Below are 266,614 nucleotides of genomic sequence, written 5' to 3'. Positions count from 1 at the left end.
TCCAAGAAACCCCAGAGAACCTTCACAAATTGTCACCGGAAACGCCAATTTAAGGGATACCACCCGTCCTTGGACTTGCGGACGACAGATCAAAGCCCATAAGGACGGCCGTCGCCGCCGGAATCCGCCGCCCCATGCGGCCGGTAGCACGATGGCCGAAAGGGAGGGGGAAGCGAGCGAAGTCGACAGTGGAAATCCGAGGACCTTTTATAGGCAAGCCGGATTCGGACTTTACTGAAGAAACTAAATGCAGCTAATTAGCAACCAGATGCGTCCGGGGTCTCGCGTCGACCGCGTTCGTACAGGATCGGAAGCGCGCGTAGCACATCGCAGCCGCAGGATGCCTCATGCGATGAGATCAGACGGTTCAGGGTTCGACACGAGAGGGTTCCAATCGCGGGTGCTTACATATTTCCTAGTGGCACCTCGGAGCGTTCGGTGTCACCCGGGAAAGCACAAGACACTCTCTCTTACTGGCGTGAAGACTCACCTCAACAGCGGACCCCACCTCTTCTCTCCAGTCACCACACGGGTACTTTTCTTTCTCGACCGGATGGCGTAGAGAGGGTGTCCTTCTTGGAGACTTAAGGTTGACCTCCGCGGTAAATGGACGGCAATGATCGAGTGCGTCGTCGTACGTGTCAAGCCTACGGAAGACACGATAACCTTTTTTATTGTTAAGTGACATTTAATTAATAATATATCTAATTTTCCACAAAAAAAAAAAGAGGAAAAGTAGTCTTTGTGTTTTCCATATGAGAATTATTAGTTGACCAATCCAATTGATATCAATATTCTTCTATTTTGGACGAGGATGAAGACTAGAAGTGACGTGAGATTCCATTGGAACCTGCACACCAACATTTCTCCCAATAATAATATATATATACAGTGTAATTTAAATTTAGATTCAAAAAGTAATATAGGTGGTCAATCATACATAGTAATTACTTCAATGTTACGATTAATATATATTATATATTCGCAGGCATCGCTTCAGTGGATATTAAAAAACTATTAATCGTGCATAATAAATTCAGTGGTTTATAGTATTAATATCATATATTAATTGTCATACGATGGCCAATAATTTTATGTGCCTAATCCAGAGTGCAGGCAATGGGCCCCGGGCCCACCAATTCTAAGAGGGCTCCACTCTAAGCCGTGCCGTGGGAGATCTCTCACCGCACGAGACCTGAACGCTGCCCGGCATCGCGCATGAAATCAAGACCAAGTTGAGACGCGTCACGGGAGAAACGCAGCCCAGCAAAAACTATCCTACACGTCTGCGGTTTCCCCGACGAACTGCGGATCACAAGAACCGCGTCCTCATTCCCTGTCGAGGGCATTTCCGTGATTTCACTGTGATCCATGGCGAAGGAGAGGGGTCGGATCTGGCGGCTGGGATTCGCCCACGCCAAGGGATCGCCTAATTTCCCCCTCCGGTACAGCGTACCAAAAGCCACAGCAGATCGATCATATTCACTGCGTCAACATTGGAGACGTATGATCCGTACGATGTGCTGGTTCCGGATAGGTGACTTGCACCCGCGGGGGAAGGGATGGAAGAAGGCGCGCTAGGAAGCGGACAAGCGACAGAACTAACCTCCAAGAACCGTTTGCAAAATGCTTCGTCCAGTGGCGTTCGGATGATAGACACCTAAGCGACTTAAAAAGGAAATAATTAGTCAAATCGGGAAGAAGGTTGTCGTGGCGCCCAAAGGGAACGGTTGCAATTTACATTTTGTCTCGTGCCTTGTATGAAATATATGGTGGGCAGCAGACAGCGTCGCCGAAGGGGCCGTGTAGGGTCTCGCAGAGGCAGCACAGACACACACAAAGAAATAATAAAAAATAGACCCAATCCTTATTCCTTAAATCCGGACATTTCTGCAAATGCTCTCCTTCGTATCCTTCCTCCTCGCGATTCTGATTTTGATTTAGGGTTCAGATCGATCCAGTTTTTGCGTCGGCTTCCCCGACCAGAGAACGGAAAGGAAAGTGATAGGTTTCGGTGGGAATTGTGGATTTTTCGGGGTTCGGGTGTCTTCTCCGAAGGATTGGTGCTTCGTCCGTCGTGGAACTGGGATGCTGTCCGGTGCTTAGGGGCTTTCGAAGAGGAAGTTTGATTGGAGTTCTGAATATTGATCGATTGAGGTAGATTCATCTAATTTGAGCTCTTCATGTCGGTATCAAGTGTTCTTAGTGTTTCAGTCGATTCGTTTTCTTGTTCTTTCTGTAGGATTCCGTTATATCGGAGGAACTTGAAGGTCGACACGAATTTTGAAGGGATCTGGTGCGCAGAGCAAAACAAACTTCAACATCGTACTGGGGCTTTTAAGTCCGGAAAAATTCCGGTGTTACTGGCTTCAGATCTGTGATTCTTAAGAGGAATTCGCAGCAAAGGCGTGGCCTTTCTGTTACAGGGCTTTCGGGAAACCCGGGAGAGGCGAAGAGGACCGCCTTTATTGTACCTTTCGGCCGTTAAAGATGGTGTCCTGTAAGTAGAAGAGTAGAGGGGCTGCGAGGGAACGCTTCTAGGGTTCCTTTTTCACCGGACTAAAAGCGTCAAAGCCGGGATCAGAGGTAGGCTTCAGATGCAAGGCTAAGTGTTGCACCTCCACGGAAGTAACCAGGTTTATGTTGCTTTCCTAGGGGTTTCTAGGTGGACTGGAATTTGGGGTTGGAGTTAATACATGTGTGATCACTGGGCTTTTCTGAATATTTATTTTGTCTTGAAGGTTTGGAAGAAGAAGAAGAAGAGATCATATCCTCCGTTGTTTATCATCTGCTTTGAGTTTCGTTCTACGGTGGTGAAAGATTTGTGGTGATGGGGACAAACTATCTATTTCATTGCGCTTTTATTTAAAGATCAATTCTTTCCTAATTGAGTTGCTGAGGGGGTTCAGTGCGTTCTCAAGGCAACATGGCGTTGCCTCACCTGAATATCTCATCAGTTATCGGTTTGTGTTTAGTATTTGTTAAGTTAATATTTATTTCTTTTCCATGATTGCATTTCTAATATGTTCTTTTTTATGCTTGAGATATCCTGTTCCTTTCAATCTTTATTTCTTTTTCTCTTCTATTTTTAGCTATTTGCCTTATGTATTACTTTTTGTACCTTGAGGAAATCCGTGCTCCTGGATATATAAATATTTTTTTTTGTAGAAATCAATTAAGTACACAAATTAAAAAGTTTTTTTTGGCTAGCTTTTCTCACACATTACGTGATTTTTTTTGGTCCTCTGTTGTTTTCACTTTAAGTTCTGTTAATGTGCTGCTTGGTTGGATGTTTCAATTTACGTTTTGTCTTTTCTTGTGTTTCCTTCATAGTCTTCTTATTGGTTCTAAAATTGTTTTTTTTTCATTTTTAAGAGGGTTTGCTCTTTTTCATTATTGTTTCCTCAAGATGTTTGATGGTTTCAAGTCTCTCAGATTTTGTGCAGTTCTGTAAAGATTTTGGCTTGTCCTTTTCCCGACTCGTAGCCTCATAGAACTATTCTTTTATTCTCTTTTAAACTGCTGGTCCTTAAAATTTCTTTTTAATAGACAGAATATTTCTAAATAATGATCTTTCAATCATGGGTTAGTCTTACAACTCATTTGTTCTTGGAGCTGCAGTAACAATTTATATTATTTATTCCTCTTTCTCCAGGAACTTCTGGTGATGCCTTGTATGATGAACTATGGCATGCATGTGCTGGACCCTTGGTTACCTTACCTCGTAAAGGCGAACGAGCATATTACTTTCCCCAAGGTCACATGGAACAGGTGCTTGCAAGCTTTTGAATGTCTTTCTTTTACTTGGTTTGAGTGTTTTTGGTCACTTGCTACTAGTGATACAGCTCTTCTGGCAAAGGGTAGTTGATCACTAATTCCATCATGGTTACATTATCTTGTTAAATGAGAGAATAAAATTGGATAGATTGCCTTCTCTGCGTCAGTGTTTTTTTTTGTTTCTGCCTTGTCGTAGCTGGAGGCATCAACAAATCAGGGGCTTGACCAGCATGTGCCTGTGTTCAATCTACCATCAAAAATCCTGTGTAAGGTGGTGAATGTCGAACTAAAAGTAAGTTCTTTAAGGGTCATGTTTAATTTCTACCTTTCCATTCTTCATCATGTTTGATGGTGTAATATAAAGAAATGATATGTTTTTCTTTGCATAATGTCATCATAGGCAGAACCAGATACAGATGAAGTGTATGCACAAATTACACTGTTACCTGAACCAAATGTGAGTCTTTCTTTATGGAGTTTATATTTTGTTTATGGAATCATGCCATGCAGTGTTTCCAAATTTAGCATAAATTTAGCATTTGGTAAATTTGCGCATATATCCTTATAAAGTTAGAGATTTTGTATATGCTTCTCTAAATTTAAGTTGAGTATATATATCTTTGCAAAGCTCAAAAACTTGCAAATATGCTATATGTAGTTAACAGCCATTGGTTCATTGCTAGCATGATGATGTTGAATTCAAATTGTAATCACTCTTCACAAATGTCAACAAACATGAGAGGTCAAATAATTGGTGAAAGTAATAAAGGATGTTTTAGGTATTTAAAAATTGAAAAAAAATTGAATTAGTGATAACTATGATTAGTTGTAGTTAACTTTGGCTTTGGCTTTGGCTTTATTGGCTGGATGCTAGTGGGAGTAGCATATATGAAAGATTTTATCATGATATATATGTAAAATCTAAATATTTGGAGGGATATATATGCAATATTAAAATTTGAAGGGGCAAATATGCTATTTTCAAACCTTGAAAGGTAGATATATGTAAAACTCCCTTGATAATTTGAGGTGCTCTTTTTTTAGAGATTAAGACGATTTGAGGTTATAATAGAAGCTTTAGTTGCTTCTTATGGGTTGATTATAAGCAATGTATTCCTATGAAAGTTTTTCCTCTATTTCTTCCACGAAATTATTTTTTCTGATTATAAGTTCAAGAACAACTTATGTATCTTGATAGTTGTTTTCTTCTTTTACATGATTAGCCTTTTGATTTTGATGCTACTATATTTTTCTTCTGTTATTTCTTTGTTGTTTATACTTTATACTAAGATTATTTTTTTTCTTTGCATCAGGAAGGTGAGATCACTAGTCCAGATCCTCCTTTACCTGAGCCTGAAAGGTGCAAGATCCATTCCTTCTGTAAGACTTTAACTGCCTCCGACACAAGCACCCATGGAGGTTTCTCAGTTCTCAGGAGGCATGCAGATGAATGCCTTCCTCCATTGGTTAGTTGCTATTGCAAGTTGCTTATATGCTCATGTATCAATCCAAATAGGAGATTTTGAACTTTGTTGCAGATGAATTGGATTAGCATTTTATATTTCACATACTGTAAATTTCTTGCTAAATCCTTTCATCCTTGTGTAGGATATGACTCAGGATCCACCTTGGCAAGAACTAGTTGCCAAAGATCTTCATGAAAATGAGTGGCGGTTTCGTCACATTTTTCGAGGTTTATATTATATTTATTCAGTTGTCAATCTCTATAAGATGCATTCTTTTTCCTATGCTACTGCTGCAACTTAAGGTTCTCCAGTCGTTATCTAGTTTTCATTGTTTTTGTGTGGGCCAGAGAATTTCTTTGCTAATTTGACAACTGCATATGACATCTTGTGTTCTTTGATAGTATGGATGACTCTATACTGATAAAAAAAGAAACAAAACATTTTTCGTCAAAAAGTTTACTATAAATCACAAGACACCTCTGTCTTATAGAAAGCATTCTTGATCAGATATGTCTTATGGTTTTAGCTGATATTTTGGGTCAGTATGTGATTTTTAGTAAATTATGCATTTTTTGTAGTACCTAAATAAACATAAGGTGTCAAAATTGATTTTCTTCAATAAAATCTGAGTTGAAAAACTGCAACCTTCATGATTTTATCAAATATTATTATTGTTCAGAATCGAAGTAGCGATCATGTTGTTCATAGATGGTGGAGTCAGACTTGCATTTTCACTCTTTCAGGTCAACCTAGGCGCCATCTGCTTACAACTGGTTGGAGTGTATATGTCAGCTCGAAGCGGTTGGTAGCTGGTGATGCTTTTATATTTTTAAGGTCAGAAAATCATTGCTTTTATTGGGCATTTGAGAAATTCAACATATTTTCTGGTCATAAATTGTGGCACTTTTGTAAATGAATTACTATGTACTTGGGAATTACTGTCTACATTCTCATGGCAGAGGGGAAAACGGTGAGCTGCGAGTTGGTGTCAGGAGGCTCATGAGGCAACTAAATAATATGCCATCATCCGTGATATCCAGTCACAGCATGCATCTTGGAGTTCTTGCAACGGCATCTCATGCTATCACTACTGGGACACTTTTTTCTGTTTTCTACAAACCAAGGTTACACTTTTAGTTGGCATTTCTGCTCTCAGAATATCTTGCTATTCTTGCTCACACGCTAGCTTGCAAGTAATATGGGACTAGGTTCATGTATACTGTTTCAAGGATATTGATGGTCCAGCTTTTTAATGCAATTATGTTCTCTATTTGTATATATTCTCTATTTCTTAAATTTGTAATGAAGAATTTGCATTATGACATTTGGTTTTTTTCTGGTCTTAATCATTTAGCTAATTTTATGCCTTCTGTACTGGTTTTCGATACATCCGAGCTACAGAGTTCTCTTAGATGTGAATTTTAATTTATTTTCTTTTTCAAAAATAGAATCTGACATAAAGATATGTTTAATGCTCCAGAGCAAGTCGATCTGAGTTTCTCATTAGTCTCAACAAGTATCTAGAAGCCAAGAGTTACAAGTTGTCTGTTGGGATGAGGTTTAAGATGAGATTTGAGGGTGATGAAACTCCTGAAAGGAGGTAATTTTGGTGTCTTTGTAAACTAAAAATTAGACATGCTATCACACTGTACTAAGTTAACATTCTATATTGTTACAGATTTAGTGGTACTATTGTTGCCGTTATAGACAAGGTATCATCTCAATGGGCAGATTCAGAATGGAGATCCTTAAAGGTATAATGCCAAATAAATTTTTCGTATGATACAAAGTATGATGCCAAATAAATGTTTCTGAAAGCGTTTCTCTTTTCAGTGTAATGACATGGAACCTTTTATCATTTGGATTATACTATGTTTTCTGAATGATCACAGAATTTTTCGTGTACCTAGTAAGAGTTTTGTGTTTTATGATTAGGTCCAATGGGATGAATCATCATCTATACAACGTCCAGACAGTGTTTCACCTTGGGAATTGGAGCCACTGGTGGCAGCTACTCCTCCGACCTCCCAACCAGTCCAGCGAATCAAACGAACACGACCACCAGCTTCATCTGTCATGTTACCAGAACCTTCTCCTGGGCCTGGTATGGATTTTGCCATCAGTAACTGCTTTCAATCTCTTTTGTATCTGAGAACCAGATTTAACGATTGGTGTTGTTTTAGTCTTTTCTTCGGAATTGAAGTAAGTTTCTTGATGATTCCATGTGAAATAACATTATAAACACATCCACCAATTGTGTATGACGTTCTATGAATTAATTTACGCTTGCATGCCTTCGAGTAAGTTTTCTGATAAAGTAAGAAAAAATTGGAAACCTTTTGTGCTCGTCTTTTGCATCATATCAAGTTTCAACTCTTCAGGACTCAAGATGTTCTGACAGATTAGGTGGCCTACATTCATTATAGATTGACACGGAATCCTTTGTTCATGCACTTGTATTCCTTGCAATGATGATCTGGTTTTTCTTGCAATGTTTCTCTGCAGATCATTTTCTTAGCACCTGTCTCGCTATTGTAATTATTTTATTGCAGGTACTTGGAAATTCCAGGTCGAGAATAGCCAAATGTTCTCTTTTTCAGGGTCACAAAGAGGTGAAAAGCTATATTCACCATCCAAACCAACATCTCTATTCTCATCAGCATCACAGCCTAGTTCCATCGGATTCAATGCAAACATTGCTCCATCAACTGCTGCCAGTAGCCACATGTGCTGGCCAATTAGGACAGAAACTCAAAGTGATACCTTCTCAGCAAGCATCAATAGAGAACCATGTGATAAAAAGCAGGAAACTGGCAAAGGCTGCAGGCTGTTTGGGATTCAGCTATTTGAGAGTTCTGAAATAGAAGAAACATCGCGAGTTCCTACAATTTCAGGTGTTGGGCTGGACAAGCCAGCGACATCTTTGGAAGCGGATTCAGACCAACAATCACGACCGTCGAACATTGACCAGTCTGATGCAGCTGCAGTCAACAGTGAGCCAGAGAATTTATGCTTAAAATTAGCTCAGGAGACGCAAGGCCGGCAACTGAGAAGCTGCACAAAGGTTATGGATTGCTTTTCCTTTTAAACTTGATGACATACTTCGACAAACATATTTTTGTATCTAAATGTTGAAACTATACTCCTTTGGCAACGGCAAACTCATTATTTAAGTATTGAAAACTGTTTTTGTTAGAGATGCTGGTAAGAAATCCTGTTTCCTGCAGCAGCTGCTATTTGAAGCTTGAAAGTATGCTAAAGCACCTTCTCTTTGTGCAGGTTCACATGCAGGGTATGGCAGTGGGGAGGGCAGTGGATCTGACGAGATTAATCGGATATGATCAACTTGTGCAGAAGCTGGAAGAGATGTTTGACATTGAAGGAGAGCTCTCTGGTGGAGTTAAGAAGTGGGTGGTTGTCTACACAGATGATGAGGATGACATGATGTTGGTCGGCGATGATCCTTGGCAGTAAGGCTCCAAAAACTTCCTCTTTAACAATATAATTATCTGCTTAAATCTTTCTGAGAGGTGTGTCTGAACATCTGGCACCATAGTAATTTCGATTTATGTACATGGATATACAGTGAGTTCTGCAGTATGGTGAGGAAGATATATATTTACACAAGTGAAGAAGCCAAGAGACTCTGTCCGAAGAAAAAGCTTCCAGTCATCGGTGAGGCTGCCAAGTCTGGTTCAGAGAAGGCTTTTCTTGATGCTGATGCGGACATTGTTGCCGATTAGAACTGGCGGCGCGTCTGCCCTTCCCAAGTAGGAATACGATTTTCCCTTGCTCTTTTTGTTCTATTCCGTGGAGGTTGGGCGATTGGTATAGGAGAACCAACATGGGGTCTTTTTGTCACCAAGGTTGCCGTGTTGTCTGGTGATGGTAAGGATAAAGATGGATGGACGATGACACTTTAGGTGATGGTTATGATGGTGTCGTTAGATCAGACATGTGAAAGGATGCTGCATTAGGATAGCGAGCAAGCGTTCATAGCACTGTTTCTGTGTGTTTTTCCTCGGTAGTAAATAGAATACCTTTCTTTATTGATACAATAGATATGTTGCTGCTGCGTCCAAGTAGGATGATTTACTTCTTTAAATATGTTTGTTGCCCATGTTAAAGACACTTATATTCGCTTGAACCTTAATAGTTATGTACATAAATATTTGATGTTCATCCTTTAGTGATGAGAAATTATGGATGTTTTATCCCCTTTTTTTTTTGTGTCCATCTATCAAATTTGTGTCTTAGTAATCGCACTCTGATGTGGATCATTATATGTAAATGAAATGTATAAGCAGGTTTGCATGCAAATCTTTCAATGGTGATGCTGCTGATAAGATCAAATTTGATTGTCAATTCCACTTTCTTTCGGATACTGTTTACAGTGAAGAGAATGTTGAGAATTTAGAATTAGAAACAGAAGAAAAAAAATCGAATATGAAAAATGTTTATATCTCTCTATACGTTTTATTATTTCACTTTAGTTCGAGAATAAAATGTGCATGTATGCTCTCTTCCGCTTCATGTAAAAGATCGTTTTAGTATTGTTCTTATGATCGTTGTTTTTGGGGCATCTGTGATGGGGGTGACATGACATGAAGTCGGACTTCGTCCGATGCCTGAGGTTAGTGGGAAATAATAAACCATTAGCAAGCAGGCAGGTTAACCAGATTATTTACAACAATGGTAACGGATGGAATACTAACAGTGTTGGGTGACGAAAGGTCTATTCCCTGGATAACCAACCGACCGTACATCTCTGCCATGAGGCGTATTAGGGAGGACAAACCAATAGATAGATACATTTAGAAGACTAACAGGGTCCAATCTTGTCTCCACCAACCGACCATCCATAAGATCAGCCCGCTAACGCTACTTGGAATCCAATCGGATGAACAGCTCCGGCATGCACTTCGTCTTCATCGTCGACCAACACATTGAAGGCCTTCGCACACCACCAACCACACCGCAAACATCGCCAGACACAGCAGCACGTCGACCGCGGCAACGGTCTTCGCATGGCGCCACCACAGCCTGCGCGCGCATTGCTGCGCCTTGAGCACCGAGCTCGAGCTCCTCCCCGACGACACCACGCCACCTGCGTCTTCCTGCAGCACATCCACCTTCGACTCGCCGCCGCCGCCGCCGCCGCCGCCGCCGCCGTAGACGTCCTTTGGCTTTCTCTCCTCCGCGCACGCCTTCTCCGCCCCGATCCTGACGACCCAGCTGAGCTCGCCTTCCACCCTGTCGTTCTTCGGCGCGGCCTCGAAGGCGTCGCGGAAGCGCTCGAGGAACAGCAGCATCTCCGAGCTGCCGGCGTTGTCGATGGCGAAAAAGGTGTACCCGCCGTGCATCAGGAACCCGAATGTCATGTTGTCGGCGGTGTGGGAGTGCCAGGAATGGTAGGGTTTGGCCTGGCCCAGCCAGTTGAGGGCCAACGCCTGCAGCTCGTGGCCGCCGCCATTGTAGGAGTACAAGAGGTTCTTCTTCTCCTCCTTGGAGACGCTGAAGAAGACAATGTTTCTGGGCGCAGAAGAAGCGAAAGAAGAAAGGGAGGCAGACCTCATGGGGCCGAGTGTACTGCCGCGAGATGGTAATGGATTCACAGAGATAGAGAAAGGATTGGATAAGAATGAAGAGCACGAGAGAGTTCTTAACAGCACCAAAGAGGGAGGGGGAGAGAGAGGTTATGATGAAACACAGAGCGAAGAATAGAGATGGGACTGCCATCGTTGAGGGTGGAAGGTGGGAGGCAGGTACAGGGTGGAGATTTTGACTTTGGGAAAGGGCCGGAACAGCAGAATTGACGATGCCGGCAGTTAGCCGCACGCGCCAGCTCGTAGACTTCTTGTGCCGTTGACCAAACCCCTATAATTGGCCCCTATGATTCCCACACCCGACTTTATTTTGACCAAGTATGATTCTCACATTCTCAAATCCGATTTGGATATGGATGTTGAATCACTATCAATATTAAACCTCAGCCGTATGTATGATCATAATCGAATGATTTCCCTATGAATGAAGCAACAGTTACATAAATACTACTTGGGCATTACAAAATTTTGATGGCATGAACTGTATGTAACACAGTTGTTGTAAGTCCACTCCGCCATTTGTCTCTCTACAATAAATGTGTTCGTTAAGAGAGAGAGAGAGAGAGAAGGAATCAATGCACGCACTTGAAATAGCTGGTATTCCATGGTCTTCCACATATTATAAACATCAAATGGCCAAAACCCTCATTATATAATGAGGACTATCATCCCTCAAACCTTCCAACACAGAAGCTTCGCTACCTCCCGCATGGCTACCTTCAACGGCACCGTCATCCTCCTCCTCTCTCTCGGGTCCGTAGCAATCTTGGCCGCCGGGAGGGAGCCGACCACTCGCCTACACTTCTACATGCATGACAAGATAAGCAACCCCAACGCCACCGCTGTGAGGGTCGCAGAAGGGCCTCAGACGAGCACGGGACCGGGCATCAACTTCGGCGACATCTACGTAGTAGAGACCTGTTGACCACCGGACCAAGCCCGTCTTCTCCACTAGTCGGCCGGGCGTAAGGCTTCTACGCTATGGCGTCGCAGGACCCGGCCGACGTCGCCTTAATGCTAACGGTGAACCTGGTGTTTTACGGAGGGAGAGTACAAGGGAAGCACGCTGGCGATACTGAGCAGAGACGCCATCTTCTCGCCGATGAGAGAGCTCCCGATGGTGGGAGGCAGCGGCGCGTTCAGGCTCGCACGCGGCTACGTGCTCATGAAGACCTACTCGTTCAACCAGACTCTGGGCGATGCCGTTCTAGAATGGGACGTCTACGTCATGCACTAAGCATCACATCTGCTTATTTCCCTTCCACTGTTTCCTTCCTTCTATTGTTGTTATGATGAATAATCTCCAGTGTTCAATCATTGCACTCGTCCTTTATTGTGTCCGATAGAAATGCTACTTTGACAAAGTCATTTGAATTCCTTGACAAAGTTATTTGGCAAGATCTGATCTTGTAAACATTAATAGATTGCAAGATATACATGAAACATTAGCATTATTGGGGCAAAAAAAGTGTCAATGAGAACATATAGAATATAAAACTGTGGCCAAACTTTGACAATAAAGCTTTTTAAATCAAAATTTTATAATAATTGTGCCCCTAATATGAAACAGCAAGAAAATACTTTTTCGAATTCAATAGGAAAAATATTAATGAATAATTTGAATTAATGAGAAACAAGTAATCGAAATGATCTATCATTGACTGAACTTTATTCACCAAATTATATAATAACTCTTCCACCAATATGGAATTCAAAAATAATTTTCAAATTAGAATAAAGATATTAATGGATAATCTCAATATAATATTTAACCAATCCGATAATGAAGAGTTTTGCGTCAAAATTTTCTATAGATTATTCTCGGAAAAATATATCACGAAATTAATTTTAGATAAAAGTAGAGCAAATATTACTGGATAATTACTAAGCTCTGTCTAAACACGTCTTAGTTATGATCTATGTACGAGGGTCACATCGCTTCTACACGACTGCTGCCCTCCCCGTTTGCCTCAGCGTACGAAGTACACACCGACTGTAGCTACATGTATCAGATCGGTCAAGTGAGTGCAAGAGAAGCACGACACCCGTATTCAGTTGCTTATGATCGACGAAGATGCGTCGAAAAGATTCCATGCTTACCGATGCATGCACAGAAACAGCAAGATCAAGTCCTCATTCTGACAGGAACGATAGGATGATCAATCCTATCGTACAAGCCCAAGAAATGCAGGCTGTGCTTCTAATCCGATTGGTACCCAACGATGCTTCCGTTTAACGCTGGAAACTGCTACATCACGCGCATAAAAAAAAGAGAGGGAAAGAGAGAACAAGATCATCAGATAAAACGTGGGATCCACAGGGCGCAAGAAGAGCCAGTTCGGTCCGCATCGTGGTTGGGCCTAAGCCCTCATCATCTGATCTTTCCTCTACTCCGCAAATACCAAAGAGGAGGAAAAACATTGTCGTACAAGAAGGAAATTGGTAAATAAGATTATACTGTCATCAAATCCAGAAGAGAAGGGACTCGCAAGAAGGAATGCTTCGATCAATAGCATCAAGAGCACAAAACATTCCCAACAAAAGCAGATCCGAAGACAAATTCGAGAGCCAAAAAGGGGTCAAAACAGAAAGAGAAGAGAATACCGGGCAGAAGCGGCTCAGAGGGAGATGGGTATAAGACTTGTTGTCAGCACATGAGACGAAAATCCTCATCAGAGTGGTGCATGACTGTTGTCTTCATCATCGCCTGCTTGCTACGGAGAGAAAATAATAACAAAAAACCAAAAATAAAACCAAGAGGGAAAAAGAGGGCTACGGGAAGCCACAGAGGCTGAACGGAGATGATCGGATCGCCAACTCCATGTATATATAGAAGAGGAGAGCGGCGGACGATGGCGCACAAGAAACCCTAACTTGTCGTTGGCATAAATGACTGGACCGGCCCGGCCCGGAACCGATAGAGTAGAATAAACCCATAGGGTTTAATTTGGTATTAGAAATAGATATTTGTCGATCTTATCCTTGAGAAGTGATTAGTTCACTTTTTGTTCCTATTCAATTACATAGAAACAAATTAACAATTTCTTAATATGTTTCAACTAATATGTAATATTTAAATGTAAATATGTAATTAGTTAATTACAATAAAAACATATTTAAATAAAATTCCAGAAAAAAAAAACGTTAATTGGAAGTGGACACACTAGTAGTGATGATGCCTATCTTAATATGCTCAAATGGAGACGTGCAAGAAAACGAGGCAACGATGAGCCAAGATACCCATAAAAGTTCCTGATCACTTTGAGCAGGCTTGATGTCACGGAAAATAAAGCTTTCATAAGATCATAACAAATCACTCGACTCTTAAAGCTAGTTTCTACACATCAATGTCTAATAGTTCTATACCAATTATAGGAACAAACCTTAGTACAAGAAAAAGCCCAAGGAAATCAAATTCATTATGTAGCTAAAAACCAAATTAATGATCCACGTGAAGGGGCAAATTGGTTTCAGAACCTTCTGTCCTCTGCTCAACCTCGTCCTTCACATTAGTGTGAGAACTGAGAAGGGCTACCACGCAGCATGCCACACAAATTTCATAGGTAGCTTTAGGGGCAAATATAATATCTGCTGCAATCAAGGATTTCAAGAAAAGCCTAGAAATATTATCAATTTCCTGACTAGAAATATTACCGATTTACATATACGAGCAGCCCGATACTATAAGCTACAACAATATTTGTATCAACAAACATCCCAGAAACATTAAAATCGTGACTGCTTCGAAGAATCAGCCCAATCACAATTCTTCAGGCACTCATAAGGCTAGAGAAGAGGCCTATAAGAAAGTAAAACACAAGATGCAACAGATTATACTTGAGAAATCAGATTGTATGTTCATAGACTGGTAAAGTCAATCTTGTATTTGTGTTGCTAGTGTAATTACATCGTTATACTTAAATCAAGTTTAGTACCATTACAAGAGACTTTATACCTGGGACCTTTGGATCAGATCCACATATGCACAGATTACTCAGCTGTGAAGACCTGAAGGATGCTTGAACCAAAATCTTCACGTATCGAGTCCAGCCCTACCAATTATGCACGAGGTAAGAAGATATGCTTATCATTTTATACTAACAATTGACAGTACAAGTGCAACACAACTTACTCATTGTTAATACTAAAGTCTAACTACTACTAATCGTGATGCGTCCATCATGACCATCTTCCACCGCTGAACTCAAATGAGCGACGTTCAGAAGAAGCATCTGATCGACCAGTCTCTGAAGCAGCAAATTTTGTGTTTGCTTGGCATCTCTTTCTAGCCAATTCACTATCACTGACACTTCCCTCGGGAAGATGATCATACACTTCCATGAACTCCTGTGTCCATGAATGCATGGGAACTACATAGCTGTCATCTTTGGCTTTTCTCTTTCGCTTCTCATGGTGCTTCACATTTTCTGATATCTGATGAAGTGTCTCATTTATCCTTGCAAGACCTCGCTCCACTGGTTCCACCACATGAGAAACAGTAAATTTAACATCATCGGCCACCTAGCAGGCAAAACAAAGACCCAAGAATTAATACTTATTTGATACAAAAAATTCAAACTAGACATGAAGCACAATGATACACCCACAATTTCGCCGCTCCCAAAGAATACGTCTCGAACACTCTGTTGGAAACTCAACCGTCTTTCCCCGTCGTCAGGACGAGCAATTCGCATCCTTGTTAACCTCCCACCATCACTAATCTCTTCTGGATCTGGAGGAGCTCCAAGTGAAGCATAATCACTCATAACAGCAACATTGCGAACACATCTTTCCCCACGACGATACGGTTTAGCTGGAAATACATGTGAGTGAACAACCGCAGCAATCCCCATCTGCAAGCAAGGGTCAAACAATCGACAAACTACCAGATTAACCATCTGAAAGCCAGTAAATGCCAGATCTCAACTTGGTTGAACTTGTAACAGTCCTTAATGTTTATATGGTATGCGTAAGGTGAAAACATAGAAAAACAAGCAGAAATCAAACAAGTAAATGTAAAATCAGAAGGTATAGCATGTTACCTCGATGCATATGATATAGTCCTGGATGCGTGTTTTCAACTCTCGTGCCAAATGACCTTTAAAGGCTCCCGTTGAGAAAAGAAATGCAACAGCAACACCTTGCCACCAAGTCAAGAACACAATGGACTTGAACACAAGGAACTTGGCCAGGGGCTTAATAGGTTCCAACTTGTGCTTAGTAACAGAATAGAACTGTATGAGGCAATACAAGGCCCAAGTCTGACTAAAATTCAGAACAACTGCTAGATATGGATATCTGCAACATAGAAACCGTTGAATATGATGCAAAGATGTTAAGATTCAGAAAACTGAAGTCACACAAAGTTGAATATATAAAAAAATTGATTGAATTACATAGTTCACCTGGATGGTCCCTGAACAAATACAAATGCAGTATTTATAATTTACATGAGCTGCAATAGAGTCTAAAACTAAAAGAAGAGATATCAAAAAGCAAGGATGATCTTACCCATATCTCCATCCAAACTTCCCTTCACCGTAAACCCCAAAAAGCTCTAAAATGATTGCTAAGAGAGCACATACTGTCTTAAGTATCATCTGCAAGATGGACATCTTGATGTCAATTTATGGAAGTAGGGTTCAAAAAACAATAATATGCCCAGAAGATCATAAAAAAGTGGAACCATACATATTGCACAATTCCAATCTTTACAGAATGGTAGAAGTCAGAACCAAGATACCAATGCTTCATGAAGCAATTCAGTGGAAATGGATGTCTTATCACTCCATCTGCATGCTCAAGCTCCAAAAGAGGCGTGCTAGAAAATATTTCCATTTGAGTCTCCATAAATCTAATTGTACTTTCCTCACCACCTTAAAACATGAATTAAAAAACAGAGATATTCCAATCAGAAAAGACAAGAATCATATGTCCCTCCATGTACTGCATAATCTAAATTATGCCAAAGAGTGGCACCAAAAAATGGAAGGAAACACTGATACAGATATTTAGCTGAAGAAATAACCAAACTTCTGAAAAACAAGAAGAGAGATGGTAATAATACCAGATGCAACTTAAAGACCACCTTATGCATGTATATTCATATGCAATTTAGAGACCAGTTTTCTGCAAAGAAGGTATTTCTGGCATTTCATATTCTTCAGTGTATGTTCATTCACAGAAAAGAAAAAAAACTTGATGGCTTCTCAAGGGTTATACTCTTCTACCACTGCTTCTCTTATCAATTACAGAAGAAGTTGAGATCAGAAAAACAAATTTCTTAATGCATATTTGTAGGTGTCCGGACTTCATGAGAACAGTCTATTGGTCATTCTCGCTTTATTTAACCATGCAACAAATTTTATATCCATGATCTCTGGGTCCCAATGGATGGGTCAATTATAGTGTTAAACATAGTAGACAATACTAAAAAAAATAGATCCAGATTTTGGTCACTGATTGTCTTAAGTTTGAGAAGAAGATCATATCAGCTTTCACTTCTTTAACTCAGAGAATTACATCACTCAGAGAGCCACATCATCATAGATATAGGAAACAATAAGAAGCAATTGGACTTTTTGTCACCTTTGTCAGGCATTATTACTAATTAGAAGGGATTAAAAAAACTGTTTTCCTTTTCATAGAAATAAAATAAAAAAATGATGGGTCTTTTAGTTTGTACACATATTCTCAATTATTGTTTCTCAAAATATTCTAAGTTAATATTTTGTGAATGTAGGCTTTGCTACCAAATCTAACATGACAGAATCTAGATATTCAAGAAAAAAAGAACCAATACCTCAATTGGAAAAGATATATTAATCATTCAAATATATTAATCAAAATTTAACAAAGCCAGCAATTTTTTTGGGAACATACCTAAACAAGCTATCAAGTATCTCTCAAAACAATACATGGCAAACGCCTCATAACAGTCCCGCATCATTTCACAGATGAATGCAACTTTTGTGTCCAACAAAGACAAGAACTGCAAGATAGAAGTTTCAACATTTAAACAACATGTACTTATCTAAAGTGTATAGTAATGTTATAGATGTTTGTATGGTAGAATAGTGTTCTTCAAGCTCAACAAAGATAAAAAGTCATTCTTCACAGCTTGAGGAAACAAAAAACAGATAATGAACAAAACAAGATAGCAGTAGGTGGGAAGTTCAAGCATAAAACTGATTTCCAAAAATATAAAACAAAAAAAAAACTTAAACTATACAAGAGGAATTACACATACGCTCACTATGCCAAAAAGGGAAAAAATAATAAAGTTTAAAATTTTACCAGATGAAATGCTCCAAATTATGAGACATGCATGTCATTGTTCAAACATGAAACAGATTCTTAAGTCATCCAAGTTCCAACCAGGGCAAGTATTAGATTTATTATATTCAACAAGCAAGAGACTCCCAGTGGAGAGCAGCTTTGAAATTGACAAGAGCATAAAACTTAAAGAGAAAGTACCCAATAAATGCAACAACAAATGGAAGCAGGCAGACAACATTGTTCTTGTTCTGCAGTCTGAGCATTCGATCTTCGACCCAATCTTAGAAAACTCAAATTCATAAGAGATGTTAATCATCTCATAATTTTCCATTAAAACTACATAACTAAAGCCCTCATTATTAAAATGTCATCCCGAAAACAATATCCTTAAAGATGGTATTTAACTGAAACTATTATTATTAATTTATTATTTTAAAAAAAATTAGCAGCACTATTGGGATATCTAAGGAATTCATGTATTCCACGCTAAACATCAATTCTTTCACCACCATGCCCTCAATATTGATTATAGTTTTAAGCGACCAATTGGAAAACTTTAACAGTTTAAACAATCTGCAAGTAGTTCAACTTCATCTCATGCTTTAGGAAATAGTTAAAAGCTTTTCCAATCGCCCATGCACATTATTTCTCTTGTCAGAGAACAGACATCCATCAGTGCTGCCCAATTCTGCTAGTTAAGTTCTCCTACACAACAAACATTTTTGTAAATCACAGGCAATGGGAACTTCATTGCATCTTCAAGTGCTTTATATAGGTTTGTTTAATTCTAGAACAACAAAAGAACTTTGAAATAATGGAGCTACATTGCATGATAATGAACATGCCATTCAACCGGCGAAAAAGAAATGCTGGCAGTTGAAACTCATAACCGCAGGCAATACATCAGCATCTGCTTATACTTCTGTAGAGGAAGAAGTATAAAACAACAAAATCTGAACAAAAATATACATACCGACTCAACTGCATATACAGGAACCATCAGAATGAGACCGATCAAGAATTTTTGCTCCTGCAATGGATACGAAAACAAGTCAACCAAAACAATTTGAGTTATACCAGCAAGAAAATTTTAGAATCTTGAAAGAGAAGAAGTTATCTCGCATATTGACTAACGGATCAATTTGCTGATACCAATATCAATGAAAAGATTTAATAGATCAAGACAAGATAAGATGGATATACCTCAGGCTGATTATAGACAGCAAGGTGTTCAATGATAAGGAACAAGGATAGCACCAGCGCGACGAGTACAAATGCTCCTGCACTTAAGATTGGCCAACCAGGTAATAAATTCGCCTCCCCACCCAAGCTCATATTCAACATTTTCCATGATCTTGATGATTCAGCCAGAGGGAGAAGAAGAAACAACACAGAGAAAACTATATTTCCCGTCATATTGAAAGAACCATTAACTTGGATCCATAAACTGCATTATCTGTGAGAAAATTTTAATTATTGCTTTGATATTGTTGATTATTTAGACTTTACAGCAACCCAAGACTGAGTGATGGATCCCTTCTGCCCTGCCTTCTGCAGTTGAACTCCAAAAGGAATGCCACTACCCAGATCAAAATAAGTCCACTTGACAATGTTATTTTGTAGGACTATCACCAAATTTTCTTGGACAGATGCAAACACTCCAAGAATTGAAAACTGTCTTTTATACTAGCATCCAACTAGGTCATCCAACCAGCAAACAACTGCAGTTCATTACCCAGCAAAAGCTGAATAACAACCACAATTTTACATATGAGCATCAGAAATATTTCTGCAATGAAGCCAGAAAAGCAGATTAATAAATTTAAGCTTTTATTATCAAATTTCATTGCATATCAAAGAAATATAACAGAGCAACAGGCTTTCTATAAAATAATATAAGCCATAAAAGAATATGTAAGGATCTGAGGAGTGGGACATGGAGCAGTGAACTAAGTTACATCAACAGCTGAATCAAAATCTGATAACCCCAACTCAACTAACTTTATCTTATTAAAAAAGAAAACAAAGAAATTTACTGAAAGTCAGAAATCCTACGCTAGAGAAGTAGGTACCAGGGAGGCAGTGGGAAGAACAGTGTATGAAAGTCTACTACTATTAGTATTACTGCTAAGAGACAATGCAGTGAAACCAGTGAAGGAAAATAAAAAGTTGTTAATAAGGAGATGATCATCTGCATCCGTTCAGCCAAACACACACGATGACTGATGCATATTGATGCAGCTAAAAGCAGATGGTACTCCCCTGGAGTATGAAAGTATCAAACTCCCTCAATCATGACAGAACATTAAAGTTTAGCTCAGACAGCCTACCTGGCGCCACCTAAGTGCCGAGTCCTGTATGCAAACGCAGGGTGTCCCGATGAACCCACAAAAAAAGGGACTATGAAATTACATGTGCATTACTGATTACCCCGACCCACAAAAGAGACTGATTCATGAATTAAACGCTCAACATCCATAAGCTATAAGTGTCCAATAAAGAGGCAATTGACGATGCAATATAGTCAATTAGATTAGCTTTTAGTCCAAGGATATATCCAGTCCATTCTAGGGTTATGATTTTATTTTCTCTTTCACACTTATTCTACACGAAATACTATGGAACCACGAAATCCCCGCTTCCCTCTTTTTGTTTCTCTTGCAAACCAATTTACTGTAACCACAAATTATTTTGGAAAAAAAATGAAATCAAGCATATGCAACATCAAACGAACCATGCATGCGAAAATGCAAGTTGCTTCTAATTCAGGTTCAACGAACCCTAATTTGCTAACGGCATTCCTATTCCTTGCTCCTCCGGCAACGATATCAAACATCATCTAGGGTTTCCCCCATGTCGAGTCCAAATTAACCTAAATCTCGAACAAAACGCGATCACGCGCCCAGATTTGATAGTGAGATACATAACAATGCCGGGGATTCAGAGCGACGAAACCGATGGAATAGCAAAGAGAGAGGGGAAAGCGGGCCTCACCTATGCGAGGTCGGTCACCAGCGATAGGTCGGTCTTGTCCTCAAGCTTCTTACTCCTCCTCCATCTGCAAATCGGATCGAACTCGAGAGGAGGGTTTCTTGTAACGGCACTTAGATTTTTTCTCCATAGTTTTTCCCCTTGTCTTGACATTTAATAACGGCCGACACCCGTAAAGGATGCCGAGAGTTCCCTCGCTACACGACACGATCCGAAACCGGTTAATCGATTCGGTTCATACCCAGTCACAGGAAAAAGATAAACAAAGGAGAAAAATCAAATGGCTCCACTGGTGGGCCCCTTCCCTCTCTATTAGTAGAACGGGTAGAGTCTAGGGTCCACAATGTGTTCTGTTTCAGGCACGTGTACAGGCTTAATCCAGCCCATTAAGCTCTTTAACGGCCCACAGAGAGAGAGAGAGAGATATATATATATATATATATATATATATATATATATATATATATATATGCTGCTGAATGAATGGAGTGGAATCATATTGATTTTTTTTGATATTTTATTTGATTTGTGATATATGAGATTTCTCTCCACGATAGGTTCTACGGAGCATCAACGAGCTGCGAGATGATGTCCAGGGCAGTGCCACACAAGCGCTGCAAGTAGTCCGCCCTCTTCGCCATCGCCGCCGGGTACGCCACGGCGGGGCTCCTCCTCGAGAACAGCCTGCCGCATGCGCTGGCGTACTCCTGAGCCGCGCTGACGTGCATGCACGAGTAGTCGTAGTTCTCCTGCGCCAGCGAGCCGAGCGCCCACCGCAGCGCCTCGCCGGCGTTCTTGAACTTCTCGGCGCAGGTCCCGAACGCCGCCGCCGCCGCCGCCGTAGTGACGTTCTTGGTCATCATGCCGGAGGCGTACGTCGACGTGCTCCTCGCCTTGGCGAAGGCGATCCCGACGGCGATGGCGGATAAGGACTTGACGTCGTTGGCTCTCAGGCTGCGGGGATCGCACTGGAGCGCGGCCACGCAGAAGGCGTAGTTGGACGTCAGGCTGCATGTGCTCTGGACTAGGGCGGGTGGTGGTGGAAGAGGTGGAGAGGCCAGTGAGTGTGCGAGAACAGGAAAGAAGAAGAAGAGAAATGAAGCCATGAAGGGAGCTATGCTGAAGCAGGATCTCAAAGGCAGGACTTTTATAGTACGTTGGACCATATAATAATTGTGCTGAACACAGGAAGACGAACACCCGAGGACATGGAGAGCTCCATGTTTTCAAGTGCTGCACAGGCTTTTGGGTAAGGTGAGTGACCGATAAAGATAGTAGATCTTTATGAAGGAGACAAGAATGGCTTGACCAAGCTCATGGAAAGCATGCACGTATAGTCACAAGGCAACACAACACGGCTAATATATGTAAAGGCTACCGGACCGGGGTGCACATGGAAACCAGGGTTTGTGTTCCCCGGACAAGGAGGCATTTGAAGGAGAAGATAAAGGAGAGATATGCATGTGTCTCAGATATCAGATGTGTTGGGACGAGCAAGTTGATGATACTATTTTGTGCTGGAGTTGACACAGGCAGGAGTTCAAGTTTGATGTTGGAGAGATCGAGTTGGATATCCCATTTGACTCTAGTCTTCAAGTAACGCCTCAGCGACACCCAAATTACCCTCTTAGCTATCTCCAAAGTTACGTACATGACCTAGAATCAAGTTGGGTTGATAAGTATGAACTTTCAACCAAATGTATAATCTCGATACGTATTACTGGCTGTTTTAATAGTTTAGAACATTGGCTCGAATCGATATTTTTGTATGAATTTGCAACAATTACAGATTTTATTTATTGTGTTTTCTGGATTACAAATGCTCGATATTATTAATTTTGTGTCTTTTCCTTTCAATAAAAAGAATCGGAATTGGCTTACTGCTTCAACCTCAGAAACTACAGTTACTTTCCATGAGAACGTGGAAAAACATGATACGATCCAAGAACGTTAGGGTTTGACTTTGAGAGCTTGTTCATTGAGGGTTTGACTTTGTTCATGCCATGCTAAGTTGCTTGAAGCTCGAAAGTCAAGTGTAGGGAAAAACCTACATTATGTTCAGATGTTTGATCTGCGATTTCTTCCCATCCTCGCATCCTAAGTCTTTAACTCTTCAAGGCCTTACTTCACACAAATGTGTCTCGGAAAAGGTCACACATGCGACTCACGTTGCGGAGAAGCCATGCAATGAGCATAAACCGTCAAAATAAAGTGTGAGCACCGCACAAATATTGTTTCCATTATTATTTCCTTCTTTTTTTTATAATTTAGGTTGTGTGGGAAGAACACACAAATAAATAAATCATGAGGAAATAATATTGTTTGAGAACAAAGTGATCCTCCTAACTCACTAGTCTTACAAGCTCAGATTCATGACTTTAATCACACAAGAACGAGAAACATTGTTGTGCTATACATGTGCTTCGACTCACCCTTTTTTTAGATCTAATCAATAGCAAAATATGATAGCTTGAGGGACAGCATGCATGGCAATTATGTTCATGATGGGTTCATTCGAAATGGCAAGAAAAAGGTGAACATGGCATAGATCATGCATGCACAGGTATCATCATTTTTTCTCGGAAGATGTCACAAAATTATCTTCGACTGTAACATGTAATTAGCCTTATTCAAACTTGAAGAAGAAGAAGAAGAAGATGTTGATCTGTTTTGAGCTCTAACCCCTACTAATTAGGTTTGATATATCATCATTAGATTAATATTTATTCTAATTGTAATAAGGTTTAATGAGGATAGTAATTATGATAAGACTCGATTGACGTCAACCAATGCCTTGTGCCTCGATCGGTGCGACGGCACTCGGTCAATCGAACCAGAACACCGGGCGAGGCACATTAACGCCTACGCAAGTGCGGTTCTACACGCCATGCCAACCTCCATGTCAGACGCTATCAGCCTGCCTCCTGCAGACGGGCACATCAAACAACAGTAAGCTTCCCTATAAATACCCTCTCGCTCATCAGAGGAGGGGGAGGCGAGACGCACACAAACACTTCTTCCTTTGAACCCCCCTCCACATTTTCTGCTAACTTGATCGTCGAAGGGGTTGGGCCGAGCGCCCCGGCTCGACTTTTGTGCAGAAGCCGAGGGTTCCCGTCGGACGTGCAGACGAGAAGCTCCCGCCCGGAGGACGCGGCAACCTCGTCCCGATCGGACCATCGCACCGGACCGACCCTGTGGGCTCGAGAGACGCTCCAGGGAGATCCCTATCGTTCGGACCCTAATCGAGCCGTGTCGGCCCTGAGACCACGGCTCACAAAATTGTTTCCCACAACAAGGTTAATAACGTATATGTCTGAACTGAATGGGAAATGCAATAAAAGCGTGTAAATGCATTCAAAATGGGAAGCCAAGAAAGTCCACAGCAGAAGCATCACACCATCAAGCCGACCCCTTGTCGTCCCACTATTCCCATTCCTTCTCGTGATCTTTGAGTGTAAGAGAACACGAATCTTCAATGGTTGTGGCTGTAGCCACCAGCACGCAGTATGAGCATTAATGGGCGGGGAACGAGGTAAATGCGATGCTTGCATTTCTAGATGACCGACGAGCTATCTCTTTGAAGGAATTCCAACTTGCATTCAAGTTCTCAGTCCAATGTATTCATTGCAGAAGCAGCCGTCCGCTGACCTAAGACGACTTTGACTCGTGCGTTGCAGCCTTACAGTAACACCATCATAAGCTCAACCCGCGGTCAACAACCTGCACGAGTAATATGCCTACCGAAGGAAGAAGAAGTCGCCGATGGATGTCGGCGGACATCCCGGTCTCCATTCTTACGAGGAATAAGAACGAGAAGAAACGTTGAGATTCATCATATTTTGCTCTCTCCCATACTTCTCGTACTAGAATTATTTGTGCTCCTAAAATACTTGTCAGTGTTAATATAATGCAAATAGGAATAAGGGAGGGAGAAGGAAGACGTCACCATCGATGAACGAACGCTTCCTCCGGCCATCTGGGTTGACCATTCAACCCTTATCTCTCGCCTACTGTTCACGGACACTATTCTATGCGAGAAACTTAATTTCCAAGCAGCTGCTGAGACCTCTGACTGTGTTCGTGCATGCATTGCTTCGTCTATATATTGACAGCCTCGTGTGGTAGTGTTCATCGCTCTCATCCACACACGCTTCCTCTCCCTCGAAGCGATCATGGGTGTGATCGAGCAAGCTCACGGCCGAGAGGTCTTCAGTTTGCTTCGAGTGAAGTCGCAGAGAAGTAACCCGTCCGAGGAGAGGATCGCGTGGTTGCACGATCAGCTCATCGGCAAAGATTTGGAGTTCGACACCCCCTTCGGCAAACGCAGCCTTACTTACGCTGATCACACCGCATCGGGGAGGAGCTTGCATTACATCGAGAACTATATCCTGCAACAAGTCCTCCCTGTTTATGGTACTTCTCTTGTTGATTTGATTTGGTTTGGTTTGGTTTGGTTAGCTGAAGTGAGCTTTGCATGCTGTCGATCGGCGGCTGTAGGAAACACGCACACGGATGATAGCTTTGTGGGGAGCAAAACCACGAGAATGGCGCACAAGGCGGCGGAGTACATCAAGCGGTGCATGGGTGGAGGGCACGATGATGCGATCATATTTTGTGGCGCGGGATCCTCCGCCGCCATCAAGCGCCTGCAAGAGGTGATCGGCATCGCGGTGCCTTCCATCATGAGGGACAGGGTGGTGGAGGAGCTGAGGGAGGAGGAGAGGTGGGTGGTGTTCGTCGGGCCGTACGAGCACCACTCCAACCTACTGTCGTGGCGCCAGACCACGGCCGAGGTGGTGGAGATCGGCATGGACGACGAGGGGTTGCTCGACATGGACGCCCTGAGGCTTCAGCTGATGTCTCCCAAGTACGCGAACCGCCCGATGCTGGGGTCGTTCTCGGCCTGCAGCAACGTCACCGGAATTTTCACCGACACGCGGTCCGTGGCTCGTGTTCTTCACGAGCACGGGGCGTTCGCGTGCTTTGACTTCGCAGCGAGGTCAGCCAACGTCGCGTTTGCTTTGCTTGCATGAGCTTTGTTCTCTTTGTCTGCCATGTTTTGGTGAAGCTGCCGTCTTCCGGTCTTTCTTTTGTTGCTTTGAACTACTTCCTCAACCTGGAATAGCTTTGTATCGCTCTGCAGTGGCCCGTACGTGGAAATCGACATGCGATCGGGAGACGTGGAAGGGTACGACGCGGTGTTTCTGAGCCCGCACAAGTTCGTCGGAGGCCCTGGGACTCCTGGAATTCTCCTGATGAACAAGGCTCTGTACCAGCTGAGGTCTTCCCCGCCCTCCACTTGCGGCGGTGGCACCGTCGCCTACGTCAATGGCTTCGACGAGAAGGTGAGCTCTGTAAAACTAATCATCCACGTCTTTCTGGCGTCCGAAGTGACGACTGATGACAATTCCATCTGCAGGATACGCTGTACTACCACGAGATCGAAGAGCGTGAAGACAGCGGAACTCCTCCGATCATCCAAAAGATCCGAGCTTCATTGGCCTTCTGGGTGAAAGAACACGTCGGGCACGATCTCATCGCCCTCCGCGAGCAAGTCTACACCGAGACAGCACTCCGACGGCTTCTCTCGAACCCAAATATCATCGTCCTCGGAAACACGACAGTCAAACGGCTGCCCATATTCTCCTTCCTCGTCGTCCCTCCGGGAGGTGGCTCAGGTGGCACCATGCGTGATGGAACAGGAAGAGATCAGAACAGGTGGGTAGAGGGGTTGAAGATGAAAGGGAAACCCCTACACGGGCGCTTCGTCACGAAGCTACTCAACGACCTCTTCGGCGTCCAGGCTCGTGGTGGGTGCGCCTGTGCCGGTCCCTACGGCCACCATCTCCTGGGAGTAAACATGGAGCTTTCTCTTCGCATCCGGTCGGCTATTCATGAGGTAACACTGCTGCAGATAACATTGAATTCTTCGAGTGATGTAGGAACAATTGTTCATGTTCAGATTGGATCTTATTGCTGTTTGCGGTGGGTGGGCGACAGGGATACAGCGGACTGAAACCCGGATGGACCAGGATCAGCTTCTCCTACTACACGTCGAAGGAGGAGTTCGCCTTCATCTTAGCCGCAGTCGAGTTCGTGGCGATGCACGGGCACCGATTCCTCCCGCTTTACCACTTCGACTGGGCGACTGGCGACTGGAGCTTCCGCAAGCGTACGTTCAAGTACCACATAATGAAGGCGGAACTGGAAGTGGCCGCTCAAGATCTCTTCGGAGACGCCGGCGTCGAGGCGAAGAGGACAAGGACATGGAGTTCGAGGGCGGTGGAAGACGATGAATCCAAGACGAGCGGGGGAGGTCAGAGATACGAGAGCTACTTCGAGCGGGCGAGGCAAATCGCGGCTTCCCTCGCCGACCACGCAAGCTCTGGCGGCGCGGCCCCGCCTGCGGGAATCGACCGCAGCCTGATACTCTTCAGGATCTAATACTCGTAGTTATCATGTTGTTGGTGAATGGCCATCAAGACAACCCGAAGTAGTCGAATAAGAGCAAGAGACCATGTTTGTTCATTTAGTAGATGAACAGAGAGGGGTCCTCGTTGTTGTTGTATTTGATGCTTTGATGTTGGCTGGCATGTGATGCTCGTGGTTAAATAAATAAACACAAGTCTTTCTTGGACTTTAGCAGACGTGAATGACAACTGTAAAAAATCCATGAGAGGTCAAAGTGGTAGAACATGTTGTAAGATACTCGCAGAAGCTTCAACTCGCAGAGGGTTTAACATGCTCCAAGTAACTGGGATTCCTCAAATCTAACATTGTGATATCTGAAATAAAAAATTACAGAGGTGCCAAAAATGCCCATAAGCACAAAGTAATATGATTGATCATGACAAGCCAGCTAACAGAGAAGCATGGAGTTCTTGGGAAAAAAATCCTCCATGATAACAACAACAAAATTGATGATATATGCACTACCTCTAACAAAGAAAATCACATGATATTGATTTCCCCAGCGTGGAATACAAAAGGAAGGGTGCACAGATATGGACACAAACACAGGAAAGAAGAAGCTGACCTTGCCAACGACCATCTTCGGGTTTGACCTGACAGCATAGAGTGGATCCAACATTAGGGCAGCACTGTCAAACAAAACCAAGCAAGTTCAATAACCTGCAACCGAAAGGTAGATTTGGTGGCTGCTCATAAGAGGATAAGGTTGTCGAAAATGGATGAGGCATTTGGTGGCTGCTCATAAGAGGATAAGGTTGTCGAAAATGGATGAGGCAAGGGGTGACGTTTCATAGCCCAAGGGGTGGCAGCAATTGTGTCAAGGCTGGTCCAGTTTCTATGGTGTCAAGGCTGGGAATAGAGGGTGCTGCGAAATTGTGACTTGCTACTGGTTTTAACTTTCAGCAGTTCTACGGTTCTGTTCTTTCTCATTCATAGACTAAAATTTGTTACAAGTAAATTGATTCGCTGAGCTCCGTAAAGTATCAAATAACTTCACCTAGTAACTAGTAACTTTATTGGTTCATAAAAAAACTGAAAATTTTGTAGTTCTCACTTCACTAGAAATCGTAGAGAGAGAATTTCTTTCTTCATACAAAGTAATTTTGCGCATAGAATTACATACCAGAATAGAAGTGTCAATGCTTGTCAGCCAGGCAGATGCATTCAGGGAATGGGTTCTCATAGAATGATTCTTCAGTCCTCAACCGATCACGGCCTTTGCTTCCTGGCAGTGATCCATACCTCTTTCTTGGAGCCCCTTGTCTGCAAAATAACAAACACATCATCTTGTTTTGAGAAATTTGAACAAGGATCTTTAACAACACATATGGAAACCAAGCAATAGGTACCATTTAGAGAAAAGAAAAAGTACCTGTACTCGTGCATCTCAGATACAAGGGATGACAATTTCGCACCTTCTTTCAGCTCTCCTCTATCTATCATATCAAAGAGTTCTACCAATCCTTTCCTGCAAATAGATGGAAGATGAAAATGTGCATAAAGAAAGCACAATAAAAAATTTAAATAGACCACTTAACTCCTAAAACAGAGCACTACATGCTCTGTTCAAGCTTTGTTTTACATTAACCCCACCATCTAGATGGTTCTTCTAATGTCCTAATGACTTTTATTAACTAGTTTCCTTTTTAAACTAAAAAAGCAAACTAGTTAATAAAAACATCATGATTTGTGGCACTCTATAAACCTAAATCAAAAGCCACAGTAAAATGGACAGGAGAAAAAAAAGAAGTTATATTAATTTGATTTCAGGAACACTACTATTGAAAAATAAGTAGCTAAAGATATGCCAAACGTCCATGATGTACAGGGAAAAGAATGCTTAGTGGCGACCAATGAAACCGTTCAAAAGATCTTCTGCATCATCTAAAAATAAGCTAAAAGAAAACAAGGCCAAAGACAGAAAATAACATGCAATACTAACATTCATATACCTGTCAGGGTTTATTGTCTTCCTGTGCCCTAAAAATCTACGATGCCCCTCAACAGCTCTAGCCATGTTTCCAGTATATGATGGGACAAATACATCACTTTCCACTGAAATAATATAGTCAATAGCTGCAGTCTGAGATGAATGACTAGAAAAGTCTTTTAATTCTTCCTTAGTTGCCAATGTCTCCTGCAAGAGATAACATTACCATTAGTGTCTCGGATTTGATATGCCCAGTTTTATAAGACATAATACACAAGCTAAAAGTCAATGAAGAACCTTGAAAACTAAGTTGGGGAAGCGAGACCTCAGATCTGATAGGTAAGTTTCACCACCATAGATTTCACCAGCTGCAACGTAAATCCAGGTGGACGAAGGGTATCCCAAAGCTTGCAGAAAGATACCTACTTCCTTGGGGGTTAGAGGACAGAAACCACCTAGTCTTTGTTCTGTTGAATTTATGTCCTTCAATTTCCAGTGGTTTGTAATCTCCCTGGAAACCACAAAGTCATGTCACAAACACATAGGCAACAAAAAAGTCATTGCGGAAAATAGTTATCACCTCATAATTCTGAGCTCTTCTGCTTCCATGTCATTAAGGCCATAGGTACATCCGGTAAATGATAGCATGTCCTTCTCAAAACGCAGATGAAGAGCAATATATTGGCCATGTGACTTCAGCCGCTCCACTAGCTTCTGTTGTATCAGCGTCATGTAGGCTCAGACCCTAATTTACATGATACGCATGGATATCTCTTAAATGCATAACGACAGTAAACACTTTTTCATTTAATGGTGTTGGGTATGGCTGTTTCAGACCTTCCCAAGCCTCTCAATTGGATTTGAGAAACGGAGTGCATCGTACATAGCACGGCATCGTAACCTTTGAATATCGATCGGAAGATCATTGTTTGCTAACCTTGAATCAGATTTGGGAACATGAATCACCTGAAAGGAACAAATAAATATAAACTTGTACCAGTGCATTACCAAAAGTCCAACTTGGCATGAACATGAGTTGATGGAAGGCATGACATCATTATCAAAATCAAAACAGAACAAGCTTCATCAGATAAGAAACATCATACGGATTATGAAAAAACTCAAAAAAGAAGCCCATCATGCAGTGGTACACATTTGATCCTCGACATCGTCACAAGACCATGAGCAACAAATTCTTCAAAATACCAACAGGATGTTTTCACTCATAGCCTCAAACTTAATAGCTTCAAGAAGTTAGCTCTTGGACAACACTCATCTCTCAAATCATCGTGTAAGATCAGTCTTCACCTAATCATTACTGGCTCAGTGAACTAGGGCTTTCTTCAAGAAATTTCAAACATCTAACCAAGGCTTAAAATTTTGATCGATATCAGTTTCATCTTGTTAGAACAGTATAGTACCAATATATTGGATCAATATCAGTTTCATACTGACAATGACAATCTTCAACATAAATAAAGCTGTTGACCACTTGTTTAGAATGTTATTTGTTGCGCTATCTATCCATCCTATTCAGAAAATACACTTCAGCATATCAAATACCCATCAACAAGAAGCTACCTGATAATCCTTCCATAGTTGTGACATCTCCTCATAGTAACTTGCACCGGACCAAGAAGTAAAATGCTTACGAGCCCTAGGAGCTGATTCCAGTTCCTTGGGTAGCTCGCGAACAATGTGCACATCTCCTTCTAGAGAATTGATAAATTGGGACTCATCAAAAATATCTGAAAAGGTGCTGCAAGAAATTGAGAATGCAGATGAATTCATAATCGATCAATGTGTGGAATTCTCTAAAAATCAGCTGCAAAATTTGTAAAGCAAACCTAGTGTCTTGCCAAAAAGATCGCTTATCCAATTGTGGAATTACTAATGTTGCATTCATCAAACGAGCAACAGCTACCATATCACAAATCTGTACAGAAGAAAGCCATCTGGTCAGCATTCAGTGAAATTTATCGATATGAGATTATCAACATGTTTCTAAGGTCAATTAGGTCATTAACCAACAAGATGCAACAGATTGGTATGAAGTCTGATCTATGCTCGGACTATCTAATGCAAATGCCTCGACCTTTGACAACCAATCTTTTAAGTGTTTATTAGTAATTAGCAATCTTCCTAGTCCAAGGCCTTTCCACTTTTAGGATAAATAAGTTATGCTGACCATGTTTATTAGCTTTTACTAAATTTTTTTTTACAAGGAAAACGAGATGTTTATACAGCATGCAAAAGAACTCCAAATGCACCTGCACTACTGTAACCAAAACTTGAATCGCACATGGAAAAATATTCACCGAGCTCCTCCTATTCATAACCATATAAACATAGACATTTCAAGGTCTTTTTACTGCCAATTTCTGCCCTGCAGCAAGAAAAGCTGGAGTACATAAAAAGAAAATTATACAATTTTGCCATCCAACTTTAAGCCTTCTGGGTAGCATACGAGACCTCTAGAATGGCTGACGCATGCTTCTAAACAATATTAAAGTTGAAAAGACAAGATCACAAATAAGAATAACGGGACAGTTTCGTGGACCTACACCAGTGCGCATTTGGTTGAGGCCCCCATTGCTTCTAACGGTCAAGTAGCGGTTCCACTTTTGGGGAGCTGGACACACAAGGGGCATGTTGAACAAACACAAACTATAATTAGCATGCCTCGACCAGTTATCGCCGATTAAAAATAAATAAAGTTTACCACATTTTTAGACATCAGAAGCTGACATCACACTAAAAAGAAGAAATTTAGTGACTGTTTTATCGTAAAAAAGTCAATACCTACATGGTATCAAATATGGCTTAGCTGAAGGCAAAACCTAGTATCATATTGTGAATTTACATCAGAGATAACAAAGTATAAAGTAGAAGAGAACATAACAACCTGCATATTTCTGGGTCCGCTTGACACATGGACGATAACCATAACCAGACGCAGAACCCCACAGTCGCTCTTTCAAATCCTGCTCAGGGAAGAGAACCACAAGTCAGTAACCAGAGTATTCAGAAGTAAGTAAAAACCGCATACTTTAACAAAGCAATAATAGCACCACATTCCTCCTCGTGGAAGCTTGTAAATCATAAGAGACAAACACAAGACAATCGCATGTCAACAAAAAGTATTAACATTAATGTGTCCAACTTCGGCCTTAATCCCATTAGGGCATAAACCATAGGCACAGAGAGATGAATTTAGCTGGGATTATACCTCTATCGCCACATATTGGTTGGAATAAAAAGGAAGACAATGAACCAACAAACTAAAACCGTAAGATGAAAGCTAAATAGACTAGAATGATCGCCACAAATATGCTTTTAATGGGCATTTGTACGATCAATTTAAAACATCGAAGCACTCCTGCGAGAACAGTGAATAAACAGGACTCTGCCCCTCAGATCCCCACACACAAAACACAATCAAACGAAAGAAGCGCGCACCTCAAAGGACTCGTCCGAGGGATTCCGATCGACTACAGTGATCTGCCTCTGAGAAAAGAGGAAGATGAAGGCGGAGAAGGCGAGGAGAACCAACACGTAACAGGAAATCGAGGGAGGAGGCACGAGTCGAGATCGAAGGAGACGATGCGAAGACGGTCTAGGGTTTGCCATTCCCACGGCCTCACTCGGATCTCCAGATCCACCCTCCCGGTTTTCGGAAGACAAGAGGCCTTCTTTAAATATAATAATAATAATATTATTATTATTATTATTATGGTGATTTTATTGCCTTCGGGTTCTGGTACTCCGCCGGTCGCCATACCCATCATGCTATTGGAGCTTTTCCTTCTTTGGTCCATAAGCTTTAATTTATTATTTTAAGAAAAAGCAAATCAATTTTCATTTATTTAAATAACAGAGACATCAGCTGTCCCCAAAAGTATAAAATATAAATATATTCTTTGATAAGATAATTAAAATAGTACTCATTAATCAGTTCATAATCAATCGATCCAATTCTTTAGTTACAAATGTTCATCTATCATTTTAGACCAGCTAAAGAATATTATAACTTACATATAAACCTTCGCCTTTGATAATTCATTAATGGTAATTATATATAAAAATAATATAATCCATCATTAAATATAATTCCATCGAGCCCTCATTAATGAACATGATATAGTGAGCGTTTGATTCTTCATCATTTTGATAATATATACCTTATAAAAGATGCAAAGATGGTGGTGATGAAGAACAAACGGGTTGTGAGGAAGATGATAAATACATAGCAAATAATAATAAGAAGAATACAAAGATGGCGATGATGAGATCAATTAATCATTTTATGATGTGGAGATATACAAATGATCCATTAATTTCCTCTATGATGTGACTTCTTAACGGGTAATAACCCGGTGGTTGGAGAGATGAGATATACGGTGTGGCTCGAGGGTAACGGGTCCGTTTCGTCAGAACTGAACGTGGGGCATGGGTCCGGCTAAGTTTGACGGAATGTTGACGCCGTCAACAACGAAGGCTTCGGTTTCTTTCGTCCACACAATAATTTCCTCGATGGATGTGGCCGATGCACCATGCCATCATCCCCTTCATGCATCATGATGGTTGCTACCGATGATGATGAAACCCAGGGTGCTTTTGTCATTTGACATGATTAGATGCAGCTGTACTGCGTGACGAATGGCGCAGGGACACGCGTGGGCAAACAAAGGGTCGGAATATTCTCGAAGTGCCCGCCCCCCCGTCGGTTACCTCTTGACTCACCTCGAGGAAGCAGGGGAACCCGCACATGGGCCCCGCGTGCTCTGTCCAATCATCGAATGAGTAAGGAGCGGCCATGCCTGTCCGGATCGAGTCGCGTCGGGCCGACTCCGACTTGGCCGGTTTGAGCATTTGTCTCGGCTCGAGTCCGGTTTGGATGCGACGTATTATTCCGCTTATTTAATTCGGCTAATTAAATGTCATCAAGGACATGCGACCATGGTCTCATTGGTCAACCATTTTGACCAATTTGTTTGGGCAAGCAGCGGTCATCAAATTAAATTCAGCAACATGCAATTAGAAACATCCGCATGTGTATGGTGATTTCCCTCTGCTCAATGTGTGTGTGTATCGAAGCGAACGATCCTACGGCTTCAGCGACTCAGACACGCGTCTCGTGATTCACGCCCGTCCTCGTGATTCGGGAAAGCACGAGGGGCCATTCTGTAATTACGGGAGATAAAGCGGTACGGCCCCCACCCGCTTTTCTGTCCTTCGCCGCGCGTATCACCCGTGCACGCGCGTGCACGTAGTTTCCCATGCGAGCACCTACCCACCGCCGATGCCGACTCCGCGAGCCGATGCTGTCCGTTCATCTCGCCACGTGGTTATGCCCCCATGGGTTGATCCATCATGATGATGATGCCATGACTATGCTCACACATACATAGCGGCAGCATCTGTTGACTTCATATCGAGAGCCGCAGCAGGAAGAGGAAGTGTCAAGAAATTAATCAAATCCAAGAGACGCTTGACGTCCGCAAGGACACAAGGACATGTCTCTCTCCGCCTTCCCCATCGTCTCTCTCTCTCTCTCTTCGGCTAAAGAAATTACCGGAATCGAAATCGAAATCGAAATCAAACGGAGAGTTTAATCGTATTTAAGACAAACCCTAAGTCCATAACTAGCTGTAGGAGCTGAAGAAAAGGAAAAGGCGGAGATTTGGCTTCACTTCGGGGCGCTTCCGTGGCAATCTTATCGGGAGAGGACTTGGATACTGTAAGTCCGTCTCGGTTCTTCGGCTCTCGATCCTCAGCTTGGTCTTTCTTGCTCTTATTCCGTTGGATCTTTGAGAAATTTGGCTGCGTTGGGTCTCCGAGCGGCCGTGAGTCGGAGCGGAGGGGAGTACCGTCGTGTGGATGTCTTCGGTGCCGTGAGAACGGGCGTGGGTTTGGATTTCGTTTGCAGTTTTGAGTACCGTCGTGTGGATGTCTTCGGTGCCGGATTCGGTGTTGTGGTTTCTCTTTTGAAGGATTCGACCAGTTAAAGTGGAAAAAGATCGGTGTGAAGGGAAGGGGAGTGGAGAAAAGATCGGATTTTTGGGTCTTTTGGAGGTCTTTGGTTTCGGTTGCTACGGAAAGATCCATTCTTTTGGCATGTTTGCTTGATTCTTATGGCATTTTAATCGATACTGGTTATTTCCTCTTTTGTTTGCTGCTGTTATTCTGGAAATGAAGAGGAAGCGATTAGGGGGATCGAGGTGAGATTTCTTTGTTGGATTCGAGAAATTTGGTAAATGGACTCTGTAATATGTGGTGGAACTGAAGACCTTGTCTCTGATTTCGTTCTGACGGCTCCAAAAATCCTCATTCTCGCGGTGTTTGGAAGAAAAGGATACTTTCCCCTGCTATCATTTTTGACCTGGGATGTGGAATCTGTAGAACTATGTTGATATAAGCAGGCTTTCGATTTGTCGGTGTCGCATCGGCTTTTTCCTTCTGCTTTCCAAAAATGGTGCCTTCAGGGTCTTCGACTCCCATTGGCGGGGCTCAATCAGTCACTCCTTCCCTTCTCCGGTCGAATTCTGGGTTGCTTGGGGGATCCCAGCCCGGGTTGATTCCATCACCGCCCCCTTTCTCGTCTCTGGTTTCGCCTCGTACCCAGTACAGCAACAGCGGCAGCTTGCTTGGAAACATGTCCAATGTTCCACCCCTCAACAATTCATATGGAAATGGAGGCCCTGTCGGTGGGCTTTCTGGATCACCCATGAATCTCCAACAGCATGGTAGCCTTGTTGGTGTTGCTGATATGGTCGGCTCTGCTGAGCCTAACCCTTTGTTGTTCACATCTTCGTCGGGCCAAAGCCAGGGGCAACAACAGTGCTTCCAGAACCCCTCAAGCAGCCAACATGGTCCAGATCAACCACAGTCTCAAATCGATGCAATGCAAAATTTGCAGCAGCAGTTCTCTGTTCCTCAGAGTCAGCAGCTGCCGCTTCGGGGAGGATTGGGTAGTGCAGGACGATTGGGGCCTGTTAAGTTGGAGCCACAGATGGGTCCCAGTGATCAGATTAGTCCGCCGCAGCAATTGCAAACCTTTCACAGCATTGGTATGGTGAAAGTGGAGCCACAGCAGTTACAGTCCTTCAGAAGCTTGGGTCCTGTAAAAATGGAAAGCCACCATTCAGACCCTTCATTGTTTCTCCAGCAGCAGCAACAACAGCAACAGCAGCAGCAACAACAACAGATTTTGCAGTTATCAAGGCAGAATTCTCAGGCTGCAGCTGCACAAATGAGTCTCTTGCAACAGCAACGAATGTTACAATTTCAGCAGCAGCAGCAGCAACAGCAGATTGTCAAAACCCTCCCTCAGCAAAGAGGCCAGTTGCGGCAGCAGCAGCTTCTCCAACACAATCTTCCAGTTAGACCTCCAATGAGATCTACAGTGTATGAGCCAGGAATGTGTGCTCGGAGGTTAACCCAGTATATGTACCATCAGCAGCACCGACCACAGGTAACTTTAAATTCAGTTGGCAGTCTCGTTTGTGAATACCTAAGTGGAGGATCACACATATTTCTTTGGTCCTCAAGTTTCTTTGAATTAGCTCATTTTATGGCCTGTTGAGCAAATGCAGGATAACAACATAGAATTTTGGAGAAAATTTATCGCCGAATACTTTGCACCTAGTGCCAAGAAGAGGTGGTGTGTGTCTCTTTATGGAAGTGGTCGTCAAACTACTGGTGTTCTCCCACAGGTATGGTTAACTACCAATCAGGTTAGTTACAAGAATATTTTTTCTTCTAATTATTCATTGTTTGTTTAGATAGTTGAATATGGGAATCGATTATGCTTATTTTGATTGGGGTGTACAAAATTTTCTATTTTGGAACATCTTTACTTCATTTTATCATTTCACTCATGTATCTTAACCAGGTAAATTTTGCCTGATTTCTGTAGGATGTGTGGCACTGTGAGATATGCAACCATAAACCTGGACGTGGTTTTGGTATGTAATTTTTGTTCAGTATTATCATTTATCAAATATTTCTTGATGATTTGAGTTATGGTGTTGGTTGCTGAAGTCTGTAAGAACGCAGTGCTGTATTGGGTTCTTGAAATCTGTATTATTTGATTACTCTGTAACTTAATCTTCTTTTTTTGGTTTATAGAAACTACTGTTGAGGTTTTACCAAGGCTCTTCCAAATTAAATATGCTAGCGGCACCTTAGAAGAACTTCTATATGTAGACATGCCTCGCGAGTATCAAAATGCTTCTGGTCAAATTGTCTTGGATTATGCTAAGGCGATTCAGGAGAGTGTCTTCGAGCAATTGCGAGTGGTGCGTGATGGCCAGCTGCGAATTGTTTTCAACCCTGATTTAAAGGTAAAATATATTTGCATGTGGTTATTTATGCACAGCAGAAACTCTGCTAAAAACCTTCCCATGGGGTACTTTACATATTTAGACATTTTCTTCTTTGTTCTTCGATTAGATTTCTTCTTGGGAATTTTGTGCTAGGCGCCATGAAGAGCTTATTCCTCGAAGGGTTATCATTCCACAGGTACAGTCATCATTTGCCTTAAATGATTTTTCTCATCTTTTGTGACTTGTTGGGTGTCGGCCACAGAGTTCTGGTTGATATCTAATTCATGATTTTGCTGAGCAGGTTAGTCAACTTGGTGCTATGGTGCAAAGGTATCAGGCTGCTGCTCAAAATGCATCATTACCCACACAAGATTTGCAAAACACTTGTAATTCGTAAGTCCACTGCATTTATTTCATGCTTAAGTTTGACTATCCTTTGCTTGCTGTCAGTTAAGTGAATCTACATATTTGATACAGTATTATTCTTTTGGATGGTATCTGGTTTGTTGGTTCTGCTCACATCTGTACAAGCATTTACATGTGTATTGAAACTACTAGAAAGCTTTCAGTCCAATAAGATTCGGTTACCCAATTAAAAATTTTCTTTTCTTTAAGGTAGCACATTTTGATTGTCTTGTCCTGTTGTTTGGATAGTATATTTGTATATTCTTATGCCCATCAAATGTGTTTTGCTATTTTAGCAGCACACTGTCTTTTATTAGTTATCAGTAATAGTGTATTGCTCTTGGACATGTATTCTTTTTCCCATTTAAAGTGTATTTCCTTTATCGATATTTGTTAAAGGCATATATGAGCAAACATAAAAAAGGAAAAGAAAAATGTCTTACTAGTTATATGTGTAGATTGTATATTCACACAGTTTACATGATGAAAGAAATCTTGGCATGGTGAAATTTGCTGAAAGGCTTGAGGATAGAGATTTTAGACGGTTCTAATTGGATGTTCTGCAGTAGTTATATTTATTTTGATATTTTGATGGATAGCCTTTTATAAGCTTAAGTTTAGCCTTTGAATTTTGAAAGATGTGATGTTTGAATCTCTGATAATGCTAATGGCTGCATTGATAAAACATGTATGATCACAGAGTGGATATTTTTCCTGCTTTTTTAACATTCCTTTTGAATTACTAAAAGGACAATTTTTTAGTGTTATGTTGACTCTAAGGCATGCAAGACACCACATAATAAGAAACTGCATGAAGGTACAAGGACTTCATTGTCAAGTCCAGTGAAATGACAATGGCCACATTGTATGAATTTTTTTACCGGTTTCAGTGAAGACAATGCTACAGTGTGATATTGTGACAGTTGAGAAAGCACATGCTTCTGAAAACTTTCAAGTAAAGAAATCATGTGAATGTCTCTCTTAATATGTGTCAATGTTTTATGCAAATCTAAAGATGCTGAGTTTAGGGTGTAGATGCATGTGTGTGATATGCGTGTTTAAATGTTTGTGCAAGAATCCCTCTATTTATTTGGGTATGTATTTTGAGAAATGATTTCTTCATGTTAAGAAAACTGTTGAATTTTTAACAACCAATTTTATTTTCTATAATTTGAAATTCGACTTATTTGATGCTTATGAAATATGTGATAGGTTTGTAGCATCAGCTCGCCAATTGGCCAAAGCTTTGGAAGTTCCATTGGTGAACGATTTAGGATATACAAAAAGATATGTTCGTTGCCTTCAGGTAGACTGCTTTGCATTTACTGAAAATTCGATTCCCTTTGGATATTCTTGTTAGTACTTCAGTGCTGTTTGTTGTGCCAGTTTGCTTTTATTTTTTTTTGCTGTGACTTAATTACTTTTGTTTCTGTTTGGATTTGATCCTTCTTTGTACTTATTATTGCTTAAATTTTATTAGACTATTTGTTGAAGAGTTGTGCCGTCACAAAATTCTTCATGGGTAATTTGTATTTAACATGTTTCATAAGGAATATCACAATGTTAAAAGATGTCTATAATAGACTAGAAAGAATCTCTCTCTCTCCACGTCCGTCATGATGTGTCTTGAGTAGCACTATTCAATAAAAAACTTTAATCAAATGCCATTAACACCACAATGTCAAATTCTCTCTAGTAACTGAAGCGAAGAAAAATTGTACCTTGATCAGTATAAACAAGCCACATTATTGCCACACTGACTCATAACAAAAATTTTAGAGTTTGTAGATGTTGCATGTGTATGGAGTGCATTCATAAAGGTGTCTGTCCTTTCTGATCTACTAAGTTTGCAGCATTAAGATTTTTGATAGGAAGTATTCATTTCTAGAAGAAAAAGGTGAAAGAACATATAGTTAAACTGTTGTTTAAGTGTTCTATTATTCGTGCCTCAGAGATGCTGAATAGTGGAGCTTCTCTTATCCAAAAAAATCATCAACTAAACAATAATTTATAATGTTGCAATAAAAGAGGTGAATGTACCCGACACCAGGCAATTTAAATTTGCAAAAATAAGATGAGCTAGTCACTTTGTCACACAAATCACTTTAATATTGGTTGTTGAACATGGAAAACTGGAGTAACACTTGGTGCACTGTCTGAGAAATTTGACCCTCTATATACAAATCTTTGTATCTGTCAATTTGCTTCTTGTCTTTTCTTCCAACACAACTATAAGGTAATTTCTTTAGAAAGCAACTAGTGAGCTAGACAATTAAAATGTGAACTTTAAACTATTTCTTTTTTGTTAATTTTTTTTATCATACTTAAAAAACAAGAATCTGCAAGTTGTCACTGTTGTGAGGGTTTGCTGCAATTTGAAGTTTGGAGGGTAGGACATGGATAAACACTTGCAGTCAACCTGCTGACTGTTATTGCTAAAGCAGCATTATGATGACGAGATGGTCACCATTTTGCATATAAATCTCAGATTTTTGCTTTTCATGACAAAAAGGGTTCTTCTGCAATAAAATTGATTTACACCGTATTTATATAGCTTCCTTTGGATCAATGGTTTTGAAACATTTGAGCAATAAAGTTTACACCATCTCTTATTCATATTGTTTTGATACCTTAAAGTACAATATCTTTCATTCTTTACCTTTTTTTTATTATGTTGCAAAAATTTGTGTAACAGCTGATGCACAACACTCTGAGTTGCAAACTATGTAGTTCGTCATTGTTTCATTACTGATTCTTTTACTTTGGTTGGTGATAGATATCTGAAGTGGTTAACAGTATGAAGGATTTGATTGATTATAGCAAAGAAACTAGATCTGGACCTATAGGTAAGCTCTTTCCTTGTTAGTTTCCTTTTCATGGCTTGCTTCAGATACCAAACAATGTTCAGCTAATATAGAACTGCTTCGTTGTTTTCATAATTTTTCATTTGTCTAGTATGAACTAATATAAGGGTGCAAATTGGATGCATAGAGATCATTATTAATGCAACTGTATCAGCTCGGATACTAGTTACTCTTTGTGGCTTGGAAATTCTTGTTATCTGATTGGTCCATGCAGTTCTGACAATGTGTCAACATAAGCATAGTTAATAAGTAGATTAAGTGCTGCTATTTCAACAAGTTTTGAGGGATAACACTGATTTTATACGTAACACTGATTTTATACTTTCCAGCCTATCCGGTTCGTGATCAGTCAACTCTGTTCCTGTTTTGGGTGATGTATTGGTTGCTTTGCCTGGTCCGTAGTCAATGGGAATTAATCTGAACCAAGTTATTTAGGTTTCACAAGCCTTTTATGTGTAACTTATTATTTATTTTTGGAAATTTACTATATTTTTAATGTTTGCTATTTTTCCGACCTATACAATCCCCAACCTCAGACCCTACATGGATTCTGTTTTGGATCCTGATCCCATAAGCCTTAATTTGCAATATCATCTATATATAGGTTTTAAAATCATGGTTAACTTCACCACCGATCTTCTACAACTAGAGAAAAAAAAGTTGTAAATTCTAAGGTGCTATTTGTTTGATCAAAGTTTAATAAAATCAATTTGTCAACTTCAAGTCCTGACTTACCTATTGTTTCTGTGGTTCAGATAGCCTGAATAACTTCCCTCGAAGGACTTCTTGTTCGTCAGGTCTTCAAACTCAGCAACCCCAACAGCCTGAGCAACAGCAACCCATCACCCAGAATCCGAACCATAATGATCAGAACTCTGCTCATGCCACTGGCATACAGCTTTCTGCTGGCAGCAGTAATGTTGTGAGTATCAATAACTCCCTTAATGCTGCTTCATCTACCTCTACATCTGCAGCAACCATTATTGGTCTCCTCCACCAAAATTCTATAAATACCAGGCAAGAAAACCAGATGAACACAGTAAACAGTCCTTATGGTGGTGGGAATGTTCAGATTCCATCCGCCAGTTCATCCAATACATTAGCTCCATCACAACCCAATCCTCCTTCCCCTTTTTCTTCTTTGGCACCTGCTTCCAATAACAATCCGACGACAACCTCTCATAATGCTGCTCATCTGAGCTCCATAAATTCACCTGCAAGCTTGTCTACAATGCAACAGCCTGCATCACAGGTTCATGAGACTGATCCAAATGATTCACAAAGCTCTGTCCACCAAATTCTGCATGAGCTGATGATGTCCTCGCAGCTAAATGGTGTCAATTCCTTGGGGAATGACATGAAGCCAATTAATGGGATAACGCCTGCATTGAGTGTGGAGAACTGCTTAGTTGGACACGGTTTATCCAACAACTCGGCTTTCAGTGGCGCGGGCTTTTCAGGCATGGGTGGGATTGGTCTGTCTGCTGCTGCTAGTGGGATGCGGCCAGGAGGGACTAATAATGTTATGGCTATGAATGGGAGGGTCGGAGCAAGTCACCTTTCCCAAGATCCCACAGCTACTAGCCATCAACAGCAAGATATTGGAAATCGACTATTGGAAAGAATAGGAGCAGTTAACAGCTTCAATAATCTTCAATTTGATTGGAAGTCCTTTCCTTAAAAATGAAGCGGAGGTATTTACCGAATCGAATTTTTACTTAAAACAGAGCTGTGGCTTGAGCTACGATGGTAAATAGCCCTCGGACTGCACATCGCCAAACATCGCAGCTCCTGTCCCACCTTTTCGGAAGCCTCTCCCGAGCTAATTCCCCCGAAGGATAACACATACTAGCTTATTTTCTAGTTCTTGTTTCGTTTTCATGTCTTCTAACTGTTTTTTTGTAATGCTGCTTGTGTATTATGCTCCCGGGGCACATTTCTGCCAACGCTTACGGTGTCGATGGGAAAATCGGTGTATGTATGGAGGAGGGAAGGGTCATGGTACTACTGCTTGTAGCATTTCTCAATTTTAAAGATGGTATAGAAGATGCTTTTGATATGGAGAGTGATGTGTCTTCTTCTCATCTGGATCTTGTAAAGAACTTTAAGGGCACACAGCTGTCTTCTTTTGTTGACTTTTTCCATGTTGTGAATGATGAAAGCTGGAATTTGCAAGATTCAGATGACATCTACAAATGCTTGCTTTATGTCTTATACAAACACAAATAGTCGTCAGCTCTCTGATTCCAGAACCCTGATGTCATCTGTCATCTCTGGTTAGTATGCCAAACCCTAGATTGCAAGGATCTCCATGTGGATTTGGCCTAAGCATGAGATTGCTGCATGGTTGAAGCATTGGATTTATATCTTCTCCAAAGGCACATTTTATTATACCTTCTCAAAAGTAGGATCATTGAGAAGGTTCATTGGCTATGGTGCTCATGAGATAGTGTGACATGTAACATCTTCCTTGATATATCATTGGTTTTGGATTACCTTTTGATTATTAGATGATTCATCTCATGAATAATTTTTGATGCCATATTTAGTGTTTCTTGGCATGAATCATTCGAGTGCTGATGAGATGATGCCAACAAAATGAGACGACATGCATGAACCACTACATAGAGCACTCGTCCCCCTCATCCCTATTTTGTTCTTCGTGCACTATAAGGTGTTCTAGCTTGTATGTTCATATGATTCTTATTGCAGCAACATCTATTCCTATAGCTACGAACCGTGATAATATATACCATCGGGAAAAAAATACATCTATGAGTTTTAGAATCATAGTTAAATATCTACATATTTTTTTTGCGATGTAATAGATTTTACAATCGTAGATAATTAATGTCTATGTATCACTACGTAAAAAGATATGGATATGAATTTTTCTATAAATTATAGTCACAATAGTAGTTCATATATCACTACAGTAATGGATATTTTTTTACCATATAATAGATTTTACAATCTTAGATAAATATCTATGTATTACTAAGCGAAAAGATATAAATATGATTTTTTCTATAGATGATAGTCACAATAACAGTTCATATATCACTATATATTTTTTCGAATCTCAGATAAATGTCTACCTATTACTATGTGAAAAGATATTAAAATAAATTTTTCTGCAAATGATAGTCATAATAGTAGATCATATATCACTACAATAATGGGTATTTTTCACGATGTAATATATTTTACAATCACTAATAAATGTGGGTGTATAACATGAAAATATATAGATATAAATTCTTTATAAATAATAGTCATAATTATTTTACGCTTTTATGTCGTGACTAAGGTATCAGTACTACTTAGCTCGTATCGAGTAAGTAAGATCGTCGGTACGATATCTTAAGTTGATGCATGTTAATCCGAGATCCGATTAAGGGGGTGTAGGTCTCGTTCTCCCAAGTGGAGGTTAAAGATCACTCATTTAGTTGTCCATCGAGTACATGCACATAAGTCGAAATTAGGGAGGAGGATCTCCGATTCGTCTCTTCCGATGCTTAAGTTAGAGATAGGAGTGTTGAAGTGTGAGTGTGTGTATCAGGTTCGACGCCCCCATGGGCTATTCTTAGGGAGTGACTTTTATACTTATTGTCGTGTGTTGACATACGTAGGTGTTAATGATCGTCGACATCTTCGTATGCAGATGTTTAAAGGTCGGACCCCCAGCATTGTTCCTGGGGGTGGCTTCTATACTCGTTATCATGTATTGACGCATATAAGTGTTAATGATCATTGACGTCTATGTACGTTGGTGTTTAAAGGCTCGACCCCAACGTTGTTCCTAGGGTGGCTTCTATACCTGTTACCGTGTTGTAACGGACAAACTTCTAAACAAGATGTTGGATGTAATGCTTATGTCTGTCCGTTGTCTTTTGGCATGTTCATGCCTTGTACAGCAGGTAGAGGGGCGGCCGAAGGCTTATAAGTCCCATTTTAGTTGGGTTGGTGGCCTCTTTAGGCTTGTAAATAAAGGTTGTGTCATGTGGACACGTGCGAGAGCTTTTCGGTCTGTAATGGACCATTTTACCCTTTGTTGTGCAACTATTCAGAGCTTGTAAAGTCTGTTTGTAATTTGTATTGTCTATGAAGTGTTTTTCGGACATGTTTGCTTGTGGATCCCGATTGAGACGTTCTCTTTAACCCGTTCTCTCTTTTGTTGGTCCTAAGGGACAATGGGAGGCTTCGGGGAGGCTGACCTTTGCGGACGGACGCGCGAGGGTGCCGCACGCCTTAGGCAAAACCAGCTAAGGTCGTGACAATATGGTATCAGAGCGGGACAAGCACTCATAGAAACACTTGACATGCAAACGTGGGGGACCTAGTGGGGCTGCATGGAGGGCAGTCAGCACACGCGCGACCGTTTGAGGGAAAACGGGCATGGAGATGTAGGGAAAAGAGTCGCTCAGAGGAGCGGGCATCTGACATTGGCATTCAGAGGAATGGCCAACCCTTCGCGCAAGAGGCACCACGAGAACAGGCAAGCTTGGAAGAATGCGGAGCGCACAAAGGTTGGGATGGCTGAGTTTGAGCTATGGCTCAACGTTGACAACTTTACTTGATGGTGCTCAAGGCAAGCGAGGCGCTTGGCAAAGGACGAGACCATGCAAAGTGGAATGAGTTGCTCAGCGACCGAAAGAGTTGTGCAAAGCTCACAGAGGTGAGGGGAATTGCTAACTCGAAGAATTCGGTACTCATGCATGGGCTTGTATGCGGACGATGGATTGTTCGTGGCCATCCCAAGGCGACCGAGACTCGGCGCTATGGAGCATTGAAACTTTCTCTTCAGCATGCGAAGGATACGTCCGGAGGAGGCTGAAGTGTGCAACGAGTTCAGCATGTTGCTAGGCCTTGAGGGGTGCAGTGGTGGCTGTATTGACGTGGAGGCGCAATCTAGCAAGTGCGTTTGCAGGAGGCAGAACAACGCACAGTTTATTCAGCAGATCGGAGTAGTCCAAGGGGATGGTGGTCTCCGAAACGAAGAGAGATGTTGCTCCAATGGGACAGTTATCCAGGAGGGATAAGTCTCGGCTCTCCAGAGGGAGAATCATGTGAGATGGACTTCACATGTTGAGGAGGAGTACCTCACAAACAACAACTCCACGAAGCTCAATGGACCGAGCAAGCAGCGAGGAGTTGTCACATGATCTCGCTCGAGAGAATGCATGGGTGGATGCATTGCGAGATCAAGTGGGGGAGCGACCTGAAGCAACTTAAATGAAGGCACACTTAGAGTCGATATGGAGATCGGACTCAAGGGAGGGCTGACCCGTGAAATGGTGGGCGCGAGGGCCACCATCGACTCAATGCAAAAACGAGGAGCGGAGCAACTTGGGTGTAACTTGGCGAAGTACCCAAATCGCCCGAAGGGAGCTTCGCGGCACATGCACCTTAACTCGGAAGAGCATTTGATGGAGGAACTAAGGCGACTCAACTTGCGGAGGCGAAGTTGGGTTCAGAAGGCCTTAGCACGGGGCAAGAGGACGCAGAGGCAGGTACTCTTGAAGAATATGCCACAGTGTTACCATTTGAGCTGCTATGAAGGAAGCAGTGCGCAGCGGAGATTGTGCTGGTAGGGGCAGAGGCCCAGGATCCAAACAATGGTGCACAGATTACAGTGAAGTCGGTGGACTTCGGGAGCTACTAGGCGACGGACTGTCCTAGAGCGGTGCTTCATCTAGGTGTGACCCAAGAGTGGGTGGATGAAGGTCGGTTGCCAAAGGAACGAACAAAATCGAAGGTAGAGGAGACCCTGCGATGTATTGGCAGAGGCCACACATGGAGGGTTCACAATTCGAGTTTATTCCACAAAGATCAGAATGCAATGGAGATGTCACCAGGAGGCGACATGATGCAGCGGATCGTGGTGGAACAGTTCGTGGCAATGCGATACACACAATCTGTCCCGTGAGGGATGAGATCATATGGAGGTATGATCGGGAGCTACTGGGAGCTCCGCTTTGGTGAACAACACGACGGCAGGAAGGGCTATGGATTCAAGGAGTGAAGGCCATGGTACCGCAGAGGCGGGTCTTCCGGGCGTGCACCGAATTTTGCATCGGATGAAAACCTTGGTCATCAGCATATGGGGGCTGGGTTCCACCAAGGGAAAAGTTCGAATGCAAGTACCAGTGAGTTCCATGGGAGGGACTTGATCATGCAGAGGTATGATCGAAGCAGCTGGAGAGTTGGACTTCTCCAGAGCTCATATTCGCTTAAGGGAGCCCGACAAGTCAGAGGACAAGGTCGAGTAAGCGAACGTTGCTACCAAGGAAGCTAAGGAGAACAGAATCGGTGCAAACTCTACAACGTGATGGCAGAGGCCATGCATGGGAGTTGCAGTCTGTCTTTCCATCGACCAAACGGACTGCTTGGAGAACACAGTGGTGTTGAAGCAGGGGGTCGAAAGGGGCGAGGAAGCGACGACGAGTCCAGAGGGACTTAGCTACCCAATATCAAGCATCAGTTAGAATGGAGGTGGACTCAGAGGAGTGCCACGGAGACATCTCTACTGATTGTGAAGAAAAGGGATACAGAGGCGAGGCGACGGATAGTAGGGCCATGGGCATGGCAGCGCCATGGTACCGCAGAGGCGGGACTTCCGTGCAAGTCATTGATCCCTTGCTCTCATGGAGGGAGAGCGCTTGGTCGTGAAAGGGGCCGAGGAGGTGGAGCATGCAGAGGCAATCTCCAAGTACCGAGACAAGGCTGAAGGGCAGAGGCCAAGAAACTTCGTAAGACCGGTGTCAACAAGTTTCTCATCAAGATAGCCGTAAGTGAAGGACTTCGGGTCACGCAAGAGTGCACGACCAAGGAACGAAGCAGGCAGTACACGGTGCTGTACCTTTACTACTCAGTGGAGTAGGCGGCAGGGTTGATGGAGAAGACGGTAGAATCCCAGAGGCGACCTCATCTATCAGAGAATTACTCCAAGTTGGGGTGAAAACTTCCCGCATTCCAGAAGTTCGATGGCATTGAGAAGGTGAATCACAGTAGCCAACTCAACGCAAGGAGTGCAAACACTTCAAGTGCTTCAGAAGTGTGAGCAAAGAGCAGGCGAAGACTAGTAACCAGCTCGATGCATGAAGTACAACCTCGAGGAGGCGGGCGAAGTCAAAGTAACCTTTGCCTTCTCAACTCTTAAGAGAATGGGCGAAACCGAGTACCCCAGTTCTCTTATCTATCCAGCAGAGGAGCTCTGCACAAGTTCAAAGACCCTTCGAAGATAATGGAAGACAATAGTTGTCAAATCCTCACCAACGGTGATCAGTGCTACTGAGAGTAGATTGTCCGCCTCATTTCCCTACGAAATGCCAATCGAAAGCGGAAGTGATGCGAACCTACTTGGATGTGACAACTAACTGAAAGAAGAGTCAATGAGCAGATTTTGTGGAGGAAGGACCCAAAACTTCAGAAGTTTGCGAGGCGATGCTCGTTAAAGCTCCAACAAGCATCCACCCAGTTCAAGCAGCATGGGGAAATTTTGAGAGACTGGCGCAGAAAAGATGGTCTTTTCCTTCATTTGGTGGATCCGCAAGAATCGACAAGGATCAACACAACTCAGCCAACCCCCACACCAGAGTCAGAGTCATTGGTGAGTTGAAGCAGCATGGCGGATCAAAGGTTCGACTACTCAGAAACAGCAGCGGAGAGCAGCTGGGAGCCAGGAGGCGCATTGCAGCTGGAGCAGAAGATTGAAGACTCAGCAAAGGCGAAGAGTTGCAGTGTTCACAAAGGCTTCGACGAGGACGTCGAAGGGATAAGTGGGGGAGAATGTAACGGACAAACTTCTAAACAAGATGTTGGATGTAATGCTTATGTTTGTCCGTTGTCTTTTGGCATGTTCATGCCTTGTACAGCAGGTAGAGGGGCGGCCGAAGGCTTATAAGTCCCATTTTAGTTGGGTTGGTGGCCTCTTTAGGCTTGTAAATAAAGGTTGTGTCATGTGGACACGTGCGAGAGCTTTTCGGTCTGTAATGGACCATTTTACCCTTTGTTGTGCAACTATTCAGAGCTTGTAAAGTCTGTTTGTAATTTGTATTGTCTATGAAGTGTTTTTCGGACATGTTTGCTTGTGGATCCCGATTGAGGCGTTCTCTTTAACCCGTTCTCTCTTTTGTTGGTCCTAAGGGACAATGGGAAGCTTCGGGGAGGCTGACCTTTGCGGACGGACGCGCGAGGGTGCCGCACGCCTTAGGCAAAACCAGCTAAGGTCGTGACAGTGTGTCGGGGGTATAGATGGCAGGCAACTGTCTCGCTCAAAACCAAGGTGGTGTTCATGGGATTCAACAACCATACCCGAGCTTGCCTGCCATCTTCGATACGAGCCACAGGATCGTGGGATCCTACGGTCCATATCGTGAGTTTAGGCTAAATTTACAGTAAGTACTGCATGCATACCTTCGTGAAGTTTGGAGATTTCAACGTAGAGTATGAAACATTTCCAAGGCAGATTAATCTCAACAAGTCATTCTTGTTTCTCCTGTTGGCTGAGGTAATATCACATCATAGCTTAGCTCTAATCGAAAAGGACTGCCAAAGAAATTACTGTCTACATTGAATGTGACTTCCACGGTGCTTCTCAAAGTTGACTTCAAGTAATATAGTTCACACATCAATTCAATGAGTAAAAGCACTATCTTGATGTCCATGCTTTCAAGTCCATCACCTCGGTGTCAAAATGTTTTCAGCTAAATTCTCAGGCAGGACGTGTTCTCACAATTGCTTACATGGATATGAAACACATGGAACACAATGGCAATGAGGAGTTAGTGTGATACTTGTGAATCTAAATATACATTGCTTACATGGATATGAAACACATGGAACACAATGGCAATAATATACCCATTAGTGGGGATGTTATTATTTTTTTCACACTAAGATTTGACGTAATTCACATCTATACCCATTAGTCCAGATCCAACATAATTCACATCTATATAAGACATAATCGAGTAATGATGATTCACTTTATCCATCAATATTTCTTTTCTATTCATATATTCTTACCATATTCAAATATTAGGTCTCACCAAATATCATGACCCATCAACTTTGTTTAACATAAATCATTGATAAAAAAGCTTAACTTGAAATTGATAATAATATATTTATCAATCCAAGTATTACAATTTTAATGTTTTATTATAAATAGAGTAGAAGATATTGTTAAACAAAAACCATAATTTCCTCTAAAATCCAATGCCAACGGACCACGAGATCTTTACTCACACATCGACACGAATTCCATGTCAAATGACCAATCGAAGTCAACTCCCAAGTTGATGGCTTACCTTGTTTGACGCCACCAATGGTTCCTCTACAAGTTTTGTCATGCTTCCGATGTTGATGATTTGAGAAGGAGCTTTGGTAAATAAATTAATGATATCTGGAATCGAATCTTTTTAACTAACTTGTAGAAACAAAATTACTTATATTGATCTTTCATAGGCGCATCGCATCGCATCAATGGAAGACGTGTATTGGAATTGTCCTTTTCAATATTATTGCTTTGTGCCCAAAGTCTAGTGTTTAACCTAACGAGGCAAATTACTGCTATCATAGGTTGGTGTTCTTAATGGTGGTCGTAAGAGAAATCTTTTTATTTTTTTTCGACTAATAGTTCCTAAAACAAAATAAAAGGTTCAAAGACATGATTGAACTCACGAAGACAATGAAAAAAAAATTAAATTTTATTTATATTTATCCAGTGTTTTTGACTCAATGTCCATGGTTTATCAAGACTCAAACTTTAATCAGGGCAAAAGTATATTTTTATCTTAAAAAAAATATTTATAGTCTCTAACAATTTATACATGTAATATCATCAATATCGATAATAAGCCTAGATAAAAATATATATATCAAATTTTATGAACTTGAATTTTTTTATATAAATTTTAATAATAATAATAATAAAAGATCAATATAATCAATCCTTAATATACGATGTTTTATGATTTTATTGTTGTGATAACAATTCACAAATATAGTAGACCCTAACTAGTTTAATCGGTAAAGATTTTGATACATTATCAAAAGATCTTAGCTAAAATCTTGTCTTCTGTAAATATACACATATAAAGCAAAAAAATTAAAAGCATGACATTGAAAACCCTTCCTTGCTCCAAAATTTCTTGTGCTGAATTGACTATTAGTCACGAAACTCATGGTGTTTGGACCACTAATTTTGATGTGTTTGAAATCAGAACCTTCCCTTATATGTCATAATGAATGAATGCCCAGCGGCCGACGTAATGTGCCGTGTGGAACGTCTGGATGCAATTTCTGAAGACTTTTTCAAGGTTGGTGAGACGTCCTCCGTTCGATCACGGTGATGTCTCCCAAAAGTCAACCTTTAGAAATTTAGGACCAATGCATTCCATTTCACATGATCAGCTTCAAAGTCACACCATCCATCACTTATGGGATTCATGATCAGGAAATCAAATACAAATTGCAAAATCCATACCACATGTATGTATGTATGTATGGTATCCAAGATTTAAGGTAGGAGGGAGGGATAAGCTGGTCTTCCACCTTCGAGAAAGGGCAAGTGCATCAATTAACTACAATTATACCATCTAGAAGCCCACGACTTTGCATCCATTCCTCCAACCACACACACACGAGAGGAGGGAAAAGGACACGGCTCTCTCCCACCTTAAAAGCAGGCCCGAGTGTTTGACGATAGAAGCACAAGCTCTCCTTCTTCTCCACACCATTCACACCATCCCCATCTTTCTATCTCTCAACATGATCACTCACCGACAACTACGACGACGAGAAATCCCCACCGGCAACCGGTTCAGTCTTGCGAAGCCAGTTCCAAGAGGTAGAGATGATCACGATAGCTACCTAGGTGATATGGAGCACGCTTCGCCGGCAGAAAGAACCACCGGCAAGCTTGGTGGTACTCCTTCACAGCCATTGTGGAAGACCATGGAGTCTCCGATGGCTCGATCGGCTGACAGCTCTCCGATGCACAAGCACCACAACGGTAAGCAAGTAGTTCCGAATCCAGGAGCTCGGGAGATTGCCAGGTACAGGCAGGACATGTTGGATATGGTGAGGGAGATGCCGGAGTCTGCTTATGAACTCACGCTGAGGGATATGGTGGAGACTCCGAAGATAGCCCAGACGGTGCAGGAAACGATAGAGAAGAGGAGAGAAGAGGCAAAGGATAAAGCTGAGAAGGTGAAGGATCAAAGTAAAGAGAAGAGAAGGCTGTTGAGAAAAGAGAGCATGGAAACTGGGGTGTTCCTTAGAATGTTCGTGCCAATCTCTCTGGGTGGAGGTAGGAGGAAGAGCTCAGGAGGGTCTAATACTTGCGCAAAGGTGTCACCGAGGCCTGTCCTGGCAGAAGCAGAGAAGGGTGGGATTGAAAGGATGAAGGGAGAGTTGTGGAAGAAGAATGATTCCAACGGTAAGGGAAGCAGAAGCAGGTAAAATTTTTGTCTTCAACAAAAAATCTCATGATGATGATGATTCTTCCTTCTTTTTCATCTGCAAGTACACAAAGATAAAACAATTTTAGACTTGTTCATTGCTTTTATTGCAAAATAATTTAAGAGCCTAGAATAATTCTGCAAAATTTAAGGGTTACTATTAAACTCATCATCTTTTGAGAATGTAGATGAAAGGAAGACTAATGTTTGGATGTCTGATCTCCTAATTTTAGCTTTGAAAGAAAAAAACATTCACCTGTGCAAAATTTGTATTCTCCTTTTTGCTCAAAACATTGTGGAATAGCACTGTGTTTGCAGAGTAATCATCTTGCAACAAAAATATATATGGCTTTCTACCGAAGGAAAAATGGCAAATATCGATAAACTCAATTGTAACGCAAGACTAAAAGAAGAATATTTTTCAATTTGGATGTCTATAAATAAGAAGATTTCACCATAGTAGGTCGAATGAATAAACTAACCGATTATACATTTACTCATCCTATAGTTCTATAACATATTCTTTCGATGTTGCAGGAAAATGAATGGCTGCTATGATTTCTTCCTTACAAATAAAAGCCGATCCATGTAAATTTGAGGGCAGTCCTGTTATCGGCCCCTGTTTTGAGATGTTTAGTGTTGTATTTAGCTGTTCATTGGCAGATGAGAATGCAATAAGACCTGTACAATGGTTTTGAACTTTGCTTTATCATTTGTATTCAAATCTAGTGTATGAGAAGTTGAAAATATGGTTTCTTTGAGGCATGTAAATCATGTAAACACAGGATCACCTGCATTATAATCTCCATCTATGTTAACAATATTCAAGTCACTGGCTAAGAAAAAGGATCAAGCCTTCCAGTTTATCTCTCATATATTAAGACAAATGATCCACTCAATCACAATATCTGTAGGAAATGTGCTTGTAACATAGCAATGTACTTTGTAGATTTATGCTCTTGACCTGTTTATTGAGAAAATACACAAGTACAGTGCTTCTAAATGGGTGAGTGCCACTTCAGTATCTAATTGCATGCCTGGGATGTATATTTCCAATAGAACCTATTCATGCATCACATTAATACACACAGTGGCATGGATCACACATAGTATGGTTTTGAAACACAAGAGGGAGACAGAGATATAGCATTTCAAGTTAGCTTGATTCTGATAAAGAGTATTAAAGCAAGCGATGAATGCAAGTGTATAAAAGACTAAGAGGAATGAATCTTACTTATGCCAATGACACAGACGGTATCAGGATTTGAATGTGTTGACTAGCTTCACTGGTAAAGACTTTGACAGTTCATCTCAAAGTCCTGGATTCAGATCCAACCTTCGTCGCTTACCCTTCGAACAAAAAAAAACTCAGAAATATGGTAATCAAATAAACAAGATGATGATACTTTGGTATCATAAGGATTGTCTACGAAACAAGTTTCATGAGTACATACTAAGAACGGTGAGCGAGTTGCGTATAGGGATTGATTGTTTCTCCCATCTCCGAACCCCGTCTCTCTCTCTTCACCCGTACGCCCTCGGATAGATCAAGAAAAGGAGCAACATAAGATAGATCAAGAAGAGGAAGATAGGGGCCAACCGGCGACATTGTGAGGAGACCATCGTGCTTGTGGAGAATCAGATGCGACGAGTTAGATTCATATACGAGCTTGAGTCGGAGATTGGTCCGTGGCCGGGGTCGTCGTGGTCGATGAGCATGCGGCGGATGGCGATGGCCCACGGCAAGTGACCGGAGCAAGGTGCTCCCCCTTCCTCTTTTCCGCTAGGGTTGGTCAGTGAGGGTTTGATCTCAAATGATGGTGATCGTCACAATATGGGGAAGAAGAGAGAGGAGGAGAGAAGCTTCATTCCCGCTCTTCTTTCCTCAGATCTCCCTATTCATCCTCCGACCCTTTTCCTCCCGCTTCTGAAATATATATATATATATATATATATATATATATATATATATATATATATATATATATATATATATATGTATATATATATATGTATATATATATATACATATATATATGTATATATATATATGTATATATATATATGTATATATATATATATGTATATATATATGTATGTATATATATATGTATATATATATATGTATATATGTATATATGTATATATATATATATGTATATATATGTATGTATATATATATGTATGTATATATATATGTGTATGTATGTATATATATATGTGTATGTATATATATATATATATATATATGTATATATATATGTATATATATATATATGTATATATATATATATATAAATAATAACATTCATCAAAACTATCCTATGCATTAGTCTTATAAAGATTATTTTTTTATTAGTTAATTTCTGAAGACCACATTCTGTAAATTATTCTTACCATCTGACATGATTTCACCATGGTTTGAGACTGATGACCATCCTTTACACATGACGAACTTTGTGGCAACCAGAAACGTCACCTCCACTCACATTAATTAATGTAGTACTGGTCCAAATGAAGAAGGCTAATCCAGAGGTATCAAGACAAACAATGTTGCCATTAGACCAGCCTGTCATCTAAAACAACTGCACAACCAAGGGTGGTGGTTCGAAGTCCTCCTCGGTGATGCCATGGTAGCTTGCATGGAGCAAACAACAATCCACCTGCCTTCCCATGGTCCGTGCTTTAATTTTCCTGCACCTTCTTTCACTATTCATGCAACACAGTCAACAAGACAAGATCTTGCAAGTTTGGAAATCAAAGGACACTTGATGTTTCTAATGCACGTATAATAATTTACATCAATGAAGTCATTTAGTTGCTGGAAGGAGCAGATCCATGAAGAAGAAGAAGAAGAAGAAGTAACAAGCAACATATCTGCACCTCCATGTCGGAGGGGATCACAGTCGACTCGGGTTATGGATTCAAGTGTAAGGTGCAGCCTTAGCAGAGTGGAGTCCTCCTCGACGAGCTATCCCTGTGGGTCAAGAACAGCTTCTTCAGCACCTTGAGGATCAATATCAAGCTCGACCGCCTGCGATGAATCAGGCTGCCGCTCTTGGACTCGCTCAGCACCTGCAAGCAGCGCAACTCTGCCATGCCGTAGTCCGGGACCTCTGCTTCCCTATCCCGTTCGCAGAACGAGCGGCGCAGCTCTTCGTTGAAGTCCTCCCACAGCATGTCCATGCTGTCCTCCAACGCCGCTGCACCGGCGACCTTCGACGCTTCTTCTTCTTCCCCTTCTGCGGAAAAGAAGCACCTGGGACCATCGCCGGAGATCTTGCGTTCGGCGTCGCTGGAAGGCAGGAACCAAAGAGGAGAGGCAGCAAAGTGGGGGAAGGGGGGGCTGCAGAGGGAGTCTTGGTCGACTGCAATGGTGGGGAAGCTGAACTCATCCATCCTTGTACAACCACTCGATCTCTACTCTTTCAGCTACCCAAGGTATGGGGTCTGCAGCGAGACGCGAGTAATAAGAGCTCTCGTCTGGCCGGATAGAGTTGCTGTCGAGCTGATCGCTTTCACGGGAGCTGAGACATCTCATCCACCGCCGGAATGAACGGGGCACAATAAGACACACACACACACACACAGCTACGTATCGCGATAGGAGCTTCCCACCTCAAAGTCGCCTTCGTATCATAATGAGAAGCTTGGTTTTTGGCGGGACCCGTCGCCACTCCGCCATGAATCCACCAAGAACAAGAGTTGCAGCAGTATTCTGCTATCGAATTAGCTGGGCAAGTGGAAGCTAAAGCTGATCAGTGTATGGTTGAGCTATAAACCTGATGGTGTCACACCTTTGGTCCACCCATAAGTAAAAGTTGGAAGACCAGACCATGGCCTCCTCCTTTGCTTGCGCAGCTGTGCTTTGATGCATCAGCCATGGTTGGCGCTGTACTCATGCTGTCTCGTCTCCTTGGAAAGCAAAACAAAAGGAGGTTGGCAAAGATGGAGAAAGAGACTCGCTCCTTTCTTTGCAACACAGGGATGAGCGTGAAAACAGTGTGGCGTTTTCTATGTATATCTAATCTAATTATTATAATACCATTAAAGATTTCATGTTACCATCATGAATATAGCAGATTGCTTGCAAACTAATCGAGGTGATATAATGTCTTGAAACGTACGAGTTCAGAGGTAGGTAGATGGATTATATCTTTTTCTCTGATACATGTCGATGTTTTTGATATGTATGTGTCTGAGTAAAGTAAAGCTGTTAACATAGATAGATAGCTACCACTCCACATGATTAAACATCTTCGATTTCTATATGCAGCATGTCACATGTGATGGAGCTGGGAAATTATGGGATTTGTTAGTTAATTGATAATTAAAATAAATAAAATAAAATTAGATTATATATATATATATATACTAAAAGTATAAGATATCGAAATTAATTAAAATTAAAAAAAAAACATAATAAATATAGACATTTAAGTGCTTGATAACTGCTTAGCTCTTGCTAGCTGTACGGATAAAGTTGTTTCTGTAATGTCAAGTAACCGCCGCTCTCATGCCTTAACAGAAGTGGTTAATCTTGCGGTTATTCCATCTTATCGTACAGATGAACCCATACAGACCGCCTATGCGCCCTCTCTAAGGCTGTAATATGTTTTGCCCTTCCAGATATATTAATTTTTAGGACATTATCTTGGAAAAAATAATTATAATAAAACCAAGGAAAAGGTTTATTATTATTTTATCTAATATAAAAATGCTTGATATTGTTTTTGGGCTCCCAAACGAAACACGCGCGCGCAGTCATCTCTATGCGGACGGGTAGGGAGGAGGAGGGGGTAGGTGAGGGCACCGGGGAGTGACGGTACCCACGTCCGGCTGTTTGTTGAGATCCCATCGGGCGTTGCAACGACGATGACGACGCTACGCGCTTCCTCCAACTCCTACTCCATTTTATCCCGTCGATTGCTCTTGGGATTCACTGTTCGATCGTACACCGATTCCGTCCACTTCGAGCCATTTCTCGCTCTTCGCTGCCGCCTTAGCCTCTGGGGACCGCTGGTCCTGCGGTTTGAGGGGCTGCCACGGGGAGGAGCGGTGGACGCGGCGGGTTAGAACCGGAAGGATGGCGCTTGGGGGGAGCTGGGTGGCGGCGGATTACAGGGGCATGTCCGCCGACAACGTCAAGGGCCTGGTGCTCGCGCTTTCCTCGAGCGCCTTTATCGGCGCCAGTTTCATCATAAAAAAGATGGGTCTTAAGAAGGCTGGCGCGTCCGGTGTTAGAGCAGGTGAGGGAATGTTCGCTTCTTGGTTAGGTTTTCGTTGCTGGCATCACGTTTCTTGAGCACGAGCTCTTGCCGATCCGCTGATGGGTCCATCTTTTTGATGCATCTGTGGTTTTGGGTACGTTTTTGGTGTCTCTAATGACGAAAGGGATTCCTCCTCCTCTTTCGAAGGTGACGAAAAGACATACAGCCTAACCGATTTATATCGATTAGTGTAACAGTATTACCCCCAAAAGTTATCCTAGTAGGGTAATGCCACTCTGCGATGCAGTTTGATATGTAAAGTCCTATTTGCATATTAGATGAGCACATTATCCAGCTCGAGATCTTAATTGGTTTCATCTCAATGCAGGAGTTGGAGGCTATTCTTACCTCTACGAGCCACTATGGTGGGCAGGCATGATAACAAGTGAGATTGCTTTGTTCTCTTCATCATTATACATACCCTTTTCATGTAGCTTCCATTACTCCATGAGCTATTTGTGCTATTATTGCCATCAGATCTTGTGCTACTCATCATTGATTACTGTTAGCTCCTTTTGAAGTCCATGCCAAGTCATGCTGTGCTGATCATGCGACCGATAAGGGTTGGTACATGGGCTCACACTAAGCAACTGGTATAATCTTGCTCACATGGACTAGTGTAAATCAGCACGATCATAATCGGTTAATGATTCATTAACCTCAAGATTTGCTTGCTTTTGATCATTGGTATCCTGATGCACTTCAAATTTAGGATTGTACTTTTAATTTCTTTGTTCGGTCTTTGTTGAATGTGTCATAAGATTGTGAGAGTTGAAAACAAGAAATGTCTTTGGTTGTATACATAGAGAAAAAGTCACATTATTTGATATTTTGTGGTCTAATATACTATTCTTCTAGAGGTGCTCATGTAGCCAAACAAGTAAAATTCTGCTGTGCAGCGCATACTTTATGGAACTTCATTGAGATGCATTTTTGAATGAAATCATCTGGCTGTAAATCATGTGTTAGCGTAAGGGAATCTCGAAAGGCATTTTTCCTCGTGCACTTTGGACCAGACTTTTAATTTTCACAAATAGTTAAATGTTCTGCAATGTATCATTCTAAGTTATAATATTTGTGAGATGATGACCAGTGATTCTTGGGGAAGTTGCCAATTTTGCTGCTTATGCATTTGCTCCAGCTATTCTCGTAACTCCTCTTGGTGCAGTAAGCATAATAATCAGGTATTACATTGAGTTGCACATCATACATTAATATGAATTTTCACATGTAATTGTAATGTATTACCTTTCAGCGCCGCACTTGCACATATTATACTACGGGAAAGTCTACATATTTTTGGTGTTCTTGGCTGTGTTCTTTGTGTTGTGGGTTCAACAACAATTGTTCTCCATGCTCCACAAGAGAGGGAGATTGATTCCGTGAAGGAAGTATGGGATCTTGCTACTGAACCAGGTCTTTTGCTGTTTCTATATTGTTTATGGGATCGTAATATGGATTTATTTGCAATTTACTTTCCATTTTTTCTTTGTTATATTCATTCATATTGATTTTAATTTCGGAGTCATTTGTCTAATAATTGCTTGAAGTGTTACCGAGCCTCATTTACATTTTTGTCGCAGCTTTTCTCTGCTATGCAACTATTGTGATTGCAGCTATTTTGGTGCTCACATTCTTCTATATCCCTCAGTATGGACAGACACATGTAATGTTCTATGTTGGTGTCTGTTCCCTAGTTGGCTCTCTATCGGTATCTACTTGCCCCTACATTAGATTCCACATTCTCTCAGTTTTGTTGAGCTTTGATGGTTTTGACTTCCATTTCCATAAAATCTCAAATTGCACAGGTCATGGGTGCCAAAGCTCTTGGGATTGCTCTGAAATTGACATTTTCAGGAATAAATCAATTGATATATCCACAAACTTGGGCTTTTACCATTGCCGTGCTTATTTGTGTGGTTACACAAATGAACTATCTAAATAAGGTACTGAGACTGTGTGTTTTTTTATGGAGTATTTCCACTTCTATCAAAATCTTTACTATAATATGTTAGGTATTATATGTTGTGTTAGAACTTAGAACTCTATTTATCCGATGCTGCATGATTCCAACATGTTGGAGATACAATTTCATATGTCATCTTCATGCCCTTGCCAAAGTAAACCCATGATGTGCAGTGTAGACGAAATTTGACTAGAAGGAAGCAATTAAACAGTGGCATGGATGTTGCAGTATATATTTTGATTAAACAGTTTGATGTTAATCAGTTCATGGACTTCAATTTAGTTGGTTCAACTTTTGTTATTTTGGACCTTGTTCTGGAGGTTATGAGCTCAAATTCTAATAGGCATGCAAGTTGACATCCATGATAAGGGCTTTTCATCTTTTGTTTGCTTGAAGGTGATTCCTAGCTGTGAATGGAGGAAATGATGTAGTGGTTGAAGTTCTACTTGTGCAAGTGCCCTCATTCTTCTTTCTTCTCTCACCCTTCTATTCACCTTCCTATTTACAGGAAACAGTTTCTTTTCTTTTTCATCCTGTTGATTCAACTATCAAATGCTTGAATCTGGTAAGATGAGAGTTTTCTAGCTATATATCATGATATGGCTAGTTTTGCATTTTGGAGATTGGGATTCTGGTGTTTGAAAAGCTATTAGTATAGTGAAGCTTTTCATCGTGATGTCACCAATGAGAACAGACAACAATTAACTAGGAACTAGTTATAACACGGACATAAAAATTTATTGATTTCTAGACCTACACGGAGATTTGCTAAAATTAAATAGGGAATAATTTAGTGGTGAGTTCTATTGTAGACTGTGGCATATTACGACTGGGATTGACACCTAATACCAAGGAGCCAAATTAGCTGTTCCATAATGTATTATGATTATTGTAAAATGTTGTCTAATCAAGTACATAGTGGCAAAACAAAGTGATTCTGTGGATTGTTTGTCACCTGTCCAAAATATATGCAAAAGTTTGCAATTTATATTTTTCGTTTGCAATTTGTCTGGGTTCTTTTGGTATGATTTTTCTCAATAAGGTAGATGACTCTTGTTGCTTTACTTTGTCCACTTGTATCTTGCTACATGTTTCATGAGTGTGACATTTGTCTCCATCATAATAGTATGCTTATGAAACAAAGTGATCCATTATCTATAGTGTATTCTGTTTCAAAATAATGTGTTAGGAAACTTGTTTAGAGCACATACTTTAGAGGATATAAAGTAATCCTTGTGACATGGATCAAGATGCTCACTTTGGCTGCTTCATACCAAAATCAGATCGTGCATATATAAAACAATTTCAACAAATGATTAGTTGCATAGGCTGGATTTTGGCATAAATGGACTTCTCGTTACCAGACTTGTGGATCATTAACCATTTAATTGTCTTTTACTGTAGGCACTTGATACGTTTAATACTGCAGTTGTTTCGCCAGTTTACTACGTAATGTTTACATCACTTACCATTTTGGCCAGCGTGATCATGTTCAAGGTAATGCTTGTGTTCGCTCTTTCACTTCATCATGTCATTATAAGAATAACAGTGGATGCCACAATCCAGTATGCTACACATATTCCTGCTTTGGTTTCTTTCATTTGGGCTTTCCATTAGCTTTCTTCATCTTACTTTAGATTTGTCTGAATCATATTTAAAACTGACAGTATATGTACATCTGCATAATTTCTTTAGTTTCTTGACTTTCTTGGCAACCAAAGTCATAATTTTGATAATACAATAGGATGGATCGTAACACACGATTTGGTATCGGTTAAAATTTAGATGACTTAAAAGATGTTGATAGGTGTACTACTAGTAATTTGGGTTTAAGTATTTTGGGCCAGTGATTCAAGCTCGATAAAATTAATAAACCAGTTATCTCATCAGGTCTTGACAAATAATACTAGATTTGACCTATTATTAGGATATCGTGAGAGACTCGAGTATCTTCTCGGGTCGGGTCATGACAAATGATCGGGTCGATTAATAGATCAGTTATCTCCTCATGTCGAGGCATGACAAATGGTAGCTGACTTGATCTAGTACTAGGATATGGTGAAAGATTCAAGTAAGAAAAAACTAATCATGAACCGAGCTAAAGGTCACATCACGACAAATGATATCAATTAAAGATAACAAAATTGTTCTCTGATTTATCGATTGTCCTCAAATAATAAATCTTGAGATACCTTTGTGGGTGAAGTTACTAGTCGCGTAAGACTTGTAAGAATAATATGATTGTCACAAACCATACAGGGGTTTGGTATCAGTGATGATTATATTAATTGTTGTAGTGATTGTAGATATTTAGTTATAAAATATCATAGTTCCATGATCATATAATTCTACTCACAGGATTGGGATCGGCAAGATCCCACGCAGATTGTCACGGAGTTGTGTGGTTTCGTGATAATTATTTCTGGAACATTTCTGCTTCACAAGACAAAAGACATGGCTGATGGTGGTACGTTGTGTTATTTTTGGTTTTTTATGGAGATCGTCGTAGTTCATGCACCATACTGTTTGTAGAGCTAAATAAAATTTATCTCGCCGTGTAGGTCTTGCACTGCGACTACCTAAGCATGCCGACGAGAATGGATTCACGTACGAAGGAATTCCTCTCAAGTGTCATGAATCATCGAGGTCACCTTGATGGATTTGCACGGTTTGTTTCTTCCATGAATGAGGTGAAGTGGGCAGTGGGAACATCTCAACGTCACCTTGTGTTCGCCGGAGATCCTCCATTCACTTACCAGATGCTTCTTTTGATGCACTACCGGAGGAATCGCTCTTGCCCCCTCGTAGATGATGATATTATATGCGTCTGTACAGCGGTTATACCCTATTTTGTACTAGCTTCGACCACCAGAGAATGCACCATTTTTTTTTTCTTTTTATCTCCTTTAACTCTAGCAAACCCATCAAGGGTTCAGGATACCAGTCATTGCATCCGTGTTCATAATACCATTACACTGATTATTTGGAAGACGAATCCCATGCAAAGAAATCTGTTTTGCCTACTTGCAATGTTCAACTCCCTGTATATATATATATATATATATATATATAAGTGCCTATGGATTTTACGCCAAACTAAACTCCAATTCTACCTTGAGCCTTGTACCTGCAGAAACTTTAGAATCTCGTGTGACGGGATGAGGAATTAGTAGCGCGTACTGTGTGCGATTCCACGTGACAAGGATTCACGTGGTCGCCACATCGTGTGACGGGGTTCTTCTTTAATATTCGTGAAGTCAAAGATGCAGCGTTGAATCTTGCTTGACGTCACGCAATGCTGTAATCTCAGCTGCCATATATAGAAAAAAAATAGCCTCGACGTCTCCCCGCCCTTTCCTCTCCTTCTCAGCCCTCGTTTTACGGGAGCACCGTTGAATGATTCCAATATCCGAGATCCCTGCAACCTTGGCTCGCCTCCTCTCCTCCCCAGGAAGGAAGCCCATCTCACCTCCCTTGTGCCGATCCCCTTCTTCCTCCGCCATCTTCCACCGATCATCTCCTGCAACCAAACCCGGAGCATCCGAAGGGAGGAGGACGACGACGAACGCTGCCTTGAGAACGAGGAGCGAGGCACGTGTGATCAGAGTGCACTCACGGCAGCCTTCGCCTAGCACCGATGATGCCGCCCGACGATGGAAGAGCCCGTAACGCCTGCATATGGTTCGTCTCCTGTTTCTTCTTCCTCATCCTTCTCGTCGGGGGGTCGCTCCTCGTGATCTACATCGTCCTGCCGGAATCACAAGACACGTTCTGGTTCCCCATCGCCGGCTTCGTCCTCGTCGGCATCCCTTGGCTCTTCTGGATCACCACCTGCATCTACCGATCCGTCATGGCTCCCAAGTACGACATCGAGAGGCCGCCCGTGAGGGCTGCCGCCGTCGCCCCGGCCGCTGCTGGTGCGGCCGCAGCCAGTGATTCGCCTGTCAATTCTCCCAGCGGCGGAGGCGGCGTCGCCGATGCTACGCCAGGCGCGGAGCCAAGGGGACGAGACGTAGATGGCGACGCGCGCGATGACTCCTCTCTCAATTCCCACGAGAGCGAGGAGCCGCTGGCTTCCTCCATGTCTTGAGCTCGATGGAGGTGACCGCGCCGCTGCACCAGTTTTGCGAGCAAGAAGTTAGTCCCTTAGCGCATGTATCTGTCGTTGCCTGATGCGGTGAAATCTCCATGAGACGAGGTAACGATACACTGCAGAATGCTGGTAGATCACCATGAGCTCTTCTTTGCTCATCGAACCCCCGAAGAGGTGTTGCCTACATCTGAACTGGTAGCTGAGACTTGCCATCTTTCCTAAAACAGCAGCTACCTTGAAGAACGCCATCAATGGCAGATACTTGAGACTCCACGAGGAGTGCATTGTCATACAGAGAACTCGGCCATAATTACTCGAGGACTTATTACCGATCGGCATGATCTTCTTCGTTACAAGTTTAAAAGCACACACCTTCTTTGTAGTGGAAAGGGGAGACTTAATCGGCATGTTTGTTGGCTTCCTTGTTTACTGGCAAATCAGTACATTTAACTGCTAATAGCTCCTCTATGGTAGGAAAAATAATGATAATTATTTACAATTTAAAGGGATATAGATTACATGAAGTATTAGTGTTACATATCGTCGTCAACTTCACGTGAAAACATTGATTTGATCACCGAGGCACAATTGTTCTTTTCCTACTTATGATGTCAAATTATCATCATCATTGCACGCCGCTCACTCTCGATTTGATTCGATTCGATTAGATTCGACTCGACTTGATTTGACTCGACCGTACCCATTAGGTCAGACTGGTTCAAACCAAATGTGTCACGATTTGGACCGGCCGCCACCACCCGAGTTGACCATGGAAAAGCCATGTCGCCGGGCCCGAACTCTCCCACCACCTCCCCTTTTATAGATCCTCTCGTCCATAAAGCAAGCCATCGACAGCAACAGCTGTGGCGGAGACGCGCTCACGAGGGTGCCACCGGACCTGCAACTTTCGCTCCGGTCCTCCTTCCTCTCCCATCCATCAATTCTCCTCCTATCAAAGGGACATCAAATCTATTCTCATAGCTTCTCCTCTGTTCCAATCCAACCATGTAAGACTTTTGGTAGGCATCGCGTCTCTCAGTCTTCTTCTCTACCTCCACTTCATTTACCAACCCACATTTTTTGTGCACTACTCTACTCATTATTCATCTATATTTTGCTTCTTTCATTTATATATATCTATATAGTTTTTTACTTGTGATATTGTGTGGTACATTGTATCAGTCTATATAGGCATATACATTTGATGTCATTTCCACAACAATTCCAAGATAGATTATTAATAGATTTCATATATTGAATTTAAAACTAGTAATTAAATTGAAACAGATAAGCCATTGTTGTCTCAATTCGTATGTTCCTCAAGTGAAGAACTACTGCCAACAACAGTATTAACAGCAACACCTGCACAAGAGTGGGCAGCTTCTGATGCCCTAATCACTATTGCATCTCTTCTTCTTCTTCTTCTTCTTCTTCTTCTTCTTCTTCTTCTTCTTCTAGATTTGATGTGGTCAGTTTCAGTAACTGGTCTTGAAGGGCCGGTAGACCTTGAGGTCGGTGACGATTCCGGCGACGGATCCGATGACAGCTGCTACGGTGATCACGAGACAAGCTGAGCTTAGCATCTGCAGGCACACCCACCTCGTGCTCCACCTGGGGATCCTTTTCTTGACGATGTACATCTCCACCGGGAAGTAGACTGTTAATGGCCAGAAGCCGAGCGCGCCGAGCAGGCCGACCACGTCGTTGAAAAAGGGTAGCAGCATGGATATCACGGTGGTCAGCACCACGAAGGCGGAGCGCCACACCAGGCGGAAGAGGCTGAGTTTGTAGCGCTTGGTCGGGGTGAGGGGTACGGCGATCTCCTTGGCGATGAAGGTGGCGTCCGGCCACGTCTTGAGGGCCCACTTCTCGATGAAGGCGAAGAGCGGCTGGGAGAAGACCTGGTAGGCGCCGACGAGGTGGACGACGATGGCGGCGTTGGCGATGTCGAGGAGCCAGTAGGGGTTGTAGAAGCCGAAGCCGGTGAGGAGGTTGCCGGGCGCTTTGTCCCCGAACGCGGCGTAGCCCATGCAGCCGCAGAGCATGTAGAAAAGGGTAGTGACGATGATGCTCAGCAGCGAAGCCTTCTTCATCACCTTCGCCTCGGACGGCGGTGGGGATTTGATGGTGTCCTGAAGGAACAGCCACGGCGTTTGCCATGCTTCAGTACCGAGTCAATCTAACAAACACCTCAAGCTTGTCAGATGGCGGCCATCTTTACCTGGATCTCTATGAGGACGAGGGAGAAGGAGTAGGCGAAGGCAATGTCGCCGAAAGCTTGGAGGCTGCGCCAAATCTTTTGTGTTGGGGAGATGACGCCAATGCTGATTCCGGTGAGGCTACCTTTGAAACCTTTGTTGTCTGTTCGGCAACCGTAGAAAAGCATAGCAGAGAAGGAAAGATCAGAACGCAGTGCGCAGAAGATAGACGAGACCAGAGTTGGTCATAGAAGCACACATACCGATCGCTTGGACGATGCCGAGGGCGAGGCCAATGGACGAGTACGTGAAGGACATGACCGCGGCGACGATGGAGAGCCACCATATCTGATCGAAGTCGGGGATCTGCGACAAGAAGATCTCCACGACACCGAACATGATCATGTAAGGATTGCTGGAGGTATGGCATGGGTTCTTGTGCCCCTTCTCGTGGAAGCAATTAGACCTCCTGATCGCCCTGTTTCACGGAACGAAGCCCAAACCATCAGTTGGAATGATGACAAACCGAAGGTTTCCTACCAAAAGAAGAACAGAGTTCGTCTCCTTCTGCGCTCCACTCACATCATGCTGATGGAAGCAGCGATGGTGTAGCCAACAGCGACGCCGAAGAGGTTGGCGTACTGGATGCATCCGCAGAGCTTGACCTTTAGCCCACCTGTTGTTGAAGACGGGAGGAGACGGTCAAGGTTTAGTCCACCCCTGGCGTTAAAATGTCACCTTGGCGTGAGGAGGTGGCCGTACTCACCGAGGTAGGCATGGACCGCGTCCATGTAGTTGTAGTTGCGCTTCCCGGTGTCCGGGTCGCCGGAGCGGTAGCAGTCGGCAAGGAGAGTCGAGGTGTAGTACGTGACGAAGGAGAAAAGGAGCATGACCACGGGGCCGGCGACCCAGCCGAGCTGCGCGATGGCCCAGGCCAGCGACAGCACGCCGGACCCGATCACCGCCGTGACGATGTGCGCGCTCGCCGTCCAAAAGGTCCCTGCAACCAAAATCCCAACCTCCCTTCTTTAAGACGAAGAAAACACGAATCTGGAGCGAACAAGAACAAGGTTTGATCTTTACCACTCCTCTTAAGCCGTCCATCGTCGTCGTAGCACTTGCCGAGTCCCTGGAGCTGATTCCCATGGCTGAGCTCAACCGAGACCTCCATGGGAGTAAAAGTTGGTCGTTGGTTGTACTTAGCGGCGCCGTTCTCGCCCATCTTACGCCCAAAAACAGAGAGAACAGAGCAAAGATGAGATCTTTTTGCTTCACCACGCAAAGAGCAGCAGAAAGAGAGACAGAAACAGAATCTGCAGCACACAGTGAGCTCTTCTACTCCACAAAAAAAGGACAACTCTAAGCTACGAAGAACTCGGTGAAGAAGGCAGAGCGACGTTGAGCTTTATATAGCGGTGGGGCGAAGCGAGAGAGCTAAAAGCGAAGGCAGTACAGGACACTGTGCCGAATGCACGGCCTGACGCCGAGGTCAACGGTGCCGCCGCCCTGGAACAACCCACTACCGCTCTCCTCTGTTTCAGAACGCCGTCTCTTTACCTGAGCACCCCTCAATGAGCCCACACTACTGTGTCTAATCTATTCTGGCCACCGCTTCTGGCGTTGAACCTCTCCGTAGTCCCTTCTTTCCCATTACCAATGATGCATTCGTGGGAGAGCACAAAACGAGAGGCACAGATTGAACGTAGGAAAGGGAGTGGAGAACAGAGAGTCCTTTACCTTCTGCATTCGGCTCCTCCACCAAGTTCACCCTGCTTCTTCGACCTCTCTGGGAGGTGCAAGATAATTAATAGAGGAGGAATGCAAAGGGGGGGGAAGGAGTAGCGATGGAGAGCAGCTCTTTGTCTGCTTCGAATGAGAGGTTAAGGTGTGGGTTTGGCGTATATATAGGCGACGACAGTGAGAATTAATCTCCTCGTAGGCTTCCACGTGGCTTCTTAGTCATCTTTATTGGTTGGGTTGTTGACTTTGGACGACACATTATTTACTACCGTTCGGTACGATACGTGTCGTATCTATGGATCCAATAACTTATCGGATGTTTGATATTGGATCCAATAATAAAAATATTTAATTATTTTATGCTAATATTTTCATTTGAAATAAAAATATGAAACTCGTGTATCAAATAAACAATGATAATTTTTATGTAATATATAAAGTCATACACCAATCACATATATGATATCCGTAATTCTTAAATCGTACTCCCCTAAATATGGACGGACGGAGAAGTATAACTTATCATATCTCTCAACAACCCTTAATCTAATTAAAATGATCTAATTGATCTAAATTGAACGATTCAGATTTAATTAAATCAATCTCTAATTCTTATTTAACCGATCCAAAAATATCATGATCTATTTGAATTTAATCGAGTTAATTTACATAAAACAGACTTGAATAGATCAAATTGATATGAAAACTTTTCAATATTTAATTTAAATATAAAATTATAAAATTTAAATTAAATAAATAAATAAACAAATTTAATCAACATAGAAATTTAAAAATAAAAAAAATCAAATTAAATATAACATAAAGTTAATTTAGACATATGAAAACTACAGAAATATTTTTTTTTATAAAAGATAAAAAATTCTACCTTTCCAAGGCTCTCAATTTAATTTTAAATATAAGATAATAAGGAGATGGACCCTCTTGAAAAAAAAAGTAAGATAATAATTTAATTTTTTTTCCACACAAAAATATAATATTTTTTATTTTCTTAAATTAATATTAGAGAAATAAATTAATTAAACATTCTAGATTATTACAAATTATTAAGCCAATTTGAATTATTTCCTTAATACTATTACATAAAAAAAAAAGAATAAATAATCCAAATAAAGTAAAACATTAATTGCTGTAACTTTGATTAATGAAAATACGAGAAAAAAAAATCTGCAGCAGCGATTACATTTTCAGCGAGTCGCTGTTTATCCTTTTCATGCATTGGTCAAAAGTTGGAGGCATCTTCGCAACGTAATGACACATAAAAGAGTTTCGCACTCCATGGTTCCTTGTGGCACTATGAAAGAACGAAAGCAAAAGTAGGAAAAAGGCATCACAAACGAAGGAGTGTCATCTTTTCTATCTTCTTCGATCATCAGATGCATGATTGATTCCATGGAGGTGCTGCAAAGGCGTTAATGGAATCCATTATCACTCCCTCCTTTGGCTCCCAAAGAATTAGGAAGCTTTCAGTGCGTTTAATTGTATGCTCGGTTGACCAAAGAAAAGAGCTGCGAGGTTATCTTTTTTTCTCCTTCAATTCTAATTTTCCTCATGCCTCTCGGGTTTCATATTATATTAGAAATCGATAAATAAATTTGATATCATTATATAGTAAACTAAACCATATATATATATATATATTCCTAAATAGTCGCTCTCAATCTTATTGTGATTACCATAAATTGTGTCCTTAACGACGAATTTGGTGGAACCAATAACACGGAGTCATTTCGTGCCATTTCAAAGCGAAGCCGCATGCGCGTCGACCTGCGTCACGTACTCCGTGTTGCAATTCGCCCGACGGCGGGGCCCGCGAGGTGGGCCGCGGCCGTCACGGCAGGTGAGGTAGGCACGCACGCGTAGAATTCCGTATTTGTTGATGGTTCATCTGTTGGGCCCGCGAGAAGTCTACCCACGCGGCAACCTGCTTCGTCGTCGTGACCGCGAGGGCAACGGCGGAGGCGAGACCGGTGAGTCAGGGCCCGACGGACATCGCAAGCGCGGGACCCGCAAGTTGCAGGTCTCGGTCTCGTTTCGACGTTGGGGTGGGGTTCGCCTCTGGCTGCCCATCGGGACGGCGAGAGTCGAGAACGGAGGCCGAGGCAGTCAAAGGTGCAAAGAGGAGCACGTCTCGTTTCGACGTCGCCGTCGCCGCGAAGTCTTCTTACCCGCGGATTAGTATCCGATTAGCTGAAGTATATGCTCATCCGATCATGCAGAGCATAAAATAATGGCATCAGTCAAAAAGGTCCTCCGATTACATGCCTCATCACTGAAAGAAGGAATCACGGACCACTGTTTCCTTCGTTTCTATGGGACAGTAGACATCAATCATTTGGAGCATCAGTCGGAGCGCATCCACCTTCTTTCTCTGGTCCATACCATACCATACGACACAAAGCTTTTCCTGGTCTTCCAAAAGGCAAAGCCATTGACGTTTAGCATCTGTTCCTGAAATCATGTGCCATGGGAATCATTATCCTGATCGATTCCTCCTCCAGATGTCAATGCCATGCGTCGGCTTCAGCTCAACGAAGACCAACCGCTGCTCGTGTAGGAGAAGACAAATGTGTAGTTGTCAAACAAGTTGCCGGATGAAGCACATCGGTGTTTCTTCAAGATCAATCTTTGAATGTCGCGGATATCTTTTACCGATTTGATGTGGTATTTCTTAGGGTTTTTTATTCTTGTTCTTCAAAAGAAGCATGCAGCAGCATCTGCACGCAACGCGCGAGAGAGGGGCAGTGAAAGTCCAAAAGGTACAAAAGTTTGGATCCTTGTCGGAAGACTTTGGATTACCGTAAATCTTAGCTTGAATCATGAAGAGGCTGTGATTAGGCTGCCATGGACCTGTGTTTATTAAGAGTTTGCAGTTGTTGTTGAAGGTTGGTGATGGAAGAAGGAATCATGAACCAGCGTTGCTTTCACATCTGCAATCTCTGCCGAGAAAGCAGGAGTTGGAAAGATCGGTGCAGCTTTTACGTACGAGAAAGGAATGGTATGTTCGATTAGGTTTTAGCAGTCTTTAAAATCGTCCATGCATGCAGTCTTACACTCGAGTGTAAGTAAGAGCAGATCAAATTCCAATGGTGTGGTGGACCGAAGCGATAAGGTTAAACTAAAAGGGGAAGAATACTACAGGAAGCAGCTGTTGCAGGTTCCCCTCTCAAGCATGTGGTAAGATGATGCTGTTGATGGTATCCAAGCAAGGAATAATAAGCTTGTGTCTGCATTATTTGCTCATCATCGAAGCACAAACAACATGCCAATAGGAATAGCTTCAGATTTGGATAAGAATGCATAACTCACTATGTTCCCGATTGCCATCCCCATAAAATTCTAATCTGATCACTACAGGAGCCGCCAAGTTGTGATGGATGATGACCTAACAAGTGGCAATCAACTTAAGCCAATATCTAAGGGGTTCTTCCAATATAAAGAAAAGAAAAGAAACTAAAACATGTGTAGTTGAGGTTCAAAGAAGGTTTCGTTCATCCGTATGTGATCTCAACATGAAAATGAGTAAATTTAAATCGGAACATTTGCTTCACCATTGCTTCCAGGGGAGAACAAGGATGGATTTGAGAGATGGAAGACAGGCAAAAAGCAAAGTTTCAAGTGCTGCCTGTTGTACCGAGAGAATTGATAGTAAATAAGATTTCATACGAGGAAATCTCTCTGTTCTGTTGAGAAAATTTCTTTATATATATATATATATATGAACAGATCTATAAGGTGAATTAATTAAATTATAGTATTTTTACCATGCCTTACAATGGTTTCAGCAATCTCAAAAAATATTATAATATAGTAAAAAAATACTATTTTATGCAACATTTTAGAGTTTTATAATATTGTTAAAAATAAAAATATTATGTTGTAGTATTTTTCAAGTATTATTGAAAACACCATAACATAGTGTAAAAGTACTATAAAAATAATATTTTTATAAAATTTATTAAAATATTATCTTATAATTTTTTATATTATGTTATAGTATTTTTTTAGTACTACTAATAATATTATAACATAATATAAAAATATTCACCATATAAATCGATCCGTAGAGAAAGAAGGAAAAGAAATACTCCGTGCATTAAATAAAAAAGGGGGGTGAATAAAAAAAAAAGGTTTTCTTTTTCTTTCAGAAATCCACCCTATTTCTTTCGGTATCCTAATAAACAAGATGGGCTTATTGGGCCGGACCCTAAAAAGTCCACTAACGAACTAGATGGGTTTGTTGCTCTTGTCGAAGCCCAGGTTCTCGGCCGGCTTCCGCAGCTCTTCCCTTCTCTCCCTCGTGGTCTCCCTGCAAGTTATTGTAGGGAGCATATCGTCGTCGATCCAATGGCAGAAACAGAGAGGACACGACTTTAATTAGCAGCTAATTGGTAGGTCACTCGAACACTGGAGGATTAGACGGCCATTGGTTGCCATCCTGGAGGACGAAGACATCCTCCCAGTCCACGTCATCCAAGCGCTTAGCATCGCCGCCTTCTTCTTCTTCCTCCGCCAGTTTGTTCAGCATCTGCACAGGTTTGGATCGCTTGAAGCCCTCTGCTCTCAACTTGTAGCACTCCGAGCACACCTTCTTCACGCGTTCCAGAAGCTCCACCGGGATCCCATGGTTCGCTAGCTGCAGACAAATCATCAAACAGATGTTATCACCAAAGCATCAAATCCAAGGGAACGATGAAAGAAGACGAACCGGAAAGAATCCCCACTCTCCGCATCCACTGGCAATCTGCGCCAAAGCTTCAGCCCTCTCCTTGCCATCCAACTTCGAGAAATCGATGGCTGGAATCGTCATTGCCAACAAGAAGCAACCAAGCTTTTGTTGCAAACTGCTGCTTCAATGGATGAAGAGAATTGACTCTCACGTACCAATCAGAGGAAGCAAAGAGGAACCAACCAAATCTTGCCGGTCAACCTTTCTCACATTAGCGCTGTTTGACTTGAAAGAAGAACATTAATTGCATTAAAAAGGTGGATGTTGCCATCGAGACTAAGGGTTGACCGGCTTCGGAGACGAACCATGCATGAGGTTTCCAGGATTCCAAATCCAACCTGCATTGCTTTTGGCAGTAGATTAAGAACTTAAAGCTGGAGATCGTCTTGAATTCACGGGTTCTAAGCTCGAAATCAACGACTCAAAAGAGCACCATCATCAACAGGAGAAGAAACAGAGTCGAAGTTGCTCCATGTACAGAGCGACTCACAGACTCGACAACAGAGAACGCGATCTACCACTGCGTTCAAGCAAGCATCTCTTGCAAGCAAACACACATCTACACACCATACTACTTAGCAGCTTCCATCCTACTTGGATTGCTCATAACAGCCTACAAGTACATGAAGATACGATGCTGAGCTGATATGGTCGCACCGCAGTTTCACATGGCTGCCGCCACTGCCTCAAACCTTGGCTGCTTGGGGAGGAACTTCTGCTTCACGTACACGTCCATGTAGTCGCCGAAGACGAACTTGGGGTACGACGCAGGAGCCCTGTCGGACTGGGCTGAGAGGAGCTTCGTCGCCGGAGCAATGGTAGCCTTGAGGGAGGGGTTGTAGAAGGAGGCGATGGAGCGGCGGTTGCCGTCGGGGGTGGCGAGCACGCGGTGCCACACGCTCTTGTACCGGCCGTTGCTCAGCACCTCGATCTGGTCCCCGGTGTTGATCACGATGGAGTTCTTCACGGGCTGGACGTCGATCCACTGGCCGTCTTTGAGGATCTGGAGGCCGCCGACCTCGTCGTCCTGGAAGAGGAGGATGACGCCGCCGGCGTCGGTGTGGGCCCGGAGACCGTCGACGAGGTCAGGGCGTGGGCATGGAGGGTAGTGGCTCACCTTCGTCCCGAAGAAGGGCTGGTGCTTGCCGTTTGCAGAGAACGCTTTCCTTATGCAACCATTCTCCAGGCCCAGGTTCTCGTCCATCACTTCCATTACCTTCTCCGCTAGCTTCTTCAGCTCGTCCCTGAACTCCTTCATCGTCTCCCTGCAAGTTAGCCAAGATATATCAATGCGCAGAGAAGAAGCAGTGTTGCTCTGTTCGATTCCTCGACTACTTACTTGAACTCCGGTGGGTTCGACGGCCATGGCATGCCATCTTGGAGGACGAACACATCCTCCCAATCCACATCACTCAGCCGCTTACCAACCCCTCCCTCGGTTTCTCCATCCACAAGCTCGTTCAACGACCGGACGGGGTTGGACTCCCTGAAGCTTTTCTCTCGCAGTCTGTAGCACTCGGAACAGACCTTCTTCACACGCTCGAGGAGCTCCTCTGCAATCCCATGGTTCGCCAGCTGCAGACACGAAGGATTGACGATAACACATCCATAAAAGAAATCACGGTTACGGTTCTTAGACTGCAACCGCTAGCCTACCTGAAAGAATCCCCACTCTTCACAGCCATTAGCGATCTGGGCCAAAGCTTCAGCCCTCTGCTCGCCATCCAACTTGGAGAAATCAATGACCGGAATCATCCTGCCTCGATCTACAGAAGACTCAGTAACTTTCCTCTGCACTGGATGCGAGGATTGGGAAGCCCCTGCGGCCTTTTATAATGCAAACTTCTCGGATGTCAACTCTTAGCTTAATCCAATGAAGGCTAAACGGATTAAAGAAACCAGTCATCATTGTGGCCGGTGTTGAGACGAAGAAGGCAGAGAGAACTTGAAGTTCTCATGCTTTCGCACTCTTGACTTGGTAAAAAAGGATTTTAAGTAGTCGGCTGGGAGACGATGAGGATGGGTGCATTGAACCCTACTGTTGCTCTCATGCACGTCACATTCTCCTCCACCACCACCACCAAGACTCATAAAAGCAGAGACACTTGGATCATTCCGGTTGTCATGCATAACATGCTCCTCCGTCTCACAGATGAGCAGCACCATCGACACCCCCCCGCATTGGCGGGTGTGAACAGGTGCTTGTTGTTGCCGCAGAAAGCAATCTGAAACCTGCCCGCTGCTCTCAGCATCATAGTTTATGATCATTCACAGGGACTCGAGGTTGATAGATTCGATGGTCATGCTGGGACTTCCCTGGGCATCACTCTGCCGACTTCCTAAATCCAAATTATAATACTCCAAAGCCCACGTTGACTTGCTCCACATGGACTGCGACATGCTCCTCCTGACTCTGACTTCCGCAGTAACAGTATCCCTTGATCTTGGCCATGGTCCAAGGGTCAAATATGGAAGAAGAAGAAGAAGAAGAAGAAGAAGAAGAAGACTTGGGTGGATTGCAGAATAAAACAGCCAACCCTTAAAGAGTTATCTGTAGCTGCTTCAATTCTCATATCAATCTTCAATTTCAAACCAAGACAATAAATACATCATCAAACAACAAATCTCAGGGCTCTTTCATGATGTCAACAGCTATGAAACCAGTGGTTGTGACCAGAGTTAAGGGGTGGGTCCAAATGCCCATGACCTTGGTTGGAATGATTGAGAGAATTCATCATCTGTACTTTTCTGGGTATTGGGATTGAAGAAGCCACAAAAGAATAATGCTAGTAGTTAAGCAGACATGTGGAGTTTAGCTATAAAATAGTAAGCTTTCATCAAATACTAGCTAAAAAATATTATCATCCTCCAATGAGGAACACAGTCTGTGTTATAAGTTGCCTTTATGGCCACATGGGGGAAGTAAAGATAAACTTGGGTGTAGGTTTAGGTTCATTGTCTTCCTTAATCATTCATTCATCTATTAAACAAGTAAGGATAGATTTATAATATACAAATAATAATAACAATAATTTTGTAGGGTAAATACCAAGTCTTTTCCATGTAAATTAGTTATCATATCACCACTATGTTAATGTTTTCGGTGTCATAATATTTATTTTTATTATAATTATTATAAATAAATAAATAAATAAATAAACCTCCTAAAATGTAGTCAGTAGTATGATTGACCTCATCATGCATTCAATTCTCATATATGGAGCAGTTATCAGTTGCTTGTCAATGATTCTTCACAAACCAAACCCTTTGACTCTTTCTCCATATCAGCCACTAGACACTTCGTCATGTTGCACTCTTCCTATCATGGACATCTCTTTTCTTTGATCTGTGTGCCAAATGCATGCAGATTAAACAAAACCATTTGAAGCTGAGAAGCCATTGATGTGGAGGATTCAACTACTCCCCAAGACTTTCTATCTTAGATGTTGTCAAGTTGGAATGATGAGGGCAGCCTTTATCCATAGTGAGCTCAGATTGACAACTAATTTATGCTGTTCATGAGAGGTAGAAGATGTCATACAATATATCAGTTTAGTGCTATATTTTAAATGGAGAAAAATTTGAATGAATTTATAAGAGATAGATAAGTTTACCATTATTAACTCAGACTTAGTAGTTCAAATATAATAAAATTAATGAATCAATGATCTCAAATCATAATGAATGATATTATTATCATTTTAGTATTAAATATGATGAGATATTTTAAGTAGAAAAAATCTATCTACGGAAATGAATAAATAATACCTGAGATACGTGATATGTGTTAAAGAAGATCTATTACAGTTACGTTGAATAAGTGGCTATGTTATACTACTAGTAGTGTACAATTCGTGTTAATCTCAACATTTATATTTATATTTTTATGATGATTTTGATCTTATTCTATGGAATTAAGTTTGAACTCCATTTAAATAGGCTCAATTGGGGACCCAATTCACTTGAGTCCCGACCCAACCAATAGAATCGCACAGCAGATCTGTGGTCAACCCGACATGGTGTGACTCGACCAACTCGCACTTAATTGGCGGCATCGGGGCCACTTATCAGGATGTTGCACGGATCTCCACAGGATCCATCAAGCTCGCATGTGTGGGTTCAACGCAATCTGTGACACTGATGGACGGCGATCCTGAAAGGAAATGGATATCACCCATCAGGGTCGCGCAGACCTTTTACGGATCTCGAAGCATCTGGAGACTAGATGAACGGTGATCCTTCACGGAATGACTGGCCCGTGAGTCAGCGCGGCCTCATCTCCTTGGACGCGCCCCTCTTCTTCTTTTCGGCTTTTATCCCCGCCCACGCGATCGCTCGACCGTGCGGCCGCTCCTCCTCTTGCCTGCTTTCCCCATTCCGTATTCTCACTCCCAATCGTCGCCGGAGGCCATGAGGAAGGGCGGAGCTGCCCAAAGGGGTGAGGCCGGAGGAGGCGAAGAGGCGGCGGCCGCGCTGGCGGCGGTGGAGGAGGAGGAGGAGGAGGATGAGGAGGAGGAACAAGAATCCTCCTCTTCGGACTCCGGGAAGCTCTACGAGGCGTACAACGAGCTCCACGGGCTGGCACAGGAGTTCGAGACGCCCTTCGAGGTACCGGCGGTGCTGGTGGTGGGGCACCAGACCGACGGGAAGAGCGCGCTCGTGGAGGCCCTCATGGGTTTCCAGTTCAACCACGTCGGCGGCGGCACCAAGACCCGCCGGCCGATCACCCTTCACATGAAGTACAACCCCGGTTACCGCGTCCCGGTCTGCCGCCTCGTTTGCGACGCTGACCCCGCCGTCGCCAGTCTCATGTCCCTTCCCGAGATCCAGGTGATTCTCTTTAGTCCTTCCTTTCTATTGTATCCCTATATAGACGCATTGAAGCAAGTGTTGCTGCTGCTGGGTGGTAGTTGTTGTTGTATTTTCTCAGAATTTCCAAACGAATCATAAAAAGAACTCTGTTTACTATATGGGGTTATAGGTACATTACATGTTTGTTCTAATGCTTGTAGTTGGTGTTCGACAGTAAGCAATGTGTTTGCACTTAATACATTTTCAGAACATCATTTGGTGTTTTCGCACTTAGTCACTGATGTATTGCTTTATTTCTGCAAACGGAGGCTCAAGAAACTGAGTTTTATATAAAATACTTACTATCTTCATGGGGGAGAATCTTACTTTCTTCTTATTAATTTGTGGTCATCAACCTGCTAACAGTGGCAGATTTTAAAGCGTGTTCTGTGGGACGAGTGAAAATTGATGTAAAAAAGATGTGGTTTCTTCCCTTTGAACAAATACATCCAGATTAGTTCGATAATGATTTTTTTTTTTTTTTTTAGCTAATGGCTTATATACTTTGCTAAGATAATTACTGCTGTCACATACTGGCATTATTATTCTTGCTTCTGTTTTGAATGCCTGTGGGACAATAAGGTTGAGTTCCTCATACCCTATTTATGTGCTCCTGGTGATTGCTCATTCTTTGTTTTCTTCCAGGCTTATATTGAAGCTGAAAACATGAGGCTGGAGAGTGATCCTTGTCAGTTTTCAGAAAAAGAAATCATTATTAGGATAGAGTATAAGTACTGCCCAAATCTTACCATCATTGATACACCGGGTCTTATTATTCCAGCTCCAGGTCGAAGGAACCGAACTTTACAGGTGTATTTTCCACTTTGCTTCTTTATGAGTTACTTCACACAAATATTATGAAGTGATGTTAAGCTAAAAAAAAACATGCATGATTGAGAATCACGGCTGGCCTTTCTAGCTGCTGATGCTATTTAACAATTTTTTGCATCCCTTTGATGAGATCTTTCTTTTTTTCTTTTTTGCAGGGACAAGCTCGTGCAGTGGAGGCACTTGTACGAGCTAAAATGCAGCATAAAGAGTTAATCATTTTATGCCTTGAAGATTGCAGTGATTGGAGTAATGCCACAACACGCAGAATAGTGATGCAAGTCTGTACCATCTTCTTTTGGTAGTTTGTGCTGCTCATTTATTTGACTTGTTCCATGACTCAGCACACAGTCTGGCAGTTGTTGCATTCTGAAATTTGGAATTCTCTTAAGTCTGTCACAGTAAATTTGGTCACTTGGTTTCTTTGGTTAATACAGATTGATCCTGAGCTTTCAAGGACTGTCATTGTATCCACAAAGCTCGACACAAAAATTCTGCAGTTTGCACGGGCTTCAGATGTTGAAGTTTTTCTTAAACCACCTGCTTGTACATTGGATGGCTGTTTGTTAGGTGGTTCACCCTTCTTCACTTCTGTGCCATCAGGGAGAGTTGGTTCTGGGAGTGAAGCTATTTATCGATCCAATGAGGAGTTTAAGAAAGTTCTGTTTTCTATATGCCACTTAATTCTCTATATGCAATCTTTGTATTTCTGCACATCAAAATTTGTTTACCGGAGGATGTGATCTACTTGTACTGTTCCTGGTGTTGGAGTTGCACATGTTTATATGTTAATGTTTATGTTTCTTGTGTCCACGAAGATCACTAAAATAATATTTCATGAATCTATCACACACGAATAATTATGAATCTAGGTCATGACCTTTTTATGTTGAGAATGTTGTTTATCAAATGACTGTCTGAGTATTATCTAACATTACATGAAGATTCTACGGCCACATGTGATGCTTATACTTGTTCTCTGTTCATATCTTTTAAATGCAGGCCATCTGTTTGAGAGAAATGGAAGATATTGTGGCTTTAGAGGGAAAGCTAGGTAGGTCATTGTCAAAGGAGGAAAGAAGTAGAATAGGTGTGAGCAGCCTTAGATTATTTTTGGAAGAATTGTTGCAGAAAAGGTACAAATATTTATTCATCCTTATTTCTAGTATTGATGTAATGTGGACCTTCTAATGTTGTTTCTGAAACTATGTTCCTAAGGTATATGGACAATGTTCCACTAATCATTCCACTTTTGGAGAAGGAACTTCGGAGCACTACGAGGAAAATACGTGAAACTAACCAAGAATTCAGGTGAATACTTAAGTTTATGTTTATGATGAGTCAAGATGAGGTTTATTGCAGTACAGGATGATAAACTTCAATGTTATGTTTTTTCATTGAATGCTTTCCGATCTTTGCAAGCTACTATTATAAATAGGGTGGATTCATTAACTTAGGAGTCTAGGTTTTTTTGTTTTGTTTTGTGTCTGTCACGTACCTAAAGTAATTTGGAGTAAATATGACAGTTGAAATGGCTTTCCTGATGTTTTCTTTATTTACTCTTGTTATGTTTGTCTACAGAAATTTGGATGAAGCAAAATTGAAGGAAAAGGGACGTGCATTCCATGACTCTTTTTTGACCAAGGTTCTCTTCAGTTATTCAATTTATTTAAAAAAAATTCCAAATATAAAAACAACAAAAACATTGATAATAGACAAACAAGATTATCCAACTCACTGTTTGTTGATATACTTCTATGTTTGACATATTTTATTATGCATATGAAGAGCTGTGCTGATCCATAATTTCTTTTCAGTTATCTTTGTTATTGAAAGGCACAGTTGTGGCACCTCCTGATAAATTTGGTATGCTCTGTAGCCTGTTTCATGATGATAAGTATTAGGAATGTTTCATGATGTTCTTTTGAAACAAAGCGATGCTTCATTATGTCACCTGTGCAAATTTAAATTGCTCAATTTGTAGGAGAAACATTGCTGGATGAGAGGACTATGGGTGGACCTTTTACAGGAACTGACAGTCTTCAGCTTCCACACAAGATGATGCCTGTAAGTTCTGCTGCTGTAGCCTGTTAGTCTATATATGTGAGATTAACATGCATGTGAGTTTAGCATACAGTTATCATCTTATTTCATGAACTGCATTTTACATCTTTGTAATCGCACAATTAAGATGAAATACTAAGTATTTCAAACTAACCACACAATGTCCCAGTGAGACTCTCTGCCATTGTGTGATCTGAGGGTCAGATTGGTTCAGTGAGGACTAAGCATTGCAGGTCAAAGAAAGTTTGCCTTTGTTTGATGTTATATTATCCTTTTCATGTCCTGAGAAGAGTCAAACTGGTCCAGTGAGGCCCTGTGATGCTCCATTTTCTATTAGTATGTTTGAACAATAAGCTTGCATGTTGGGAAAGGATTGCTTCATGATGCCAAATGTTTTTCTCATCTTTCTCATTCTTTTATGATGCTAATTTATCTTCTATCATGTTATAAGGTGCTTGTGTTATTGCAAATGAAACTGAGTGTGTAATGAGGAGGTTTCTTTGGAGTAAAGGCATAGGATGTCAAATACTACATCTAATATGTTGGGACAGTGTTATCTACAGTCATTAGAACAGGGTTGTCTCAGGATATCGAGATCGAGTATTTGGGCCAAGTTCTTGAACAAGAAGCAAACCTAGCTTGCGTGTTCCTGAAGTCAATTATGGAAGTTGGATAATGACCCATAATGACATTGAATCAAATGCAAGAGCTATTCAACAACACGGTATTGAAAATTGTCCTGCAAAGGGAGTACGCTATCTATTATTACACTATGAATTGCATAATTTTGGGTTCTGATGTGTCATCAGTTGGGTATAGATAAACGGGCTACTTGATTTTTTGGGAATGGGTAGAGAATGAATTCAATTATGTAACTTTTATCTGTATCACTAGAAGTAGTTACAGTGGGTGACCGTCAAGTGGCGACCCATTATAGAATAAGGATCTAAATGCCTTAAGGAATTCGGTGCTTTTGATAGAACAAGGTTTTTCTTTGTTTTATATACACTGGGAGACCAATTGACTGTTCAACTAGTATGTTACTTCTCTGAGGCTATTTGAGTCTTGAACCAATTTATACAACATAAAGTTTGGCACGGTAAGGGTACAACAGATTTATCACTTGTCTGACACAAGTGCCATACTATGTTAATCAAGTAACAAATAGAAGTTACTAAAGATGGCATGTTGTCTGCTATTCTTTGAGCAAGTTAAATTTGCTAAACTTAGATCCTCAGTATGAGATTTGAACTCAGACATGCATATTATTGAAACGAGGCTGACTGCCAGCAGGAGAGGGGAAAAAAGTAAGTGGATGCTGGGGTTTGTAGATTCTGGTCTTTTACCCTTAATGTATTGTTAAATGTGTGTGGCAACACAACTTTTAATAATTTTTTGACTAGATGAAATTTAACTACGTAGTTAAGTGTATGCTTCATAAGTATAGCATTTGTATGCAAGAATATCTGTGATTGCATTCAGATGTTCAGTTTCTTTCTGGCATCACTTGCAACTTAAGGTCTGGTCAGCATAACATATAAACTATTGGGTTAATAACCCTGTTTATATCTCCTTCTCAGAATGCTGGAATGCGTCTTTATGGCGGTGCGCAATACCATCGTGCAATGGCAGAATTTCGTCTTGTTGTTGGAGGTGTCAAGTGTCCTCCAATTACTAGGGAGGAGATAGTAAATGCATGTGGAGTTGAAGACATTCATGATGGAACAAACTACTCTAGGTATTTCTTAGTTTTTCTCACTTTTTTGTTGTTTAACCTCATTCATCTCTCTGATGTAATAGCTATGTTTTATTCAACTTTTGTCCTAGGACTGCCTGCGTAATTGCTGTTGCCAAAGCTCGTGATACCTTTGAGCCTTTCCTTCATCAGGTTCATGATTAAGTGCCATTCTATTTCTTTTTCCTTGTATTTGTACTGAGTTCTGTCTTCTACCATTGATGAAGAATGATCAAACCAGGAAATCTAGCTGGTGACATAGGGCAGAACCTAGTAACTTCTGACTTGTTTAGCCTCCCGTATGCCTTCAATTTAGGCATTGTGCTCAAATTTCTGATTGCATCTTACACGTGTTTGTGAGGGCTAAAATTTGTAGGTGGGCTTGCTATCCTTGTGAATTGACCTTACAGACTTGGCCATATATACACATATATGCATTATATAAACATTATAAGCATACATATATAAAGATCTGTTCTACATTCTTGGCTAATATATTTCTTTTTGACCAGGTTATCTGAAGACATCCACCTGTATTTTACCAAGTTTCAGGACTAGTTACTTCTATTGTCTTGATTTAATTCCCTGTATTGGAGCTATCCATGCTTTGGGTTCAAGGAATAAATTCCATCTGTATTCCGTTTGACATTCTTGTTGAATAAAGTATGGAGGATCAGACGCTTATCCTTCCTGCATGCACATTCTGAACTGACCTCACTTGTCTTTCAGAAGAATATAATGCTTGTTATGCTTATTTGCACATACATATTTCAGTTTCAACATATGGTAATTAGAGAAAACTATCACTTAAATTTCTCAAATTTGTCTCTATTTGGTACTTGGACTATTGGGCCTTATCTAAAACTTCGGTGTTGCCTTTCTTCTGACAGTTGGGCTTTAGGCTTCTATACATTTTGAAGAGGCTACTGCCTATTTCCATGTATCTGTTGCAGGTAAGGGTCTTCCTAAATTTCTGCATGATGGTATATGTTGATATTTGCTCATAAAACTAATCATAGACTTTCAACAGAAAGATGGAGAGTATCTTAGTGGCCATGAAGTATTTCTGAGACGTGTTGAGACAGCCTTTAATAATTTTGCTGAATCGACTGAACGATCATGTCGTGAAAAGTAATTTTGCTCATACCTTTCGAATATTTATTTATTCTCCCGATCTCGGCAGCTGAGAAGATATTTGTTGGTTAATCATGTTTTCGAGCTTTCGCACATGTTCCTGTTTCTAAATTTTGTTCTGCAACCGTTCCGACCTGGAGGCTATTATTATGTAGCCAGATTGCACTCTAGACTGATATCTCCAAATGACAAAAAGGTTGCTGTTGGTATGATCATGTGCGAGTATGCACAAGTATTTGATGTAGAATAATTCTAAAAGATGGTTTAATGTCCTTAAGTGCCCTTTGCTGAAAGACTAATGTAGCTCAATTTTTTGTATGCATTCAGATGTATGGAAGACTTAGTGAGCACTACACGATATGTCACTTGGTCTCTTCATAACAAGGTTTGGATGTTAATGCTTAGTCCATCGACATACTCGACAAATTTTAATTTTTCCACCTTTACATACCCCTATGTTCAAAATTACAGAATCGGGCTGGATTATGCCAATTTTTGGACTCATTTGCTAGCTCAGAGCAGTATAGCGCTAGCACCATCTCTTCAGGTGTTCAACAGGAACATTACTTGGCTCTGAATGACAACAAATCTGATAGATCGAAGCCAGATTCAAAACCTAACCATTCTAACCCATGTTCTGACTCGATTCCATGCAATCCCACAGCAGAAACAAGGCTGGTTGATCTTTTGGATAGCACACTGTGGAACCGAAGACTGGCTCCTTCATCTGAAAGAATTGTTTATGCCTTGGTATATCAAATTTTTCATGGGATCAAGGAGCATTTTCTGGTATCTACAGAATTAAAGGTCTGTAAGTATATATTCGGTTTGCTTTTGGTGAAAAATTGTCAAATTTAATTTTGCCCGATTGATGACTTGGTGACTTATATTACATGCTGTTGATCTAAACTCTAGAGCTGCTGTAGAAACCAGTCATATGCTGTGCCATTCGATCATTTACTACTATCTAGAGCTTGTTGTCATTTTCACTGTGATGATTTATTATTGTGCATTCAAAATGATTATAACAATAAATGCATTATCTGCCTACTATCTTACAAAGATATCGTGGTTGGTATAGAATTTCTTTCAACATGCAACAACACTTGTTAAGCTTCACATTCTTATCCCAAATAATGCCTCTCCTATGTTCTTTTTTTCATGGTAACTTGGTAGATTCAGCTGCGTGAAAATTTGTGGCTCACTTGAAATGATGTTGATGCTAGTCATTACCATGATTTTTAACTCTTATCCAACTCCCAACATTTATTCTGCAGTTCAATTGCTTCTTCCTGATGCCGGTTGTCGACAAGTTGCCAGCCCTTCTGTGGGAAGACCTGGAATCTGCATTTGGAGATGACTTGGACCAAATTTTTGACATAACTCAGCTACGCCACTCTCTCGGACAGCGCAAGCGGGAATTGGAGATCGAATTGAAACGGGTATTGGCTTTTGACCTACCACAAATGTCATGATGCTTCTGTCGTTCGCTAACTTAGATATGCTGCTTGCAGTTACAGCGGCTGAAGGAGAAGTTTAGAGAGATAAATGAGCAGTTGAGTTCTTATCTCGTCCGACCATAGCGATTTCTAGCCTCAGTAGAGCCCACAATGCAGATGCAGATGTCAGCGTTCTTTATCGATCCAATTGGACTTGTTATTGTAGATAGATGTAATGCCTTTGTTCAGTAAGAACAATGAATTGTGTCATCTATTTCTACGATTTCAATCGGTTGAGATCTATTTCCATAATGCCTGATACAATATTATTATATTTATCAACTGTCTAATGCAATCCTCCTTTTTCTTTTGCAGGATTGGGATCAACAATAAAACAACCCAACAAGAATTATTTGTCTCCTACAGGATGTTACTTTTAAGAAATACTATCGTTCTATGGCGATGCACAATTAGTGCACTTTCTTATATATCCATTGACTCTTCTCTTACGCCATTGACATTGGGCATTAGGCTTTATGATCTCTTGCTGTCGGTCAATACGGCTCGGAGTCAAACCCTAATAAGATTTAGTGGTGATTTCATATAGCCACTTCCTCTCATGCTCAATATATAATTAAGTCGATTTTAAAATTATTAGTGATTCCATGAGATAACTAATAACCTTTTAAGCTTAAATTGTTAATCCAATTAATTTTAATTTCATTAGTCAAAATTGACCTGATGGTATAAATGATGGATTAATTTATTGACCTTTCATGCCCTCCGTAAGTGCGTGTGCTGTCGCAAAAGTATTTTCTGGTATCTTTCGTTATCCAGAATACAAAATTAGGGTTTGCGTGCGTTTCGCGCCCGTGACTCACCGCCACCTCATCTCTTGGTTGGCGCGATGAGGAGACGATGCCAAGAGGCGGCGGTGAAGGAGGAGGAGGAGGACTCCGGGAAGCTCTACGAGGAGTACAACGAGCTAGCTCCACGGGCTGGCGCAGGAGTTCGAGACGCCCTTCGACGTACCGGCGGTGCTGGTGGTGGGGCACCAGACCGACGGGAAGAGGGCGCTCGTGGAGGCCCTCATGGGTTTCCAGTTCAACCACGTCGGTGGCGACACCAAGATCCGCTGGCCGATCACCCTCCACATGAAGTACAACCCCGGTTACGTCGTCTCGGTCTGCCGCCTCGTCTCCGACGCCGGCCCCACCGTCGCCAGTCGCATGTCCTTTCCCGAGATCCAGGTGCTTCTCTTTAGTCCTTCCTTTCTATTGTATCCCTATATAGACGCACTGTAGCAAGTGTTCTTCTGCAAGGTAGTTGTTGTTGTTTTTTCTCAGAAATTCCAAACGAATCATAAAAGGAACTCTGATTGCTATATGGGGTTATAGGTACATTACCTGTTTGCTCTAATGCTTGTAGTTGGTGTTCAACAGCAAGCAATGTGGTTGCTTTTAATACATTTTCAGAACATCATTAGGTGTTTTCGCGCTTAGTCACTGATGTATTGCTTTATTGCAGCAAATAGAGGCTCAACAAACTGAGTTTATATAAAATACATAGGAATCTTACTTTCTTCTTTCTAGTTTGTAGTCATCAACCTGCTAACAGTGGCAGATTTTAAAGTGTGTTCAGTGGGACGAGTGAAAATTTATTTTAAAAAAAGATGTGGTTTCTTCCCTTTGAACAAATACATCCAGATTAATTCGATGAAATTTTTTGTTGTAGATGATGGCTTATTTACGTTGCTATGATAATTACTGCAGTCACATACTGGCATTATTATTCTTGCTTCTGTTTTGAATGTCTGTGGGGCAATAAGGTTGGGTTCATCATACCCTATTTATGTGCTCCTGGTGATTGCTCATAAATCTTATTACATTTGGTTGAGTCGGTAGAAGTTTTCTTGTATGCTATTCAGAATATCATTGTTTTTGACATTGCTTTTTATCAACTTAACTTTATAACAAATTATTTCTCATTGAATGTAATGCAGGTTCTAATAAATTTAATTTCTCATGGATATTGTCACCTTCAAGATGTTGGATGTGATCATGTTGGGCCCTCTGGATTAGAAGGAAGCAATAATTGGAGCTTTAGAGTCAAACACTGTTTCACTCTTGTGTGTATTAGCCACGGGATTCCGGAATCCAGAAGCAGATATAAGCACAGTTGGTGATGATTATGTGAACTAGTTTAGAAGAGAGTCCGACTTACTTGGTCTTGTTGATGTACACCATCAGCCCTCTTGCCTTCGGAGTAGCCAACTAGAAAAGCTGGGAGAGGGAATGAGCATGAATAATCAAGTGTCCTGTTATCCAACATCATCGCACCTTCAACCCTAGCAAGCAAAAGCCTTGATCCATCATAAGGGGATCAAGAGAGAACTATCTTGCCTTTCACCAAATCCTTGCCCAGTTGAGTGTAGTTCTTGCAAATGAGAGCAAATCAATAAGAGATTGCTCAATTGATTACAACTCACAGGAGCTCCTGACAATGAGATGATCTCAGCGTGCTACCTTGGTAGAAATGTCCCATCACCAAAGTATATGAAGGGGTAATGTTTCTTCTGTGTTGATGGAAACTCCATGTCAAATGAATCAGAACTTTCATCAATTGTAGAGAGAGAGAGAGAGAGAGAGAGAGCTGAAACAACTCACTACAATGGTCCTTCAATCTCCAATAACCAATGTTTATATGAAGCTGCGATTGATGCTACTTGCAGATGACATTAGCATCTATGGCGCAACATTACCTACCATGTCACAACCATTGCATGTTCGTTGTCGCTATAGATTGACGTGAGAATCCCCTTCTTTATCACATGATCACTATTGATCGAGATGGAGATAATGTCCACCGCATTCATGATCGTGTTGTCGAAAGCAATTAACAAGTCTTCCCTTACACACCTCGTTACCTAGCAGACTTTGTACACTGCAAGCCTTGTAGAAGGCACTGTGCCTCTGGTTGTCCCTCCGGTAAGGCCATACAGGCTAATGTCGTGGACGCTTCTTTCGGCCATAATTGAGATAGTGTGGGTGCCATGGCTATCATGGTCCCATGGAGAAGCTTCATGAGTTGTGTCATTGTAGCTGTTGAAGTAACATGTTCCAATGATTTTGCTAGCACAACACAGCTGGTCTCAGTAGCGTGCTTCAAGCAAGCAATAACTGAGATGATGAACGAGTGTTGAGGAGGTGCGTACTTGTTGCATTTAAAGTTCTCATCATGTTGGGTTGTAGGTTTTGCTTGGGAACCCCGAAACAACACCCTTCATGCCCTTTGTATCGATTGATATTTCAATATGCAATCAAGAGCAGAGATATAAAATAAGATTAATAAACCTGTTAATTTTAATCAAATGCATTTATGAAGTTAGGATAATAATTTATGAAATACGAGTCATGCCCTTTGTTTATGAAATGATTTATATAGGTCATTTTATATGTTAGGACAATAATTTTATATATACTCATGTAAGTTTATTTGATGGATAAACAAAAACATGATTCATAATAAAGTTAGGTTCGTATGTAATAGGTATCTTAGAACACTTTGAAAATTTGACTTTCTTCGGCAATAAATTGAAACTTATCCTACCAAATTGTACAAAAGACATTATCTACATGCAGCTTATCATCATCTTCACAATTACTTAAAGACAGAGTTAGCTATAGATTATATTTTGTACATTTCTATGCAAAAAATGTGGATTTTCATGCTAGATGGTTGATGGCTGTTATGAATAGGGTGGGGGTATATTATGTCTATAAATATTGTGATTATAATGCTTCTCACAGATTTTGTTGAGATCTTTCTTGTTATCCTAGCATCTTACTTTTACTTTATGTTTTAGATGCTGGCCCACTTCACCTGCTGGACATTTGCGGAATGTATTCTATAGAATGGGCCTTGATGACAAGGCTTAATTTTATACGAATTTTCCAACTAGATTTTTCTTGTTAATTATTTCCTAAAGCTTTGTATTTCTGGCTTTAGGAGATTGATGCATTATTAGGTGTGCGCACACTTGATCGTTCCAGACCTGATGCAGTGGTTGGGGAAAAGCAGAAACTAAGTATACTGTATGTAGTCTCCCTTCTCAAATTTTCATGAGTAATGGTATATTTGTTAAATTCGAATGCCCATTTTTTTCAAAGATAAGATTACGAAGGTACTTTTTGCATATCATTGATTAATATTGTTTGGGATGATGAAATGATTCTTTCTATTGCAGAAACATAGTTTTACAGTTTTACCTTTTTCTCATGCATAAAGTTTGAATTCTTACCTTTCTAATTTTGATAAAAAATTTACTAAAGGCAATACCCTTGTTAAAGAACTGGTTTCTGGATGATATGTTTGTTAATGAAATGATTCTTTTAATTAAGTTTAAAATGGACGCACATCCTTGGATGATGATATGCTTGTCACGGATATTGTGCCGAGCATAACACAGTTCGATATTTGATGTTTGTATACATTTTATACCTGGCTATTTCTTTCTTCAAATGTTATTTTTGGTGACTTGAGGTGATCACAGCATCGAACTACTTAACATATAGTTAATTGAAATGGACTAAATTAACAGTAAGGTGGAATTATAATTGATCTTTTTGACTTCAGATATTCCAATCTGGCTTGTTTAAAGGGAATACTTCATAATATTGACTAATGAACATCATGCAGGTAAGAGCATATTTTAGTCCAAATAAGTTGTAGATCTTTACAATATGATTTGGTTGGGAGGAGTGTGTGACAAAACAATTATTTTCAAATCCTTTATCTCTAATTAATAAGAAAGCCAAGAATCAATCAATCTCTTAATGTAATTAGTCCACTTCAGCACCAATGTCACCATCGATTTTTTCTTTCCAAGCATGTTCCTATGCATGTGCTTAGACCATATTGCTTGTTCATGGGTTGTTTTGTCACTGAAAACGTGTGGGTGTCAGATGGACCAAGGATTTTGATCTTCACGAGCCTTCTCCAAAGGCTTGGATGCTTAGAATCCACATTTAATTATTTTTATCATCATGACTATGTATTTGATCACATGATGCAAGATATCCTGATTGACCTTTTTTTTTTTTTCTTTTTTTCCTTTTGGAATAGGGTGAAGCCTTAAATTCCTTCACATTGGAGTATATACATTCTGTTCATTGGACATTTAGGCTAATCAGAAGTCACAACCATTGGGTTGAGTGGAGATGGGTAGCAAGTGTACATAGTCTGACCCATACCCTATGCAATTGAAGCAGCAGATTAAGATTTCTTTATTCTTTTTCTGGACCGAACTATGTAACCAGTGAGTTACCTTTAGTTTTGTTGGGATAAGCTTTTGGCAGGTTGAACCTCCCTGCTGTCGAGCAGCCACATGCCTGATAAAATTTAACCCAATCTGCCACCACGATCTGACTCATGAATTTGTCAGGTCGTTAGGTAAAAAATGCCATTATCATAATTGCAGGCCATTATTATGCATCATTGGCCTCCTATGGATCTGCTTTTCACATGTTCAATGTATCTTCTTGAGGAGCGCTTAGGTAAGAAAATGATGGTTAGAGCTGAACGTTTAAGATATGGAGATTATCTAGACTACCACTATCTATATTTGTACTACTTAAGCTTGTAGTTATTTGTTGCATCCATTTGTCTAGTTACCTTACAGTGTTAACTTTCTGATAGAAGATCTCATGCTTAAGCCTAGTATTAGCATGTAAGGATATTACTATAATCTCAGTGATTAGTTGGAGTGGGAGCAAGAAATAAGCACTCTCAGTTATTATCATACATATATTGTTTGCACTTGACCATGTATGCTTGATATAATCATACTTTTCACCATAATTCTAGCTGGTAGTCTTTCTCTCTCTCTCTCTCTCTCTCTCTCTCTCTCTCTCTCTCTCTCTCTTAAATGTCGTTCAGAGCATGAAACGAAATTTGCTATTGGAAAGAGATGTCATCGTTGGTGTGATTGGGACTTGTATCTTGCTGGAATCTGCATCTTTTAGCAATAAAGGATTTGGAACTTCGTAGAGAAGATGGAAGGGCTCTTGTGAGAACTTTAAATGCAACAAGTACGTATCTCCTCAACTCTTGTTCATCATCTCTGTTATTGCTTGCATCAAGCACGCTTTTAAGACCAGTTGTGTTTTGCTAGCAAAATTATTGGAACACGCTACTTCAACAGCTACAACGACACGACTCAAGAAGCTTCTCCACGGGACTACAATGGCCATGGCACCTATACTGCCTCAATTGTGGCCAGAAGAAATGTGCACATTGTTAGCTGTACAGCCTCACCGGAGGGACAACCAGAGGCATAGCGCCTTCTACTAAGCTTGCGGTGTACAAAGTCTGTTGGCTAGTGGGGTTTGCAGGCGAAGACTTGTTGGTTGCCTTTGACCACGCGATCACAGATGGGGTGGACAACATCTCCATCTCGATCAGTAGCGACCATGCGAGTGAATACTTCGAGGAGCCGATAGCCATTGGTGCGTGCCACGCGATAAGAAGAGGATTCTCACATTAGCCTATGGTGGCAATAATAGGCATAGTGGTCGTGGCACGGTAGGTGATGTTGTGCCATGGATGCTAGTGTCAGTTGCAAATAGCATTGATCATCGCTTCATAGACACATTGGTTACTGGAGATCGAAGGACCATTCTGGTGAGTTGCTTCATTGCTCTCTCTCTCTCTCTCTCTCTCTCTCTCTTTCTCTACAATTGATGAAATCCTAATTCATTTGACAGGGAGCTTCCATTAACACATTCCCTACAGAGAAGAAATCTTACCCCTTCATATCCTTCGATGATGGAACATTTCCATCGAGGTAACATGTTGAGATTATCTCATTGTCAGGAGCTCCTGTGTTGTAATCAATTTAGTGATACTCTTACCGATTTGTTCTCATTTGCAGGGATTGGAGCCTTTGTTTGTTGGGGCTAAAGGCACGGTGATGTTGGATAACGATATGTTTGATTGTCAACTTTTCCATTTGGCTATTCTGAACGTAAGAGGTTTATGGAGTACATCGACAAGACCGACAAAGTTCAACTTTCTTCCTAATTAGTTCACACTAACATTATCAACTGTGCTTATATCTGCTTCTGGATTCAGGAATCCCGTGGCTAATGTACATGAGTAAAACAGTATTCGACTCTAAGCTTTAGTTGATGTTCAGGAAGTGTTACTGATGTTTATCATCAAATACAATCGGCTGTCTGATTGAAACCGACTGCCTCCTTGTTTGTATGACATTCTCATGACTAGATTATAGAAAACATCTGATGAAACTAGTATCATGCACATGGCAGATCTTAAGAATTGTTTCACACCAAATAGAGGATCAAGCGTTTGTCGGAAGCAAAGATTACTGGAGCAATCGTTCACTGGTGTGCTTGGTACAAGTAACAGGTATTGTTATATTGTGCCCAGAAGTAATTATTTGCTTATGAATGGCTAATTGAATTCTTGTGTGAAGATAAATATGAATCGAGGATTGTCATGTCACATGCCGAGTATGTAATTGCTATAAATAATTTTAGGATTGTGCTATCATGATATCTGTGCTCTGACCCACTCTGGTTGCAGGTAAATGGGCTAGGCTGGGCCGGCATGGATGCAGCAGCTAAGGGCTCAACTCGAGAACGCATGTTACTGAGGCCTAAATTGAGTACCAAAGTCCATAAGGATGACTCCTATTGGTCCGCAATCACTGCTGTCGGGATGTTTGTTAGGTGAAGAGGAAAGGATCATACTTCCTGCTTTAATTTAACTCTTCTTCTCGTCATCGCAGGCGGCTGAGGCGAAAAGCTTATGAATATAAAACCAACTGGAAAAGCGAGTCGGGATCTTCTGTACGGGTCAGAGCACGCTAACCATAAACTTCTGAAGATGATTTGCCCAAGTGAGTGGGCCCGATATGATCGACGTTTCACCTCATTCCTTGCCTCCAATCGACCGTGGACTTGTAGGCACAGAGGATCGGGCCTCCCTTAGAAATGGGGCTCAAACACGACTCCTCGATCCATGTGTGTGTGCAGCACGCGCCCCGCACTTTTAAGGGGCGAGCGCCGATGAGAAGTAGCCACCCTCCAGAAAACAAATTGTCGGAGGGTGCTTTTCCTACCCGTCGCTACACCTGCATGCCCTGTCCATTGGATAAGTCAGGGATGGACGTGGTCCACATGGCTATCTAATGACAATGTTGGTAGATGGAACAGAACGGGTGGGAATGCGTCGTCCCTGGTTTTCCCTGACTCGGTTGCCGTGTGAATGCGTCTCTCTCGAAGGAATCATACGCGTATTGAAACCGACGTGAGTCGTCGGGAGACGCCACAACAGTTCGAGTGCGACAAAATGGACAAACAACACAGTGGAATGGCCATTGGTGACTGCGAGAGCCACAGCAAGCAGAAAAAAAAGTGTATCAAACGAGATGTTGTCATGTATAAAAGGGCAAGAAAGAAGGGGGAGAGAGAGAGAGATCACGATTGACTCATTCCGTTGAGTGATTTGAAATCTGACGATGGCGGAGCGGCTCGCTGCTTCTTTCTCTGCTTCCGCCTGCCTCCTCCCAGCTGCGTCCAAGCGGACGGCGCAGCCCTCCTCCGCAGCCCTCTCCTTCCTCCCTTCCCCTCGCCGCCTTCATTCCACCTCCTCTTCCTCCCTCCGCCCCGTCCCTTCGCCTCTCCGTCTCTTCCAGGTTTCCCCTCTTCCCCTTTCTTGATTATTGCTTCGATCAAGAAATAGAATCTTTATAATCTTTTGATCTGAGCGTCCTCGATCGGATCTTTTCCAGACGGCCGCGATCGGCTCACGCAGGACGTCGTCGGTCGTCGTGTGTGCGGCTTCCGATCCGGCGCAGCTGAGAAGCGCCAGGGAGGACATCAAGGAGCTGCTTAAGACCACTTTCTGCCATCCGATCTTGGTAGGTAGTTTCATTTTGTTATGCTGCCATTTAATTCGTTTCATGTCTTGACCGGGTAATCCGGCCTGTTGGAGTTCTCGAAGCAGTAGCATTCTAATTTGTGGATAGGTTGTTTCATTGATTGGATCCAGGGGATTCGAAGTGAATTAGTTTCTTACTATTCTATGAGGACCTATCGCTACGTTATTAGCAACTAAATTGGGTTCTTAATATAATTATGAGGCCCGAAATGTTTATGATCGGAATGATTTGGTGAAACAGAGAGAGGTCCTACTTACAAGGCAACAGAGAGATGGATAATTAGGCAGATTCATAAAAGGTCGTACTGCTTTAAGATGATGTTTACAAGTTGCAGGAGTATGATGAAGCGGTGCGGACCAAAGTAGGCTGCTATTACTCAAGGAATAAAGGTGTGATGATACCACGGACACTTGATCTTGACCAAATAGGCATTCAAGAAGGCAGGAGTGGGCCTATATATATAGCCAATGGCAAACACGACAGCTAGAGGCTTTGTGGTGTCGTTCTTCCTAGTAGAATCAGTTTTTGTTGCTTTTACATGAATATTGAATATGGTCACTAGGCATTCTTTTTCTTTAATCTTTAATTTGTGTTTGTCAAGAATGTAGCTCTTGTCGTGCGCAACATAAGAATTCAATTTCCCTGAGTGTTTAGCAAAAAACACCTGTTTGTGTTCACAATTCTCCATACGAATTCAATTAATCAAGCTCTGGTGACTAGTAACTAGTTATAAAAAAAGCCTGTCATGCTCTGGTGATTTAGGAGGCTTTTTTATAACTAGTTTGGGTTTATAAAGACCTGACCAAGAAAAAAAAGTCTGTCATGCTCTGGTGACTAGTAACCACTTATTTTAAGTTTATTGCTTTTATCTTTTCCTTAATCTTTCTTTAAATGATTTTGCTATTGCTAGTGATTGTGAGACTTCAGATAAATGATTTCATGCTTACCTGACAATAATCTCAGTGTTCTAGGATATTTTATTCTTCTACGATAAACTCACCTACAGCTTCTCTCCTTTGTCATTATGTGCTAAACCTATTAATTGGGTCTTCTTCAAGATGCATTAGGCTATATCATGTAAAGAGTCGTGTGATGATTTCATGACCTTACAGGTTCGTCTAGGATGGCATGATGCTGGTACATATGATAAGAATATTGCGGAGTGGCCAAAACGTGGGGGAGCTAATGGAAGCTTACGGTTTGAGATAGAATTGAAACATGCAGCCAACGCTGGTACTGAATATGTTGTATACAAAATTGGAATCTCTGTTTAAATTGAGGGATGCTAACTTGGTACTACCACAGGTCTTGTAAATGCTCTAAAGCTTCTTCAGTCTATTAAGGACAAGTATTCAAGCATTACATATGCAGATTTGTTCCAGTTGGCCAGTGCTACAGCTATTGAGGTCACATTCTTGAACTAGTCGTTTTCCGTGTACTAGGTTCTTATGTATTGCATGTGTGTTTTTTTGAACTTCCTTTTGTATCACAGCTCATAGTTATACATTTGTCATCTTGCAGGAGGCTGGTGGCCCCAAAATCCCTATGAAATATGGAAGAGTAGATGTTTCTGGGCCTGAACAGTGCCCAGAAGAGGGGAGACTTCCTGGTGAGATAGCAATTCAAATCTTTTAGATCTCTTTGCAGCCTCTTTATATCATTTTTTTTAACATTCGATCATTATGGGTGACATGGAAAATTTTTTCCCTGCTGATCTCCTTATTATTATTATTATTATTATTATTATTATTATTTTTGCTTATAATGGGTTTGTCCATATTTAGGCTATCATACTCAAAATTTGTGAAATGTTTCTGCATTTTGTTTTACTACCCGTATATTCTTTCTTCAGCAAGATGTTGAGTTTTCATATGCTTTCTATATTGAGTCATTGACTATGTTAGTCTAGTTTAGGTTTATAAAATCTAGATGCCCTAATGTATATGCTTTCTATATTGAGTCATCAACTATGTTAGTCTAGCTGAGGTATATGACATCTAGATGTCCTTAAATGTTGAGAAGTTTTTCTTTAGTGAAGTTTTTAGAGCGGAAGTAAGCATATGGCATTTGTAAAATGATTTTAGAGGTAAAGGGAATCTAGTTTGCAGGTGTTTGGTAAGTCTTAGGATCTTAATGTGAACATTCATATCTCAAACAAATCTGAAAGAAGATCTTCTGGTGGATTGTTTAGGTTGCCATAGCCATTTTGTCCATTTATCTTTGCATTGAGATATTTCAGTATGCAATCAAGGTATAAGATAAGATTTAATAAACCTGTTAATTTTAATCAAATACAATTATGAAGTTATTTAATTTTTATTGCACCTTCATGACAAGGTAGAAAATTGAACGACACCGAGCAATACGAGTCATGCCCTTTGTCTATGAAATGATTTATATAGGTCATTTTATATGTTATGATAATAATTTCAGATAAACTCATGTAAATTTATTTGTTGTATAAACAAGGACATGATTCAGAATAAAGTCAGGTTCTTACGTACTAGGTATCTTAGAACTCTTTAAAATTTGGACTTTCTTTGGCATTGAATTAAAACTTATCCTACCAACTTGTACAAAAGACATTATACTGTATCTCTGCGTGCAGCTTATGATCATCTTCACAATTACCTTAAGACAGAGTTAGTTATAGATTATATTCTGTACATTTCTATGCAAAAAAATGAAGATTTTCATGCTAGATGGTCGATGGACGTTATGAATAGGGCGGGTGTATATTCCGTCCATAAAGATTGCGATGATAATGCTTCTCACTAATTTTGTTAAGATCTCTCTTGTCTTCCCAGCATCTTACTTCTACTTTTATGTTTTAGATGCTGGCCCAGCTTCACCAGCTGGTCACCTGCGGAATGTATTCTATAGAATGGGCCTTGACGACAAGGTTTAATCTTTTACGAATTTTCCAACTTGATTTTTCTTGATAATTATTTTCCTGAAAGTTTGTGTTTCTGGCTTCAGGAGATTGTTGCATTATCAGGTGCGCACACGCTTGGGCGTTCCAGACCAGAACGTAGTGGTTGGGGAAAAGCAGAAACCAAGTATACTGTATGTAGTCTCTTCCGTTCTCCATGTTTTATATGTAACAGTAGATTTGTTAAATTGGTTTTTTTTTTTTTTTTTTGTCCAAGGTGAGATTATGTAGGAAGTTTCTGCACATCATTAATTAATATTGTTTGGGATAATGAAATGATTCAATGGTTTATTTACTTATCACCTTGGTTGATAGAAAGATGGACCTGGTGCACCTGGTGGACAATCATGGACGGTGCAATGGTTAAAATTTGACAATAGTTACTTCAGAGTAAGTTTGTTTCGACTTGTGTCAGATGTGCCGTCCTTAGCTTTTCAGCAAATTGAACTTGGATTGTCCAAACCCTTGTAGGATATCAAACAAGGAAAAGATGAAGATCTGCTAATCTTGCCCACAGATGCTGTTTTGTTTGAAGACTCACATTTTAAGGTATGACACACAAAAAAAAGACTTTGCACGATCCAAGCGGCGGGCGGGGGATCCGAGTCATAACTTGCTTTATTGTTGTCAACACCACGCGCACGATTTCAGGTCTATGCTGAGAAATATGCGGAGGATGAAGATGCATTTTTCAAGGATTATGCTGAAGCTCATGCTAAACTCAGCAATCTAGGTGCCAAATTTAACCCTCCTGAGGTTAGATAGACCATCCGAGTTAAAAATACACTAGATATTTCTCTCATTTATGCCTCTGCCACAAATTTTATTTAATGCAGTAGTAGATTTTATTGTTCAGGGGATCTCGATGAATGATGATGATGATTCCAACAAGACGGTAACAACACGGAAGCCATTCGTTGCAGCAGCATCGTATTCTGATGAGGTCTTGATCTAGCTATTTTATTTTCTTTGAAACATTGGCTCATGCATTTAAAGATACGCAGAACTGCTTGAAAAGGAATTTTCATTTATGTTACTTTTGTGGCTTGCAGGATTAAAATACATTACGAGTACGGTGCTCGCTTCTTCCTCTTTCGTAGCTCAATCGAATCTAAGTTTAAAGTTTAAACTTGCAGACGTGACTAAATTGGAGTTAAAAGATGATTTTATTATGTTTGAACTGCAGAGAGTCCATCTCATCTCCTCACCTCTCCTCTACTTGGAAGATTGCATATTAGTTTAATCAAACTAGCGTGACTATTTGTAACTCAAGAAAAATTTTTGTTTCACGAATATATATTACTTGTTTGTGGACATAGGGGCAGTTGCGCTTCTGGATGATGATGAGGAGACCATGAACCTATATAATATGCATGAGGAAATTGAACACGAAATCTGAGTTTTGAGGATAAACCATCACTACTTGGCCTTCTTTGTTCAAGGAAAATGGACGCAACGTACTCCAATTGCGTCTTACACCGCCAACAAAGGAAAACGTAGGAAAAAGAGCTCTCGGCAATTTGCGTCTTACAACCCAAACCACCAAACGCCTCCCCCCGGCCCCCCCAACTCGATAAACGTATGCTCTGTATTCAGTTGAAGCCAATGTTCGAAGCTACTCAAGACCTCACTTACAACGAGATTCCCCCCGTAACTGACACTCTTGCTCGTTATTAAGACTTCTACTCAACTGAATAGTAACACATGAATACACAGACCAATAGCAGGTAACATTTGATGATGCAGAGTGCAGACTGATAGCAGCTTAACACCGAAAAGGTTGCTAATTATTTACCTCTTTATAATCAATCCAGTAAATGTTTCGGAAACAGACTAAAGGTTGAGCTCTATATACATGATAGGTATAACAAATTCAACAAATGCCCCAAAGCACCAGTTTCATTAACAAACATCAGCGCTGCACATGCCAGCATAAGGCGAACAGAAGCGACTCATATGTTACAGTGTACCCTTCACAGCTCAAAGAGAAATTCATCAGCCAAATCGAATCTTAGCTTTTTCCATTATCTCTCAGTCACACGGACACATACTCTTTCTTCCTTGAAGAACAAAAAAAGAATGACAAGTCAGTCACTAATACTCATTTCCAACCATAAGTTATAATATAATAATTTCATGCTCTTCTTCTGGCTTATAATATATGGATGGAAAAGCATTGAAGTACAAAATAACTATCTACAACTATGACCATTAAGATTTTAAGTATATATATACCGAGATTTTTCTTATAAATCATGATCAATTCCAGTATTCTGCCTGATAAACATGACAAACATGAATTATAAAAACGAACAGATCAGCTTAAAATACGCACTCCATGGAACATTAACTTCATGCACAGTTGATACTAAAAATACCGAACAGAATAGGTTAATGCACTTCGATGAATGTTAACTCCATCCATATTCATAGTAGATATCCCCCCGTATACGATGACTAGGGTCTATGAATTTAACAGAGGATTCTTCTTATTCATGATCGATTCCAGTATCCTGTTTAATAATACATCAGATATAAAAATGAAGAGAGTTATCTTTGATGTACTTCATAAATTGTCAACCTCTATATCCAGTTATCCACAGTTGGTCGATAAACAACTTATATAATGACTGCTACATGAATGCATGAAATCGCAGGCTTCAATCCAGTTACTAGAAGAACAATTTTAATCAGCATCTAATTGTCCGACTCTCGATCTATAAATTAACAATTCCTTATCTGGAAGAATATTGAGAAAACAAATTAACCAAAACATCAAAGCAGTACATGCTAGAAGAAAATTGTGTACCTTGGCTACATGCACACATCAAATTCCCACTCTCTGGAGGAGTACAGGCGCTCCTTCCACACGAGCATCTTTTGGGAACGCAATCCCATGTCCTTTTTCTCGAGCTTATCGTAGTCTATGCACCCGATAAGCAGATTCACCTCGTATGACAAGCCTTGGGGTAACATTGAAGCCCCTAAGATCTTCTTCCCATAAGAAGGGAAATCAAGCTCCACAATTGGATCCTTGGGAAACAAGGATCCTATGTAGACCTCGAAGTTGGCCAAGGTACACAAGTAAACCTGCACGTTGACAGCCCAACATTCAAGATCAAGATCAAATGCCATGAGGGCACGACCATAGCATAGCTGCTCGATCTGACTGATACACTGGTCCCAGCCATAGTAACCATATCTGGGATACGCCTCGGAGTACTCGTCGATCAAGTGGCTAACTAGGGTTTTGAGCGCGATGCAGCACACGAAATTCAAAGTAGTGATGAGCTCGATCCCCTTCACCTGAAACTGCATCTCCTTCACCATGATCGCGAAGATGTCAGAGAGTGCAGCAGACAACAGTTGGTTCACCCGAGACCAGACGGCGGCTCTCCGGGTCTCGAGATCCGACTCCACCTTCGCCTTCTTCGATGGGGCAAGAATAGAGGAGGCGGATTCCCCTCGCATCAAAGACTCCCAAACCCTGATTTTCTCCTCCTTCCCCCGCTCCGCTTCGCCGGATTCCTTGCCGTCGCTCGGCTCCACGGGTCCGGCGCCAGCGCTCCCAGGATGCCGACCGGGGAAAAGACAGGCAGCGAGGCGGAATCCGGGAGAGAGGCCGAGCGGGGAGCGGGAGGGGCTCATGGGCGGAGAATCTGGAGTCAGATGGCGGTGGGAGAGGAGCAGCAGTAGCAGCAGCAGAAGCAGCGGCAAAGGCGGCGGAAGCAGCGGCAGTAGCAGTATCGGAGGGACGAAGAGCCTGATACGGGGCGGCGCGGAGACTCCATGGATGTGGGAAGCAGCGAGTCGAGCTATACTGCGAGGGATAGTCGGAAGAGTCGAAAGCGGACCGCAAACACCGATACCTCTTGTCGTGTCCTGTCGTGTAGCGTGTCGCGCACGCGGGATACCTCTCCTGAACCTGCGGGTGCCAATAGAGAGAGCTTCGCCACTCGATTGACATCAGGGGATGCAAACAATGCAATAGAACCACACGATTGACACCAGGATATAAATTAAAGGACGCTGATTAATCAAAGGATATAATTTTTTTTCTTTTCATTTTGACGTAGTAATCAAAGGACACTAACAAAGATTTCATATCAATAAGCACAAGTGGATGTCCGTTTCAGTTGTGGCATGCAAGTTGGTGAGAAAAATAGGCCCACACCATGCAAACGACACGAAATAAATCTGATATTTATCAGAGCTGGAAAATGAGAGACCCATTAGACGCCACGAAGAAGAAACAGAGGATTCACAACACTGCAATCAGCAGGTCATATTAATAAATCTGATATTTATCATTCGTATAACTCGATCATGTACCAATATTTAAAAAAAAAAGAAAATGGATGAGATTACGAAGAACCAGCTCATCTAAAGTGAGAACAGATGCATGCAAAAATATGATCAGGATTATAACAAAAATGGCAATCACTTCCAGTACAGAATGGATGTAATAAATCCAAGTATAATATGCTGCGATGCATACAAGAAAAGGTGTCTGACCATGTTTTCCAGAGGAAGATCAATGCTTGACTAGGCTATAGGTATATTAAGGCTGATGACCAAAAGTAACCTAAAAAAGAATTAAAATCTCAAGTCCAAAACAGAAAGAAAACAATTGTGAAAGGAAAGTAAAAAAAAAAAGAAAAAAAAAAGAAAAAAAAAAAAAGAATGAAGCTAGCGCATCCCTCGCATACAATTTGCACAAGCAGCATTAGCTTATATCGGCAATCCAACTATCAACCTGACGTTCTGTCTGTTTCAAAATTTTGTAGGGAGGATATGGTATTAATCTTCTGGTTGTGGCTGCAGCTAGTCACATTTAATGTTTCTGTAAATCCTTCTCACGAATAGAGTAGAGCCAAGATAACCCACAGCACCTGAATTTTTAACAGAAAGTCAGAGAGCTCAAAACTTATGGAAGAACACTTTGCAGATATCAGAATATTGGAGAAACTTACCACACAGTATTCCTAATCCCAAACAAAACATTAAGGTGTAGCCAAAGTAGAAGCTAGTCTGGAAAAACCCTGACATCTTGGTCTTCACATAGTAGTAATATACAGAGTAAAGGTATACATAGACAGCTGTTGAGGCAGCAGAAAGGAATGAAGTCCACTGCCAGTGATAGTTCTCAGCATTCAACAAAAAGTATGTGCCAACTATGGTCACACAAATGGTCACAATTATGAGGATCAGAAAAACAAGTAGCATAAACCCATACACATAATATACCTGCCCAAGAGACATTCAAAGCGATTGGTTAGTTGCATACAATCTTTAATTCTGCGCATGCATGATTTTTTCAGTTACCGAAACCTAGAGATGCCTCAGAACATCAAAGACTGGTTAGCACCAAATAAAAATCTCCTTTAGAACAATGACAACAAAAATTTTAAAACTCCCAAAGGCAACCATTAATTGAAAATAATTTAAAGAACTACATAACCACAGAATCATCATATTCTCAATGGCCATATCAAAACCCAATAACTAGAAACCATGGTGAGTGTAACTTTACGCCAAAAAAAATGATGCAATTTACCTTGTAATTCCAGAATGATGTGAAGACAAAGTACATCTCAATGAAGATACTACCAAATGGAAGCAATCCTCCCATAAGTGACACAACAGAAGGTGTAAGATACCATTTCTTCTCAGGGATAGGACGAGGGATGGTCTTCACACGGCATGGGTTGTTTGGTGCACCACTCCAGTTCCTACCAACAACAGTGCCTAGAAGTGTCAATGGAAAGGAGATGAAAGCCCATAATATGAACACAACCACCATTGTCCCAAATGGAATAGCTGCTAGTGATCCATAAAATATAGCGATTGTGTTAAGCATGAAGCCAATCCCAAAGCACAAAAATGGAAACAATGATGCTGCGAGGATCATTCCCTTTATCCAACTTTTACCTGACAATGAACCAGAAACACTATTTAGAGGCATGACTATACAGTGAAAAAGATAAGACTTATCTTTTTAGAAATTCTTTTTTTTTTGTCTCAATCTGTAGTGACATAATGGGAGCTTCTTAATCTCGGGTCACATTATTGAACTAAAAAAGTACATATTCCAAAGAAAACTAAACGATCGTTTGAGAGAAATCATACCACCATTACGTGAGTAAAGTCCACCACTGACATAGCCCGAAATAAATGAGGTAAGAGCATAGCACACTATAAAAGTGGTAACAATAGCTCCTCGCCTGGCCAATAAATAATTGATTGATAGTAAGCAGGGGGAAAAGGTTAAAGTACAGGTGCAAAAGACTAAAGATAAAAAAAACAACGGTGGATAAAAGATTACGTTGTAACAAACAACTAATGATTCATGTTAGCAGAGAAACAACCATATATGTCAATGATGATCCACACTGATAGTGGAAGACACAGATGGTTCTACAATAACAAAGTTTACATGCAAGATGCAAATGCAAACACTAAAAGCTAAAACATTTGCACCACGGACATATTTGAGCTTCAATAACATCCTATTCCAAATGGAAACTCATGTTATATTTCATGTACCAGCTTCTGACACCAATGATATGTTTCTCTGCAGGCAATCAAAGATAGATAAACATTTGAAGACCCTGATACCGGACCAACACAAGTTAAGAGTGAATTATTCATTTGGACAACTAAGCAACCATAATCCAAGAAAATGTAACTAATGAACCAGCAGCACAGTCAGTAACTTGATCTATTCGAACATCAAAAAGTTTCAAGTTGAATCATCTTACCGTACAAGTATATTTTGGTTTTGCTAAGTCATGAAGTATTTTATGGTTTGGAGTCTTTGGATTATGAATGCAAAGTGTCACTGAGCAGGTCAAATGGTTGCCTTCACAGATTGTAGCAACGCCAACATATAACCCCAGAAAGCTCTTAAGTATATTACCTTATAAATACATCATAAAAGGAAACAAGCACAAATGGAGGCACCAATGGCCATCTCCATGATGGAGCAATAACCATACAGTGGTAGCGTGTGATGCTCTATGGTAACTTCCAAGGACCAATAGAGAAAATAGAGGTGAGAAAAGACATTAGAACTTGAACAAGACATGAGCCATCTTTTCCATTCACTTCAGTGGTTATTACAAAAATCAGACAATTCTCTGTGACCTCATATATGATCTACAATAGATTAAAGGAATCAATATCTTATATTGTCCGATGGGAAATGAAGTTGTGCTTATAAATATTTCATATGTAAGCTCAGTGTTGAACCACCAGTGATGTGTAATAGCAGTTTCTTTGCTGGATACTGCATATCACCACATTGGATCAATAATTAACAGAGACTCTAATTAGCAAGTAAGACGTGTCTATACGTACCCAATGTATAATGTTCCAATAATTGCCAACAAAATTACTAGAAGAACAAGCATTGCCAGCTGAGCACCGGTACCAACAAGAGCTGAAATAAGAACCAGCCTGCGTGGAGGTCGAAAGACATCACCATGAACAAGTTTCCATCCAGATTCTTCACTAACATCTCTTTCCTAACAAGAATCAGACCATATAAAGATCTAAGTTAGCTGACAGGACAATGACTTAAGCAAGTCACACCAGAAATGGTGAAAGAAGAGAATGCTCAAGGTAAATTCTGTACTTTGAAAAAACATAGCAAGTAATTACCAGAGTCTCAAGATCATCATCTTCACGTGCATATTTTGCATAGTCATTTCTGAGAGTCCTCATCAATATCATTGATACCAGGCCAGTGAGGAAAATAACCATCATGAAAGAATTGAAGATAGAGAACCAGTGAATCTGTAAAGGCACAAAATATTGTTATCACGAGGCAGAAAATTTTTGATAATTCAAACTTTTCAATAACTACCAACAAGGATTTAGATACTTGCGCTGAGATCTTATTGGACCAAAACATATATAGTATGCCTAGATAAACCAAAAAAGAGGTGATATGATTTGTTTAATATGTCATTAGTGGCTGCCAATCGACACATCCATATACAGTATGGTGTTGCTTATATACCATGGTATCTGAAACTAAGATAACCAGAGTACTTAGATCTATGACGTCATAAAGGATGGAAGAATTACAATAACATTACAAGAAAAAGAGCCATTTTGCAGGTACGAAAAAATATACATGATAAATAACTCAGAACTACATCACCTGGTGTTCAAAGAAAGGGTAATCCAAATAAACTTCAAAACGGCGAGAAAATGCCACATCAGTTGGCAACCATTTGACTGAATATGTCATATCCAATTTCATCCCAACTTCCAGAAGTTTAGGACTTTCTTGAGTGAGATTGACATGAATAATCTGCAAGAAAGAAACACAGAGAACAACTGATATCAGTAATGCTTTCAACAAAAGTACCCCTCCCTGAATAAAAGAAAGGGCCCTGGATGTATTGATGTCATATGGCTATAAAAGACCACTTACCTGATTTCCATTGTGTTGGATGACAATGTTTTTGTGTGTGTAAAGATAATGCTTATCTTTGTTGTTTTTATCACTCTCTCCAACAAAACCTAATTAGAAATACAAATATTCTATATCAACAACATATGTAGTCTCATCCAAGATCAGAAGCAAACAGGAGGCAGGAACATACCCCACAACGGCAAGTCATCTAGACATGGCTCCAAACAACAAAGAGAGAAAAGTAATTAGGTAAAGGATAAGTAATTAACCAAAAAAATATGAAAAATCACCGGATGTAGATAAGCATATATAAGAAGAATGCGAAATCGTTTTCAAATGCAGGATAACATACCAAATAAAGAAATAAAGAATTTAAGTAATTTACCAATGAAAAATTCAAACCAATATGAGTTCTCTATAGCACTTGTGAATTGTGCAACTTTTGCGTCATCAAGCTCAAGAGCACAAATAGAGCCTTTTTCAACATTGCCTAGCATTTCAATATTCAGAAATTTGATATTATCAATGACTGTCGATAATGGAAATGACTGTCACATACAATGTAATAGTTTGCATAAGACATGCAAAATTTGGTAAAGAGAAGTGTTTACGTTGAAACTTTATCTGGATCTGGCTGTCAATCAGTTCATTTCCACCGAGGACCTCCCCTAGCCCACCCCACTTGTGTGCAGGGTTCTTAGATGTATGACAAAATGGAAGGCTGTAATAATTATATGTCTCCTGAGGGTTATTGTAAGGGCCAACCTTGTTTACCCAGAGAGTAACCGGGTCTTCAGCTTGGTACTGCATGTGAATTGTTAACATGTGAGAACCATGATAAACAGATAAATAATTTTGCTGGTATAATTTCTAGCCCAGCAAAGAACCTAGCGATAAAAACTGACTTTTATTCACAGAATAAAAGATGAAGTAATAATCCCACATTATTTTCTAGGAGATACAAGAAAAAAATTGGAAATAGATAAAGCCTATATTGGTACTATATATCATATAACATGGTGATAATAAATCATTCATTCATGCAAGAGACAATCGGTCAAACAAGTGATATATCACCCCTTCACACACACATATATGCCTACCAAATTCTCTACTGGTACCCCAACCTTCCAACACATCATACATACCTCCTCAGAAATTCTGGATGTACAACTCAAGAGAACACACACATATGTGCATCGTCCCTACATGCAAGAAATACCATATGAAAACTTGCAGCTAAGTTTTACCAAGCAAAACTTAATGGTTGATAAACAAATTGCTATTCTACTCCATTTTTGAAGAACTTGTTGGCAATCTGTACTTATGCTCCCCACACTTCTGTACCTATCTCATAGCAACCTAAACTTCAAAATTGGTTATCTAAAGTCACAAGATTATTTGAGCAACTTCAAAAGGCAGGTTAGAGATTCATGCCCAAGAGAAAGGGAAACATCTGCGAGCATCTTTCAAATACATGTTTTCGCCGCAAGCAGATCCACTTCAATCTTTTGCAGCAAATAAATCATAGGAGAAGATAAAACAAACAAGATTTAAAGCTCTTAATGGGGAGAGTAGATTATGCAGTTATCCAACTAAAAGGAAAAAAGTAACAAGTTGATGGAGGTGAAACATAAAGCTAGCTTAATTATCAGTTTTAAAAGTAATAGAAAGAGAGACACTAGATAAAAGTCGCATTAACAATTAGCTTATTCTAAACTTTTTGCACAAGTAATATATAGATTATATAGGAATTTTCCAAATGAAATTTTCCGAGCATGATTGTTGATGACAATGCATTCATTGACAGGAGACAAACTACGAAAAATTTTAAACTAGAATTATAAACGAAGTTTAATAACTTTCTAGGCTAAAAATAAGAGCAAACAGGGCATGTTGTCTTTGAGAATTAAATTCCATAAGAAGTCCCCAATTTGTCCTTGGCAACATTATTGAAATTAAAACTTGGGATTTGTAAATTCCAACCTATTTTTGTGATTTTATTTGGAGATTTCATGCATTTTCTTTTACTCTGTGATCCAAATTCAGCGATATGAGAAGAATCCAAGGTAGGCATACAGAGTACATATCATGTATCATTGCAAGCTGGAGGAAGTCACGTCTAAGTAGCTGATACCAGATTTATAGTACACGTTGTTCCTGCACAACATTACACGGAAGATTATCCTAACCTCGATAATTTGGCAACTGCGAGACATGAACCGCCAATTCATCATAAAATCGAAGATATGCAACAAGAATTTACAGTCGGTGTCTTAAATGAAACATGGCAAGGTAGACTATAAGCAACTTTATCCAAAGCACTAATGCTTTCCAGCGAAATTCAATTACTAATAACCTATATCGGGAATCAAGAATCAAGAACTCGCCATTATTAAGCTATGACAAGAAACCACGTGTAAGGATAGAGATGCTGCACATTCTAAACGGATTTGTCTTGTAAACGGGATCCAATATGTGGAAATCAAGAAAGGCTCCATGGGATAGTAACCTTCGCACCTGATTCCAACTCAGACAGACGGTCGACAGGCAGCATCAGTACACGCTGAAATTACCATATGTTCTGGCCACGTAACACGAGAAATCACTAACGAAGAAGCCAAATCCAGAAATAATTCATTCTTGACAAAAGTAACCTAATCTTGATGCCAACCCAACGACCAGTTCAAGAACTCATCGGAAAGAATCCTAAGTCCTGATCTACACCGGAATCAGGAGACCAAGAAACCCTAATCGATCATCGGATCCCGCTGTATCAACGCACCAGCCCCATTCACATCACAAAACTCGAAAGAATGAAATCTAGAAAAGGAAAGATGAAACGGAACACTAAGATCGACGGACCGGGATGGGGATCGGGGAGGCAAGATGCGTACCTTGTGGTCGGACTCGGAGGCGGAAGTTGACGCGGCGAGGAAGAGGAGGAGGAAGAGGTGGAAAGCGGCGGGGAGGGAAGAGAGAGATCGAGCGCCGGAAAGCATCGCCGCTGCCGGATCTGAACGCGCGGTGGGCGGAGAGGAGGCAGTCTCTGAATGCTCGTAACGGAGGACGAAACCGAGCCTCTGCTTCTGGGGGCAGTCTATGAATTAATAGCATATGATGCGGGAAGGAAGCAGTGGTGTGTGATGTCGTGAGGCCCCCATTGCGAGATTGGATTCGAGTACATGGGTTAGGGTTGGGTCCGATCAAGATCGTTGATATTGCCGGACCACGTTCGATCAAGATTGGATAAAGAAATCTGAGGTAATTATAGATTATTCCTATAATTAATTATCTTTAGCATCTTAATTTTTATATTTTTAAAAATTTATATTAAAAAAAATATTTAATATTTTTTTTCTCACATCGTTGACTTTGTTATTGATGAAAATATCATAAGATTTATCACTACTAAATATATCTCATTTTAGTTTACCACTAAATACGTATGTTATTTTCATCAATAGAATCGATGATGATGTAAGGAGAAACGAGATTAAATATTTTACTTTCGTAAGTATAAGGATTTCAATATAATTTTTACAAATATATGGATCATTACTCCGAAACCAACCATGCATCAAAATTACCTTTTTATTATTTTTAACGCTATTTTAATATTTTTAATCAATTGAATGCCTTTTTCTTTCCTTTTAACCATGAAAGTTCTGATGTACCTATTAATATCATCTTAATCTGACTTACGATAGGGGCACTAAAATTGAATCTGATCCAAAATAAGTATTTAGAATTGTATTATCGAATCCAACTGATGATGTTTAAGTGGACCCAATGGGTTGTCGTTATAATTGAATGATTGATTGATGATGGGGTAATTAGGTGTAGCATTTCAGCAGTTTGCTATCGACGGTTAAATTAGTTAAAATCTGCGGCTGAGATATTCTCATTCTTATACGGACTAACAATGATGATAGAAAGGTGTACGTACGTGAATGAAAACTAATCAAACAAAATTCGAGCTTTAATGGTTTGATAAGTGTATCTTATACATCATGGAGATGTTTGATTAAATATGTGTATTGAAATATGAATCGAGTTAGTAATTAATTAGCTATTGATAGGATGATACCATGTCGTTTGACTGATGAAGACTTTGTCAAACCATCATAATTTTGTGGGATCAAAATTCATCATTTATCATTTTAAAAAAATATTAATTATTTTTGTTAGGATAACTCTGTTCCTTAAAAAGCCTTATTATTTCAATACTCATGGTTAAATTCATCCCAAATCCAACTCGACTTGATCCCAAATTCTAGTCGCATTCTAAGTTATACTTCAATGGACTTTAAGTGAATTGGATCGGACTATGTTCCTCAGTACACATTATTGAATCCGATTTGATGATCATCGTTTCATTGCTCGTTGGACCTGATAGATATTTTATTTTTGTTGAATATTTTTGAGACATTCTATCAATCATGCATATTGAGAAGATAATCGTGTAGCCAATCGATCGATCAATCATAGATCTTTTTTTTTTTTTTTCCGAAGGGATAAGTCGCTTTCTTAGTTTTTCATCTTTGATTCGCTCTAATGCGAACGACGACTTTTATACTCCTTTAATTTAAGCAATATTTGTTTTCCTTCCAAGCAAAGAAAGAAAGAAAAAAAGAAAACGAGACTAACCAGTAATCATAATGCTTTAGTTGTTTCCAGCATTGGCTAACCAGTAATTGACAGCCTGCATCAGCTTTGGTTGTGTTGAGAGGATGCAAAACACTTCTCCTCACCTCCTGAAAATTCAAGAGATTAGATTAGTTTAATGCCTATCAAATTCTCTAATATTACAAAGAAATCAATTTTTTTCCTATTTCAACATCACAGAAAAATGATTTATCTCTAATTTTTAATGTCTACATCGATCATATGATTATGGGAAACGTGGCATTTTCAGAAAAAAAAAAGAAAGAAAAGAAAAGAAAAGAACTCCAAAAGGTGCACCTTTTTCTTGATAGAACAAAGGATGCATACGTCGACAGTGATATGGGAAGACATCATAGCTTTTAAGTCTAGTAGGTAGAAAAAACTGTGCGAGCAAGCAGAGTCCAACATCAATGCCTTGCCGAGCGGAGTTGCCATTTCCACAAGCATATGGTGTGCATCATCGCTGCTCAGGAAAATATCTCTAACCACCGGCTGAGATAGCAATCAGTGGCCTGATACAGACAATTCTATCAGTAGTTGGGGAGGTTCTGTCCCTCCGGAATTCCCCCGAGGCCAATGGAGCAGTGGATTCGAAGAGGGTAGAGGAATCAAGGGGGATCGCAGGCACATCGATGAACCCATCAAACAGTGGCCACCATCTTTCTATTCTACGTCACTTGGGTCACCAACTACCACCGCCCCAATCACGCTTTTCTCTGTGAGAGCTTTGTCAGTCCAGCGTTGGCAGCGGCATCTTCAGTGCAGGTGGGGGAGCTCAGTGGCACGGGATGGGGCCGGTGCTCGTAAAGCATTGGTGGGGATGAGGAGGAATCCTTGGATGGAATTGCTTTGTCCTCTTTGGTTTCGGATAATGGCTGGAAGGATGTGATCTCCACCCATTTGCTCCAGGTCAAACTGGGCAGCAGGCGGCCATTTTGAACCCCCAGAGATCATGGCTGTGGTGGAGATGTTGCATGATTGGTGCTTTTGCTAGTGCTCCAACTCTGCATTAATATCTCAACAAGGACCAGATATGCATATGGATGGAACCATGAGATTTATGTGCATAAAATTTTCTTCTCTTTTAACTTCTTTTTCCTCTTATCTTATACTAAACTCTTATATTATTTTGCATAGGAGAAAAATTATCATCACATGGAATGAAGAATTAGGTAGCTTAATCCCTACCAAGTGGTGGGTCCCAACATCAAAATTTATTTTCAACCATAAAAGATATATATATATATATATATATATATATTAAAAGAAATTATTTTTATATAATTTGAATGCCAATAAATTATGAGCCAAACTCTGCAATCTTATCCAGAGAGCACAGACATCAATGATTAAATTACTACTGTTGGTCCACAAAAATAAGTCAAGCAATACCACGTGGCACAAACCATGACAAACACACCCTAACTAATCAAAAACCATGACAATTACTACTGTTGCTCAAAAGAAAAAAGAAATATCATTAATTCTTATACCCAGAAATAACTCCACATATGAATGCTTTATGTGACAAAAGGCCTCACATCAGATGCCAACAACAAGAACCTACCATTGGGCATCGCACACACACACACATATCCCTTATCACTTCAGTCCTTCTTCTTCGTTGCGCAAGAACCACTTGGCATGCACAAATGCTAAGACTAGCTACTATTAGTGCCTTTCTTTACTCATCTAAGCTTCAGCTAATGCATTACAATACTAGGCTTAGTTAAGCTATGTGTTGTCCCTCTTCCAATGGCCTAATGCTATGACTGAATAATACAAGTGACTTGGGGATGTGTTTTGGCAGCTACAAGTTCCACTGGTGATGGCAACGGAGGGACCGTGGGGTGGCCTGTGATTTGGCATCGAGAGGAGAGGACTGATCCTGGCAAGGGTGGTGGTAAGGGAGGCTTATGGACAGGTCGAGGTTGAGGTCGAGGTAGCAGCCCTTGTGTCTGCCAGTGCTGCTGCCGCCGCCCTCCTCGTCGCCGGAGAAGTACTTCTCCGACGCTGTCCTATCTTGAGCCGTGGACGTGTCTCGTTGTTTCAGGGCAGCGAAAGGGCGATCGACGTCGATCGGTCGGTGAGTCTTGGGGTCGAGGCCGCGGCTGAGGAGCTTCCTCTTGATGTGCGTGTTCCAGTAGTTCTTGATCTCGTTGTCGGTCCTCCCGGGCAATCGCCCTGCTATCAGAGACCATCTGAAACACACACACAGACACACAGACGCGCGCGCGAGCGACTGCTAGTGAGCTACGAGAAGGAATAAGTTGCAAGTATGGGGATGTTTCTTTCCAAGGTAGACGATGGCATACTTGTTTCCGAGCAAACCATGGAGCTTGATGATGAGGTCGTCTTCTTCGGCGGTAAAATTGCCACGCTTGAGATCGGGACGGAGGTAGTTTATCCACCTGAGCCGGCAGCTCTTGCCACATCTAAGCAAACCTTGGAGAGCGCAAGAATCCCCAGAGAGAAAAATAGCGTCAACAACCGGGAGCGACGTACGACGATAGCCGAACGAACCTTTCTTATAAGTACCTGCAGCTTTGGGGAGCGATCTCCAGCAGCCTTCGCCATGGGCTTTGATGTAGGAGATGAGCTTCTCGTCTTCCTCCTTGGTCCAAGCTCCCTTGTTCGTATGAGCCTTCTCACAGCATGGAGACCTGCCCATACTAGGACAAGGGAGGATGGGTGATTAACCTGTGCGAGGAGTGATTTGGAGAGGGAGAAGTGGGATGGGAGGAGAGCGAGAGAGAGAGAGAGAGAGAGAGGAGTGTGTGACTTATATGAGAGAGAGAGAGAGATGCAAATTATCCAAGTGAGCCAATTGAGACAAATCACTTGGCTGGACTTGGTAGGTAGGTCTACTTCTGAGTGAAAATTTGCTGTGTCATTAATATTATTTCATTTCTTGTTGTTCGCTTTTATGATTTAATATCTTCTTTTATCCATCTCAACCTACAGACAGTCCTCACGACCGACCACCTTTTAAGGTTTCTAGAAACCCTAACTCGTCATTTTCCTTTCTGATGTTGATGTAGAAGAGACACAGCGAGCAAAAAAGAAATGTGTGTTCACATACGAGCGCTTGAGGTGTTGTTCTACGGTAACGATACTGCAGCACAAGTCATGGCTGAGGCAATACTGTCCTTTGGGAAATTATACGTAACTCTCCATCATTATTGTTTGATGATGATAGGATACCATACTTGGATACTCGAGCTTCCATCTTTACTTAATATAGACTAAATATTCAAGCTGTATACAAAATCGAGACTACTGATCAGATAATTTTAGGACAAGAAATCCATGAGGAAAACCTTGTTAACTCATGGTGGTTGGATCATCGGACATGAATGAACCTTCATCTCAAATCATATTTCCATGGTAGCTACAGTACCGCAAGGAAGCACAAAATTGTTAGCGTATTTAGTTGCAGAGATTATTTATTAGTCACACGGGAAGGTTAACTACCATCTCTCTCTCTCTCTCTCTCTCTCTCTATGGGGGGCTGTGGGGGACTGCAAGAAACAAATAGAGATGGCAAAAGGCTACCAACCCACCATGGCACAGTACAATGTGTTTATTACAATAAAGCTTGGGGGAGGGGGGTGATGGTGTTAGTTGCACCTACACGCTGTGATGGTTGGTCGTATGTTTTTGTGATGAGCTAGCTATGTGGTTCCATGGGGGTCCGCCGGTCCTCCTCTAGATGCTTGTTTGTGTGATGAATGGAATGTGATAAGTGGGAGGCAGGCAGTCAAGAGTTACTTGATGATCACACACACGCTTCCTTTTCCACGAGTGACAAGCTGTGCCATTTAAGTTCTTCTAGTCCTTCATTAAACAGTTGATTGATGGATGCATCACTGCATTTCCAACATCAGATATGCTATCAGCAATACAAGCATTACCTCCTCGTAGCATTCCTACATAACCCCATCATTTCCAGCCAAACTTTTGTGATCTCCACCACCAACTTTCCAAGACTGGTCTTCTTTAGCCTGAAAGGTATTCACCAGCGACCATATGACCCAGAAACTAGTCAATACACGAGGGTGTAAGCGGACAAACAATTGTTCCTGCTACACATCTTGGTACATGTTTCCTTCCATGCCTTCTGGAACAGCCAAGAACAAGCAGTAGATTTACTTCTCTAACAGACTTTGTTAGCATATATATATATATATATATAAAGGACAGTTGCTGAGCTTTCTAAACAATTTATGGTCAAAAGAATGAGCCATTTTGCCAGTGAACGAGTGTGACACTTTGACAAACTCGTTGAACGCTGGACATTGTTTCCCGAGCGGAAAAGAATAAAACAATTAGTAGGCAAAAAAAGGTTAACAGAAGCCACTCACGAGGTGTGGTTGGAAGATACGATTAGAATAAATTGTACTTCCGAACCTCGGTAAGTGGACTACAGCAGGCTGTGAAGACAAAGCCAAGCAGACGACAGTTTTTTCCTCGGATGTTTCGAGTTTCCACAGCATGCATAGACCACCGTCTTCGCTTCAGATTCTAAGTTCACATAATAAAAACGGCACCACCATGCAATCAGTTCGTCATTCACTGTTTCCTTGAAGCATTCATTACTTGCGGTGGCGACAGGATCAAGTGCCACCATGAGGCAGATTTTTGACTTGGCAGGCTTCCACCAAAATCGGACGGCAATGCAAGAAAGTCCATTGTATGCTTGCCTCGACATGTATATCCAGCATACTGCTAAATGCTACTGTTGTTTGTCATGTACAAGTTACCAATACTTGGGAGGATCAGGAGGAAGGTACTGAGGAGATCCCAGGGGCAATTTTCAGATCATCTTTTATCACATCCTTGAAAATTACCCAGAAACCAAATTTGTTGTTCAAAACGCTAGTGTTGTAGATTCACGTAAAAGGAAAAAAGAAAAAATAAACACTAGTGCTAATATCAACACTAATGTTGTTGTTCAAAACGATATAGCACAACATAGCAAACAATATAGAACAACATAGCATCTGCATCAAAGGCCAGAAACTTGCTCGTGCCCAGCCAACATTTGCACTCATTCTTCCTCCTCTGTCTCCTCATCATCCCCATTTGCCTGATACCTCCACCCATCCTCTTCGGCATTGTCCCGATCTTCTTCTTCTGTTTCCTCACTATCTTCCTCGTACATCTCTTTGCTCACCCATTGCTTCTTGACACTAGGCATATTTGTAGGAACCAAATTTCCTTTGCGGTTTGTGATTTTAGCACGTGGCATCTGCGGTGCCACATTGGGCTTGCTTCGTTTTGAGTTCTTGCCGATGCCACCTTTTGTGATGTACACTTCCTGATCACTGGCTTCCTCCAAACCATGGCCAACAACTGGAGCAGGTTTACCATTTTCTTCGGAATTATGGCCAGGATGTTCCTTTCTCAGATGGAGGTTCAATTTGTACTCATGAATGTAAGCTTTCTCACAACCTTCATATGGACAGGCATAAGGGCGCTCAGCAGAAGCAGAACCATAAGCAGCTGCGGTTGCCTTGGTAGTATGTGGCTTCTCTACCGGCGTAGCATGCTTCACCATATCAACCATTGTACTCTGTAGAGTTTAAGAAACATTCAAGCCTTAGTATAGAGCCTTTGGTGACCAAGCAAAACAGATTTTGCAAGTAGCATCAATTATTAAATGTTCAATTTGACCATCTTTGACTTGAAATTTAGAAATAATGTTTTGCTAGTGGATATAAAATATCTCAAATATATTGTAATATGAAACTCGATGGGCCTTGTCTCACTGATATCTTGGACAAGTGTCAGGGGCAATGGAAATGGCATCTGAGTGGCCTGATCAGGGATAAGTAAAATGCAGTGACATGTTTGCTCAAATCTACTTGTGCACTAAAGCTTGGATTATCCTCAATTTTTGCAACTTTATTTCACATGGAACTCAAGTTTCACCTTTCCAACTTTGTGTTTTCTAATTATTACATGTAACTTTATTTTCCTTTGAAGTGTTGGGGTATTACTTTTACAATTCATGCCTTACTAGTAATGCTTGGCCCAGTGCACAGACGAGACTCACACCATCAGCAAGTTTTAGGTCTCTCTACTCCACAAACATGGCTCAAAATATTAACAGATCAATAAATTAACACCGGCCGTTAAGGTCATACTTCAGAATTATGACAGTTGTGGCTGGCCGTTAAGATCAACAAAGTAACTCTTTCATAATTATGACAGTTGTGCTGAACTAGCTTAGACACAAAATATTAACAAACTGCAACAGATCAATGCGCCAAAGAGAATTACTTATAAGCACCAGAATACGAAGCACAAGAATAAAATTCAAAGTTAGCTAGAAATGACTACCTTTTCATGATGTGTCTTTACATGGGTTCTTAGCTTGCTCTCATTTATATATCTCTTCCCGCATTCTGGGTAAGGACAAACATGATAATTATCCTGCGAATGTGTTTTCATATGTGCCCTTAAGTTAAAATCCAATGAGAAGGCCTGAAATTCAAATAATTGCAAGTCATCACTCACTAGAAAATTAGCATGACGATTATAAAACCGACAAGGCAACAAATAGTATGACAGAGAAGTAGTACATGTGAGAACCAGCAAGTGCACAACCATGTTTAAAAGATGAAAACTTCATATTGATGGCATAAATTTACTGACAGAGGATAGGATAATCACCTTACCACAGCCTTCATAAGGACATATGAAATCTCTTTCACCTGTATGAATAAGATAATGCCTCTTCAACTTTGAACTGTCTAAAAATTTCTGCAATATACAGGGTAACCTTAGAAAGGAGAGAAACATGATGGGCGAGGGCATTGATACACATAACACATGAATACTCCTGATACATGAACCTAACTGATTGATTGTAAAGGAAACTAATGACAAGTGTGCTACAAGTGAATGAACATGCTAGTAACAACTAACAGAAGATAAAATAAAATGCATTGTGAATCCGATATCTATGGAGGATAAGATGGCTTATATAATTTTTGACCACCTGTGCAATCTATCTAGACAAATTTGACATAAGCTAAACAAAAATATCTAATACCTATTTATGACATCATCGGGAATTTAGTTCTTAAGCTACTGGAAGTCAGATAATAACATTGTCAACAGCTGGTGACCAGTTAACCGAGACTCAGATATTCAACGGGATATGGTTGAGAGATAACAACACCATTGTTAAGAGCAACTGTTTATTCAGATTTAAAAAGTCAACAAGAGAAGGTTGACAACAGAAACTTCTGGGGTTGCAGATCATGAAACATTGTAAGGTGTGCAAAGTAAAATGTTATTAACAATGAGGTATATCACCTTCCCACATCCTTCATATTGACAAACATGTTGCTTCTCTCCATGGATGTGAGCATGTTTCTTCAAAGCCCCTGCATCGATGAAAGTTTTTCCACAACCTTCGTAGCTGCAGAGAAAAAGAACTTCTGTAGCTGGTTCAGGTTTCTGATCTTCTGATTCTGTTTCCTTAGACTTCTCTTTCAGGGCTTTTAACTTGTCCTCTAATTAAAACATGAGAAATGCCCAATTACATAATGGTCGGGTAACATGAAAGGAGAGCATTAGAAAAAATCACGCAATATTATATTATCAAAGTCAAGCTGCATTATCTTTAGATTATGCATTGAAATAAGGAAAAACTATCCTTATAGCCATATATTAAGATAACGGACTTGCAACGATAGACTAAAAGACAATGCAGATAAAATTCAACACTCCTGCCATACAACACTTTAACTCGTTTCTTGGCACATCTTATATGTTCAGACCATTGAACTATCAACACCATGTATTACAGTAAGCAAGAAAAAAGGATTCGAGAAAAGGTTCATTTGACATAATATATTTTACATGATCATGAACTGTTCTTGATCAAATAAACATGGATCAAACGAAAGAACATCTCAAACAGAAGAAGCTACAACTGTTACGTGAACACAATTTCAAGATACGTAGTAAAAGAATGGTGCATCAGAAAAAGAAACAGGAAAGATCTCAAGACTCCTGCTTCCAAAGTCAAATCACCAACAGTAACGGAGACGTACCAGTAACCCACTTCAGAAGGAGGCACTTCCCTCCCGTCGCAACCACGTCCTGCGGAACCCTGAATCAAGAACCGAAGAAAGCGAATCGACGGCCAAAATCAGTCACGTCATCTCATAATTGTTCCCGCCTCAAGCCAATAAGAAGAGCGTAGCCCTAACTCGGGCCACCCGAGTGCACGCAACAACAAGAAACCCATTCTAAAGCCGAATCAAGACAAACAAAGCACGAGATCGTCAAAGAGGGGAACGGGGGGCGGCGGGCGCACCATTCCTTGAACCATCGGACGGCGGTGGTCCGGCGATCCCTCGCAGCGGGCCGCTTCTCCGCCGCGGGGTAGTGATCCATCGGGAACTCCATCCCCTGGACAGTCACCAATGGGAGACCGAATAAAAATAAAGCATGGAAGAGGAGGAAGCGGGAGAGAGGGAGAAGAGCCAATCCGAGGAGGAACAGCAGAGTCTCTTCTCCCACTGGCCGGAAAAATAGCTCCCTCCGAAGGTAGCACTAGTGATCTCGCGATTGAAGATATCGCTCGCTAGTCACAGTTGGAATTGTCCGATGACGTGGCAATTGACCATTGGCAGAGATCAGTGAGTCCCGCAAGTGGCTCGCACAAGGGGGTCCCACCTCACGTATGTTATTGCTATACGCTTGCCTATGTGACTATATCATGCACATTATGGGCAGCTATGTTGAGCATGTCATAAGTGGGGGAGGAATTAGGGTTCAATTCGCATGCAATTAGATAATATATGTTGATCGAATTGGACCAGTGTTTGGGTCTGATCGAATTGAATCACATGTTCTATGTTACATTCAAATGACATTTAATTGATTCGCTTACCGTATATGTCACCTCAGCAATCACCACAATCCATCCAGCTACAAAAGTACATGACATGAACTAATAATTAGATAACAATGGGTAGAAGCTCAAAATACCCCCAAAAACACAAATTGTAGACAGGCTTAAATGACTAGAGCTTGTAATAAGAGCTTAGAAAGAAAACCCAAATCTTAGGCTATTCTTTTGGTGCAGAAACAACAAACATTAGAGAGCTTTTCTCTTTTACATACAAACTGAAAAAAGAATGAACGAATAACAATTACAATTGATGGAGTGACATTGCAAGACTATTTGCAAGGATGTTGAAGAAATTAGACTTGTCCTTCTCAGTTAGCCTGACCTAGTTTGACAAACAATTTACAGTGTCGATAAACTTACGCTTCTGCTTGTTGACACATGCAATCGGGCATCGGAAAAGAGTACAAGGATGCATCACGTTTTCGCAAACCGACGCCCTTCAAGTCGCTATGACGGAAAATTTCCTGCATGTGATGCTTGAATCTGTCCCATCTGCAATTGATAACCACAAAATGGATAGCATAATTTCCAGGCTGATTGAAATGTAAAGATCATCGATTGCTGATTATGGTTGTTGTTCAGATAAACATACTGCTTCGATAACCTCTACACAACACTCTGGTTCTCTTAAAGATGATTGTTATCAAACAATTGTACCAAGAGTGATGAGAATTTACCTAATATTTGGGTTGTCAAAGGATAACACCAACTTTCTCTTGTCAGGTTTAATTGTCTTAGAGTGTCCATTGAAGTATCGCCTATGTCCCATTAAAAAGTGAGGGAAGTTTCCTCCTTGAGTTGTGACGAATACTTCACTGTTAGCACAAACAGTGTAATCCAATGCTGCCAACCGTGATGAGTGTCCCTGCGGGAGGTAAAGAACTAAGAATTCATTACTAAGATGAAGTTCAAGTCCTTTCAGGAAAGCAAACCATCAAATAACAAACAGTCTAGCAAGATGAAGATATAGTCTCATGCAAGTCATAGTTCAAAGAACTGGTTGATCGAACTAGAGATTTTAGCAACGAGAGATTTTCTCTGGCATAGTAATCTAGAATAATACAGCTAAGAGTAGGAGAAGTGATTCGTATTCTACAACTCTTAAGTTAAATGGACGGTGAAATTCTGTCAATGTCCAAAGAAATATTGCAAAGTCATAGAGGAAATATGGATAATACAACAAAAATAAGAAAGATATAATTGCTGTTTCTGGATCTGAGAATTTTTAAAAAAGATTCTGAACAAGAAAAATACCTTAAAAGGTGCAAGTTCATCTGCTGAGGCTAGAGTTTCCTTGGTCTCTAAAAGGGGAAACAGCTGACGAAGTGGAGCCATGTACTTTTGTGCATTATATATCTTTCCAGAGGCGACATAGATTGTTGTGGTATTACCAAAACCCATGCCTCGAATCATCATTCCCACCTGCAAAAACAAATTGTTCGTTTGTAGTCCAGTAATTAATTTTATAGATATCAAGAAATCAGATAAGAAAACAAAAAGTAACCCTTAGTGAAGGCATAATTAAACTATGACCTATCTTTCAAGATGGCACGGCACGTCAAAACACAACCAGAACATAAGACACTGGGTCTGTATCACAAAACCTTTCTCTAGCACTTGCATTTACATGTGGGAGAACAACTCAAACTCATAGCAATGTCAACAACTCAAACTCATAATATCCAATGAATTAAAAGCAAAACCCCTTGAAAGTATATTTTCTGCTTCAAGTTAGATTGATTATATGTTATTACTTTATCCATCACAATTAGGCATATAAACCTTAATAGTAATGAATATCCATAGTGGAAGCAAAATTTTCAGATTTACAGAAATTTTTAATTTCTTATAGTAAGGTTGCATAGATGAAAGGATCTTGATTTTATGGTACAGTTAAACGCTCCAGGTCAACCTAACAAGATGTACGCTCAAGAGATTGGATATAAAATAATAACCTAAAACTTCATCCAGGAAAAGATACCAATTTACATAAATAAAATCTCTACTAGTAGAAGCTTACTGCAAAAGCAACAAACAATAAATTCCTAGAATAAGAATCAACCAAACATACAACGAACTGAAATTTATGAAACATATCCTGATCACAGGCATATCACTTTGTAGTCTCACTAAGATCAAGTTGTTGTGGAACCTCTAATGGCGTTAAAGGGCATTTTCCATTCCTTCTGTTAGCCTCTGGGCTTATTACTCGACCAGGCTTGTTGAACTTTCCTCTCCAGCCCCTTTCACGAGCTTTATCCATTTCAGTTTTCTCTTGCTGACCACCATCATAAGTACAGCAAGAAAAGGCTACCATATCCTGGAATATAAAAGACCACATCTTTTTACACCTTTGTGGTGAAAAAATATGAACAACTCAAATGCATTACAGGACTAATAAGCACCTTTTCAAACCGAAGATGCACTGAGATGTACTTCCCTCCATTTGATGAGCTGTTCTTTACCATTCTATCAACCATTCTTTCTGCAAGAGTTCTTATTGGTGGAGAAAAGCGCAATGCTTCATAATTTGTCAAACATCTCAGGCGCTGGATGCTGGATGGAACTGAATGAGCCAACCTGTAAGAGAAAGGTGCTATACGTACGGCCCTGCACAGCATACACAAAGGGATGCCAAATCATAAAACGTGGAACAATGTTCCAACATCTAAATCAGAAGAAACGACATGAAGTTGAATGCCGAGCCATGCTGGTACACTGTTAGCACGATGTTCCCAATTGCTTGCATTAAAAAATTATTTTTTACAAAATTAATATACGCAAGTTTGAAACAAAGATGAAAATCTAAATCTTGAAACTATTTGTGCTTTATTTCAAATCAAGCAACCATATTAAAGAATATTGTTTGTAGAACTACATGATTTAGGCTTGTTATTGGCCCAGAAAAAAATTATGGTTGTCGATGCTTGTCTAATTTTGTAATGATCCAAGCATGACAATAAATAGGATTAGGGTTGAGACATGCGAGTTCAAACAAGTCAGGCTAGACCAAGATTGGCTCCATAACACCATACATGAAACAACCATTCATTAAATTGATCAAGAAAAAACTACCCAAACTAGTATTAATACTGAACATAATTTGTAAAATTTTGTCAAAGGATAACAGCTAATCACAAATTTTGATAAGGTCTATAACTTACATAGATTACATCCTTTGCAAAGAACTTATCATAAAATGCTACTATAAAGTCGATGCATCACGATGATAACAATCTTAGGAGATAAACAAAACCAGGCAACAAAGTACAAATATAGAGTCTACAGGAAAAGCACATACCCATTTTCTAATAGTTTTGGCAGAACCTTCTGTAGATAGTAAGCCTTTGATGACAAGGCCTTAGTTCTCATATTAAGAATATTGCTGATATTATTGTCAAATCGCTGCAATATATCCAGTGGAAGTTCTTTGACCACTCTTACATGATTTTTGAGTGTCTCTATAAAGTATTCTTCATCAAATATGTCCTTAAACTGGCTGAAAGTGTTCAGACAAATAAAAGAAAAACAAGTGCCATTAATTATTATCAATTTACAGGAAAAAAAACATGGAACTATGGTCATATTCAACTTGACATTGCAAAAGAAATATCTGAAAATAAATGATAAAAGCTTCAAAGACAAACACTATAAGAATTCAATACACATAGAAATAACAGACTCATGAATAAGCTCGCACCAATGTGGTGTTTAGGGAGGTTATTTTCGTGTCTTAAAGCTCACCATAGAGTCTAATAGAATGAATTTAAGCAAAAGAAGCTTATTGTTGCTCTTATAAGATTTTACCCATATAGATCAATGCATATAGAACAAAGATAGATCATTTGCAAATAATTACAATAATGTGACAAATTGCAATGTTGCACTTCAAAGAGAGTAGCATCAACCAGCCCTTTTGTCAAAGAAGAAGAAAATAAATGAATAGAAAATATCATTTTCAAATTCAGTGTCAGTGAAATATTAAAACCAAAATTTTGGGTTCTAAATAATGGGGTCACATTGCTATCTCCTCAAACTCGATTATAAAGGCTCTAGTCCAACTGCTAGATTTGCTGAACATGATAAATGACATCCAAATTATCAGGAAATAAGAATTCTTGAGATCTTGATGTATTTAGCGTGTTCATGAAATTATTGTGAAATGGAGTAAAACAGCATTCACATATCAAACTATAATTAAAAATGTGTTAGTTAATTATCAAAATGGTTGACGTTTATTTAAAAAAATATATATAAAAATACATATTTTTTATACTTCTCTGTTATTGAACAAATATATATATATATATATATATATATATATATATATATATATATATATCACTAAAGTTGTTTGTTTTTCTCTTAATTTGATGTATATGTCAGGTTTCTTTAACAATCATGATTTTCATTTTTAGAATTTTAAAATCACACATAATGTTTAATGGAGTGGATCTTCAACTTGGAGCCCATGATTGATTTTGAGATGATAGACAACAAAGCATCAGGCCTCCTGATAGAATTATAGCTCAAAGCTTTTCTTATAGGTTCACATATGAAACAAGATAAAGAACTTTCAGCAAAAAAGGATTATATAAATAATTTGAGAATTATACAAACCCAACTTAATTTTGCTACCTTGTGAGGATAGGGAGAACCCACAAGGAATGATAAAACTGGTCTTATTGTTGCTAAAGATCTAAGCAGTGCAAGGCAAATTCTCGTGTTTTCAGAACAATGAGTGCTACCAATATCATTAAATGGTTTTCCCTAGTCCAATTATGATACCCAAGGAACACAAACAAAAGCTAACAAAAATTAACTGCATATGAATATTATGGATATATAACACAATATAAACAACATGCTTGATCACAACTGTTTATGGTTAATCCTTTCTATCTAAAGACCGTTTGTTCAAAGAATGCTGCATATTTATACCTAGGTACTAAACCAAAATATTGCTTGAGAAGGCACTAGAAATTGTTTCTTATGTCAGCATACACTTGGCAAATTGTGCAAGTTACCAATTTTTTTTATCTAAGCCAACTAGAAGTCTAATTGACATTAAAGAAAATATGAAACTCTGGAAACAGCATGAAATATTTAGCATCATAAGATGGCAGAAACCAAGCTGCCATAACTACTATGATAGGCTAGATAATATTAAATAATCATCAAGATGACATAATACTGAATGTTTTTAACATCTAAAATTTCATACGTTTTATCCTTGTACTCACCCACTAAAAAGAAAGTTGCTGGAAGATTCTCAGGCTACCAATTTACACAGAAAGTATACTCATGAATTCTAATATAAATTATTATAGACAAAAATAAAATAACAAAATATAAATTATGAAGCTGGAATAGCTCAGTTGGTTAGAGCGTGTGGCTGTTAACCACAAGGTCGGAGGTTCAAGCCCTCTTTCTAGCGTAATATATTTTTTCTCTATTGTGATAAAATATTTTATGGCAACTTTATCACCTTGAATCGCGCCAAACACTGTTGAAATGAAATATTGGAATTACAAGTGTTGCATTTAGTATGCCTGCCACAGCAACCGCATCAGATATCTGTATCATGGAGTGTTCAGAAAACGTTACATAATGAACATACATGTGTGCTAATTACTTAAGAAAAATAAAGTGAGAGGGAAAGAGAGAGAGATCAGTAAAGGCATCAAGTAGTTGTATGGCCAAATCTTAAGCTACACAGGAGAATATTGGATGTGTATTTGTTCCAAATATCTTACCACTGATCTGCATGCATCAGTGGTACTGCACTAGGCATGGAACTTATCTACATTTTGAAACAACAGCATGCACTAGGCATGTTTGTCCGATGTGTTGGAGCAAACATGTCAATAACATGCATTCAGTAATAAGAGTAAGGCAACAGATAGGCTGATGACTATGAATGGCCATCACATGGACGAAGATATCTAAAGGCAATGCAATAACAAGTTGGATACCCATAAAAGTTGCTCAGACCTCTGGCACAATCTAGCATATCTCATTTCATGACAATTTTTGGGTACATAATGATATATGGATGAACCAGGCAAGGGCTCCAAATGCTCTTGCAATGGAGGTTTTTACTTCAAGAACCATGTTTGTGTCACTGGATACAAATATTTTCTTAACAGGGGATAATTCAAAATGTATTTGTTTTCAAGCTACAAGCTTCCAAAGACAAAACTATTTTACATTGTAACTTACAGATAAACGCTGCTGATTCAGACCTCCGTTTGCTTCAATTATGAGAAAACCATTTGAAGGAGACAATTCTAAGATGAAATATAAGCAATTAATATGTAGGGAACAAAATCTACAACTTAAAATATTATCAGCATGTTTGCAAACTTGATTAAGACAGGGATTACAAGTTGTCTTGAAATTCTTTTTGTAGATCAATCTTTTTTTTTTCTGAAAAAGATTTGAAGCCCTAACCTGCCTGTAATAATCTCTTCCTTAAACAAGGTTTCCACCTTTGAGTTGTTTTCTGATGCCATGCCATCATCAACTGCATGATTATACACCAAATTATCACGACAGAATACAGGGAGCATAAGAGCAGAACTATAGACACAATCTTAAAACAAATTAATTAGATGCATTCAAAATGCACCGGAGAGAAAATAAACCTTAACGCATTGCCAAAAAAGATTAGAACAGATTTTTTTATCAATTTTTTAAGTGTTCAAGCAAACATTCAGGGTAATATTTCCATAGGTCCTATCAAGTAATATCGAACTGCAGTTAAAGCCAAATAGTATCAGTTATGCAAAACAATGAATTATCTGGGATCCCATAAGAAACTAAGCAAAAAAGTTGTTGAAAATCATAAGATGTTTAGGTATCTAACCTTTCTTCTATTGTGTTAGCTTTAACTAGTATTATTTAAGACCCCATTGGAAAGGTTCTAACAGCAGTTTCACAAAATAAAATACAATTTCTTCTCTTGTCCTTTTTTTCTTTTATTTATGTCTAAGATTCTTGTCTTTTGATAGCATCCCAAGCCTTTAGGGCAACTGATTGACTTATTTGGTGGCCCCAAACTAAATGATTTGTGCTCCATTTTCAGTTAGAATTCTTACTAATTTTGAGAGCCAAAGAAACTTATCATGGATTGGAAGCGGAAACTATGATGCGATACCTTTGTTGCTTGCAGCCCTATAACTTCACTAAAATAAAACATGCTACCTTCAAGCCTGCTGAATTTGTCTGACTATACTTCAATGTTATTCTTTCAACGAAAGATTTTCCTTAAAACAGTACATTTTCCACTAAACACCAAATGCAAGAAATGCATGTAAATGATTGTTATAGCATTCTGGAACTAATTAGTCTACACCCAAAAGGATTTCTACAATCATTTTTCGTCATAGAAAAATATAGAATTTTAAACAATCCTTAATTGCTTTAATCAGTGTAATTGTGCTTTACCTATTCTTGAATGAAGAAACAACAAAGGTAAACCTTGGCAACGACATTGCCGAAAACAGAGGAAATCAGACGAGAAACAACCAAAGAAACGGACATTAGGTAACTACCGCATTGGAGTGGTTGAAGTCCGACTGCATGAAAGGCCATAGCTTCCGGAATACCTGCGGGCTTCGGTACACCGACCCGGGTGGCGGCGCCCTCTTGAGGATGGCAACACCGACCCGGGCCGGCATGGCCTCAAGGTTCCACCACCCGACGAGCACCAGCATCAGGGCCACGTAAACGAGCGGAACCAGCAGCAGGGCCACTCTCCACCGTAACGCCGCGGCCGCCGCACCATGCACGACCCTCCCGACAATCGGGGAGGTCCCGCCCTTCCCGGTCCCCCCGCCGCCTTCGTTGACGAGCCAGCTCCGACCGCGCATTGTTCGTCAGCGCCGGCACCTCCCAGATCTGACGATGGCTCCCTCCACCGCCAGAAGGGCGAATTTAAGGATGATATGAAGCGAATTAATTCGAAGGGCAGAGTGGGGCTTCGATGCCTGCCATCGGAACTCGAATCGAGGTAAAGAACTGAGAGACACGGGGCTCTGAAGGGGCGCCCTCGGAAGGCATGCGAAGCTTCAAATATAACTAAAGAAAGGAAGAGGCTTTATGGTGAGGGTGGCGTCTTCCTTCATTCCTCATCCTATTTCTTTCTCACTATCTATCTTTGTTTTTGGACTAATTAATTTGAGTAAGAAACATATAAATATATTTAGTACTTCGAATAATCTTCATGTTTTAAGCATCGCAATGTAAATTATAGTTTTAACTAATAGTTAAACCTTTTAGATTATGAAGATATATATATAATTTTTCTCATTAATATGATGTAAAAGTTTTTCGTCTCATTCAAAATGAATATATACATGGAGAATATTCTTTCTTTTAAAGTGTATCTTTGAATAACTAAGTATTTTATTGACCGATAAGAGTAAATATTAAATTAATAAAAAATATATATAAAAAGATACGATGATAAAAAGAATTTAAAAAAATTTACTGGACTACATGATAATATATTTGTGAATGAGGATCAAGATCATTATAATTTTTTTTTTTTATAAAAATATTCTATCTCCTAGACATGGTAGAGAATTGAGAATTCTAATTTGTTTCAACTCTCGTAATTATGATATTGTGAATAGAAATATAGTATTTTGTAATGAAAACAACATAAGAAACTTGGAATAATTTTTGAACGAGGACAAACATGATTTAAATTAATTAATTAAGTTTTGATTGGTCAAAAATAATAATAATATATATGATTAAAAAAATAAAATTATTTTAATTTTGTAAGGATATGAAAAAGAAAAATTCGTTACAGATTGTATTTCCAATGAATCATATGGACATGATAAATCAACCTTCAGAAAGTTGATAGAAACCTTTCATGCAGGAGCACAACCACCGGTAGGTTGGAATCAGACAACTGAGGCTGCGTGATTTGGACATGCAGAATGAACTTTGATCATGTGAAGTATCTGTAATGATCATTGGTGTATGATTTGAGATCATTTAATGGTTCTCGTGCCATTGGCTACTATTATTCTCTGTCAACAAAGTATAATGGAAGGGTACAGTGCCTGTGCATCACGTACTTGCACTTACAGCAGCAAACATGTCTTCCACCTTCGACTCTTCTGCGGCATCATCTCGTATGAGGTGGTGCGACTTCTTCTCTTCGGGAGTTCATGCACCCAAAAAAGCTGTTCTCAGCTTCTCCAAGTTTGTCCTAAAACGTACACACTGTCTCCGTCCGTGGAAATTCTTCTCTTCGGGAGTTCATGCACCCAAAAAAGCTGTTCTCAGCTTCTCCAAGCTTGTCCTAAAACGTACACACTGTCTCCGTCCGTGGAAATCCCATCTCCGTCCGTGGAGGCAACAGCAGAACCGGACGTGAAGCAGAAGCTTGTCTGCTGCTTGTCCTCTGCCAACAACAATCGTCTTCTTGCTCAGAAGCTCATCAAAAACACTTGTATTGTCTGTATCTATCAATCCAACGATCGCGGGAGATTTATCTACGCAAACCAGAGCTTGTTTTTGACGTTTCTTTTCCCTCGATCAGTTTTGTTACTCGTTATCTTTAACGATATCAGTAATATTGATTTTGCTACAAAGCTCAGTATGTAATTATCATATCATCGGAAGACGATTAAAAAGAACTTCATGAGGTCGGATTCTCTCATTCTTTTTTCCATATTTTATTTTTATTTTGGTAGCCTGACCTAATATCAAAAGAATTATGTTGGGAGCCTTAGTCGACACCATCGTTGGTTTTCATATATGATGGGTGCCTCAAAATTTACATATTTCTCAGCATCAATCTTCAGACAGCATAGATATTTCGATCAAAATATTAGGTGGGATTAGAGTTGCTCGCACGGATCATGCTGAGCAATACAAAGCCAAAGACCGACGTGCGACCATATCGATTAGTGTTCTTTCTCTCGTGGATTGTGTGCTATTATTCGCATGACAATACGAGTTCATGAAATCTGACTCTGATTTGAAAAGAAAGGGGAAGAATGGTAGCTGGTGATGACGCATGCGTCTTTTTCTTTCCTTTTTTTTTTCTTTTTCAATATTCCGATTTAATTTCACATTAAAATGAACAAAAATTCGAGTTCAATTTTAAACATTTTAAATCAGTTTTTCATATATATATATATATATATATATATATATAATATTGTGAAACATATTTTCACATAAATGTGAACCTTAAATTTACAAGGAGAAGCGAAAAAAAAAAACACTTAGTTGAGTCATATTTATGCAATTTTGCACACAAAAATATCAAATAGTATGTAAATGATTAATATGCACAATTTTATGGGTGCGTTTAGAATTCATATGAAATATGTATGAAGGGTCCAATGAATATTTTAAATATAAATTGATATTTGATAATTTTTTTCAAGTCATATTTGACTTAGATGACACATTGAAAATACTTAAATAACTAGTTCTACTTCACCATAGCATTAGCATTTTAGTATTTTATAATATTTTAATATTTATAAAATGTTAATGTGATATTTTAAATTTCAAAAGTAGAATATGATTTTATCTAAAATTATAAGATTGTCAAGGGTGGCATTAACATTTTAATATTTGTATGATACTAATATAATATTTAAAATTTCAAAGTATCCTATAACTTTATTTAAAATTATAAGATCGTTAAAATGATTTAGTGAAAAACCAATATTATCTATAAGACCAAAAAAATTTATATTTAATTGTAAGATTATATTTTATATTTATTATATATTTGGGCCATACAAAATTTCTTATAAGGTTTATTTATTTATTTTATTTAGTTATTAATTTAAATAAAAATGTATTCACTTTTGAATCAATATTAAAAATACTAGAAGGATGAATATGCCATACAAATATTTAATAAATTTTAAAATATAATTATGCTAAAATAATATTTATTTTAGTATATATTTAAAACATAGTTTCATCTATTATCTATTAAGCATTTAGGACATTTCACAACTGTAAGTTGACTAAAATATTTTCCTCTAATTATGTATTAAATCTATCTCCATAACTTGAGATTTTTTTTTTATTTTTTGCAATGGATAAATGATGAAATCGAGATTTAATAATCTTAAAATAGGATTATATCTTTGAAAATTATCATGGACTATATCATTATTTTAGATATTAAGTAAAAATGCCTAATTATTTTCATGTCGGTTAAGCAATTGCCAACCACGGAGGGATATGCCTACATGTCATCATATCGTATATTCAACAAATTCAATTCTAAAAATATCATATCTTATTCATACCCGCGACCGTTCTTCTAATGTTTAGGTGGGACCCACGCCTTTCCCTCACGTCTCTGGCCAGTGTCTTTTGGGTTCGTTGACTCCGCCCCAAGGACCACTGCGACTCTATTCAACATGGGATATCCAAAATTTGGACGGTCCGGATCAACCGACGGCACGATTCCAACCCCATCACACCGTCCCTTTAATATATATTTATCTTATTTTTACACCCCCCCACCCCCACCCCCCGCTCTCTTCCATCCCAATTCCGGTCTCCCTTTCCCTCTTTCCTCTCCTCGAAACCGCCGTCGCGATTGCAGAAGAGATCAAGGGAGAAGGACGCAGGAGAGAAGGAGCACCTCGTCGCTTCACTCTCCCCCGTATCGGAAACCCTGACCGTGATCCAGTCTCTCGTTTTGTCTCCGATTTCCGTCGATCAAGGGGTAAAAAGAAGATTGTAGGAATGGTTATTCGGCCGCCATTGAAGTGATCGAGGGTTTAATTCGTCGATCATGTCCTCCTCGTCGCCCGCCGTCAACTCTCAGTCGCCGAGTCTCAAGACCTATTTTAAGACTCCCGAGGGCCGATACAAGCTCCAGTACGAGAAGACCCACCCAGCCGCCGTCCTACACTACTCGCATGGCAAGGCCGTCTCCCAGGTACTGCTTGTTTGCATAGGGTTTCGGGCTTGTTCATCCCGTGTTTGTATCGATCAATCGTGAAAAGTTGGTTTTTGTTAGTTGACGATCGCCTATCTGAAGGAGAGGCCCACGACCCAGGCTTCGGCCACGCCGTCGATTCCGAGCGCTGGTGGAGTGAGGTCAGCAGCAGCTAGGTTGCTTGGTGCAGGAAATGGAAGCCGGGCGCTCAGTTTTGTTGGTGGTAATGGGGTGAGTCGGCCGGTGTCGGGGAGCAGCAGGATTGGAGGGTCTGCGGGAGCCTCAACGGGATCGGGCAGTTCGCAGCCGGTGGCCAATTTTGACGACAAAGGGACTTATCTTATATTCAACTCGGCCGACACTCTTTTCATCAGTGATCTCAATTCTCAGGACAAGGTTTTTCATCTAGTGGTTCAGATTTGCTTCACGTGGGTTGTATTTTATCTCACGACCGAATCCATTATAGGATCCTATCAAGTCCATACATTTCAGCAACTTGAACCCAGTTTGCCATGCCTTTGATTCAGAGGTGAAGGGTGGGCATGATTTGCTCATTGGTCTGCACACTGGAGACGGTCAGCTTAGATACCTATCAGTTACAATTAACTTATCATCTATCATTTGCTTGTTAGAATGATGGATCATTGTTCAGCCAACTTACATTTACGTGCATGGTTTTCTAGTCTATTCAGTGTCTTTGAGGCAACAACTACAGGATCCAGGGAGGAAGCTTGTTGCTGCTCACCACTACAACAAAGATGGCAGTATTAATAATAGGCACGTATGGCTCACTTGACCACAATTGAAATGCTCAACTATTGTAACTGACCACATTCTGATATTGTAATTGATGCCCTTCTATAAACTAATAACTAGTTTTCACACACCAGTTTTTATTGTATGTTGCTTTTTATTTTACATGAGATGATGTGGAACATGCATGCCTGCTTTTTTTATGGCCCATGGTGCGTCATACAGCAGCAACTTAGCAACTAAATAACTTTAATCGGCTTTTCAAAATTGTTAGATCAGTTTCTTTCAAACTAAAATGAAATTCTTACTACTTTCTTGAGGTGGTAAGTAAGCTTCATATTTAGGCCAAAAAAAAGCCATGAATTGTAAAATTTATCAGTATTGGTTTCTGCAAAATACTGATTATATTTTACCTTAGTTAATTTAGTAGATGACTCTTCGGATTTTGATTTGTCAATGATGAATGAGTTGTGTCTTAACAGCTTGTCTTTGAAGGAAAAATACATCCAGGAAACTTATGTCAAATAAGACTTCTCTCATTTAGAAACTAGGTATGATTTTTTTAGGCCTGAAATACTTGGTGTTGATATGGCAAAAAGAAGCAGACGAAGCATTTGTTTCTGGCCACTGTATATCATAGTATCACATGTAATACATAAAAGTCCATGCAAACTTCCATGAGGCCAGCCATGATTTCAAAGATTTCATAATTGTTGTTTATTTTGGCTCCAGAGGGGTTTCTCGCGATATATTTTAGGATATGGAGGGATAGCATATCTACCTTGGTTGTTGCAAGATAGAGCTCACCAATGTTGCAAACCTTCATGGTTCTTCTCTGATTTATAAAAAAAAAGACAAAAATAAAGGATAAAGTTCAAACTTCTATTTGTGAGAATCTGATTCTAGTAAGTAGTAAAATGAAGAAAAGTACCTCCTTTGGCAGGTAACTTGCGGACAACCTAATTGATGGTATATGAGGTTAAGATAGCTGACTGCTTCAATATAATTTGGGTTTAGATAAGATTTTTGAAATGTTCAGTAGAAGATGATTGCACAACTATATAACTCCTAAATGTTTTGGTGAGAAAAATGTTTTCCAATCATAAAATAGCTTGTTATTTTGTCTAGAATGACGATTCAAATGAAAATGGTTTTGGTATGTAAGGTGAAGGCATCACAGGTTGTAGGTACTTGTAATGTCATTTAGATTTGGCACATCATCTGTCTCATGTATGTCATGGCACATGCTTTATGTTCTAGGAGGTAACTGGTTGTCATAACTATGGCTCATGACACTTCACCTCTTTTTTGATAGAGAATTTATCATAAAAAGAAATTTGTAACCGATTGTGTATATAGAACAAATTGTAGATTTTTAAGCAAGCTCTAGACCCCTTAAATGTTAGATACTTCTGAAGAAGAAGAGTTTCTCCCTGAACACCAGACTAGTAGTCAATAGTGATGGAGGAAAAAAGCACCTTGTCATTATATTTTCGTTATTTTTTGTTTTGTATTTATGGTATTTGGCACTCTCTCTATTTCTATCTCTGTATGTATGCTTGTCAGAGGGGGAGAGTAGCTGTGGCTGGGAGGTTGTTCGGGCATATTCTTGGGTTGTGTTACTTTTGTTGTTCTTGTCTGTTGGTTACTTTGTTAATAACAGTTATTTGTTATTGATTGCTGAACTTTGGTTGGCTGCAAGGTTGTTCGGGCATTCTCGGATTGTATTACTTTTGTTTTTCTGGTCTGTTGGTTGCTTTGTTATTAGCAGTTATTTGTTAATGATTGATTAACTTTCATTGTTTCTGCAGTAGATGCACTTGTATTGCCTGGGTTCCAGAAGGTGATGGCACATTTGTTGTTGGTCATGCTGATGGAAACATATATGTGTATGAAAGGGTTGGTCATTAACAAACTATGTGATCATATTCTCAGTTTTATCTTTTCCTTTTTGTGTCTTTTGAATGGTAGCTGAAATGGGTACTTTTTTTTTACTTCAGAACAAAGATGGTACTGCTGATTGTTCTTTTCCTGCTATTAAAGATCAAGCTCAATTTGCAGTTGCACATGCACGGTCACCTAAGGTAACTTGTGGCTATATCTTTTACATTTTAAAACAAAATTGGATTTACTTTATGCTTCTTCTGTGTGCCACATGATCGTGTGTTCAGGAGATATTTGTTTGTCATATTAAATGTTGGCGAAATTGATATAATGATAATGAAATTCTGGTCACCATTATAAGGCACATCATATGCATTGTCTATAGATGCATGTATTTGGTGTTATAAGATATCTTGCAGTTAGTATCTTCTGTTATTGTGTCAAGTAAAAAAAAATTAACATTATTTTCGTTGCTACAATTTCTTTTTCTTTTTTTTTTAAGAAAATTTCGTTAGTAGGTTTCCTGCATTATGTTTGTGGGCTGTACAAGTAGGCATTGGTTCTTTAATTTTGTTTGATGCTTTCACATGAATTTTATCATGGATCATTCTTTTCTTTTTTTTCTGTGTTCTTGTAGATTTGACTGTAAAAGTTGATATGGTGATGACGAGTTCAAAGATTCATGGATAAAATTCTTGGAAGTCAGAAAAAAAAGGAAACACCACTACCACATGACTTGGTTTCGCTAGTGTGCAACCAAAAGGCAAAATGACCACTGTATTTTACTACATTCAAGAAATCTTTCAAACTGTTGTGCAACCATGTCATGAATGTCATACAGTTATCTAATTGAATTTGGATGATAAAATGAGAGAAATTTTTACTGGAATTATTGCATCTTCCATATAAGCTTATATCCTACTATTAATGGATGAAGATGATATGAATCAATCAAACATATATCCAGGAAGGTCATGGTTATCAGCAATGCTTTTAATTTCGTACCGTACTGGTATACCAAGCTTTGCTCGGTACGGTATGATACGCTAGGGCATACTGAGTGGTACACCCTTCTTTTAAGAAGAAACCATCTCGCATGCAAGCGAGGATGGTTTCTTCGTAAAAGAAGAAGAAACCATCACCCCCTTTCCATCTCGAGAGACAGAAAGGGGGTGATGGCGGAGCGGCTGAGGATGCGATGGGTTGCCTCCATCCCCAGCTCGAACTCATCCCCCGCGAGGCACTCTGCAATGCTCCTGCGACAGTCGGATCTGGCCGGGATCCGGCCTAGGGCGAGCTCATCTCCCGCTCCCCCGTCGCTGCCACCCTCAGTGATTGTGAGGAAGAAGACCAATATGACAGCGAAAGTGAGAAGGGGAAGCAACAATCCAACTTAGGCCACGATCCCTTTCTTCGTCATCGACCGCAACCTCCCCGACCACAGTGGCCATGATCCCTCCGCCCAAAATGAGTCAGGTCCATGTGCTAGTTTACACTCTACAGGTTACATGCCGGTCACTATGTATCAGACCGAGCGAAAAGGAGTTTCTTGTCTGAAAGTCATATTACAACTTCGATTTTGGCTTAAGATTGGAAGGTTCAAGCTTGATTGGACTTTGAAGTTTATGTGGACTATGAAATCCACTTCATTTATGCGTGACTAAATTTGAACTAAGCTTGGCTAAATTGAAATAATCAGTGTGAAGTGCTTGGTTCTGCTTGAGAATTTGCTTATTTGCGCTTAATAGTTTGTATAATGAGACCTGTTTGATCAAGATTTTAGGCCTAACTAATAATTAAAGCTGAGTGTGAACAAGATTAATTCGATCAATCTCGACTTGGTTATACCCCAGCTTGCGTTAATGTGCCTGATGCTATCATATAGAATTAATGTAATGCAAAAGTTGGATGTTGTAAGTTGTAACCCAGTTTACTAAAAGAATTTGATCAAAGAAATAAAGAGTGCAATGTTCTCTTACATTGCCCCTACTCATGCAGGGCATGTGCAGATACCAAGTACAAAGTTAGTCCATTGTGAAGATAGACACAAGTGTTCACATTCATAAAATGCCTGTCTGGCTTCTTTCCTTGTGAGGTTGAAATCTCATCATCTCATTTATCCAGCAAATTTGACTTATTAGACCAGAGTAATATATTATCCTATCCAGTGTGCATATCTTTGATGCCTACAGTGTGCTAATTTTCATTTTGTCGCTCGAGGATTCTATCAGATCTTTTTTGACTGGATCTTTCTTGACACCTAAGGACTAGTTTGTGATGTTCGTTTGGAAATATTTGATTCTTAGTTGCTGATGCTATTTGATGTTCTTGCAGAGCAATCCAATCGCTAGATGGCATATTTATCAAGGTTCGATCAATAGTTTATCTTTTTCATCTGATGGAACATGTTTGGCCACCGTTGGTAGAGATGGTATCCTTTTGCTCGAGAACTCTAGATCCTTATCCTGTGTTTTTGCAACATCAAGATTAACCTTTAACAGCTTCCTATTGCAGGTTACTTAAGAGTATTTGATTTTGCAAAAGACCAACTAAAATTTGGTGGGAGAAGCTATTATGGTGCCTTGCTATGTTGCACTTGGAGGTAGCTACGATGAGTCTAATGATTAACTTTCACATGTGCTTACAGTTCTCGGACTATATATTCTGCACGCTCAGTAGAAGATTTTCTCCCGATGGTTGTACATATTCTATGTCATAGATGCTTTTGCCATACTTTTCAATTACTGCCCATGTCAATGTGATAAAACTAGCCTTTCAATTAGCTCAGATGACATCCAATCTTTGGACCCTAACTACGTATTTTCTCACTACTACATACAAAGCTTTCTTCTTATATTCATGTTCTGTTCTGTTGTCTTGCATGTGCCTTGCGAGCTCAATGAGCTTTTGAGCATTCTATCCTTGTAAGTGGGACTGTTAAGATTTCTCAAATAACCCTGCTGTCTATGCATGCACCGGTCTAAATCAGTATCCTTATCTGTGCTTTTTGGATGTATTTTACTAGGAAATTACTTTTAAGTGCATCTTTGTTAGTTTCATTACTGTCCATTTGATGAACTTTTTGGATTTGTCAAGTCTTTGTTTCTTTTTGAAGAAAGTTGACTATGGATTTGCTATTAACTCTCTTAGTTCGGATGGAAAGTATATATTGACCGGTGGAGAAGATGATTTAGTGCAAGTTTGGAGTACTGAAGATAGGAAAATAGTAGCCTGCGGTGAGGGCCATAATTCATGGGTAAGTTTGTCATGCAGTCAGATGTCAAATGGCTTGAACATTCACTTGATCACTTATAACATACTAATAAGTTGATTGGCAGGTTAGTGGAGTTGCTTTTGATTCGTATTGGTCAACACCAAATTCAGAAGGAACAGGAGAAAATGTTGTCTATCGTTTTGGTTCTGTCGGTCAGGTAAACTATGCCTATGCAAAAGTCAACTAAACAAGCTAAGATGAAGCTCTGAGAATATGCTTGATGTCTGTTTTTCTTTCACACACTGTTACAAATACAGTGTGAAATTGAGCCTCGACTATCAGTAATGAATGCTCTCTGAGGATGCCAGATCTGTTAGCATCAAATGCTTATTAGTCTGTAGCAATTAATCTTGTATGAGTTGTATGTAGTTTGACTTATTTTTGTACATAGCAGTTCAGTTTGACTACTTGGAATTTCAGTTAATTTTCCCAATTTGGACCTTTAGTATAACAAACAAGAGATTAAGATGGAGTTCTATGAGGCTGGTACCAGAAAATATCTCATACACTAAAGCTTAGTGTCTAGTCTATCGGCATGTCTACACTCTTGTATGATGTTTTGTATTATGGTTTCGGTTAAAAGATTAAAATGCTTAATTAAGAGCAGTGTATTTTGCTCTTCCAATATAGAGCAAATTGGCAATGGAATTTTTTTTTTTAACTGCAAATGAATTATTTAAGATTTAATGTGACTCTACTCATCAAAAGTTTGGCTAGTGTTTATTTTCAATTTTTTGTTCTCTCTTTCTATTATCGTTCAATTTATCTACATCTTACAACCCTCGTTGCAGATTATCATCACTGGGTTTTATGCTTTCTTATGCTATATGAGGTTCTTAAATTTTCCACAAATTTCTCCATATTGTTTTAGTTATTCTTCTAGGTTTCTGTCTCATGAATATAGATTGTCTTTTTGTCATCCTTAGCTGGAATCCTTGTTCCTTATCACTTTCATAATTTCTACTCTTTAAAATTTCCTTCAATGACACTTCTATCTTTAGATTGCTTATTCATATGATTGTGTCTCAAGTCCATGCTAGATTATTCTTCACGAGTCTTGGACCCTTTTGTGGAAAGTGGAAACCAACATGCATGTACATAGCTGTAAACAACTAGACAAGCATGCTTGATTTAACTGGTTTTAACTTCCTGCTGACCATCTGTCTGATTTTGTTTCTTTTTGTGTCTGGAAATGAGGTGGTTAATTCCATCTTTTATTTTCACCGAAGAATCTGGTTTTAGTTAGTTACCACTGACCACAAATCTGAGCGGTAAAATGCCTTGTAAGCTTTTCATCACCTCCTTTTGTTGAATTTCTAAGTATCATTTGTATGTTGCTTGCTTTCTGTCGACACTGCATTTGCAAGATGATGTGGTACTTGATTTTGTAGCTTTTTTTTTACAATTATTGACTATCCAGGTTTGTGCTTTTTCTCTCTTTCTGTCTGAAAGATCTTTTTGGTATACATGCTTGCAGGACACACAGCTACTTTTGTGGGACTTGGCCATGGACGAAATTGTTGTGCCACTGCGTTGCGGTCCTCCTGGTGGTTCACCTACTTTCAACAGTGGAAGTCCTGCTGCTCATTGGGATAGTGTTTGTGTTGTGGGCTCCCTCCAGCCTTCTCCAAGCATAAGAGATGTGCCAAAATTTTCTCCTCTAGTTGCCCATCGTGCGCATGTGGATCCCCTTTCTGAGTTGATATTTACTAATGAATCTGTTGTCACAATTTCACGGGAGGGGCATATCAAAATATGGATGAGGCCCAGGCATGCCGAGAGCAACGAATCAAGCTCGTCCGAGGCAGTTGTGCCCACTGCTAGCGTGAAGGACAGACCTACCACATCTTCCATCAAGAACAGCAGTTTCAGTTACAAGCAATCATCATCAGTTCTCTTTTCGTGATACCGCCAGCCTAATCATCAATTGATGTTCTTTGTGAATGCAGAGTTAATTTGACAACTCAATCTAAGCATGAAGAGGTTGTCAAATCTCACTGGCATCATTTCCAGAGTGAGTTGTCGATGAAGTTTATGGGGGGCTCTACGCCGGACGATCTTTCTGTTAGCAGTATGTTGAGACTGCCATTTTGTGTGGCAACTGAGCAAATAATGGAATATACTCTCTTGTAGATAGATAGATATATTCCAACCCAAAGGCCAAAAGTAGCCTCATACCGTAGCTTGCATGTTATAGTTTTACATGTCGGATCGTGGAATTGCGTTGTGGGAAATATATTCCCTTTCGCCTATCAAACATTTCTCCAAATATATAATCCACCAGTAGGCCTGTAAATCATAGTGGAGAAGATTTTATTAGCTCACAATTTTCTGCTGGTGCTCTCGAAAGGCTTGTTGTCTTCTTTGTTACACACTTTGTGCTGCAATTTTTTTTTTGATTTGGAGACATTTCACACGATAGTCTTCTGGAAGATACAAGTTCTAATTAGAAGTATACTTCAATTTATTATTCTAACACTGGTTAGGTTATCGTGCATGATTTATTCATCTGCTTTGGTGCATGATTTACCCAGAAAAATCAGAGTATCCCTATCATGAGGTTATCTATTGGCATTGAAACTAGCAACTATGAAGTGCAGAAGAGCTAAAGCCACCGTCTCTGAAATCCGAACTATGTTCATAAATATGTTGTAGAAGTATATCAAAAGAATCCACAAATTTATGAGATTAATGGATGGAGTGGATGTGCAATGGATATACAAAAAAAAGGAGGAATCAGGACAAGAATGCCTTTCTTGTAAAAGAAGAGTGACTCGAGAATTGTTGACACAAGCAACTAAAAGTCTGAGATGTTGCCTCTGCTCACCTAAGCAGGATAAGAGTATTCTCCTGTCAACAATCATGCCTGCCACCTGTTTTGTAGACAATAGTGGAGGAGCTGCAAATTAAAATGCAGCAGTGACTGGGATAACCAATCATGCAGCTTAAGTTAAAAGGGAGTTGGTGGCGATTGATGCATGAAGCGGGACACTTATGATTTAATTAACTCATTAGCAGCCAAGCTTTGCTAGCATTATACTTCCATCAGTTGACCATCACACTATTCTTGGCTTCTCTTTTGAGAAAATTGCAAGGACTACTGCACACCAGAATTCATTGCAAAATATTTGAAAATAAAAGAACACAAGATCAAACCATTAAATAAGAAGAAAAAGAAAAAAGAAATTAAAAAAAAGTTATTATACAAGGAGAAAATATGATATTTCGAATAATTCAACCGATTTCAACATTCTTCCTGGTCTTCCTATTTTTTGCGACATATATATAGAGTTCAACACCCAAGAATCAAAGATATCTAATTCAATAATGTTCTACGCGAAATATTCCATTCTTACCTCTAACACAATATGAACAGACCAAGAGATATGCTCATTTTCAAGTATCACTTGAATAGCAACAAACTGCAATAAATTTTCAAGGAACAGTCAAAATGGAAGTTCAGTATCAACATGGAAGATCTGAATCAAATGACAGTGTGAGTTTTAATACAATGTAACATGCTGATAAATGAATTACTGCAGACATGAGATATACATCACAAACTCCAAATGAGCAATAAAACAGCTTAGGCATAACTGCTTCTCCGAGAAACAGGAGATCAAAGTTTAGGATAAATGATCAAGGAAACCATCAGAGAACTGAACATATGTATCATCTCTGTGATTTCTAGCTATGATCATCATCCCAGATGATTCAACTTCGAGCTCTCTCCATTATTCTGGACAAGCTTCAAGAACCAGCATCATTTATGGAAGGAGAACAAACTTTCAGAAGTATCAAATGATGGTTGCTGAAGCCCGTCAATTCCACCAAAGGTGAATGAGTCAAAGTTCATAGAGGAGAAATAGCCAAGATCATTGTCAGTACCATTTAACCCTGAAAAATTAGTATCCTCGATAACATTTCCAGATATGAGATAATCTATGTCTTCCTCTTTAGCCATGACTTCATCACTCTGCCCTTGAACTGACATTCCCTGGGTTTTAACTTCATCCATGGAGAGTGCAGGTGTATGACCTTGAAACAAAGCAATGTGCCCAAACAGCTTGTCCTTCCTAGAGAATGTAGTACCACAAGAACAAAGCCACTTGTTACTACCACAGTGCTTCTCATGAGTTTTCAGGTCTGCCATAACCGAAAATTTCTTGCTATTGCATCTACGGCAGGTGTAACTTTTGTCACAATGGCTCCTCTTGTAATGGTTCTTCACACATAAAATTGTCTTGAGAGGCTGGAAGTTCTTGTGTTCTTTGTTCCTCTTGCAACCAATAAAAGGGCACGAATACCTCTTTATAGGTACGGGCTCGGAGCTTCCTTCCTTGCTTGGCTTGGCAAGAGCAGACGGGCTCTTGTACTCATCCCCGTGGCCTCTCATATGCATCCTTAAGTTGGCATCCCTTTTGAATCCCTTTCCACATATTGCACAGAAGTGTGTATGTGGCGCTAATATTTCCTCCTTCTCAAGTTGCAAGACTTCGTATGATCCAAGAGGGAGGTTTTCTCCACTTACACCATCTTCGTTGTCCTTCACATCATTGTCTTCTGTGGAAATTGGCTTCATGCCCTCATCATCCCAGTCACTCAAACCTTTGATCAGCTCTTCATATTCAGAATCTTTGGTTCCCTCTGAAAGAAGATTATTATCATTCTGTCGTAGAATATCAACTAGATCCAAATCAGAGGCAGAATTGGCGATACCACCAATTTGTCCAGAAGAGTTGATGCCAGATGCCAAAGCATTCTTGATCAACGGAAGAAGGGTACCAGCTGTAGAGATTAACTCAATTATGGTGCAAGTTAGATCTGTGTTTATGAGCTGCTGCTGTGCAGCAAATTCATTTGGTTGGATCGACAGCTGCCTTTCGTCGCTAAGAGTGGATCGGACTATGTCCTGAATTTGATGGATCTTCTGCCCAAGGATATCGAGGCTGTTAAGCACAGCCCTTGGATCCCAGTTCATTGCTACTCGCTGGGCCTGGTTTGACTGATGAAACGAATTATCCAAGTGTGAGGAGAACTTGGGCAGGGATTGTTCGGTTTCTCTAGCATCAAACTCGGTGGCTCGTTGGTTCTGATTAAGATTTCTAGATTGGCTACTCATGGAAGAGCAAGCTTCAAAAGTTGGCATCTGCTTAGGGTGCATCCGCCACTTTTAAGGTTCTGCCATGAAAAAAACCATCACTTAAGCTTATACCAAAACATAATAGATTCTCCAAAAATGTTAGTTTCAATTACATACAAGAAATATCCATAAATCAATTTACGGGGGACTACTTGGGGCATGGCAAAGACAGAGAGGAATTCGAATGTATAGTTCTAAAGAAGCCCTTTAGTTGAACTGAAACATAGAAAAGATAGTTCCTTTACTCAGAAAGGAAAGGCGAAGAACACCTATATAGATCAAGAAGCTCTTCTCTCAATCAAAACTAACCTATTCAAATGATCTAAATGATTAAGCTTCAAATCATATGAGCGAACACCATACACTTCACAGCACCAGAGCATAAAATGGCTGTAGATTTTGCTCAAAAGCTGCAGCCTTTCCACAAGGATCACACGAAAGATCCAGCTTATACGACTCTCCACATCAAAGGGGAAAACGGAGGCTTACAGATTTGGGATCCGACGAGTTGGAACAGCCAAATCGAGCAGAGACTCGACGCTGCCACCGCTGAAGGTACCGATCGAGAGCCCATGCAAGCGGCGATTCAACGCCTTGGGTCTCTCTAAGATCCGACTCCCGCTTCCCCCGCCCCCCCTCCTTCCACGAAGACGATCCCACGTTGTGGGTTGACCTCTACGTTGTCTTTTGTTTACTTTCAATACTGACACAGTGAGTTTTGTATTTGAAGCTTAAGGTGTAACTCAAGAGCTCCAGATGTTATTTTGGGTCTCACGCTTCGTTGCTGGAAGACATATGGCTTATCTTTGTCTCACACGGGGGCACTAGTTAATCTAACGTACTAACGTGGATCATGAGCCAACTTACGTTCCCGGACGGATCCACTGACGATCGGACCGTCGAGATTCGAAGAGAGCCACGCGTCTTTGAATGGGAACGGTCCGTTTCAACTGGAGAATCTATTATTGGACTAAATGTTGGGCCACACAGGCCGTGGCCCAATGTCACTTCCACTCCCTAAACTGGGCCATAAAGGCCCATTATGGTATTCTTGACATGAGTCCTATTAGCTTCTAACAGTGGACTTTTTACGAAAATAAAATTTTTAATATTATATATATATAATGTCAAATTTTTTTAATAAAATATGTATATTTTGGGTATTTTCCAAAAGGGACATCATCTTTTGCTTATTCACAAATAATACTTTTAATTTATAAAATACCTAAAACATCTCTCAAAAGTTTTGTTGTCAAAATTTTTCACTAATTTTTACTATTTTTTAATTTTTACAGTACTTTTATTTTACTTGTTTATAATATTTTTAATCATATATTATAGTGTTATATTGATGTACTAAAAATACTATATATGTTATTGAAAAACACTATAAGTGACATCATATCGTGTTTCTTATGTTTCCATTACTTATATACCATTACAATAATATATTTTTAGGCCTGTAGTTAGTTTAATTGAAGTTACAAATCTAGTTAGATCATTTATAGTATTTTCAAGTCGGTTTTATAGTGTTTTTGTTATGACGATCAAAACATTATAACATACCAAAAACATTATAAGAAATCAAAAATATTATAACAGATGAAAAAAATTTAATTTTTTAAATTAGAACTACTATTTGAGAATAAAAATAAAATTGAGGGTGCTGATTAAAAAATATCCAAAAACATGAGTATCTTCTAAAAAATATCACACACACACACACATATATATATATATATATATTATATGCACGCGTATATAATATATAATATATGATGTTTGGACTTGGATGACTTTTTCCAACCTTGAAAACAAATCACAATGTTCCAATGGGTTCAATCAATCTCCAACTTGAACAAATTCAGCACCACTTTGGACTCTTCACCAGCTGATGTGTCCATGAGCTGTAGATCATTTGTATCACCTGTGTCCTTTCCTTCTCATGCACTTTGTCCCTACTTGTTCTGAGAATAGTTTCACTTCTTTTCATGTGTCTCAACTCACTAACTCATCCTCTAGCTTGTCCTTCTCAACTGTGGATGGGACTGTACATGCTTCAGGTTTTGACTGCTTCTGCTGTCTTCTTCACTCCAAGCTGTTCCTTTGTTCAATTTTTATACTTTTGGCTTTTCCTTGTTACTGTCTTGTTGTGATGCAGATGTTTTCTACATGATGAATTATTCTGAGCTTGCAATGCTCCTTTGATGTTGTTTCATGGCAGAGAGAGAGAGAATATGTTTACTCCATCCTTCATCTGTCACAGAGGCTGTTTGGAATTTGTTCAAGTAAAAATATACTAAGAAATCTAAGAAAACAAATCAAAACAATTTGCATCATGAAAGTAATTGATCTTTCCTAATCAAAGTTTGTGCTATCAATTGCTTTGGAAGTAATTGTTTATGATGAGGACAGAATGAAAATTTTACAATCTGTAAGAATGCATAATATATCTTTTTATTCCAATAATTAAATAGGATTTTCAGACTAGTACTTAGTTTTAAGAATAAAGGAGGCAAAGAAAAATACTTCTTATTTTGTTGTTCAATAAAATAATAGTATTTCTGATACATTTCACCTAAAATGAATGCACTGATTAATGGATGATGATGTCAATTAATAGTACAGTCAATGATCTTTTAAGGGCTAAATTTAGTGCACAACTCATGTCAAAGCCTCTAACAGATGGTCTTGAGAAGAGCAGACAACTGATACGGATGATTTTGCTGATTGATTTATTGTCGCCTGAAATCAAGGTTTAATTGTTCTTCCTTTCAGTTTGACTGAATCTTTCAGAGATCTCTCATCCGATGGCCACATGGAATGATCTATGTCAAGTCTGTCAGAAAACATTGACCTCCTTCCCCCAGAAGATTTTTGTTACAGAAATCCAGTGGGTATTTGAAAAGTATTGCAAGAAGATCAGCCCTGTGAGCACAAATTGACTTCAGTTCTTCCCATCAAACTTTTTCTCAGTTTTCCCGTGGGCTACTCTGCAAACAGAGAGAGAGAGAGAGAGAGAGAGAGAGAGAGAGAGGTGCAAAAAGAGAAACATAAAAGAGAAACATTCTTGTATTGTTTACGTTTTCCTATCTATAGGAGCAGAGGTGACCTGGTCTCCTTTTTGTGTTCTCAACCCTCGGTCTTTCACCTGCAGGTCCATCGCTCTCTCTGCTTCTCCCTTATTCTTCACCACAACACTGCAAAAAATCTCGTGAACTACGAAATGTGGAACTCTAAATCGCAACTTCTCCCTCCTCCGGCAAGAAGCCTCTACCCTCATCCCTGAAAGCTGGCTCCTCGTCCAAGAAATCCAATCCAGAAACCAGAAAGAAGCAATCTTTGTCAGGCGAAGCACCTAAAAATCCAGTTTTTCTTGCGACCGGCGAGAAGCCGCCGCCCTCATCCCTGAAAGCTAGCTCATCGTCCAAGAAACCCATTACAGAAACCAGAAAGAAGCAATCTTTGTCAGGCGAAGCACCTAAAAATCCAGTTTTTCTTGCGACCGGCACGAAGCCTCGGCCCTCATCCCTGAAAGCTAGCTCATCGTCCAAGAAATCCATTTCAGAAACCAGAAAGAAGCAATCTTTGTCAGGATAAGCACCTGAAAATCCAGTTTTTCTTGCGAAAGCGCAAGATCGCATATTTCGTTCACTATCCATGGATCAATCCTCATCCCTCCCTCCCCACCACTCCTCGAAGCCCTCCTCGGTCCTCCCTTACAAGACGCCCAATGTTCGCGACCATTACCGTGTGGGGAAGAAGCTCGGGCAGGGGCAGTTCGGCACGACGTATCTCTGCGTCGATAAGGCCAGTGGCAAGGAGTACGCCTGCAAGTCCATCCCCAAGCGCAAGCTCCTCTGCCGCGAGGACTACGAGGACGTCTGGCGTGAGATCCAGATCATGCACCATCTCTCGGAGCACCCCAATGTCGTCAGGATAAAGGATACCTACGAGGACCCTCTGTTCGTGCACCTGGTGATGGAGCTCTGTGCCGGCGGGGAGCTCTTCGATAGGATCATCCAGAAGGGGCACTACAGCGAAAGGAAGGCGGCGCAGCTGATCAAGACTATTGTGGGAGTGGTAGAGGGGTGCCACTCGCTAGGGGTGATGCATCGAGATCTGAAGCCGGAAAATTTCTTGTTTGCAAGCCAGGATGAGGATGCTGCTCTCAGAGCGACGGATTTCGGGCTGTCCGTGTTCTACAAACCAGGTTGGTCAGCTTGTTATTCTCTTCCTACTTAGAATCTCCTCACTGAAATAACTTTATCTTTGATTACTCATAGGTATCTTATTTTTATGGCATTTTAATGTACATGTTGTTCTGGTATATTCGTAACATTAATGTGATACTATTTGGTCATAGTATTGGCTCTTTGTTGGAATCGCATTGAGTATATTGCATTTACCTTTTTTTTTCTGGATACGAGTATTAGAATCGTATGCCCTTCGCACTCGCCGATAATTGGAAGATCTCTGACAGAGTATTGTAACAGAAGCTTTGGGAAGATTAGCTGTTGGATGTTTAGATTATCATTCGTTCATTTTAAGTTGGGACTGCACGTTTCTTTATGCCATCACAGATTCATGAGCTATTTATCATCATTGCTGGAATTTGCCTGCTGAACTCCGAAAAGATTCTTATATCTGAAAGCAATGATATTTACTAGTCCCATCACTTGAATCCGCAAACGATGTTTAGTACAGTTTTTGATTTAAAACAAAGGTTTAATGTTATCGTTGCAAGATATTGCTCATTGTTGAAGATCGACACTGCTACTCCAAAATTGATCTGACTTTCTGGAAGCCCTTCTGGATATTCTTCATCATGTTAAAGTAATTGCATGACTGACTTCAGGTGCATATATGTCCTGTTATCCAATGAAATTGATTGAAAGCTCTTCCTGTGATAGGTGAACATCATGTTTCACTTATTCTATAGCTCATTTTTTAAGAACGTTTGCAGGTGACACATTTTCTGATGTTGTCGGGAGCCCATATTATGTTGCACCTGAGGTATTGCGGAAATACTATGGTCCAGAAGCAGACGTGTGGAGCGCAGGTGTCATTTTATATATTTTGTTGAGTGGGGTGCCACCTTTTTGGGCAGGTATAATGTTTCTGAATCTCGACCTTAGGATCATCGAGTCTGCTGTATTTTATACTACATGGGGTACTTAGTTGGTCTTTTGTTCCTCGTTGGCTTTCAGAGACTGAAGCAGGGATCTTCAGAGAGATTCTACAAGGCCATTTAGACTTTGAATCAGAACCATGGCCTTGCATTTCTGATAGTGCTAAAGACTTGATACGGAATATGCTCAACAGGAATCCAAAGAAAAGATTTACTGCTCATCAAGTACTTTGTGAGTATTCTGATTAGCGAATGTGATTTTTAAGAATTTATTTTGATTGGCAAAAGGAATTTCCCAGAAGGTTGGACAATTTTCAACTCTCTATAACATGAATTGTCTGTGCCAGGCCACCCATGGATTGTTGATGACAGAGTTGCACCAGATAAACCACTGGATTCTGCTGTCTTATCTCGCCTGAAGCAGTTCTCAGCAATGAACAAACTCAAGAAGATGGCCTTGAAGGCAAATCCTTTTTCCCCAAAACAACTTGTCAATGACTTTTTATATGAATATGTCATTGAATTTCTAAGTACATCTGGTTATTAACTCCATTATGCTAGTTGACATAGCATGAATGCATTTAATTACATAGATTGATAAAGGTTTTCTAGATTTTCATGTCAAAATGCTAAATAATCAAATTCCTTATACCAACAGAAGCTGCTTCTGAACTTACTAAAAGCTATCTGTTTGACTGCATATGTACTAACTATATGAGGCATCCTTTCCGTTCCAAGAAGCACTAATTGAGGTTAAAATAAAATATTTATTGCTTGGAGACTAGGAAATTTTTACCAAAAAATGCCTCAGAAAAGCCAACATGGCTGCTGTTTTAGGAATGATGATTTTATACTGTACGCAATCCATTAATTGAATTGATGGTTCAGGAAAAAGTATAAATAAAAAAAGTTGATGGTTCAGAGGTGTTTTCTTCAGAGTAGATTGTCCCTTCTGGCAATGGCAATGTTCCATAACTCTAAGAAATTGGGAACCCTGATGTTCCATATTCAGGTAGTATAAGTGATAGCTTTTCAAAAGTCGCTGCACTGATATTGCATTTGACCACTATGGAGGAAAGATAATTTTCTGCAGAAGCATAAGCGTAAATCTCCATTTTGTCTGGTCCTTCCTATGCGGTCTCATGTAAATATGGAGAAAAAAGGTTTGCATCATATTGATGAATTATTATTGTGGATGCATCCAAAGCCAAAACACTTTTGTTTTGTCAAAAGCATCAGAAAATTGAACTGAATGACCGTTGGTTACCCTGGTCATTTGCTTCAACACGTACATGTTTGAACCATGCCATAAACTGCTAGAAACCATTTTTTTTATTTCTTTATTCTATCACATTCTGGTTTCCTAGTGGTTGAACATTTAGGCTTTTCTCTCTTCCTTTCCATTCTTTTGTCTCTTTTCTTTTTTTGGTGCTGGAGAGCTTTTGATGTGAAGGGGGTTTCTGGGAGATGGTTTGGGGTTTCCAAGGGTGCATCTTGCAACAAGATTTACCAAGTACAAATTGATGGGATTGACACTGTACTCTACCTCATTAGTTTGGGAGCGTGATTATGATCTGAGGAATAACCTTCGTTGCTTGAACATGTTTGATCATTAACAGAATATGCATCACTAAGATACCTGATATGATTGTATCAAACTCTTTTGTTGAATTCCATTTACATGTGTTTCATAAGTAGATTTGATCGATTCTATGTTTTCTTGTTCAGCATGCTAACTTCCTAGATGATTATACAACTATATAAAACTTGAAAATTTGACTAGTTTAATGTATTTTATGATCTAATTTAACTATATAACATTTAATAACTTAATTGCTGTCTCTGGTTCAATTTTCTTGTGCATATAGTACAGGTGAATATTTTCTTTGTTGGTGGTGGGTGAATTGCCATTTGCATGTATAAATGTAGATTTGCTTTGACAAAATTTGCTGGTTTGGATCAATTATCGGACTGAAGAACATCACAAAAGTCTGATTTATCAAAAATGTCTTGAGTTCATATCTCAAAACTAGCAGATTCTAGCAATGTTAGTAAAAAAGCTTTCGATTGTGCTCTCATGCAGAATGTCTATTTTGAATCATGAGTTTTCAAGTTAATATTGTGCATTTCCTTGTTCGAAAGGTCATTGCTGAAAGCCTATCGGAAGAAGAGATTGGTGGCTTGAAGGAACTGTTCAAAATGATTGATACAGACAATAGTGGGACAATAACATTTGACGAACTCAAAGATGGTATGAGAAGAGTGGGTTCTGAACTGATGGAATCTGAAATCCAAGCACTTATGAATGCGGTACACAAAACAAACACGGAAACTTGTGGCTTTTGCTTTCTCTTGCATTACTAATTGCTTTCAGCAACTCTTCTTCTCCCTGTTTCTTGTTGGTTTTTCTCGCAAATACATCTCTGTTGGTGAAACTTCACATTGTGTTGCTTGAACTGGTGGCAGGCAGACATAGACAACAGTGGCACCATAGATTACGGTGAATTCCTCGCGGCGACATTGCACATGAACAAGCTGGAGAGGGAAGAGAACTTAGTGTCGGCATTCTCTTTTTTCGATAAAGATGGAAGTGGCTACATCACTGTCGATGAACTCTCACAAGCTTGCAAAGAATTTGGTCTCGACGATGTTCATCTTGATGATATGATTAAAGAGATCGATCAAGACAACGTGCGTACCATATCTGTTATTTTCTCCGGCCACTGGTTTTTGCTTCTTCCTATCAAATTGTTTTCTACTGTGTGCTTGCAGGATGGACAAATAGATTACAACGAATTTGCGGCTATGATGAGAAAGGGCAATGGAGAAATTGGAAGGAGGACCATGAGAAACAGTCTGAGAATCAACCTGGGTGATGCCCTCAAGATCACTGAACGCTAGCACGGTGCCTACCGAAAATGTAAAAGCTGGGAGTTCCATTTTGGAAGATGATTCCATTATCACATGAATGATATTGTTCATGCAATCCGGACATGTTTAAGGTTATTGTGCCGGTAATGTCCCGACTTTGATAATTAGTTTTGCAGTACTGTTCTCTATATGAACCTCTATATGCTCTTTGTCTTGCATAAGAGTTCATACTTTCAGAATAAATTTGCTGAAAGCAGCCCGATTACAAGACACCGATCATGTAAAGATCTGAACTATCGATAGGAAAATCCTGAATTCATCACTCATCAAGGTAACGATGGTTAAACTATAAACATGGATTTATCTAGAGTTGCTTAACCTGAAATGTATGGAAATCAGATTATTCTTGAATGGCTATTTACTCCTTGAACTGCATACTTTACATTATTGATTGTATAAAAAACTATATTGATTGATCTCTCAATGGTAATCAAGTATTTTCTGCAAAGAACTTTCAAGACTATTATATGTTTGCCTTCCTTCTTCCCCACTTACCGATCGTGCAATTTCAACGCCTCCGACGATCACCAACCGAGAGAACATAAACCAGATGTCTTGTAATCCAGCAATACATGCTCGGATCTGTTCGAGCCCTCTGCGGCATTACAACAGATGTCTTGTAATCCAGCAATACACACTTGGATCTGTTTGAGACCTCTGCAGCATTACAACATGAAGCCAATGAAAACAAGTGTTGGATGCAAATTTCTTTGGTTCGGAACTGTTGAAACTGTTGAGTCAATGAGTCCAAATTGCTTAGTTAATATACATGCGATCTGACATCGATTTGATCTAAAAACTTCTGATATTTTTTGGTTTTTATTAATATAAGATTACAACATCCGAATTTGGGATTATTGAAACATCGAAGAGATTACGTTGAAAAACTCATCCGAATTTATTTGGTCCTCACACAGATCATTAGCTTAAACAATACAAAATAAGATGCCACTCGAGTTTATACAAAACATTTATCACAAACTAAGGGAAATCAGATCGATAAAGCTTCATCGCGTCGCAGAATTCAGGCTAGAATATCTCCAGTTGGCTATCGGGAAAGATTTTAAGGACGCCAGGTTGCTCTGCATCATCAGATCAGCGACTTATCATGACCATAAGAACAGTGCAGCACGATCGTGGTCTCAAGGAGAGAGTACGTACTCATTAGTGCAGAGGCTTGTCGTGGACTGAGGCGTGCTTCGAAGCCGGAGAAGGCATAGTCGTAGACACGTATCAAAGCTTTCGTAGCAGCCTCCTCGCTGAAGCATCACCAAAGAGAGACCAGAATCAAAGTTGGGAGTCCATGTCATGGGGAAGAAGAGAGCAGCTCACGTCACCTGCCGAGAATGGAGGCGAGGATTCTGATGGTGAAGTGCCGTGGCTTCTCGCCCTTGGGCAAGTCCACGACGGCGATGTAGCTACCTGCCGAGGACGCAGGCGCAGGTGCGACTGCTGTGTCTACAACAGGAGCGCTGGAGTCGGAGTCGTAGTCGTCGTCGCAGTACGAGGAAACAGAGGAAGCAAAGCATGTGCAGAGGACGAGGAAGACGAGGACGTGCCTCTCCATTTCTAGCTAACGATGTGCTTCTTCCCTCGCCACCCGGCTCGAGAATTTATAGCGTGTGTTTGTGCACCGTAATTGGAGGTCAGTGAATGCTTGCAGTTAATTTCCTGGAGTTTGTGAAGACAAGAAGGCTGGAAGATGTAACCCACAAGCGTTTCCTCACTGCAACTCGAAACTTAACACGGCTTTTAGAGGATCGATCAGTTTCATTCCGAGGGAAATATACACTGTTGCAGATGCACTACAAGCAGTTCATTGCATGAGAAGCTCTTTGTTGTATGTTTCTTCGTGTGTCGGTGTCCAACATCAAGTAAAAACAATTAATGGATCAATAGAACTAATTAAATACTTCAAACGTTTTGGGTCACGCCAGTAGGAACATGAGGACGCTGCGATTCCAATTGGGAGTTCGGTGGTCCATGCGTCGTTAGCTCCAACGCCTCCCCGTCGCCCCACAACGCGTAGGCTTCCTCGCCATGTACTTCGTCGTCGCCGATCTTGAGCTGGTCCTCGGACATGCGGAGCGGGACGACGAAGCGGATGGCCGCGCAGATGGCGGTGGTGACGACGGCGTTCCACGCGACGACGAACCCGGCGCCGACGACCTGCTTCAGGAGCTGGACGCCGCCGACGCCGCCGTAGACGCCGCCGCGAGAGTGGGTGACGGGGAGGAAGAGGGCGCACAGGACGGGCTCGGCGAAGAGGCCGGTGGCTGCGCCGCCGAGGAAGCCGGCGACGGCATGGGTGTGGAAGACGCCGAGCGTGTCGTCGATGTTCTGAAGGAAGGACCATCTGCGGTGCACCACCATCATGGTGAACCAGGGGATGCTCCCGGACAAGATCCCCATCACCATGGCAGCCCAGCCTTGGACCAGTCCTGATGAGCAACACCGTAATGGATCACACCATTCCTCCGAAAGAAATCCTCACAAAACAGGACCACAATAAAATATGTCGCTTGCTGCAGAAAGGCGTTGACCTTTCTGCTAGTTTGTACGTCTTTGTCAACCCCAATACAGAACACGGTAAGCACTAAATTTCCTGTTATTTTACAGCTAAATAGGAGGCATTTAATTAAGCATCACCTAATATTCCTTATGGTCGAAGCTTGCATGCTATAGCTTTAATTGAACAGGCCAAGAACGTAAGCATCAAAAAAAGTAATAAAGAAATCAATGAGGTCGTCTGCTATAGATTCAGTTCGCTGCAGAAATGGTCGATGGTCAAATGTTGGCAGACGTCAACAGCAGATAGATTTCAGTAAGGAAGAAGGCGGAATCAAGATTCTGGGTCGTCGTCTACGAATTCTAAGGCTAGGCGTGTTACCTGCACCGGGTGTGATGCATACGAGGCCGGTCATCATCCCTTGCACGGCGCCGATGACTGACGGCTTCTTGAAGAAGACCACATCGAGCGTCGTCCACATGAGGAGGCTCGTCGCGGCGCATACGTGCGTGTTGAGCACCGCCATGGACGCATCGATGTTGGCGGCGTAGGGCGCCCCGCCATTGAACCCCGCCCACCCCATCCACAGCAGCCCCGCCCCGGCTAGCACTAGCAGCACGTTGTTCGGTGGGAACCTCTCTCTGTCGCTCGCTGTCCTCGGCCCGACCTACACATACATGCGCCAAGTGTAAGTGATCGGCGTGTGTGGAGACGCAGAGGTTAGTGTGAGATGGATGGAGGACCCAGTAGGCGGCGGTGAGGCCGGCGATGCCGGAGGAGAGGTGGATGACGTAGCCGCCGGAGTAGTCGATGACGCCCCACTGGAAGAGGAAGCCACCGCCCCAGAGGGAGAAGGCGCCGACGGTGTAGGAGAAGGTGAGCCACAGTGGGACGAAGGCCATCCAGGCTTTGATGTTCATCCGGCCGAGGAGGGAGCCGGCGAGGAGGACGACGGTGATGGCGGCGAAGGAGCACTGGAAGTAGACCACGGAGGCCATGGGTAAGTAGGGGGTGGACATGGCAGTCTCCACGGTGCCGTTATGGTAGAGGTGGGTCGTGGCCGGCAGGGCCGCCCGCTTGATGAGGAACGTCTGGCCGAAGGCCGGCTTGGCCTTCCCCCAGAAGGGGACGAGCTTGTCGCCGAAGGACATGTTGTAGGCCCAGGTGACCCAGCAGATCCAGACGGCGGCGAAGGCGTACAGCGCCATGAAGGCCGAGTTGACCGCCCACTTCTTCTTCACGATGCTGCCGTAGAGGATCACCAGTCCCGGAACGCTCTGCAGGCCGACCAGCGTGGCCGACACCATCTGCCACGCGTTGTCCCCTTTGTTCAGCCACTCCGGCACCGCCGCCGACGTGTTGCCCTGGTACGCCGTCGGCACCGCCATGGCCACAAAGCTTGCTCTTCTTCCCCGGCCAAAGGAACTACTTAGTCGGGTTCGTGGCTAACAGATACAATTGCGTGCTGCTATACCAGCGAAGAGATGAGAGAAAAAAGGACAGATTAAGTCGCTAAATTAGTACAGAGTCAGAAACCAATGCATTTGCTGTAACCAATACAATTGCTGCATGCCACTCTAAATATCAACATCCGTCACTATGTACTTACGCAGTTGTTACTTGTCAAAAGTACACTAATGACAAGGAAAGCTAACGCTTAAACTATGTTATCGAAGCCTGATTTGTCTTGTAAAATTGTTTCCGGGATAGAGACAGCCAGAAGAATGAATTAGTCAGAGTTTTCTTTTAGTTATTTGTTGAGGGGATAAGGATGTGTCGATTGATCCATTAATATTTTTAGCTTGTAAGGTCTTACCAAGCACCATGGAAATTTCTCCTTGTTGACAAAGGGCTAATATTCTATGTGATGCATGTTATTATCATAACAAGGAAGATAATGAAAGAAAGCTGTCAAGCATTGTATCGATGGGGACAAAAATAAAAAGAGCTAAAAAAAATATATAAAGATGACAAGTATTAGTCAAGAACTTTTTGGTCCCTTGGCTGCAGAACATGGAGATTTCCCCTGCCAATAAAGATCAGTATTTTCATGTGGCATTAAATGATCAAGGATAACTCTAAAATTCGAAATGTTAGGAGATCATTTCTAAGTTTGTGTCAAGTTCGATATTTCTACTTTATCCAATTGATAAAAACTGACCTGGTTGAAGAAGAGACTGATGGATCAGTTGCTCATATGGATTGGAAGTATCAGAATGTTAGATTTGGAAAGAGCAAAATTTTATGCTCTTAAATCTCTTCTTAATTAAATAAAGAACAAAATTTTCAGATTTGATGAGTTGGAGAGTTGTGATGCTCTTGATCTTTTCCCAGCACTGACTAATTTTCAGGGTAACAACACTATGCTAAAAATCAAATTTAAATTGAAAATTTCAAGAATTACCCAAAGGATTGGAAACAAAGATCCGAGAGAGAATATGCTTGCATACCTGGAAAATATGAACAATTGCAGAACCTTGTGTTGAACAGATCTTATTCTCTGTAATCAAAGTGGGGCTCTATAATGCCAAAAGGTACCCACTTATTTCCTGCTTATCAACACAGGAACTGGATAATTCTTGGTATCATCTGGATCTTCAAAGGGGTATGCTCCCACCTACATCACATACAATGTAACTCCACATGACCATGGATCAGTAGCCTATACCAACAAATATGCCCTCTTAAAGACAAAAACATAATTGAACTGCTACCATGTATATTGTTAGTGAACAAAGATACCGTGGCTGGTGAGTAAGCACGGCTAGGTCCACGGATCGATATCGGGAGCTTTCTGTCGGCTAAGCTGGACACTAAGGTAGGTCGGGCCTTCGTGATGGGGTGTTGGTCAGCGTTTCTTGATCCAAGCGCTGTCTGCGTCGAGCTGCATCTCTCCGTTCCTGGGATAGGTGATAGCTCGCCCTCGTTTGTGGGCGACTGCTTCCGGGTGAGGTGCTCGTGGTTTGTGGGCGACCGCTTCCCTACAAAAAAGGTCTTCGTCGGGTGATTCCTGACTTTGACCCCTCCGACGAGCAAGTCAGTTGTGGGTGGTATTATTTTTCTCTTTTTTTCCCTCCCCCCTTTGGAGGCTGAGATAGAGGTCTTTATACTGGCGTGAGAGGGTCGGTCGTACGTGGATTAGCATGGCAGACATAGCACGACATTAGTACGGATTTTGGCTTGGTGTGCGGGACGTTGTCGTCCTGGGATTGTCGGGACCAGGCATATCGAATAGTGTCTTGGGGTACGAGTTTTGACGTGACATGTGATATCAGCTGTGACATGTCCGCGGGGCAAAACAGACGTGACGTGTGGCATTAACTAGGATATGTCCATCGGACAAAACATGCCTTATCATATATATTTCTCACCTTCCTCCTTCTTGAATTAACCTTCTCCATGAAAAAATATAAAAACACGTCATTGTAAATTGGTGCTATTGTTCTTTGACATATGCGCAGGATGGAACTATCTACTGAGAAGCTAAATATGGTGCAACATGCTTAGAAACTTATTCCTGCAATCTTAGGCGAGAATCATGATAAGTATGCTAGTCATATATGCTGGTCAATCACGTGAGACTTAACGTGCAGTATTTTTATTTATTATATTTTGATATTTATCATTTTAGATTGATTATATATATATATATATATATATATATATATATATATATATATATATATATATATATATATATATATATATATATTGTGATGTTCTTGAATCTGTGCAATGAGAATCGGATTATGATGAGATCACGATTTTACTTTTAAACACATATCTTAAATAATCTCGGTCATAGGTTACTTGAGAGGGACATCGAGATAATCGAACAGACTGGTGTGTTATATACCCGTCCATATGATGGATGTAGCTGGTCTCATAGTTGCTCATGTAGAGACACTAGGGATACGATACAAGTGCTCATCGGGGAATGAGTTCACTGATTGATCCGCTTACAAAATGTTGGACGATTGATGATAGTGTCCCTAATGAGTGATCATCCATTCTCGGTGTCATGAGAGGAATATCTCATATGTTCTTGCTCAGACAAATCTCGGTGTCCGGGAGAACTCTTACGAGGTGTTAGGGTCATTCGGATTGAGAGAGAAAGAGTTCTTCGGAAGAATCCGATTAGAGCAAGACTCGAATAGAAATCGTATGGGTCTGACAGCACCATGCCCGGTATACGGTCTCTGGGATATTAGATGGATGAGGGACTATAGGTATACGGTAACTAAGGACAGACATGTTTAATGGATTGAATTCCCTTGTATCGTTTGGGGACTATGGCATAGTGGCATAATACGTCCGCAGTCGATGAGTCGAGTGAATTATTATAAAGATAATGATTCACTAAGCCAGAAGAAGTTCTTACAGGTATGACTCACGGCCATTTCGATTTTGGGCCTAGAGGATCACACACACATATGATAGGCATTGCAATGAGTAAATGTTCGAATATGAGATATCCATCGAAACGCCTATCTTATTGGATATTCAATAAGCCCATGAATTATTGGATCTCATGGACGAAATCCAATAAGAGCCAATGAAAGATTATTGGATAGAGATCCACTAATCTAAGAGGCTTGGGTAGTCAGATGGAGATCCAATACCCAATATGGGAGGATCCATTAGGGTTAAGTTAATAAATGACCTCTATAAATATGAGAGATTCAGTGATTTATAAGCTAGAGCTTTTGCTTGCAACTTTTGCTTGCCTCTCCCTGCTGTGTAGATCACCGCTAGATAGAAAGATACTTGACCTCCTTCACCCTCTCCTAGAGATCTATAAGAATTCAGGGATATACGATCTCCCTAGATAACAAAATATTTACTATACATAGTTTTTTATTTCATGAATTTTGTACACAAATCTTCGCACAACAACGAATATCTATTTGGGATTAAGAGATTTTGTTTTCTGTTCTTCTGTGGTGCATGTGATGTCGCCTGCAAAGATTTCCTAACAAAATTGTGACAAAAACATTTAATATTAATCAAAGTTAGATGATACCAGTTTAAGTTAATATTAATCAACCACTTCCAAAAACTGAATTAAAAAAATATGCCATAGTAAATAAAAAGTGACTATTTTGTTCATTCAACAAATGGTATGATCATAAAAGGACCAACTTAACCATGGGCTCAACCGTCTTTCCGCATACCGAAGGCAACATGTCAGGCAATACATTTCAGCCCTTAATGCAACTAAAATTTCAATGACCATTTTCCAATAACAGAACCTCATTTACTGCACCATCTACCTGAGGAGATGCATCACTTGACACCCGGGGAACAGTGGCTATGTTTTTGATGATTGAAGAGTAGAAATCGAAGTCCGCTTTCAGTTTGCAGCAGCTGGCTTCAATCCATTTTTCAGCAACACTGGTTGAAACACTATCTTGGTTGTCCCTCTCATGTTCCTCGATAGCAGGCCTTATCTCATCGTAAAGAGAATCAAGTTGAGCGGTAGCCTGCTTCTTTGATTCCTAAGATGATTCAGAAGCTTCAGAACAATATAGGTATTGACCAACAACACTCGTTATAGTTAAAAAAAAAACATTTTTTAATCAAAATTATTAAGTTTCAAACTTATGTTAAAGTAGTCATTTGGAGTCATACAAAACTCAGAGAACCAAGGTTCATTCAATGGAGGATCTCAAATATGGAAAAATATACTCTCAAGATCCAAAGCCAATTATCATGAAAATAAAGAGTAAATCAATCATACACTACAAAGAAGTACCAGCACTAATAGTGAATTAGTAAAAGAAAAGTTTGCAGTAATAGGATAGAGCATTTCAATCTGATTTGTAGTCAAACCAAAAGCACTTTTTATTAAAAGCATATGACCAAGTTATCTTTGAATAACTTGATTTGGATATCACACTTGGGTTAATCCAGGAGAATTGGACAAGCAGAACTGACAACTGAAACTTCAGCATCTAAATCATACCAAATCAAAAATCTACAATCTACCCCTCTTAGATGTTTAAATAACAACATATCCACAGAAAAGCATCTAAAGAATTGTTCTTACCTCATAGGCAATAATTTCTTCACGTGCTTCAGCCACCGCTAAACGTTCACAGATAAGTTTCACATTGACTTGCTTTCGTACTCCAAATTTTGCTTTCCCACCAGGATAGCGTGAAGAGGTTTTTGATAAGGAATTAGAGTCTATGTGATAATTTCGGCATGCACTGTTACTCCGAATACGAGAAATCATTGCACTTTTACGAGCAAAATTTTCTTGAGCATTCTCTGCATACATACACTCATCTTCTGTTGTTTCATACTTCACTCCATTGACTTCCATAGGAACAAAATTCAGTGGTTCCACCACCATTGGAATTGATTCAGAAAGCACTACAGAACCAAAGCCATCTGCATTTCCCAGAAAATCTTCATTTTCTTTATATGGGACAATGGCTTTAAGTGACTTTGATGTTGGTTCATCATCCTCAGAATCATAGAGGGGTACATTCTCAACCGAGTATCTGCCATCATAAAAAGTCGATAAACACATGAAAGCAACCACACAAGCTTCTACCAGATTTGCTTTAATGAAATTGTAATCACATATAACCATGAACATTTGAACAAGAGACACAGGAGATTGCAATGACAACAACAAAAAGCACCAATCCCTATAGTCCCAACTATTTTGGGGTTACAGGATGCAGGAAACCAAAATCTTAATTTTATTAATGTATCATTTAGGTGAAGTAATCTACATTTGTTGCTAACTAAAGTGACTGATTCAAATGTTTTAATTAATTGAGATGAATCAACTCAAGATGCATATCCCTAGGGAACAAAGTGGTTCCCTTTTTTGCTGTAACATGATAGCCATGCATTGTTAATCAATGTAGATTAAGCTTACACCAGTATAATCCAGAAAAAATAGTCATACATGTTTAATCATACAATAAGTACAAGTTGCTTGGTCTCAGCCTAACCTTGATTGGAACAGGATTCTAGCTATATATTCATACTCCACTTCTATCCACATAAACTAGCCAAGCTTCCACAGGAATTACCAAGTGATCAATGTTTAAGATTGGCTTTTTATTACCTTATCACCTAATGCAACTCGGCTTACTGTTAACAAGCCACAGCTGAAACTGCTATCAGACCAGCTCAAGCTACCATGGATTGCTTTGTTTATTTACAGTTATATGCACAGTAAATAGAAATTTTCAAATTCTAGCAACAGAGTCAGGGTAGCAGACTTACCGGTCATCATTATCTTCCCAAAGATAGGTGGCCTCCTGCAGAACATTAGTATCATGATAAGGGGAAAGAAAAATTAAAATAATTACTATTTCTATGCAACTGAACAGAAACAAAGTCTAAGATTATAAAACCACTGCAGTTGCTGGCTCAACAATAACAAACACCAAATCAAAAGATTGATAAAAGAAATATTTTGGAAAGACCAAAAGTGTCTATTAAAATGAACACACAAAACTTGGTACTGCCCTTATTGTGCATATACCTATGAATAAACACTTTAAGAAGAATACCGCAGAGGCAACTTTGCAAGGGCTACATGTACAAATATATGATATTTTTAATGGTATATCTCAACAGTGAAAAATTATTAACCTCTAAGAGCAACCAAATTCAATTTAATGAATATTAATTCTACTTCACCTGGAAGCCACGAGATTTAGCTCCAAGAAATCCAGAGCAACAGGCTGCACCACAAAGACAGCGCACCTTAGCACCACCATACCATTCAAAGTTGTAGTCATAAGCCAGTTCAGTTCCGGCAGGAATTTCTTGCTTTGCAAAAATCCCAACTCTTACTTCTCCCAACACATTCCACTTCCTTGTTTCACAGTTTGGCTGACTGCAGTTTGCAAACATTAGATGTCAAGCAAACATTATAGGCTAGCAACATATTGTCTGTCCAGCAAAAGAACATACAAATGAAGGGAAAAGAGAAGTAAATTTAGTAAAATAAACACAAAAGATTAATAAACGGGAGGCCTTCATAAGACTTTCCAGTGTGGGTATAGGGAGGGTCAATATACTCAACCTTACCCATACAAGACACATATTATTTTAGTTATTCAAATGTTTCACCAAGGTCTTAAAGAAACAACTTTACAGTGGTGCATGCGAATGGCCACCCTCAGTCACAGAAGACATGATTGATGAATCTAGCCAAGCTGCCTTTCTCATGCCAATGGCCATCATTGCAACTGAAGAAATTCAATGTGCAGAAAAGAATTCATGTTTTAAAAATTCAAAGATACTAACCAAGAATGGTTGATGAATCTAGCCAAGCTTCCTTTATGAGTGGCATCAATCGATTCATATGCATTGAGATAAATAATATATGCATCTTTCAATCCTGGAAAAAAACACATTGATGCATAACTAGAACTGGGAGGCTACAAGATTTCACCCAAACAAATTGTTCTGCACCTGCAGATTCATAGGCTTGAGACCGTTGCTTGGCTTCCTTCCATGATATCACTTCCCCACAATACTCGATAACAAACTGTCCAGCCTAAATCACTCACAGGTATAATAACCCATTAGACGAAAATATATAACTTGCTAAATAAGCACAAGAAATGCAGCAGCCCCAACAGTGTGTGACAAGCAAAAATCACACAGGTATTAGAAAGCTAGTTATAAATTGCTAAAAGTTCATGAGTGTTTTTACATAAGCCTGTCTCATGGAAGTTGGATCTTCCATTACCTTAATATTCTCATCAGCCAGAAGACCCCATCCACGACCTTCAGTTTTAAATAATCTTGACTTGGCGTATTGACATGCTTGAAATCTCTGGCAACATAGTTATATTGTCCAAAAAGAAAACTGAGGATGCTAAAAGATAGAATAAATAAGAACAGGAAGCAAAATGACAATTTTACGGTAACCAAAGGATCACCTACAGTAAGATAATGAAATAAATTAACTCTTGACTTTTAAAATTAACATATCTCACAGAAACATGAACTCATGTGTTTTGATTTTCTTTTGAGTAGAAAAGCTGGCCAACCAAGGAACCAAACCTTGGGCTTCCCTTTTCTCAGAAGAATATATCTTATTAAATTTGCATATCTCATGAAATGAAAAATCTATAACACAATAATATTTAAATTTTACCAATTAGTTAATATAGATTCATGAGACATTTCAGGTTATTAAGAAAGTATATGAGCATAATGTAGGAATGAGAAGTGGGTGAAACTGCAGTCACACAATTGCAGACTGGTAACAAACAATAACAGGAGGAACTCCTTCATTGAGCATAGTTTATAAACTTGCTATAGACTTAGCATAGCAGAAAATGAGAGTAGAGGTTTGTAAGAGTAAACATTAAAAAATTTCATATTAACTGTTGACATTTTTTAATATTGATTTGTTGATCTAAATCTTGTAGGTGAGGTTAGTTTATGAACTCACTATAGTATCAGTATGCATTCACTAAACCAAATTCACTTCCTCCTGTATTTCTAATAGTCAATCACATATAAAAGCCTTTTTCTTGCCTTGGATGGAGATATTTTTATATAAAGCTTTAACATCAGGAATAGATTAGAAATGGAATCATAATAGATTATTGCATCATCTTTGTTAAGTTCTTCCATTTGTTATATGATTCATCCCACATGCAAAGTGCAGGACTATGTCAAGTCGGTGATATTATGAAAGACACCATAACTTATCAAAAAAAATTATATTTCAAGCAAACAGAATGACTATAAATTATAAAAAGCATTAAATAGACTAGTGGTTGAAAAGAGATGATGTTCAACTGGAAAGTTGATAAGAAAAATGCTGAGAAGTTTTTAGATAAAAACTAGCAAGCTCACTCCATTGTGTATTTACAATATGCATAAGTCAGTATTTCATCATTCAGGAAAATAGAATGTGTAGAGTAAGATATCCAGACAACGTACAGTCTGAAGCATGCGTGAATGTCTTTATTATAATATAATGTTGCAGAACTTTGTTGCATGTCTTTGTTATAATGTGATGATGAAAAGGTTTAATCTACAGAACAAAATGTTGTAGTTCACATAATGTGTCCTACTTTGTTATCATGTTCCACATGCTCCTCATAAATTTAAGCTATTTAATAATCGGATTGTGTCAGACATTCTTTGACAGGTAAATTAAAAGGTGTCACTGACCTGATTTTTACAGTGGCTGCCACTAGGACAATAACCAGGTGTACATTCTGTGCTAGTCAATACATTCAAGCATCGATCTCCACATGCGGATTCTGGATTACCGGCATCATATTGGCATTCACAAATAGCTATGTCTTCCTCCTTTTGCTTCTTATGTCTGAACAAAATGTCAAATAATAAAAATGATGCTGCATGCTGTTATTCATGTTTATTGATCCAGTTACTCAAAAATTGCAGTAGGCATTTTAATTATTGATCGATATACTCAAGATGGTAATGATTGGATGAGCTAGGTCTGAATCACTGATCAACCTGCACTAAGTCGATACACAACCAATCGTGTCAACCCATCATTAATCAAGTTTTATATAATGCTTGGCTGATTTGTCCTTAAATAACTGGAGGGGTGACCAGTTAATTATAGCTGCACCCATTATTGAGAAGAGAAGAGGTACATTCCCTTAATTCCTCTGAGAAAGGATTGATACATCTACTGGTAGCAAAATTTCATATCTTACTTTATCATCTGCTATCAACATACCAGGCACTTGACCATATACCAACAGGAGCAAAAGAAAACATAATGATGATTATTATAATAATTTTCATAATAAAGCAGAACATCATTTTCATAATTGAAGCTAAAGTTTCATTATCACTGTGAATCTATAGCAACATTTCCTAGGAAGTGTTCAAATTATTCACGAGTGTTTCACTATCTGAATGTCCTTTAAGAATTTTTAAATTCAAAAAATCAATTTAGTCAGTTGAACTATTTGGTCAGAGAAAGTTCTAAACTATACATGATTTACTATAAGTAAAAAGAAGTTATCAAATGTCCTATTTTGTCATTGTTACCATCATTCTTTGTTCTCCAATGTTTCATATTGTTAAAATTGCAAAATGCTCGATCATGGAAAACAAGATAATAAGTTGGTGGTGGTTGACTAGAACTTTGTAACATGTTAATCAAACCTGTCAGGCCATTCTTAACCGGAAATGTCAATCAATAATAGTATTTCATATGAAGTTTTTAAAATTATTCCTAAATTTTTCACTATCTCAATTGTGCTCCAGAAAAATCCTCAAATAAACAATCTAGTCATAACTGTTAGTAACAAAATATTTTATATTGAATATAGGTGAATTATTAAAAAGATGTCATCAGATCTGTTATGTTATTGCCATTGCCGTCTCATTGCTTGTTCTCAGTGATTAGCATATCACTGACAGTGATTTTTTTTTTTTTTTCAAAAAGAAGTAACACGGTGATTAGCATATCAGTAATTTCATCCCTTTTTTTACCTCTTTACAAGCTTTATTAGTTATCACTTACACGATGAATGACTTTTTCCTTTTTTAATAATATTGCATGCTTCCAGCTTTAAAACTCCATAACTTGAGATAAAGGTTATAAGTTTACAAAGTTTCCATGTAATCAGATTTCCAATTTCAAGTTACCTACGTCCACCTAGTCAACAATGGGACCAACTTAAATCATGGAGCAATTATAATATACCATAATTATTCATATACTATGAATTTTGTTAATAAAATGAAAGAATTCATACAGAAGAAGAATAACTCACTTTCGATACAAAAATTCATTCCTCTCAATAAGTTTATAAGCAGGTGGGAATTCACCTTGTTGATCCTACAAAGTTGGATTTCCATTAATCCCATCATCACCTCAAATGAGAAACAGAAGTCACAATTTTGATAGTTACAATTGTACTACTAAGGCTACAGGCTACTATAATAAATTACTGATGACTTAGTTTAAATCACATTGAAAATCTCAAATCAAAATGCAGAAAGTACAAAAGAAATGACAATCAGACGAAAGATCTTACACAACGAGTGACACTTCAAAAGACATAAATATCCTTGATCATACCACGTCAAACTTCTCATAAAAAACTACAGGTTAATTCTCAGCCAGTGCAATAAACCCACTTATCTAGGATATCATAATCAACTAAAAATGAGGAAATACCAAAACCAGAGAAAATAAGAAAGTGGTCTGTGGAAGTAAAACGTACCAAGTCATCATTATATGTTCCTAAATCATGTCATCCAGGGTTCATTAAGAGGTATCCTCCAGGTGCATGGGCTTTTATCACAAACTGTTTTGATGGCTTTCTTTTAAGGCACAGTAGAGACAGTTCATATGGATGTAGAATCAGCCAAGTAAAATGTACTAGTCCAGATGGACTAGCACCGAACTCAGTTGTGTTATCATGACTCATATTCTGTTCGATAGAAAGGATTCCTTTGAACACTATGAATACTGTAGAGAAAATTATAGGCGATGTGCATATTGTCCACATATTTATAGTGAGCTAACTTTCCTGCATTCTGTACTTCTAGAAAATGCAATGAATTCCCCAACTATCTTTTAGACTTCTATCAAAAACTAAAACTTCATTATGACAGGTTAGTTCATATTGCAATCTTGCAAATGCTAACTCTTTTTTTATAAAAAACAATGTCATCCAGAAAACTTCCCCTTCTGTCTTTCTGATAGCCTTGAGTTTTCATAGGATTTGGGTCTCAGATTCTGAGCATATAATCAAAATGTGTAAACTAGACTCTCTTTTTTTGCCTGACCAAAGGAAAATATATCATCTAAATATGATTTCAAAATCAGTTCCATCAATAAAATTGAAAAGAACTTAGGAAGTCTGTTGATTCAAATCTGTTCCATGCTTCTGGCAATTTAAATGTGCATCTTATACATTGCAGAAATATTTTGAAATATAGAAAAAAAATTATTGCACGGAATACTAAAAGCACATAAAAAGTTAACATAAATGGTTGGCTGTGGTTCAATAAAAAAATTTCTTTATCTCCGAAATAAAGTAATTTTAGAAGATTGCCCAAATTAGAAAATAAAAAAATTTATTTATAATCTTGTGAATATACTAAAATAGATACCATCGATGTGCTAGCACTGCACAAAGTACACACTCTTAAATCAGCATAAGAAATTATAAATGGGAAGTTTCTAATCAAGGTGTGGAAAATTTGGAGATATAAAACTTCCAGGTTGTCAAGGGTAGTCAATTCATGCAAAGCACCTTCCAACAATCCTACAAGAAACTTTGGGACAGCTTTCTCAATATCATTAGAACCTGGAAACCTTCTCATACAATTCCGACCAGTAGTCCTGTATCTCAAAGAATTAGGCAGAGAAAGTTGATGAGTAGATCCAAGTACTTCCAAAATATACAAGGATCCAACCAACACGACGTCCTTTGTTGGCATGGACTTGAGAGCACGTGATGCAGATATATAAAAACTAAATGTTCGAATTTAATTATATTTAAATTATAGTAGTCTTTAATTCCCAACAAACATATCTTATAATGAGTTTATTTTCAGTTAAAAAAGTAACTGTCAGAAAATAAATAAATAATTTTATTTTCAGGAGAAAAATAAAATACTAAAGGGGCTAGCTTTTTTTAAAAGCTTAAGTAGGTAGGAGCTGGTTAGTTCTTTTTAAATGAGAAGACTGTCAGTTAAATTTATGTAAGATAACTACACAATGAAAGAAAGCTTTTTTCATTTGGTTGGCTCCTCTTTATTTGACTCTCTTCAGCCATATATCTTGTGGTTCTGCCAGTATTCTTGATACTAACCACATTTTTGGCTCCTAATATGACATAAAGTTGTTATCAAATCCATGTTCTCCTATCATTACTTTCAATCTTCTTTATCGTGCTGGAACTATGGCAGCCTCTGAGGCCAGTTGTATGAATTGGTATGATAGCTCTTTTCAAGAAGATGGAGAAAAGGAACTATTTCCACACATTGATGAGAAGACATAAGATGAACTCCACAATTATTAAAGAGACAACTTCAAAATCTGAAGAAGAATTAATTATAGAAAAAAAAATACCAAAAACAGAAGATCTAAATGAGCTCCAGTAGAAGTTGTTAAAAGTTTAGATTAATGAGTTGGAAATTATAATGAAGTGTAATCATATGACATCATAAAAGTCAGGAAATGCACCTCAATACCGACCAAGAAGCTGGGTTTGAGTTAACTTTGCCTCAGTTGATTCTAAAATAGAATTTTTATTTCCATTTCCATAATCTTATACTCTAATTAACCACAATTTTAATCATATTATAATTGCTTTGAATGAATCACTTAGAAAACTAGCTTTTAGTACAATCAAAATTTCATAGTGGCGTGTTCCAATTCAAATTCTAGAAATATAATGTATCCAACATTTTGATGCATGTTTACAGAAACAAAAGAATTTAAAAAAAGGGTCAAGCATAGAGTCATGGTAAACCGGTAGTACAACATTATGTACCGGTCATCTAAGAAAAGATGCAAACCTAAAAGGAAGCATTCCCATCACCAATCTTCATCTAGTTATGTAGTTGAGATCTCAAGAGACATCAGCATGATAAGTGTTCACATTAATACTATTCGCTCATTAAAAAAAAAGATCATTATAATTACAAAATATGAAATTCAAGACGCTGGACACTGAAACTGAGAGTATACAGAATCATCATTATTAAGCAACAACAAATATAGAAATATTTGTTCTTGCTTATTCAAGTAGAAATCCCAAATATGAGTGCAGGATATGGAATCCTACCATTTAGGATAGATACGCACTCTAATGGTATATAGCTAGTCCAATTCAACAGAATACCATAACAAAGTAGCAATCGCAGAGAAATTTCGCCAGGTGCAACAAAGAATCAAAACTATTAGGATGAACTCGAAATAAGAGCTTATAACCAGACTCTCAGCAAATCAGTATAGCAACACACATCTGCAGAAGAAACTGAACAAATACGTAGATATACTAGCATAAGATAAAAGTCTGTCTAGATCTTCAAAAGAACGCCATTATCAACTACAGCAAGCATTAGAGCAAGAGATCATTACATCACAAACAAAAGCATATCCAGTGGACCAAACTTCAATAAGCAGTTCTATTAAGAAGGTCAAAAGTACACTATCCTACAGAAATCCAATACAAAGAATGGAATGCATAGATAATGAATGAGTGGGTGCATTACTCTCTTGTTGTTAAGTGTATTGTCCTTTAATTTCTTGTTTACTCTTTTAGTAGACATGTTTAAATGGTACAGTACATATTTGGCTTTTGAAGACAGACCAGTTTGTTGTTTGTTTTAGCCTATGACTATCATCAGCCTTGTGCTCTATAATTTCACGTCTATATATTATGGACAAAACCTCACAAGACGATGACTGGACCGTTGCATGACTCAAAACTGTAAGGCCAATGTTATCTTCACCACTATGATGAATTTTAATGTCAAAAGATAAGAACAACCCATCAGAAACAAATAATAGCAAACAACTACACATGCTGAACTAAAGTCTCTGAAAACAATGATATGCAGCTTCAGCCAATATAATTAAGTGCAGTTGGATTCCATATTTCAATTAAATTGAAATTCAAAAATCTTTAGAATTTAGGCCAAATAGATCTGCCCAATGGTACACTGATACCTAGGGAAAAGAGTACCAATACTGTTTTAAGGTGCTAAGCTACATCTTCCACCATAAACAGTTGTGGAGTGTGTCCGTTACTCTTAATTTGGCCAGTTCTAAAACCATTTCCGCTGGGCGTTCTACCTGAGTTTCCATCCCCTTTATCTTGCATTGGGCTACACAAAGACTATTAGAAGTTTGACATTTCTCGTGCTCAAATCCAGCCATAAATAGCCCTAGTTACACTCTCCAGGGTCCAACTTAATTCAGCTCTCTTTTGGGGGTTTTCAAATGTGAGTGGGAGGTACACGGCGCATGTCTTTTTTATGAAGAAGAGCTCAACAGTAGCAAGGGTGAGTACTCAAATATTTAAAAACTAATATAGCTAACAAAATTCTGACCATAATTATTTTTTCAGGTAGTCATATATATCCTCCTGTGGGTAGAACAAGTTTATTCGCTTCTAGGCACTTAGTTAAATCCTAAACTAGGTTCTTGATGAAAGAAACTTCTAGACTAAAGAATCATTGAATACCAGCTCCCATCCTCACACAAAATTAATGCCCTTGGTGTCAAAAAGATTCTAGTTGATTTCGTTTAACATAATCAATAAACATCGTGAAAAGAAGTGATCGGTTGACACAACCAAAAAGCCGAAAGAAGTTTAAGAACGGACATGCTACATGAAAAATTCCACAAGGTTTCGTCCGTGCTGCAATGCTTGCTCAAGAGACATAACAGAAGCAAACAAGGAGAAAAGATCGAGCGGCGCACCATAAGGTTTCGGAGCCCCCCCCCTCAACTGGGAATCTCCTCTAAAGATCCGCCGGCTAGAGTATCGCCGGGTGCAGAAGGCAAGGGCAAACGCGCAAGAACGTGTCCTAAAGTGAAGAACGCCGGTCAAGAACAGAGAGCGCAATTGGGGCGAGAGGCAGAGAGAGAAGACCGGCGGCGGGAAATGGGCGGTGGGACGCAGACGATACGTGGAGGTGTAAGCAGCGCACGATCAGACGGCACACAAAATCCACGGGAAACAGTAGGGGCAATAACTTAAGCAAACAATAAGAAAAGATCGAGCGAAGTACCATAAGGTTTCGAAGGGCCGTCAATTCCGAATCCCTTTAGGAGAGGTCCGCCGGGTGCAGAAGGCAAGAGCAAACACCCAGGAAGGTACCCTAAAGCGAAGAACGCTGGTAAAGAACAGAGAGAGAATCTGGGAAAGGAGGGAGGGAAAGACTGACCGTAGGCCGGCGATCTGGCGGAGGATGGGAGAAACTGTGGGAATCGGTCGCCGGGCCGGGCCGTAGGGAAAAGGGGTTTTAAATTTAGGTGTTGGGTTTCGTTTCCTCTTCCAAACCCAATGTACATTTAATTTAAAATAAAATAAAATAAAATACCTAACTAACTAATTAATTTTGGAGATTACTAACAACCCCGTTTTTACTATTTGCATAATCTTATTATAACTTTTTTAATTTTTTAATTTTTTATAAATAAATAAACATATCATTTTCTTTCTTTTCCATTTTCCTCTTTAGAGAATGGTGTCAAAGAAGTGACGACGAGTGATAACGCCAATTATCACTCTTGACAATATATCAATATTGACAATATATCATAAGAAACTAGGCTTGCATCCTCTCTTCACCTCTTATCATACATACATACACATATATAAGTGAGAGAATTGTCAACATGCCTACTCATTTGACACTCTACTTTTTTTAGTTAACTCATGTGACAACGCCAATTAAATTGGACGACATATTACGAGGAGTCACAAGGGCTATGATGGATTACAGGACATGGCTCCTCCTGTTATTATTATATCATAATAGCTAGTTGATAAGATGGAATCGTGTTCCGACACTACACCACTCCGCTGCCCCCACCTGCTACAGGAAAGAGAAACCCTTCTTTAAGCCTTTTATGCATCTCGACAAGATAAAAAGTCTGTCTTCCTCGAGAAGGGAGCAAAGAGAAAGGAAATGGAGATCCTTTGGAAACGCAAGTGTGTGTATTCATGACATTTTTTTTTATGTACATTAGCTTAAACCGAGTAAGATTGATTAAGACATTATTACTAATTTTTACATGTCAAAGTTCTACCGACATGGATAGACTTGCAGTGCATTTAAGGATCGGTGGCGAGAAGGTCGGAGGATTCTGGTCACAGAAAGATGTGTGCGAAGAGTCAACAACATCGACGTGATACCTAACATTACGGAATGGGAAAGCCAGGCGAGGGAGAGGGCAACTGCTCGAGCGAAAGCCATGGAAACGTCGAGAGGAGATACGAGAACACAAACTGGCCTGAAAAGACCTACGGCTGAAACCCCTCCACATGGGGATATGAACACAAGTCTCTCCTCTCCGGTCCTCGTGCTCGATTTAGGTCAAACAAACAAACAAACAATAAAATATACAATTGGACTTCCTTGTTTCGTCGGAGAGGTTGTCTTTTCTCCAATCTTGTGACATCAACTGCTTCTCCTGCCTCATCTATAAACAAAGAACAAGTTGATGTGGGAAACCAGTACAATCTCCATGTGCCCTACAATAGCAAAGCCATGACCATGACCATGACCTTTACTTAGCTTTCATCGAAGTTGCAGTCATGCATCAGAATCTTACCTTTGCGGTTCGACTGATTGCTCGATGGGCTGCTGGTTGTCTGTCGGCTTTTCTTTGGCCCTGACTGTACTCTCTGCATCTGCCAAGGCAGATCTTCGGACTGGGTCAAAGATGGCGAGCTTGAGAAAATGGCCATGGTGCCTTTTGTTTTTTACAGTGGGGTTTTGCTCCTCACCTTCCCCCGATGCAGGTGGTCGAGATACGCTCCGGAATACGACTTGAAGAAACAAAATACTTCACGTCAGAGTAACAATAATACTTGGATGAAATGAATTGCCAATCACGAAAACAACACAGATATAAGATATTATGTGTGCGGATTTGTTTGGATGATGACCATATGCAGCTTTAGGCTTGCTGACTATTCAACAAAGCAATTTAATGGTCTTTTGTTACCTTGGATGTGGCGACGAAGCTTCCTGGTGGAAATGACTCCACGAGTGGACCACGAGCAGGGAACGATGCACCTTATCTGAAACATGGAGAAGAAAAAAATGGTCCATTCATGATCTGTATAGCCATTAATGCCTATAAATGAGGGTGCGTCGGAGTAGGAAGAGGCTTGTGCCGAGAACGAGCTCTTCTCCTTGCTCACCACCCATGGCTGCTACTGCTCCGACGTCTCGGCTGCTGCTCCTGGTCTCTTGCATTGTCTTCCTCTCCTCCACTTCGGAAGCCTTTGATTACCCTCCTCTGGTGAAGGGCCTCTCCTTCGACTTCTACAAGACCACCTGCCCCAGCTTGGAGTCCGTAGTCAGGAACTACCTAAAGCAAGAATTCAAGAAGAACATCGGCCTCGCTGCTGCCCTCCTCCGAGTTCATTTCCATGACTGCTTCGTTCAGGTATCTCTGCGGCACCCAGTGGCTACCGTGAGTGGCCACAACAGTGTTCGCTAGCTGGATTTGTGATGGTGGATGTGCTGCTCATGTGCAGGGCTGCGACGGATCGATATTGTTGGACGGGTCGGCAGGTGGGCCGGGCGAGCAGGACGCGCCGCCCAACTTGACGCTACGGCCGGCAGCCTTCAAAGCTCTCAACGACCTCCAGGTTCTCGTTACCCAAGCTTGTGGGCAGACCGTCTCCTGCGCTGACATCGCCGCTCTCGCCGCCCGCGACTCTGTTCACTTGGTACAGCCTCTCCTCCTGAAACCAAACCACCGATGGCCATTAGAAATCTAGACATCTCGACTTCAACCCACATATATGCATCAAAATCTGTGTCTAAGCGTCCGTATCCTTCTGTCGTCTTCTTCTTCTTCAGTCGGGTGGCCCTGGCTACAAGGTTCCTTTCGGCCGGCGGGATGGCTTGACCTTTGCAACACAGGATGAGGTGCTCAAATTCCTTCCTTCCCCCAGATCCGACGTGACCGCGCTCCTCGCCGCCCTCAGCCAGCTCAACCTCGACGCCAACGACCTCGTCACCCTCTCCGGCGGCCACACCATCGGCATTGGCCACTGCCCCTCCTTCGATAACCGACTCTTCCCATCCCAGGACCCCAACATGGACAAGACCTTCGCCAAGAACCTCTACCTGACCTGCCCGGTCAATAACACCAACAACACCACCGTGCTCGACATCCGGTCACCCGACAAATTCGACAACAAGTACTACGTGGATCTCATGAACAGGCAGGGGCTGTTCACCTCCGACCAGGATCTGTACACCAACAAGACGACGAAATCCATCGTCGTCAACTTCGCTGTTAACCAGACCTTGTTCTTCGAGAAGTTCGTCTACTCCATGACCAAGATGGGTCAGCTCAGCGTGTTGACGGGCAACAATGGCGAGATCCGGACTAATTGCTCTGCCATCAACAAAAGTAGCAAGTCCTTGTGGTCTGTGGTTGATGACGAGGGTAAGAGCGATGCCTTCTAATTGCACACTAACTGCTATTCGGTAATAAAATGGTGGGTTTGGCCATCGATGCTCAATATACGAACACCTTTGGTTCCTCTCTGGTTGTCGCTTCCAGTCCAATGGTTCAGGTCTTGTATGCTTTTGGTACAACTAGTGAAGCTGTATGATGCTGAACATGAATAGTGCACGTTGAAAGATACACTGCTGCTGCTGCTGAAATGAGAATGGGGTGTCCGTCTGCGTTATATTTTTTGCTGGAAATTCTTTTCTTTTCCTGCATGATAAAAACTTTCAGGGTGATCAAATGAGGTTAGCTAGTAGCAGACAAAATTGTTGAAAGCAAAACTGCATGTCCCTCAAATTGGAAGAGGCAAACTTGATGCTCAAAGATCTGTTCAAACATAAACTGTCCTGCAGAAGAATGGAAATTTTTCTGTCACAGGCAAAAGTAGAAATTAAAACAGATAAAATGATCAAGGTTATTGATATGAGAGAAAAGATTAAAAAAAATCTAATTTTTTTAATAAAAATTATAAATAAATATTTAAGTATTTTAAACTTATATATATATATATATATATATATAATAACAATAAAAAAATATATAACCAACTTCAAATAATTGAGACTTACGTGACGAAAATATTAACAGCTAATGTTCAAGGATTTCCTTCAATAGTTCAGCATGCAAAGCAAACACTACAGAACTGTAAGGGCTTATGAATCAGAAAGGCATAATCCTATGCAAATTTTACAGACCAGACCTACTCAATCTGACAGACTGTCCCAACACTTGTGTAAATAATTCAACAAGGTAATTCGGTGTAGATCATGATACTGATGATTACGGGAAAAAAAGAAAAAATGAACAACCAGAGTAAACCAGATGATGTTGAACAAAATAAATGAAGATAAAATTCAACAAGGTGGGTGGATGTGCTGTTGATGCAGAGTGCAAAATAAATGTTGTTGTAGAAAATAAATGAACATAAAAATTCAACAAGGTTGGGTGGATGTGCTGTTGATGCAGACGGCTACCTGATGCACCACCAGAAAATAAATGCTAAAAATATCTAATGACAACTTGCTCTGCTTTAAACAAAATAAATGATAAAATCCCTGCTTTGGTCATCAAATCTTGCACTATTTAAATATCAAATCTTGTCGATCCCAAATAATTAGGATTTACGGCTTTGTTGTTATTGTTATAATCACAAAGTATGTCAAGATTGACAAAGACGTAACTGAACAGACTATCTTCAGCTTGGCGAATATACTTGCACACATCAGAAACCGATGATGGACATTCCTCACCTTGAAGCTGAAAAAACTTGCTGAAGATGACATAGCTGCTGTCTGGCCGACAATCATAGTAGTTGAACAATTACATTGATTGAACTGATCTCAGGTGACTACAATAATAAAAAAGTAAAAACCCGAGTAAGAAGATGAAGAACAGATGCATTTTCCAATTAGAGAAGTGGCAACTATGATTTGACAAAGAGTATCACCGATATGAAGGTTCCAAATTAACATTCATTCAGGAAAATTAAGTGCATATTACCATACAGAGATTCTTTCTAGAACAAGATGAGACAGTTATTATTTAGGACAAAGTACAAAAAAGAAAATATGGTACCAGTTATTATAAGTTGACAATTACAAGAATAATGTGATCTAAAAGGTCTCTTCATTCACTGACACTACTATGTTCACCTGTTAAGTACATGAAAAGGGAGGGATCCTAGACAGTTGTCAAATAAATGAACCACATACAATGGAGTGCCCGAGTCAGCTTACAAGAATAGACAATGTTTATAAGAGTTCCATGAAGAATATACAATGTTTACAAGAGTTCCATGAATCTAAACCGAGGTCACAGATTAGTTAGAAATTCTGGAATATTGAAGGGCTAAGTAGTTAATGTTTTAGCTGATTCTGTAGACCAAGCAAGAAAACTGTAACCAAAGAGTTAAAAACACAGGAGTAAGTCAATAAAAAAGGTTTTCTGAATAATTCAATCTATAATCTAGATAAGAGATGGGCCTCCCTCACCATCTTTTGCCCATCAGCACACAAGATTGCCCCTTCAGTCAACCTAAGAATGTCGACATTAACTCAAAAATATAGGTACTAATGTGCACTATGTCAAATCAGGGAGAAACATCCTATGTGCTGACTTGGCTAATTTTTGGCATGTGTTGGCTTGCATATAATCATGCTGATCTAACATGACAAACATACATTAATATGCCCTACAGTATGACAATCCTTGGTATGGACATTAAGATTCCAGTTGATGCCGAAGACATTATAGCAATGCAGTGAACATAAGTTTTTGATTTACACAAGCAACAAACTGTGCCCAATGAAAGAAGAGGAATAGATACTCTGACTTCATAAGAAAAATTTACATGGAAAACAAAGTGACAAGTGTCCTCATCCCTATTTGATATGTTTATATTAAATGATTCAGGAAATACATTGATGATGACAAACCAATAGTTAAAACTATCGCTTTATATGAAAGTGATATTTGCTGTTGCTGTAAGAAGATCAAACTACTACCAGAACAAAGACAAGCTAACATCATAGCACAATAACAACTTCACACCAATGTAACAACATTTTTAAGCAAACATTCAATCATCCATTGGCAAGAGCCATCAATATGAACTATGATCCAAACACCAATTGCATATGATTCAGAAGACAGCACAGAAAATATGATATTTGTTTCCAAGAAGTCCAACTGACGTGTATAAATAACAATATTTCTTAACCAGAGCTTCCTCATTGGACTCTGTCATACTATGTGAACCAGTTTCCCCTTGGATTATTCTGAATATGTTTCTAAACTTATACAAGTAACCCTTTTTCCCAACTGGAGATTCATCATGGAAGATGCTCATGCTATCTTAGCCAGTTCTCCCTTATACAGTTCTAAAGAAGTTTTTGTTTGTCATGTGCAGCCATCTTTAAATGTTCATATACAACCTAGCAGACAAAACAACAAGACATTAAAAAAGGAGTCACTAAATATTATGGAGAAACTAATACAAGTCTAGCTTACATGACTTAACAGTGATCGAGAATCTGCAAAATCCAAAATACAATCCACTGATGCAAAGACATTTTTAGGTTAGATTAGACCAAAGAGCAAGAGACCAAACAAAACTTTGGAATTATACTTCTTTTCTATCAAAGAGAAAGTTAATTCTACAAAATTTTCTAAAGGACACGAGCCAACATGTGGAGGCTTGGGGGAGAAAAGAGTAAACTCAAGCACTCCTGAATTGACCATGGCTTTCCATGAAGGGCTCAAGATTTGGACAGAACTTGAAAGAAAAGGCCAAGACACTACTAGAGAGCCGTGTATGCGAATCAGCAACAGAAATAGTTGGTCATATGCTTTACACACAATTTATCATGGTAAAAACAAAAGAACTACCTGATTATTTGTGTGAATGAAGACTCATTTGCTCTATATCAATTCCTTCACTTTATCTACTTCACTTCATTATTTTCTCTAATCTCATTCCAAATTGCAATGACAATGACCCCATATCATTAACATCAGATAGTTGTTTCTGCCACAGGACAAAAAATGGGAGCTTTCATTGCATAGTCTGAGACAAGGGATCGAAACTGTCAATGCGGCTGCACATGATCCGAAGGAAGACCTCCCTCACCTGGCGTTCCAACGGGCCAAGTCCTTCCTTCAAGACCACACAGACCTGTGCTAACTCTTCCACCCTCTGCCTCAGCTCCTCCTGCTTCTCCTCTGACATCGGGAACTGATTGGCCTGTGTCAGCTCCGTCAATTGGTGCGTGCACCTCTCAATCTGTTGGATTTCCTTCAGCAGTCCGGTTGAGTTCCTCCGTTCCTTCTTCTTGGACTCCTCCACGATCCGCTCATGAATGGAGATGATAGGCGCTGCCCACGGGAAGGTCCGCGGAATGGAAAAGTGGGCCTGGTTACTGCGATCATGGCATGGGATCGCAGCCACCAGGGACCGCATCGCAAACAGTAGCACCGCGCTCATCGTGTAGATGGGCACCGCGAGTCCGGCGGTGGCCTCGACCTCGTGGCCGCGAGGTGCGGCCATGTTGCTCCCGATGGCCTGCAGCTGCCGCACTAAGGACCATGAGCGGGACACGCTGGAGGAGAGGGAGCGGAAGTGGGAGAGACGGCGGCTGCCGCTCGGCGAGGAGGACGAAGAGGAGCCAGCGCTGCCGCTGCCGCTGCGGCCGAAGGAGCGGTTGCGGTGGGAGGGGATCGAGCCGGAGTCCCTGTCGTCGAGCATGACAGCGAGTTCGGCGAGGGCCTTGCGGGCGCGGCGGAGCTGGCCCTCGCGGTGTCCGTGGCGGGCGGAGGAAGCAGCGGCGGGGCCAAGCGCGGCTACCACGATCTCGAGGTGGGTCCCCAAGCGGCGGAGCTGGTCGACGCCATCCCGAGCTGCGTTGCAGATGTCGAGGGCCTTGACGGTGCGATCTGAGAAGTCGGCGACGAGACGGTCAAGGGGTGGGCGAGCGATGAGCGACCAGCGGTCTAGGAGGAGGGGCCGGAATGCCTCATGGCACACAAGGAAGGAGTGGAGGAGCTTGCGAAGCCAGGAAAGGGACAGAAGACCATCGGCGTCGACGGCGGAGAGGTCGAGGAAGTGGTCAGCGACGCAGCGCTGGAAGGCGAGCAGATCCGGCTGCTCGGCGGCGGCGCCCGCGGCCATGTGGTGGCGGGCGTCAATGGCGTGGATCTGGTCGCCGCGGACGCTTGGGATGAACCGGCCGAGGGAGGGCGAGAAGGAGGAGGACAAGCCCTGGTAGACCGCAGCGGGCATTATCGGTGGAACCGAACCACTCAATTCATTCTTACGGAGCAAGAGATGTTTCAAGGTGGGGGCGGGAATGAGAGGAAAACGAAAGAGACTGGAGGGAGCGAAACACTACCCCGAAGACCTTCGTCGAGGTAGCGTTTGCTTGTTGGCTTGCTTGGAAACCTTCGATGATCGAGGGTAGGAGAGAGGAGAAGAGGCGCCTTTTATGAACCTTCCTCGGAAGGAACAAAGACGCGGACAAATTTAAAAGAAACAGAAAGGAAAGGAGACCGCGACTTGCCATGTCCCACCAAAGCGGGATATGCCCTTCTAAATAAAACATAAAATGTCCAAGTTAACCGCGGTGAAAGGAGCCCGCAATGCCCATGGACGCGGGCGAGACGCGGACCGCGACACAGCGCGCCCGCGTAGCAGCAGTGCCATGAAGTCATTTGTGCTTTGAGATCTGTGATTCTACGTATCTCGAAGCGACACGGACGGGCTTTCTTTCCCGGAGAGCCGCGGGGGCCGAGTACGCGCGCGTGCGCGGAATGTTTCCAGAAGATTAAGGTTCAATAGACGAAGATGCCCTCACATTTACACCCCACTCCGTCCACAAGGATTGAGGGCTTTTTGGACATTTCGAAGCCCCACGCGGACCCGAAGAACTTGGAAACTTGGAACGGGTCAAAGATCCCGTGTTCAAGAATATGTTGGTAGGGGAAGGCACTGAAATAAAAATGTTACTGGTGAAAGGACTTCGACCAACATAACGTTGACAGTGACGAATGGAAGGAAAATATCTATTAGAAAGGATAACGAAGAGAACCTCACCGTGTTATAGTTTAGCTCAGAAGGCCAGTGCTCGCGCTTGCCTACAGCAGCGGAAATGACGGAACACGCTATCTCAGGCCCATCTCTTGTCATGTCAAGCATGTCGACGGAAAGATGAATGAAACAAAAACAAGGATTCGAATCATACCCCTCGAAGAGTTCGTCCGATAAAAAGGTTGTCGGGTTGTTCCCGATTTAAATTAAAAAATTAGAAAAAAAAAAAAGAGGGAGAAGATAAGCAAACCTATAGAGTTCATACAAAAGAAAGGTATGCCATTCAGTCACTCTTATCAGGAACTCAAATTGACTCAAATAAGAGTTGAAGGCTTATTGACTTTTCTCTGCTACATCTATCGGTGAAGGAGAATATGTCAAAGAGGTCAAATTTTGTATCACGGACTGCTTATTTACTATATAAAATGCCAACAGACACACAAAGGAATCTAATAATGAAAGCAGAATGGTTGCTATCGTTGACCATCATTAAGTTCACCAAATACAACTGTTTTATGTTCAAAGGGTAATAAACTTTTGATAGTTCAAAATTCTATGAATTCCGTTCAAGAAAAAAAAAAAAAAAAAAGAAAGCCTGAGAATGAATATATAATTCTAAAACAATATGAGCTTCCTCTAAACAGAACTTTCTTCCCATTGCTCTTTTATTTCTTATTAAGCAGCAAAAAATGATGCCATGGAAATGTTCACCGAGTTATGTGAAACAGCAATGCTAACCTTTCAGGAGGGTCTAAAGGAAGCCACTGAGTGCTGACACAATGTAGAATGTGATGAACAAAGACAATGGGAGCTCTTGAATCACAAACCTAACCAAAAGAACCTGAATATGAACCAATTAGAAACAACAGTAATCAATGTCGCAGCAAATATAAAAAATAGTTAAAAATTTATGTGTACAACAAATAATCACTGGAAATTAATTTTAAGGGACTAGACTATCATCATGAAGATTATTTGTTAAACAAACTCGATTAGAGAATTCAAGCTTGCATAAGAGTCAGATGATAGAATAATAGCTAGCTAATCTTAGGAAGCCTGTGATGCCCCAGATAATTATTTATACAAAGCAGGGCCAATTCTGAAAACAGAAACCTGATAGACCTCAAGAAAAGGCCTTTGCAATATGTTCCAACAGATGATTTCCCCAAAAATGACAGGGAAGCCCAATCGCAATTAATAGCTTCAAGGCAATTAATGGAAGCCTGCAAATGGGAGGAACCTGACCAAAATGCTTAAGTTCAGTAGTTATAAATAGGTAACTAAGTCAATATATACAAGCCAATATCACTTTTCTTTCCCTGATTTGGGTTTCTGGTGTCTCATGAAATGTGATGGTTTTGAAGTCACTACCCATCCAAACCAACAACCATTAACTTTTTTGAGGACAAAGCCACTGAGGTTTTGAACATGTATGCGATAGAATTAATCGCTCATAATGCATGAGCCATATGAAGAGACAAGACCTATCATCCATATCAATGGATGCATGATGATGTGACAAAGATGACAAAGAGTGCAGTGACAAGAAAATGGTGAGCTTGTAAGCATCCAGATCCTAATACTTTGATGTGCTTAATGAATTATCATATTTATACACTTCCCACCATTGCCTTAAACACTGTGGAAGGACAAACTCTGACTTGGATTGTACAGAAGCAACTGTTGTACTACTTCCCTTCTTTGCTTACTATGATAATCTCAACCAAGCCAATGTATTGCGGAGATGATGCCAAGCATTCAACCCAAGTAATTTTCTTAGGGATTCTTAGATGATCATAAATCAAGGTAGTTAATCTTGATATAAGTTGTTCATGGGTAAATGACAATAACATAATAATCGGGCCAAAAGATGCAAAATCTATCAGCTTATGTGTAGCTCATAGGAATATGTCATCCAGTAATGATTCAATAATCCAGTAACATCTAGCCCCCATTGTAATCACAGTGATAAACAGCAAAGCTAATCTGAAATGTTTCCTTATGATATCCATATTATCGTAATGTACGAATACGTTCTCATAATACTTCTCACATGATCATTTTAATGGCAGATTAAATTAGAACAGAAACCGTCAAACCAACATATTAATTGAAACCTAAAGGTCATTCAATCTAGGGTTTATTCATATGAAAGAAGACACCCAGATCAAGATCAGCCAACATATTTACATCAGATTTCTCACCCAATCCCAAAGAATCAAGAATGGACAATGACAAGAAAACAACGGAAACGGTCATTTCTTACAATCAATTAACGATCCGAAGAGCGCTGAGTTGTACAGGGAGATCCTACCTCGTTCTTAAAGGTCCTTCGTGGGGAATCGACGTGCAAGGTTCCAGAGGAGCTGCCACTACTACCCGATGACGATGGATCGAAGGAGAAGAAGGCGCGGATTTGGGATGGAATGGAAGTGCGATTTGGGGGACGAGCGCACAGTTTGCTCCCACGAAAGCGGGAACTTTCTTGACCTTTATAGTCGTCGCTTGACTGGAACATTTGGACGCCGCTTCGTTCCGCGACTCGAGCTACGACTTGGCTCGGACGTGGCCACGTTGGCTGGATTAGCGTCCTAACTCTGTTATTTATGGGACTCAAAAAACTTCTTTTATAGCGCAAAGGCGCCAAATAATAGCCACCGGATATAGATCGTACGGTAGAGATTAAAAATATTGAATTCTAAGAGAGAGATAAATATTCTACAGGTAAAATTTAATCAGCAGAATGAGATATTCATGTCAGCACAAACCTATATAAAATATATATTTTTTAATTCATTCATAATTCAAAAAAATTCCCTAAACTAGTCATAATTATGATACTTCGAAATGTCGACATTTGTATACTAATTGTCTGCTTGTTTTGATAATAAATTAATTATAATGATTAGGGGTTGGTTTTTTGCAACATATAATTCACATGAGACAATGGCTATTTCCCCCTTTTTATTCTAAAAAAATAAATAAATCTTATCTCGACCCACCAACACGGAAAAGGCAAAAAACTGTTTCCTGCCTTGGCTGAGACAAGTGATCTCCGTCATTACGGAACATATAATATGGTCTATTCAAAGGTTTTTAGCCAAAAAAAATACTCGAGGAGACACTGGTGGGCCCGATATTCGGTCCCAGAGAAATACGTGTTGTCTTTCCAATCGCGTTGCGTCACGCGTCCGGCGGTGGGAGACGAGGATTCGTCGCAAACGCACCCACTCACACTCTTTTAGCTGACCGGATTACAAAGCAAATCATACACGTCACAACCATCACCCACAAAAGTCTCTGAACACGTGTCAAATCACAAAAGGGTCCGGACGACGGTGTAGCCTGCGGATCCCCTCCAGCCATTCCTTCATCTGAAATACTTAGTATCCTCCAAGTTTTCATGTGACAGCCGTCCACTAATGTGGGCCCGCGCCATAGCCCCCCGATCGGTCCGATACTGTTGGAGGGGATCGCCCGTGGGAAAGAATAAAAAACAAGAATATTACTTTGTCACCCGTCCCTCTACCTGCCTTTCCGTTTCGAGCCCCCACTTGTCCACACGGACCCACATGCGGGCCCCGTCAGATGCCCTTTACCTCCCTCCATTTTGCTCTTCGTACGTACGATTTCGCAAGCCGACCCTCGTCGCGTAACCTCCACCATCCTATCTCCGAGCACCCTGCGATGGACCCTGCCGGGCCGCTGCAGCCGACGAACCCCCGGTTCGGGCAGATCCCTCTCCCCACCCCCAGAGGCCTCGGCGTCAGCGGCTGCGGTGGCGGAGCCGCCCACCGCCGGGCCCACTCCGAGACCTTCATCCGCGTTCCCGACGACCTCCTCTGCTACTCGGACCTCGACTTCGGGATCCCGGACATGGACTTCTCTTCTTTCTCCGACGAATACCTCTCCGGCGACGGCGGGGCCCCGATCGCGGCGACGGGGAGGCCAGTCCCCGGGGCCCACCTCAGGAGCCTGTCGGTCGACGCCGCGTTGTTCGAGGGGCTGTCGTTCCAGGGCGTGGCAGCTGGAAGCGGCGACGACGGCGTCTTGGGGTCGGAGAGGAAGGGGCACCACCGGCGGAGCGGGTCGATGGACGGGGCGGCCTCGCCGCTCGAGCAGGAGTCGTTGCCGCCGCTGTCGGATTTCGCGAAGAAGGAGATGGCATCTGATAAGCTCGCCGAGCTGGCACTGATCGATCCCAAGCGTGCGAAAAGGTCTGCTTTTTTTTCCCCGTCCTCCTTTGCTTTCATATGTCCTAAAAATCTACAGTCCTCAAATTGTGGACCTTTGTTTGATTTTAATTCCAGGATTGATTTCCTCATTGTTCTGTCGGCTATTTTACTTTTTCTTTATATCTTTATTTATGTGAGGATAAAATGCGATTTAGCAGGTTCTTTTTAATCCAAAATCCCTTCTTTATCTTGCTTTTGGACAGCGACGGACGGTGTTTCTTTCTCTCTCGAAAAAAAGGGGGAAAAAACCCTTCTTTATTATCTTTCAAGAGATGTTTACTCCACACAATTTAATAAAATACTTAGATATTTTGACTCTAGAATCTCGACATGATTATGATTGTTGGATTTGTGCCACAGGATTCTTGCAAATAGGCAATCTGCTGCTCGTTCGAAGGAGAGGAAGATTCGGTATACAAGTGAACTTGAAAGAAAGGTTCAAACACTCCAAACAGAGGCAACCTCTCTCTCAACACAGCTTACACTTCTGCAGGTAGGAGATATTTTTAGCTTTAGGGTTTACTGTCTTTCCTTTTAAAGATTGTAATTTGACTAAATTTATATGATACTCCCTAAACTAAAGGGATCAGTCTGTCTACTGTCATGAGTCCATATTGCAGTTATATTAAGGGTTCATACTGTTTACACACCTTCTGGTTGATGAGTTTTTAATTTGTGTTAAGTCTTCGTTGTTGCATTGTTGGTTTTTTTCATTTGGCTATTGTATGATCTGTATACTACTGCCAGAACTGAGTGCTTTTGACTTTTGAAATGCCAAATAATCAGTTCAGACTCCCATCTCGGCAGATCTCATTAACATCCATAAGTTGCGTTTATGTCATTCTATGGGCTATCAGACAACGTTATTTCTGACTGTCACCATGTATTCAACATTTCTAAATTCTAATTTTACTCATGTGAAGTGAAGCCAACCGTGACCAATGTTCTCTTGTACTCAGATTATTTTGACTAATTTGAAGCTCCTTACTATTTCGGTCTCCAATAGTTCTATAGCTTTATTTAATCATGGTGATCAGTATACAAATTTTAAAAGTAGTTTTACAAATTTCATTTTAAGAGTTATGTTTTGAATCTAACTAGAAGAATTGAGGAGGTGGCTGATTGGATCTCTTAGTAAAGGAGTGACGTATCTATTTCTATCTAGAAGTTGCTAAGCAGACTCCGATTAGATTCCAATACCCAAATAGTCATTACTTTAAACTGGTCTAATTGGATGCTGTTGAAACCCCTGATCAGTGTTATGCAACACATACATGTAATAGCCTGTCCGATAAATTTCCAAGTATGTTTTCCTCTTATTTTCTTCCTTTTCTGTGCTTTCTGATTAGTCAGCTCACTCATTCTTAATTCATCTATTAATGGTATAAAGTATTGCTTTCTTTGTGTAGTTTGCTGCTGAAATCAACAAGCAACTTTATTCAGATCCTCTTAGACCTATCGGTGTAATCTATCAATTGGCTTTCATTAGAAGGTGAAGTTGGTCTGACATATGAATATTGTGGTGTGGACATCATAGCTTGTAGCTTGTTAATTTTAACTTCTATTTTTAAATAATACTGTTTTCAGTATAAAGTAAAATGTGCACTGGAGCTATAGTTGCTAACGATAACTTTTGTGGGAATTTCAAAGTTCAATTTTTGTGAACTTTATAGTGTACTGCCATTTTGATGACAAATATTTCGATGCTATGACTCACCGTTCTCAACTGTTGCAGTCTCTTTGCTTCATTGCCACCATAGCATCAGAAAATGCCTCCCTAACTGGCTTTTATCAGTTTCCTTTTCCTCTTTTTCTTTCAGTTCTTTCTGATCTTCCTAATTCTCCTGGTCTGTGATCATATCTTTAGAGTGACAGTATAACAACACAAAGAAATTTAACCTTTCATTAAAGTCAAATTACTTGCAGAAAGGAAAGCATGCTTTTTTAAAAATTAGATCCAATATATTCAAAGAAAGGAATTTGCAGTTCTAAAATTATTTTGTTTTTCATGTGTGGCCTTTGTGAAGGAGCTAATTTTGCTAATTAAGACAGATGGAAGAGGAAGGAACACAGGAGGATCAGATGTGGATCTTTATATATGTTGATGAACATGAGCTGATCAAGCAAGGAAATAGAATTAGGTAAGTGAATTGGGATGCAGTCGACAGGGAGAATATATACTTTTCAAATGGAGCAACATGGACTCTGTATGGTGTAACAGATGAAACTAAAGAATTTTTTCCTACTTCATGCACCTGTCTATTGACCAGAGTCATAATGTAGAGGCAAGTTGCAAAGCAGAGAATCAAATCTGAAAATTCTATTGTTAGGAGCTTTAGATTGAAGCAAACTTGGCAAATGGCTACACTAATGGTTAAACATTGGAAGATCAGCAAATCTTGGTAAAGTAATTGTGGTGATGAAGGTAGGAAAATCAAAGAAATGCACAAGTATCTCTAATGCATTATACTAGATTATGCATGGTGTTTGGAATCATGACAAAATTGTTATGACATCATTATTTGATGCTTCCTGACAACTAAGGATTAACCTAAAAAAGTAGCCAAGTGGAGTAACTGGGACATTGAGCTTAAAAGAGTGGGGCAAGTTGGCCAGATATGGCTCCATTTTCTCTTTATGATTTCTTGTCAATAATTTCTCGCCGAAAAAGGACAATAATGAGTAGCCAATGATTCAACATTGGACCTCTGTTTCTTTTTTTACCCTCGTGATTCTGCATTTGGAGTTCCATTCCTGTCGATTCTCGTTGATCTTGAACTATATACCTTCCTTTAGACATTATGTTAATTAATATAGCAGATATGGTGTTTATTGCATTCTCATGTAAATATGCAATTTATTTTTTGTTGTGTTTCCCTTAAACATCCTTGCATTTTACATTTTAGTTCTTTTGACCAGAGCAAAATAACATATTTGTTTTTAATTTCTTCAAAAGGGCAAAAGTTTTTTTTTTTATTTTCAAGCATTGATTATGATTTCAATTTGTTCCATCTGAAAGTAGTTTACTTGTCAATGACCCCACATTTTGTTATATATTGAATACATTGCTAATGTCCAACTTCCTAACAAATCCCAGAAAGATACTACTGGTTTGACTACTGAGAACAGAGAACTCAAGTTGCGATTGCACTCCATGGAGCAACAAGCTCAACTTCGTGAGGGTAGGTGTTACCGATCAACTGTAGATACTTTTCCATTTTATTACTGTAAACCAATTAGAAATTAATGCTAAAAGCAAATCCACCATGCATTTGTTTAAACAATTTGACTCTGACACAAAACGTTACTTATGACATTTCTTTATTATTTCTTGGAGTCAACAAATGATCATGCTTTTACTTTGTTCAAGTGTCACCAAATGCACAAGATGTTATTTACATCATGAATTCATCGACTGACACAGTTACCATATAGTCCAAATATTCCACGTCTTTAGCATTCTTAAATAGACAAATTGCTTTCCGTAAAGAAACTAAATTCTCAAGGAACCTAATGGTACTTCACTTGTCATGAAAAGCTTTTATGGTTTTGTGCAGCTCTCAATGAAACTTTGCGAGAAGAAGTCCAGCGGCTTAAGAAAGCAACTGGCCAACTTCTAAGGGCAAATGGAAATCCTCATAACATTGTGATTCAGCAGAGTGTACCAAACTACTATTCTCATTCGAGCAATCAAGCTCAGCATCTCCATGCGTATGAGGCACAAGAGTCCTCAAATGATAAGTCACCTAGTGACCAATGCCTAGATGATCCAATGGACTTTACGTGAGAACTTTGTCGGTCATCTGAATTGACTCCGGCTTGCCAAATCCACTGTAAATACTATTAGCGAAGGGCATTGTAGCATCAAGATACTCTACGTATCTTCGTATACTTTAGATGAAATTATTGGTCATGTCATGAATGTGTTGCAATGTCTTCAACTCCAGAAGGATGTATAAGTTGCAGACTGCTTGCTACAGTTCTGAGATGTGTATCAAACTGCTTATCCTTTTCATGATGAGTAGTGGAAATGGGATGTGTATCAAGCAAGCAAGAAAGCATCATTTGTTACTCTTCTTTGGAATGCATGGTTTGGAAAATTAGGTGGGAACATCTTGATTTCTTAATTCCTGTGAAGCAAGTAAGTATATTCTCATGGTTGGATCGCCTTTTTTCTTAATTATATTAGAATATTAAATTAAAATTTATGATTAGATAAGAATTGATTGAAGGGTTTTAGTAAAATTAGAAGAAAAAAAAAATCAAGAGTGGTCAATGTTTGTTTTTTTTCTCTTTAACTTCTCTATGGTTTATTATAGTTCATCGTATTTTTGATATGTTTTTTTACATCGATAACTTGTCGGATTCAATATGCATTTTGAAAAATATATCAAGCATTGAAGATTTAAAATACTGGCCTAACAATAACATATCATGCTCATCAAATTTTGAGGATTCGAAAACTTATTCAACAAATTTGTATACATAAAACATCAGTCTTTTATCGAAAGTCCAATAAGTTTTTTTAAAGTGTTAATGGAAAAGAGATATAGATCATAAGAAAATATTACGATCAAGTTAATCACGTCTTAATCACTTGTCGTTTGTAAAAAAATTATGCATATCATCTTTTTATTATGATTGTTTCGGTAAATTAAAACATCCACAATCAAATAATGTACAACCATTTGTCACCTCCATGCCATTACCAAAATCCTGGAGACAGGTAAACGTTGTTTGGGACTGAGACAACAGCTTCCAATTCCTCCGTCGGCCATTGACACCCCCCTCAACTCATATACTCACTCGACATGCCCCACTTTTCCCTTCTTTTGCTTCTGCTTCCTCCTCTCCATTCCTTCTTTATTACGCCCACCCCCTTCCTCGCCTTATGGCGACATGGTCCCTTTCTTCCACCTCTAGTCTCACCTCAACCCCACCACTACACTTCGACTTCGTTCTACTGTCGCTCCTCAAATCCTAGTCCACCTCTTCTCATTTAATGCCACACCATCTCTCCATCTACCGACGCTCGAAGCTCTTCTTCCCTACCACTCCACTTGGCCTTGTCTTCCTCTTACCAAATGGGTCATCTCACGAGGGACTCCATTCTAGCAGCGTGGCTTCTTCTTCTTCTTCTTTTTCTAGTGGTCTCGTGCTGCCACGGCCACAGAGACATGCAAACCTTCAGAGGAAGAGCCTTGGGGAGAAAGAGTGCTCCAGGTTTTGTCATCGTCGGTTCTTCGCCGAAGGGGATGCGGCCGATACCACCATCGGGGCCTTCAAAGCAGCATAACTCCATGGGACTTGAAAGAGATAGTTCTCCTTGAAGAGTCATACGTACATGACTTTTTGTTTTCGGAAGGCAACTCTCTCTTCTGTACTTCCTTTCGTTTCTGCAGCTGCGATACATGCATGCATTAGGAGTTTGAGATCTCTGCTCTCAGTAGAACATCAAAAAGAAAGAGAGAGAAAGAGATGAAACGACTGGTAATAGGGAGACCTGCAACCACTGCATGATGGAGATCGGATGCAGTTGTATTTCTTTTCCTTGGACCAAACCTTTGTGTATTCCTTTTGCCTCTTCTTAATCTTGTACGTGAAAGAAAAGACTGTAATGATACTACATGTAGAGTTCTTTTCTGTTTTCCTTTATAAGATAATATCTCTTTACAAACTCAAATTCTATCTTCATCACTTATCCCTTTATATATATAAAACAAAAAAAAACACATCTACTCATTCACCCTTCCCTTTGCATTTGGATACCCTAAAACATTGGTGAATACATATCATATCTATAATATTATATATATATATATATATATACTTTAATCCCTTTTTATTTCTTTAATCATTTAGAATAGGAGGAGGAGGAAATGGGTTTGATGATGAATGTTCATTGTGTGGGGGTACATCATCAACTTTTCCTTTTGTTTATTTCAGTAACATGTCTGGATGAAAGCCTCTCTCCTGTGTGTGGGAGAGTGGGTAAAGGTGTAGGTGAACAAACCCAAAAGATATCCACATGGTTGTGCGATGGAGGATATCATGAATGAGATGACGTGATCTGTGAAGACTTTTCCCAACCCAAGAGAGGAGCAATACTGCCACAGCACATTCTTGCCATCCTGCATAAAATTGTGCCACAACTCGATGACCAAAAAGACTGCATGTAAAATCATGAATGATCTTAATTCAACCAAAGATGTTTGTCTTACCGGAAAACTCGATGAGATCGATAGTATTGAGCATGTTAGGGTAGATGAAAGTCCCACCACCACAGCTTCAAACATGTACTCCTCACTCCCCACAGTCGAGTAAGTCCACCTCAACCTCTCCAAAGTTGTGCTGTTACATGTCAATTATGAGCATCTATATCTAAAGGCAGACACTCGACTAAGTTGCTGCATGAAGTTGGAACAAGCTAAAACATTCCTCGGTGCCATGGTTGATCATCCTGCAAACATTATCAACAAGGTAGGATAACTCCTCCTGGTCCCAACAGACCAAATGCACAATATGTGGGAGCTTGCTTGGTCATCACCAGTGTACGAGAACACATCTCATGGTCCCTGCAGACCAGTGAGTAAAGTGTGTTCTTGGTCTACATGTAGACTATAATAGCTAGGTGACAGTAGAGGCTGGACAACTGATGTTACTAACTGCATATGACAAGAGAGAAATAATACGAGGAACGAGTTCAGATTAGAAAGAAGCAATTAAATAGAAATATCAATCTCTAAAGAAGCTCAATCACACTTAATTTACAGTGTGGATTATGAGACTGTGTCTGCTTGACAGATAACATAGTTACCAAAGCCAGCCACTTTGGCTACAATAGGCTGTCTCATCTATATAACATTTCAGCATGCTGACGTGGCATCCATGACTCCATGGTCAGCATCATATGCCTGGCAATTTCCTTGATGCAAACTTTCTTTCAGTGAAGGTTTTGCCATCCCAAAGAACAATAATAAACGACAGAAGAACAAATTTGGAAAGGAAACAACCCAAGGTAATGCTGCTTTAGTGAAAAGAAGACAATTTGGTCGATACAGATACCATGAAAAAGAGTCAAGGTGAAATCAACCAATTTAAGTGTGCAATGAAGGATCTAGCAGAGAAAACAGCATCGACTTTTGACTTACAAATGAGCAACCTCCACAATCCATCATCAAGATTTACCTTCAGTTGCTCTCCTATTTTGAACAAGCTACAACATATACCTCAGCCATAACCAATATGGAACTCCGTCTCTTCTCAACCATAAATCTGTTAAAGAAGAAGAGCACAAGAAAGCCCTATAAAGAGTTGGGGACAGTTGATGATTAAATTATAAATGCAGTCCAAAAGCAAGGTAAACTTAAAAGTTCAATAGAACCACCTTTATCAGACAACAAAACTTTAGATGACAAGAATTTAAATGTAACTTAAAGCTGCACAACTTGAAAATGAAGTTAAAAGAAATCCTTCAAAAGATGAAACCTAGATACAAGTCAATGAAATGGATTAGTCATTTTACAGATACATAACCACCACCAACAAAGGGAGAGAAAGTTTGACAATTTACCTCGAGTCAATTTTGGAAGAGTTGTGATAACATGAATGTAAAAATTGCTCTTGTTCCTTAGAATACCTCATATAGCTCTTAAAAGTCATCAAATTACTAGAACCCATCTTTATATCAGTTCTTAAGATGTTACATATGTATCTGCCAAAACTATTCAGCTTGCATATATGCTCGAGTTTTGGGCAGATTTCAACATTTAGTATTCAATTCTTTGAGAAAAGAATGTTTGCATCTGGAAAGAGTAATTTATCAATCTTAATTAAAAATGTAGTTTAAAATGCATAAACAAGAGTCCTAGGAGAGCAAAGAAAAATAATGGTGATGCTTAAGCAACAGGAGGACATAAAAGAACAACTTTAAAGGCCACTGAGAAAAAATATATATATTTCATCAGCAGGCTGGAAAAAGAAACATGGCAACTTTCCATTCACATGCAAAGTCACTTTTTGTTGATGAGGAGTAATCCCTGACAACATAATATGACATAGCTAATATCTTTTGTTTTAGATACATTTCAATATAGTGGAGCAACCACATATCCACTATTATTCAAGACAGCTGCCGATAGGAAAGCTTAGGAGTCACTCTCATGATCTTTTTTTCAAGCTCTGAGCTCCACATAGGACCCGGATAACCCAGAAGTGCCGAGAAGTGTTACCTGCAAGCCAAAGATGTTGGGAATAAGTCTTCTGCAAGTGTAACATGAAAGAGTGGGCGAATCAAATGTATGCTAGACTTCCAAAACTTGCTAACATTCATACGTGAAGAGATTTTAGAGCAACAAACAACTAAAGTAATAAAGGTTCGTTTTCACGAATATACAAATAATTGAGATATTGTGATTTGTAGTTGTTACATAATTTGCACTCATACTTTTTAGTTTTTATCATATTAGAAACTAGACCATTATTGTTGATGAAGCAAAGAACAGTCAAACTCAAACAAACTCATACATAAAATCATAAATATTTACAAGGAAAAAAATAGAGGCTAAATATGCTATAAGTTGTCCCCTGACAACTGAGCACAAGTCCAAGAAACTGACAGATGACAAGAAATACAAAGAATTGACATCAAACTTTCAAGGGGGTATAGGAGTTGGAATTTTCTAAAAGCAACATGGAGCGACAACAGTTTAACAAACATATCAGCTTATACATAGAAAAACGAAGAAAATGTCACCTGATATAACAAAATGCTAATGCATAAATATGGCTATGTTTTGATTCATGAAGTATAAAAGAATTATTAATGCGAAAAGAAAAGTTACCTTTCCCCATTCGGAACCAATTCCGCTACATCTCATCTTCAAATGTATCATCTTTGTTCCCAACTCTGTTTCAACTTTTTTCCGCAGATAGGTCTCATCTGGACTGAAGGAGTCCAGATACGTAATGTACCGTTTATATGCAGTTTTTATGCCATCCTCAAGATACTCTGGAAGTTGCCCAACATTCTGCGAACCACAATCACACGATGAATACCAAAGACTAGAAGCAACCAGTTTTGAATTAACATCAAGAATTGATGATTTCCCACATGCGTGGAGAGACACAATCAACATACCTCACCACTTATGCCACTCAAATCATCAAGTGCCATTCTAAGAGATACCAAAATCCCAGAAAATTCAACTGATGCCTCTGCTGCACGAAAGGCATTTGCCAAAGCCTCTTGACCGGTCTCATCTCCAGTGGCTTTAGAAAGAGTCTTTTTTGTGTTGTGTGTGACTGAGTCTGGAATTTCATCCCAATTCATAGCCATTAAATCCTTAAAGGCGGCTTCTATGTCAGGGTCAGCTATGCCAGGCAATTGGTTTACATTGCAACTAAATGCACGTCGCAAACGATTCACAAACGGAGAACTACAATCTGGGCCATCTTGCACATGCAGAAAACAAGTTTCATGTCACAACCTTAAATTTACATGGTTATATTAGTAACAATATAAAAACAGTAAGATACTTGTTGAGATGTATAGTAGAATAAAAAATATATATATTACTCTGAACCCAGAGTAATTTTAATTCTATGGTTATAAAGGAACTACAAGGATTTACATTGTCAACATGATTTTATATGTCTCCTATGCTTGCATTTATTGTTCTATTATATTTGTTAACTCAGTTTAGTATGACATGAATTACCTAGATTCCATAACTAAGTCCAGGTTTGGCAATTAACAATCTAGAACTAGGAGAAAAAGCAGCATTCAGTTATCAAAGCAATGATAATGAAAGGTGCTATCATACAGAACGGAGGAACAAGGACGAAATCTAGAGAAACGAATTTCCTCTCCTACTGTATTTTTCGAGATCCACTTCTTGAGGCCAACCACCTCAAGCGAAGACAACTAAATGTATAGCATATGGTATAGGTAGATTGCCCTAAAACATTGGAACAACCAAGAAAGATTAAATAGCAAGTTTGTTAAGCAAAATTCTGATCCTATCAGAATAGAACAAAAGTTGGATATGAACTCAAAATCTTCGATGAAACTCTAAAGGACGCATGCTAGTTTTTAGCCTCAACAGAGTTCATCTACTGCAATCGTCGGACACAACAATTAAGATTAAAGTAGTCATATATGTTGCTAGTACTGCTCGCATGTTTAAGATCGTGGAAAACTCAATCATCTGACCGGAAGAACGAAAGAAACGATCGCCACCTGAGATGGGGTGAATGCGTAGGGGCAGTGACCGGGTGAAGCTCTTGCTGACAAGAGCGGTGGGTTGATGAGAGGAATAGCTCCTCACCAAACCCGATGACGACCACAGGTGCCTCCGAGCAGCTAGGGATCGCAGCATCGTCGCCATCTCCTCCTCCGGTTCTTCTCTTCCAAATAAATCGAGATCAGATCAAAGAGGGCAACAACGGCGAAAAGGAAAGACGAGGGTCTTGGCCGCTTCTCCTCGACTCGGGTGCGTTTCCGACTCGAATGGACCCGTTTCCCCACTTGGTGCCACGATTCAGGCGCCCACAGATTGAAACGGCTCTGTTGCGCCGGGTTCGGGATTCCCTGTTTCGTCCAAGACACGGTCCAGAATTCCGCTTAAAAATCGCATTAATCAACTTTATGGTGACCATAAAAATTAGAAATATGAATCGGGTTCGTGACGATGGTCAGTCCGATTCAAATCATGAGCCCAATGTTGCGACTCGATCGGTTCGGATCAAGTTGTCCCTCCTCCCTAACACAAGCAAACCCGGCCTCCACCGCAACCCGATTTCTCATCCGGTCGGCTTGGGTTGGGTTGAGTTGGGCCGACGGGAACTAAGAAGAAATCTGATGCGCAACCTCACCAAAGGATTATATATATATATATATATATATATATGTATATATATATATATATATAGGAATAGGGTGTAGGTCGTCACAGGGATGTCTGTGGAGACAAAATGAGGCGGTGTTTGGGACCTTTAGCTGGTGTTGTGCCACCTTTTGGAGGCACCTGAGCACCTTTCTGCCTTAGACAGCCTTGGGTGTGACTAAACATCTCCAAGATCCTAAACGGTGAAAGAACATCTTGGTCTTCTTGAGGCAGGTTTGCAATGGCCTAAAGAAGTCTATGCTGATTTCAAGGAACACCATGTGAGAGACGCCAATGAAGCAGTGTCGCTCATCCATGAGCTGAGGAAGTCGACAAACTTGATGGCGATGTTGTATGGGTCACTGGCCTGCCTGCCTCCCTACCTAAGCCTCAACGCAGCTGGTCATTGTTGTGTCTCAAGAAAAGCTGTTCTGCTTTTAGTCTTCTCTGATTTGCTTGTTTCATGTCAAGAAAACACTTTCGAAATTTACCATTAGCTTTGCTGAATGATCTGAATATGTTTCTTGTTTACTTGTTGTGAATGGAAACAGAGCAAGTGGTGCCTGTCATCATTCATTAGGTGAAGATTGTCAACACTTACAGGTTGCACATTAAGCAGCTGCTTACCAACTGGGAGATTGTCTCCACATGATTCGAGATCTTTCCAAGTATTTTATGGTGAATCTGAGAGATCAGTGATCTTCCACGCCGGTTGATTAGTTTTGTTTGAGCTGAGCACTATGATCTCACAGATGGCAGAGATCTTTCCCCACATAAATGCAAAAAGGTTTAGGTGGTGATTTGTGCAGATCCCACACTAACCAAGATCATGTTGGAGGTTTATTTGGCACATTGGATGAGTAGAATAACACTTGCAAGTCAAAGAACGCAATTTATTAAGCTTTCAGATCACCTTTTGGCAATTAATGCAGGGATATGCCTGTTGGAATTGTCTTTGGAGTTTGGTGAGTTTGGAACTTATATTAGGTGCCATTAATCCTATCTGAAAGCTCCATTGATGTGAGAACCACAAGTCAACGTATTGTGAGAGCATCCTACAGTACTGCATCTCTTTGCAGAGAGAGAGAGAGAGAGAGAGAGAGAGAGAGAAAGATCTTCAATCACTGCATCTCCTGCAGCCAAGTAAACATCTTCCCCACTCTTTTATTTTTGATACTTGCACTCGAGATTCTTCCTCATCCAAGCATAGAGTGTCTTCTAGAGGATTTCCAGCCCACTGCTTGATGTCATCTTTTCTACTGCAGAACAGTGCGTTCAGAACAATCATATTATCTTTTGTTGTAGTGTAAATAGGACATATAAATACACTGTTTTCTCAAAGCAGTACTGCAGACATCAACAAGTACAGGACAGCTTAGGCATTGATGGAGCTTAAGTGAGATAGTGTTGTCAGGTGATTCTGATGTGCTTATCCAACCCCATCCATGTCTTGAAGGTGAGAAATGACTTTGAGTTGGAATATTCCATCAGCACAGGGAACTGTAAGAGCAGTGTTTTGTCAACAAAGACAGGTCCAGAAGCACAAAATCCCCCACTAAAGCACCTTTTGTACTGAAAGCACAAGACAACAGAGTGTCCAGCTTTCCACCTTTCTTTTCCGTATGGTGCTTTTGACCTATAACCCCTAGCATGAACTCCATTGCTTGAATGATATGCCATCACCCTGTCATCCATGGGTGAATTATCCATTTGTTGTTTTATTTTTTTATTGGTATCTCTTATTTTTAGTTTCTTTTTTTCAAAATAATAGTATATATATATATATATATATATATATATATATATATATATATATATAACTAATGGGGGAAAGAATGTTTAGGCCGGTCCATTAGGACGGTTCACCGTATCCGGAAGCGAACCGCTCGACCTCGTCCTCTCACCTACATATGGTTCCCACCACGATCACCACCGCCACAACACGCTTCTCGATTCCTCCAGAGTTCGTGTGAGCAATTCCAATTCTCGAGTCTCTCGGCAGACATCGACGCCACCTATTTCGACGGCAAGAAGCGGTCGGAGTTGGGGCGGTTCTTGCGGAGTATGGATGGAGTTCTTGTACCCAGCCGCCAATGCAAGCGATGAGGACGCGGTCGCGATCGGGGGAGGCCTTTCAGTTCGCCCGTAAGTACTGAAATCTGACCCCTCAAAGTTTTGAGACCTAGTTTTGTCACCGCGGAATCAGGATGCCGGATCGAGTACTGGTCGACATAAATGACAAAGATTGGATCTTGATGCGGCCAAAATGAGGCAGCGATCTTTGGCGTGCCTCGGGAGCGGTCAAGGACGCGCCTTTAATGACCGGGGCGAGCCTTTGGGAGCGAGCTGGAAAGGCCAAACCTCCAACCCCTATCATAGTTCATGGTCGTTCAACAGCAACTCTTTTACTGCTACCACTAGGCCACTGGCTCGTGGGGGGAGAGAGAGAAAGAGAGGATGGCAGCTGTCGGTTGGAGACGAGATCACCGCCTGTCAAGAGCGATCGCTTTCTGTAGCTCTGAGCGGGCTATCGACAAGCCTGTCCGGTTCGTTTTCCGCGACTGCGATCCATAAAAAGCACCATTATTGCAGACGAGAAAGGGAATGGAATACAAAAGCCCATCTTTACTAGTATTCTTAAACCACGGTAAAAATAAAACCAGTTTAGACTTCTTAATCTATGTCATTGAGAGTCTTGGAAAGCGTGCCACCGCCGCCCGTGTCTGGGGCTCGTGCGGGCGAGGGTGGCTGGATCGAGAGGCTATTGGGTCATTCGTTTCTTTCTTCTTTACATCCCCGTGGGCTTCGAGGGGTGGCGTCTTTTGTAGTTTAGTTTAGATTTTAGTCCTGCGCCATTGTCGCTGCCGAGACGAAGACCTCAGATTAATATCTTAGGGAGAACCGGAGGAGTTCTCATTCGAATCCTGCCGGTGACGGTGAACCGTGAACGCAATCAGTTGGTGTTGATTCGTAGAATTCGAGGTGCTATTTATTTGGAATTTTAGGCATTTGCGCTAGAAAAAAAAAATCGATTTTTGGTCTACTTTACATATTTATATATTGCATTTGATATTTTCAGATGCTATTTCGGACATTCTTGGTGATTGTTTTCTCTTCGACTGTTTGCAATGTAATAGTGTGCCTAATGTTTTGCTTTTGGTTTTGGCCTTTAGGGGTTTGGCGTTTTAAATTAAATATATAATACATTTTCTTTTAGATCTTCGATCAAGTATTTGGAATTCTAGGGTTGCTGATTTTTTCTTTTCTCTTCCACATTTGTTTAGTTGGCGATTTGTGGTGTTTGGATCGAAACTATCACCAGTATATTGAGAGTTTCAAAAAGTATAAATTTTTATGAATTGGAAATTAGTCGAAGCATTGCAGGAGTGAATCATTTGTGGTGTTTTCTCGCTAAATATATGTATATACATATCTTGTTTTTATAACAAATTACATATGTCATTGAATCAATATGCTCTGTTGTTGATATAATTCTGGTCTTTCAATGCTGCTGCTGATGCTGTTTTAATGCATAGAATTTACATTTTGGTCCTTTGCGCTTTGGTGTTTCTGATTGTTTCCCCCATCTGTTCTAAATGCAGGTACAGCAGCGGGCTCAGGAGACTGAATTACCTTTGGTGAATCTTATGCTTATGGTCCTTAAAATGGCACGAAGAACTTTCTAAATGGTGTTTGGTTCTGCTTCTGGGCAGCAGTCTGATTAAACATGCTGAGCTTTGACAAGGGAGAAGATAACTTCTTTGACGCATATGATGAGATCAGGACTTCCATAGATTCCTCATCATCTGAGAACTCTTTTGTTGCATCTCAAGAATTGGAGCTACGGACACTGGAATATGAATTATGGACAAGGGAGCCAATGAGTGTTCAGGATAGGCGAAAAAGGTTCTTTAGAGGAATGGGTTTTGATGAGCTTGCGCCATCTCCCGTAGGCTGTTCTGTGGATTCAGTTGGCTGCTCTACGTGTACTGAAGAGTCGACAGTGGATTTATCAGTAAATCAGAGGGACATGGAAAGAATTATGGAAAGCAGTGGTCCTGTCTCGAATGGTATGTCATCTCCTGATGTTGAAGCATCTGAAGACTCTTTATGTTGTATAAGAGATCTCGATAGCGGTAGGAAATTTATTGTTCATGAGCTTGGGCAAGATGGTTTACCTAGCATGTTGAAAGAAGTTGGCTCGGGCAAGTTGATAACGCTGCATGAGTTTGAAGATTTACTTGGCCTCTCATGGTCTGCTCAGAAGTTATTACGCCGAGAGGCTGCCGCTTCTGGTGAAAAGACTGCCTGCAGTCTTGATCCAAAGAAAAACAAATATTTAAACTGGTGGAGAAGTTTCAGAAAGAGGAGGCAGTGTGTGGGAGCAAGCAAGTATGATATTTCTGTTAAAAAGTCCAAACTAACCAGGTTGATAGGAACAAGAGTTCATCGATATAGAAAAAGTTGCAAGGATTTAACTGCACTATACATGGGTCAAGAAATTCAAGCACACAAGGGTTTGATTAGGACCATGAAATTTAGTCCAACTGGGAGGTACCTGGCAAGTGGTGGTGAAGATTGTGTCGTATGTATTTGGCAGATTATTCAAGTTGAAAGTTCTTGCGCATGTGTTGCTCCAGAAGGATCATCCACATTTGTTGGTAAAATCAAAGACACCAAGCTGGTTCCTGGAAAAGATAGCAATTTGGCTCCTGTTCTTATTCCAAAAAAGATTTTTAAGATCGAGGAAACTCCTTTGCAAGAACTGAGGGGGCACACAAATGATATCTTGGACATATCTTGGTCCAAATCCAATGTAAGTTCTAATGAACCTAGCTCCTTAATCAGAAGTGACTTTCATATCTTCTGTTTCTATGCTAGTATTTGAAGTTCCATTGCCAAAAACAGTGCCATCTCTTAGCTGTAAAATCATAATTCATTCTCTAAGATGATATCAGGGTTTTATTCTTTCTCCTTAGCTTCTGAGTTGTCACATGCTATAACACTTTAAAACTAAACTATTGCTGAAAACCTTTTGTTTCACCTCTTTTGTAGTTTGTATTAAACTTGCCACATTCTTATTTACTGTACTCCAATTTTTGTTGCAGTATCTGCTGACCTCATCTAAAGATAAAACTGTACGCCTGTGGAAAGTTGGTTGCGACGGATGCCTTAAGATTTTCCAACACAAGGATTATGGTAAACATGAGAAGCAAAAGATATTCTCTTTTTTTTGTTTCTTTTCAATTGTTTTTTGATACATATTCAATATTTGTATGTACATGGCTGTTTTAGTTCTTTATATGCATAAGCCGAATTTGGTTTTAGTTCTCATACATGTCTTAGCATTTTGTGTTGATATTTTTAGAATTATTTTGCAGTGCAAACTTTTGTAGTTGGGTTAATTGGTTTGCTATGCTCATCTCTTTTTTCAAGGATAACTTCCTCTGATTCTGTTTCATTGTCTATGAAAACCAGTGACATGCATTCAGTTCAACCCTATTGAGGATAGATTCTTTATCAGCGGTTCAATTGATGGAAAAGTTCGCATTTGGGAAATTCCGGAGAATCGAGTGACTGATTGGGTTGATACAAAGGACATCGTAACTGCTATTTGTTACCAGCCAGATGGAAAGGTTTCTTTCTGACTTGAGTACTCACAATTATGCATTGCCTAATTTCTTATGCTTCAGCAACACCGTCATTTTGACATTGTTCCTCCTATTGAACAGGGATTTGTTGTTGGTTCTATTAAAGGGGACTGCCGCTTTTACGGTTGCTCAGGTATATTTCAGGTTTTGATAAATCCTCTTTAAGCATTCACCAGTCTTGTTCATTTCAGCAAAAAAATGAAAAAAGAAAACTTGTGTCTCTTTATAGAACACATTCTTTTCATTTTTATTGATATACCTCCTTATTGAAGTTTCCTTGTCCCTTTTATATAGAATTTAGTTATACTTCATAGCTTCTTCTTCAGTTCCTGTTTGTCATTTCTCTTTTCTTTTCTGAATGTAGCTAAAATGATTCAACTTGACCTGCAATTAAGTCTCTGCAGTAAAAAAAAGTCTTCTGGCAAGCGAATTACTGGGTTGCAGGTAAGGCATCTGACTCTGTTATGGTTGCCAAGCTTGTTGTTCTATGTAAAAATTTGTCACCCATAAGTCTTCATCCTTGCAGTTTTGCCCAGAAGATTCTAGAAGAATTATGATCACATCAGCAGATTCTAGAATTCGGATATGTGATGGGGTTGATGTCATCCTCAAATTCAAAGGTTTAGCATAATTTCACCTTTCAACTTTCTTAAAGTCGGGTTTGATATGCTGAATTTGTTTGGATATATGTATATGCATGTGCTAGCCTAACATTGATTAGAGATAGTTCATTATTGTTGATTTTGTTCGACCTAGCTTCTTGAACTGGAAGATCTTTTGAAGAGAACTTTGATTCTTCGAGAAACTTATGTAATTTTTATGAGCTCTTGTTGATATATATTTGAGCATACAACATGAATAGCACATCCTAAGTCGATATACAACATGGATGCAATATGAATAACTCTGCGAGAAGAGGAGTGTAAATGTCTATTATTTGGGTAACAGGTCAATCAACTGCAATTGTTGATAATCTTTCTTGATAAATTCTACTTATTTGCTTATATTTTATTTGATAAACAATGTAGGACACAGGAAAGCCAAAAGTCAATTGTCTGCATCATTCAGTTCAGATGGAAGACACATTATATCTGTGGGTGAGGACTCCAATGTCTATATCTGGAACTACAATGGATCAGGCAACCTACCATGCATAGGTGCCAAGTCAATTCATTCATCTGAGTTCTTTTTCTCCAGAGGAGTATCTGTTGCGGTGCCATGGCCTGGCGTGGGCTATAGAGAAACTGATGTTGGCAACAACACTCAGATTTCCTCTCTGCCACATAAAATTTTGGAACCATTCCCTTGGTTAAAGAATTCAGATTGCTTTTCTCTTGGGACATGGCTGTTTTCTGATGGTTCGTCAAAGATGTCAGCTACATGGCCTGAGGAGAAGCTCCCTTCGCAAACCAAGCCTCAAATACAGCCTGATCATAGCTGTGAGCGTAGTAGCCATCTCCATCATGATTATTGGAGCCTCGCTCATATGACGGGCACATGGAATTTGGTGATTGTAACTGCAGGAAGTGATGGAACCATCAGATCGTTCCATAACTATGGATTGCCTGTTCAATTATGAAGCGAGAAGAGACAATGTGCAATAACTAATAACTGAAACGATATTGGTGATCTGATACTTGCACATTATGTGATTATTACAGATAACTAATTTACACCACAGACATCTCTGGAAGATCAGTTATGGTTATCTGACATATGCATCTTATGACAGCATGGCCATGATCTATCTGGTGCTTTTCTCAGGTATACAATTTTAGGAGTTGGTGGTATACTGTAAGGCATATGGTTGCAAAGGCTCCATGTTCTGATGTTCCATTTTTCAGACAGAACAGAGTGAAATGAGGACCTTGCTTTATCCTTTGCCTTTTCCCTTGTTTCTATGGAAAAAGAAAAAGAGGGGGTTGTGGAATGGGGCAGCAAAACCAGCACAGTTTTGTTATAGTCAGAAATGTATCCTTTGTTGCAAGTAACCACTTATCTATTTTTGGGAATAACAGCTGAATATTATTAGATGGCTACGATGTTCTTACATTCAGATCAAGGATGTTGGTTAGCTTGTTCCAGGCATCCACAAATTTATATCTTTCGAATTACTGGTGTTCTTCGTGAGACCGGCCATTAACATTGTTTTGGCTTGCTAAGCAGATATTCAAGACCCGTCACAAAGAGCCTTCTCATTGAACTTCAACTCGAAACAAGCTTATGTTTATACAGGTATGCTTCTTTAACATCTGTAGATCAAACAATCCAAGTGAAAAAAACAAGGAAAATAATTTATACTTGCAATCACAACAATAATTGTGTTTTATATTAGCCCTTGCTAAGATAAGTCTTTTTGTTTTTTTGGCTTGGCGCCATGTAGCTCTGCAACACAGTAATGCATCGTCTTCCCTTTCATGAACAAATTTGCAATGGCAGAAGGATGATGCTGTGGTTATCAAATTCTCCGCAGATGAGTCTCTACTATCGGGAAGCTCCATTTTCCTTTATGCCAACTAAATAGCTGATGCGGCAGGCAGTGCTTCTACTTCTTCAAGCGTGTAAATAACATGAATTATTATGGAAACAGTCAATTGAGTATTTCAATTTTGATTGACATTTCAATTGACTTGTAGCCAAATCTTATCCGGCAATCACGATATAAAGTTAACCTAACAATGCAATAGAATATCTTGTCATTTTTGGTACGAGTGATTGGCAGGAAATGTTGTTCATGTTAATTGACGATTCAAGGCGGCTAAAAGTCCACCATGATTCTTTGTTGATATTTGTAGTGTGGTCGATAAGTCAACTTTCGTGCAATCAGGCTACATTAAATTCATGGATAAAAGTCAAAATTTGATTGAAAATATTAATTAAAAGTTGAGGATCCAATTCAAATCTACCTAAAATTTGAAGGAGGAGAAACATTTGAATGACATTTGGCCCATTCACTCTAAAGCAAGGTATGTCATATTGAAGCATATTGCCTGTATCGGACGGTATGTACTGGTCCGACAGATTATCGATACGCGGATCGTCTGGTATCATTATAGTGTTACAGTATAAAATTATTCGGTACACTAGGATGTATCGCTCGATACGCCCTGATATATCCCCAGTATATCAGTATCTGTCGTATCCAAGCCGGGTCGAAACACCGAACCTTGCTCTAAAGTGACTTCAAGAAAATAAATAAAACTTAATTATGGGATCAAATAATAAAAAAATTATTTTTCAGTCATTCATTATATATATATATATATATATATATATATATATATATATATATATATATATATATATATATATATATATATTTGGGTGGGGGCAGATATGCTATTTCTCAACTTTGAAAGAATATATATGTAAAACCATCTTTTCTAAAATATCCTCTATTTCTCTAATTTATAATTATTATTTTTCACTCTTTTTCCTCTCTTATATCCTCCTCGACGATTTCCAACGGGGAAAGTCTCAGGCTACCGGCAAATGGCCGTCTTCTCCCCTTCCCTCTCTTTATTCCCCGGCGCCACTCTCTCCTCTTTCTCTTCATCTTCTTCCTTTGCTCCGAGGCTTAGAGCTCCGTCGCTGATGCTGGGCGCTCGCAGCAGGACGCCTCCTCGGTCGGTCGTTAGCTGCTCCTCCGGTTTGGCCTCGGATTCGCCGAATTATCCAAGGTTTGCTCTTCCGTGGGCTGTCTTTTACACCTGTGTCGTGCCGGCTAACTGTGGTGGGGATTGAAAGAAAAGGATTTTTTGGGGGGATGATCGTGTGTGTTCTTTGCCGAAAGGATGTTGTGGGTGTAGCTGTCGGGAAACGGAAATGGTTTTCTTGGTGGGTTAAAGATTCTTATTTTCTGTTGTTTTTTTGCTTTTTAGGTAATTGTTAACCGCCTTAGGGCGCTCGTCTTTTGAAACGACGACTAAAAGACGATCTCTTTCTTGACTTTTCGTGAAATGCGAAGAAGAGCTATATTTCTACCTATTATAGTGCTTCAAATTTTTGTGACCATTAAAGCCGATCTTGTAGCTTGAAGGGGGATGAGTTCATAGTTAGAAGAATAATAAAAAGGAGAAAGGAAGTTGTTTCCGAGTTCTTAACTTCGAGGTCATAAAGGAAACATAAGAAGCTTACAAAGGGTTGGAGAATATCTGACTCTATTTGCTCGACGGAAGAGCTGTTGATGGGTAGGGCTTGCTGAACTCTCCAGCAAAATATGTTTTCAGGTAGTCTGCTTGCCATCTCAAAAAGGTCATCACTTTCGGAAGAAGGGCAATGCTATCAATGAGTACTGCCTTTAATTATGCTTATCTAAGCCTGTTACTCTGATAGTCTAATTTTCCTTTGTGGTAAGATGATACTAGGATACTAAGACTATGTTCAGATGCAATTTTCTTTCTTTTGAACATCATTTGTGTGAAAAAGCTATGTTCACATCTTAGTGATTTATTTCCATCATGTATAGGCCTCAAACAGCAACCATGGCTCCCTTTGGCTTGCTCAGAGATGAAGGTTCTATGCCAAAGCCATCATATAGATGGCAAAGGGTTTTGCTTAAAGTAAGTGGAGAAGCACTTGCTGGAGACCACGCTCAAAATATTGATCCAAAGGTAATTTTTCTAGATTCATACAAACACGGAAGGGAAAATACTTTATGATCTTGTTGCATCTGTTGTCCACTTCTTTGAATCTATGGCAAATTGTAATCATAATTTTTATGTCATTGCATGAATACTTTAAAGAAATTTTCCATGGCAAAGAGCAATCTAAGGTGGTTCTCCTTTTATTTTAGATTTGCAGATTGGACTGGTTCCGAACTTAACAAGTTCAACTTGTTCAACAGAAATTTAGGTTTGGCTAGGAATTGGGACTTGTTATCCTTTGAACACTTAACATTTAGAGATTTAGTCTTGATTTAGTCCTCTGTTGCCCTCATGCCCTGGGGGTCTGTTGCCAGCATACTTGTGTTGGCAAGATGCCTTACCTGTGTCTTGGTCTTGGGGCATAATGTCTGTCCCCTGCTGGCATGAAACCAATGCACAACAATTTAAATCTTTTACTGCCAACAATAATATGAATTGCTAGAATGATATACATCTAAGAAACTTTTGGTGATTGTGAAAACTTGATAATATGTTCTTCATGCCAACTTGATAGTATAACTGTTCTTATGCTTTACGAATGTTGTTAGTTGTTATGGTCTAACTACATTCCACAGATTGACGATTGCCAATTTTCTTTTGTCATGTGACATCTTTACTAGATTTTCTTCCCAAACTTTGTATGACTTGCTAAATATGTCCATAAAATTTTCTTACCAAAGAGTGAGAGCTTTTCTATTCTTGCCTGAAGGTTTTCTCAGTGACATGTTGCAATAATTCTGCAGATTACAATGTCTATTGCAAGAGAGGTTGCTTCTGTGACTAGACTTGGTATTGAGGTTTGTCTTCCTTGATGTCGATTCATCTGATCTGCTGTTGTTTTGATATTTTAGTTGGTTTGTTCTGATAGATTTTATACTTCAATACAAGTTCTAGTATATTATATACTGCAATACAAGTGCTGTCTCCATCAAATATTGCATCAGTGGAGGTACCTGGACATACAACATTTCTAAAACATTGCCTTTTTAATAACCAAGTGCTAGAACGAGTTACTAATAATTTTTTGAAGAGGGTACTCTGTGTTAGCACAAACAATGCACAATTACTTATCTGGTTAGATGACCCATAAATTTATGACCATAAAAGGGATCTTTTTCACTCTGTAGATGCAGGCAAAATATATTTGATGGAATTAATTTTTTTGCTCCATACTGTATCTACTTTATTGTTCTAAGTCTGACAACTTGCAGAGTCTTTTCTAGGTTGCTATTGTGGTTGGTGGAGGTAATATCTTTCGAGGTGCCTCCTGGGCAGGCTGCAGTGGTCTTGATCGTTCCTCTGCAGATTATATTGGGTACTAATTTAGATCCTTCTAAATAGTTGAAAAGACTTTGCATTATTTATCGTTGTTGTGCCTAAAAGATAGTTTACCAATTAAACTCAGTGTTGGATTAATTAGTTAGATTTGTTAGCTTGTGGTCAGTATTATTTGCTGATGGTTGTGGATGATGTTCCATTGCGTCTGCTGTCCTACTTTGTTGCTTTTGTCTGGAGTTTGATCAGTTTTTACTAACCGATAAGATGCATAGATTACTAGTCAAATGATATGGTAATTGAAAAAGGTTTTTGAATCTGTTTATGCACTTGGTTCTTACCTTTTATTCTTTGTTCCTCCTTTAAGCAAATCAAATCCATACAAACATGATGATGGACAGTGGACATGTTAACCATTCCCCAAACCCTGGGAAAGTTTAAAAGATTATGTGTACTACCTACTCTATCGTACTGCCAGTACTAAGACTTTAAGGTTCAGGTGTTGGCTCCTTTCTTGCTAGAACCTTTCTTATAGAGACATAGAATATGATTTAGCTTTTATCTGTAAGGACAATTATATCATACAATATCCAATGGCCAAATCTGACTCAATAACTCATTTAGCCTTTTGTATTCTGGTGGAGTATGAGTGACATTTCTGTTAAATCAAAATTTAATCACATGCCAACTAATGTTTGGAAACTCAACATTTTTTATGCTTTTTCCCTTTTTTTTCCTAACGTGAGTATAATGTTTTAAGCTCCTCAAGTTGTATCATGAAGTTGGGTTCACAATCTTTGATGTAGCATCAAATATAATAGAAATTCATTAATATGTGTATGGGCAAACAGTCATTTTGTTGTTATTATAGAAGATATCATAAGTCAAACTGCATTTCAGCAGTGTAATCTTTTGTCATCATTTATTGTTGATAAACTCTAATTTACAGAACTATTAATTTGAGAGCATTTCCAATTGCTAAACTTTAGTTACTTTAAGCTAGTGTTATAGAACTTCTGGATAGCATTACTATATGCTACATGCTTGCCCTTTGATTCAGGATGCTGGCAACAGTTATGAATGCAATATTTCTGCAAGCCACAATGGAGAGCATTGGCATCCCTACTCGTGTCCAGACCGCATTTCGTATGTCAGAAGTTGCAGAGCCGTACATTAGGAGGAGGGCCGTTAGACATTTAGAGAAAGGGAGAGTCGTTATATTTGCTGCTGGAACTGGCAACCCGTTCTTCACAACTGACACTGCTGCTGCCTTACGTTGTGCAGAAAGTAGGTAATTAGTGTGTGCTTACATTTCTGCTTCCATGTTCAATAACTTGAGTTCCATTTGTCTCCACCAAGTTGCACAGTATTTGGCATTTTAAATTGTACTTTCAGCATGTTACATAGAACCATAATTAATGGTATCTCATTTGTGGTTAACTTTTTGCTTTGTAAAGGAATGATTGAACCAGTATGGATAAGTCCTATGTGGACAGGAAGCAATTGACCCGTGTAACTTTTCCTACTAGAGTGGCAAGAGGAGACTAGGCATAATAACTAGATGTATAAAGAATACCCAAAAGCTGGGATGAGAAAATCACTACACAAAAATATCAAAGGTGCCCTTAGAATTTCATATAATCCGAAACAGCAGTGGATCGGTAAAGTATCATGCTTCCTTCAGTTTGTTTCCTTTGCTAATAATCCACTTCTCATCATGGAGGGTCCAATCTTTCCAGATGATTTTAATATATGAATGTTGTGAAAAGCCACTAAAGATCTTGTTGAACAGTCACATTATTAGTTGAAAAGAGTTCTGTATTGAAGAGTAATCTAAATATCATCTTAGAATAGGAAAGTATTTCTCCAGGAAGACTCTCATCATGCTATCTGTTAGTTATCCAATCTATCCAATTGGCAATCAGATAATGGTCATCGTTGAGTATATATTTGTGTCTGAATTTCTATTCACCAACTGACTTGTCCTATATTATCTCTGTTGTACAACACAAATTATATCTCATCCATTACTATGTGGAACAATGAAATATTATGTTCACACCCACACCCTATTTAAGATCTGTTGGTCTGGTTAATTAATTTCAAGTTTCCTGGAATCTTGCCAGTAGGAAAAAGCTTGAAAAACCACATCCTTTTCCCTCCAGGTTGCTTAGTGGCAGGCTCATTCAGAATGAGCCTGTTTGAATAAGGTGAATCTTGGCCATAAGTTGAAAAGTGTTGGCAGGTTATGTTTTCTCGATGCACCAAATATCAAAACATGGCTCTCTTACATAAACCACCTTCTGTTATTGGAAAATTTTTCTACTCACTTCTTTGCAACATCATATCCAGTCAATGCAGAGGTTGTGCTTAAAGCAACGAATGTGGATGGCGTTTTTGAGGATGACCCCAGGATCAACCCAAATGCTCGGCTTCTCGACAATTTGACCTATCAAGAAGTGACATCGAAGGATCTCTCTGTGATGGACATGACAGCTATTACGTTGTGTCAAGAAAATAATATTCCTGGTACAACAAAATTATTGCCACCTTGAAAAGAAAAATAGTTCACAATAAATTTTGTAGCCCAATCTCATTAAACTCTATTATGCAGTTGTTGTGTTTAACTTGACAAAACCTGGAAACATTGCAAAAGCCATCGTTGGTGACAAGGTTGGCACTTTTATTGGTGGAAGGAATCAGCAGCAAGGATGTGATTGCAGCACACTAGCTCACGAGTTGAGAATTCTCAATGAATTTGAAACTTGAGTTCTTTTTTTCTTCTTCTTTCTTTGGGAGGCAATTGATGTGATTTGCTTCCTGCTTCACAAAATTGAGAATTATGTAACTGTAGGAACTAGGAACCATACAAGGCGCTTATTTTCAACTTTTGTTAGATATGCAGAATTGCAAGTTGAACTTTTGGCATCATAAGGTAGTCAATTACTCTAAAAGTTTCTTTTGCTATGTCAGCATCAAACGATGCATGTTTGTGCTTATCATCCATATCAAAACATGTTCTCTGAATTAGTGTGCAAGTTACATTACTGGTGGGGTTGCTATTGACATGACTCAGGTCAAGAACTTTTTGATGTGCCAAAAATCTCTCTCCTTCTGTGGTGTTATGCAAACTTAGATAGAAAACTCTAGCTTCAACTGGAAAATGGTACGACCCACTATGTTCTGTTTGTGATTGACTTTGTGGTACAAGTTATGAATCCATGGTGTTGTAATCTGTTTAAACTTTACTCCTTTACATGACAATTTGTGGTTTCTTTGAGTTGTGTAATTGATACTGTTTTTGGCTTTCTCCCTCTGTTCTTCACAACTGCATCATTCAAATCTGGACACTGAAACCGGGTATGTTGGATTAATTCTTTGCTTGAGATCTGTGTTCATGTGATCATTGTCCCCTTTATTTATTATTGGCATGTAGAACAGGTTCACATGATACATGGTCAGAGTCCCTCAAGACCACCTGTTTATATCGTTATCTATGCGTTGTAGCAGTAGAATATTGCAGGGCCATTATATGTATGTCACTGTTATGTTTTCCAAGGCCAAGTTATATGCTTGTTTGGTCACATGTCTCTATTTTCATTTATGGTTTTACATATCTATCCTTGCAGAGTTTGAAAATATCATATTTGCCCTTCCAAATATCGGATCTGATCAAAGTTTAGTCAACTAATGTATCCATCTTTAATGATGCCATCCTTTTGCCCAATTGCAAATGTCAAAATTGATCTTATATGGGGGTAAGAAAGTTGGATGGATTATAATTAAGTCTGTGCTTCTACAAGCACGCAAACCCCCTTATGATTAGCATCGATCAGGGGAAAGATACTAAGAAGAGCCTACAATAAGAGGCCTCTTTTGATTTCTATAATACTAAAAAATAATAATCTTAATTATATAATATCATTATTGAAGAGATATTTTGTTAGAAAGAAAGACCTCAGTGGGCTCCGGATTGATAGCTACTTATCATTATATTTCATATCAAACTTATCCTTTACCTATAGAGAAGTCACGGTTTCAAAGGGAGGAAATAATCAATTTGCTCTTTTATTTTTTATCTTTAATTATATTGAATTATAGTCCGTATAACACTTTACTTTCCTAAATAATATTTGTCAAAAAAATAATTTATATTTCTATATATTTCAATTTATTTATTTATATTTTTCAACCTCTTTAGCCCCTTGGTGTTATATTAATTGAAAATTTATAATTATAACGTGGGCTTAAAAGAATAATAATAGTTTATCTATTTCTGTAATTTTGATCCGGGGCGTGTCAAAACGGCGAACTCTCCGTCGCCGTTACGCGGAATATACCGTTATATCCGGTGTATTGGGATGTAAAGAAAAGAGAAACAAGAGTCGGACACGACAGAAGGGCGGAGGAGCTCATTATTACCCTTCACGTCACTCTCCTCCCCTCCCTGCCCCCGGAAAAGACGGCCGCGGCAGCGGCAGCGGCGAGGAAGAGACGACCAGTCCCACCCCGGCCTCTTCCCGCCCCCTCCTCGGACGTCTTTCTCTAGGGCTCCAATAAACCCCCAATCTTCTTGGGCTCTGCCTTCGCATCCATCGATCGGTCGATCGTCTCGGGTTTCGCTCTTCTTTCGTAGCGGGCCGAGGGATCCCGTGAGCTACCGGAACCATGAGGCCGATGGAGAGGGTGCAAGATCTGATCGAGGAGGCCAAGGTTCGGACGGTTTTCTGGGCCATCTGCGTCTTCGCCATCTCCTATTTCTTGTCCCGTACGTACGGCTTGCCTCTTGATTCATTTTGCTTTTTTTTTTTTTTTGTTTGTTTACTTCCGATTCTAAGGATGCGGGAAGATTCATGTTATGTTGCGGCCAGAGGATTAGGTTTTGTTCTTAATAATTCGGGATTTGAAGCTGCATCTTGACATGATCAGATGCAAAATGCGCAGGCTCTTTGGGACGAGACCTTTCTTGTCTGGTGCACCATTGTAGAATGGTTCTTCAACAGCAGAGGATTACTTCTTCCTTTTGTTCATGCGGTACATCGTCTAGTTGCAAGAAGTTGCAATGCATTTGTCTTCTTGTGAAGTAATTTCCCTGATGTAGTGGTGTTCTAGTTGTCTTGTCGAGTGGAACAGAGGGGAGGCAGCATTTAGGTCAACGAGGTGTGGTTAGTGCTTTTAACTTAACACCATCTGAGCGTTACGACTGTTACATTAAGAGGTCAATTTTGGCCAATCCAGGCATGATCGTAGAAAAATGGGCGCACTTGATGATGTGGTATTTCGATCAGCCAAATCTGTCTTTTCTCACAAAATGTTTTGACTCCTAACTTGGAAGTTAGTGCACTGAGAAGTAGTTTTTAAGCTTGACAATCGAATAATATCCTAATGTTTGACATGGGTGAATTACTGGTGACTACTATCATCAGCAAGGTGGGTTCCTATGGCATGAAATTCTGAAGTCATATTTCTAATTGTAAGATGCCAATACAACTTAATGGTGAATATGTAGATATGGGATTAGCTTTGACCAGAAACACTCCTCAGGATCAGCAGTTACCCCAACACTATGAAGCATTTGATGATTATATTTTCCTGTTGACCTTTATAATCTTTTTTTTTCTCTGTTTTTCTTCCAACATACTGTTCCTCTAGTGACTGTAAGATGGGCTAAGATGGATCTTGTATGGATCCATGGATAAGATTTTGGAACTAACCTCTGTCTATTCTTTGTTTTGTTAAAAGCTGGGTCTAGGTCATGAACAAAAGTATAAAACCTCTGGATCCAAAAAGGGTTTCCATGATGGGAATGATATAAGGCTAATATAGTTAATTGAATATAATCGATTTTGCAAATGGAAAAGATTATTTTGGATAAGTTGGGGAAGGACAATAAATTGTTATGGGAAGCAATAATAGGAATATAGGATAACAGAATCAGACATGCCTTACCTTCTCTTTGTGGATAGGCTGTACTAAATGTTGAACAGTAGATAATAGTATAAAAACTGTACTCTTGTATCTTGTTTTGTGTAAATTCAAGTTGACTGCAAGATCATTCAAGAAAGTGGCATGTAGGCATGTGATGTGATTTAGTTTGATGAGAATGCCATTGGATGATCTCTTGTCTGCAACCAATGATTGGAGTATGGGTCTTGGCAATTAGATGTTAGAATGCATTTTTCTTGACTGAGAAACTCTTCCACCACAAGAGATATATTTTAGACTTATTAAATGGCCTAATTTGGCTTGTTGGAATGGGAGTGACTTGACATTAAGTTTGTTCTTTTACAACCTGTGCATCATCTGTTCAAATCAGGGAAATGACCCCTCTGCATGTGGGGGTGGGTCTGCATATATGTGACCGTCTTCCTACCTTGCAGTGCATGAGCTTTGTGCCAGAGCTCGAGGCAATGCTTCAACAAGTAGCTTAAAAGGATTGTAATGGGTTTGTTCAACATTGCAAGTGTGAATCACCTCTTCTCTTTTGTTATGCATGGCCGTTACCATTTCACTTGTTATATTTGTTTTTTTACTCTATTGTTTACTTTGATGATGACATCATGGTGATTTTGTTTGCATCATTGGCTACTATCTCTTGTTGTTCACAGACACAAGCAAATCAATGTGGACAAATGTCCCCATATCATTTCTCATACTTGTGGCCTTCCGTTTCTTCTCTTATGAGGTGGAGCTCCGTTGGAGGATGCGCCCGGTTCCTAAGCAAACATATTTGTCCCATTTAATAAAGAAACAGTTACGTCTTGAAGATTCACGTCTTTCTACAGCGCTGCCAACCTCAAGATGGAAGAGGAAAATTGAATCACCTCTTGTTGAGGCTGCCATCAAGGAATTTATTAACAAAATTTTGCAGGACTTTGTCTTAGATCTCTGGTATTCATCTATTACTCCTGACAAAGAGGCTCCAGAACTAATACGCTCTATAATACTTGATGTACTTGGTGAAATCTCAGGAAGAGTTAAAGGGATCAACCTTGTTGACTTACTAACAAGGTGATCTTGAATTAATTTTGCTAGTCATCAACAATTTCTCTGTAACTTTGGGGCATATCTGTGGTCAACTAATTGCATTCTAGTTCTATATCTTCTGCAGGGATCTTCTTGACTTGATAGGAAATCAGCTTGATCTTTACAGGAAAAATCAGTCTGAGATAGGCGTGAATGTCATGAAAACCTTATCCTCAGAGGAAAGGGATGAAAGATTGAAACGTCATTTAATGGCTTCCAAGGAACTTCACCCTGCTTTATTTTCTCCAGAGAGTGAATACAAGGTACAAGTATCAAGCTGGAAATGTCCATGCATTTTATGTCAACAGAGCATCGGTTTACATATTCTTAGTTTCTAGGTACTTCAACGTATTGTCGGAGGAGTTTTGGCGATAACCTTGAAACCACGAGAGGCGCAATGCCCATTAGTTCGTTGTTTCAGTCGAGAGCTCCTGACCAGCTTGGTTGTGCAACCTGTTATGAAATTCGCGAGCCCTGAGTAAGCCAATTGACCTTGCAACTTCTGTGTAAACTTTTTAGTTTGAAATGTTTTTTTAATCCTTTTAGGAAAATTATTGCAATGGAAATCCTCTTTTTGGTATCAGCCGTTTTGCAGTGGATTATGATTAGTAATGCTATCTTTCCTCAATGATGCATTTGATATCCTAGTCATTACTACCTATGCCTATCTGAGTTGTGCAATTATGTATCGTGATATGTTTATATTACATGAAACTACAACGTTGTGTTGTCCTTTACACCATGAAGCTTCTGTATTTAACTGGTTTTCTAACCTTTATATGTAAACATTGTATAACTACTACTTTTTCAGGTATATTAATGAGTTAATTGAATATGTGTTTCTCGACAATAAAGACAACAGCAACATGGAGGTCAAATCTGATAGTTCACATACATATGCTGGACAAAATACTCAAAGTGGTCAATGGGAGTCAAGAAAAACATCTTTGAATCTCTCTTCTCAATTGGGATTAATTCAAAGTGGCGGCGAAAAGTCAACAGATGGTTCTGGACATGGCCACCCAAATGCATTACAGAGAGATTCTGTGCCGCCCAGGCCAGCCGATTGGGCCATGATACTGGAGGCCACTACAAAAAGGAGATCTGAAGTTCTTGCTCCCGAGAATTTGGAGAACATGTGGACTAAAGGCAGAAATTACCAAAAGAAGACTGCCAATCTAATGAAAGCGGGGACAATACTTGGATCTGTGAATGCTAGTTCAGAATACACTAATACTACTGTCCGAGCTGTCAGTGCAGGAAAAGAGTTAGTGACCAATGCAAATAAAAGGATAAAGGGTATAGATGAGAACTATATGGTTCACTTAATGCATGGAATAGTAAACAATGAGCATCATGTTTCCTATGATCTAGAGAAGGAGCAATATATGGAGATGGGCCATGTTTCTGGAAATAAAAGAAATGCTGGCAAACCAGATAGGAGTAATAACTTTCAACTAAAACGATCTAGCAGCACTCCTGATATGGATGCAACATTTATGACCAAAAGTGATGAAGGTGCTAGTTCCAAGGAGAGTTGTCACCTAGACATTGTCAAGCATAAGGAAGAGCAAAGTTCTGATGTGGTTTTCTATGGTGAAAGATCCTTGCATCTTCCTAAGATCAAATGCCGGGTGAGAATCCTTCATTGCAATTTTTTATATTCTTAGAGAAGTATTACATTATAAGAAAGTCAAATCATGGATTTAACTTCTGATCGCCGAGTCAAACATACTCTGTTAAGATGTTGCCTGCATGAAGGTCTGCCATGCAAGGTCTATGTAGGTATAAAATCACACTGCAGATATCTATTCAATCCCTTGTAATACAAAGATACAACAGCATATGTTGTTTATTTTTCCTTACTACTGTTGCTTTTTCTATTATCATGTAACTTGATTTCGCCTTGCTTGGTCTGCACTGTGCGGTATCTACCAGTCCATACATGAACCAATATGCAGACTGCCTCATTTCGGACAGTCCAATCTGGTCTGGTTTAAAAAAAAAAACTTTTGAAGTTTAAATCTCCATTCCTTTAATCTTGAACTCTCTCCTCTCTGCCTCCTTGTTGCTCAGGCACTGTTTTCTGACTGCCACCATCCATTGTCACCCATCCACCTGCCGTCCGCCTCTGTTCTGGTACTTCTCTTAATCCTCTATGGCCTCCTCTTCTTCTTCCCCCACCTTCTCCTTCTCCTCTACTTCCTCCATCTCGTCCTAGTAACGTAGTATTATGGTATTTTCCAACGTACTGTGTGTCGGTATGTGGAACGGATTGGACTTATACTGTTCCAGCCATGGTAACTGAAACTGAGATTTAATTCCTTGACAATTATAATATTTTAATACAATAAGACATGGTCCATGATGATATAACTAGTCACATACACCTTCATTCTTCTTGAATGGGTATGTATGTCATTTCATAAGCTGTAGATTTAAACTAGCATATGTATTACATATTATTTTCTTGAATTGATTATAAATTTTATTTATACATATTTGCCTAACTTTTTAAATGATTTAATATGAAAGATTGACAGAATAACTCTATCTCTATCTTATTACAGTCAATCGTGCAATCGCTTTTGTAATTCTTTGTACGTTGGACATGCATATGCACTCGTGCTACTGGATTATTGGATGAAAATATCCTGATGAGTGATGAGTCCTCTTCAATTCTTCGTTCTTCTCCTCCCAACAATACTGTCCTCTTACCTCTTTTCTCATACTTTCAGCTGTCAATAATTCAGCATGGACTTTCAACTCTAGAAATTGGACTCTTAGAGAATGAGTTTTACTTGGATATGCTGCTAGCCTCACCTCTCTGTAACATAACATTAGTCAAAAGATCCAGATGCTACTCTTAGTAAGTGTTATCTCAAACATTAATCAAACAAGTATATACATGAATGATACTGGAAGGTACTACAAAAAAAGTCACCAGTTTGGTTCTCATTGAAAAGCATGAGCTGATGCTCTTTTCCAATTTGTAGCCATTTGTTTCCAATCCAGTGGTTTCATAAAAGAGAATGAGAGAGAACCAATTCATGCTGCTGAATAGGAGAAGACTGTTTAACCTAACCAACCTGCTAGATTTTAGATTTTGAATATGACTTGGTTTTGCTTCACCTCTTTTTTACTTCAATATTGGTACCGAGGTCAGGTTTCTTCCAGTATCAACTAGAAGATGCTGAACAAAAGCTCTATCGAAATCTTGCTTGACCAGTCAAAACACTTATGGAGAAATAAAGATTTAGATACTCATGCGACAATTATTGATTCAGGTATCCTGAAACCATAAGAATTTTAAAACCTAAATAATTCATCATGTTATGAGTTCTTTGAAGTTTGTGACAGCAATGGTCCCTAACGAATTAGCAACTACAATACTTTTCATTTCATTTTGGTATTCATGAACAAATTTTCTAAACCCTTGACATCTTTTCTTGTTATCTTCATGGCTTCATGGATGTTATGTTCTAGCTTGTCCTCAAAAGATGTACTCTTTTGGCAGCTGATGTAGCTTTGACACTTCTGCTGTCATTGTACCATTTAAATTGTTAGGCACTTAAGCTTCATATAGGAATGATCATTTGATTCTTGCTTTCTTCTTTCTTCGGCATCAGATAGAATCTGCTGAATTCTAATTTTCTACATTCCTCTTTTTGCAGATATATTCATCCTTCCTTTATTTGTATATATATATATATATATATATAATCTTACCTGTCCAAACTATCTTACAAAATTTTGCCCTGTAGAAGACATGGCTATTTCCACACCTAGGCTGATATGTTCTCTACGTGACATTGTAGGCAACATGCTGGAATGATAATGCACTCACTATTGACAATTAAAATGTTTCTGCAGGTTGTTGGAGCATATTTTGAGAAGCTTGGATCAAAATCATTCGCAGTTTATTCAATTGCTGTGACAGATGCAGAGAACAAGACCTGGTTTGTGAAAAGAAGGCATGCTCTTACCCATACATCATATTTATATCATTCTTAACATGCAAATGCTAAATTATTATATTTTCTGGTCTTCTTTTCTCATCTTTCACAATATGGTAGTATCCTGACAACTTTTGTAATATAGTCCTTGTCTGTATCTGCTGCTTGGTTTTAAGCTTTTGTCCTTTCAGTTAAGGTTATCAGCATTGCATGAATTTCAACCAGGAGAAGAAAAATTGCAATATATATATATATATATATATATATATATATATATATATATATATATATATATTGCATGTATGTATATATGTATGTACCGTATTGCCCAAAACCCTTAATACTCATTGATATATACCATATTGCTTGAAATCCTCAGTCCTTGTTAATTCAGGTTTTAAGAAATAATAATTTTCTTCATGGAGTTTCTTCCCACTCCTAAATGATCCTTTTGTTAATACATGACACCATAATTGCTAGTCAATTATAACCAAGGATGTAGACAATTCTTTCTTTCTTTTCTTTAAATTTATCCTCTAAATCACAGATATCGGAATTTCGAGCGGCTGCACCGGCATCTCAAGGATATACCTAATTATTCCTTGCATTTGCCCCCAAAGAGGTTTCTTTCATCCAGCATTGATGATTATTTTGTGCACCAGCGTTGTATTCTTCTTGACAAATATTTGCAAGTATGCCTGAAAACTTTACCTTGCAGTCTCTTAGTTTGGATTTTCTTTATCTTTACATCTTCCTATCTCTTTTGCAGGATCTTTTATCAATTGCTAATGTTGCAGAGCAACATGAAGTATGGGACTTCTTAAGTGATTCTTCAAAGGTATGGGTTACGTGGATATGATGCAGAATTGTCATTTTGAGAACACATGGAGTTGGTTTATAGTGCTGCATTTTTTCAAGATATTGATTCTCTTTCTTTTTGTCTTTTAATTTTTTAAGAATTACTCTTATGGGAAATCTACATCAGTGATGAAAACGTTTGCAGGTATGTAGCTTTTCAAAATTTCCTTTTTGTTAATTAGCTTTTACATTTCTTTGTTGTTGGAAAGATTGAGTTTAATTTATTGTTTCATAATTGTGCTTTTTTGCTAAATTTTACTAGTCTTCAAACTAGAGTATGCTTTGAGTTGAGCATGATTTCTCTTAAATGAACTTGCACCAAGCTTGCCTTTTCTTTTGGAACATAATGTTTTTTTCTTCCTTCTAACACTTTACCAGATCTTTCAACCTTTGTGATGTTGGTTACACTTTTTTATATTTAGTAGAATCTCAAAACAAATATATTTATTTTCCTGTTCATATGTGGGAATTCATTATATATTTGACATTGCTTTTGTGTGTCTTAAGTAACATGAGTTAACATTTCTGTATTGCTATGGTGAACATCGTATACGTCTGTCATTTTTTTGGAGATTGGTATGCTGCTCACAAACATTGCTATTTTACTGTTCAATAAGAAGATGTATAGGTCACTAAAAGCTGGTTTTTCTCTTTTTTTCTTAAGACAGGCTCTGATTTTATGTATCATTGATGGATTGTTGCTCATAGTTTTACGAGTTACATTAGATTTAGATGGTTGAGCTTATTAGGTCTCATTCCAACATGATTAAGTGTAGTTATCCTGCCACATAATACATAGTCTTATCTAAGTTGCTCAATTATTAAAATGAGGAGCCCTTTCATATTTTATTCAATATCTCTCTAGAATCACGACTTTACAATTGTTACATGACCAACATCCATGTTTTAAGGATTGGTTTAACTGGTACATACCAACTGGTGTTTACTGGGTCTGAGCAAGCACTGTTAAGTTGGTGAACTCATATTTGATTTTATATATAGAACTTAATTTCTGGTTAACCTATATTTTATCTTGGCAAAGATTTTATTCTGCATGGTGAGAAGCTATTTTCACTTTCTTATTTGTTATTGACAGGATTTGTCAATTAAATATTATCAATAGATGGAACTTCATGTTATACTTCCTGTTTACCTATGCATCTGCAGTTATCTCAATTGCTTATTGTCATTTCAACAGTTAATGTAGATGATGCTATGGATGATATAGTTCGTCAGTTTAAAGGGGTCTCTGATGGTCTCATGCGGAAAGTTGTTGGCACTTCACCATCTTATGTAACTTCTCTTCCAGTAGCTGACAAGGGTCTGTCATTGTCTTGGAATCAAGAGGAGATAAGTAAACAAATACCTAGATTTAGTAGTATGGAAACATCACATAGCTTTTCTGAGGATGAAGAACACGATGACGACCAATCAACTTCTGTAAATAATGGATGGCACTCAGACAACGAGTTGAACTCCAAAAGCTTTCCGCCTCGTGTTGTGAAGCACATCAAAGAATATACAGGTTTGGAATCTCAGCAGAGCCAAGAATCAGATAAATTTGACAGGATTGGCTCGGATGCCTCAAAAAATTCAGTAGCATCTGTTTTTTTTGAAGATCCAGTTGGAATGCCACCTGAGGTGCAGCTTGCTTTTTGGCATATGAATTTTCCACACCCTTTTTTGTACCATTTGGCTTATGCCTGGATTCTCTTTTCTTGCTGTCTGTGTAAACACGTCAATTCTATTAGTACATACTAGCAAAATTCCTGTGCAATACACAGGAAACTAGAAAAAGTAAAAAGTATAAATTTTAGATTACAGTAACATATAGATTTGATTGGTATACTACTTCATCGATTACTTGAGTTTACATATTGAACTTATGGTGAAATGTCAACATATAGAAAATATTGATTCATAAATCCTGTTAGACTGGTTACAATTTAGCTTTTGGTTCACGTGATATAATGATTTAGATCAAATTCAATTTTTATGTGGTTCATATCTGCTTCTACTTGAGTTTGATTCAAATCCAAGTCATTTATGACCTTAACTAAGAGTTGACTTTGTTATATTTGTAACTGTTATGTTATTTGGGATGTTTTGAATTTGTAAAAGAGATAATGTCGAGAGGTTTGTGGTGGATGATTAGAAGTAATTTGAGAAAGAAATGAATTTTAAAGATAGATGGCGGTTCAGCACTATAGGAACTAAGAAAAAAGCTAAGAGAAAAACGAGGAAGTTTCCTTCTCCGTGTGGATTTGCTACTTGTTTGTTGATAGAATGGCTTGGTTATTGGGTAAGTTCATGTTCCAATAGGTGCTTAATCTCTCTCTTAATTTCTAAAATGTGGGAATTTTGTGTATACTTTGGATGTGTATGCATTTATACCATTGATTTGGTGATTCTGCATCCTGAATTCTTGGTAATGCAGTCAAGTGTTTTTCTTTGTTGTCCAATTGAGTTGATGCACATGATGCATTTGCTTGATGAAAAACCCTCTTGTTTGATTCAAATGGGATAAATCTTTTCCCCTGCAAAACTTCCTGATGCTTGAATAGAAAAGACTGTTTATTTTTGGAGCATCTTGCGAGGACTTTATTGTCCTGCTTAAGTTGTATTTCTTTGGACTTTATGGTACTCTCCAAAGAGTTGTTTGAATAAGATGATTACTTTTATTATGCAATACCTGTGGAACTTAAAGATGTCTTTCAGTGGAAAGAAAGGTGGAGAGATTAGGAGGAACATTGTGTTAAATATATTTGATATGTCTGAATTTGTGTAATCAGTATAGTGTAGTTTTGATGTAGTATCTCTTCTTGTTGTATGTGACAAGGTTCCCAATTTCACCCAATGTACCTAACCTTATTTACTGGTCCCTGTGTGAACCAGGATTCCAATCATCCCTTTGTCAGGCAATCTGTTCCAATTCATTTGTTTTGTTTTGTTTTTTATGGTTAAACAGTAACCTCTCTCTCTCTCTCTCTCTCTCCCTCTCTCCCTCCTGCATGCACATGTGAGAGATGCCTCTCTTGTGATGTCCTTAATGGCCTGTCGAAGCCAGCCCAGGTACTCCTCTTTCTCCTTCTCCTTTTGGTACTGGTATGGGTCCAGTGCTTGAGATTTAGAACCATGGTTTGTGATGCTAAATTTTTATGACAATAATTGTTGCTAGTATAGCTTTTGACTGCTTAGTTGTGTTTACTCTGTCATGGATGAAATCCTCTAGATCTGTGGAACATAATGCTGAAATAGACTCTAGCAGATGTTGTTTAAATATTTTTTGGAAGCTTAGTGGCACTATGATAAGGTTGCTCCATTGCTACCTAGGTGTCATGCATTAGTGATGGTCTCATGAACTAGACTATCTATATCTTTGTATGCACATTGAAAACAGGACATTGTAATTTAAAAAAAGTCATTTGTTTGGATTAGACATCTAGCAATTTTGGTCGTACATTTTTTACCAGCTGTTGGTCTCTGATGATTGCTGATTTGGGGATTGTGCAATTGCTGTCAGAAACAAGAACCAATTTTTTGTATCATTGGCACGGTTAAACCATTATAGTTATTCTCACATGTTTTTTCCTTGCCTATTTATGCAGTGGACACCACCAAATGTGAGTGTACCAATGTTGAATCTGGTTGATAAGCTATTTCAACTAAACAGGAGGGGCTGGCTAAGGTGTGTTTTACATGGCAATTACATGATTTGTTTCTGTAACAAAGATGCTTAAAAAGAATTTTCACAAATTTGAAGTATTATCTTGTCGATCATACTAGAAGTATTATATATATATATATATATATATATATATATATATATATATATATATATATATATATAAAGTATTATATATATATATGTATGTATGTATGTATGTATATAAACCATTTTCAATGTGCCTAGTATTTTTACAAGCTTAGTCTGGCAGAAAAGCAAGAAGTATAGTTATTTAATGACTGATTATCAGAAGTATGCTTGTTAATAGGTTTGTGATGACTTTCAACTGAAGAATTAAGTGCTTGACATTTATATCTTATAATTGTTGTGCCATAAACCCAGTAAGATATTTCAGTAATGCATTGCTGTGATAAATGTCTTAATATGCCTAAGAAATTCTGGTCTCATGTAATAAACACAGAGGCTATGATATGACAACATGTGACTGATATACTCTATTCATTATTCTAAAGCTTCATGGTGAGCAAATGAAACGGAATCATGCAGTTATGTTGGCACAACTGATGAATATTATTCATATTTTATGTTTCTTTTTATTCTTTTAATATAAACTGTCACCATTCAGTACTTGATAGCAATACTGACCTCTCTCCATGTATGAGCATATACATGGAGACAGGTCATTATTCACTTCCAAAAATAGTTGCATTATCTTGCTGACTACTTCCAATATTTAGTATGCAAGGACATCAAGCATGCTAATTTTATCATGAAAAAGTTTTGCTAACTTGTAGATTTGTTGTCGGAAAATGTCATTATTCTAAAGAGTTAAACATTAACGTTCAGCCCTATTCGTTGTTTTTTGCAGAAGACAAGTATATTGGATTTCAAAACAGATATTGCAGTTGATAATGGAAGATGCCATTGATGATTGGATTTTAAGGCAAATCCATTGGCTAAGGAGGGATGATGTTGTTGCTCAAGGAATTCGATGGGTTCAAGATGTAAGAGTAGATTTTTTTGGTACTCACTCATTTTTGGCTGCTTTGGAAAACATCTTTTTTAGTTTAACAATACCTAGGGATTTTTTTTTTGTGTGTGTGTATTCAGTAACACATTTGGCTGGTTGGAGAACATTTTTTCTTTTAAGTTTAACAATATTTACCCTCTAGAGCAAAAAAAAGATTTGAGCCCTACATTTTTGTAGTACAACAACACCTATTCTCTAGAAAAGAAATGTTTGAGCACTATGTTTTTGTCTTTCTTCAATTTGTTAGAACTGTGATTGCTCTTGGACTCACTTTTTACTGTCTATGGAAGAACTCTTTAGATTTGTGAAATATGTTTCACTTAAATGGACCTACTTTACTTGAACCTTTGTAGTGAGCTGATATGTGATGTAGTTCTCCCTATATTCAGTTGTAGGTAGGCCTTTAGGGCATTATGCTGTTAATTGGAGCCGAACACTGTATGCTAGTATTTTGTGCTTGTATGTGCTGACAGGACTAGCTAGAAATACAATATTCTAGGTATCCACTTCTGTATGATTGGTGGTTTGCAAAGAAGTTGGTAGTGTTTGATTTGAATTTAAAATTATTTTATGATTGTACCCTAAGAAATAACTTGAGGAAGGGTGGGAAAGCTCCAACAAAGATAGTAGATATGGACCCATCAACCTTCTTTTTCAGATGACTTGAGTTTAACATGGTTCTTTCTATGGGCTGGGTATTGGCTTTGATAAACTTTCTGATCCAAGTTTTACGTTGTCAATTATGTTGGCCCATATTCCAGAGGCTTATGAAATGATTGAACCTGCACCTAGTCTTCTTCAGCAGGCTTAAGTGGTTTGATACTTTGATTTGTTTGATCTGTTTCTGCTAACCCTCAACTAAGATATTCTAGCTTTAGCTGTATAACTAGAAATGCTTGCCATAACATCAGAAGTATCCCTTATGAATAAGATAACGGAGTGATCCAGATAGTCGATTCAAAGTTTCTAGGGTATGACCTCTGATTGTCGTAAATCGCATCTGATTATTGGAGCAATGAACTCTAATCATTGTTAAATTAGTACCTATCGACAAAATTAATCATTGAAATTATCTTTCTTTTGCCTTTTTTTTTACTGTACTATGGAAATCATTCAGCTTATTCCTTTAGTTGCTTATTTTAAATTTTTTTGTTGATGCTTTTTAATTTCTTACTCTCATCTTTCTGTCATTAGTTGCTTGGTCTTATACATCTCAGATGCTCTTTTTTTGTTATGTATATGAAATATTCTAAAACCAAGTAACAAATATGATAAGAAAAGTAGTTTTTGTTCCAATGTTTAGCTGCCAGTTTGTTGATGGAAAGCAGGATAAATCAAAGGAGTATTCATGTGTTTTTTCTCGCTGCTTATCTCTACATTTGTGTAGCCAGTTGTATGGATTCCCATTTTTTACAGCTGTTTTACTTCGAAGCAGGTTCTCTGGCCTAATGGCACATTCATCATTAAATTGGGGAGCAGTCAAGGTGAGCTGGATGGCTTTAGCATTGATCAAAAGTCATCTCAGGGTAGGGCATACAATGATAAGGTTACTAGGCCAAACTCTTTTGAGGCCCAGCTTGAAGCAGCTCGTAGAGCAGATGATGTTAAGAAATTGCTTCTTGGTGAGACATTTTTCTCTCTAAAATATATTGTGATGCAAGTGTGAATTTTGCTCTTTTTGTTGCATTCCTCTCATTGAATATAGCTGACTTTCTGTGACAAACTTATGACCTTATTAGTTTGGCATCTTCTATTGGTTTTTCTCGATGCTTAAATTTTTTCATATAACTTAATTTATGCATTTTGATTAGTATGCTTTACATTGATTTTAAATGTCACAATCATATACACTTTTTTATTTTGTCTCTTCATTTAACATGGCATCACTGTTATTGTTGCTGTAGTAAATTGTTTTAGATTGTAATCGAGATTTTCTTGTAAGACTAGCTTCTTCCTTTTTTTTCCATTTTTTCTATTTTATATATGATACTGTGTGAACTACTGAGATTGAGTCTTGCATGTTGTGTTCCCAAAAGGATAATTTCTAGCTTCCAATCGAATATTCATCTCTAGAGAGCTTTTACTTGACTTGGGTGCACTCTTGTTGTAGGCAGTAAGATTAGATTGTAAGTACTAATGCCTTGTCTTTTGACCTCAGCTAGTCCCATGCTTTTCCAACAAATAAATCCTTTTTTTACCATTTTATATGACATCATGCACTCCATCTGATCTTCACTAGTATTTTGATTAATTCGAAATATACAAATAGTACCACTGAGACAAAGTTTCAAGGTGCAGAAACTTGTACAAGGTTTTGGTTTTTTGCATCTGTATGAGATCAGGGGCTTAGTTTATTTGCTTCTATTATGTTGAACTTTAAACAGGTCCATGTTTATCCGTCACCCATGTCCATATCTAACAAGTGCCATGTTAGTCATGGGCAGATTAACAACAAAAGTTTGATAACTACAAGTTATTCATCCAATAAAAGATTATGATTATGTTGATCTGCATGTTCAAGTATCCTACGTCTTCAACTGAAAAGAAAATGTTGTTGTCAGGTGGAGCTCCAACAGCATTAGTCAGCTTAATTGGCCCAAGCCAATATCGACGCAGTGCTAGGGATATTTACTATTTTCTTCAGGTAAGCTCATCTAACCTCTGGCATGTCAATTAACCACTGATGTATGAGATAAGTTGAGCTGTATCATTACCTTGTCCTCACCTCTAAGGAAATGTCTGTGCCTCCGTGCAGTCCACCATATGTATTAAGCAGCTCGCATTTAGTGTGCTGGAAATGGTGCTTGTTTCGGTCTTCCCAGAATTACGAGATCTAGTGCTCGATATTCATGAAAAGTCACGGAAGCAGTCTTAGAGAATGAATAAGCTGAGTTAACGCTAGGCTGTGTTACCGAGTGGCATTTTCCATACTGTCTCCTGCTTGCCACAAGATCTCAACATGCTGTTTCCTCCAATATCTTCCTTTAGCTGCAGCCTAGTTAAAAAGTAGCATTGTGCCTTCTTATACTATCGGTTGACCCTTTTTTGATATGTCAACGTTCAGTTCAGTTCAGTTCAGTTTGACTAAAGAATCTCGATTCAGGAGGTGGTCTTGTATATCAGTATCAAATCTGCACAGCCTGTATATTGGAATTCTGTACATTTTATAATATCAATACAACAAAGAATTGATCATAGAAGTTACTTGTATAGGGTAGGATACCTGTTGCTCCAGGTGTGAAATTGTGGAGACCGAGTGTAAATTTATTCTTTTAATTGTGGTCAGTTCTTTGAACCTCTAGCAAGAACATATTTACAAACATTGAGTTGGTGGAATTAAACTCTTTTTTTTGGTTTCTGTGCAAGTTCATCATATGTAGCTGTCACATATTGCTGTGTCCATCATATATACAAGGATGACGACTTACGACATCAAGAGATCTTGTTGCAAATTTGTAAATGTCATATTCCTATTTTTAATCTGATACAGCATATATTTCTTTTCAAATATTAATGACATTCGTATGCATTCTTCATATTATTAAAATCCTTCACATATTATTGTTCATTCAAAATACTTCAATCATGACTAGTGTAACTAATATCAACAAGTTCTAAGTTAAAGATATATTTAAATACCTATGCAGCGCAATGTTGGATGTGCTTTGAGAAACGTGTTGCACGATTTGAGGCTCTTGCTGCATATTAGGACAACAGTCCGTGGATCAATACGATTCCGTCACGGAATCGCCGGCTGGATGAGTGGGTCTGATATGAAACCACCATGCAATTCCGGTCGTAGCCCAAAGTTCCATTCAAATTCTCCCCACTCCATAGGATCACATCACATTGGGATCATGAACGCCAAACAAACGGGACTTAACAGTACCGTATATGATAAGACTCAACAACCGAGAGGGTGGGTGTATTCATTCAACCTTTGCTCCACCACCAAAGTAGGACGGCCGTGAGCAAGGGGAAGGGGGGGTGGATGTGGAAACGCAGCAAAATCTACCGGTCAAAAAGGCCTGTAAGACTCATTTACCCAAACACTCGAAAGGTGAGAGAGCTGCGCCGTTGCCACACGCACGTCGGCCTCCACTGCTGCATGTGGCGGGTGGGAGGGAGGCGTCAGCAACGTCATCAGATACTTTCGATGCGCTGCTACGGTTGGTCGAATTGATGAAATTGGAAATTGAATTCTCGATCGGTTCGATTGACAAATTAGATCGTTCCACGTTTCAAATTATTTAAATTAAATCTTTTTATTATTATAATTTTCAGTAGTGTTAAATCTTAGAAAACAATAATAATTCATGAGATCAAAATGATGGAGGCAGCAGCTGCTGAACTGCATCCGCATCCGAATCCTTATGTTAGATATATGATTGACTTGGTTTGGGTCATCAACCATTACCGGCGGCATCTTCCACCCTAAAAGCATGATGGTAACACAAGATTGACGGATACGGAGAAGCGACAAAAGCCACGATTTGGACCAAACCTCCAAGTCAAATTCTGCGCGTCGGTGGCGAGAGTTGACGACGCGCGTCCACGTGCTTTTACTCTTCCACTCCACACGCCACGCATCAGCCACGGGAGAAAAAGTACGTGTTTTGAGGCAGTCGTTTCTTCTTCCATGGTGGCAGTTTTGGGCGGGGCATATGAATTTTTTGGGTATTAATGTAAAGAAAAAGGAGAAATTTCTTTTCTGATTTCTCTTAAATTCAATTCTCTTAGATGATTCAGAGAAAACAATTAGTGTGCCGACTGACTTGCATCTTTTTTGTCGAATGGTCAAAGTCTAACTAGATTTGGACACATATTGACATCCTAACTTTTGTCTTCTTATTTTCTTTTATGCACTGATGAGCAAAGTAATAAATAGTCTTTTAACATAATATATTATCTTTGTAAGACTAAAATTCTGAACAATTATTTTCCAGAAATTGAAATTAATTGGCAAACTAATATGTAAGTATTATGTGTTCTTGTCTTTATTATTTATCTTTTAAAAAATATTAATTAATTTTTTTTTAAGTTAATAGTAAGGTCTTACGATCGAATCTTATCTTCATAACTTATGAATGATTATGGATGAATAATAAAAAATCAAAAATACAATTATTTATTTGTCCATATTCAAAGGGGTCATTAGGCACAAAGACACACTTGTTTGGTGTTTTATGTCACACCAACAGTGAGGTAGTAGTATTGGTGTTGTAGAGGAATAAGTGGCAGTGTTTTGTTTACATGTCCAGTTTATGAACTCATTCATGGCAAAGCTTGGAGGGAGGGGTCAAAAGAGGAGGATGGTGTGAAGAGCGTGGAGGAGCGTGAACCATTAGTGAGAGAGAAGCCATTTAAGTGAGTTCAAGTGCCAGCCTCCAACATGAATCTACCACATTGTTATCATTTGGAAATGATGAAGCATATTAGTATTGCATTCATTCAAAACCATCCAAATTTCATGTCTATAGTACTACACACTTATACAAACTAAACTTAAAAATCATATATTGTATAAACTAGAGTATTAAATATATTTTTTGAATCATCAAAACTAAGTCAATAATTATCTAAGAAATTAGTCAATCGATATCGAGCTACGATAATATCCTTGAATTCAATCACAGCGGCTATCGTAGTTAGTAAAAATGTTGACTTACGATAATATGATCAAGATCTCAAAATTTAAAAAAAAAATATTTTCATATTATCCAAATTTTTATGTGCATGCATATACTTAAATTTTTTCTTTCTAGTGTCATATATGTAAACAATTATAATGATGTAGAATTGTTTGCTGACCACAACCACCACATGAAGAAGAGTCATACCAATAAGTGCTGTTTATATATACTTTAAATGACATACAAATGGAAGTCAAAAGATAGAATTTTAGATCTGAAAGCCAATATATGACTTCGAGACACCCACAGAAAATACTATATAGACTCACATACAATAAAGTCAATTACTCTTATCAAAGAAGAAAAGTCTGCATTGACTTCCTCTCTCTCTCTCTCTCCCTCTCTCTCTCTCTCTCTCTCCCTCTCTCTCTCTCTCTCTCTCTCTCTCTCTCTCTCTCTCTCTCTCTCTCTCTCTCACACACACACACACATTTGTATAAAACCCTATCCCAATTGAAACTTGAGCTGCCAATGACAACTTCAATATCTGCCTTTCTCGCCTCACCCTTCTTCCTCAGATAGCCATAGTCTCAGAGCTGCAGTGTGATCACTGTTTGGAGAACTCCATTTCTTCCATTGGCTTTCATGGAAGGAGTACTTGAAGTCCCAGAATACTATCTCTGTCCTATATCTCTTCAGATGATGAGGGATCCGGTGACCGTCACCACCGGCATAACGTACGATCGGGAGAGCATCGAGCGGTGGTTGTTCTCCGGCAAGCACCGCGACTGCCCCGTCACCAAGCAACCGCTGCCCCCGGAGCTCGACCTCACACCGAACCACACTCTCCGTCGGCTGATTCAAGCGTGGTGCGTGGAGCACGCGTCGGACGGCGTGGAGCGGTTCCCGACTCCCCGTCCCACGGTCGACAAGTCCCAGGTCGCCGCCATCCTCGATGAGGTCGTGATTCCGCAGACGCGGATGAACGCTCTCCAAAGGCTGAAGAGCGTCGTGTTGGAGAGCGATCGCAACCGACGGTGCATCGAGGAATCCGGTGCGGCTGATCTCTTGGTCTCGATCATAAGAGAACAAGAGGAATGCAATGATGGCGATGAAGCTCTGGCTATCTTGTGCTCCCTTCAGATCTCGGGAGAACGCCTTCTCGATCTGCTTCGAAGGAACGACGATCTCATCGGAACGCTAACGTCGATCTTGAGCCAACGGAACGACCAGTCGCAAGCCTACGCCCTCCTCCTCCTCAAATCTCTGGTCCCTGTCATGTCCCCGTCCAAAATGTCAGATCTGAGAGAGGAGTTCTTCTCCGGGATCGTGAAGGGGCTGCAGGACAAGGTCTCGAGACAGGCCACCAAGGCCGCGCTGCAGATTCTCGCCGGCGTTTGCTGCTGCAAGAGGAACAAGGTGAAGGCGGTGCGAGCCGGAGCTGTCTTCGTCCTGATCGAGCTGTTGCTGGGTGAGACCGAGAGGAGGAGGTGCGAGATGCTGCTGGCGGTGCTGGACCAGCTCTGCGGGTGCGCCGAGGGGCGGGCGGAGGTGGTGGCGCACGCGGCGGGGATCTCCGTGGTGTCGAAGAAGATACTCCGGGTTTCGAAGCTGGCGAGCGCCATGTCGGCTAGGATACTGTGCTCGGTGGCGAAGCTGTCGCCGTCGCCGCCGGTGCTGCAGGAGATGCTGCAAGTGGGGGCGGTGTCCAAGCTGTGTTTGCTGCTTCAGGTGGACTGTGGAGTGAGGCTCAAGGATAAGGCGCAGGAGATACTGAAGCTGCACTCTAGGGTTTGGAGGAGCTCTCCCTGTTTGCCACCTCTGTTGCTGGCTTCCTATCCATGACTCCATCGAATGACTTGAGAAAACTCTTCTTCTCCACTTCATTCTCTACATAAATCGTATGCTTATTTCCATTAACTATGGATAGTATTCATGTTTCCAATGCATTGAAATCAGTACTATAAGAATGGTTGGGTCTGTTTTAACTATTCTACGGCAATAATTAATCTTTTCGAATGTGTCGACTAGCTTAGTCGATAAATACTTTGATAGTTTATCGTATGGTTTTAGACTCGTATTCTACCTTCGTCACTTATCGTTTATAAAAATAAAAATAATCTTTTTCCCTTCATGTTGGTTTTAGTTACATTACCATATTATGCAAAATTATTTGTTGTTATTGTTGTTGTTGTTGACTTGCATTATATGCATTCAAGTCGGCATCCAAGCAATATTTATTCCTAAGGTTCGATAAAGAGTCTTAATAAGGTGGTGTTATCTTTAGTATATTTGTTTATGGATTGGAGTTTCTATAATACTTCTGTTTAATCTCACATTAATATAAAAATGGGTAAATGTTAGGGAGGGGAAAAGAACATGAAATGGAAAGAATAAATTAGAAATTAATAAATAAAAAATACATGAGAAAAGTCAATACAAAATTTTTTGACGTTGTTTGATAACTCCTGTTTACTTGAAAAAAAATCAAATTCTTCGTCATATAGATGGATCATAAAATCTTCGAGTTATTCTCGTTCAGACAAACATAAATCTTGAAAAATTTATGTATTTTCTCTTACCTTAAGTATCAATACATACAAAATAATACATCTTGAAAAATATAGAGATACATATAAAACAATCAAACCCTAATTATCAATAATTTTTTTCTTTTAATAGAATTCCTTCACGTGGGAATTTTTTTTTTATTTTATCTTTATACTTATTTCATGAATCTCAAAATATAATATATTACATTACATCCGAGAAAGAAGATTCATTCTGATCGGATGGCAATTCCAGTACTGCAATCCGCATGGAGGTAAATATTGTGCGGCAACCAAGAACTTACTATTCCAAAAGGAACAGCAAGAAATGGCAGCACAGTGTTATGGAACTCCCATCGACACCGCCACCACTTTTCAACCTCCAGACTCTTAACTTGGAATTCCAACATCGCAATAAAATGGAGTGCTGTCACCATCTTCCTTCCATGGATATATGCATGCTGCTGTATTTGACCACGCGAACGAAGATGGTATCCGTTGAATGCAGAACGCCAAAGTCAATGGTGTCAGCTTATTGCAGGAGTTCCATCGCAACCAAAGGAGGAGGCCAAATGTTACTTGGTCTGCGGAAATCACGGTCAGCAGATCAACTTGTCTGCCATCGACGTCGATGGGTCGTGAAGCTGTGCGAGATGGAGAAGATGATGATGATGATGAGCAGTGTCAATTTAAATTTCTGGGAAATTAGCGGAGCATCACCAGTTGTTTCTCTTCTTTGGAGTTGACCAGTATCATGATGACAACGTCTCAACTAAATAGTAAAGACTCTTTCGATCAGAATGCGCTCAGCTTTGCAAATTGTGTTGCTGTCTTTTTCTAAAGCAGTGGTAAGAAGAGAAGGCAAAAGAAAGAAGATGTTAGAAGATTCTCACGTAATTATAGGTGTTTTTTTTTCCTTTTATGTCTATTTTGTAGTAAATATATTCAATATTATCTTTTATTTTAATTTGTTTATTTACATAATTTTTGTTATTCATTTAGGGTATTACTGGGATAAGATTAACGTTCATTGAATTAGATACCATTCGATACAAAAACTAAGAGTAATGGGTTATGGAGGGAATGAGAGAGAAGAGGAGGTTGGCTTGTCATCCAATGGGAGAGAGAAGTTGGCTTCGTCAGCCAATGAGACTCCACCTCCAACGCTACAGTCCGCCAATAGAGAGAGAGAACGAAAGAGGGAGAGAGAGGTTGGCTTGGTCATCCAATGAGACTCCCGCTTCCAACGTCGAGCGTCCGCCAATCAGCGGCCATCATCTACTTACCGAGTCCTCCGCTCTCTATCCGACCACAAATAAAATCAATCGATCAGCCGCACGCTCCTCGTCGCACGGCCTTCTCTCCCACCGCAAGCTGGGCGACGGCCTATGGCTGCAAATGACGGCGTCGACCTCCTCCATTCTTTACTTTGACCCGTCAGCCCCACTCCGCCCACAGAAACCCAACGCTTGTACGTTTCCATCAAGTTCATATGCTGTGTACAATGATTCTGGAATACTCCTCCAGGCTATGCGCGTGAGATGTGGGATGGAAATCAACAAAGCAGGAGAGGTGTTGCCCCTGATGACTCGTCATTTTGTGGCACGTGGTTTAATTCGATGTTGGTCAGCGTTTACTTTCGGTCGGAGCTGCGCTGCGGACTGATGTTAAGAGCGTATGCTTTTTGAGAATATGAGATTGACTATCTGATTACCACTTTGATCTCATTCCACTATTTACCATTAGTATATGAAAACAACACCGGACACAAAAGAACAAGGTAAAATTTTCACCAAAACAAGATACAAATTGCAGTCTAAAAATATCCACCAAGATCTCACAGGTATTTCAGCAGGCAACTTACAGTGGCTTGTCAATGCGCACCTATAGAATAAAATGTCAATCCTTAAAAATCTTCTTTACTTGATGAAGGGAGAAGAAAATAAAATTTATGAATTTTTCACGCAATAATTTCAGCAGCCTACAAGTGAGGTGATAAAAAAAACCTGTCACACTTGTGTTGACAACTTCACGAGAACTAATCTCTCCAAGTAAGATCAACCCCACAATCAACAAGAAACACCCGGAGAGTGTCTCAAATCACTGGGTCCAATGGTGATGCACCTAGCACAATGTCTTCCCAAGTGCAGACATTTGATTGCAGGAATGAGTTATCATAGTTGGCACAATGAATTGCTACGGATCATCAGAGCCCCAGGCATCATCACGCAAGGACCTCCGAGTCACTATTCGATTTTTTCTTGCTTCTTCCTGTTTCCTCAGATCATTAGACCCGAATTCGGTAGACGGCTTTATTCCCACTACCTGAGCAATCAACCTTTGGGCTGTTCTTGCAGAAGTCTTAGGCCTCGGGTAAGGAGGTTCCAGATCTGAAAGTTCCAACCTCCGTTTAAGTAACCAAAGGTACAAACAGCTAAAAATCACATGCAAACATCAAAATAAGATGTAAAACTGAACAGAAAGAATTGCAACAGAAAAGGCTACCCAGAAAGTTCTGGACAGTGTAATCCCTACAGTTTGTGGCAGATATCAGCGAAAGAAACAAAAAAAAAAGTTACATCAGAAAAATGTAAAAGATAAAGGAAAGGAAACAGTATACCTTTGGTGCAGATCTGGTTCCACAGGTTATCATCCTCCTGCAGAGAACGGACTTTGAATGGATAGTGAGTGATGTTTTGAGCATCACGTGCTGCAACCAGAAACAAGTATTGTAATCTGCCATATTATTATTAACAAGACCATCTGAACTTTAAAAAAATAACTAAGACTAGTTTCTGTTGAGAAAACTACAATATCAAAATATTCAAAAAAAAAATAAAGAAAATTGAAGTTTTCAATTCTCTAAGGAATCCAGAAATTGGTTTTAAATATAAAACTTATTCAGTACATTAAACAGTATAAATTATTTTCCCATTAGTTGAAAGAGGAATCTAAAGTGTCATATATGATAGTTCCAATGTACATGTGCTGCTCATTCCAATTATTGGTAAGAGTTGTTGGATAGGCACAATAGCAATTTGCTTCCACTTTCTTTAATATCCAAATTTCTGAATGGATCTGAGCACTTTTGTGAAATTATTGGGGAATCCTATCTTTAGAAGATCAAAGTTGACCAATTAAGGAAAGTTGGATGGTCAGCTAGTAACCCAAAAATTTCAGGGATAATTTCTCTAGTCTCTTCTTTCACCTTTACCTAGTTTCACCTCTCTTAGATTACTTGTCACTATACTTAAACGAGTCTAATGTTAGTATAAGCAATTAACTATGAATGCTCTTGCAACCTATTATTACTTAACAACTGTGAGGCTCACTTTGAATTGCTTGTCATGTGCACGCACGGGCACACACACACACACACACACACACACACACACACACACACACACACACACATATATATATATATATATAGGATTTTGTTTGATGGACTAAGGCAAGAATCTCAAGGAAGCAGAAATATGTCTGATTAATTTGATCGATTCTGAGTAACAAAGACAGCATGAACCTTCTGAAGGAGCAATGTAACCCTCGAAGCATAGTCTTCCATTTCTTATCCTGCTTGTAAAAATTCAGATTTCGTATCGGTTTAAACAGGGAAACAAAGCTTCTAAAGGATGGAATGAATGAATACCATAAAAATGCTACAGTGACGACATGGGATAATGAAATTGGAGATATGAGGTGAAAGTTAAAACATAAAAGGGTCCAAACTCCTTGAATCCTAGCCCTCGATAACTTATACTATCAAATGTGGCTCTTCAGAGGCAAGAACATTTGGCCTAAATTGACTAGATCCTGTAGCCATTAATCAAATATTTTCTTTCTTCCTCCTTTCTTTTACATGATGAGTAGGATGCAATGCAGTTTAAATCACGAAACAGATTCCATATAATGCTCCTCCTTCAAAAAGACATCTAGTTGAGAAGTTCCTCGGAATGCTGCCAAAATATCAGTATCTCTGACAGTACAATAAGACAATTTATAATCTGGGTAATACCAGCCTTAAATCTACCACTTTAGTCATTCTTTTTGGTGACACGATTACCACCATACAACTCATAAATTAAGAATTCTGATAACATCAAGATCTACATGATGCAAACAAAGGTAGGCAATACCGAATGATACCGCCCGGTACGGATAGTATGTACCGGTCCGACGACATACCGGTACGTGGACTGTCCGCTACCCGACGGAACAAAAAATAATAATAAAATTATATATATATATATATATATATATATATATATATATATATATATATATATATATATATATATATATATATATATATATATATTAGAAAAAGGCGACATTCGGTGACGTCGCCTTTTTCGGATTATATACATATATACATATACATATATATCGAGCGATATACCGCTCGATATACAGTTTCGTACCGTACCGAGCGAACGTCGAAACTCCGGTACGATACGAAATTGCAGACCTTGATGCAAACTATGATGAACAAATGAATATTTTGACAAAAAAAAAATTGACTATCATCAACTAATTTCAATCCCATGATGAAATGAAATGGTTTTTTGTCAGAACATGTATATGATGAATCAAATACATTGTTATTCTATACACAACACAATGTTTGGTATTGCAAGCTAAAAAATAAACTGAGCTGCCTCTTATTTTGAATCAAAACATCTATTCTAAGACAAATTCTCCTACATCCTGATCCTGTGCATCGTGATCCGTGTGTTACATGTAAATCATAATAGACAAAATCCTTTTATAAAAGAGTATAAAGAATAGTTAGGCACAAATCTAATATCTATTGAAAGAAAAGCACAATGGCCAATGAGATAAAAATAACGAATCATAAATGGATTTCAGAATACATAGATAAAAGAACCATTATGAGCGACTGGTAGTTGCATAACGACATGGCTTCACAACTGTTATTGAGATTTAAAGGAGATCTCAAATTTTAGTTTGTTCAAACACCCATGACTATGATGCTATTCAAATGCATGTTCCAGAACATAGATAGGCATGCACATATTCATAGGCTTCTTGCTAATATCCATAGACTTGCTCTCGGTGACAGATATATATCATATATTCCAGGTGGTGCATTTATTACTCTGTTATAATAAATCTGCATTTGGACTTTCTTCTTTTTAGAGCAATCATAGTAAGCACTATGTCTATGGCAGCCTTTTTGAAGTATGATTGTTACAATAGAAAAGGCATGTTTCAGTGCATTATCCAATTATAGGCATCATGAGATTCCAAATCCTTGATGTGGAATCATGCCAACTGATCAAAGACTGAATTTTCAGGTTTAGTCATAAAAAGTTTCTGGTTAGGCATAAAATTAAAGTTATGTGAATGTCAGCAACCATAAGCTTCACGATATGGATGCATATTCGAACATGTCATCAAGAATGAAACCTTCAGGACTACAACCCTTTTTCATGGCAAAGGAAAACTAAACAATTCATCTTTCTGACATGATAGATCAAGATAGATCTTAACTCGAACTGGCATCTGCCTCAAGAGATCAAAATCTTGCTAATTGACTTTAGTGACAACTGAGAAACACCATAGTTTTACTGCCAACCATTTGATTCATGCAGGAGATATCAAGTGTTTAGATAATAACCCTCAAACTATAGTTGTAACAAAAAATGTTTGTCAAAAAGAAAGTAGGTCATACAACATACCAAATGCTGGTGTTCGGAAAACTGCAAGTGCAACAGTGTCATCGACCCATCGGATAGCAAACCCACCATCTTTGAATTTCTCGAAGAACTTCTCTAACTCCGTTGTTCGAGTACTAGGCGGAAAGTCATATAGCACAAGAACATGGTTGGTACCATATCCAGCTAAGAACATAGAAATATATCACATTCAACCCTTTTTTTCTGTTCTGATGAAAAAAGACTCCAAAGCTAATCAAGAACGGCAGATTAAAGCTTAAGAACACTCACAATTCCTGCCCCCGCTTGCTGCATCGTCCTCAGCACGACGTTGATGACCCTCAATTGATTCAATGTCCAACTTCGAGTTGTCATCGGCAAGGGTCACGGCATCCACCTGTTCACTGTACAAGCAACTCTTTTGGTACAAGAAAGATCCCCTTCCCCGCCTCTTTGGAGTTACAAGCACCTCGGGATCTTTCCTTGAAGAACTAGATGCCTCTCCATCTCCAGTGTTCGAAGATAGCAACGATTCGTCATGGATGCCACGGTCTGCAATTGCCTCCCAATCTGCACATTTACCACCAGAAATGCTGATATCAACTAAACTATTTAACATCCCCAGCTAACGGCCGCAAGAAAGTACCATCTTCGTCTTCTTCGTGGTCGCTAGAAGGAGTTGAAACCCTAATTTCTTCTTGCGGCGAAATCTTCTCCCTCACTGGCTCAGAACCCCTTTAATCCACAAGAAATGAAAAAGTAACGAAACCAGCACGAGAATTATAAGAAACCATTCAAGAGTCAAAGTCGAAAGCGCCGCCATGCCTAATTCTTCGATCTTTAGGTCGGCGCTTACCCTGATGTCGGGGTCAAAGGCGGAACGGAGCCGCGGGCACGAATGGCGAAACCGCGGGACCGGAGCTCGTCGGCCTTCAGGGAGAAGCCACGGGAGGAGTGAAGGTCGGCGAGATCCCCGAGGGCGGCGGCGAGGCGGAGATCGCCGGATGGCGACGGGGGGCCATCCAGGGTTTGCAGCCTCAAGACCACTGATTCGAGGACGGAGATGGCCCCCTCGACATCGCCGCGGTCGACCAAGTCCTCTACTGCCTCACTCCACCCGTCTCCTCCGCCTCCGCCGCAACCTACGCCGCCGGCCTCCATCGCTGCTTCTCTTCCACTTCAATGCGTATGAAAAGATCGGAGAAGAGTCCGGCGCGGCCGACTTTATCGAGTTCCATTGTAATGGGCCTAATTAAGCCCAATAAGTATGTAAGAGGACAAAAGCGATCTCTAACAAGACATTAGAATTAAGCTCAATAAGCCCAGTAATTAATCCCTCGACTTACTCAAGCTTCTTACTGTGTGGTAGAATTACATGGGAAGGCGCCTAAATAACACTTATTGGGTTCGTGCCTTCCCTCCATATATTTATCCAAAGTCCGAACGCTATGATTTCCCTCCTTCCCCGCCCCTCGTTTTGCTCTTCCTCCTCTTGTTTCCCTCTCCGCTCCCCGCCCTCTCTTTTTCCCTCCGATCGCTTCTAGTCCGATCGCCCCTCCTGCCGCCGATCTATCTTAGAATCCTTCAACCCCCTGAGATCGGCTCCGCCTTACCGCTTCCGCCGTCAAATTCGACCAGAACTAGGGTTCCGGGCCCGGATTTCGTCCCCGCAGCCGATCTCTTGGCTTTCGCCGCGGGATCGGGGATTTCTAGCTGGATTATTGTTGGTTTGATCTGGTTCGGGTTGATGTCCAGCATCCAGGCAGCTGGGAAGCAACCGGCTCAGCAGCCAGGGCAGATGTTTCAGCCGTCAAAGCAGTGCTTGCCGTTTGCCTCGTCAAGACCGCCGTTCGTCTTGCTGGATGGGCATCAGGGGTTCTCAGCCGCCGTCGGTCGGTCGGGCGCCGGAGACGACATGGCCGATGCGCTGGTTATTAAGACTCCTGTGAGTTTCTGGTGGAGGTTTGTCGGTCTTTTTTTATCCTTGAGTTGAACTAAAAGACTTCCTTAACTGCATGCTCCATTTGTGTTACTTACTGTTTATTTGTCGATAGTTATTGGTTTAGGTTTATTGTCCGGAGTGATTTGGTGTTTTCCATCGTCAAGGTGGACCAATTAAGGAGTTGCCAATTTGGTATTCAGGTGCTATATAACTTCTTGCATAAATTATTTCCATTCGTAGTAGGTTTGTCTCAAGTTAATTAGGATAGGTTAGCAACCGTCCAAGCTTAGCTCTACCTTGTTACCATTTTAGTCATGATCTAGGTTCGAGTTCCTCATGGGTCCTTGTCCCCATGGAGTTCCCGGAAGGTGCTCCTGGGGACATGCAATGTCATGTATTCACTTTTTGCTCGATATCCCATTCAGAAGTAGCTGTGTGTAACCATAGATAACTTGGATCAGTAAGAATTCTTGGTGGGTGAGGATTGATCTTGAGTGGTCGGGAGCAGTGAGTTGGAAATAGAATCATCATCTCCTATTTATTGAACTTTCTGTATAATTTCTTTCACGTAAAATTCGTGCAGTGTTTGCTGAATGCTGCTGGATGAGATGTAGGAAATTTAATGAAACAATTTTGAAACTTTGTAGATCATTTTGAGTGATTACTATTTTCTGGTAAGCATGCATATCTTTTTTGTTTATTGTTCCCTTCTTATTTCTGTTAGCTTCTTGACAAAATTAAAGAGAACTTGGTTGCATTCAAGTTTGAAAGAGGCTGAGGTTAGTAATGATCCTTTTTCATTTGGAAATTGGCCTTAACTAGAGTCACTGTCGTTTTTAATTTAAATAATAACCCATTTCTTCAGTTTTGGGGAGGATAGCATTGATATCCCTTTGCAATTGAAAATGTATTTTGCTATGGAAAATTAGAGGTTGATTCCAGTAACTAGTGATGTTACTCTTTTAAAATGATTGCAGAAACACTTCACTTTTAGACCCAAGTCCTAGATGATGATGCTTACATGTTCTTCTCCACATCTTGTTGCACCAGATACTGTTGAACCGGTGCCCAATGCATGGTGGTGGCAATGCAATCTTCATTAGCTGAAGTGTTTGCTTTGTTGCTTTTCTGAATGTAGTGTGTCCTACACTTGATAAATTTTAGATGCATGGTAATTCCTCAGCAATGTTGAATTTTTAGCATGTTGTTAAGATATGTCCTGTCAAGGCTTTGCCATAGAGTTTGATGATAATATATCATCTTCTTTATCCAAATTTTTATTTTTTTTTCTTCTAGTTGTTTAAAATGCCAATCATTGTTTGACAATATGTAGTTGAAGAGAAAGTCTGTACAAGAAGATAATGAAGCTAAAGTACTGCACGAACGGGCAACTAGCACTGGATATGCTGTGGGATTCACAAGTCCTCTACTCACACCGGTGTCAGAAAAAGGAAGAAAGACGTATAGTAAGTCCAAGATTTCTAAGCACAGTAAGTCCAGCACTCAAACCCTTCTGTCATATGCTGGTGAGTCGATCTATTTATTCTAATTTATCAACTCAACATGGTTAGGTCTAGCATTTGGAAAAAATCACTCACCGCTTACTTCGATACATGTAGTTGTAAATTGCCTTTCTAGTTGAAGTTCTCATCAGATGATCAAACTTTGTTGTCCTGATTGAAAAATAGTTCTCTTTTAGTGTAGATATTTGAACATAACTATTGTTATTATTGGGCCATTTGCAGGTTCACCTCCTGGCAACAATCTTACTGCAGTTGGAAATAGTCGTTATGATAGCTCCCTAGGTGATTGAGTCCATTGTTAACCTGATACTGATGAAGAATCAATTAGTTAATCTGTCGAATTATTCTGGATGTTGTTTTCCTGTATTACTGAAGATCATATTTCTTCATTTTTTTTAAGGGCTTTTGACCAAGAAGTTTATCAATTTGCTTAGACATGCACAAGATGGCATCCTTGATCTGAATAAAGCCACAGAAATTTTGAAGGTAATGCCATTAACTGCTAAGTACTTCTTCAGTTATCCAAATTTAACAAATATATCTGTACAGGTGCAAAAGAGGCGGATATATGACATCACTAATGTTCTTGAAGGCATTGGACTTGTAGAGAAAACACTTAAGAACAGGATCTCTTGGAAGTAACTTCTTTTTTTTTTATCAGATTTTTGCTTGTTTCTGTGTGCTTCTGTGAGATTTTCAACCTATGAAGAACTCAGCACAATATGATGTTGAATGCCAGGGGACTAGATGACATGGGTCCAGTTGAGGTTGATGATGATGCTTCGATTTTACAGGTGTGATTCACGTGCGCTTTTTTTCCTTGATTACCGAAAGTACTTTGCAGTCTACTTAGTTCTTATGTTGCTCCATTATGTAGTCACTTAATATGGAAAAGGTAACACAATGTGAATCCACTTTTTATTGTTTATTCAGGAAGAAATTGACAAACTTACATTGGAGGAGTGCAGATTAGATGAGCTTATCAGGTGAATATTATAGTTGGAGCGAGTAGATTTTTAAAATGTTTTATCAATCATGGTGAAAATTATAAGTTATTTGAAGCCAAATGCAAGAAAGACTGAGGGACCTCAGTGAAGATGAAAGCAATCATAAGTAAGCATCTTCGTTAATGCATATGTATGCTAGAGATGTTGGTTTAACTTCTGCTCTCAATTGCTACAAAATCTGTTTGCCTTTAGGTGGCTTTACGTGACTAAAGATGATATCTCGCTCCTTCCCTGCTTTCAGGTTTCAGTTTTTTTGCTTTGGAACTCTAATTCCCATAGTTTATCTTAGATGTAACTTGTTTACTGAAAACAGATATTAGGTGCTGTAAAGTGTAAATAAACCTGCAATTCTTGTATTATCTCTAATATGCAGAACAAAACACTAATAGCAATTAAAGCACCTCATGGTACTACCCTTGAAGTTCCAGATCCTGATGAGGTGAGCAATAGCAGGGTCTAGTAAAAAGTAACTTAGAGTTCAATGTCTAGTTTTGAATAGTACAAAATACATACAAATATTTGTAAGTTCTATGATCATGTGGTGCAGGCTGAGGAATATCCTCAGAGGAGATACCGGATTGTCCTAAGAAGCACTATGGGTGCTATAGATGTATACCTTGTGAGGTAAAATTCTTTCTGTTTTTATTTGGAATTTCTATCTCTATAAGCAAGTTGAATGCCCAAGTTGCCATCGATTATGTTCTCATTGCTATTGTTCTTTCTTCTTTAGTCAATTTGAAGACAAGTATGAGGGGATGAGTGGTGTTGAGATGCCCCCGAAGGTCCTTCCCATATCAAATTCAGGATCTGTCGAGAACTACATGGTGCCATTTGTCACAGAAGAGAGCAGAGGGAATGGAATGGAGCTTGATATTCAACACAGCGAGAGGATCTGGTCTGATGTAAATTCTTCACGGGATTTTGATGGTGGTATGATGAAGATTGTTCCTTCAGACATTGATGTAAGTAGTTTTGAAGATGCAGATTTAAACAACATAATCCTTATAATGGTCTTTCATTTGTCTGTGATGGCTTTGATCGACTTTCATTGTCGATACTAACTCTCTGAAGCCAAAATCTCTTAGCTAGAAATATATCACCATGGTGACTTGAGTCATGTAGATCTTCAAGACTTGTACATGCAGTCAATTATGATCCACCTCCAGAATAAGTTGACATAAACCAATCAGCCATAATTTAGTTTTATTATAATTTATAACGAAGCTAATAATGGTAGTTTTTTCTTCTTGTTTTTTTTTTATTTCTTTATCTTAATTTCTTATTGACAAGATCTGGTGTAATTCCTATGGCATGAAGCTTCTGTCTTCAATATGCACTTGTACCTTATCTGCATAATATTTGACTTGTTATGAAAATTCTTTCTTCTTTGAGAAACAGTTTGCTTCTTCATCCTCTTGTTCAGAATATTCAAGGATGTAGAAGTAGAAAGCACCATTAGACTTCCATTTGTTCTTACATTGCTTTATGTTTCTGGTTCTTACAATTGATCTGTCACCTACATCTGTACACGGAAAAAATAATTGGTGAAATCATTGCACATCATTGTTTACAGAATGTGTGAATGGATTACAAGAAAATTCTATTAACATTGGTTGATTTACTATGTGCTGCAGACCGAAGCTGATTATTGGCTTCTATCAGATGCTGGTGCTAGCATTACAGATATGTGGAAGACTGCATGCATCCTTTCTAAGACATTGCTCTCTTTTTTTTATGTTCTCTGTTGACCATCTTTTTGGAACCTTAACTCGAGCCACAGCAGAGGTTAAATGGGATGACATCAGCGCAGGTGGTGCCAACACACCTCAACCACGAGCTCCGTCTGGTGTTGTTGAGGTATCTTCAGATGCAAATTCTTCCCTTAGATGAATGCAGGATAGGTGGACTATGTAACTCAGAAGCCTGAGGACTGGTTTTTGTGTTGGAAGCAGTCTGCTTCCCCGTTCTAAATGCAAAGGTTGATGAAGATACTGTGGAATGCTTATTATTTGGGGCAGTCAAGTGGATTTGGTGAACGTTATGGTATATACATGTCTAAGTCTCTGTAAGAGGAATCTGCCAATCTGTCCTTTGGCAAAAACTGGCCTGTGGGTCATCCCATGATATTTTGGCCTAGAGATTAGACCTGCAATCACATTGTAATCTTTCGTTTCCTTGAGGCTTTCCTCCTGTTCTATATATGAAGGTCTTGTACTGCTCGAGTTGCCATTTTGAGTTGTGGTCATACCAGATGTTAATCTATGGATCATATGGACAAAGCTAGGTATATTGGTGAGTCTGGCTTTGTGTCTCATCCATTGAATGATGCCAAGCAAAATTGGTGTGTCGTTGAAGAAGCCAGTATTAAGCAAAGCTTAGCTGGGTAGATGTTGAGGATGCATGTCCTAGGGTGGGTGTCATGCTTCTCGGCTTTTGTCCCCTCTTGGGAGCTAAGCATCCACAAGCAAATGCCTAGGCAATCATATCACCGTACCATTTCAACCAACCTCCTTAGGAGGTAAGCCGGATGATCCAATCCACTCGTCAACGCGTGTCAACTCTCTCTTCCGTTCAACCGTAATTAAGAAAATAGGCATGATCACCTAACCTGCTTAACTGTTCGTGTTCTACCTATTCATGATCACCTAAGCTGCATCCTCCACGGTACTAAGTACTAACCCTTACATGAATGCACATTGGTATTCTTTATGATGCTTTAAAAGGTCGACGCTAGAGCAACTTGCACCCACGCCAATTTTTAACAAACTGAAACTATAAAATTCGTGCTATGAATTGATGATCATAAATCATGCTCAACTGGTGGCGAAATACGTCTCGGTTACACTATAAAAGATGTTTGATTGATTATGAAAATTTGAACCCATCGATATCGCCCACCATTGTCATAACATCCCAATTGTACCAAACTCCTTAAAAAGCAGTGCTGTACCCGATCACCCACCAACTGCAACCGTAGTACCCACGAGGCATTTGGAGGACGACGCCGTTCCAATAATTGAGGCGTTACGACTTGAAGCCGAAGCGTCGGCTTGTAGACCGCGGAATCCATCCGCCCAAACGTTGACTCGGCCGGTTGACCTCATCCTTGTTTTAACCCCCGACAAACAACTACTGCCTTCGTACTATACTTACAGTGATCTAATAAGAGTTGGAATGCTCACACGTAATTCCTTCGTATTTTTAATATGTTTTATCGGAACTTAACCTCAATTCAGATTAATTAAGCTACACTAAACATAATCATACATCCTCTCTTTATTCCTCCGCATCTTCCTTCTGTTCTCCCTCTCTTCGCGATGGCGGGGGAAGCCGCCGCGGCCGACACGCCCTCGGAACCGCCGGCGAGCAGTGATTTCGTCATCCACCATCGATGGTCGAGGTCCCCCGCCGCCGCGGACTCCTCCCTCCCGCGGTTCCAGCCGAGGGCGCTCCACGTCGGGCGCACCTACCCCAACGGCGGCGGCGAATTCGAGCGCCGCCCTCGCGCTGGAGAGGCCACGGGCTACACCAGCCTCCGGGACCTCATCGACTCGCCTCCGCCGCCCAGCGGAGCCTCGTCCCCGGCCGCCCCCGGCGCCGGCGGGGGCCGGGAGATCCGGATCAGGAACCGCCTCGTGAAGCAGGCAGCGTACGCGTACCTCCAGCCGACGCCGTCGGCGGCGGAGTCCGACCGTCTTCGCCGCCGTCACCAGTCGCTCCGTCGGTTCCTCGCCGTCCTCACCTGCGGCCTCGGCGTGGACCCGCTCCTCTCCTGCATCGATTTCGTCTGCCGGCTCGTCCATCGTCCGCGACGATGACTCCTCCTAACGGCAGCACTAACGGCGTCTAACAGCCCTCATTCAGGTTTTTTTCTTATTTCCCCATTTTTTATGATAAATAAATAGGAAGCAAAAAGAGAGAAAACAATGCCAAATCACACATGAAAAAAAACAGAAACAAAAAAGCTTCCAATCATTATTCTGCCATTATGTGGGTAGGAGAATACTTAAACACGATGATCATGTCGATGAATGGTGGGGATGGAGGATCGAGACCATTAGATGGCGATCCGACGGTCGGGTTTGGACCATGGGGGTAGGTCGACTTCCATGCAAGGTTAGTTCTTCCAACGTGGTATTAATACACGTCGGTTTCGCATCCAACGGTCAGGATGAGCTATCGAACAATAGAGACGTGCGTACATTTGTAGATGTGGTAAGGAGCACACGATCGGGAAACGAGGTGGCCGGGACGATGCCGATTCAGGCAAAGGTCCCGCTTTTGGAATCCCGGTCGCCGGTTGGGTTTCGACCGATGGCGTCGCGCGATTGATTCGGGAGAAATTTGGGGTTCCGATGGGTTTTGGATGGATTCTATTTGTGTCTCGAGGTAATCGCCGCCCGTCTACTCTTCGATCGATCTTGTCGCTGTTGTTCTCATTTCGATTCGGACTAGGTTAGGGTTCTTTTTGCTTACAGGCGGGAGAGATTGTTCTATTAGTCTCTTTTAGCATGGATTCGGATATTTACCCTGACGTATGCTTGTCTTGAACCCATCATAATGGGGTTGGATTAGAACTGTAGATTTGATCGGGGTACCTCTGCGGAGGATTTCGATTGGCTTGGGACGGCTTTTCATGAAGTAATGTAGGTGAATGGGATCAAGAAGCAAGCTTTCGTCTATTTCATTTGTTGGAATTCTATTTTTTGTGGCTGATTTGGCTCTAGCATGGTACAATCTTTTCTTTCGCAGTTCTTGGTCTGTGTGTTATATGATAGATGACCGACGGTCAGAATTGGTTGCTAATCCGGGTGGTGGCTAACCGTTACATGTTATCATTGGCCGTAGAAAGGCTTTTCTATGTTATGTTATTAGCTGTCGAGACATGTTTAAGTTTTATTTTCTTGTATACATGCTTTGATTTGGATGCATAGGAAAGTAGTGGGTCTTAAATCTGCATGATTTTCTTAGCTTGATTGGGTGTCAATCAACAATCTACTGTAGGCCAAGGAAAAGTTGTAAGATTGGATATATGAAGCAGTCATACAATAATCGATCCACAGTACTTTTGTGGTCTATGAATATACTTGTTGTTAGATTTGAGATATATTTCAACAAAGTTCAAACTTGTCCAAAAGACGCAAACAGTTAACAGTCCTAAGTTTGGTTCTTCAGTGGTCATAAAGGAATGTCTTTTCTTAATAAGTAGAACAAATATCACTACTTGCTTTAATGTTCTACACTTGCTACTGTAAGCTGTAGAAGAAAACAACCATATTCTGAGGAATATATAAGGCAATTTGATATGTATGAAGGCCTTTTGTACTGTGAGAATGCTGTTATTTGGCCTTCTATGATTGCTTATGTGTTGTTTACATGCACCACTCTGTAGCCATCATGATTATCTGCCAGATCCTGCATTATGTAATTTGGTTTTCTTGAAAGATGGAACTGAAGCTTTTGACTGATATAGCGATGTCTTGCCATCTTGATGTTTTAAATACTACATTAGCCTCTTAAATTAAGTGCCTCAAAAGAGAACACTTTTTAATCCAACTAAGGTTGTATAAATCCCTTGTTTCTCATCTTTTCTTTTGACAATACATATTCTTTGCATCTTATACTTTGTTATAAGAAATCCTTAAATTGCCCTGACTTATGTTTTGCATACTGCATTTTGATAGATTTAATTCGCTAAAGTGTGATTCTCATTCTATTTCCCACTAGATGTCTTTGTATGTGGGTCGTCTTTCCCCTCGCATTCAACAACTGTACAACTGAAAGTGGACATGACTTTGCAATTTATGAAGCTTACTCTAGATACAGAGAGAGCTCTTCGAGCTTTGAAGGAAAGCCTGTATGTGGGGAGCAAATATTTCTTAGTTGATCAAATGGATAGCCGAGAGTTTTCCAGAAGTTGGCAAGGACCATCAGATCTCATGAACCCTTTTATCGAGGAGGTTGAGAGAAGAAAATAATGAGGTTGGGTTCGTGGTTTCCTATGACAGAAGGGGCTTTTCTGCTGGGCCATCTCATCCCTCGATGTATAACTGTAAATGGCAAATATGATACTGCTGCTTGCATGAATGATGAACAGAATAATGAGTAGTATGCAGCTTTCACTGTTAAGCTGAAGAACCTGACTTCAGCCAGACACAAGGCAAGCAGTTCCACAAGGTTAACTGTTAAGGGAATAATTTTGGCTCCGAAACACCATAGACTAAGAGCACCAGAAGAGGACCAAATATGCTTCACCGTGGAAAGGTACCTTGGAGCTGCTCATCTGTGGGCATGGGAAATGATCTACTATTGGCTTTTAAAAGTGGGTCCAATTTCTGCTGAGAACTATGGAGGAAACTTGAGCAAAATAAAGAATTTGGTATTGTAAATAAACACATCAGAAGCAGTAATGGTTGGGGAGAACACAATCACCTTGACCTTCAACAAAGTCAGTTTTTTCTCTATGGTCTTGTTGGCTGGGTGCGAATGTGTATCCTGAAATGTTCTCCTACCATCAGGTAAAATGATTAATTTCACATTAATTTGATTCAGCAATCTTTGTGAATTCCTGTGACTTGCAAAAGGCTAGATATATGGTAAGGGTTGATCCATCATCTTTGAGCTTAAACTTCCATGTTATATTAATTTCCAAATATGTGTGGTACAAAACTTGTAATTGATCAAGATGTCATTTCCAATAGGATCTGAAATGGGCTAAAATTCTTGTCAACTTAGGGGCAGGTATTAAAACAACCCAGCTAGGTTGATGGTTCAAGTTTTGCAAACTTCAATTTTTGATCTTGCCCAAGAAGACTGAAGATTTAGGGTGGGTTTAATTTTGGTGTTAGCCTTATAAAACAAAAGGAACTAATAAAATTGTCCACCCTTCTCAATGATGAAGGCCATCTTGGTACACACTGCATTGACATGAGAATTCTTACTGGCGGTTTATTTCATTTCTCAACTTCAGTAATATTTCTTGTGACTCGTATAGGGAAATCAGAGTCGATTACTTATACCATAATTTGCATTCCCTTGGTATGCAAAAACAAGTTCATTATTTTTTCTGTCTTTGGAATAATCCTGCAAATAGAGTTGTTTCCATGATTCTAAATTCCAGTCATCCCGATGTGTAAAGGTAGGTGCAACATTAACTTGATGTCGAGGGTCGTCCGACTTTAAATGTATAGTCCATGTATTCTAATTACTTTGTTGGTGATACTAGTAGATTGAAGTTGACTGATTGCTACATTATATTTCAGGAAAATATCCTACTGCTGCAAATGGCTTGACTTCTTTCACCTGTTGATGCTGGTAAGCAGCCTTGTGTGGGGTACCACTTTGTAGTAAGTTGTAGAGGATCATACTTACCCAAAAGACATCCAAGATTTAGAATCAGAGTGTGATATTGAATGCCAAATCATTTCTGTTTGCTATGTGATACAGAAAGAGTTAGGATGGCTGGTGAGCCCTCGTTTTTGGCCTGTGCTGGTTCAGATGGCTACTAGCACGTGTGTCAGACTGCTTGTAGCTAAGACACATACGTAGAATGCATCTATTTGTTCCATCCATAGCATAATGTGATGTGTTATGCCATGTAAGAATGGTTTCGATGCTATAATGCATGAATCATCACACATATACGATGCATCGCTATTAAGCTGCATAAATAATTGCTTGCCAGCATACACTCGTGTATCTTCAACTCAGAAACATACATCCACTTACTGACTGACCAAATAGTTATTGGTGATTACGATAGTGACAAGCTCATATTCTTTGAGGACGCTTTTAGCGATATTATAAGCTCTTAGTTAATATTAATGTCACTGCTTGAAGAGACCAAAACCGTTGTTGACGGTGGTGAACGCGCTGTCGATGACGAGGTGGTGGCCGCTGACGAACCCGGACTCGTCGCTCCCCAGGTAGACGGCGGCGTCGCAGCACCGGCCCCTTGAGGTTGGCCATCCCGCCGATGAGCTGCTCGATTTGTTTCCCCTCCATGCGCATGAACTCGCAGGCCAAGCCGGTGGCATAGCCGAAGGAGGAGATGCAGTTGACTCGGATGCCGTGCTGGCCGTCCTCGGCCGCGGCGCTCTTCGACGTGATGTATGCGTGCGACGCCACCCCGCCCACCACCGCCGCCACGCTCCCATTGTTGATGATGCTGCCCCCGCAACGCGTGCTTTATCCCCAGGAACACCCCGGCGAGGTTGACGCTCAGCACCCGGGCGAAGTCAGCAGCGTCGACGTCCGTGATCCGGGTCCGGTTGCGGTGGATGACGGCGGCGTTATTGAACATGACGTCGAGGCAGCCGTACTTGGAGACGGCCAGGTCGACGGCAAAACATGTATGAATGACCTCCTCGCGAGTGAAAGCGGAACTGGAAAAGCACTGCAATTGGCCATGGAAATCCTCGCTCGCTCTCTCTCTCTCTCTCTCTCTCTCTCTCTCTCTCTCTCTGTGTTACCTTCTCAGAACGAGAGTGGATGTGTATATATAGATAATACTGCGGCGAACTCCGCAGAGAAGAAGATGACCGCAGCATGTAGAACATGACGAGTCTAAAACCATGTGAAACAAGTATGCTATCATGATTCACATGATGGACTATAGAATGGCGGATTCATATCAACATAGGAATCAACCATGAGAATGTGAGGTAGAGAAATATGAGAATACATTAAAAGATTCTACAAAAGTAAAAACATATAATTAGAAATAATATATTTAAAAATATATATATACATATGTTACTTCAGAACATGTCAAATTGTAAATTCTGTAAGCCAATTGGCACTTTAGATTTATTGAATTTTAATATTTTTTGCATAGATTATCAATCAATGGGTACATCTATTATTATCGTTAGATTTCTATACTCATAAATTTATCCAACCAAGAGAATATATTCCAAAAATTATTAGTGGGACAACACGAAGAATGTTCCTCTCTATCTATACCTTCAAATGTAAGTGAGATGTGAGATGCAAGATTTTTGCTCTCAAATGAAGTCCTTCTTTTACCTCTTTCAAATGCGGATGGTATTCAAATTAAATTAATTTCATAAAGTTGGAATTTATAATCAAATTTAAACATCAACTACCTAAACGAAGAAGCTTTACACAGATAAAAGGACGCATCCAAGATTCATTCATCTTACTGTTGCTGCATTATCCAAAAGACTTCCACCACAACTTTACATCCACTTGATTTGATGTAAGACATTGTTTTTTTATGAACTAAATAATACCCTAAACATTGTCCAGCATATATGCATATACCTTTCTATTTTGTTCTGATAGATATTACTTTGTCCGAAACACCGTGTAATTAACTGTGCAAGACAAAGGCCTACCCGACCAAAACATATGCAAATACTACTACTACAAACAAAAGACAATATGAGCGACCAAAAAGAAATATTTCCGATCGAAGCATAAGCCCTGCCGTCAATCGTAGCGGAAAACCATTAAAAATAATCGCAGCATGTTTTGTTCGCGGCATGATCATCAGCAAAGTTATTCAACTACAAACTGGACAAGAGAGAGAAACACAACAATCTTAAAAGAGAGCAAGCAACAAATATATGACTTCATGATACCCAGAAGAATAGCTCCAGCAAATAAGCACAAAAGAAGATGCTTTGTTCTACAAGGAGTTCAATTCCTGTTTTATTACTTATCATTTGGCGACTCATGATATTACTTGCATGTTGCTAATAGAATAGACAGATGTAGAATCATTTTTCAGCATTTTATTATATCGTCTCTGTCTACCACTAGAAGAACACGTCAACATAGAGGAGGCTTTACTTGGTTGTCCATATCATAGAATCGCCCCGCCAGTTGACCTCCAAGCCTCTCACTCTGCTGCTTTCCCTTTGTGTCTGTTCCTGCCAGCAGGAGAGCCACCACTGCCTCCCATCTCCAGCAGGTAGCATATCATAGAATCCACGTCATCACCAAAAATGCTATATGCCTCCATGACCTGCATGTAGCCAAAACCCATGGACAGAACCATCTGCATGCTGCTGGTGAGCACCATCTCAGGCAGCAATGCCTTCTCACTATCAGCTTCCGATGCAGACCGTGATGATCCCGTTGCTGTTGCATATCAATTGCTTTCCACCATGAATAAACTAAAGACTAAGTGGTAATGTTCAGGTTTCAGTGAGATTAGAACTCACTTGCCACAGAAGATGATGGTTCTGCCCTAGACGTGGAAGACTCTTGAAACGAAGGACACTGCTTCAACTTCTCTTTAGCTAGATATTCAGCCCGTGAAGCCTCCATCACCATCCTCTCAATTTCCTTCTCTGTCAGTTCCAGATCGGAGTAAAATCGCCCCTCCGCTATAAGTGCCTGTCATCATGAAATTATTTAGGGGCAGGCCTCACATCATATGGAAGAAAAAAGAGCTCCATTATGCTACTTCTCCAATGTTCCAAACAAGCAAACAACACGTTATGCCATCAAGGCACTGGAACCATGTCAGGACCGAGTGTCCATCTCTCGAATGACAATTATTCTGAGTTCCTTTTTGCCTTCAGACATGGACATTGTAGTTAATGTAGATCAACAGATTGCAAGAACATGAACATTTGACTCAACACACTACAGAAATGAACATTTTTTATGGTCCTACACATTACCACAATGGAAAAGAAATGAACTCCCAACTAAGAAGAGGAAACAAAAGGCAAAACCAAGTAGCAAATCTTTCAAGGAAACAAAATCCTTGTTGCACATAAATGACAAAGGTGGTAAACCTATATGCAAGCGATGCTACTTACATTGTGTCCAGTTCAACATGATACTGAAAGAAGCATCTCTAGACATACTTAAAATGGAGAAGCAAACTACTACTTATACTTTTCTTTTTTGTTAAAACAAGAATATTAAAGAATACATTACAGGAAAAAAAGAAATTATCTCCATCACTGAGACAAATCATCAACTTATCAGAAATCATTAAATTCTAAAAAAAGTAGGTATTAGCACTCTAAGAAGAATTAAACTTAAGATACACTAAATCGTGGCTGCAACATCTGCTAAAATTCTAGAGCAGCTTATAAGAAAAACTAAAATCGAGTAAGCGCACATAAAGTTCAACAGAAACTAATTGTGGTAGAATAGCAGCTGCACAATATAAGATGCAATGGAACTCTACAAACATACAGCAGCATTACTTACATTGTCTATTTGCTGATCCTGCTGGGCTTTAATGGCAGCCTTCACCTGGTCCTTACTAATGTTTCTCTATATTAAAAAGAAACCAGAGAAAAAAAAGTAAGTTCAACAAATCCCCTTAAAGAGCAACCATTAGTAATACAAGTGATACCAATGCTAAATGGACCAAAATGTTAAGTGAAGTGCGCTAAAGAAACAACACTTAACCATTTCAAAATGATCTCAAAATAAACTAACAGTTGGTTCATTGTCAAAATCTTCCTTTTTATTCCTCATTAGTTTTGTATTCACACATCTAAAAGAAAGGAACAAAGGGCAGAGATTTCCAAGAATGGGTTGTCAGTGGACTGCAGAAGACTACGGGCAGAATAACTTACCCCTCGAAGGCTACTAAATCCAAGGCCTGCACCAATTGTCATTCTACGTGAGTCAAGAAGTGAGTTGTAATGGTTACCATGGTGGTAGCTTAACCGAATTGGAGGTGTATCAGTGATGTAATTCCCTTGAAAGATATTAATAGGTTCTGCGCATGACCATGATAGTTAAGAGCTATTCACTGACAGTTCGACCATATACAAATAATCATCAAAGTGCATAGAACCTGTGCTATAGGAGTAGATATGTATAGGACGGTTGTACATTTCAGCAAATGCCTGGATCTCAATGTTGTTTCCATAGACCTATAATAAGCCAAACATTCAATAATTAAAAAACCAAATTTAGTGGCAAAAAAATCACTTATGAAGATGAACTTACACAACATTAAACTAGTTATGAAACTAATTATATATAACACTGCATTAATCTCAATGGAGAGAACCACCGATAATCTAGAACTATTTAGAACACTAGTACAAGCAATATTCTTGCATAAAAAATTGGAAGTTCAAACCGAAGTAGTACTTCACCATATATCAACCACTAATAACAAGTTCAAGGAGGACTATGTGAAAATGTAAAAATCAAGCACATGATGATGTATAATTGCCACTTCAAGAAGGATAAGTATAGATTCAATCGGTGTAACATTACAAAGATGACAGCAGTTGACAAACAAAACCTTACAAAGTTTCTAATACTCAGAGAAACCAGAAATCAGACTGTGATATTTGATCAAGTAGAAAGAGCATGGAACTAGTTATGATCCTGCCAACTAGCCTCATTAACCTTTTTTTCTCTACAACTTCTAGTTTGTGCCAAAACATCATACATGCTTAAACTGTATATAGAAATCTCGGTTTGTATTAATTAACCAAGTCTGTAGCAAGGAGGAGGAAAAAAAAACTAAGAAGCAAATGGGAGAGTGACAGTTCTATAACTGTCAGAGTATATTACCAGAGCTATAGGTCACTAAACAACACGGCTTTCATGATCTTTGAGCACTCATTCATTGGAACGCTCATATAAATCACAATAACTCATGGGTTAGAAACGATAGGTGCCAATTACCTTGTCTCGTCTTTTCCGCTTGCAATATGATGTGAAGCCTTCAGTTACGAACTGAGAGAAATGGTCTCTCTCTTTTTCCTAAGCAAAAAGAAAACATGATATGGGTAAAAATATAATCAGCATTAAGCAAATACTAGTTAAGCATACCATATACAAATACCGAGAGGCATATTTTGGAACAAAAAATTTCCACACAGGCCTTCTCTTGGTCCATGTTTTAGTGGCATGGTGGCTCTTGCCAAAGTTGATCCACATTCATGTTCTTTTTATTTTTCCAACAAAAAATAAACTAGATTCTCATTAATGGCTGTTACAAAAGATTAACCTTCAATATCTTCATTTTCTGGACAAAATTTGCTTTTGTCAACCAGTTCTAGAAGTAAAACATGTGTCAAATTATAATATTTAATTAGAATGTGTTGGTAAAACTCCTGAATATGAAAATTAGTGCAGATAAACTCTGCCAGCAATCCAGGTTAAAAAATCAAGAAGAATAAGCAACCTAAATCAATAGCAAAATTAGGCCGAAGTACCTAAGCAGTATTTTATACAGCACGCAGTCTAATTTCAGATCAAGCAGCACAGATCAAATGATGTATATCATCAACAGAAGCACAATTTACGAGACTTTAATCCTAAGTAACTGATACTCTAAAACTTAACCAATCTCAAGAAAATCTTTGATTTGTTAAAGCACCTAAGTTTTCCAGTTGATGACACAACACAACCAAATTCAAGAAACCTATTTCCAGTGGCTAGCATTTTGTCTGAATAGACCATCAAGTACAAGATGGCACATATAAAGTGCTCAACATCTAAGATGTCTTCCCAAAGTGGAGTAAGACAAGTCATATGCTGGGGTTACTTTGGAGAGTAACTAGTGCATAATGTTGCAAATTTAACATGTGTTCACTTAAAAAAACAGCAACAGGATAGATCAGCAAAAGTCGACAAGCACCAACACACGTTGACATTCTGTAAATGTGTATCATGCGCGTATTATACTGGCAAGAAACATGCTATCTCATGTGCACCTGCATGGTGTGGTTCTCAATCCTTAATAACAGCTGTAACAAATTATTTCTGCACCTATTTAATAATGAATAGGGTAGACACGAAAATTTATACTAGTAACAGAAATCTACATAGCAACAATACAATTAGTCAGTAGGTATCAGTGGTAACAATAATGAACTGCTAATCCTAATATGACATTTTTCTGGGTTACTAATACACACCATATAATCAACGCACATTTGTCTTGCCATGTCATATGCTTCTGGATCGCCATAGACTTGGTCTGCAACAGCCCGGAAAAGACAATTCCCATCCTCCAGCATCTTTTTTACTTCAAAACCCTTTGCCCGTCGTAAATCAGTTTCAAACAGTCTTTCTCTCTCCTGACAAAATAACCCATATTTGAACATTTGATACCATCATACCACAAAACGGTGGGGCATGAATAGGTGAAAAAAAAAATCATAATTATTAACTCAGAAACATGTACAAATTAATGTAATGTCATTTACAGTATAATAAAGGAGTGCAACTTTTGTAATAAATCCATATGAACCATTAAATTGGTGATATTCTCCTAAATTGTTGAGTAATTAATGCCAAAACATCTCATATAAAGAATAATTGTCAGGCTAATCAAGTGCAGCTATTGCTCGTATTGACATTCCTATTAGAGACTGTACATCTTCATAAGAAGTTATGCCAAAAGAAAATTGAACCCTCTCTTTTCATCTATGACCATGAGTTCAGCCATTAAAAAACAAAGATTTCTATGCCTACAAGGCATAATCAAGTGATGCTCTTTTCAAGGCAAATTTTCAAAAAGACTGTTATACTATGATGACAAACACCCCACCAGAAAATTATGAGAATAGAAGTAAAAACTAATGATAACCTTAGACAGCGAAACTTATTGCCTTGTCAACTCTTAAGCCAAGGAAAATTAATTTTGCTTCTTCAAAACATTCCATTTCAATTTTGACCCAAACCAGAAATGGAGGACTGTAACAATTTAAAGCATTCTGCAGTCCCCTTAAAAGGCTCTCAATCAATTTATCCAAATTGTTAACAAAAACACTGACGACTTAGTCATCAAAGACCAGCAGCAACAACATAAACAATCGGTTACTAGGCTTATCTATTTTGAGCAGAGCAAAATACAAAGTTTTAATTTCATCATAAGCTAACCAAAGAAACTAAGAATCTCTAATGTACAGGAAAAGTAGAACCTGGTACTGTCCTACAATTTACGCTCGATGTTAGTGAGTCACAGAAACAAAGAGAGAGATAATCAAGGATGGTTGGTTTTAATCACTCGCCTAGCCTTATATAGAGATGAAATTATTCATTCAAAAATATAAACCACTTAATAATGTTCTAACTTATATTCAACTTTCTTCATAACATTCGTTTGCTACCTATTTCCTCAATTTTTTACACGAAGAAGAATGTCAGAAGTTCAAAAGGTCAGGCATAGGCACTAAATATAGATGATAAGTGCAAATATATAAAAGCCTATAACAGCTTCAGCAATATTAAGGCATAAGAAGTCACCAAGAAGTGAGACCTATGAGATGTCAAACAAAGAAGCTAATGAGAAGAAATTTACCAATCACATGCATGCTCAAGATATCTGCACAATTTATCAAAACTGACTTAGAACATATAAGACAAAGAATCGCATAAATAATTATTTTATATTTCACTACCTAGTCTTTGGTCTTAATAAATGAACTATAATTGCAGAAGATCCTGACAAATGCTTACAAGATTTCTGCACAGAAACTTGGCATCACAAATAATATATGTCAACAGGGTACCATACCGAATCATCATATGAGGACACGTAGCAAGGACCTTGCTCATCCGCACTGTTGTAACCTTCGCCTTCACCATATGACCTGGGAGAAGATGGCCGAGACTCTGATGGTGAACGTGTTGATACAACCGGCCAAGCCGACTGCCTCCTTGAAGGACCAATCCTCACAGAATTTGGAGACCCCATACTAGTCCTCCTTGAACTTGGATTTGTTAACAAAGGTTTTGGAGGTGGGGCTGGTGGTGGTGGAGGGTAGGAACCTCCTGTAACAATCTGTGATGAATCACTACCTGACCGCACAGAATCTTCTTGTTCCGAGCGAAGCTCAATCATGTCATCCCTTAAAACTGCAGAAACCAAAACATCATGAGTTGAAGACTTTTCCTCCTCTTCAACATATACATTGTGCCCACCCTCAACTTTAACACCCTGGGAAGATTCATCATGCTTCAAAGTTTTATCCTCAGTGCTCTCTGATTGCTCTCCAGGGTCCTCCGGGGAACTCTGGTCTTCAAGAATATGCTTTTCTAGGTCCTCCTCCCTGGAAGTGGGGGCAGCCTGAGAGGCAGAAGATTGTGGCGCTGAGCTCGATGGAGGGCGATTGGCGTTGGAGGAAGACCCCACCGATCCACGCTGAACAAAGATTCTAGTCATCGTTCTCCGAACAATAATTCGATCTTGTCACTGCCTTAACTTCTCTCAAGCCCTTCTCGTTTCCAATTCAAAGGTTCACGGCTTCACGAATCCCTTTGTAACGAGTTCTGACCTTGGCAGAACCGACAGCGATCCCCCAGACGAACGAATCCTTGTGCTCCAGCTCCTTGCCGCAAACCAATCTTTGCATTCCCCTAACAATTCTCATGAGACCAAATTCCCCCAGTCTTCTAATCAGAAAACCCACCAAGATATGAACCTTACCAAAGCCCCGACTCGCCCGATCCAAGGCTCCAAGAAACCCCAGCTGCCTCACCCGTTCCCTGCCAAAAACCAATCCACCATCAATAATCACCCAATAACAAACCTCTCGCAAGAAAGACTCGCTCTGAATCACCAAGAAACCAAAAGGCATTCCATGAGATTCAAGCGAAGAATCGACCTAGAAAACCCTAACACACAAAGAATCCGCGGGGGAAAGACGACGCAAGAAACGAATCCGAAGAATAAGAGGGCTTGCCTTGACCGATTCCAGGGAGAATCGCCGATCTCTACGATCAAAGAAGTGAGAGGATTCAAGAGAGAGGAGTGGGGACTGTGACGACAGCGAACAAGTCTTGGGGGGGAACGATCAACCGGAGGAGGAGAGAATAAAAGAACGGGCGGAGGGCGGCTGCATCATCATCATCTTATAGGCGGACGGAGAGAGAATCGGTGTGGAATTACCCTTTTACCCTTTTTCTTGAGAGTTCGTGTTGTCTTGTTGGGGGTTAAATTGTCATTGTACTTTTTGTGTTGCCGAAAGTACCCTCGTGATGGCGATGGGCCGAGGGTGGGGACGCGCGTCCGATTCGGTTTCACGCCCTGATGCTTCGCCGGGAAGTTAAGGTTGCAGATGAGAGCGTGTCGTCGATGGATTCGGTGTAAATGCTGCTTGCTGTGTCACTTCGACAGCGACTCTCAAATTCTTTTTGGATTGATTAACTTGGATCATCATGGAGCTTTAGGATTCGTAATAGCATCAGGTTTCACATCTCGCATTTAAGTCGGATTAAAAGTACTTATTTTCAATGAAAATATAACGTGGTCATCTTGAATAATTCTACTATAAATAAAAAATAGTTGTTAATGGTTGCCGACAAATTACTTGATTGAGGATTTTTTTTAGGATATCGATGGAAATGAAAAAAATTAAAATAGTTGAAGATGGACATAACATGGGTTTAATCCATGATTTTTTTTATGAAATATTGATCCAGAATAACAAACTATAAGCAATGATGTGGGAGAAATAAATAATTTTTAATGAAAAATGGATATATGAAATACTACCATAGTAATATAACTAAATGTAAGTTGTCTTTTGGAGTTAGTACTATTAGGAGAACATCTTGTTGATATTCTAATTAAATCCTGTGAATTGTCCAATGTATTTTCGAGATAAGAATATTAAGCTCCTAATATATCACATGCACGAAGATTATGATTACGATAAGTTTCCTAATTCGATCTTTTTGATACCTGAGTTAGTCACCCGATACATAATAGTATGGATGTGAATGGTTCAAGGGAGCCCCCCTTCATTATATCGAAAATATATTTTTATACTTGATCGCAAATTGATGATAGTCTCTAATCGTCGTACTGATCCCCTCTTGACTTTTTATGTATATGGGCAACAAGAGGGGATAACCCCAAACTAACTATTTTGGATTGTTTTTGGACTATTGTGGTAGATGGATGAAAGATGACCTCAATCTTTTTCTCTAATCGATGACTCCACGTTATCAAATGATGATTAAGTAATAATGTACTCCCTATCAAATATAAATAAATTATCATAACTTAATTTAGTTTCGATCTACATTATGATGTTTTATGTAGCCTGCATCCATTCAGTTCAACTTACGTCTAATAAAATGGGTTTGAGGAAATAAAGAGAGTCTCCTATACTTAACATACTCATCAACTCTTCTAATTATCTAATTCTTAATATTTTTATTAAAAAAATCTAACTTGGTATCCAAGAAAAAAATGTTCTTATCATATTTATAAAAAAAAATGAACTAGGTAGATTCCAATCATCCATCTGATTAAGATTATATACATAAGTATATATAAATATATATGTTGACCGCATTCAACTGCATATTAGTCGGGCCTATCACTTAACGATAGACGTGAAGAAAAAGATTATTCTTTAAAATATATTTAATTCAAGAAATAATTTTTTGACTGTTAAATATGAATAAAAGCCTTTCGGTTATAGTTTTGAAGCCAAAATACATTCCAATTGTTTTTCCTTGATTTCTTATTGATTTGACCATAAAAGGTTTTTTCAAGGAGCTAATTAGAAGGTACAAAATTCATCTATAAAACTTAGTTAGATTCCAAAAAAAAAAGGGATCAATCGGATGGACATTCTGACGTGGATCAACGATCAATTTCGATATTAATAATATATATAGATACATATAATTTTAATTTCCTGCTAATAGTATTCTTTTTATTAAAAAATAAAAGCTATATTTTGCTGGACTGAGTTGTGCTCATTGGCAGTCTCGTTCTTCGTGTACTCGGTTCCATGGAAATATTGCATTCTGTAGTTAGTCTATGAGCATCAAAATTTCAAGCCTGTTTAGCCATAATACTGGGAGCTTGTGTTGATCAAAGATGGTGTTTCACACATTGCTCTGAGCTACACTTGTGGTTATCAATCTGCTATCTTCTGCAGCTTTTTGCACTATTCCTTCTGTCTGCATGTCTAATTTGATTCACTCCAAAGATCATCTCATATGACAGAGGATGCGACAGCAATCTATGTTTCCTGCAGTCAGGGCTTTAAATTTAGTTGACAACCTGCTGTTATAACTTTTAATCTTGAGGCTGTAACAATGTAGATTTTTATGAGCTTGGTTATAGGTACCATGGTGGTATTCCAATGCCAAGGTTTCACTTGTTTCCATTCTCATGGAGGCTGTTTCTGTGATGACATTGGTCATTAGCATGCAAATCTCTGTAATCCCTGTTCAGTGATGTTTTAATGATGGTATGGTGTTGTTCTAAACTGACATTGAGGCCCAGCAGTCGAAATGGAATTGTGATAGAATGTATTCAAGGGTTGTGATTCCAATTAATTCATTTATCATGAAAAATTATAACAAGATTAGTATAAACTTGATATAAATGGGTCATCAGGTCGCTCTTAGGTTGCATTGCGCAGGTTGCAAACATATGGAGCTTCACTATGGACACTTAATACTGAATTTAACAGCTGAAGTGCCTTCTTCTTTGTTCCAAACAAGAGGGGCTGACCAAAAGTTGTGGTATTTGACCTGCAAGCTCATGGTGGCATATAAGCAAACACTTCACAGTTCTCCTTAGCTGCTAATTCTGACACAAAGAAGATGAAACCAAGTGGCTCTGCTAAATTTGATGATCTTAGATAGTGGAGCAAGTCGGCTGCTTTCTACTATACTTTCCAAGTCTTTTTTTTTCCACTGCCAATCTTCTCCAGCCACCCAACACTCCATGTGATCATTGTCACCAAATTCTCAGATGAGATATGCTTGCTTTGAACCCAAAGCAGATTTCTCTTCAAGGAAATTTCTTGGCAATGGAGTGGAGTCGTAGGTATGACTTCCACCTGCATTTATCTTTTTGACTAGCTCAGCAGCTGTGATGTTACCCATTAGCTCAAAGCTGACCATCCTCGTATGATGACAACTCAACTGGGAGTGTAAAGATGCCACTTTTCTGTCAGTTCTGCAACAGGTTAGGCCTGCATGCTTGGCATGGCCAGACTCAATGCTGTAATGCACTGGAGCTCAGTAGGAAGATGATGCAGTGACAAGGTGTTGGAATGCAGATCTGATGTAGGAACTTTTTGAGGCAGTATATTGTTTAGAATTGGATCAGCACTGCGTATATAATGCTTAGCACAGTAATCTAATAAGTAATTAAATCAGCTCAAAAGGAGCGTATGCAGTTCGACAAAGTACATATCATTCTCCTACTCAACTATATTTCGACCATTATTGCAGCGGAAATTGAACATCGGAATTTATTGTAAGCTGAGATTTCCATGAATGCCTTCCTATGCTCCATTCATGAGAGGTCTCCTAATCTCCCAAGCCTTCAGCTCAGAGACTTTGACGTCCGCTGATCCATTGTTGAACACGAAGAGATGAGCATCTTTTCCGATGGCTAAGCTGGGATAAACTCTGGATGTAATGCATGTCTTGCCTTCGGCCCCAAAGCTCTCCACTACAGAGTGATCGATCTGCATGGCACCGAGAGCACAGAGCAGAACATTCTTCAGCTAATCCAACAAGCTAAAAGAAAAGGAAGGATAGAAGGCTAAAGATTCATCAACATACCAAGCTCCTCAAAGAGATCTTGCCAGTTTTAGCTATATCCACATCGACATAGCCCGCAAAGGTCGGCCTGTATAGATTTGGCCTCATGGAGGACCTGTTTGAGCAACATAGATGAAGAATTGGTTACTGATGGAAACCGGTTTTGCATCGGCAATTAGTCGATGATCCAAACTTGATAGGAAGAGAATCTTATTGGTGCATCAGAGATCAACATCTGGACCACAGTGGTGATTACGTGTGGATGAACTGGTAAAGTGGTAGATGGAAGGTCGGAGAAGGATGGCCGACCTGGTAGGATCATGGCACATGAGGACCACATGCTTGTGTTCAGCTTTGAAGATCCTGAAGAAGACAGCCGTCTTCTCTTCCATGTTGGCTGAAGCCAAAACCAGGAGGCCGAATGGCCCGACCCCACCCTTGACGTCCGCCCTCTTCCGGCCACAGAGTGCTTCGGCATCAGTCGCCCAGGACGGATCAAAGGCCTCAGCTTTTTCCAAGCCTGAGACTTCGAATGCTACCTCCACATCCGCCTGCACCGTAAAAGAACACATCACTCGATGAAGAAGAGTGGAACAAGAAAGTCAGTAGAGTCCAAAAGAACACAATTCTTCAGCTTTCACTCGGCGGAAAAGTCTTTACCTGTTTGGATTGACAGAAAAGCGAAGAACAACTCAAGAAAAGAATTAAGTCTATCAAACATAATTAATTAAACGTACTTGCGAGGAGTTTATTCCTTCCACTTCAAAGGAGTTGCCACCTGAGACTTTCTTGTGCTCGACAACAACGTGTTTGCTTCTGAGGGATTCGAGCTCTTCGATTGGCCACTGGATAAGCTGTCGACCGCTGCTATCCAGCCAAATGGTTCTCGGAATAGCCTACGACAAATTCATCAAACACAAAGTGAAGATCCAGTCGATCGAAGTCTGTGGAAATCATGTGTCATGAACACTGCTGCAGCTACGAGACCGACCTGGATTCCAGCCCAGCCCTTAGCTACGTCGACGTCCTCGGCGTCCGACTCTTTCGCCCACCCCCACAAGATCCTTCGCTGCTTCTTCGGATCGAAGAACGTCTTGGAGGCGTAGAAGTTCCCATAGTCATACCTCAAACCAGTGTGATCGTCCGCCGACGTGTTGTCCGGCACGTACTTGTCTTGGTAGTGGTAGTATTTCCCCAGCGTGTAGTACTCGTACTTTCGCAGGTCCAAGCTGACCTTCAACACATGCTTCACGCTGTCGCCGTACGCGGACGTGTCCAGCCCTCGCCTCCCCTTCACCGCCACCGGGTAGAAGTCCGGGCACTCCCACATGCCGGTATCCTTGACCGTGTGCAGCGGGTGCTTGGCCTTGACCCAGTGCACGAAATCCCTGCTCCGGTACAGAATGGCCTTCCCCCTCCGGTTCCACTTGCTCCCCACCACGAGCTTCCAGTGCGTGCCGGGACCGCGCCACGCCGTAGTCGGGTCGCGGAACGCGCTGGCGTTGATGCCGTCGCCAGGGGCGATCACCGGGTTGTAGTCGGGCTTGACCCACTCGCGGAGGTAAGGGTCGGACAGATCCTTGGGGTACGCAACGTTCTGCAGTTGTCTCTGCTGGGGGTCGATGCCGGTGTAGACGATCACAGGCCTGTTGCCGGGGAGGACGGTGGCGGAGCCGGACCAGCATCCGTTGATGTCGAATGGCTTGCTGGGGCGGATGGCCGGGTCGAGTGCTATCCAGTTGACGAGGTCGGTCGACACCGAGTGGGCCCACACGATGTTACCCCACACGGAGCCATTGGGGTTGTACTGGTAGAAGAGGTGGTAGACGCCATTGAAGTACATGGGTCCTGGTTTGGTTGCTCGTCCATTAGCTTCACGAATCCATATGTGACCAAGAAAGGTTCAGAGGAAGAGGATGATACCATTTGGATCTGGTGCATTGGATGATGATCCCATTTGGGCACGTCCATGGAGAATATGACAACGACACAAAAAACCACATCAGTGTTGGCATTCGATTGAAACAAATCTGACCAATAGCAAGGTGTAAATTCTAGCAGCTGTTCATTGACAATGTCAAGGGCATTATCCATTACAAAACAATGCAAAGATACTGTGGAGCTGCAGAAAAGGGCGGCGTAAAACAAGGGTGGATCGGTTTCTCTTACGTGGTGGTCTCGGATTCCTCTTTGCTTAATCCACCGTTAAAAAGACGTTGATTAGATGCTTAAACGGTAGAGAAGAAATCTTAGCAGTCTAACGAATCGCGTAACACTCGATTACGTGGGGAAGTTAACCCCAAAATAATACCAACACGGGTTACCCGGCGGATCCAGTTCCGGCGGGACCCACAGGCGCACTGTAGCCCCGAACCAGGCCCCCGGCTAACATGCGCCGCCGGCAGAGCACGCCTCCATACATCAAAGAGGAGGAGGTGGAGGAGAGGAACGTACCGTTGATCCAGTTCCTCGGGGGCTGGAAGTGATACCCAGTCCTCAGCCTGTTGTCGACGACGGAGGCAGGAACAGATTGGAGGGATGCAAACTCCACATGGGAGGCCTCCACCACCGCCCCTCGCCTCCTCTCGGTGGCGCAGAGGAGCCAATGCACAAGAACCACCACCAACCACGGGGTCGACCAAGCTCCGGTCGGCCTCCCCATCCCCATCCCTTCGCCCTGCAACCGACCACCAACCAAGCAAATCAGGAAGACGAAGATGACTTCAGAAGAAGACTACAGCCAAGAGAGGGAATGGTTGGAGAGGAGAAGAGTGGCCTTTCTCTTTGCTTCTGTCACTCTCACACAGTCAATGTCTTTGACAAAGATGGGTATCCATTAATTCTAAAAATATAATATGTTTATGAACTGTATTATCTCTTTCACGTTCATCGAATATACGGTGAAAGAATCCCTAAATCTTAGTTATTATAAGCTAAACATTGATTTAATAGCCAGTTTGGTATGCAACTCCAGCTTTTCTGCTTAAGTTAGCTTTGTTTTTGGGGTTCGATAACAAAGAACAGATGATTTGCAGGAGAAGCGACTCGAGCACATGATAATATGTTCTTCATTAAGACAACAAAGGGATTGATTCTGATATTTAAACCGTTAATGTATGTATATACACTCTTATAATGCGATAAGAAAAGTAAACAAACAACAAAAAGAAAGATACGATAGATAGAGACATTGAGAAAAGATTGATTAGGTCAACGTCGGTGGATATTGAGGATTCACAGGCAGAAATCAGTAAATTAACTAATAATTTATTTACAGATCTAGAGGAGGCATTTTTTATTTTTTTTTAATATTTTGCTGATTTGTTTAATCTTCAACCAAATATCCTAAATATAGTAATTGTAATTACATTAAGGATTTTTTCCTTACTTTTTGAAATTTTCCATTGGACGTTATTATTTCGAAAGGTTTTTAAAATAATATTTTTATAAAATAATTATTTTACCATTATTCTCTTGATCTTATCTCTACCGTTGACTTTGTTGAAACCTAACATATGAGGACGATGTTCACCGAGAATCAATAGAGGTGACCCCGAATGCAATGAGAGAGGTGACAATTCTCATGCGAGGGATGCAGGTAGAAGAACCAATCTTGTGCGTAGCAAAGGACGACTGTGGTCGAAGGCGGTATAGAGAAAAATATCCTTTCGTATTTGTATGAATCTCTATGATCTATTATAAATAGAAAAGTCTTAATCGATTGGATAAAAGAAATAGATAAAAAAATATTTATTTTAAACAAAAAATATTTTAGATTTATGAAATAGAATTTTATTTCTGGACTCAATAAACTAAGGCTCATTGTTTTATAAGTCGATCGACATATTTTTTCTTGTGAATGCTTAAAAAAATATTTGTTTTAAACATGATATTAGAAAACAAAATAGATTTTTTTCTTTTCAAATGATTATATTAATCACTAAATCTAATATCATAAAACCTACATGAAAATGCATCCTATAAAATATAAAACAAAACTATCAGTAGTGACAAAAAAAAAAAAAAGAATCTTTAATGTAGCATCGGTCTTATCTCCCCCAATCCTTCACATCATACTCATATCCAAAGAGAATTCAGATCAAACCTCTCTCGGAAACGTGGTCATCATGCATCTCAGCTACGTGAAGAATATTGTGATTGTTATGCTATCTTTCAAATGAAAGTTTTTTTTGCCGTGCACTCCTTTGAAAGGGAAAGAGTGCTATGATCCAAGAAGCACTCGTCTCTTCCAAAGGAAAAGAGATAGGAAAGGAAGATAGTGTTTGAGCACCGGAGAACACCTCGACCACTTCGGTGGGTGGATGACGACTGTCTTAGAAAAATAGTTGACAATGATAAGACCAGCAGTGCCAACTCCTGATATCATCGATAGTCTCTCTTGTACTCTAATGTTCATTACATAAGGAAACGAGTTCATTTATATCTGTGCTGATGGAGGATTATTACCTTTGGGAGATCATAGTATGCTGTATGAACCTATTAATTTATTGAAGCATGTCTCGACCCATCTTGTGTGATGATCTAGATTTGTTCACGGAGGATTTGGCCAAACTTTGGCCATGAGATTATTATTGTGCTTGATTCTAATAAATTAATTGTGTGTTTTTTGCCATTCACTCCTTTGTAAGAGAAAGAATGCTACGATCCAAACAGCACTGTCTCTTTCAAAGGAAAAGAGAGAAAAAGAAGCTGGCGTTTGAGCACCGGAGAACACATCTGTGGCTGGATTACGACTTATCCTTTAGACTTAGAAAATAGTTGGCAATGATAGGACCAGTGGTGCCAACTCATGATGTCATCGATAGTCTCCTCTTGTACTTTTCATATCATTTACATGAGGAAATGAGTTCATTTATATCAGTGTTGATGGAGGATTATTACCTTCAGGCGATCAGTCTGTTGTATGAAGCTATTAATTTATTGAATCATGTATCGACCCATCTTGTGTGATGATATAGATTTATTTACAAAGGATTTAGTCAAAGTTTGGCCATGAGATTATTATTGTGCTTGATTTTAGCAAATTAAAACTCTAAATTATAAATGTCGAGCATCAATACAAATACAATTTATTTTGTTTATAAAATATAAAAATTAATGTAGAAAAAATGATAAAGATGGATCATGTTTATTGACAGGGTGAAATAAGAACAGAGGTAAGGACAATAATGTTTGAATGGGACACTGATTCGGAACTAATATATGTTTTCTTATAACAAATTATACTTGTAATTATGATTTTTATTTATATATTTATATAGTTTTAACTGTAATTGTCGGTGAACTTATGCACCGTGGTTGGTGAGTCAACATGGCCTGGTCCACGGGTTGATGTCGGGAGCTCGCGATCGGGGGGGCTAGGCGCTGGGATTGATCTCGTTCGTAGGTCGGGGTGCCGATGCTGTCTGAGGGGGAGCACTTCTCGATCGGGATGCGGAGACCGTCTTCAAGGAGTACGTCTCGGGTCGAGGTGGTCGGATATCCGAAGGCGGTCGCACTCCTGCACACAAGGCTCTCGTCGGGTGGTTCCCGACTTTAGCCCATTGACAACTAAGTTTGCGATTGTTCTTCCTCTCTCTTTTTTGCTTCCCCCTGACCAGATGCCGGTCATGAGTTTTTATACTACATTACGAGGGTAGGTCATACACGGGTTTGACGCAGCGGTCGATCTCTGAGTGACTAAATGGTACCTTCGTGCGATTGTCATCCCAGAATGCACAGAACGACGTCATACGACACCATCCTAAACTTCCTAAGACGAGATGTGTCGAGGAGTACTTTGGTACGGATCTTGTTTAGCCCATGGAAGTACTCCTCGTATTGATTTGGCGAGCGCATGGTGCGCGGTTGCCAAGTGGCTGGGACAAAAAAAAAAAAAAGCCTCATCAGCAATAAATTTTATTCTCATGAAACCATGATAATAGGTGTCATTGTGAAAAGATATAACTATGGATTTTACAATAGTAGGTAAAAGTCTGCATTAATAGTTTACATGTCACTGTGGATCCATAATTACAGTAATAGATTCTTTTATCCTACAAATAAAAAACACAGTAATAATTTAGTTATTATCGTGATAGATACTTTTACCCAACAAAAGAAAACCACAGTAATAGTCAGCTATTACTGTGATTATTCAACTATAGTAACGATACTTTTACTATGCAAAGGACAACCACAATAATAGTTTAGTTATTACTGTGATTATTTGACTGCAGCAATAGATACTTTTGTTGTGCAATTTCACGCTGCCTGTTACGAGTCAGTATGACTCGGCTCGATTCCGAGAACACAAGGTCGTTCAAAATGTCAATGCCCGAAGGGAGATTCTTGGCTCGATTCCTAAGAAATTTAAGTTAGTACGATGAGTTTAGAGTGTTTTTAGTGTTCGAGGTCTGATCCCACTAGGGGGTCGATATTTGTACCTACTACGATCGAGGATTGGTCATACGCGATCCGTTAATGATCGCCGAGGCTTTGGATGACCAACTCATATACTTTGTACGATACAGATTGACTTGTATAGTTCCCTGTTACATAGTACCATTTTGTATGTTCTTCAGCAGTTTTGTGCTG

General features: G+C 39.9%; 43 protein-coding genes, 1 long non-coding RNA gene and 2 other non-coding genes across 77 annotated transcripts in view; 21 read left to right on the top strand and 25 right to left on the bottom strand.

The window, feature by feature from the left end:
• Positions 1–167, bottom strand: part of LOC103969767 (protein SUPPRESSOR OF GENE SILENCING 3 homolog) — an 8,502-nt gene extending 8,335 nt beyond the window's left edge. Inside the window, 1 exon segment of the mRNA XM_065130967.1 lies at positions 1–167. This exon segment is cut by the window's left edge and continues 36 nt beyond it. The gene's annotated coding sequence lies outside the window, so the exon portion shown is untranslated.
• Positions 168–1,822: 1,655 nt separating this feature from the next.
• Positions 1,823–9,462, top strand: LOC103968405 (auxin response factor 7). 2 transcript variants are annotated; one of them, XM_009381603.3, is made up of 16 exons: positions 1,823–2,157; positions 2,243–2,586; positions 2,742–2,963; positions 3,656–3,771; positions 3,974–4,069; positions 4,178–4,234; positions 5,091–5,243; positions 5,386–5,470; positions 5,987–6,077; positions 6,203–6,367; positions 6,724–6,843; positions 6,922–6,997; positions 7,179–7,347; positions 7,796–8,307; positions 8,523–8,713; positions 8,830–9,462. In XM_009381603.3, exons 3-16 carry the CDS (start codon positions 2,927–2,929, stop codon positions 8,984–8,986), a joined length of 2,025 nt encoding a protein of 674 aa, XP_009379878.2. In that variant the 5' UTR covers positions 1,823–2,157; positions 2,243–2,586; positions 2,742–2,926; the 3' UTR covers positions 8,987–9,462. The 2 variants fall into 2 exon arrangements, with proteins under 2 accessions (XP_009379878.2, XP_064985121.1); XM_065129049.1 differs by lacking the exon at positions 1,823–2,157 and having other exon boundaries at positions 2,499–2,636.
• Positions 9,463–9,948: 486 nt separating this feature from the next.
• Positions 9,949–13,664, bottom strand: LOC135625861 (phytolongin Phyl1.1-like). The gene is made up of 2 exons (XM_065130973.1): positions 12,950–13,664; positions 9,949–12,848 (listed from the first exon to the last, which is right to left on the bottom strand). The coding sequence occupies exon 2, from the start codon at positions 10,817–10,819 to the stop codon at positions 10,172–10,174; it is 648 nt and encodes a 215-aa protein (XP_064987045.1). The 5' UTR covers positions 10,820–12,848; positions 12,950–13,664; the 3' UTR covers positions 9,949–10,171.
• Positions 11,559–12,086, top strand: LOC135625744 (dirigent protein 21-like). Its single transcript, XM_065130834.1, has 2 exons — positions 11,559–11,756; positions 11,895–12,086. The coding sequence occupies exons 1-2, from the start codon at positions 11,559–11,561 to the stop codon at positions 12,084–12,086; spliced, it is 390 nt and encodes a 129-aa protein (XP_064986906.1).
• On the bottom strand, positions 13,461–13,562 carry LOC135626077 (small nucleolar RNA Z221/R21b). Its single transcript, XR_010492245.1, has one exon. It is a non-coding gene; the product is annotated as a small nucleolar RNA Z221/R21b (small nucleolar RNA).
• Positions 13,665–14,128: 464 nt separating the features above from the next.
• Positions 14,129–21,278, bottom strand: LOC103968403 (protein LAZ1 homolog 1). Of its 2 annotated transcripts, XR_670464.3 has the most exons (11): positions 21,122–21,278; positions 19,331–19,916; positions 19,101–19,157; positions 17,732–17,840; positions 16,541–16,725; positions 16,361–16,449; positions 15,892–16,147; positions 15,457–15,702; positions 14,982–15,370; positions 14,805–14,901; positions 14,129–14,648 (listed from the first exon to the last, which is right to left on the bottom strand). XR_670464.3 is itself a non-coding variant. In XM_009381601.3 (10 exons), exons 2-9 carry the CDS (start codon positions 19,541–19,543, stop codon positions 15,029–15,031), a joined length of 1,497 nt encoding a protein of 498 aa, XP_009379876.2. In that variant the 5' UTR covers positions 19,544–19,916; positions 21,122–21,278; the 3' UTR covers positions 14,660–14,901; positions 14,982–15,028. The 2 variants fall into 2 exon arrangements, 1 of the variants encoding a protein (XP_009379876.2); XM_009381601.3 differs by lacking the exon at positions 14,129–14,648 and having other exon boundaries at positions 14,660–14,901.
• A 400-nt stretch (positions 21,279–21,678) lies between these two features.
• LOC135625742 (pectinesterase inhibitor 28-like) lies at positions 21,679–22,224 on the bottom strand. The gene has a single exon (XM_065130833.1). It carries the CDS (start codon positions 22,222–22,224, stop codon positions 21,679–21,681), a length of 546 nt encoding a protein of 181 aa, XP_064986905.1.
• Positions 22,225–25,194: 2,970 nt separating this feature from the next.
• LOC135624934 (uncharacterized) lies at positions 25,195–27,565 on the top strand. 2 transcript variants are annotated; one of them, XM_065129045.1, is made up of 5 exons: positions 25,196–25,534; positions 25,619–26,120; positions 26,265–26,466; positions 26,541–27,020; positions 27,122–27,565. In XM_065129045.1, the coding sequence occupies exons 1-5, from the start codon at positions 25,294–25,296 to the stop codon at positions 27,563–27,565; spliced, it is 1,869 nt and encodes a 622-aa protein (XP_064985117.1). In that variant the 5' UTR covers positions 25,196–25,293. The 2 variants fall into 2 exon arrangements, with proteins under 2 accessions (XP_064985116.1, XP_064985117.1); XM_065129044.1 differs by having other exon boundaries at positions 25,195–26,120.
• A 58-nt stretch (positions 27,566–27,623) lies between these two features.
• LOC103968402 (O-fucosyltransferase 38) lies at positions 27,624–33,198 on the bottom strand. 6 transcript variants are annotated; one of them, XR_010491827.1, is made up of 13 exons: positions 32,982–33,198; positions 32,428–32,506; positions 32,087–32,154; positions 31,370–31,458; positions 31,104–31,281; positions 30,360–30,488; positions 30,103–30,236; positions 29,820–30,033; positions 29,545–29,729; positions 28,965–29,060; positions 28,716–28,855; positions 28,158–28,221; positions 27,624–27,906 (listed from the first exon to the last, which is right to left on the bottom strand). XR_010491827.1 is itself a non-coding variant. In XM_065129046.1 (13 exons), the coding sequence occupies exons 1-11, from the start codon at positions 33,150–33,152 to the stop codon at positions 28,729–28,731; spliced, it is 1,470 nt and encodes a 489-aa protein (XP_064985118.1). In that variant the 5' UTR covers positions 33,153–33,198; the 3' UTR covers positions 27,624–27,906; positions 28,158–28,185; positions 28,716–28,728. The 6 variants fall into 6 exon arrangements, 5 of the variants coding, with proteins under 5 accessions (XP_064985118.1, XP_009379873.2, XP_009379872.2 ...); XM_065129046.1 differs by having other exon boundaries at positions 28,158–28,185; XM_009381598.3 differs by lacking the exon at positions 27,624–27,906 and having other exon boundaries at positions 27,944–28,221.
• Positions 33,199–35,007: 1,809 nt separating this feature from the next.
• LOC135624933 (transcriptional corepressor SEUSS-like) lies at positions 35,008–43,177 on the top strand. Of its 2 annotated transcripts, none has more exons than XM_065129042.1 (9): positions 35,008–36,996; positions 37,118–37,258; positions 37,441–37,489; positions 37,653–37,867; positions 37,977–38,045; positions 38,151–38,242; positions 39,467–39,560; positions 41,031–41,100; positions 41,874–43,177. In XM_065129042.1, the coding sequence occupies exons 1-9, from the start codon at positions 35,995–35,997 to the stop codon at positions 42,797–42,799; spliced, it is 2,658 nt and encodes an 885-aa protein (XP_064985114.1). In that variant the 5' UTR covers positions 35,008–35,994; the 3' UTR covers positions 42,800–43,177. The 2 variants fall into 2 exon arrangements, with proteins under 2 accessions (XP_064985114.1, XP_064985115.1); XM_065129043.1 differs by having other exon boundaries at positions 35,011–36,996; positions 37,118–37,237.
• Positions 43,178–51,747: 8,570 nt separating this feature from the next.
• Positions 51,748–53,314, top strand: LOC103968400 (uncharacterized). Of its 2 annotated transcripts, none has more exons than XM_065127603.1 (2): positions 51,748–52,564; positions 53,124–53,314. In XM_065127603.1, the coding sequence occupies exons 1-2, from the start codon at positions 51,895–51,897 to the stop codon at positions 53,129–53,131; spliced, it is 678 nt and encodes a 225-aa protein (XP_064983675.1). In that variant the 5' UTR covers positions 51,748–51,894; the 3' UTR covers positions 53,132–53,314. The 2 variants fall into 2 exon arrangements, with proteins under 2 accessions (XP_064983675.1, XP_009379868.2); XM_009381593.3 differs by having other exon boundaries at positions 51,751–52,583.
• A 4,115-nt stretch (positions 53,315–57,429) lies between these two features.
• On the top strand, positions 57,430–62,697 carry LOC135624287 (probable magnesium transporter NIPA4). 2 transcript variants are annotated; one of them, XM_065127733.1, is made up of 9 exons: positions 57,430–57,835; positions 58,185–58,241; positions 58,950–59,040; positions 59,112–59,272; positions 59,440–59,567; positions 59,665–59,802; positions 61,227–61,319; positions 62,181–62,289; positions 62,384–62,697. In XM_065127733.1, exons 1-9 carry the CDS (start codon positions 57,673–57,675, stop codon positions 62,476–62,478), a joined length of 1,035 nt encoding a protein of 344 aa, XP_064983805.1. In that variant the 5' UTR covers positions 57,430–57,672; the 3' UTR covers positions 62,479–62,697. The 2 variants fall into 2 exon arrangements, with proteins under 2 accessions (XP_064983805.1, XP_064983807.1); XM_065127735.1 differs by having other exon boundaries at positions 62,181–62,298.
• Positions 62,698–63,462: 765 nt separating this feature from the next.
• LOC103969763 (uncharacterized) lies at positions 63,463–63,912 on the top strand. The gene has a single exon (XM_009383412.2). The coding sequence runs from the start codon at positions 63,463–63,465 to the stop codon at positions 63,910–63,912; it is 450 nt and encodes a 149-aa protein (XP_009381687.2).
• A 1,235-nt stretch (positions 63,913–65,147) lies between these two features.
• LOC135624932 (amino acid permease 4-like) lies at positions 65,148–67,987 on the bottom strand. Its single transcript, XM_065129041.1, has 7 exons — positions 67,851–67,987; positions 67,197–67,335; positions 66,880–67,113; positions 66,696–66,789; positions 66,377–66,591; positions 66,137–66,276; positions 65,148–66,047 (listed from the first exon to the last, which is right to left on the bottom strand). Exons 1-7 carry the CDS (start codon positions 67,857–67,859, stop codon positions 65,391–65,393), a joined length of 1,488 nt encoding a protein of 495 aa, XP_064985113.1. The 5' UTR covers positions 67,860–67,987; the 3' UTR covers positions 65,148–65,390.
• Positions 67,988–71,947: 3,960 nt separating this feature from the next.
• Positions 71,948–72,827, bottom strand: LOC135624930 (1-aminocyclopropane-1-carboxylate oxidase-like). The gene is made up of 2 exons (XM_065129039.1): positions 72,580–72,827; positions 71,948–72,507 (listed from the first exon to the last, which is right to left on the bottom strand). Exons 1-2 carry the CDS (start codon positions 72,679–72,681, stop codon positions 72,268–72,270), a joined length of 342 nt encoding a protein of 113 aa, XP_064985111.1. The 5' UTR covers positions 72,682–72,827; the 3' UTR covers positions 71,948–72,267.
• A 133-nt stretch (positions 72,828–72,960) lies between these two features.
• LOC135624929 (1-aminocyclopropane-1-carboxylate oxidase-like) lies at positions 72,961–74,522 on the bottom strand. Its single transcript, XM_065129038.1, has 3 exons — positions 74,257–74,522; positions 73,940–74,175; positions 72,961–73,865 (listed from the first exon to the last, which is right to left on the bottom strand). Exons 1-3 carry the CDS (start codon positions 74,353–74,355, stop codon positions 73,265–73,267), a joined length of 936 nt encoding a protein of 311 aa, XP_064985110.1. The 5' UTR covers positions 74,356–74,522; the 3' UTR covers positions 72,961–73,264.
• A 2,372-nt stretch (positions 74,523–76,894) lies between these two features.
• On the top strand, positions 76,895–84,963 carry LOC135583729 (dynamin-like protein ARC5). Of its 2 annotated transcripts, XM_065129036.1 has the most exons (18): positions 76,895–77,430; positions 78,097–78,261; positions 78,438–78,560; positions 78,717–78,938; positions 79,282–79,415; positions 79,498–79,590; positions 79,861–79,924; positions 80,097–80,145; positions 80,264–80,346; positions 81,924–82,081; positions 82,171–82,231; positions 82,969–83,031; positions 83,109–83,209; positions 83,540–83,597; positions 83,684–83,759; positions 83,877–84,019; positions 84,490–84,654; positions 84,727–84,963. In XM_065129036.1, the coding sequence occupies exons 1-18, from the start codon at positions 77,011–77,013 to the stop codon at positions 84,793–84,795; spliced, it is 2,247 nt and encodes a 748-aa protein (XP_064985108.1). In that variant the 5' UTR covers positions 76,895–77,010; the 3' UTR covers positions 84,796–84,963. The 2 variants fall into 2 exon arrangements, with proteins under 2 accessions (XP_064985108.1, XP_064985107.1); XM_065129035.1 differs by having other exon boundaries at positions 76,896–77,430; positions 83,684–84,019.
• Positions 84,964–85,112: 149 nt separating this feature from the next.
• On the top strand, positions 85,113–91,958 carry LOC135624931 (dynamin-like protein ARC5). The gene is made up of 6 exons (XM_065129040.1): positions 85,113–85,901; positions 88,660–88,745; positions 90,675–90,740; positions 90,824–91,332; positions 91,416–91,495; positions 91,583–91,958. The coding sequence occupies exons 1-3, from the start codon at positions 85,743–85,745 to the stop codon at positions 90,697–90,699; spliced, it is 270 nt and encodes an 89-aa protein (XP_064985112.1). The 5' UTR covers positions 85,113–85,742; the 3' UTR covers positions 90,700–90,740; positions 90,824–91,332; positions 91,416–91,495; positions 91,583–91,958.
• A 1,080-nt stretch (positions 91,959–93,038) lies between these two features.
• On the top strand, positions 93,039–97,864 carry LOC103968393 (probable L-ascorbate peroxidase 6, chloroplastic/mitochondrial). Its single transcript, XM_009381585.3, has 12 exons — positions 93,039–93,370; positions 93,467–93,595; positions 94,729–94,849; positions 94,922–95,022; positions 95,138–95,225; positions 96,451–96,518; positions 96,596–96,682; positions 96,864–96,938; positions 97,020–97,097; positions 97,200–97,304; positions 97,405–97,491; positions 97,601–97,864. Exons 1-12 carry the CDS (start codon positions 93,194–93,196, stop codon positions 97,604–97,606), a joined length of 1,122 nt encoding a protein of 373 aa, XP_009379860.2. The 5' UTR covers positions 93,039–93,193; the 3' UTR covers positions 97,607–97,864.
• A 464-nt stretch (positions 97,865–98,328) lies between these two features.
• Positions 98,329–100,479, bottom strand: LOC135624928 (serine hydroxymethyltransferase 7-like). The gene is made up of 2 exons (XM_065129034.1): positions 99,358–100,479; positions 98,329–98,608 (listed from the first exon to the last, which is right to left on the bottom strand). The coding sequence occupies exon 1, from the start codon at positions 100,194–100,196 to the stop codon at positions 99,363–99,365; it is 834 nt and encodes a 277-aa protein (XP_064985106.1). The 5' UTR covers positions 100,197–100,479; the 3' UTR covers positions 98,329–98,608; positions 99,358–99,362.
• Positions 100,480–100,951: 472 nt separating this feature from the next.
• On the bottom strand, positions 100,952–110,505 carry LOC135624927 (transmembrane 9 superfamily member 1-like). The gene is made up of 14 exons (XM_065129033.1): positions 109,939–110,505; positions 109,624–109,730; positions 107,871–108,062; positions 105,585–105,777; positions 105,359–105,463; positions 105,164–105,181; positions 104,992–105,080; positions 104,716–104,868; positions 104,211–104,345; positions 103,908–104,074; positions 102,678–102,772; positions 102,106–102,479; positions 101,522–101,795; positions 100,952–101,440 (listed from the first exon to the last, which is right to left on the bottom strand). The coding sequence occupies exons 3-14, from the start codon at positions 107,973–107,975 to the stop codon at positions 101,373–101,375; spliced, it is 1,776 nt and encodes a 591-aa protein (XP_064985105.1). The 5' UTR covers positions 107,976–108,062; positions 109,624–109,730; positions 109,939–110,505; the 3' UTR covers positions 100,952–101,372.
• Positions 110,506–111,095: 590 nt separating this feature from the next.
• Positions 111,096–112,410, bottom strand: LOC103968389 (myb-related protein Zm38). Its single transcript, XM_009381578.3, has 3 exons — positions 112,180–112,410; positions 111,957–112,086; positions 111,096–111,842 (listed from the first exon to the last, which is right to left on the bottom strand). Exons 1-3 carry the CDS (start codon positions 112,310–112,312, stop codon positions 111,452–111,454), a joined length of 654 nt encoding a protein of 217 aa, XP_009379853.2. The 5' UTR covers positions 112,313–112,410; the 3' UTR covers positions 111,096–111,451.
• A 2,077-nt stretch (positions 112,411–114,487) lies between these two features.
• On the bottom strand, positions 114,488–118,229 carry LOC103968387 (zinc finger transcription factor YY1). 3 transcript variants are annotated; one of them, XM_009381574.3, is made up of 6 exons: positions 117,977–118,229; positions 117,711–117,769; positions 116,968–117,167; positions 116,320–116,409; positions 115,987–116,079; positions 114,488–115,216 (listed from the first exon to the last, which is right to left on the bottom strand). In XM_009381574.3, the coding sequence occupies exons 1-6, from the start codon at positions 118,066–118,068 to the stop codon at positions 114,692–114,694; spliced, it is 1,059 nt and encodes a 352-aa protein (XP_009379849.2). In that variant the 5' UTR covers positions 118,069–118,229; the 3' UTR covers positions 114,488–114,691. The 3 variants fall into 3 exon arrangements, with proteins under 3 accessions (XP_009379849.2, XP_009379848.2, XP_009379851.2); XM_009381573.3 differs by having other exon boundaries at positions 115,987–116,130; positions 117,977–118,228; XM_009381576.3 differs by lacking the exon at positions 116,320–116,409 and having other exon boundaries at positions 115,987–116,130.
• Positions 118,230–118,763: 534 nt separating this feature from the next.
• Positions 118,764–126,686, bottom strand: LOC103968388 (O-fucosyltransferase 9-like). Its single transcript, XM_009381577.3, has 10 exons — positions 126,133–126,686; positions 125,030–125,102; positions 124,799–124,866; positions 124,065–124,153; positions 121,878–122,075; positions 120,982–121,186; positions 120,729–120,896; positions 119,831–119,998; positions 119,254–119,441; positions 118,764–119,068 (listed from the first exon to the last, which is right to left on the bottom strand). The coding sequence occupies exons 1-10, from the start codon at positions 126,448–126,450 to the stop codon at positions 118,933–118,935; spliced, it is 1,611 nt and encodes a 536-aa protein (XP_009379852.2). The 5' UTR covers positions 126,451–126,686; the 3' UTR covers positions 118,764–118,932.
• TRNAN-GUU (transfer RNA asparagine (anticodon GUU)) lies at positions 123,940–124,013 on the top strand. Its single transcript has one exon. It is a non-coding gene; the product is annotated as a tRNA-Asn (tRNA).
• A 3,417-nt stretch (positions 126,687–130,103) lies between the features above and the next one.
• LOC135624926 (probable catabolite repression protein creC) lies at positions 130,104–138,758 on the top strand. Of its 3 annotated transcripts, none has more exons than XM_065129031.1 (11): positions 130,104–130,520; positions 130,623–130,916; positions 130,987–131,095; positions 131,204–131,297; positions 133,085–133,172; positions 133,274–133,357; positions 135,492–135,588; positions 135,672–135,759; positions 136,308–136,413; positions 136,496–136,588; positions 137,909–138,758. In XM_065129031.1, the coding sequence occupies exons 1-11, from the start codon at positions 130,374–130,376 to the stop codon at positions 138,335–138,337; spliced, it is 1,629 nt and encodes a 542-aa protein (XP_064985103.1). In that variant the 5' UTR covers positions 130,104–130,373; the 3' UTR covers positions 138,338–138,758. The 3 variants fall into 3 exon arrangements, with proteins under 3 accessions (XP_064985103.1, XP_064985102.1, XP_064985101.1); XM_065129030.1 differs by having other exon boundaries at positions 130,602–130,916; positions 133,088–133,172; XM_065129029.1 differs by having other exon boundaries at positions 130,602–130,916.
• Positions 138,759–139,832: 1,074 nt separating this feature from the next.
• Positions 139,833–142,258, bottom strand: LOC103968384 (zinc finger protein STOP1 homolog). 2 transcript variants are annotated; one of them, XM_009381569.3, is made up of 2 exons: positions 142,064–142,258; positions 139,833–141,612 (listed from the first exon to the last, which is right to left on the bottom strand). In XM_009381569.3, exon 2 carries the CDS (start codon positions 141,593–141,595, stop codon positions 140,195–140,197), a length of 1,401 nt encoding a protein of 466 aa, XP_009379844.2. In that variant the 5' UTR covers positions 141,596–141,612; positions 142,064–142,258; the 3' UTR covers positions 139,833–140,194. The 2 variants fall into 2 exon arrangements, with proteins under 2 accessions (XP_009379844.2, XP_009379845.2); XM_009381570.3 differs by lacking the exon at positions 142,064–142,258 and adding an exon at positions 141,884–142,056.
• A 2,021-nt stretch (positions 142,259–144,279) lies between these two features.
• On the top strand, positions 144,280–149,846 carry LOC135583711 (calcium-dependent protein kinase 24-like). Its single transcript, XM_065129028.1, has 7 exons — positions 144,280–145,787; positions 146,541–146,684; positions 146,785–146,937; positions 147,053–147,168; positions 148,848–149,015; positions 149,172–149,396; positions 149,478–149,846. Exons 1-7 carry the CDS (start codon positions 145,235–145,237, stop codon positions 149,604–149,606), a joined length of 1,488 nt encoding a protein of 495 aa, XP_064985100.1. The 5' UTR covers positions 144,280–145,234; the 3' UTR covers positions 149,607–149,846.
• Positions 149,847–150,639: 793 nt separating this feature from the next.
• On the bottom strand, positions 150,640–153,671 carry LOC135624222 (ammonium transporter 3 member 3-like). The gene is made up of 3 exons (XM_065127639.1): positions 152,889–153,671; positions 152,527–152,812; positions 150,640–152,077 (listed from the first exon to the last, which is right to left on the bottom strand). Exons 1-3 carry the CDS (start codon positions 153,531–153,533, stop codon positions 151,551–151,553), a joined length of 1,458 nt encoding a protein of 485 aa, XP_064983711.1. The 5' UTR covers positions 153,534–153,671; the 3' UTR covers positions 150,640–151,550.
• Positions 150,727–151,203, bottom strand: LOC135625741 (uncharacterized). Its single transcript, XM_065130832.1, has 2 exons — positions 150,974–151,203; positions 150,727–150,895 (listed from the first exon to the last, which is right to left on the bottom strand). Exons 1-2 carry the CDS (start codon positions 151,201–151,203, stop codon positions 150,727–150,729), a joined length of 399 nt encoding a protein of 132 aa, XP_064986904.1.
• A 3,534-nt stretch (positions 153,672–157,205) lies between the features above and the next one.
• On the bottom strand, positions 157,206–169,134 carry LOC135624925 (histone-lysine N-methyltransferase ASHH1-like). Of its 4 annotated transcripts, XM_065129024.1 has the most exons (12): positions 169,045–169,133; positions 168,889–168,978; positions 168,578–168,684; positions 163,905–163,969; positions 162,316–162,472; positions 160,874–160,960; positions 160,594–160,678; positions 160,426–160,519; positions 159,814–160,012; positions 159,394–159,428; positions 158,195–158,654; positions 157,206–157,643 (listed from the first exon to the last, which is right to left on the bottom strand). In XM_065129024.1, exons 3-12 carry the CDS (start codon positions 168,578–168,580, stop codon positions 157,371–157,373), a joined length of 1,458 nt encoding a protein of 485 aa, XP_064985096.1. In that variant the 5' UTR covers positions 168,581–168,684; positions 168,889–168,978; positions 169,045–169,133; the 3' UTR covers positions 157,206–157,370. The 4 variants fall into 4 exon arrangements, with proteins under 4 accessions (XP_064985096.1, XP_064985099.1, XP_064985097.1 ...); XM_065129027.1 differs by lacking the exon at positions 168,578–168,684 and having other exon boundaries at positions 169,045–169,134; XM_065129025.1 differs by lacking the exon at positions 169,045–169,133 and having other exon boundaries at positions 168,889–169,034.
• A 1,090-nt stretch (positions 169,135–170,224) lies between these two features.
• Positions 170,225–170,973, bottom strand: LOC135624924 (uncharacterized). Of its 2 annotated transcripts, none has more exons than XR_010491825.1 (3): positions 170,834–170,973; positions 170,438–170,654; positions 170,225–170,357 (listed from the first exon to the last, which is right to left on the bottom strand). It is a non-coding gene; the product is annotated as an uncharacterized LOC135624924 (long non-coding RNA). The 2 variants fall into 2 exon arrangements; XR_010491826.1 differs by having other exon boundaries at positions 170,225–170,305.
• LOC135624923 (cationic peroxidase SPC4-like) lies at positions 170,955–172,495 on the top strand. Its single transcript, XM_065129023.1, has 3 exons — positions 170,955–171,280; positions 171,372–171,566; positions 171,700–172,495. Exons 1-3 carry the CDS (start codon positions 170,972–170,974, stop codon positions 172,312–172,314), a joined length of 1,119 nt encoding a protein of 372 aa, XP_064985095.1. The 5' UTR covers positions 170,955–170,971; the 3' UTR covers positions 172,315–172,495.
• Positions 172,496–173,609: 1,114 nt separating this feature from the next.
• LOC135624922 (protein BYPASS1-LIKE-like) lies at positions 173,610–180,402 on the bottom strand. The gene is made up of 3 exons (XM_065129022.1): positions 180,256–180,402; positions 175,748–178,782; positions 173,610–173,708 (listed from the first exon to the last, which is right to left on the bottom strand). The coding sequence occupies exon 2, from the start codon at positions 177,135–177,137 to the stop codon at positions 175,914–175,916; it is 1,224 nt and encodes a 407-aa protein (XP_064985094.1). The 5' UTR covers positions 177,138–178,782; positions 180,256–180,402; the 3' UTR covers positions 173,610–173,708; positions 175,748–175,913.
• A 1,153-nt stretch (positions 180,403–181,555) lies between these two features.
• Positions 181,556–186,247, top strand: LOC103968377 (transcription factor VIP1). 2 transcript variants are annotated; one of them, XM_018818728.2, is made up of 4 exons: positions 181,556–182,158; positions 182,537–182,669; positions 183,586–183,668; positions 184,229–185,266. In XM_018818728.2, exons 1-4 carry the CDS (start codon positions 181,629–181,631, stop codon positions 184,293–184,295), a joined length of 813 nt encoding a protein of 270 aa, XP_018674273.2. In that variant the 5' UTR covers positions 181,556–181,628; the 3' UTR covers positions 184,296–185,266. The 2 variants fall into 2 exon arrangements, with proteins under 2 accessions (XP_018674273.2, XP_009379837.3); XM_009381562.3 differs by lacking the exons at positions 183,586–183,668; positions 184,229–185,266 and adding exons at positions 185,274–185,358; positions 185,734–186,247 and having other exon boundaries at positions 181,557–182,158.
• Positions 186,248–190,116: 3,869 nt separating this feature from the next.
• LOC135625282 (succinate dehydrogenase subunit 5, mitochondrial-like) lies at positions 190,117–192,631 on the bottom strand. 2 transcript variants are annotated; one of them, XM_065129849.1, is made up of 4 exons: positions 192,417–192,631; positions 191,316–191,629; positions 191,020–191,205; positions 190,117–190,407 (listed from the first exon to the last, which is right to left on the bottom strand). In XM_065129849.1, the coding sequence occupies exons 1-4, from the start codon at positions 192,562–192,564 to the stop codon at positions 190,351–190,353; spliced, it is 705 nt and encodes a 234-aa protein (XP_064985921.1). In that variant the 5' UTR covers positions 192,565–192,631; the 3' UTR covers positions 190,117–190,350. The 2 variants fall into 2 exon arrangements, with proteins under 2 accessions (XP_064985921.1, XP_064985922.1); XM_065129850.1 differs by having other exon boundaries at positions 191,316–191,620; positions 192,417–192,630.
• A 1,463-nt stretch (positions 192,632–194,094) lies between these two features.
• LOC103968375 (2-deoxy-glucose resistant protein 2) lies at positions 194,095–201,421 on the top strand. Of its 5 annotated transcripts, XM_018819938.2 has the most exons (10): positions 194,919–195,207; positions 196,665–197,878; positions 198,171–198,261; positions 198,541–198,698; positions 198,795–198,846; positions 199,078–199,157; positions 199,240–199,333; positions 199,742–200,477; positions 200,558–200,948; positions 201,097–201,421. In XM_018819938.2, exons 2-8 carry the CDS (start codon positions 196,790–196,792, stop codon positions 200,290–200,292), a joined length of 2,115 nt encoding a protein of 704 aa, XP_018675483.2. In that variant the 5' UTR covers positions 194,919–195,207; positions 196,665–196,789; the 3' UTR covers positions 200,293–200,477; positions 200,558–200,948; positions 201,097–201,421. The 5 variants fall into 5 exon arrangements, with proteins under 5 accessions (XP_064986767.1, XP_018675483.2, XP_009379832.2 ...); XM_065130695.1 differs by lacking the exon at positions 194,919–195,207 and adding an exon at positions 194,095–194,205 and having other exon boundaries at positions 199,742–200,948; XM_009381557.3 differs by having other exon boundaries at positions 199,742–200,948.
• A 745-nt stretch (positions 201,422–202,166) lies between these two features.
• Positions 202,167–207,661, top strand: LOC135624921 (uridylate kinase PUMPKIN, chloroplastic-like). Its single transcript, XM_065129021.1, has 7 exons — positions 202,167–202,393; positions 203,182–203,326; positions 204,103–204,156; positions 204,583–204,674; positions 205,695–205,921; positions 206,987–207,163; positions 207,249–207,661. The coding sequence occupies exons 1-7, from the start codon at positions 202,206–202,208 to the stop codon at positions 207,401–207,403; spliced, it is 1,038 nt and encodes a 345-aa protein (XP_064985093.1). The 5' UTR covers positions 202,167–202,205; the 3' UTR covers positions 207,404–207,661.
• A 1,368-nt stretch (positions 207,662–209,029) lies between these two features.
• LOC135586793 (uncharacterized) lies at positions 209,030–224,550 on the top strand. Its single transcript, XM_065129020.1, has 15 exons — positions 209,030–209,402; positions 211,243–211,645; positions 211,746–211,923; positions 211,999–212,138; positions 212,472–213,294; positions 215,534–215,634; positions 216,164–216,308; positions 216,386–216,454; positions 216,574–216,619; positions 217,673–218,115; positions 220,083–220,162; positions 221,031–221,166; positions 222,628–222,814; positions 223,754–223,836; positions 223,948–224,550. The coding sequence occupies exons 1-15, from the start codon at positions 209,303–209,305 to the stop codon at positions 224,065–224,067; spliced, it is 3,054 nt and encodes a 1,017-aa protein (XP_064985092.1). The 5' UTR covers positions 209,030–209,302; the 3' UTR covers positions 224,068–224,550.
• A 2,819-nt stretch (positions 224,551–227,369) lies between these two features.
• Positions 227,370–228,816, top strand: LOC103968371 (E3 ubiquitin-protein ligase PUB23). The gene has a single exon (XM_009381552.3). The coding sequence runs from the start codon at positions 227,471–227,473 to the stop codon at positions 228,668–228,670; it is 1,200 nt and encodes a 399-aa protein (XP_009379827.2). The 5' UTR covers positions 227,370–227,470; the 3' UTR covers positions 228,671–228,816.
• Positions 228,817–231,138: 2,322 nt separating this feature from the next.
• On the bottom strand, positions 231,139–236,278 carry LOC135624920 (uncharacterized). The gene is made up of 6 exons (XM_065129019.1): positions 235,912–236,278; positions 235,702–235,790; positions 235,347–235,625; positions 235,080–235,241; positions 231,995–232,084; positions 231,139–231,764 (listed from the first exon to the last, which is right to left on the bottom strand). Exons 1-6 carry the CDS (start codon positions 236,214–236,216, stop codon positions 231,571–231,573), a joined length of 1,119 nt encoding a protein of 372 aa, XP_064985091.1. The 5' UTR covers positions 236,217–236,278; the 3' UTR covers positions 231,139–231,570.
• An 81-nt stretch (positions 236,279–236,359) lies between these two features.
• LOC135585811 (transcription factor E2FB-like) lies at positions 236,360–241,762 on the top strand. 4 transcript variants are annotated; one of them, XM_065129015.1, is made up of 15 exons: positions 236,360–237,000; positions 238,331–238,523; positions 238,743–238,802; positions 238,921–239,006; positions 239,070–239,158; positions 239,260–239,314; positions 239,454–239,506; positions 239,583–239,633; positions 239,720–239,768; positions 239,901–239,966; positions 240,075–240,151; positions 240,258–240,489; positions 241,162–241,228; positions 241,308–241,384; positions 241,480–241,762. In XM_065129015.1, the coding sequence occupies exons 1-15, from the start codon at positions 236,431–236,433 to the stop codon at positions 241,495–241,497; spliced, it is 1,743 nt and encodes a 580-aa protein (XP_064985087.1). In that variant the 5' UTR covers positions 236,360–236,430; the 3' UTR covers positions 241,498–241,762. The 4 variants fall into 4 exon arrangements, with proteins under 4 accessions (XP_064985087.1, XP_064985090.1, XP_064985089.1 ...); XM_065129018.1 differs by having other exon boundaries at positions 238,331–238,463; positions 241,308–241,762; XM_065129017.1 differs by having other exon boundaries at positions 236,361–237,000; positions 238,331–238,487; positions 241,308–241,762.
• A 1,042-nt stretch (positions 241,763–242,804) lies between these two features.
• LOC135583666 (uncharacterized) lies at positions 242,805–247,098 on the top strand. 2 transcript variants are annotated; one of them, XM_065129347.1, is made up of 4 exons: positions 242,805–243,391; positions 245,255–246,045; positions 246,790–246,841; positions 246,974–247,098. In XM_065129347.1, exon 1 carries the CDS (start codon positions 242,845–242,847, stop codon positions 243,343–243,345), a length of 501 nt encoding a protein of 166 aa, XP_064985419.1. In that variant the 5' UTR covers positions 242,805–242,844; the 3' UTR covers positions 243,346–243,391; positions 245,255–246,045; positions 246,790–246,841; positions 246,974–247,098. The 2 variants fall into 2 exon arrangements, with proteins under 2 accessions (XP_064985419.1, XP_064985418.1); XM_065129346.1 differs by having other exon boundaries at positions 246,790–247,098.
• Positions 247,099–247,353: 255 nt separating this feature from the next.
• Positions 247,354–247,829, bottom strand: LOC103969760 (secoisolariciresinol dehydrogenase-like). Its single transcript, XM_065130831.1, has 2 exons — positions 247,597–247,829; positions 247,354–247,507 (listed from the first exon to the last, which is right to left on the bottom strand). The coding sequence occupies exons 1-2, from the start codon at positions 247,827–247,829 to the stop codon at positions 247,354–247,356; spliced, it is 387 nt and encodes a 128-aa protein (XP_064986903.1).
• A 1,263-nt stretch (positions 247,830–249,092) lies between these two features.
• Positions 249,093–256,316, bottom strand: LOC135624919 (OVARIAN TUMOR DOMAIN-containing deubiquitinating enzyme 6-like). Its single transcript, XM_065129013.1, has 10 exons — positions 256,180–256,316; positions 255,924–255,982; positions 255,012–255,841; positions 253,408–253,569; positions 252,170–252,247; positions 251,322–251,400; positions 251,098–251,243; positions 250,724–250,789; positions 249,718–249,892; positions 249,093–249,634 (listed from the first exon to the last, which is right to left on the bottom strand). Exons 3-10 carry the CDS (start codon positions 255,657–255,659, stop codon positions 249,393–249,395), a joined length of 1,596 nt encoding a protein of 531 aa, XP_064985085.1. The 5' UTR covers positions 255,660–255,841; positions 255,924–255,982; positions 256,180–256,316; the 3' UTR covers positions 249,093–249,392.
• A 3,268-nt stretch (positions 256,317–259,584) lies between these two features.
• LOC103968366 (beta-fructofuranosidase, insoluble isoenzyme 3) lies at positions 259,585–262,783 on the bottom strand. Its single transcript, XM_065129012.1, has 7 exons — positions 262,472–262,783; positions 261,941–261,949; positions 261,009–261,865; positions 260,755–260,913; positions 260,327–260,568; positions 260,039–260,132; positions 259,585–259,941 (listed from the first exon to the last, which is right to left on the bottom strand). Exons 1-7 carry the CDS (start codon positions 262,683–262,685, stop codon positions 259,756–259,758), a joined length of 1,761 nt encoding a protein of 586 aa, XP_064985084.1. The 5' UTR covers positions 262,686–262,783; the 3' UTR covers positions 259,585–259,755.
• Between the last annotated feature and the right edge of the window lie 3,831 nt (positions 262,784–266,614).

The sequence above is a fragment of the Musa acuminata genome, chromosome BXJ2-10 (assembly GCF_036884655.1).
Source record: "Musa acuminata AAA Group cultivar baxijiao chromosome BXJ2-10, Cavendish_Baxijiao_AAA, whole genome shotgun sequence".
NCBI classification, from domain to species: domain Eukaryota; kingdom Viridiplantae; phylum Streptophyta; class Magnoliopsida; order Zingiberales; family Musaceae; genus Musa; species Musa acuminata.
The sequence above is the reverse complement of the archived record's forward strand: the minus strand, read 5'-3'. Positions and strand labels throughout refer to the sequence as shown.

Coding starts and splice junctions, on each gene's coding strand:
- LOC103968405 (XM_009381603.3), top strand. CDS start 2,927: ATGGCGTTGCCTCACCTGAATATCTCATCAGTTATCG. Junction 6,078..6,202: donor GATGCTTTTATATTTTTAAG/GTCAGAAAATCA, acceptor TTCTCATGGCAG/AGGGGAAAACGGTGAGCTGC. Junction 6,844..6,921: donor GATGAAACTCCTGAAAGGAG/GTAATTTTGGTG, acceptor ATATTGTTACAG/ATTTAGTGGTACTATTGTTG.
- LOC135625861 (XM_065130973.1), bottom strand. CDS start 10,819: ATGAGGTCTGCCTCCCTTTCTTCTTTCGCTTCTTCTGCGCCCAGAAAC.
- LOC135625744 (XM_065130834.1), top strand. CDS start 11,559: ATGGCTACCTTCAACGGCACCGTCATCCTCCTCCTCTCTCTCGGGTCC. Junction 11,757..11,894: donor TCAACTTCGGCGACATCTAC/GTAGTAGAGACC, acceptor TGTTTTACGGAG/GGAGAGTACAAGGGAAGCAC.
- LOC103968403 (XM_009381601.3), bottom strand. CDS start 19,543: ATGACGGGAAATATAGTTTTCTCTGTGTTGTTTCTTCTTCTCCCTCTG. Junction 16,450..16,540: donor AGATTGGAATTGTGCAATAT/GTATGGTTCCAC, acceptor TCCATCTTGCAG/ATGATACTTAAGACAGTATG. Junction 15,703..15,891: donor ACTATATCATATGCATCGAG/GTAACATGCTAT, acceptor CCTTGCTTGCAG/ATGGGGATTGCTGCGGTTGT.
- LOC135625742 (XM_065130833.1), bottom strand. CDS start 22,224: ATGGCTTCATTTCTCTTCTTCTTCTTTCCTGTTCTCGCACACTCACTG.
- LOC135624934 (XM_065129044.1), top strand. CDS start 25,294: ATGGGTGTGATCGAGCAAGCTCACGGCCGAGAGGTCTTCAGTTTGCTT. Junction 26,121..26,264: donor TGCTTTGACTTCGCAGCGAG/GTCAGCCAACGT, acceptor ATCGCTCTGCAG/TGGCCCGTACGTGGAAATCG. Junction 26,467..26,540: donor TCAATGGCTTCGACGAGAAG/GTGAGCTCTGTA, acceptor TTCCATCTGCAG/GATACGCTGTACTACCACGA.
- LOC103968402 (XM_065129046.1), bottom strand. CDS start 33,152: ATGGCAAACCCTAGACCGTCTTCGCATCGTCTCCTTCGATCTCGACTC. Junction 32,507..32,981: donor CCTCGGACGAGTCCTTTGAG/GTGCGCGCTTCT, acceptor TTCCCTGAGCAG/GATTTGAAAGAGCGACTGTG. Junction 30,237..30,359: donor CAATTGAGAGGCTTGGGAAG/GTCTGAAACAGC, acceptor CTGATACAACAG/AAGCTAGTGGAGCGGCTGAA.
- LOC135624933 (XM_065129042.1), top strand. CDS start 35,995: ATGGTGCCTTCAGGGTCTTCGACTCCCATTGGCGGGGCTCAATCAGTC. Junction 37,490..37,652: donor TAAACCTGGACGTGGTTTTG/GTATGTAATTTT, acceptor TTTGGTTTATAG/AAACTACTGTTGAGGTTTTA. Junction 38,243..39,466: donor TTGCAAAACACTTGTAATTC/GTAAGTCCACTG, acceptor AATATGTGATAG/GTTTGTAGCATCAGCTCGCC.
- LOC103968400 (XM_009381593.3), top strand. CDS start 51,895: ATGATCACTCACCGACAACTACGACGACGAGAAATCCCCACCGGCAAC. Junction 52,584..53,123: donor GGTAAGGGAAGCAGAAGCAG/GTAAAATTTTTG, acceptor TCGATGTTGCAG/GAAAATGAATGGCTGCTATG.
- LOC135624287 (XM_065127735.1), top strand. CDS start 57,673: ATGGCGCTTGGGGGGAGCTGGGTGGCGGCGGATTACAGGGGCATGTCC. Junction 59,273..59,439: donor GGATCTTGCTACTGAACCAG/GTCTTTTGCTGT, acceptor TTTTTGTCGCAG/CTTTTCTCTGCTATGCAACT. Junction 61,320..62,180: donor CCAGCGTGATCATGTTCAAG/GTAATGCTTGTG, acceptor TTCTACTCACAG/GATTGGGATCGGCAAGATCC.
- LOC103969763 (XM_009383412.2), top strand. CDS start 63,463: ATGCCGCCCGACGATGGAAGAGCCCGTAACGCCTGCATATGGTTCGTC.
- LOC135624932 (XM_065129041.1), bottom strand. Junction 66,277..66,376: donor CGGCATCGTCCAAGCGATCG/GTATGTGTGCTT, acceptor GTTGCCGAACAG/ACAACAAAGGTTTCAAAGGT. Junction 66,048..66,136: donor TCGTCCTCATAGAGATCCAG/GTAAAGATGGCC, acceptor CTGTTCCTTCAG/GACACCATCAAATCCCCACC.
- LOC135624930 (XM_065129039.1), bottom strand. CDS start 72,681: ATGACGATTCCAGCCATCGATTTCTCGAAGTTGGATGGCAAGGAGAGG. Junction 72,508..72,579: donor GAGAGTGGGGATTCTTTCCG/GTTCGTCTTCTT, acceptor ATTTGTCTGCAG/CTAGCGAACCATGGGATCCC.
- LOC135624929 (XM_065129038.1), bottom strand. CDS start 74,355: ATGATTCCGGTCATTGATTTCTCCAAGTTGGATGGCGAGCAGAGGGCT. Junction 74,176..74,256: donor AAGAGTGGGGATTCTTTCAG/GTAGGCTAGCGG, acceptor TCGTGTCTGCAG/CTGGCGAACCATGGGATTGC. Junction 73,866..73,939: donor TCGAACCCACCGGAGTTCAA/GTAAGTAGTCGA, acceptor GCTAACTTGCAG/GGAGACGATGAAGGAGTTCA.
- LOC135583729 (XM_065129035.1), top strand. CDS start 77,011: ATGAGGAAGGGCGGAGCTGCCCAAAGGGGTGAGGCCGGAGGAGGCGAA. Junction 80,347..81,923: donor TTCCACACAAGATGATGCCT/GTAAGTTCTGCT, acceptor TCTCCTTCTCAG/AATGCTGGAATGCGTCTTTA. Junction 83,032..83,108: donor TTTCCATGTATCTGTTGCAG/GTAAGGGTCTTC, acceptor GACTTTCAACAG/AAAGATGGAGAGTATCTTAG.
- LOC135624931 (XM_065129040.1), top strand. CDS start 85,743: ATGGGTTTCCAGTTCAACCACGTCGGTGGCGACACCAAGATCCGCTGG. Junction 85,902..88,659: donor TGTCCTTTCCCGAGATCCAG/GTGCTTCTCTTT, acceptor TTCTGGCTTTAG/GAGATTGATGCATTATTAGG. Junction 88,746..90,674: donor AAGCAGAAACTAAGTATACT/GTATGTAGTCTC, acceptor TGCATCTTTTAG/CAATAAAGGATTTGGAACTT.
- LOC103968393 (XM_009381585.3), top strand. CDS start 93,194: ATGGCGGAGCGGCTCGCTGCTTCTTTCTCTGCTTCCGCCTGCCTCCTC. Junction 95,226..96,450: donor AGAAGAGGGGAGACTTCCTG/GTGAGATAGCAA, acceptor TTTATGTTTTAG/ATGCTGGCCCAGCTTCACCA. Junction 97,305..97,404: donor CCAAATTTAACCCTCCTGAG/GTTAGATAGACC, acceptor TTTATTGTTCAG/GGGATCTCGATGAATGATGA.
- LOC135624928 (XM_065129034.1), bottom strand. CDS start 100,196: ATGAGCCCCTCCCGCTCCCCGCTCGGCCTCTCTCCCGGATTCCGCCTC.
- LOC135624927 (XM_065129033.1), bottom strand. CDS start 107,975: ATGCTTTCCGGCGCTCGATCTCTCTCTTCCCTCCCCGCCGCTTTCCAC. Junction 101,796..102,105: donor CATCATTCTGGAATTACAAG/GTAAATTGCATC, acceptor TCTCTTGGGCAG/GTATATTATGTGTATGGGTT. Junction 101,441..101,521: donor GGGATTAGGAATACTGTGTG/GTAAGTTTCTCC, acceptor TTAAAAATTCAG/GTGCTGTGGGTTATCTTGGC.
- LOC103968389 (XM_009381578.3), bottom strand. CDS start 112,312: ATGGGCAGGTCTCCATGCTGTGAGAAGGCTCATACGAACAAGGGAGCT. Junction 112,087..112,179: donor ATCGCTCCCCAAAGCTGCAG/GTACTTATAAGA, acceptor GCGCTCTCCAAG/GTTTGCTTAGATGTGGCAAG. Junction 111,843..111,956: donor CATGGTTTGCTCGGAAACAA/GTATGCCATCGT, acceptor TGTGTGTTTCAG/ATGGTCTCTGATAGCAGGGC.
- LOC103968387 (XM_009381573.3), bottom strand. CDS start 118,068: ATGGAGTTCCCGATGGATCACTACCCCGCGGCGGAGAAGCGGCCCGCT. Junction 116,410..116,967: donor AATATGAAGGATGTGGGAAG/GTGATATACCTC, acceptor TGTATATTGCAG/AAATTTTTAGACAGTTCAAA. Junction 116,131..116,319: donor CTTATGAAGGCTGTGGTAAG/GTGATTATCCTA, acceptor TTTGAATTTCAG/GCCTTCTCATTGGATTTTAA.
- LOC103968388 (XM_009381577.3), bottom strand. CDS start 126,450: ATGCGCGGTCGGAGCTGGCTCGTCAACGAAGGCGGCGGGGGGACCGGG. Junction 124,867..125,029: donor GAAGAGATTATTACAGGCAG/GTTAGGGCTTCA, acceptor ATTTCATCTTAG/AATTGTCTCCTTCAAATGGT. Junction 122,076..124,064: donor AGTGTTTGGCGCGATTCAAG/GTGATAAAGTTG, acceptor GAACACTTTCAG/CCAGTTTAAGGACATATTTG.
- LOC135624926 (XM_065129029.1), top strand. CDS start 130,374: ATGTCCTCCTCGTCGCCCGCCGTCAACTCTCAGTCGCCGAGTCTCAAG. Junction 133,358..135,491: donor CACATGCACGGTCACCTAAG/GTAACTTGTGGC, acceptor ATGTTCTTGCAG/AGCAATCCAATCGCTAGATG. Junction 135,760..136,307: donor TTGCTATGTTGCACTTGGAG/GTAGCTACGATG, acceptor TAACTCTCTTAG/TTCGGATGGAAAGTATATAT.
- LOC103968384 (XM_009381569.3), bottom strand. CDS start 141,595: ATGCACCCTAAGCAGATGCCAACTTTTGAAGCTTGCTCTTCCATGAGT.
- LOC135583711 (XM_065129028.1), top strand. CDS start 145,235: ATGGATCAATCCTCATCCCTCCCTCCCCACCACTCCTCGAAGCCCTCC. Junction 146,685..146,784: donor GGTGCCACCTTTTTGGGCAG/GTATAATGTTTC, acceptor GTTGGCTTTCAG/AGACTGAAGCAGGGATCTTC. Junction 146,938..147,052: donor TACTGCTCATCAAGTACTTT/GTGAGTATTCTG, acceptor TGTCTGTGCCAG/GCCACCCATGGATTGTTGAT.
- LOC135625741 (XM_065130832.1), bottom strand. CDS start 151,203: ATGGAGAGGCACGTCCTCGTCTTCCTCGTCCTCTGCACATGCTTTGCT. Junction 150,896..150,973: donor CTCGCCTCCATTCTCGGCAG/GTGACGTGAGCT, acceptor GTGATGCTTCAG/CGAGGAGGCTGCTACGAAAG.
- LOC135624222 (XM_065127639.1), bottom strand. CDS start 153,533: ATGGCGGTGCCGACGGCGTACCAGGGCAACACGTCGGCGGCGGTGCCG. Junction 152,813..152,888: donor GCCTCACCGCCGCCTACTGG/GTCCTCCATCCA, acceptor ATGTATGTGTAG/GTCGGGCCGAGGACAGCGAG. Junction 152,078..152,526: donor ATGCATCACACCCGGTGCAG/GTAACACGCCTA, acceptor GTTGCTCATCAG/GACTGGTCCAAGGCTGGGCT.
- LOC135624925 (XM_065129027.1), bottom strand. Junction 162,473..163,904: donor AATGAATTTTTGTATCGAAA/GTGAGTTATTCT, acceptor CATTTTGTTCAG/ACATAAGAAGCAAAAGGAGG. Junction 160,679..160,873: donor TGGCTGATGAGAATATTAAG/GTAATGGAAGAT, acceptor TGAGTGATTTAG/GCTGGACAGTTTGTTATCGA.
- LOC135624923 (XM_065129023.1), top strand. CDS start 170,972: ATGAGGGTGCGTCGGAGTAGGAAGAGGCTTGTGCCGAGAACGAGCTCT. Junction 171,281..171,371: donor TCCATGACTGCTTCGTTCAG/GTATCTCTGCGG, acceptor GCTCATGTGCAG/GGCTGCGACGGATCGATATT. Junction 171,567..171,699: donor CCCGCGACTCTGTTCACTTG/GTACAGCCTCTC, acceptor CTTCTTCTTCAG/TCGGGTGGCCCTGGCTACAA.
- LOC135624922 (XM_065129022.1), bottom strand. CDS start 177,137: ATGCCCGCTGCGGTCTACCAGGGCTTGTCCTCCTCCTTCTCGCCCTCC.
- LOC103968377 (XM_009381562.3), top strand. CDS start 181,629: ATGGACCCTGCCGGGCCGCTGCAGCCGACGAACCCCCGGTTCGGGCAG. Junction 182,159..182,536: donor GATCCCAAGCGTGCGAAAAG/GTCTGCTTTTTT, acceptor TTTGTGCCACAG/GATTCTTGCAAATAGGCAAT. Junction 182,670..185,273: donor CACAGCTTACACTTCTGCAG/GTAGGAGATATT, acceptor AACAAATCCCAG/AAAGATACTACTGGTTTGAC.
- LOC135625282 (XM_065129849.1), bottom strand. CDS start 192,564: ATGGCGACGATGCTGCGATCCCTAGCTGCTCGGAGGCACCTGTGGTCG. Junction 191,630..192,416: donor ACGCATTCACCCCATCTCAG/GTGGCGATCGTT, acceptor TGCATGTGCAAG/ATGGCCCAGATTGTAGTTCT. Junction 191,206..191,315: donor TGAGTGGCATAAGTGGTGAG/GTATGTTGATTG, acceptor TGTGGTTCGCAG/AATGTTGGGCAACTTCCAGA.
- LOC103968375 (XM_065130695.1), top strand. CDS start 196,790: ATGCTGAGCTTTGACAAGGGAGAAGATAACTTCTTTGACGCATATGAT. Junction 198,262..198,540: donor TTTCCAACACAAGGATTATG/GTAAACATGAGA, acceptor TATGAAAACCAG/TGACATGCATTCAGTTCAAC. Junction 199,334..199,741: donor TGTCATCCTCAAATTCAAAG/GTTTAGCATAAT, acceptor TAAACAATGTAG/GACACAGGAAAGCCAAAAGT.
- LOC135624921 (XM_065129021.1), top strand. CDS start 202,206: ATGGCCGTCTTCTCCCCTTCCCTCTCTTTATTCCCCGGCGCCACTCTC. Junction 204,157..204,582: donor TGACTAGACTTGGTATTGAG/GTTTGTCTTCCT, acceptor AGTCTTTTCTAG/GTTGCTATTGTGGTTGGTGG. Junction 207,164..207,248: donor TCAAGAAAATAATATTCCTG/GTACAACAAAAT, acceptor TCTATTATGCAG/TTGTTGTGTTTAACTTGACA.
- LOC135586793 (XM_065129020.1), top strand. CDS start 209,303: ATGAGGCCGATGGAGAGGGTGCAAGATCTGATCGAGGAGGCCAAGGTT. Junction 209,403..211,242: donor CATCTCCTATTTCTTGTCCC/GTACGTACGGCT, acceptor TGTTGTTCACAG/ACACAAGCAAATCAATGTGG. Junction 211,646..211,745: donor CTTGTTGACTTACTAACAAG/GTGATCTTGAAT, acceptor TATCTTCTGCAG/GGATCTTCTTGACTTGATAG.
- LOC103968371 (XM_009381552.3), top strand. CDS start 227,471: ATGGAAGGAGTACTTGAAGTCCCAGAATACTATCTCTGTCCTATATCT.
- LOC135624920 (XM_065129019.1), bottom strand. CDS start 236,216: ATGGAGGCCGGCGGCGTAGGTTGCGGCGGAGGCGGAGGAGACGGGTGG. Junction 235,242..235,346: donor AGCAAGCGGGGGCAGGAATT/GTGAGTGTTCTT, acceptor CTATGTTCTTAG/CTGGATATGGTACCAACCAT. Junction 232,085..235,079: donor TTTCCGAACACCAGCATTTG/GTATGTTGTATG, acceptor TTCTGGTTGCAG/CACGTGATGCTCAAAACATC.
- LOC135585811 (XM_065129014.1), top strand. CDS start 236,431: ATGGGAAGGCGCCTAAATAACACTTATTGGGTTCGTGCCTTCCCTCCA. Junction 238,803..238,920: donor TCGTTATGATAGCTCCCTAG/GTGATTGAGTCC, acceptor ATTTTTTTTAAG/GGCTTTTGACCAAGAAGTTT. Junction 239,634..239,719: donor GAAGATGAAAGCAATCATAA/GTAAGCATCTTC, acceptor GTTTGCCTTTAG/GTGGCTTTACGTGACTAAAG.
- LOC135583666 (XM_065129347.1), top strand. CDS start 242,845: ATGGCGGGGGAAGCCGCCGCGGCCGACACGCCCTCGGAACCGCCGGCG.
- LOC103969760 (XM_065130831.1), bottom strand. CDS start 247,829: ATGTTCAATAACGCCGCCGTCATCCACCGCAACCGGACCCGGATCACG. Junction 247,508..247,596: donor GGCCGAGGACGGCCAGCACG/GCATCCGAGTCA, acceptor CAAATCGAGCAG/CTCATCGGCGGGATGGCCAA.
- LOC135624919 (XM_065129013.1), bottom strand. CDS start 255,659: ATGACTAGAATCTTTGTTCAGCGTGGATCGGTGGGGTCTTCCTCCAAC. Junction 251,401..252,169: donor AGCGGAAAAGACGAGACAAG/GTAATTGGCACC, acceptor GGCTTATTATAG/GTCTATGGAAACAACATTGA. Junction 250,790..251,097: donor GATTTAGTAGCCTTCGAGGG/GTAAGTTATTCT, acceptor TTTTTAATATAG/AGAAACATTAGTAAGGACCA.
- LOC103968366 (XM_065129012.1), bottom strand. CDS start 262,685: ATGGGGATGGGGAGGCCGACCGGAGCTTGGTCGACCCCGTGGTTGGTG. Junction 260,914..261,008: donor AGGGCTGGGCTGGAATCCAG/GTCGGTCTCGTA, acceptor AATTTGTCGTAG/GCTATTCCGAGAACCATTTG. Junction 260,569..260,754: donor AAGGAATAAACTCCTCGCAA/GTACGTTTAATT, acceptor TTTACGGTGCAG/GCGGATGTGGAGGTAGCATT.